Source organism: Scleropages formosus, chromosome 21 (assembly GCF_900964775.1).
Source record: "Scleropages formosus chromosome 21, fSclFor1.1, whole genome shotgun sequence".
NCBI classification, from domain to species: Eukaryota; Metazoa; Chordata; class Actinopteri; order Osteoglossiformes; family Osteoglossidae; genus Scleropages; species Scleropages formosus.
The window spans coordinates 9,666,725-9,944,802 of record NC_041826.1 but is presented as its reverse complement, the minus strand read 5'-3'; the positions used below and the strand labels follow the sequence as shown (position 1 = coordinate 9,944,802).

The 278,078-nt window shown below is 45.5% G+C and overlaps 22 protein-coding genes and 3 non-coding genes across 41 annotated transcripts; 14 read left to right on the top strand and 11 right to left on the bottom strand.

Moving 5' to 3' along the window:
- The first annotated feature begins 11,352 nt into the window (after positions 1-11,352).
- Positions 11,353-17,508, top strand: LOC108920246 (protein RD3-like). The gene is made up of 3 exons (XM_029247468.1): positions 11,353-11,423; positions 16,260-16,555; positions 17,039-17,508. Exons 2-3 carry the CDS (start codon positions 16,260-16,262, stop codon positions 17,394-17,396), a joined length of 654 nt encoding a protein of 217 aa, XP_029103301.1. The 5' UTR covers positions 11,353-11,423; the 3' UTR covers positions 17,397-17,508.
- A 2,184-nt stretch (positions 17,509-19,692) lies between these two features.
- Positions 19,693-24,449, bottom strand: LOC108920265 (syntaxin-5-like). Its single transcript, XM_018728885.2, has 11 exons — positions 24,333-24,449; positions 23,650-23,893; positions 23,429-23,499; positions 22,757-22,812; positions 22,583-22,653; positions 22,299-22,415; positions 22,118-22,174; positions 21,923-22,004; positions 21,623-21,723; positions 21,012-21,133; positions 19,693-20,891 (listed from the first exon to the last, which is right to left on the bottom strand). Exons 2-11 carry the CDS (start codon positions 23,872-23,874, stop codon positions 20,732-20,734), a joined length of 1,062 nt encoding a protein of 353 aa, XP_018584401.1. The 5' UTR covers positions 23,875-23,893; positions 24,333-24,449; the 3' UTR covers positions 19,693-20,731.
- A 7,131-nt stretch (positions 24,450-31,580) lies between these two features.
- ehd1b (EH-domain containing 1b) lies at positions 31,581-48,460 on the bottom strand. The gene is made up of 5 exons (XM_018728864.2): positions 47,751-48,460; positions 42,010-42,107; positions 34,223-34,635; positions 33,745-33,906; positions 31,581-33,496 (listed from the first exon to the last, which is right to left on the bottom strand). Exons 1-5 carry the CDS (start codon positions 48,149-48,151, stop codon positions 32,972-32,974), a joined length of 1,599 nt encoding a protein of 532 aa, XP_018584380.2. The 5' UTR covers positions 48,152-48,460; the 3' UTR covers positions 31,581-32,971.
- A 9,241-nt stretch (positions 48,461-57,701) lies between these two features.
- wdr74 (WD repeat domain 74) lies at positions 57,702-63,225 on the bottom strand. Its single transcript, XM_018728832.2, has 10 exons — positions 63,101-63,225; positions 61,935-62,041; positions 61,490-61,614; positions 61,013-61,076; positions 60,637-60,780; positions 59,881-59,982; positions 59,605-59,761; positions 59,369-59,511; positions 58,929-58,982; positions 57,702-58,575 (listed from the first exon to the last, which is right to left on the bottom strand). Exons 1-10 carry the CDS (start codon positions 63,159-63,161, stop codon positions 58,393-58,395), a joined length of 1,140 nt encoding a protein of 379 aa, XP_018584348.1. The 5' UTR covers positions 63,162-63,225; the 3' UTR covers positions 57,702-58,392.
- A 3,571-nt stretch (positions 63,226-66,796) lies between these two features.
- Positions 66,797-74,889, top strand: cnih2 (cornichon family AMPA receptor auxiliary protein 2). Its single transcript, XM_029247479.1, has 7 exons — positions 66,797-66,894; positions 67,561-68,045; positions 71,484-71,552; positions 72,032-72,079; positions 73,504-73,616; positions 74,155-74,298; positions 74,627-74,889. The coding sequence occupies exons 2-7, from the start codon at positions 67,965-67,967 to the stop codon at positions 74,652-74,654; spliced, it is 483 nt and encodes a 160-aa protein (XP_029103312.1). The 5' UTR covers positions 66,797-66,894; positions 67,561-67,964; the 3' UTR covers positions 74,655-74,889.
- A 9,068-nt stretch (positions 74,890-83,957) lies between these two features.
- Positions 83,958-85,137, top strand: uqcc3 (ubiquinol-cytochrome c reductase complex assembly factor 3). Its single transcript, XM_018728923.1, has 2 exons — positions 83,958-84,169; positions 84,678-85,137. Exons 1-2 carry the CDS (start codon positions 84,053-84,055, stop codon positions 84,807-84,809), a joined length of 249 nt encoding a protein of 82 aa, XP_018584439.1. The 5' UTR covers positions 83,958-84,052; the 3' UTR covers positions 84,810-85,137.
- Positions 85,138-86,238: 1,101 nt separating this feature from the next.
- Positions 86,239-87,430, top strand: LOC114909266 (distal membrane-arm assembly complex protein 1). Its single transcript, XM_029247123.1, has 2 exons — positions 86,239-86,686; positions 87,206-87,430. Exons 1-2 carry the CDS (start codon positions 86,461-86,463, stop codon positions 87,268-87,270), a joined length of 291 nt encoding a protein of 96 aa, XP_029102956.1. The 5' UTR covers positions 86,239-86,460; the 3' UTR covers positions 87,271-87,430.
- A 317-nt stretch (positions 87,431-87,747) lies between these two features.
- Positions 87,748-90,235, bottom strand: faub (FAU ubiquitin like and ribosomal protein S30 fusion b). The gene is made up of 5 exons (XM_018728880.1): positions 90,171-90,235; positions 89,489-89,570; positions 89,053-89,197; positions 88,184-88,239; positions 87,748-88,030 (listed from the first exon to the last, which is right to left on the bottom strand). Exons 2-5 carry the CDS (start codon positions 89,561-89,563, stop codon positions 87,905-87,907), a joined length of 402 nt encoding a protein of 133 aa, XP_018584396.1. The 5' UTR covers positions 89,564-89,570; positions 90,171-90,235; the 3' UTR covers positions 87,748-87,904.
- Positions 90,236-90,325: 90 nt separating this feature from the next.
- Positions 90,326-92,527, top strand: mrpl49 (mitochondrial ribosomal protein L49). The gene is made up of 4 exons (XM_018728909.2): positions 90,326-90,499; positions 91,253-91,406; positions 91,636-91,760; positions 92,101-92,527. The coding sequence occupies exons 1-4, from the start codon at positions 90,389-90,391 to the stop codon at positions 92,245-92,247; spliced, it is 537 nt and encodes a 178-aa protein (XP_018584425.1). The 5' UTR covers positions 90,326-90,388; the 3' UTR covers positions 92,248-92,527.
- A 999-nt stretch (positions 92,528-93,526) lies between these two features.
- Positions 93,527-96,212, top strand: znhit2 (zinc finger, HIT-type containing 2). The gene is made up of 2 exons (XM_018728817.2): positions 93,527-93,615; positions 94,163-96,212. Exon 2 carries the CDS (start codon positions 94,279-94,281, stop codon positions 96,196-96,198), a length of 1,920 nt encoding a protein of 639 aa, XP_018584333.1. The 5' UTR covers positions 93,527-93,615; positions 94,163-94,278; the 3' UTR covers positions 96,199-96,212.
- Positions 96,213-97,068: 856 nt separating this feature from the next.
- On the bottom strand, positions 97,069-101,744 carry tm7sf2 (transmembrane 7 superfamily member 2). The gene is made up of 11 exons (XM_018728818.2): positions 101,668-101,744; positions 101,213-101,302; positions 100,787-100,983; positions 100,329-100,383; positions 99,754-99,948; positions 99,399-99,502; positions 99,178-99,297; positions 98,086-98,254; positions 97,882-97,962; positions 97,430-97,552; positions 97,069-97,240 (listed from the first exon to the last, which is right to left on the bottom strand). Exons 1-11 carry the CDS (start codon positions 101,702-101,704, stop codon positions 97,080-97,082), a joined length of 1,332 nt encoding a protein of 443 aa, XP_018584334.1. The 5' UTR covers positions 101,705-101,744; the 3' UTR covers positions 97,069-97,079.
- Positions 101,745-102,213: 469 nt separating this feature from the next.
- Positions 102,214-108,156, bottom strand: vps51 (VPS51 subunit of GARP complex). Its single transcript, XM_018728840.2, has 11 exons — positions 107,803-108,156; positions 107,033-107,162; positions 106,679-106,825; positions 106,188-106,407; positions 105,051-105,975; positions 104,689-104,904; positions 104,508-104,591; positions 104,037-104,171; positions 103,698-103,819; positions 103,371-103,458; positions 102,214-103,283 (listed from the first exon to the last, which is right to left on the bottom strand). The coding sequence occupies exons 1-11, from the start codon at positions 108,037-108,039 to the stop codon at positions 103,023-103,025; spliced, it is 2,565 nt and encodes an 854-aa protein (XP_018584356.2). The 5' UTR covers positions 108,040-108,156; the 3' UTR covers positions 102,214-103,022.
- A 644-nt stretch (positions 108,157-108,800) lies between these two features.
- Positions 108,801-115,238, bottom strand: frmd8 (FERM domain containing 8). 3 transcript variants are annotated; one of them, XM_018728830.2, is made up of 11 exons: positions 115,075-115,238; positions 114,631-114,742; positions 113,685-113,852; positions 113,355-113,456; positions 113,016-113,074; positions 112,590-112,756; positions 112,098-112,319; positions 111,759-111,882; positions 111,477-111,626; positions 111,216-111,354; positions 108,801-110,731 (listed from the first exon to the last, which is right to left on the bottom strand). In XM_018728830.2, the coding sequence occupies exons 2-11, from the start codon at positions 114,740-114,742 to the stop codon at positions 110,613-110,615; spliced, it is 1,362 nt and encodes a 453-aa protein (XP_018584346.1). In that variant the 5' UTR covers positions 115,075-115,238; the 3' UTR covers positions 108,801-110,612. The 3 variants fall into 3 exon arrangements, with proteins under 3 accessions (XP_018584346.1, XP_018584344.1, XP_018584345.1); XM_018728828.2 differs by having other exon boundaries at positions 108,803-110,731; positions 111,129-111,354; XM_018728829.2 differs by having other exon boundaries at positions 108,804-110,731; positions 111,129-111,354; positions 114,661-114,742.
- Positions 115,239-116,679: 1,441 nt separating this feature from the next.
- On the bottom strand, positions 116,680-133,577 carry LOC108920363 (neutral alpha-glucosidase AB-like). 4 transcript variants are annotated; one of them, XM_018729075.2, is made up of 25 exons: positions 133,527-133,577; positions 130,703-130,804; positions 129,976-130,084; positions 129,035-129,162; positions 128,529-128,708; positions 127,449-127,511; positions 124,607-124,673; positions 124,271-124,334; positions 123,884-123,980; positions 123,467-123,647; positions 123,031-123,166; positions 122,579-122,814; positions 122,271-122,397; positions 122,018-122,097; positions 121,758-121,898; positions 121,405-121,501; positions 121,062-121,163; positions 120,589-120,832; positions 120,219-120,283; positions 119,997-120,073; positions 119,797-119,871; positions 119,467-119,580; positions 119,188-119,300; positions 119,006-119,106; positions 116,680-118,787 (listed from the first exon to the last, which is right to left on the bottom strand). In XM_018729075.2, exons 1-25 carry the CDS (start codon positions 133,544-133,546, stop codon positions 118,675-118,677), a joined length of 2,832 nt encoding a protein of 943 aa, XP_018584591.1. In that variant the 5' UTR covers positions 133,547-133,577; the 3' UTR covers positions 116,680-118,674. The 4 variants fall into 4 exon arrangements, with proteins under 4 accessions (XP_018584591.1, XP_018584592.1, XP_018584593.1 ...); XM_018729076.2 differs by having other exon boundaries at positions 124,607-124,670; XM_018729077.2 differs by lacking the exon at positions 127,449-127,511.
- A 369-nt stretch (positions 133,578-133,946) lies between these two features.
- LOC114909305 (small nucleolar RNA SNORA57) lies at positions 133,947-134,079 on the top strand. The gene has a single exon (XR_003797208.1). It is a non-coding gene; the product is annotated as a small nucleolar RNA SNORA57 (small nucleolar RNA).
- Positions 134,080-136,877: 2,798 nt separating this feature from the next.
- On the bottom strand, positions 136,878-138,250 carry cdkn2aipnl (CDKN2A interacting protein N-terminal like). The gene is made up of 3 exons (XM_018728831.2): positions 138,010-138,250; positions 137,170-137,278; positions 136,878-137,041 (listed from the first exon to the last, which is right to left on the bottom strand). The coding sequence occupies exons 1-3, from the start codon at positions 138,219-138,221 to the stop codon at positions 137,033-137,035; spliced, it is 330 nt and encodes a 109-aa protein (XP_018584347.2). The 5' UTR covers positions 138,222-138,250; the 3' UTR covers positions 136,878-137,032.
- A 5,021-nt stretch (positions 138,251-143,271) lies between these two features.
- Positions 143,272-187,277, top strand: LOC108920310 (E3 ubiquitin-protein ligase Jade-2-like). Of its 7 annotated transcripts, none has more exons than XR_003797194.1 (13): positions 143,272-143,740; positions 151,880-151,943; positions 152,941-153,026; positions 159,782-159,939; positions 165,560-165,720; positions 167,275-167,486; positions 167,604-167,771; positions 168,617-168,733; positions 169,252-169,710; positions 177,598-177,715; positions 179,447-179,575; positions 179,716-180,443; positions 180,538-182,392. XR_003797194.1 is itself a non-coding variant. In XM_018728951.2 (13 exons), exons 2-13 carry the CDS (start codon positions 151,880-151,882, stop codon positions 180,051-180,053), a joined length of 1,845 nt encoding a protein of 614 aa, XP_018584467.2. In that variant the 5' UTR covers positions 143,272-143,740; the 3' UTR covers positions 180,054-182,392. The 7 variants fall into 7 exon arrangements, 6 of the variants coding, with proteins under 6 accessions (XP_018584467.2, XP_029103177.1, XP_029103176.1 ...); XM_018728951.2 differs by having other exon boundaries at positions 179,716-179,850; positions 180,016-182,392; XM_029247344.1 differs by lacking the exons at positions 179,716-180,443; positions 180,538-182,392 and adding an exon at positions 182,397-187,277 and having other exon boundaries at positions 143,272-143,699.
- A 4,653-nt stretch (positions 187,278-191,930) lies between these two features.
- trnal-caa (transfer RNA leucine (anticodon CAA)) lies at positions 191,931-192,041 on the top strand. Its single transcript has 2 exons — positions 191,931-191,968; positions 191,996-192,041. It is a non-coding gene; the product is annotated as a tRNA-Leu (tRNA).
- Positions 192,042-195,745: 3,704 nt separating this feature from the next.
- Positions 195,746-203,321, bottom strand: sar1b (secretion associated, Ras related GTPase 1B). Of its 2 annotated transcripts, none has more exons than XM_018728972.1 (7): positions 203,176-203,321; positions 199,200-199,275; positions 198,510-198,629; positions 197,996-198,061; positions 197,801-197,904; positions 197,285-197,416; positions 195,746-196,413 (listed from the first exon to the last, which is right to left on the bottom strand). In XM_018728972.1, the coding sequence occupies exons 2-7, from the start codon at positions 199,255-199,257 to the stop codon at positions 196,297-196,299; spliced, it is 597 nt and encodes a 198-aa protein (XP_018584488.1). In that variant the 5' UTR covers positions 199,258-199,275; positions 203,176-203,321; the 3' UTR covers positions 195,746-196,296. The 2 variants fall into 2 exon arrangements, with proteins under 2 accessions (XP_018584488.1, XP_018584489.1); XM_018728973.2 differs by lacking the exon at positions 203,176-203,321 and adding an exon at positions 202,785-203,031.
- Positions 203,322-203,779: 458 nt separating this feature from the next.
- sec24a (SEC24 homolog A, COPII coat complex component) lies at positions 203,780-221,441 on the top strand. Of its 2 annotated transcripts, XM_018728970.2 has the most exons (24): positions 203,780-204,132; positions 207,434-207,952; positions 209,680-209,859; positions 210,851-210,952; positions 211,311-211,394; positions 211,487-211,647; positions 211,979-212,160; positions 212,696-212,798; positions 213,014-213,140; positions 213,812-213,921; positions 214,042-214,154; positions 214,524-214,642; positions 215,317-215,372; positions 215,742-215,948; positions 216,678-216,801; positions 216,932-217,090; positions 217,300-217,473; positions 217,617-217,727; positions 217,989-218,164; positions 218,283-218,420; positions 218,526-218,630; positions 218,763-218,855; positions 218,944-219,047; positions 219,275-221,441. In XM_018728970.2, exons 1-24 carry the CDS (start codon positions 204,075-204,077, stop codon positions 219,387-219,389), a joined length of 3,420 nt encoding a protein of 1,139 aa, XP_018584486.1. In that variant the 5' UTR covers positions 203,780-204,074; the 3' UTR covers positions 219,390-221,441. The 2 variants fall into 2 exon arrangements, with proteins under 2 accessions (XP_018584486.1, XP_018584487.1); XM_018728971.2 differs by lacking the exon at positions 210,851-210,952 and having other exon boundaries at positions 203,781-204,132.
- Positions 221,442-222,955: 1,514 nt separating this feature from the next.
- Positions 222,956-235,891, top strand: ddx46 (DEAD (Asp-Glu-Ala-Asp) box polypeptide 46). Its single transcript, XM_018729070.2, has 23 exons — positions 222,956-223,077; positions 224,087-224,275; positions 224,478-224,597; positions 224,778-224,868; positions 225,118-225,286; positions 225,739-225,920; positions 226,066-226,176; positions 226,580-226,745; positions 226,955-227,075; positions 227,553-227,728; positions 227,947-228,068; positions 228,207-228,285; positions 230,237-230,319; positions 230,407-230,571; positions 231,360-231,522; positions 232,700-232,893; positions 233,178-233,315; positions 233,673-233,822; positions 234,073-234,309; positions 234,412-234,630; positions 234,750-234,894; positions 235,016-235,089; positions 235,290-235,891. Exons 1-23 carry the CDS (start codon positions 223,061-223,063, stop codon positions 235,335-235,337), a joined length of 3,159 nt encoding a protein of 1,052 aa, XP_018584586.2. The 5' UTR covers positions 222,956-223,060; the 3' UTR covers positions 235,338-235,891.
- Positions 235,892-237,044: 1,153 nt separating this feature from the next.
- On the top strand, positions 237,045-239,370 carry c21h5orf24 (chromosome 21 C5orf24 homolog). 4 transcript variants are annotated; one of them, XM_029247455.1, is made up of 2 exons: positions 237,045-237,490; positions 238,691-239,370. In XM_029247455.1, the coding sequence occupies exon 2, from the start codon at positions 238,694-238,696 to the stop codon at positions 239,312-239,314; it is 621 nt and encodes a 206-aa protein (XP_029103288.1). In that variant the 5' UTR covers positions 237,045-237,490; positions 238,691-238,693; the 3' UTR covers positions 239,315-239,370. The 4 variants fall into 4 exon arrangements, with proteins under 4 accessions (XP_029103288.1, XP_029103289.1, XP_018584432.2 ...); XM_029247456.1 differs by having other exon boundaries at positions 238,688-239,370; XM_018728916.2 differs by having other exon boundaries at positions 237,045-237,555.
- Positions 239,371-244,914: 5,544 nt separating this feature from the next.
- On the top strand, positions 244,915-247,443 carry txndc15 (thioredoxin domain containing 15). The gene is made up of 5 exons (XM_018728895.2): positions 244,915-245,127; positions 245,660-246,132; positions 246,248-246,411; positions 246,738-246,868; positions 247,074-247,443. The coding sequence occupies exons 1-5, from the start codon at positions 245,022-245,024 to the stop codon at positions 247,268-247,270; spliced, it is 1,071 nt and encodes a 356-aa protein (XP_018584411.2). The 5' UTR covers positions 244,915-245,021; the 3' UTR covers positions 247,271-247,443.
- Positions 247,444-264,887: 17,444 nt separating this feature from the next.
- pitx1 (paired-like homeodomain 1) lies at positions 264,888-277,062 on the bottom strand. The gene is made up of 5 exons (XM_029247403.1): positions 276,854-277,062; positions 275,298-275,353; positions 269,140-269,289; positions 267,711-267,913; positions 264,888-265,915 (listed from the first exon to the last, which is right to left on the bottom strand). Exons 2-5 carry the CDS (start codon positions 275,341-275,343, stop codon positions 265,367-265,369), a joined length of 948 nt encoding a protein of 315 aa, XP_029103236.1. The 5' UTR covers positions 275,344-275,353; positions 276,854-277,062; the 3' UTR covers positions 264,888-265,366.
- On the top strand, positions 273,789-273,903 carry trnal-caa (transfer RNA leucine (anticodon CAA)). The gene is made up of 2 exons: positions 273,789-273,826; positions 273,859-273,903. It is a non-coding gene; the product is annotated as a tRNA-Leu (tRNA).
- Positions 277,063-278,078: the final 1,016 nt, after the last annotated feature.

The following is a 278,078-nucleotide window of genomic DNA, read 5'->3' as shown; positions in this document are numbered from 1 at the left end:
ACACACACACACATTTTCAGAACCGCTTGTCCCATACGGGGTCGCAGGGAACCGGAGCCAACCCGGTAACACAGGGCGTAAGGCCAGAGGGAGAGGGGACATACCCAGGACGGGACGCCAGTCCGTCGCAAGGCACCCCAAGCGGGACTCGAACCCCAGACCCACAGAAGAGCAGGACCTGGTCCAACCCACTGCGCCACCGCGCCTCCTACTTGTTAAACATTGGCTTACAAATTGTTACTTTCTAGAATGTCCAGGAGGGGTAGGCAACCACTGGCCTGTGGACCCCCACAGGTTTTTCCTCCCTCAACCTTCAGTTGGGAGTTTTTGTTCCTTTTCCCAGTGGCCAGAAGGCATACTTACAGCTCTATAATAAGTTCTTCATTATGGTAGCCACTAGTTGACTGTCTTTGTTTGCATCTGTTTTTCTTGCTTTATGCCTGTGTTAAAGCGCTCTGTGTCACTGCGTGAGAAGAACGCGCTATAAAAATAAAATTAAATAAAATAAATAAATATCCACAACATTAAAAATTGAATGTGTTAAAAAACTGAGCTGATTTTGCAGATCTTGGTAAAAAATGTGACACAGAGAAGTTCCACAAAATGCAACAGCAAAATCTTCTGCGAAATATAAGTGGAAATGGGGTTGCGACTCACATTCTGAAACGGGAACAGTGTATCTGTGCCCCGCTCCGGTGGACTCTCAGTGATGGTCTGTACGGCAATAGGTCAGAGCAGAAGGAACCTGAATCTGCAGATACAGCACTTTTGAAAAGAAGGGTACGTGCGGAACACCCTGGACAACACCTGTATGGGACGAGCTGGACCGAAGAGTGAGAGCAAAGCAACGCACAAGTGTCCTACAGCTCTGAGAACTGCTGCAGAAGAGCTGGGAAAACATGGATCCCCTTCAAACCCCTTAATGCCTTATAAAGAAAAAGTAATTTCCAGCATAAGTGTACTCAAACTTTTGACTGGTACCCTATGTATAACTGCAATGTACCCAGTCCTGGGACTCGACCCAATTCAGCCCCAGCAAACAGTGCTGAAGCAGAACACGAAATAGCCCCACGTGCTCTGCACGTCTTTGTGCGAATGACTGCTGGCGTGTGCACATGCGTGTTTGTCGGACCGTCTGTACATGCGATCTGCTGACGGGCGCATGCCTACCTTCCTCCGGACTCCGTGCCGTGTCAGGGCCACGTGCCCCTCCGACCTGCCCAGACGTTGTGCATCCTTCGGGGGGCGGGGAGGTGGGGGTGGATGCGGTTTCGTCTCCCAGGAGTATCTGGTTAAAGGTATTGAATTACCACACATTCCCATAAAGTTTGAATTATAACCCATCACCCTCCTCTCTCTGTCCTTCTCCTCCTGCCTACCTCGGTCTCCCTCCTTACTGTCTCCCTCTCTCTCTCGCTCTCTCTCTTTCTCCTCATTTTCAACCCGGTGAAGCTAACAGTCTGCATGGGTCTATATTGCAGGCCCCTAATTACAGATACATCACCCCCTTCTTTGACGCTCTTAATGCATTCAATTAGTGGACACTCCTCTCCAAAGTGATGTGCAGTGATTACTGTGTAGTATTTAGCTGACACCTTTATTCAAGGTGACTTACAGCATTAGACCCGCTACACTAAACTGCCCACAGTCATTCGCACGATTATACACCAGAAAATGTGACACGCTCGCACACTACGGCCAATCAAAAATGACCAATTCAAAATTCAAATTCGAAATTAGCACGTCTTTGGACTGTGGGGGGGAATGAGAGTCCCCAGAGGAAACCCACGTAAACACAGGGAGAGCGCGCAAAGTACGCACAGAGCAGGCATCAAACCCGCAGCCAGTCTCAGCGTCCAGAAGCCCTCTCCGCCGCACCACCACGCACCCTACTACAGCGTGTGTGCGGTGTGTGTGGGTCTATGGGAGAATGTACGTGTTCGAAAATAACAGGGTATCCCTCGCCTCTCAGAATGCATGAAACCCAACCTTGCATTGAACACGCATCTAGAAGAGAGACACAAACACGGTTACAACAGAAATGTTTGGGTTGTCAGTCTGTCAGCGATAGTGTGTCATCTGATAAGTCATAAATCACAAAAGCAAACAGCTTAATTTAACTTCAGCCGGGCTTAGATATTGACATCAGTAGGAGCCACGTCTAAAACACATAATGTGAATTCGAAAGGTAAGAAATTAAATGGCTGCATTTTCTTACGCAATATCGATATTTCGGTCAAGGGCATAAAAAGGTGTTCTGAAATCTGATCCATCACCGTTTCAGTCACGACCTCACTGAGGCCACCAGCGCTACTTGTAAATAATGAAAAGTATCACAGGGGCAACAGCCTCAACCAGTGAACGTCCTTTCTTAAACCGAGCCAAAAAAAAAAAAAAAAAATCGCTGTACGGAGCGCGTTCCCTACGGGAACGTGTGAACGTGTGATGAGTTTGCGCTCCAAGGATCGGCACGGTGAAAACACGCCGTGAAACGTGCGGTGGAAGAGGCACCGTGTTTATACGCAGGAGAGCCAAAACGGAGAGCTTGTTACGTGTCCGTCACATTTCGCCGGCCACGTAATACAGTGCTAAGCAGGTAACTAAGTGGGTCAAAATCAAAACACTCCCTGCAATGGATGGAACAAAATGTCAGCCAAACTGGCAGAGAAGCATCGGCGTTCCACATTTGTGGACTTCGCAGCAGGGAGGAAGACCGGGGCGTCAGGCCACAACAGGGCGAACGCTCTGCGGACATCGCTCTACACCTTGCGGGTTTGCTAGTTGTGCAAGCTCCCGTTCGGCATGCCTGACGCACCTAAAATTCCCGGCACGCCGCCAGGAAAGAAGGATTACAGCACAACCCTTTAAAGGGCTCTTATAGGCTCTATAGGTATGTTTTCTTACATTTCACTTGTAGAAATCTGAGGCCCTGTTTACATTTTACATTACATTTACATTTAATACATTTATCTATTTAGCAGACGCTTTTCTCCAAAGCGACTTCCAATGAATTCTATGTAGTGTTATGAGCCCACACACCTTATTCCCCAAGGTGTCTTACACTGCTAGATACACTACTTACACTGGGTCACTCATCCATACATCACTGTTCCATCACTACCCTTCCCTTCTATTTCTTTAATTGTCTTTATAATTCAGCATTGTGTATTTCTGTGACCGTGTCATTGAAAAACTTTGTTTCAGTTTATGTTTAATGCTTCCGTAGCCCAAAATTTGTGAAGCTGTTTTAGTATCTTTTCCCAATATGAGCTTTTCTTATCCGACACGGTTTGCAGAGCGCCTTGGATTTTCTCACGTTCATGGCGCGTAACATGAATCTTTCCGAAATAGCCGGACTTCTTACATATCCCTGTTACTTGGTTTTGCCGAAATGCTTTGATGCAGACTTGATTCATCATAGATGAAGCTTGTTCTAATGTATGGTCTCAGTGTTCCAGAGCCTATGCTGAAAGTACAGGGTGTCAGACTGGGTACACCCTGGGTGGAACACCAGTCCATCTGAGGGGCAACTACATACTCACACTCTCACACTAAGGGCAACTTAGAGTCACCAGTTCACCTGAAATATGTCTTTGGAGTGTGGGAGGAAACCAGAGCAATGGAAGGAATCCCACAAAAATGCAGGGAGAACCTGTGAACTCCACCCACAGTGACCAGGATTCAAGCCCACATCGAAACCCACAGCCCAGGCCACCGAGCTGCCCTTAGACTTGCTTTTTAAAAATGTATTTTAAGACCGCTGCAAAATGCACATAAAAGTTACATGTTCCGCAGCTCCATCCTCGCAGCGGTGCTGCAGTTATCCTCATTTGCTTCCTCTTGCTCTCTTTGGCTGGTTTCTCTCTCTCTCTCTCTCTCTCTCCCCCTGCAGTGTCTTTCTGATCCCTTACCCTGAAAAATGTCGCTCCTTCTCAGTATTTTGAAATCATCATCTGCACTTTGAAATGTCTCTTCCATCTTGTCCTGCATCTACATCCCAGCTCCCTTACAGAATCAATGAGCACAACACCAGAGGTGTAAACCAAGCTCTGGTGGAGAGTGTGTATAACACAATTGAGCCTATCAAATTAACAGCTGTTTCACCAAAGGTGGGGGCTGTAATTATTTGACTCCCTGAGAATTAGTCAGATTTACACCTAAATAAAATAGGAGGTGCGGGACTGCCCCCCCCAAGAGGTTATGAACTACTGCACTCATTTACATCGATGCATTCAGCTGATGCTTTTCTCCAAAGTGCTTTACAATGTAAATCTGCTTAGAATGGGTAATTTTCACTGGAGCAATTCAAGGTAAATACCTTGCTCAATCATAAGAGAACGTTTTGCAACTGGGATGCTCGGGCGCGCGGCGCAAGATCGGGCGACGTTTCGCTCCGTTACATGCGGGGTCGCCACGAGTCGTAAAGGACTCGACGGCAAATAACTGACTCACCTTGCTCAAGGGCACTGCAGCTGGAAGCGGGATTCAAACCTGCGACCTCCAACCACTACGCCGCCAGCTGCCCCTACTCACAAGACTGTTGTTTCGCGGAGTGGCCTGCTGAGCTCCCCCCGGATAAAAAGACTTACGGCACAAGGACATCAAATATATTACGCCATTTGAACACGGGGAGAGTCGGGACGCCGTGAGTGAGTCGCGCGTTAAAAGGCCGACCGCGCAATTAGCTGATTGTTCCTCGGTCGCGTTCGGACCGGGCGCTCGGCCACTGGCGGCGCCCGTCCAACGGACTTGCAGGAACTCGCTCGGCGTCACTACCCATCTGTTCGCCGATGCCTCTCGTAGCAACAGCCGCGGCAACAGCAGCAAAACAGCAACAGCGAAGGGCACAGAAACAGCTGCGTTCCACTCGCTTAAAGTGTACCCCGAATTCCTTGTGAACGAGAAGGAGTTAAATCGCAGGAAGAGATGGCGCTGGCAAGTGGAGTGTTCTCCAAAACTGTGCCCGGTTAAGGAAGCGCTCTTGGGGGTCCGGTGGAAGAACAGGGCTCCCGATGCCCCCTGCGCCCCCGTGCCCCTGTGCTCGCTGTCGGCACTCGACTGCTTTGGAAAACACCCGACTGGAGACCCAGGTGCTGGAGGGACTCTGCTCAGTGTGAGAAAACCACATCCAGGGTCCCTCAGAAAGCAAAAGGAGCCACACACACACACTCACACAAACACAATGCGCCGAACATTATTTATTCACTTATCTGAAGCTTTTCTCCAAACCTGCTTTTACACCGATCTACCCGCTTATACATCTGGGAATGAAAATGGGTAAAAACACTGGATAATTTTCACGGTATTCAGGATAGATCCCTTGCTCGAGGGGTGAACAGGGATTTGAAGTTGCACTTCCTGGGAGTTTTGGCTGCAAGGCAATGGCTCTAACCACTACGCCCCCTGCTGGCCTGCGTAAAGGAATCCACCCAGCCTGCACTTTGTCTTCGCACGTCCCTTCAGTGCTGCTCACCCCCTCAGCCGGTCTCAGCGAGGTGTGTAAAACCTCACCCCACGGCATTATTCCCTGCCCTCGGCGTCCCACGTGACGCCTGCTCGCACTGGAGCAGCCTGAGCGTTTCAGATACCGACTCTTCCACGCCAGGCTGCTGGGATTTCGGTCAGTACTCAAGCTTCACTCGTCTCCACCTCCCCGGCAGCCCCCCGCATCCGTCGCACGCGCACACCCTCACGCGCACACCCTCACGCACCGCCGCCGCCAGACAAACTCGTGTGACCCTCGGCTCGCCACCGGCACGATTTGGCGCGAGAGCCCGAACCCGGGGACGAGCGTGCAGCGGATCCGAGCGCTGTGAAACGGGAGTCTCATTACAGAGAGTGTGCGCAGTAAATCAACACCGGCGTCCGCGGCAAACACACCAACAGGTGTGCGCAAGAGTTATAAATACTCCGCAGCGCTTCTCAGCACCGCTCTGTGTAAGAGCAACTTCACACTGACTAACAGAGGAGGGTTAAATATGTGGTAAAATTCATGACGGTATAACAGCGTGCTGAGCTGAAATTAGTTGGGCAGCATGTTGAAATAAAAAGATGCGCTGCGATGAAAACCGACTCGCTGTTCTTCTGCTGCTTTAATAAACTTTATTAGTGGTTGTCATGGTCTTCGGTCTCTTCTAAATGTTTCATTTTCCTTGAAATATTTAATCGTCTGTCTAGTAGTAGCTGGAGTTGAGTAAATTAATGCTGAAGAGCGTGAAAATTATCCAGACATAGGAGTACGCAAAAGGAATCTGGGCATCCAGGCACGAGGCTCACAGCTACATCCTGAGTGCGCGCGCACGCGCACACACACACACAGGGGGACTTGGAAATTTGAGCTGTGACCATCAACCCCAAACCTCTCAGGGTTTTGGCCAGAAGTCCATTTGGAGTGTATGAAACTATCACACAGAGTGTCGGGTTCGAGACTGACAACGCAGAGTATAAGAAACTTGCAGAGACCGTAGTATCATTACACGCAGCTGCGTAACTAAGGCTGCTGGGAAACAGCAGTAATAGCCTATGGAAATAAGTTGCTCATTAATGTCAAACCCTGTACAGCTGCAGTTTGGGGATGTGTCATCAATGCCTGTAAAAACATACAGTACATACGTTTCATTAGATACTATTTAGATATGGGTTCGAATTCAGTTCAGTCTGTGTGGAGTTTGTACCTGCAGGTTTCCTCCATATGCTCTGGTTTCCTCCCACAGTCCAAAGATATGTTCCAGGTGAATTTGACGGCTCTAAATTGCCTGTGCGCCCTGTTTACAGGCTGATACAGAGTGAGTGTGTGTTACGTTATTGGGCTGTGCAAACGAGTGAGCAATATCCAGCTGTGAAGGAGCCCCCCCCCCACTTGCTCTATAACTGTTAATTATTTAACTAATATCTTTGTCCAAGGCAATTTAAATTGTTATCTTTGTACACTAAGCTACTTACAATGATTTATCCGTTTGAACAACCGGGACATTTTTATTGTATCAGCTCAGGATAAAAACCTCGCCTGAAGGTATTAGAGTGGGTTCAGGTGCTTCAGCCTGGATCCCTCTAGCATCGCAAAGTGGTGACCCAAACCGCTGCGCCTCCTGCTGGCCTGCAGTGGAACGAGGACACTGTTCCCCTGAAGGGTATGGCTCCAAGAGGTGGTTCAAATTTCTTCTGGCCACATGCTGACCAAGAGGGGTCCACCCCCCCATCCCCACAGCCCAGCCGGCTGAATCTGCAGCTGTCAAACATGGTTATCACCTGGCTAAAAAGTGACAAGTGTGGCCCCCAGCAGCCCAGATCTCTATCCTTTCAGTCTTCTGCTGTCCCGTAAAGATGTATATTTTTGTTTATGTACACTACGAATGCTGCAGGCTCATTCCTCTCAGATGAAAAAACAGATTAAAAAAGAAACTAAAAAAAACTATGACTTTCTCAAATCATTTACATTACAGAATAATTGCATTTATATTTATTTTTCTTAATTATCTATCACAGCTGTTTCCTGACCATTGTGTCATTTACTATTAACCGCAGCAGTTTATTTTCATTTAAAGTGTATTTAATGGGGGGATGCAGTGAGTTTGCCCAGCATCTGCTCTCCTGTGGGTCTGGGGTTCGATTCCCACTTGGGGTGCCTTGCGATGGACTGGCGTCCCGTCCTGGGTGTGTCCCTTCTGCCTCCAGCCTTGTACCCTGTGCTGCCGGGTTAGGCCCCGGTTTGCCTCGACCCTGCTCGGAACAAGTGGCTTCAGACAGTGTGTGTGTGTTTATTTAATGTTCTTGGCATGAATTATGCAACTACACACACAGCAAGGCTGGAGGAGGAGGGGACACACCCAGGACTCAAGGCACCCCAAGCAGGGCTCGAAACCCACCACCCAGCGGGATCGGACCAAACCCGCTGTGCCACTGTGCCCTTATCAGGTAACTGTTACATTATTAATTATCACGATCATTTTATCGTTGAAATACAACAGAATATTTTGCTTGTTATTATTAAATACTGTTTTACTCTTTATGCACCTGCATACAACCAATAGTAAAAGCATCTAGCTATAGTTTTTTCACTTTTCATACACCTGGGTACATTTTATTGGAGTAATTACGGCAAAGACCTTGACGCAGGCGGGATTCAAACCAACAACCTTTGGAGCTAAAGGCATCAGCCCTATGTGTTATTAGCTGCCCCATTCATTGTTAAAAACTGTTACGCATAGTTTTAAATTTATAAAAATATACTCATTTGCCGAAAAACAAATATATGTCATATGACTGCTGCTTGAAAACAAATTAAAAGCCGTTCCCCCAAGGGTGTAACATGTACAAAACCAACTGAAAAAGAAACTGACCACAGTAGCCCCACTGCTCAAGGCATCCCCAGGGTTTTCCCAGAGTTCTGCTGTACACCTTATCTTCATTCCCGTGGTGTTCCTTACAACACATACACTCCTACTAAAAACTCCCCAAAAGTAAAAAAAAATTAAGAAAAATTCTCATCACAGCACATGACCATGATTTAAATCAAATCACAACATAAAGAGATGAAACTCACAAACAAGAGCTAAACTAATACTAAAAGACTAAATGCACAGAGCACGATAAATACACACCACATGGTCGCCATTTATTATGTGTAAGGGCTACTTAAAAATGAAATAATCGTAACCAATAAATAGGTCATCTTCACCACCAATAAATTATGCACAAGTTATGAAAGAGAACAGTAAAGGAGAATAAATCCTTACTTTTTCACCCAGGGATGAAGCGAAGGTGCGCCGCATATGTGGATCAAGGCCGCGGCTGCTTGGCTCCTCTTTTCATTGCATCCTTTTTAGTGTCTCTGGTGATCGTTTGTTTCCCAACCTGCTAGGAGTGCAAGGTGCGAACTGGAGGTGGGGCGAATGGGACAGCCGCTGTAGACGCGTGGGTTCGGAAACGACGCGGGACTGCGTGGGGACAGGGCTTAACGACAGAGTTCTGCTCCGTGCACCCGCTTCCCGACCGCGACAGAGGAGCGCAGAGCAAAGGATGGTGGGAGAAGTGGGATGGAAGAAGGGCAGGACAGACCAAGAGCGTGCAGGTGGGGGTGCATATTGAAAAGGGATCACGTATAATCCTCGAACGAGAGTGTTTTTCAATTAAAGGCCTTTCTCTGTAAGCCCCCATTTTTATGGCATTTCTGATGATGCACAGACTTTTGGGAGCGCAAATGGACTTAGGGAGTCGACATCAGCATCTCGTGCCGTTAATCAATGCAGTATTGACACCGTAACCAAAAGCACGGAGCTAACAAGGCCTTGAACAATGAAAATGCGTCACGTATGTGTGTAAAGTACCCCGCGTGTCAATTTGACATGAGTACTTGAGCAACTCTTTGGAAATGTATCCTGCACTTATGGGCGGAAGCAGTTTTTCCCGCCAGCTGTGATACATAATGTGATGTAATGGCTAGATTGAGGCGAGTCCTAAAACAAGTTCATATGAATTGGCATGATCAAATAAAGCAAAGTACTGAAATAATAAAGAACAGGTTAACAGAACCCTTGGTTTACCTGCAAAGCACTGGGACACTATTGCAATTCCTGTAGCCAGATTTGGAGCTTGGAAAAACAACATTTTGGGAGCGAGCATTAAATAAACACTGACTTATTAAATAAATACTCGCTCTTTCACTCACTGACACACCGACTACATGTACATTTCTTCATTTAACAGACTCTTCTCTCCAAAGCGACACACATCTCTTAGAAAATACAATGCGTGCACTACCTTAGGACAAAGAGAGACTTAGATGCAGACGCGTGATTCTAAAATTCAGTTAATTTTTTCCACTTTTCACCAAAAGAACCAATGTATATCACCACTCGGTGTATAAAAGTTTATCTGAACAATCACACACACATGCCGCTAAGAGGGTTGCAGCAAACAGGAGCCCAACCCAGCAACACAGGGCACAAGGACACATCCCAGAGGGGATGCCAACCCGCCACCAGGCACCCCAAGCAGGACTCGAACCCCAGACCCACCACAGAGCAGGGCCCAGACAAACTCGCTGCACCACCATATCCCCCTCTCTGAATAACTGACAATTCCTAATTACATTAATTTTTTTTAACATTTACACAATCCTTAACTGTTTGTCTAATTCAGGGTCACAGTGGTCTAGAGTACAAGGCAATTAGATTAGATAGATAGATAGATAGATAGATAGATAGATAGATAGATAGATAGATAGATAGATAGATAGATTAGAAAAACTTTATTAGCTATAAAGGGCACCGATGACCACAGGTGATGCTCCTTAAAGGAGCACAACTGGACAGTCTGTTGCTGAAGGTGCTCTCTTGTTCAAGCAGGGTGGTGTGCTGAGGGTTCAAGTCATTGCCCGTGATGGACTGGAGTTAATTTACAGTCCTTCTCTGTATCGCTTCCTCCAGAGGGTCCAGTCGAGCTCTTGGGACCAAGCCAGCCTCCCTCATTAGATTATTCGGTCTGCTGGCATCACCTGTGGAAATGCTGGATTGTTTTCCACGAAGCTGCCACCACCCCTCCTCCCCGCTCTCTTGTCCAGATGTGTGAGCCCTGCAGCTGTCTCTAACCCAGCGTGGAAAGTACAATAAAAATTTGCCCAAACGCTCCAAAAAATCACAGTCTAGAAATACTAATCACTGATGGAAGCACACACGCCGTCTGAACTGCTTGCTCCAAGCAGCGTTGCAGCAACTCGGAGCCTAACCCAGCATCGCGGGATGTAAGGCTGCGGGGGGAGGGAATGCACCCAGCGGGGAGCGCGAGTCTGCCGCAAGGCACCCGAAGCGGGACTCGAACCCCAGACCCATGGGAGAGCAGGACAAGGTCCGACCCACTGCTCCACCACACCCCCCTTTTGACAGAAACATTCAAGGCAAATCACACACACACACACATTTTCAGAACCGCTTGTCCCATACGGGGTCACGGGGAACCGGAGCCTACCCGGTAACACAGGGCGTAAGGCCGGAGGGGGAGGGGACACACCCAGGACGGGACGCCAGTCCGTCGCAAGGCACCCCAAGCGGGACTCGAACCCCAGACCCATGGGAGAGCAGGACAAGGTCCGACCCACTGCTCCACCACACCCCCCTTTTGACAGAAACATTCAAGGCAAATCATTGATACTCATTAGCAGCAGTTTGGGCTGCAGGCCTTTGAGTCTGAGGGCAGACAGGTGAAAAGCTGCTGTCGGCGGGGGGGGGGGCTGAGAACCTGCTGCATGATTCTGAAACAAGCACAGAGTTTACTTGTGGTTTACCTCTTCTACAGCCATTTCTACCTCCGTCTTCTGGGCAGCCAATAGCAGAAGCTCCCGGAAGGGACCTGGAAATGGAGTGAGGTCCCCCTCCGGGCAAAGTGTAGCGGACGCCAAGACACCTCCAAACGACACTGTCTCTCTGGTAATCAATACACGAGAAACTCTCCCGTTTCACATTAATCTAATCCCACCCTGCTGCAGGAAGCTTTTACAGTTTGTGGGGGGGGGCGTGGGTGGTGGGGGGGCTGGCGGGGATAGAAGTGCGAAAAAGAAGATGGAAGAAGAAAGTTGAGGACCTCTGAGAAATACAAGGGCACACTTAGAAACACAGAGGGAACGGGTTGCAACTGCTGGTTGGAACGCGGTCCAACCGCCGAGAGCAACGTGATTTTACACTGATTTTAGTTCATTTAACTTTGCCCCCCGAGCAACTTACGATGTTAGGACGCCGACCATGACTTGCCCATTCTCATAGCTGAGTAATTTTCGCTGGAGCAATTCAGCATAAGCACCTTACCCAAGGACATTTGAACAGTGGGTGGGATTTGGACCCACGACCTTTGGATCAGTAGGTAGAAGCTCTAACCACTACAGTCCCTGGTAAATAATGACACCGAAAACGTATTGAGACGTGAGGAAAACCTGCAGGCTCTGTGATCCCTCTCAGGTTTGACCGTACACCTCCGCACCTCGTCCGACCTTCCCACGGTGCACTGAGCCATTCCTTTCAACCACCTACGGTCTACTGCACACACAGAGGACTTGTGGTAAAACGTCCAGTTTAACGCAAGATCCATCCATATCGCCGTGCCGTGACTTCAGGGTCTCGCTCACGTCTCCTCAAACTGATGTCGCCCCCTTTTCTTCTTTAAGACGGGACTTTCGTAGCGGCGTCGGAGCTCGTTAGACGTCCATTAGGTTGCTTGGTTTTTCCCAGCGACTCGAACCTTTCACCACACCCTTCCTACCATTTCCAGCTCGGACTCTGATGATGCGAACTACGAGGCTTTCGGCAACCGTCAGCGTCCGTTATTATATCACCTGTAAATGATATGAGACATTATGGCCTCCTGACGTGATATGGAGCGAGCGGAGCAGAGTATCCCAAGAAGACGTGCTCAGGAGTGTTTAGTGTGAGAAGCTGCCAATTGCATTGTCTGCGTGATGATGTGCAGGGATGAGTGCATTACACACTCCGGCACTGGAGGGGGAGCTCAGGAAAGGGGAGATCGCGGAAAGAACAGCGGACGCGGGGAACGGCGATGCAACCGCAAGGATGGGAAACATTTATGCAGAAATAATCTAAAGATGGGGTGTGGTGGTGCAGTGGGTTGGACCACAGTCTTGCTCTCCGGTGGGTCTGGGGTTCGAGTCCCGCTTGGGGTGCCTTGCGATGGACTGGTGTCCTGTCCTTGGTGTGTCCCCTCCCCCTCCGGCCTTATGCCCTGTGTTACTGGGTTGGCTCTGGTTCCCCATGACCCTGTCTGGAACAAGTGGTTCTGAAAATGTGTGCGTGTGTGTGTATTCTAAAGATTTAAGAGGACGGGCTGAGTCCAGCGAGGGGGGCCGACTGGCCGGACGCGCCAAAATTTCACCATCTCTCGAAGATAATTCTGATCGTTCGCCGCCCGCTGGGAATAGTTCGTGACTGAACGAGGCCTGAGCGGAGGGTCGGACCCCTGTGGGAACCTGTGGAGCGGCGATGGAGTCAACATCCTCTGCAGATCAGCTTTGCGTTCCACGTCTCCGTATCTCCATACTCACGGACCGCTGGGGGTAATAGTACTAGCGCCCCCTGTGTTAATGGCCGGAGAACTGATCCTCTGCACCCCCCCAGCACTCAACAAAGTGTAAAAATCAAATTAAACCCCCCGGTATATGTGAACGAGAAAGAAAAAGACAGAGACACACAGGGATGCCGAAACGGGTTTATTTTTTGTAGCGGAAGAGATGCGTTTCGGCTCGATGCCTTCATCGCCGTCCTTTTCGGTCAGCCTACGTGCGCTCGCCCATTTTTGCTCTGCATCCAAAGAAACGGGCCATTTTTTTCCGGTACTACTTAGACTCAAACCGAAGCAGTCCTGGCCTCTCCTTCCAGGCAGTCCAGTCGGTGCGTTCCGTCGTTCTAAATGTTTTTGCGCTGCAGTCAATCTATCGGCTCACAGACTTCTGCTAATTGCATTCTGCGATGCAAATATTTCTCTCCGCTTCAGATTTTTTTGCTTTACTCTGTTTAATAATTCAGTTGTTCCAGGATTTCAGTCATCCTGCCTGGTACGGCCCTGCATCACTTCAACTTTTTCTACCCGATTGTTATGGTTTTTTTAATGGTTACAATCAGTGTTATTATTGCTTAATAATATCTTCTTTAGGTTAACCTTAACTTTACTAGGGTTCAGTGGTTTTATTACAGGTACCTTTTGGATCTGGGTCTATAACACTCAGTGTGCGTGTTGAGTGAACTGACAGTACGTTTACATTTATTTATTTAGCAAACACTTTTCTCCAAAGTAACTTTCAGTGAACTCTATATAGCGCTATCAGTCCACCCACCTTATTCACCATGATGACTTACACTGCTAGATACAGTGCTTACACTGGGTCACTCATCCATACATCAGTGGAACACACACACACACACACACACACACACACACACACACACACACACACACACACACACACACACACACTATGGGGGAACCTAACCAGCATGTCTTTGAACTATGGGAGGAAACCAGAGCACCCAGAGGAAACCCACACAGACACAGGGAGAACATGCAAACTCCACACAGACTGAGTGGGGATCGAACCCACATCCTCTCGCACCACCCAGGCACTGTGAGACAGCAGCACTGCTCACTGTGCCACCATGTAGTCCCCTCTGTACTGTGTGGGCAATTTGGTGTCCTGGACATGTTGCCTTGGTAGCAAATGACAATGATGACAACAGCGATGATGATGATGATCCCTTGCAGTTCGCACCTGGATGGTCATACATTGTTAAGCTCAAAATGAACGATTAGTTGCGTGGAACATGTGTGTTTGTAATGTAAGCGGAGTGTAATCCTGCACACTGTCCTGGCTGAAGTGTGACACTGCTCAGAATGTTCTTACACTCATCCTGTTCGCTCCTCTTGTTCACCCTCCGCTCCCTCACTCTCAGTAAACACTCGCTGGGCAGGAATACAATTTTTTCACTGGGTTTTCTGCAGTGTCTCGTATGAGATGCAAAATGCTGCCTATGCAGTGAACAGTTCAAATGACTAAATCATGTTTGTCATCTCGCCCCCCAGTGGTCAAACTGAAGTGCAGCATAAAGGAGTTGCGCTGTTGCAGCGCCACTATTTCTGAATCATGAAAACCATATGGATAACTAAAGCCAAATGTGTCGCGTCTTTGAATTCAAAGGGAAAATGTACTACCTTTTCACCATCTCTCTGCCTTTATTTTTTAATTTACACACATCTTTTCATCAAGCAAATGCAAGGCCACTGATGGAATTTAACACATAATGACAGTTCAGTATTAAATAATGCACATAACAACAAGAATACTAACAATTAAAAATATTATATTTTGTCATACACCGCAGACAAGTGTGGCACCGTCCTTCAACTTTACCCTGAAGTTTATTTTCATTTCATTGAACATTTCAGTATATTGATTTATATTGATCTGATTGAATCAGTATATTGATTAGATACATACATATATATTTAAAAAAATTATACTTTACAATAAGCATCTCAGATTTTTGTGACAAATAAAAATCATAATTTGAATTCCTCCCACTCGGCCCAAGAGTTGCCTCGTTGTTGCGGAAGTGATTCATCTTTTTATGTAAGTATTACTGAATGGGAAAATTAACGGTACATCTAATCCCATATTATGTAAGCGGTACGGAGCCGTAATCCTGCTGAGTGGCCCAGAACTCTGGCACCCAGATTCCACTTGGGCTTGTAAAGACTGAGGGTGTGGCAGAGAAGCAAAGGTGTGTGTGTGTGTGTGTGTGTGTGTGTGTGTGTGTGTGTGTGTGAGAGAGTGAGAGACTGAAAATATGGAAGCATACGGGTCGTGGTTGTATCACAGTTGAATGTGTGTTTCTGGGGCCTGTTGGTACAGTATATTTTGGTGAAAATGTTCCTGTTTAAATACACACACACACACACACACACACACACACACACACACACAGCTGAAGCGCGTTTGTATTTGTGACTTCTTGGGCCACATTTTGCAGTCAGAGCGTAATGACAGACAAGGGTACGTGATCCTATGTACTACTCCCGAATTGACGATCATTGCACCGAATCCCCCGAAGCAGCGCTGCTAATCGCCTTGTGTGTGAGTGGCAGCTAAGGAAGCTGACCGGCGACGCGGAACGGGCCCGGCGTGCGGCGTGACGGCAGCAAAGTAAACACGTTGAGCTGCCCGTGGTGAGAAAAGTGCTGATGAGGTGCAGGAGGGCCAGCAGGCGACGGTATTAATAAGGGATTACCTCGAGGCAACCCACCGGGTCCCACAGTGCTACCGCATTGCTGCCCATCCAACTGCACGTCGTTCAGCCTCCCACTGCGACGACTCACGTGTTTCCCACCGTCGATGACCGCTGCGTTCTGCGTCCACATCTCCACTCACGTTTGACCCTTTCGCAGCAAACGCCTCTCAGCGCCGTCCAGGTAAGAGCTACGGTCACTGGCCTGGCGTCTCCGCTCTACGGTTCAGCCTCATGGTAGCACACACGTGTGTCTGTCTCTGTCTCATGGGACCGGGTGATGTCACACCTGGGCACCTACCCCCAAAAGGTGTGTGTGTCCAGTGGTCGACCTGTGTGTTGACTGTCATTTTCTCGCCAGGCAGTGTGCGCAGCTCCAAGCAGCAGATGGAATGTTTGTTCTTGTTGTCACCGAACACACACACTCACATAAACTCACGAGCAGACGCTCACCTCCGATCACTCTCTCTCCTTGCCAAGATGTTCCCCTGGTCGGGGGTGTTCTCGGTGGCACCGCAGGTGCCGGGCCAGCGCTCGCCGGAGGAGCTCGTGACGGACACCCTCATGCTGGAGCTGGGGGTCCTGCTCAAGCGGGCCGAGCGGCTGCAGCAGGAGCGGGGGGCCGAAGTGCGCAGACGGCGTTCCAGCGTGGACTACAGCTGGCTGGCCGACCCGCCCCAGCGACCCGCCTACGAGCCGAGCACGGGCGAACTGCTCGAGCTGTGCCACCTCTGCGCCAAGATCCGGCCCCAGCAGTGCGGGCCCGTCATCCTCAGGTGGGCCAGCCGGCACTTCAGGGGTACGGGTAGCGCAGCCGTTAGGGTTGCTGCCTCTACATTCAGGAGTCCCAGGTTCGAATCCCTCCTCTTGCTGTCATAGCCTTGATCAGGATGCTCTAGTGGAACTTTCCTTGCTGTATAACTGGCTGTTAGTATCTTAACATCGCAAGTTGCTTCTGAGAAGTGCATCAGCTGAATAAAAAGGGGTAAATATGTCTGAGTTGGGGAACAAGGTTTGCTTGTGCTTCCTCCTCCATGTGAGCCACACATCCTGCACCACCACTCAGCTGCAGATACACATGTAATTGCAGGGGATCTCAGACAGCGAACTGCAATATGTGCAGGACAACTGGCGCCAGTGGCGTTTGTCAATAAACCCTGGACTGGGGAGAATTAAGGGGAACAGCTGCGTGATGCTTGATGTTTTGCTCATCTCACCTCTCCTCCTCTTCCGCTCTCTCTCGGCCTCCCGTCCTTCAGGCTGCGCAAGCTTGTGGCGGAGTTCGAGCCGGACGCCCACGAGGTTCCCCGGATTTTCCGCTCGGTGTTACTGGACTGCCTGGACGAGGAGGAGGGCCGGGCAGGGGCAGGTCAGAGGGCGCTCAGGACGCATGCCGGCCGCTGGGATAAGCAGCGCAGCAAGAGCCTGTCCTACATCACCTTCCGCTCCCAGTTCCTGGTGAACCCGTTCCGGGGCGGGCGAGGGGGTGAGCTGCCGGAGGAGGGGGCCTGGTCTGGGGACGAGGAAGAGCCGGCACCCACGGGGGTTTCAGCTAGAGCCAGGAGGGTGCACAGCCTGCCGGATATAACCCCCACGGAGGAGCGAGCGCAGAGCTAAAAGCAGGGGACGGGGAAGACGCTAGACCCCAGGAAGCAAGTGGCACAAAGGAAAACAGGATGGGTAAACAGGAAGAAACATCCAAGACAAAAAAACAAAAAAATCACAGCATTTCACTCCTTGTCTCTGTCCAACATGCTATTTGCTGCTCTTTTAGAAAGATTAGTCCAGGATGCAATACATGATCCTGCCATGGAAACAGCACACAGACAGTCAGGACTCGTCACCATGTTTTCAATTCCACGGGATTCTAATAGCCGGTGTAAACAGTCTTGTAAAATACATGCAAAGAGTGAAAATCAATAAAGAGAAACTAAGCTTTGATAATTAATATTCTCTTTGTAATAATTCTGCTTTGATGAGATTCAGGCAACATCACAGTCTCTGTCAGGACTGTACATTGTCTTGCAGGAAATGGACCACGGTGAACTCTTTTCATTCACCTGGACAAGGAAGTGGAACAGTTCCCATGACAACACAGACTCCGGTCATCCCACGCCTTGTCATACCAGTCAAGCGGCTTTGTGCCTGACATCCAGCCACAGGCTGAACTCAGTTCCTTTAACACTGGCATCAGTTGAGTGTCTGCTGGACGGCGACTCTGAGGGGCTCGTGCTGAGTTTAGACTTCATCAGAGAATTCCTTAACTGCAGTTGTCACTTGGTGATTTATTCTTTCAGCTCATGCTTTTCTCTGAAATCTCTTACAGTGGGGTTTTTACACTAGGCAACTTAGCAGAATTTATCCACTTATCCAGCTGGGTAATTTTTACAATATCATTTCAGGGTAAGTATCGAAATCAAGGGTGGGATTTGAAGCTGCAGGGGGCACAGTGGCGCACTGGATTTGATGGGGTCCTGCTCTCTGGTGGGTCTGGGGTTCAAGTCCCGCTTGGGGTGCCTTGTGACGGACTGGTGTCTTGTCTTGGGTGCGTCCCCTCCCCCTCCAGCCTTGCGCTGTGTTGCCGCGACTACACTTGGGACAAGGGGTTTCAGTCAACGTGCGAGACTCAAACCCGCACAGTTGAATTGTAAAGGCTCTAAGTGCTATGGCACCTAGTGGCTGTTTAGCTTCCACACTCTAAATTAGTGAGGGTTTGGTAACAGTCACTTGACCCTGGTGGCAATTTGCAGGAATCAGTTTCAGATCTAAGCATTTTAATTTGGGTCATTTTCAGCCTCCCTTCCGGAAAACATCTGCTCACTGCACAGTAAACATCTGTTTGTGAAACAAGGAAAACGTTACTGTGCAGGACAACAGACAAGTGCTGTAGTCAGCATTCTGCTGGAGATGATCTCTGTGACGCAAAGTGTTTCTGAGTGCGGTTACATAAGAGCGGCTCCGCAGCGCCCGGGAACCCGAGTGCAACAGGAAGCTTACAAAGAGCTACGCGTGTCTAAGAGGCTTTACTCCACTGCGCAGCTTCACAACACGTAATGTGATTCGCTACTTGATACTGATTCCAGTGTCCCCAAGTCTCGAAGTGAGCTTAAAAACCATTGTTTTCAAAACCACAACAGCAGTTTCAATTGGTTTAACTTCACCATTATCAAAAAATACAAACAGGACAGCTGGTAATGTAGTGGTTAGAGTTGCTGCTTTTGGACCCAAAAGTCACAGGTTCAAATCCCACCCTCAGCTGGAGAACCCTCAAGCAAGGTACTTACCTTAATATTGACCTAGTAAAATTACCCAGCAGTATAAATGGGTAAAAAATTGAGAAAAGTGTCAGCTAGATGCAAAAATGGTCATGTATCTCAAGACCCTGCTCAGTTTTCTGTGTCAATGCAGCCCGAGTCCCATTGGATGTGAGACTTAAGTCGCGGAATGCAAATCGTAGCACATTATGAAGTCCACCATTACTAACCACATATCCAGTGCAAGGCCACCATGGTCCAGCACCTATCCAGCAAGTATGGCATGTGAGACAGGGTACATCCTGGACAGATACCAGTCAGTCTCGCTCTCTCACACAGTCTCAATTTTCCCACTATTGAACAAGCATTAGTTTTGAAAGCTTTTAAATTATTCCCATCACCAAAGGTCTGATTTTTTTTTTTTTATAAACAGTTATACTTTTTGCAACGTGAAAAACGTCTTCATAGCAAAACCTGCAGTGTTAGTATTTAACAAGAACTGAAAAGGCCCACAGCAACAAAAGCTGAGTCAGGGAACAAGTGTTGTCTCTTACTTGCAACTACGGACTGCAGCTGTTCAAAGGGGTTGAATTATTGCACAGCAACCAACGGAAGGAACACTGACTGAGGGTGGTCTTGACAATGTCAAACAGCCGTGATTGATCATTGTTGAACAAAGATGTTCTCATTTTTATTATTAATAAAATAAAGTTTCAGAAAGAGAACTAACATAAGCAGCCTTAAAAGCAACAAACTAATTACAGAATGAACTAGAGTGTACAGCTCATCTTCAGCAGAAGACAGAATCATGAGTGAAGAGGGGGACTCTGGCCTTTAAGTGGAATGACAAGGCGATGCTGTGACGCTGCATACACACCAACAGAAACATGGAGTGTGTGCAATATGCCTGTGAGCTTCCTGATGAAACACACAGCTGCATTAGGCCTTGTATAAGGAGACAACTGGATAGTGTCTCTATGAGTGTGCGGGACACTGTGCTTAGCCCTGGCAGCACTTAATTTATTTGACCTCATTCTTCATTAACTAAAAGGTCACGCTCCCAAACACTTGGCTAAAGCCCAGAACCACCACTTCAGTATTGGTCCCGCATGAGTATTCTTTGTCCACATATGAATTAAATGTGGCAAATACCCCTGAATGCTACATTGACCTGCCACCTGTGAGCAGAAAGGGGGATTACTTATATTTGGTGTTACTCAAGGGTTCACAACGGTCATGTCCGGATAAAGGAAACACTGGGTCAGAGCAAACTGCTTGGGTCATAAGGCAATAAATAGTCACTCTGGTCACCAGAACCCCGTCATTGTTACCATGGAGACTTTGCAGAATTACTACACATCAAAGGCAGCCAGTCTCCTCCCACCAGGCCAGCGTGAACACAAAGGTCTTATCTCAGAGGAACAGCAGGGACAGTCTGTGGCATCACCCTGTGTTCAGGGTTATATAAATGGTTCTCTAAAATGTGAAGACGGTGTGTAGATGTCTTCACTTGAGAAGGGAGACTGATGAGGTGGACAGTAGGAGTACAACACAAACGGCAGACATTGTGTGATGTCTTGCCAGTTCAAACCCGTTTCTGACCATCCTAATGTGCCCTTCCCATCCAGTTAAGAACGAGGATCCATGTTCTTTGCTCTGCACCACTCGCTCCTCCCACATCTCCATCCTGTACTTTGCTTAGGCAAAGAAGACAACAAAGACGATGAAGAAGACAATGAGGATGAGAAAGATCTTGATCATGAGCCAGCGGTTTGAGGAGACGGACTGGAAGTACTTGACGATCTCGGTGTGCGCGGCCTCCACGTTAAGCTGCGTGTCTTCCACATTGGCATCAATCCTGAGAGAGCAAAGGATGTGGGTGGCATGAGTAGAGCAGAGAAGAAAAAGAGGCAAGAATGAAAGATTCAGACTCTCCTCAAGCTGGGACACTGCAGCGAGCCTTGATCCCAAAGCCCACCTTTGCACAGTTTCTTCCTGCTCCTTCACCATGTGGGCCAGTTGCTGGAAGATGGATCCAAGCTCCACGATGGTGGACTCGATGTTCTGCATGGTGTCTGCACGGCTCTGGATGTAAGAGTCCTGAAGACATAGATAGAAGCTTAATGTCACATCTGTATTTGATGGGCAGCATAGCAACTAAAGAACTGTGACCTGTAACAGGCTGTAGGTTCAAACCCCCTGAGGGACCGATACTTTTAATATTTCCCTTTAGGGCTCTTCTCTTCAGCGAGTGACTGACAGTGATCGCACTGTAACAGGAGCCTCAGTAATGGTAACAGAATTAAACTCTGGCAAAGTTTTGAGGGCATTATCGATTCAGTTACCTTTGTAGACAGGGCTATCCACTTGTCCTTTGTGTTTTTTTCCCCCCCTCAATAAAAGTTATTAAAAAGCTTTGACACATTTTTTAAAACCCATGCCTTAAGAAACCCTTCATGTATAAATGGGTACAAACAAGTGAGACAGGAACTGTCAGCAGAGGAACATGTTTGGCCAGATAGTATTGGGCTCTTCTGTAGCGCAGTACAAAACGGGTCAGGGGTGGGGGCAGCACAGGGGACCCCTCACCTGTTCGTCGATGAGTTGTAGCTGCTGGCTGGTGCGAGAGTCCATGTCAATGGACACATCAGCAGACCGCCTTGGCTCATCCTGCATCAACAGTGACCCATCTGATGGACAGAGGGATGGTCGAATGTGTGAATAGTATGCAGGGGACAGAAAGAGACATAAAGGACAAAAGGAATAGAAACCAAAAACACAAAGTACTAACTAGATTAATTCATAGCTTTGCCATTAATGTTCATGTCACAGTCCACACAGCTCCTGAAACAAACAATCTTAAATGTGGTGTGTGGGGGGGTCTCTTACTGAGGTTCCCAGCATGCAGGGTTGCCGTGGAAACGGGGGGCTGTGAGAACTGCTCCCTCCTACTTCGTTGCTGCTTGAGGTTCTGCAGGAGTGGCAGGGAAAAGTTTGTCTTGCACACAGGTGACTCCAGAATCCCAGAGTTAGAGTGCATGGGGGGGGGTTCACTGACCACACCGATCTGCCCACAAGTCTTACCTCCGTCCTCACCTCCAGGATCGACTTGAAGTCGTTTGACATCGATGCCAGTTTTGACTTAACAGAAAAAAAAAAAGCTTGTTAAGATGGCCAACCTCTAAATGTGTTATACAATTATTAAGAGACCATATATTCTTTGGCAAATCCCTGGTGTCCCATCCTGAACCTGCAGCCCCCTCACCTGCAGCGAGACAACCACTGTGTTGGAATGCGTCTGAATGTGTCGGCTGCTCTGGGTGCTTCGGGAGCGTACCAGTTCCTGCAGTTGTGCAATCTGCTTGTTCAGGCTGCCAATGTCCTGAAAAGGAGGACGAGCAGAAAGACTCAAGGTTACAGCCATCGGTACACGTGCTTTAATGACAATGGGGATATTAAAACATCAGTGTCATGTTCCTCCTTTCCTGAAACAAACACTTATCGGAGCGTGTGCAGACACAGGCCCACACAAACATGTGGCTGTCTCACCTGCCGAATGATATACGTCAGCTCTTCGATCTCCACCGCCTTGTCATCAAACAGGGACTTTCTCTTGGCAACTGTATATGAAGACATATCTGTCACACTTTCGATGAATTATAACAAAAGCTGACTATATACTTCCGTAAATGCTGTCTTCAGAACCAAAATGAGGAGTCGTACGTATTGTGAGTTTCTCCAGTTTGGCGAAGGTGTTAGTCAGGTCCCTTCCAATTCTCCTACGGAGGATGAACAGATGGAAAAAGGAAGATGGAAAGATAAAAACCATATTAGGTCTAACAGATCACCTGTAAGTAACTAAAATAACAGTACTGTGTTTGTGTCACAAATCATACATTTCTGTTTTTTGTCTTTATTTAGCTAATAATGACTTTGTCCAAGGCAACTTAGAGGAACAGATTATACAAGGCAAAAAATGCCTATTTGTCTCAACTGCAGTTCAGCTGCAAATGTGCTATATTGACAGCACTGCTTAAACATGTATGAAGCCCTTGTGTCCCTTAGTTTTACAACGAAATAGTTAATGAGAAGGAATCCTCATGTGACGTAACAGGTGTGTAATAACCAATTCCATATGTTGCTTTAGAAGAAATCATATGTGTACTAGAAAATTGGAAGTAGTGCAGGTGCAAAAACAAGTCAACCCCAAGTTGCACTGGTTACACCAAGTAGGTAAGTCATTGGTGTAAATCGGTCTTTTGCTCATTTTAGAAGTTTTACATTTTATACAGGAACAATGAGTATCTCTATAAAATTCATATACTTTGAAGCAGCACTGTATGTACAGATTAATATAATGAACATTAAAGCAGATATGGTGCCGAAGGGACATACTTTGCCATGAGAGTGAAGTCACTCCGCTGTCTGATGGCACTAAGAGCTTGTTTATCTCTCTGGAGGCCATTCTGAAAAATGAGACAACAGCTTAAGGAAGTATTTCACTCCCTGTCCAACCAGTCCACAACCATATTCAACATGTGTTTACTCTCTCTCTCTCTCTCTCTCTCTCACACACACACACACACACACACACACACACACACACACAGAATTACCCGTTGGTTCTGCAGAGACTTGCACACGGACAGGAACTCCTGGGTCCGGTCACGACAGGACATACTACTGCTGTCCAAGAGAGGGACCGAGGGGGGCGTGGCCGCGAAAGACGCAGCCCCGACCGATGCGTCCGATTGGTCGCTCAGCAACGCCTGGGTCTGGGAGGGCCCGAAGTACGCCCCCTGCTGGCTGTTTTTAGAACTGTGGCGTCGACGGGCATTCATGGGGACCAGGACACATCACCTGGCACACAGGTTGACACACGTCACTCTCAGCTTCCTCGGACCCGCGTGACAAGACACAGAGTGAAAACAGACTTATCATACATTTGCATTCGGACCACAGTCCCACACTAGGAATTAAATTGGAGTCGAGTCACACACGAGTCGAATTCAGTGCCTCATTTTCTGACTGAGAAGTGCCACTGTGTTTACACACACATTGCTTGCGTCAGTTCGCACACACAACGTGTCTGACTTTACATTCGGCGTTTAAAACCGTCTCAGCCTTGTTGTTCATTTCTCTGCTTCATTTTACCAACCAATAAATGAATAGACTTCAAGACTAATCCTCGACCTTAACGAAACTCTCTCTGTCAAGAAGAAGGAAACGACACTATAGTATAGTAATAAACGGGCCAAACGCAGCAGTTTCTCTGAATTTGTTATAAATAATCACTTACCACTACAACCAAGCCAAAACGGTGTAAAAAGATATTATCTTCTGTACTACTTCTACGTTGTTCAGTCCTGAGCCGAGCTTCTTCATTTCCGGAAACCCGGAAGTACCATCTGTTCGACTCCATCCTTTCCTCCGGTGACCTCCCCGTGCGTAATGTGATTCGCTCAGGCAGCATCAAAAAAAAAAAAAAACAACCGCTGACCTCTCCCATTGGTTAATAGATGTATGACTAGGCACTGATGGCTTCCAATTCGAAACCCGACTGGACAAATTAAATGTCAATCATGTTAAAGCGACTTAATACTCTATTGTCCCATTGGAAGACGGAGACGTCAACTTCAGTGCAACTCGACAACCACGCGTACAAGTTATATAAGAAACTATAACACCGAAGTGTATAAAACTACCATTTTTATTTTGCTCTAGAGGACATTGTTTTTGCAAAATCAGATTTTATTTTTTTGTACTCTATGAAAACTCCAGGTTTGGTTATGACAGCGCGAGGCCAAATTTAGGGCTGAAAGCAGCCTGTTTGCAGATGCTTTCAGTGAAGCCTTCTCCACCCTTACTTACCAGTGCTCCGGATGTCTTTAACAAAGTTGTTAAACTTCAGTTTCTTCAAGCAGTCAGTGTGATATTCCCCAAAGATTACAGACCAGACAACAGCAACCCTAAATTAGTCATGACCTAACATGTCATAGCTGTGGCTAAGGCTTTTCTGTGTGTGTGTGTGTTCAAGTTCAAGTTTATTGTCATAGGTACAAGTACCATGTACAAGTATCATGGAATTTTTCCTGAATACTTCTCCACAGACTATGGACAAAGACAGAGACAATAGAAATACTGCACAAACAAGACAATGACAATGACAGTGAGTAGTGCAACAGCAATAAATAATGGTAACAGTGATGGCAATAATACCAGTTGACAGCCAGAGAACTCAGAACGAGAGAATGAGAATCCTTGAAGTGGCAGTGTAATTTACCAATGTGCTTGAGAGGAGCAGTCCAACTCTAGTTACTAAAGGTGGCACATTGGTTAGTGTTGTAGTAGTGTAGTGTTGTAGTGTTAGTGTTAGTGTTACAGCAGTGGGGTAAAAGCTGTTCCTCTACCTAGCAGTGCGGGTTCGAATAGACCTGAGCTGCTTTGCAGATGGCAGAGGAGAGAAAAGTGCCCATGCGGGGTGACTGATCTTTCATGATTTCGCATCGTCTTCCTATGGCAGCGTGTGGCGTAGGTGTCCTGGGCTGCCGGTAGCTGTGTGCCGATGATTCCGAGCTGTTTTGACCACCCTCTGTAGGGCTTTCTTGTCCTGTATGGAGCAGCTGCCATCCCAGGATGTAATACATCCTGTGAGGACGGACTCCAAGGCACACCTGTAGAAAGTGGTGAGGACTGTAGTGGACATCCTGGCTTTCTTCAGACACCTGAGGAAGTGGAGACATTGATGGGCCTTTTTGATGGTTGATGCTGTGTACTCAGTCCATGTGAGTTTGGCAGTGAGGGTGACCCCAAGGAATTTGAAGCTGTTGACCCTCTCTACAATGCCCCCTCCTATGTAGATGGGTGCCTGAACCGTATCCTGTTTCCTGAAGTCAATCACCAGCTTCTTAGTTTTACTGACATTGAGACATGTTGTCGTCCGGGCACCACTCTCCCAGGAGCCTCACCTCCTCTCTGTAGGCCGTCTCATCGTTGTTGGTGATCAGACCCGCAATGGTGATATCGTCAGCAAACTTTATGATGTTGTTGGAACTGTGACTGGCCACACAGTTATGTGTGAACAAGGAATATAGCACCGGGCTCAGGACGCTTCCCTGTGGAGTGCCAGTGTTGAGGGTCAGTGGGGAGGAGGTATTACTGCCAATCTGCATACGCTGGGGTCTGTTGGTGAGGAAATCCAGGATCCAATTGCACAATGTGGCACTCAGTCCTAGCCCTAGTAGTTTGTGGATCAGCTTGGTTGGGATAACAGTGTTAAATGCTGAACGATAGTCCACAAATAATAGCTTTGCATAGCAGTTTTTATTATCCAGGTGAGACAGAATGGTGTGAAGTGTGTGTAATATTGCATCTTCAGTGGATCTGTTGTGGCGGTAGGCAAACTGCAGTGGGTCCAAAATGTCTGGGATGGTGTTCTTAATATGTCCCAGCACCAGGCTCTCAAAGCATTTAATTACAATGGGGGTCAGTGCCACTGGGTGATAGTCATTAAGGCGGCTCACTTTGTTTTTCTTAGGAAGGGAGATAATGGTGTTTTTGAAACAGGTGAGTACAGTTGAGCTTTTTAAGGAGGTGTTAAATATGTCCGTGAACATAGCAGCCAGTTGTTCGCTGCATGTTTTTAAAACTCGCCCTGAAATTCTGTCCGGACTAGCAGCTTTGTGGATGTTGACACGGCTAAAGGTTTTTCTCACTTGTGCTACAGAGACGGTGAGACTGGCGTTATTATGCAGCGCTGTGGGGAGTGGCCCTGGGGGGTTTTGTTCTCAAACTCGAAGCGGCCATAAAACGCAATCAGTTTGTCAGGGAGAGACGCAGCGGCACCTGTCAATGTCCACATCTGTGGTTTATAATCTGTTAATGGATGGATTCCCTGCCACAGCCTATGTGCATCTTGAGTGCAATTAAACTCTGATTCCACCTTCCCACTGTATTCCCGTTTCACGGTGGTGATGGCTTTGTGAAACTTGTACTTGCTCTTCTTGTATGCGTCCAAGTCTCCGGACTGAAACGCGTAAGTTTGCATGCGGATCTTATTTTGGATTTCGGCAGTTATCCACGGTTTTTGGTTGGGGAATGAGCGGACTGTTTCATGTGGTATGCAGACATTTACACTGTACCCGATGAAGTCTGTGACCGGTGTGGCATACTCGTCCAGATTGGAGGATGAGTTTCTGAACATGTCCCAGTCCACGGAGTCAAAGCAGTCCTGGAGCCTTTCCTCTACTCTGGTGTACAGCGCTGTACAGTTCGCGTCACAGGTTCTTCTCGCTTCAGTTTCTGCTTGTAGACTGGGAGCAGCAGGACCGAAGCGTGATCTGACTGCCCGACGTGTGGACGCAGCAGGGAGTGGTATGCACCTTTGTGTGAAGTGTAGCAGTGGTCGAGGGTGTTTGAGCCTCTGGTGGAGCAGGAGATGTGCTGATGGTACTTTGGGTACACATTCCTGAAGTCGGCTTGGTTAAAGTCTCCAGAGATAATGAACAGTCCATCTGGGTGCTTGTTCTCCTACTTAGTGAGAATGTGGTACAGTTCGTTCAGAGCACTGTGTGCGGTCCCTTGGGGTGGAATGTAAACTGCGGCCATGAGCACAGCCGAGAACTCCCTGGGCAGGTCGCTTGAGAAGCCCTTGGGCTGGACCCCATGGTCCGGTGTGCTTGTGGCGAGTCACATCTCTGTAAAGCAGAAAACACAGCAGTTTCGTAAGTCTCTTCGGAATTTTAGTCGCCCTCTGAGATCGTCCAGTTTGTTGTCCAGAGACTGAACGTTAGACAGGAAAATGCTGGTCATCGGAGGTTGTAGCCCGCAGCATTTCGCTCTCACCTGTACGCCGGCCCCGTTTCTGAGCTTGCGTCTTCTGAGTGGTCCCAGGTGGGTCGCGGTCATGACCCACTCACTACCTTCGCGGTAGAGCGAAGGTAGCGAGTTCAGCTCTCTAACGCTAAGAATTGCATCTAATTGCTCTGTTTCACATATTTGCAGAAGTGTTTGACGGTCATAAGTAATAAGAGAGTAAACTGGCTGGAGGGATAGTGACACAAACAAAATAATATACACTAAACTAACAAGCCTGCAAGGAGAAGCAATCAACACATCGCCTCGTGCCGGCGCCATGTGTGTGCATGTTCTTTTTGCATAGGATACACTGGCATGCCATGAAAGCGAGATAAAACAGAAGTCTGGATTCAGAGCTGTGTGTTGTCTACTAGGATTTAGCTGTAACTCCAGACAGATTATGCTTTTACTACTGCAAGGTGACTTTAACACTGACATTCACCCACTGTCTTAAATATTAAAAAAAAAATGCCTGAACTGATTTTGAGGTTGAAGACATTTACTTTTAAATTCTCACTAAATGAAAATGGATACTTTTCAAATAACATTCAAGAAAAGGAAAAAAAAAAGGCACAAAATTTGGGGGAAAAAGTCTCACATTGGTAGTTAAACAACCTGGTCTATTTACACAAAAACACACATTTTCAGAACCGCTTGTCCCATACGGGGTCGCGGAGACATTTGGAGACAAAATCAAAATATTGTGACAGATGTGAAATATGAAACATTAGCAAATAGTTTTAAAGTAAATTGTACAGGTTCATTTTCAAGTTAAACATACATACTTGTGATTCAGAGAGAGAGTTCTTGCTTATGTTTCTTTCCTCAGTATAAGATAGAAAAAGGGGGGAAAAAAAAAAATACATTAAGTAAAATACCAAACTTGAAAACCAAAAACAAATGCAGCAGGACTCAGCACATATAAGATTTCTCTGCTGCTTTCCTCCCTCTGCAATTGTTTCATTCTTCCTCTTTTTTTCCAGATATTTGCATCTGTTGATCACAAACACAGAACAGAAAATCCATATAGTACAAATGCATTGCATTCACTCAATAAGCATATTTTGTTAACAAAAATGCAAGAATAAAGTCAGTAAAACATATCAATAAGCCAGTAGATATCTTCAATATCTGGTTAAATATTATCCAATCTAAAGTAAGAAAAACTAAAATGCATGGGTACAGATCTGTTTCAGATGTAGCAAAACAACACAGTCAAATATTATGTGAGAACACTTAAGCAAAGTTAAGTGTTTGGCAGTGGTGAAGAAAAGGGAAATGGTCACAAACAAACAATAATAGCCTAAATTATCCTGCCCCCTTGTGGCTAAATTAAATATCAGAAGACTGTCCCCTCTTTAAAAAGAGAACAATATTATTGTTTCCTTGTTTAACAGGTTTATCCAAAGGAACACAGGTATTGAACAGCAGGGTAATTTAACTATCAGTTCAAGGTATGTACCTCGATCAGGGTTCTACAGCTGGAACAGGGAGTGGGAGCTGAACAAGTACCCTTCAGGTTTCAAGTTCATCATGTACTTATACTTACTGCAATGTCACCCTGTGCTGCACTTACAAGTGTTCATTTAATAAAGTCAACTTGTAAAGTGCAGTTACACCAATTACTGTATGAGAACTTAGATTCCCACATTTCGTCATACTCAGAAACACAGCCCCCAGTGTCACTGATGAGAACTAAGCTAACAGAGAAGGGGCCAGTATCATTCCAGAAGTATTTTTCCCTTCAGCAAGGAAACTGAAAATCTACTATCAAGACACCCAAAAGTAAATGAAGTTCACAGAATTTACAATTTTGTTCACCACTGATTGTGTTTGTTTTGGTGTTGAAATAAAAACAAAAAATAAAAAGGAAGTAAAACATACAGGTGATAAAACAAAGGACTGGACTCGGGCACTTTTACCAAATCAGTTTTATGTATCTGTCGTGCAGAGTAGCAAACCAAGAAGAAAAAGGTGCGTTTTGCTCAATTGCTGCAGCATTATCAGTCACCCGGTCCCGGGCCGACCTGTGTGAGAGCTTTTAAAAAATAAAAGTTGTATGAAAACTTATGTTTGCCCACTTCACTGCACTTACCAATATCGTTTCCAGCTCCCGCACGTCCGCTTTATCGAGCAGGATCCTGCAAAAAAAAAAAAACATCAAAATTAAAAATTACACTACTACAAACATATAGCTTGTTAAGGCCCTCTGTACCTGAGAAGGGTGACGAATAAAAGGTAAAACACCGCCAAAACCTTCATCACGACACAATTCTGCTTTACGACAGCGAAACCGATTTACGGCAACATTGAAAGGACCCGCGAAAGACTGGAAGCGGTGACAGCCTACCGGTCGAGGCTCTCGTTTATATTTCGGATGTTGGCCGTTATGGCTTTAGTGACGCTGGTGAGCCTGGCTAGAGATTCACGGAGGATCGCTTCTTCGCTTTCCCCGACCGGAGCTTGCAGTAGGAGTCCCGAGCCCCGCCTGCCAGCCGACCGCCGGTGCAGTGCAGATTCACACCTTCCCTCCATGGTTCATCACTCGGCGAAGCGACGCTGGGCGGGGCCAATGTCCGCGCCTCCAGCGAATCACATGGGAAAACAACTCGCTCATTTACCGACCTATAAGCCCCGCCTCCAACATATGAAGTGGGAGGTGCTCCAACTGTCCCTTAAAGGGCCAGTATCTACGGCTCCGGATCGAGTCGCACGGGGGGGGATACTGTCGTTTCCCAGTAAATGTCTTTTAAACTGTGTAATTAAATACAGCTTTTTGCCCCTCAACTAACAACATTTAAACTGACCAAAACACGTTTCATATAAGGAATCTGTGTGCTAAGAACGACTGCTACAAAACTGAAAATTCAAATTGCCCTTAAGCCTTCTTTGCACCTGACTTAGACTTACTTCTCTCTCTGTTTACATTTATTAATTTAGCCGACGCTTAATTTTTCCCAAGTGAGTTACAGTGTTAAGTTACTTAAAAATATTTACCGTTTTGGACAGCTAGATAATTTTACTGCAACAGTTTTAGGGTGATTACCTTGCTCAAAGGTACAACAGGGTACTACAGCTAGAGGTGAGATTCGAACCTATGACCCTTGCAGCAGCCCTAACCACTACACTACCAGTTGTCCAAAAATTCAGTTTTTCTCTAAATTTCAATTAGGAATTAAAATATCAAAACCAAAGAGTTCGTATTTACATAAATATTTATTCTGAACTCATTTTGATGCATCTGAGAAACTTTTTCATCCAAGAGACTTGGAAGGAAACATTTTATTACCGTTTCTTAGATTAAATGAGCTGCTGTAGTAACATTGCATAGAAGACAAGTCTTGGTAGTGAAATCCAGTAGTTACATTTAGAGGGCTACTTGTACAAAATGAATGCTGTCAAAAAGGCAAAAACCTAACGCACGTATGGAGAGATGGACAGGGAACAAGTTCACAAGTTTCTGTGTCTCTGAAAGCGGTCCTTCACAACGTGTGCACTTACAATGAAACTGCAGAGATACAAGTTTACCTTAGCTAGCAAGCAAAATCCATTGAGCATTCATAGTGCAGTGAATTTTATTTAAAAATACAGACCATAAACAATATACAATATGGACATTATTTATAAAGGGTCACTGTGTGGTTTACACTGAGGCACTTTGCTTAGACAGGCTTGCAGGGTTCATAGGGTTCATAGGTGAAACCCACTGTGGGTTCCATGAAGGGATACAGACACACACTGATGTACAAGAATACCACAAACTGAACACTTTCTGTTTCTTAACCCCCCCCAATAAGTCTCCTTGGCTTCAGTTTAAATAGCACTGAAGACAGGATATTTAGAATGGAATGACCCATTCAGTGACCCAAAGTCAACACTGGAGAGCACAGGAGACTCAAGGAGGCCTGCTTTCAAGTGTAATGCTTAACCAGATGGATCATACAGTAATGCTTCGACACATGCTTCCTTTGTTGAATGATTTGACACCTCTGTTTCACTGAGTCTGTTTCCACATCTCTTATGGCTTTTGATGAGCAGGACATGGACTGATTTGATTCTGCAGCCTCCTTTGAGAAGCAAAAGCGAACATGCGAAAATACCGTAAAGGCACAGAAGAGCCCAGGAGCCCACAATGTCCTGGGATTGAGGACTGCAGCACTGCTCCTGGTAAACAGGGTAATTCTAACCGACCATCAAGCTGCTTTCAGTATCTATCTTCCCCTGTTCCAGACCTTTTATAAATAATACATAAGGCTGTGTAGTATGGCTAATATATAAACAAACATTCATAATTTGCCAGAGAAAAAGCAGTACTTTCCTCCATAAGAAAAAGCTAGTTATTTAAAAAAAAAAAAAAAAAAGTGGTAGGTTCACACTTCTACACATTTTCAACAACCAAATTGCAAAAGTCCCTTTTACTATTCAGTATATATTACTATTATTATTATTATTATTATTATCATCATCATTATACTGTCCCTTCTGAGCATTAGGCCCAAATGTGAGGGTTCTATTACTTTCTGTTTCTCCATAGTCTTTGTGGACTCTTAATGGACTTGTTTTTTTTTTTTTTTTTTTTTTAAAAATGGAGCAGTCTTGGATACTCTATTATTGATCCTTCAGTGATTATCAGTCATCATTAAAGTCGTGAGAAAAACAACCCCAAACAGGGGAACACAATTGAGGCACAGAATGAGGAGCATTGCCCCATCGCATTATGGTCCTTCAGGCTCCAGCTGGACTTATTAACATTAATAGTATTATTATTCAGCCTAACAAAAGGTAATGGAAAAAAGTAAGACCCTATAACAACCTTATGTTCTATACTTAACATATGGCTTCCTCTTTAATTTGCTTTATGGTTCAGCATTAAAATAAGTCACATGGACAAGATGGAGAAACCAAAATCCTGTCCTAAAGTTAAATCAAAGCCCAAAAGGTTCAACTAAATAAAGAATTGTCATATACTAGTATAGGTGATCAAAAATTAATTAAAATTTAAATAGCTTGGTTTTTAAATGGACTATACTTGTAGTATTCACTTATTCTACAGTTCTACCATTGCTAACATGCACCAGCTGTTCACTCCTGCTGGCGCTTGGAAGGGGGTACCAGGTGTCCTGGCAGCTCAGCAGGCAGCTCATGGCCCTCCAGCTTCACTTTGATCAAGTGGTTGGCAAGGGCAAACTCCTCATCATCCAGGAAGCCATCTTTATCCACATCGGCCAGCTTCCAGATCTTTCCCAGCACGGTGTTTGGCAGCTTGGACTTGACCATCTCCTTTTTGGCCATGGCGCCAGACACCTTGCCGTTTACTGGCGATAGAGTGTAGAAGATCTCATCGTACGTCGGCTTGTCACGTGCCACCACCCACTCGAGCTCATCGATACCCTCGCCAGCTCCCTCGCCATAGCCGTGGCCAAAGGGCCCATTGGCTGTGCCATCAAAAGCCCCACCCTGGACCGTCTGGTTGGGCAATGCCGCTTCTTCCTGACGAACCATTGTCATCAGTTTAGCAATATCATTGGCCAGCATGTCCTCCACACCCTCCAACAGCTTGGGCTTCAGAGACTGGAACTTGGTGAAATCCTGGATGAAAAGGATCTCCTGTGGAGGACGAGGGAAGTTAAGAGTGGGACATTAAAATGGGTGTGACTGAGTAGCAGATCATGTGCTTCTGCTGGGTGCTCAGAGGAAAGGGCTATGACAAGCTAATTATTTACTACTGGAATATCAATATTAACATATTGCTTAATATTCTACTGTATACACCAAAGACTTCTTTATATCACTTTTTAGATATTGACAAATGGCTTCTTTCCTGCAATTAATTATTCATGAACTCCACTCCCTACCTGCATCTTTGTGAGCTTTGGGAAGTCCCCAGGTGGTATCTGATGCTCCTTCTCAATCCTCATGTAGATCTCCCCCAGGTTGGAGATGAGCTCCTTCTTCTTGTTTTCCTTCCCAAACAAGGGCATCTCCTTCTTAAGAGTGCTGATGATGTAGGCATGAACCTGGACAAACATCACTTTGCTGAAACACCACTCCTAGGCTTTGTAGGATGGGTTATCTTTCAAATATGTTACTTTAAAAAACACATAAAAAGAAGAAGTAAATTTCACATCTGATCCAAAATGTAAAAACTGCCAAGTAAATATTTTTAAACTATAGCATTAAAGTGCAGAAAACAACATTTTAAAGAAACAAACCAAACTATGTGGTGTTAAAAAGGAGAAGACCTCCATAACTCAGGGGTCTTGACTGAGAGCTATGCAATGCCACCTTCTGGGAAGGTATCTTCATCCCTGCGACCTCCCCCCCCAGGCCCACCTTGGCGAGGCGTGCGCGTTTGATTAGGTCATTGAGCTTTCGCAGGGCGGCATTGCGGGGAAGGCTCTGGATGTCACGGAAGAGATCCTGCTCCTCAGCCTCAAACAGCTTGCGGTTGTCAGGAACCAGCAGCGGTTGGGCCCAGAAGGAGCCGATGTAGACGCGGATGACCTCGGGCGTGTTCACGATCTTGCCCAGTGACCACATGAGGGCACCATACACCCGCATGAGCTGCTGGGTCCCAATCTGGTCGGCCTTGTTCAGCACTACACGCATCTTGTCCTCATGGTTCTTGAGGGCCCGGATCACTTCCGAGAACTCGTCAGAGATGTCCAGCTTGTGGGCGTCGAAGAGCAGGATGATGCGGTCCACGCGTTCGGCGAACCACTCCAACACCGCCGCAAAGTCGTAACCTGGGCGTCACAAGGAAAACCAGGGGGTGAATTTATTAACTTTTCCAGTTGTCAGAAAAGACATCTTTTCGCTGAAAGATGGTGTATATTCCACTAAAATTAATTTGTGTCAGTCATTTCTCAGCTTTTAGGTGCAGCACAAGTATCATGGAGGTAAATATAATATAATCTTGTTTCACCATTGCTCTTGCAGTGTCGCTGTATAAAATGTAATACAAAACCACATTGATAGAAAACGGCCGCTCATCTTGTACTTGGGTGCATAAGTGCTGTAATTTTCCATTAAACATTTCACTGCCAAGTAAGGGGCTTGTTGAACCGAGGCTTCCTATCGCTCTACTGTAGAGCGGTGACATAGGAGTCGGCACAAACACCCTCAAGGAAAGGATGTCACCCGCAAAAAGGACATCTTCCTGTCCAAGGAAGCCCTTGTTTAAATAACCACCCCCTGCCTGTGACAGCGCAGCCAAAATAAGCTGTACCCTATTCTGTAAGTGTATCCATGAGTTACACACTCTGGGTCAGCGAAAGGATACGTCTGTGAAATATGAAGCATGGGGGAAAGAAACTCATAAACTCCTATTGTTGTGATGAAAATGTTGACTTGCAGAGTCAAGTCAAAACTAAACAGTGACCTCTTATTGCCTGGGTCTTGCTAAGCTGCCGGTGAGAGATTTTATATATATATATATATATATATATATATATATATATATATATATATATATATTTTAAACAGTTATCTGCCCACTTTCTATTAGTACTCTTTTATACTTTTCATAGAATGCATTTATTCCAGGGTCATTACAATGGCCTTGTGCTGTTTCCTTTGGGATCAACACAGCATTTATCTGTCTCATCCATCTAAAAATAATTTACGAGTACAGGTAACCTGTGGCACTCTGAAAATAACTGTACTCCCTCACCAAGACCGACAAACATAATACACTCCTGGCAAATGCTTGGGAACAAGGATTTACATTTGTAATTAATTTAAATGTGATCTGAAGCATTTCAAAATAAAGAAACGTCGTCAAAATACACAAACACGCCGTCTGAAACCATTTATCCCGAGTAGGGTTGCGGCGAGCCGCAGCCTAACCCGACAACACAGGGCGCAAGGCTGGAGGGGGAGGTGACGCACCCCGGATGGGACGCCAGTCCATCGCAAGGCACCCCAAGCAGGACTCAAACCCCAGACCTACCAGAGAGCGGGCAGAGGGTGAACCCGCCATGCCACTGCCCCCCCATGTCAAGACATTACTTGCTTATGTAAACAAGAACCAACTGACTTTAATACTTGCCCTGGTTATCATAATTCAAGCTGTCAATACTCTTCTCTTAGCTGAAGTATCTCATAAGGCTCATTACCTGCCATTGTTGAGCCGTTTCCTTAAGTATGATTTGTGAGAACACAGTTTGTAGAGACATTCACAAACACATGGGCGTAATTTGTATTGGGCGTTTCTTTAAAACACTTTTTTTTTTTTAAAAAAAAAAATGCATCAGATAAAGGAAACATGATAATCTAACATTCATGTGGACGCTGGAGCACTGAGAGGAAAATAAAACGATAGGACAGGTTTGTAAAATTCATCCAAACCATAAAAAAGATTTTTTTCTTTTTTTTTTTTTAAAAAAAACTGCCATTCTGTTTTTTTTCCACTGTAATTATAATTGCAAAGTTCCACTGTTAATTTAAAAATAAATCTTGTGGGCTCAAAATTACAGTAAGTGATATACTGAATATTAGGTGTATAAAGTATTTTTTGTATTTCATTTAGGGGCAGTGTTCAGTTATGTCTATCCCCGCTCCATCATGCGATTCAATAAAATTTACAGTATTTATGGTAGGTATAGTATATAGCGTACAGTAATGTTAGAGGTGTCCTTGCAGATTACATCAGGTACGGTGGCAGGCTGCATGCTGGACGCCTCTGAGCCACATCAGAGAGATTGCTTCAGGACGGAGCATCTCTCCTCTGCACCGAGACAAGGGACCCTAACTGGCCCTCAGGTACCGTAACGAGTGCGATAAAAGCCCCGAATTCAGAGCTCAGTCGTCAACATTCAAACCAGGCCGCTTACGGAACCGAGACGTCACCGTGGAAGCAGCGGGAACGTAACCCGGCGCATTGGGGCGACACAGAAGACACGAGGAACTGACCTCGAGAAGGGACCCGTTCAACCGGTAAGGGCGCTGGTTTACAATAAAGGGGCGGGGCACAGGGACAGCGTTGAAGGCCCCCCTCCCCTGATTTTCCACTTGACACACCATCCCCTTCCTTTCCTTCCTCTCAGTGTTTTCCCACCAACATTCCGGGATGCCCACCCTGTTTTTGACGGAATATGTATGTGTGTGCGTGTGTGCGCACCTTTACGCATTCCCCCCCCGTAGGTGAAACTCTGGTTAAGACTGTCAACACATTTTATTTTGCATGCCATTAAAATCCTGAACCTTTATATTAGCTCAATGTAGTTTTAATCGGGATATCGCTGCTCAAAAACTTATCCCCCCCCACGTGTTGGGAGAATACATTCATATTAGTGTAGAATGTACATTATTGTACATAAATTTTGGAGCAATGACCATGAAGTGAACCTTGAACCTAAAGTTTCTACCTTATTGCAAGTGTGAGGGTGAATCTGGAGTTGCTGGGGGGGATGAATAACCTAAAGGATTCAATGTTGGGGGGGGGGGGGGATAGGGTTATATGTACAAATTATAGCAGCTGCGGAAGGAACACGTGGCACACAGCCACAGCCCATACGAGTGATCCTTATAAGGCGACACCAGTTTCCAGGCCTACAGAAATAGATGTGTCCAGTTGTCCGACTCCTCGGATGCTTGGCGTCTCTTCGAATTCTGTCTTATAATGGTGTCGCACTTTTTTTTTTTTTTTTTTTTAAAGGCAGAAGACCATGTGGACACAGGCTGTGTGTGTGTGTAAGGATGTGTCGCTACAGAGGAAAAAATGTGGGCACAATTTCCCCTCGTCTTCTCCAACACCCTCCCCCCCCGGAGCACCGCAGTGGGCAGTGAGAGTCACAGGCGCAAGGAAGTAGGAATGCATAGCCCATGTTCCACGGTACACTGAGGTCACTTTTGGAACGGCTGTTGTTGTAGAAGCAGGAAGTCGGGAAGGCTTTGTGCCAGTGTGTGTGTGTGACCCCTGGATCGTGAACAAAATATCTTAATATCCTAAGAAAGCAAGCTGTGACTACCAGCCCAGTCCAGCAGAAGGTGTGGAAACCCACATCACAGCTCATGGCAGCCAGGACAGAGGTCAAGAGCTATGTTTAAATGTTAGAGAATGTATAAAATTAAAAATTATGCATGCATTCTCTTTCTCACTCGACCGAATCCACAGAACACATTCATTCTAAACCCCTCTAAAATCTGACAGTGGGTCCAGACCACTTCTTTCCGAAGATGACTGGAATTAAGACTCTTTGCTTAGAAGATGTTTGGGGGGGGCATGGTGGTGCAGTAGGCTTGGCCAGGTCCAGCTCTCTGGCAGGTCTGGGGTTCAAGTGCTGCTTGGGGTGCCTTGTGACAGCTCCCAGCAACCCAGGGCGTAAGACTGGAGGGGGAAGGGAAGGGACGCACTCCAGTCTTACGCCCTGGGTTGCTGGGTTGGGCTCTGGCTCACCGTGACCCCCCCTTGAGATAGGCAGCTTCAGCCATTGATTGTGTGTGTAAGATGTTTCAAAGTCAGAGTGTAAGGCCCTCCTGTAGGTAACCTCTCCAAAAAAAAAAAAAAAAAAAAAAAAAAAACAAACACACACACACAGTTCAGCAAGTTCAGTGGGGAACAGCAAGCAGGAGAGCAGTTATAGTGGCGTTCTCATTTATCTGACGCGTCAACAGAAAAGTACAGCGATCTGCTTTTTTATACAGCTGGATAATTTTTACTCTATCAGTTCATAAGTAGCATGAAGGGCATGCAGCAGCTGGGATTCAAAACGTGTGGCCACCAAGTCCAAAGGCAGCAACTCTAACCCCTGCACCACCTGCTGCCCCAGTTAAACTTCTTATCTCCACCTAGGAGAGGCTCTGCTCTCATACATTTGATCATTACTACTGTCGGGCAGGGGGGGAAGAAAAAAAAAAAAAAAAAAAACAGTAAGGTAAATACAGTGATTTTCCCCATTTATTGAACAGGGTAATTTTTACTGTCAGTTTAAAAAAAAAAATTTAAAAAAAAAAAAAAAAAAAGTCAATTCATAGTAAGAATTTTGCTCTGCAGCACAAGCGGCGGTTCGAAACTGGGTCTTCCAAGCCTCATTCAGCAGCTCTAAACGCTGAACGAGCCGTTACATGTCACTTTCCTTAGAATACGCGGTGCATTATAATCACTGCTCGGTCACCCAACACACCGGAGACAGACAAACCTACTGTGTGTATACAGTAAATAGCAGACAGACCCAAGAGATTTGACCTTGAGCGAGTGCCAGAGCAGTGTATTCTCACTGTATTCTAGCAAAACGCTGCATCGGTGGTCTTCCCCTCGGGAATCATAAGACTGTTGGAAATTTTGCCAAGGCTTCATCATCTTAATTATCATCATCATCATCATCATCATCATCATCATTATTTATGAGACATGTACCAAGTACTTCCACAGAGGTGTAACAAGTGACTCGCCTAGATATTAAAACACACAGCGCCACTGCTAGCGGAGCGAATGGTGGTGTCAAACCCGGGGTACTGCTCTTGGAGAAGATCCACAAAAATCACTTTATTACCCATTAATACAGTATTGGCCAAAGGCTCTTAGGACACGGCTTCAACGGCTCAACCAGCTGCGCAAGAGTACGATTCGCCACAAGAGGATTGAAAACACTGTGTTGGACAACTGGAGATGGACTGGTTTGTACAGGCATCTCTCCCACTCTCTTTCTCAGAGAAATGGGGGACCCCGGGCATCCCTCCCCTCCCCCAAGAGTGAATCAGACACCCAGAATCTCCTCTCCCACGGTGCCCTCAGGCCAAATGCAGTAGGACTGCAAATGATCTGGAGACGAGTGACGTGGAGTCAGCAGATACAAGGAGATGATTAACCGTTCGCCACAATTGCTAGCGGTCGTTGGACCGGTTCTCTCCCTCCCCCCGGAAAGCAGCTAGTACACATGACGGTTGATGGGGAATCATGAGGCCGGAGCCCATTGCGTCATCACTAAGAGATACGTGAACCCGTCTCCATCTCACTCGGGCGCCCGGGAACACTGACGCATGCTGACTGTCCAGAGGGGGTGTCCAGCAGGGAGGTGGGCTTCCACAACCTGCCCAAGATGCTGCCGTTTCCCCAAGCAAAGGATTCCTGAGCGTGTGCATGTGCATGTGCATGTGCGTGTTTGACCTGAGAATCTCCAAAGCAAAAGAAAACTGCATCATGGGTCTTGGGCTGGGCAGTGTAACTGAAAAGCTTGATTTTCCCCCGGGTGCAGTCACCTAACATCACACTTACATGTTTACGTTTCAGTATTTAGCTGATGTTTTCCTCCCAGGCAACTTAACATTTACACTAATTTACCCATGTACACAGCTGGGTAATTTTTTTTTTTTTTTTTTTTTAAACTTTGTCAATTCAGGGTAAGTATCCTGATCAAGGGTACTATGCGGATTTAAACTTGGGTCTTTTGGCTGAAGGTGAAAACTTCAACCACTATGCCACCTGCTGGAGAATGGTCTTAAATCCTGGTCCTTAGGCCCACAGGCACTATAGGTATTGGATCCAACCAGGGAGCATGACCAAAAACCGTCATTTAGCCACCGTGAGCCCCGAAGGAGAACCGATCCGTTCAGATGAGGCCCAGGTCCTGCTTGGTAAGAGGAGGTGTGAATACGCTTGGTTCTCTCTGTGTCTATCTGTGTCTGCACATTGGACAGCAGAGCTCCACTAGCTGCTCATCTGTTCCGCTTCCCTTCACCACACACTGCTGAGCTGCCCCTCCTCCAGCCCTCCTCCAGCCCTCCTCCAGCCCTCCTCCAGCCCTCCTCCAGCCCTCCTCCAGCGACAGGGTAAAGGTTGCCTGTGTGCCGTCAGTTTGCCTGTTGAACTCATGAACGTCGCAGGCACACAGCAGCTCCTGTGTCTGACAACTACCATTTTACTATGGTAAACAAGGCAGCGGAGTTCTCCAGGCACAGGCTCTCATTGAGAAACTGAAGCTCCAGTGGAGGAAAACTCTGCAGGCCCAGTTCATTTAAAAACTAGATGAACTGGGCCTGCAGAGTTTTTTGTTGCTTTGGACTGTGGGAGGAAACCAGAGCACCTGAAGGAAACCCACTTTGTGTGGAGTTTACCTGTTCTTCCCATGTCTGGGAGAGTTTCCTCCAGGTGCTCTGGTTTCCTCCCATAGTCCAAAGAAATGTGTTTCAGGTGAACTGTTGACTCTAAATTGCCTTGTGTGTGTGTGTGTGTGTGTGTTTGAGAGAGAGACCAATTTCCTGGCATATAAGTGGTGTCCCATCGTTGTTATCCCTGCCTCATCCCGTAATAGTCAACCCAGTAAGCATAACACTGCACTTTACAAAACAAATTTAAAAGCTTATTAATTTGTCACTTAGGTGATGCTTTCATACAAATTCAAAGGGGTGTATATTTTACTAGAGTAACTCAGTACCCTTTCCCATGGGTGCTACATCACAGCTCCTTTCAGGATTTGCGACCAACAACAATAGTGGGAAATGGGCCTCGAAACAGAAACCTACAGCATACAACTGAAATAAAAAGCAAAATTTACTGAAAACAACAAGAGCTCAATCAGGAAAAACTGCCAAAATGAAATTCTGGTCAATTTTTTTTTTTTCAGGAACCCCCCCAGCAAATCTCACACACACACACACACACACCTAAATATTTAACATCATTGTGGAAACACCTGTACCAATATACACTATTAGATATGAAAATGAATCCCTTAGGCTGGGCTCTTCATATTTCTGTCTCTCACACACACACACACACACACACACACACACACACACACACACACCCCCGAGAGAGAGAGAGAGCGGCTGCCTGTGAGTCAGCTTGAACGTAAACAGGACGGATAAAAATACCGGTGTAAATGTACTGGCATTGCGCCACAGTTTACTGCAGCTCTGCAACTCGGGAAGTGCAGATCTGACATGTGTTGTGGATTCAAACTTAAGAAGAAGAAATTGCATTTAAAGACTGGAATAAAACTGAATTTGATACCTTACACACCCCATACACCCTCAAAGATGGGAATTTGAGCACAGGACGGAAGAGGGATGGAGAGCAGAGAGAAGGCGAGGCAGCAGTTGGGTACATACGAAAGAGGACGTGGGTGGGGCAGAGAGCGAGACGCAGCGTGGGATCGAGACCGAAGAGGGGTACCGACCTCTGCTGATCCTCTGCTTCTCCCCGGACAGGATCCCTGGAGTGTCGATGATGCTGATGCTCTCTAGCACCGGGTTGGGCATCTGGGCACAAACGAACCTGGAGCACATACATCACATCTTTAGGGTACCAGGCGGCACAGCGGTCGGCTCTGCTGCCTTTGGATCTCATGGGTGTAGGTTCAAATCCTATCTTCTGCTGTATTACTCTAAATCAACGTACCTGACCCAGAATTGCTCCCATATAAATTACTTAGTTGTAATGGGTACTCGGGGTGCATCATGGGTAATGGGTCTAAATTGCCAGATTTACAAGTTTCCACAACATGCAGTTCTGCAGTACTCAGCAACCAGACCTGGAGACCCCTGGTTCAGCGCAATTTCAGCTGCCTAACAAATGACCCATCGGTGCACAGTACACCCCGACTCCATTGGAATTAGATGCACAGCTAATGTGATTTGTGTACATGGTAAAAATTGCACACTGTGCTTTAACTGCAGCAAATGTCAGATGAGCCCTCCCGCCAATAAACTTCACACACACACTTTGGGAACATTATTGAAGTTGAGCCCTTTGGATTCTTCAGCTCTTACAGACTAACTTTCTGCCCTCAGTAGGGTTGTGCTCTTAAGGCAGGAATTCCTTCCCTCTGCCCACACCCTGTACTTTGCATTTTTCACGATCAGGCTGGTATTTGTGTGTGTGTGTTGGGGGGGGGGGCACTACTCACTAATACAGGTCCATTATCCATCACTGCTATGTGCTCACCACTTACACTAAAACTTGCACACGGCCGTCATTCAAAAACAGCCCTGACCACCACCCCTCAAAAAAACTCCCTCACCATCCACCGGATCTCTGGACGCGGCGGCAGCCGGCACATGGCAGCTCAGAGACGGCGCTGGGCAACGCTCGCATTCCGAGCTGTCAGACACGGGTACAAAAAGCACGCACCCTACCCAGTGGTATGAGGCAGCTGGGTCTATGGAGGCGAACAAGCATGTTGTACTGGAGTTTCCTTGGTGACGATACACTCTTCCCAGCTAACTGTACTCAACCCACAGTTTTACACTTTAGGCACCCAGACCCTTTGTAAAGTGTACAGTATGGGACAGCAGGTGGCACAATGGTTAGAGCCACCACCTTACACTCCCAGGTTAGAATCCCATCCCCTGCTGTGGTACCTTTGATCAAGATACTTATCCTGAATTTATACATTTCCATTTATTCATTAAGCCAACACTTTTCTCCAAAGTGACTTACAACGTTAAAGTACTCACAATTATTTATCCATTTATACAGCCGAGTAATTGCACTGGAGCAATTCAGGGCAAGTACTTTGTTCAAGGCTACTGCAACTGGAGATGGGATTTGAACCTACGACATTTGAGTGCAAATGCAGCAGGTTTAACCACTGCGCTACCACCCATCTCCTTTCTAGAGTAAAAATTACCCAGCTGTATAAATAGGGAAAAAATCAGTGTACAAAGCTTAACTTTGTTTATTTTTTGCACTATATTGACTTAAACATGAGAGCTGAGCTTCTCCTGGAACAAACCCAGCTCCACTTGAACTGCCCCTCCAACCCCAACAGCACCGATGGAACTAATGAGCGGCCGTGATTTTGGATAGAGACGTTTGACACAATATACCCACAAGAGTCCATAATGGACACACTTTGAAATGTTTACTTTTTTTTTTTTACAGCATCTAGAGCCGCTCGGTTGCCTTACGGTCAGATGGGACGGTGCACCACAAACATCCTAAGCGATGATCCAAGTGCCCTACGGACCGACACACAGCTCTAGATCTGTGTTCCGTGGACGCGCTCAATTAGATGACAGGTCCCCCCCCCCAATTTTACACATAATCAAGTTGGTCAATTTAAACCACAACACGCAAAATGAAGGAAGGAGACCTGAGCCGAAGAACCGTAACGAGGGACCAGAACACCTGTGTTTACGGTACGTGCGTCACGTGTCTCAGACTGACGCTCTGCAGTACAACACCCTGCTCAGCCCTTTGCTCTTTCCATCCAGCTCCCCCCCCCCCCCCCTCCAATTCCAACATTTCTGGAAACTGCTTGCAAAGGCCTTTAACAGCTTACTTTCCACCTGGACACATCATCAGTGACGTTTTGGGTCTTTCAGCGTCACACACCTTCAATACAGGTAACCCAAGCAAGGTTGATGAGACACCCCTGGCGTCCAGGCAGCACCGCCTTGAAGGCACGACTCGCCTCTCCTGATCCACCGCCATCTAGAAACCCTCTCCGCAAACTAATACATAATTAATATAGTCTGTAAAATTGATTGGGGAGGTTTATAACACTGAAGAATGAGCAGAATGAGAATGTCTCAATGAGCTCTCCGAGTTGGTGTTTTGTGGACGTGGCTCCCCCCCCCGTCCCCCACGCAACGCTGTGTATGTTGAGGAAACGGCGATAATCCCCACGAACACAAAAAAACAGGCACAACACTCCACGGAGCGTTTCACAGAAGAGCCGAGTGCATTTTTTTTTTTGCAACTGCAGGGTGTAGCGGGTGAATCGGATTAACAGCACAAATTTCAGGGCATTAAACTTCGCGGTTCTGAGGTTTGAGGGCCGAAATGTGGACCTGTTCTCATGACTGGGACTCGAGGTGAGACACCGCAGGACACGACGCTGCTTCTGCCCAAGAAGCACCGGGGGGGGACAGCGAGCGAAAAACAATGGAAATCTGAGGAATCCGTTAAAGTACTTAAGATGTTTATCAGCACTCAGACATCCTGTCTCGGGAGGGTGTGCGTAAACATGTCAATTTTTGCTCCGCTTCGGTCACAGTCAAAATTAGCGTGAAAACTTGACTGTTCCTGGGCTCAAGTTCACTGTAGCCAATGACCATAATTGGGTGAAAAGTATTGATAGATGGGTGCAGTGGTGCAGTGGGTTGGCCCACAGTCCTGCTCTCCAGTGGGTCTGGGGTTCAAGTCCCACTTGGGGTGCCTTGCGACGGACTGGCGTCCCGGCCTGGGTGTGTCCCCTCCCCCTCCGGCCTTACGCCCTGTGTTGCCGGGTAGGCTCTGGTTCCCCGCGACCCCGTATGGGTCGAGCGGTTCTGAAAATGTGTGTGTATTGATACATAGCAGTACTTTTACTGAGATAAATCAGTATACTTTTCACTAAATGTGAGTTTTTTTTTTTTTTTTTTTTTTTTTAAATGGGGATGAATTAACTCAATCCAACTCAGGTTGTTTTGTGAAAGCTGCGTGGGTCCGCCTGGGTGGTGCGAGAGAATGTGGGTTCGATCCCTGCTCGATCTGGGTGGAGTTTGTATGTTCTCCCTGTGTGGGTTTCCTCTGGGTGCTCTGGTTTCCTCCCACAATCCAAAGACATGCTGTTCAGGGTCCTACATTAGCATGTGAGTGACAGAGAGTGAGTGTTCCACTGATGTATGGATGAGTGACCCAGTGTAAGTAGTGTATCTAGCAGTGTACGTCACCTTGGTGAATAAGGTGTGTGGGCTGATTACACTACATAGAGTTCATTGGAAGTCGCTTTGGAGAAAAGTGTCTGCTAAATAAATAAATGTAATGACATTGTCAGCTACCAGATATGAACCAATCACAAGTGCAGCAGGAACAGCCAGTGGAGGCAGTGATTAGAGCTGCTGTCTTGCATTCAAAGAACCCACTGAGTCCCCACCAAAGTCTGCTAAGTGAATTAATGTAAATGTAAAGAGCTCACACTGTCAAAGGTTCAACAGCAGGACCATTGCTGGTTCCTTAAGTACCATTTTGTTTTACAGGCACAATTTTTAACTTTTATAACCAGTTACTAACCGAACACTGAACTCCACTTACGAAACTACACCCGACAGGGTGGGACACAGGTGACTCTCCAGTGAGCAGAACACAGCGCACTTCACGGTCACCTGCATTTCACACGCAAGTCATTTCCTTCCAGTTTCACCTGAGAGCTGGAATGTCAGTGACAGTTAATAATTGAGCCCAACAAGGGCCGCAGTTCTTCCCCCCCCCCCCCATCCTTCCGCTCGCACCATTCCAACGGTTCCACCCATTTACGCATTACAATATTTCTCATAATTCACTTCAATGCAGGGATGAAGGTGACCAGGTCCGATACCATTTTGGGTTATGGAAACAGGGCTCAAAAACGCACTTTACTCACCTTCATTACCTTCTTCCCGAGCAAAATACGCAGGCCAAATTTACTCCATCCCATAGAAGTAAGGGCACAAGTAGAGAATACGCTTATTGCAGCCGAAAGGATACTGAAGTGTTAATAATTAAACCCTTGCGGGTGGTTTGAGGGCCACGCGGCGGCGTCTCGGACTTTGCATTCCACAACTTGATCATCCAAGCATGTTAAAGTCCCGGGGTTGTAACAATGACTGTGAAGGTTATGAAGGACCTCTCGATTTCTCACCAGAGTGCGAGACTCTCCTTCGGACTGTTGAAATCAGAGCCGAACGCAAGAGAAGTTCACGCTCAATTTTATTATTTACAGCAGATCAAGGAGTAAATTTAAAAAAAAAAAAAAAAAATATCCCAACAGCCTCCACTAGCTCTTTACTGGAACAGCTACAGCTCTCCTATTACAACATCCAGTGTGTAAAAACAGGGTATTTCTCTGCACAGCTGATCAGGACCCAGTCCAGTTTTATTGCTTATCTGTACTGGCGCACACACACTATGGTTATTACAACAACCTGGAAGGCCGATAGCAACGGCCACACCCGCACGCTATCGGACCCACGCAGCTTTCACTTGCCGACCAAGGGTCCCGCAGCTGTGCTGGCGAGTGGGACTCAAACCTGCAACCCTCTGTTCACAAGTGCAGGGGAAAGGGAGGGCTCACAAGCAAAGCAGTAATGGAGAGCAGGAGTCGAACCTGCAACTTTCAAGGTACACCTCCATGTCCTAAACAGATAGGACACATGCATGCGTTATCGAAGAGGGGTAGCACTACTTTACTATGGTAAGGAATGTGTAAACGGTTCTAATGCATTCTTTCACTCAAGTTACCCAATTCTGACAAGTGAAGTAAGGTAAACCATCGTCAGCTCAGCTCACTGTCATGTGGGCACATGCACTAGTGATAACATCTCAAGGACTTCTGGCTTAAAAAGCGCCACACTTCTGTGCATCAAAGTCATCGTGCACTGACTGCTGTTCCCCTCAAGAGTTATTCAATATTATAATTACATTTATTTATTTAGCACATGCTTTTCTCCAAAGCAACTTCCAATGAACTCTATGTAGCGTTATCAGCCCACACACCTTATTCACCGCAGTGACTTACACTGTTAGATACACTACTTGGGTCACCCATCCATACATCAGTGGAACACACACACTGTCTCACACACACTATGGGGGAACCTGAACAGGATGTCTTTGGAGTGTGGGAGGAAACCAGAGCACCCAGAGGAAACCCACACAGACACAGGGAGAACATGCAAACTCCACACAGGCTGAGTGGGGATCGAACCCACATTCTCTCACACCACCCAGGTGTGGAGAGACAGCAGTGCTACTTGGTGCAACACTGTGCCCCCCATAACATCATAATAATAATAATAATAATAATCATCATCACCACTAAGGCAGAGCATCAGGACACTGACTGGTGCACCAGGTGAGATAAACTGCAAGGCAAGGGCAGTGTGATGACTGAATGGGGCGATTGTGAAGGTGAACACGAACACACACACACACACGGGGCAAGCAAGGTCACACCTGTTGAGGAAGGCGTTCCCGAAGGCGTTCAGTTTGCGGAAGGGCTTCTTGGGGTCCACCACCAGCGCGTTCCCGGGCACGAGCCCCTCCTGCTCCCCGTACATCACGGCGATGAAGGAGTCGGTGGTGGGCTCGGGTCCGATCCGCATGCCCGGGAAGTCCTGCTCCATGAGGTGGCGGATGAACGTGGTCTTGCCCGTCGAGTACTGTCCCACGAGCAGCACCATGGGCTTGTTGTCGAAGTCGGCGTCCTCCAGGGCGGGCGAGTGGAACTCGTGGAAGCGGTACGCCTCCTCCAGCGGGTACAGCTTGGAGCGGTAGAGCCGCCGCAGCCCGTCCGACACCGTCTGGAAGAGCTCGGGGTCCTTCTTCCTGCCGTTCCTGGTGGACCAGCTGAACATGATGATGATGGGGTGGTGGTGGTGATGATGCTGATGCTGATGGTGCCGTGAGCCGTACGCGTCGCGTGTCCTCCTCCTGTCCTCTCCTGCCCTGGATGTCCCGCCGGCTCCTGACGATCCGCGATCTTAACGACGGACCCTCACTGCGACTCGCTGTGTGTTGAGAGACTCGCGGCTCCGCGACGGTTCGGTCTCGAACGGATGTGAGACGCAGCGTTTATTTCATATTAAAGTGTCCGCTGGACGCTCATTGGCCGCCCGGCTCCTCGAGCCCCTAGGAGAGCAGAGCGCAAAGAACGGCCCGCTGCCCACGTGCTGCCAACTTTAAACCCCCAGCGGACCCACGCGTGCGGAAGAGCGGCGGGGCGCTGCCTGTCAAAATAAAAGTCTCATTCGGGGGACGAATAGCCGGCGTATAATAATAATGATAACGACAACAACAACAATAATAATAATAAAACATTTTCCTTGGACTTTTGGCCAAAACGATTTACAACGTTATCTTTGTTTCTTTAATTTCGTTTTGAAGATTTACAGAGGATGAAATTAAATATTACCTCATTTCACAAAGCAAAACCCCTAACCACCTAGTGACCTACGCTTCCCATAGATGACTCAAAACAAAGTGATTGAATAAAATAAAAGTGGGAAAAAAACGATAAATAATTATCACTCCAGCACACAGACTCACAGAGCATGGAATGAAATAGAAGTAGATCTGAGATTGCAGCCTGTGGTGGTAGGGTTGTACACCAATGTACTTACGATGGTTTACCCTTTATGCCCCAAGGAGTCTAACATAAAAAGCACAAAGGTTTTCGATTTCGATGTGGTGGAGTGACCTCCCCCTGCCACTCAGAACTGCTGAATCCCCCTCAATACTCAAGAAAGGTCTCAAAACTCACCTTTCAGGCTCACTTATCCTCTGATCTCATAACTGCATGATAAACATGTGTGTGTTTGTCCAACAATTTTTTAATAATTAGTTTAATAATGGAAAAATCCTAAGTATATTGGTTCATACCAAGGTATTTTGACAAATGGACTTTACTGAACAATCACGTGTCTGCATCCAAATTTCTTTTTCACTTGATGTATTTCACTTTGGAGAAAAGCGTCTGCTAAATGAATAAATGTGAATGTAGTGATTGGAAGAGCAATGAAACAGAACAATCTGACACATGTGAGTTGTTGTAAGCGGTGAAAAGTAAAGTAAGGTAAATAGTCTTGCAGGCGTGTACCAGAGTGTCCTGGCCTGCACACTCTGTGTTTGTGTTGGCACTAAATCTGGGAAACCAAAGACCACAAACTTTATGTTTTTGCCACATGATAAATAAACAAAGTAGACCCGTCAAACAAAATGCTGCAATACACAACCCTCCTGACTCATCATGCACAGTTTGGACTTTTTCCCATTAAAAAACTCACATGCACTTTTGACTGTAAACATTTTTTTCCTCTTTATTGATACATTGTATTATAAACAAATTACAAATGACTAGTAATGACTTTGCTTTTTAATGCCAATAATACAAATGGTTAATTTCTGTCACTTCAAATTAGAACTTAAAAGCAAGAAGCTCAAAGTTAGTACTGAAATGCACACAGATGTTTTCCCATAGTAATAAAAACATCACAACAACACAACGCTGGGTGACTAATACAATTTTTTTTTTTTGATGGCGAATCTGTCACACTCAGGCCGGAGTGTCCTACCTCAGTGGCCTCCTGGGGGTCTTAGAGCATCTGCAGGATGGAATATATATAATATAAGTTAAAAATGTAATATTTAAGTCTTTTTGAACTACAGTAAAGTTTAGAGAGTAGTTGATACAATATTTCCCAGTTGAAGTGCCTGTTGAGTTTGGAATATCAGAGCCCAGAATTGTAAGTAGTGTATCTAGCAGTGTAAGTCACCTGGTGAATAAGGTGTGTGGGCTGATAGTAACACTAGATGGAGTTCGTTGGAAGTTGCTTTGGAGAAAACAAACAAACAAACACACTTTTTGAAACTGCTTGTCCCACAGGGAGCCAGAGCCTAACCCTGCAACACAGGACATAAGGCTGGAGGGGGAGGCGACACACTCAGGACAGGATGCCAGTCTGTTGCAAGGCACCCCAAGCGGGATTTGAACCCAAGACCAACCGGAGAGCAGGACCCGGTCAAACCCACTGCACCACCGCGCCCCCCACTTTGGAGAAAAGTGTCTGCTAAATAAATGAATGTAAATGTAAATGTAAAATCCCCCCCTTTGGGCCGGAACATCTGCACCATCTCGTTATGGAGGATTTTGCAAAGGGTAACTGGACACTAATCTTCTCGCTCCGGTGTCACCATTTCTCGGCCAGCAGCTCCCCGATCTCCGCATGAGAACATGCACACACGGCACACGCCAAACCCCCACCAAGAGGGGGCGCTCTTCCCTCAGGCTGATCAAGATTTTTCTATCCACAGTACAGAACTAACAGAATAAGATTTATTACTTGGAATGTATTTCGTTAACTGTTGTTTTTACCCCCACATGAGAAATGCAGGTTGGACTGAGTTGCACCCTTGCCTGTGGATCTTCTCCATGTGCTCTAGTTCTTCTTCTCCCCCCAGGAGCTGCTCTCTCAGAGGAAAAGGAGAAAAATGAGCCCTGGAGGGAGGTTCCAGGAATCAGGAGATGATGTGGTGTTGAGAGAGCAGGCGGCAGACGGGCCCCCGCTGGCTCACAGACAGACCTTGTTTGGCTGTGTGGAGATTCATCCCCCAGGTTCATTGTACACGACCTGTACTTGAAGGTCAGTCTTTCCTTTCACCAGCATAACTTTTTTGCAAAGATCAAGTGTTGCAAAATTCATTTATTGCTGACAGTAAATTCTTGCTGACACTTAGTTCACATTCACAGATACTGTCACATATTACAGACCAAAAATATGCAGAAGTGACCTTGAACACCACACCCATAAGGAGCTCATTCATTTATTAGCATTTTGGACAAATGGTTCAGGTGGCATGGTGGAACAGCGGGTAGTGCTGAGGCCTCACAGATACTGGGCCGTCCGCTTGGGTGTCCGTTCGAATCATGTTATCCCAACGTTTCTGCGGGTTTGGTCATTGTGCTCTGGTTTCCACCCACAGTCCAAAGACGTTTCAGGTGAACCGGTGACTCTAACTTGCCTGTAGTGTGAGTGTGTGTGAGTGAATAAGCGTGTGTGACTGCCCTGCCTCACACCTGTGCATCTGGGATAGGCTCCAGACCACTGGGACCCTGCAGGATGGTTCAAGATGCCCGTCACTGACCACATGCTATATGATGTACAGAGATGGGTGAGAGGTGAAGGAGCACAAGAACTTTACTGAGCGGTGCTAGAGGAACCCGAAGGTGCGACATCCGGTCCACGCGCCTCTCCCGTCCGGTTGAACCCTGACCGTCTGTACGACAGCGAAGCTCTGCTCCGTTCCAGCCGCCGGAGGACAAACAGGACATTGGCCTACAGAACTGACAGGCAGGTCCTCCACATACGCTGGCTGTCAATTCATAGGTCATCGTCCTGCGTCCCACCTGCTTCCCAAGCCTGAACCACGGTATTTTATTCTCTCTCACAAGATTATACACAGCAGACCAAACAAGGCAAAAAGGTCAATTCACACAAAGGAAGGCAACCTTTTTTATACCAGCAGGTGGCGCAGTGGTTAGAGCACCACCTTGCACTATAAGGACCCAGATTTGAATCCGACCTCCTGCTGTGGGGGCTTGAACAACTTACCCTGAACTGACACAGTAATAATTAGCCTGCTGTATAAATGAGCCAATCAGTGTGAATAGCTTACCAACCAAACAATGTCAGCTAAATGAACAAATAATGATGCAAAACATTTCTTTAGGGTTTACAGGATGTGGCCTCTGCACGGAATGACTCTCTTCTGTGACGCACATGTGATGCATCCAAAGTAAATTTTTTTTATCAAAACTAAAATATACAATAATAAATGACACAAAATACATGAAACCCCAGTAAGTTAATAAACCCCACAGGCAGCGCAGTACTTTAAGACAGTGGTGTGCAGTGCGGTGAGGCACAGTAAATGAGCTCTAAATAAGCTCTTTTCATCCTACGGGGATCAATGGGCCGGTCTCTCTGTGCGGAGGATGAAAGGAGGGCCCAGGGGCAGCAGGGGGCGTAGTGGTTAAAGTTGACACTCGAAGAACCCAGGTTGGAATCCCACCTCCTGCTCTAGTACCCTTGATCAAGGCACTTACCCTGCACTGATGAAGTGAAAATTACCCTGAAGTGGGTAAATCACCGTTAAGTCGGTTAACGTACTCCGTGAGCACCGGAGAAAAGCATCAGCTAAACGTGAAAGATATTCACGTAAAATGACGAAAGACAATAATACTGTTACACACACAGAGGGAGAGGCGCGCAGCGCGTTTCCGTGGAAATGAGAGCAGCTGTCGCTGACGAGAGGCGTCTGTCTGCAGGTAACAGCAGCTCCACTGGAACCCTGAGCGCTTCCACATGGAGTTGCTGTTACAGCCAGCAAGCACCAGGGCTCGGCGGGCTCCTCCGCGCACGCACACACGCGCACACACACACACACACGCGCACACACACACACACACACACACGGGCCGGTTCTCTTGTCCGGAAGGTCGATGGGAGCCAGTGACCCCGTGCAGAGTGACGAGAGGGATGGATTGCTCAACCGCGGTGACCTGCAGCACAAGCAGAAAAAAGACACGGGTTAGAGAGAGTGGAGGTGCGCTGTTAGCACACATGAACGCACTACTGATAGCACCTGACTGTGACCCACACTTCCCTCCGCTTTTACAACCTGCCGGAGACACTCCCTTAGCAAGCAAAGAGTGTTGGGAACAGCCGTACGATACCGCGATAAAATGGCTTTTACTGCGGTGTGACCCGAGCAGTTCATAGCAAAATAATAATAATAATACTAATAATAATAATCATAATAATAATGAAAGTGCCACACAGCTTTTGAAGGGTGTCCTCCACAGTGGACTTCTGCGTGTCTTTTCCCGAAGACTGGGCCTCTTCGCGCCTCTCGTTGCATATCGTTTGACTTTGACCGCCCCCGGTCCGGTGTTCGGCTCATTTTAGAAATATGAAACAATAAAGCCATTAAAAAGCTGACTCACGGGAACCTTTATCCCTGCCCTCGTCATCCCCTCTTCCCCCGCACAGTGCAGCAGAAGAAGAGCTGGACTTCCGGCATGTTCCTCGGCTCTCTCACACCCAGAGAGCATTTAATGAGCCTCTGCTGAAACACAAAGAAGCTTTTGCAGTCATGAAAAATAAATGTAATAACACCATTATTGCACAGCACTCAGCGATGCATCGTTCTCTAGCGCATCACTGAGATCTGCGCTGCGCCACATTGCACACTGACAGGAGGCTTTTTCTCACAAACATGTTTATAAACTATATATACTTCCAATATAGAGTATATGTACATTATATACATATATATGTATATGGTGTCAATATTATTTATAAGCCTGTTTACATTTAAAGAGAAACAAGAAAAAGAGCACAATATAAAAGTCAGCCTACTTTTATAATATGAAAGGGCAGCTGGGGCCGTAGTGGTTAGAACTGCTGCCTTTGGACTCAAAGGTTCCTGGTTCAAATCCCAGCTGTAGTACCCCTGAGTAAGGTACTTACCCTCAATTGCTCTAGTAAAATTACCCACCTGTTTAAATGGATAAATAATTACAGATAGAGTAATATTGTGTGTTGCTTTGGAGGAAAGTGTTGGATAAATAATGCAACGAAGTGGGCTTGGCTGGGTCCTGCTCTCTGGAGGGTCTAGGGTTCGAGTCCTGCTTGGGCTGCCTTGTGATGGACTGGCGTCCCATCCTGGGTGTATCCCCTCCCCCTCCAGCCTTGTGCCCTGTGTTCCCGGGTTAGGCTCTGGGACCCCGCTCAGGACAAGCAATTTCAGACTCTGTGTGTGTGTTATTTCAATGCTTTCTCCATATATGCTATATATAGTATTTTCTCTACTGGTGGAGGGAGGTGGTATCACCGGAGTGCCCAGATTATTTTGACCTAAACCCAAACTTATATACTTGAACCTATATAACCTTTACATCTATACCTAAATCTATAACCCTAATATACCCGAATCTATATGCGTAAGCCTGTACGCCTACATCTATATACCTTAACCTGTATGCCTGTAGGCCTCTGCTTACACCTACAAACCCAACATACATAAACCTACATAACTGCATGTACTTTTATTATTTAGCAGATGCTTTTCTCCAAAGCGACTTCCAACGAACTCTGTGGAGTGTGATCGGGCCACACACCTTATTCACCAAAATAACTCAACCTAAATACCTAATATACCTTAACTTGTACACTTAAACCTATACACCTTTAGGCCTGTACCTGGGCCCATGTACCTAAACCTGTATACTTTTAGGTGTACACTTAAAGTTATATAGTACAGCTAACGCTATATACCTTTTTAGGCCTGAGCCTGTGGACGTGGCCCCGGTTAACACGTCGTACGTTAACCACGCGTTCCGTCCAAAGCGATACTGTGAGGACAGATTTGTCCCGTCTGCGTCCGTCCACCTTCAAAGGTTCATCAGTACAGGTGAAACATGAAGGAAACATGAAAGCCTTACAGCGAGCGATGTAAAACGTAGTAAATCGGGGTCAGTACTCACCGGGTAGGGCTGAGCGGTCCGATCCTCGCGCAGGCTCGCGCACGCACGGAGGCCCCCGAAGGAGGCGGCGGACACGGCGCGAGGGCGAGAGGGGACTGGGGTCGCTGGGATCTGCTGGAAAGGAGGGTTTGCAGCTGGAGGGAGCAGGAGGAAGAAAGGAGAGACGCGGAGAAAGTGTGTCCCGCGGAGAGAGAGAGACCTGTTTAAGAGCCTGGAAGCTGGAGGAGCGTTAATCATTACACATGTGGTCAATATTTAACAGGAGGAGCCTTGCCCCTCAGCCCAACATCCTGTGCACACACATTACATGGCGTCCGCAGATACGCTGGACTCTTTCAGACAGTTTGATCAGCAGTCCTACTAATAACGCGACACTGATTTTACCCACAGTTCCAAAGTACCGAAGAGCAGCGCTGACCTCCATGCTTCTCTCTGCTTCTTTTTTGGCCTCTGACAAGATATGCTCCCATCCCTGTAAGACGTGATCCGAGCTCCTACGCGGAGCGCGGCACAGCGGGGAGCTCCTCAACTGTGGGTTCGGACTTGGGTTCGAGCCCCGCGCAATTTGCAGAGAGCTTAAATCTCCTCCTCACGCGTTTCCTTCAGGTGCTCTGGTTTCTGCTCACAAAGATGTGTTGTAGGTGAGCTGCTGACTCTAAATTGCCACCGCGCACGTGTGCGAGGAGGGTGAGCGAATGCGTGCGTGTAATTGCTCCGCGGTGGACTGATCCCATCCAGGGTGGGAGGCTCTGGACCATCACCACCCTCTACTGGAAAGGCAGTTATTGATAAACAAGTGCAGTTATCAGGATTTGCTGAATACAGCTGTGTTCTTCTCAGCCCCTTTCCTGTCACGATCTTTGGTCCACGCGCACATCGGTCACCACACGGGCTGCAGATGGCGCGGTGACTAGGGCACCGAGCTCCAAACCACCGGTTACGTTCCAGTTTAAAGATTCAACTCTGTTACTGTGTAATAACTCAGTTAATCATAGTCGAAACAGAGGGAAGCCGGCGACGTACCTCATGCGTTCGTACCGCAAGGATTGCTGGTTTGAGTCCTCGAAGGAATCTCACTGCCGCAGCCTCGGTTAGTTCTGCGCCCAGAGCTTGGATCGGTGTGGTAAAATACCCAGCTGGGTAAGCGAGTAAAGAAATGGTCTGGATAGAAAAGATACGTGAAAGAGGAAGAGAGAGAAGCTGGAATTTAGCCGCAAACACCGAGCCTCGCGTTTACGTACAGGAGGGAACGTTTTGCATTTCGGTCGGTCTTTGACCTTTAACTGCAGTTCAGCAGCCATCCCCCACCCACCCACCCACCCACCCACTTTATGGCCATTATAAAAAGAGTGTCGGCCATGTTTCTGGAAGCAGGGCCTGACGTGCGCGACGCCGTCCAGAGACTCTGTGCTTCGGTGCGAAATACATTTTGAAAATCGCCAGCAGGCGTGCGGCGCAGGTCCGACGGGGCAGCCCCGGGGCGGGACGATTAACCTCCGTGCCCACATCCCAATACTGCGCTTTGGACTGAGGCCACCACGTAAAGGGGGGACGTGTTCAGGCGAGTCCCACTCAGCGACATGTTCCTGGCCCAAACCTGTACGCAAGAGGTCAGCTCCCTTTATGAAATCTTTTTGAGAGTACTCCAAAACAATGAACAGGAGCAAATTATGAGAAATTGATGTTCTATGAAACGGACTAATCTACCACCAGACCGCATGTGCGTCACTGCCTTATGGGTAATGAGGAAATTCCCCCCTGCAGGCTGCACTCCAACCCCCGAAGAGAGCCTCCGTCACTTGTGCTTCACCCACTTCCCACCTTCCAGTCTGGGTTCATCGCCGTGATCCACTCTGTGTATTTCACTTTTTTATTAATTCTTGGACTTTAGATCCTTTTGGGCCTTATCAATGGTCAACAAAAGGACTGCACTGAACCCCCCCCCCACACACACTTAATTACAGGCACAAGTAATGACATACCTGCGAGGGGAGACTCCCCCCGATCCTTGGAAGGGAGGGAACTGAACTCTGTACAAGGTACAGTAAGACTTTATGGTGGAAAAAATCAACATGGTACAAGGAAATAACAGGGGTATTAAAAACATGGTATTCCGTAAGGCAAAAGCCCAGACGCTAATGGCATCAGACTCTTTGTTTCTTTTAAAGTGGAACATCTATGCTACAGAAAAAGATGCTGTTTCCATATAGTTATTTCTGAGTGTGCAACACACCTCTGGTTTGGTCCCGACGCCCCTCTCAGCCGCCTTCAACGCTTCGAACGCCATCTCACAGCGCCCTCTACAACACACAGCTGACAGCTTCCTCCATGGAGGAACACAAGGTCGCACTCAGCACCCAGCAACCTCCTTGGACACCCCTTCTTCAGCATCAAATTATGAAAAACACTTCATATTTCATTTTTTGCTTGTGAATATGGACAGTATGGCATGATATTGCATATTTACTTATGTTGCCTATAAGACCTTCACTCGTCATACTACTCACAGCCCTAGATCGCCCCCATCTGCAGACAAAATACTTCCTTCTTCAAAGTGGTTCATACATTTTACCGTTGTTTATAACCTGTCCGGCTCCCAAGCTCTACAAGCGTCTCTGCTGTTATCTCGCTGTAGATGGGGATGGCTGCCCTGGGTGTGTCCACCTGCTGAGTCAGGCTGGTGCCCGGGTGGCAAGCAGCGCACCTAGGGGGTGGAACTTCCCCTTCGGATGGAACTTTACAACATCAATAACTCTGCTTTTCCCACTTGCGGAAGTCTGCAGGTTTCACCTGGATTTGCAGGTTGTCTAGATCCCATCTCCCCAATGAATAAAAAAAAAAAAAACTCAGAGGAGCTTAAACTATTTTAAAAATATGATAATTCAAAATGAACTATACATTTTAAGCGCACAGAGAGTATGGAAGTGTCAGGGGTGCCATTTGTTCCACTGCAGTCCACCAGGGGGCACGAGTGAGACATGCAAACGAAATACTGTATCGACAGTGTACATATACTAAGGTCTTACATAAAAAAACAGAAACACATATTTGAACTGTAAAATTTTGCCCACTTATACCACGATGTCATAGGCCCGCCTGTAAAAGGTAAAACACCAGGGCGCCTTCAAGGACTCAAAGCTTCACTGTAACAAACTTGGTTGAACTCTAGCACCACAACCTAATCATGTTCAAGTTCAAGTGATCTGACATCCATGACACCAACAGTTTGCTTTGAAAACACTCCAGAGATGTTCACTTGTTTATTAAATTCAACCAGTCGGGGGAAACCATTTTCTGCAGCTGTGGCATAAATCTGTCCGATGTTCTGCTTCATTCCTGCAGCCAGGTGAGCAGGGACAAACCGGACGGGGCACATGAGGACTGTTACATGTAGGCGCACAGATAACTCATCTGTAAAGCAAACCGTGATGGATGTGAGACACTATTTGTCCCATGGGCTTGCATTCAAGCACCAAGCAGGGTTGAGGTCCCGCCACTCTGCCCCCATCTGTCGAAAGATGCTGTTCTGTCCAGTCTCGCTGTCTTCCGCCATCACTTCTTCACTTTCTTCTTCTTTATGGCCATCTTTTCTGCTCCGTCTCTAAAACCTTCCGTGGCTTTCCTCCTTTGGCTCGCTTTCTCCGTCACCGTTTCCATGGCGTCCCACACCTCATCTTCGCCCCCGTGCTCTTCCTCTTTTACTGCCTCATCTCCCTGGTGCGTGGCAGGACACTCCTGAAGAAGAGAGGATCGAAAACACAGTGAAAGCAAAGTCCAGAGCCATGCCAGGGTCCCGAGTCTCATTCGGGTACTCATTAACTGCGTGTCCGGCAGGGACTGGGACTACTCTCCGCAGCACCCGCCTGCAGAATGCGCACGAAGAGCCACAATAACTGCTCAACTTGGGCAGGAGGGGAAAAGAGCACTGACACCACATACACCTCTATCGCAATGTGATATAACAACAGAGACAAGTGATTCCCCCGAAAGGCACATCCACAGGCTGCCCGGAAAGCAGTTTCCATCTACTTTACTATTTTTGCTTTATGGGTATGAACACAGCTGTTTGCCCCGAACCCCCCTCGCACCTGCGGGTCTTTGCTGGACAGAAGCAAACAATTCAATCGGGACTTCAGATACACCTGAGAGGGACAGATGCAACAATAATTTTAGAAATGTTGTGCAAGAAACGGTTACCTTGACAATACAGGAGCGTCAAAATGTGCCACACCAATAAATCACACTAAACAAATTGAAAATTGATTTTGGTGAGGAAAGTATACACCGATGTTTATAAAAATGAGCTAAGCACACAAATGATGTCATCTAATAATGGTACGGCTGATGTCAGTTTTACTCCAGGATCATTTAGGTTACAAATGTCAGTGTCCCCTATGAGAACCTGCATATTTCACAGCTTCACCGCTGAGCTCAGTGCTGCACCTCTGCTGGAATTCCACTGCACTGCACTAGAGTTTGGTGTGTGTCTCTCTCAGCATGTGTATATATCTGTGTGTGTCAGCCTCACCTTGTGCTGCACAGAGCGGTCTTCCAGACTATGCACCCGCAGGAAGCGGTCCAGGCCGCATGAGGCCACCAGGGGGAGGGAGGGGTGGCACTGCAACTCCCGCACTCCACCAGCCAGCCCTTTCAGGCTGCCGCACACCAGGCCTGCGGGACAAGGGGGCGGGATTTTACTCTCCATGTTACTTCTCAAGTCACATGTGACCACGCCCACAGGCTGAGGACACAGCCGCTACCGACCTTTCCTCAGGTCCAACACGGCCATTTGTCCCTGCGTGTTGCCCACGACGACGCTTACTGGGCTGGCGGGCAGGGAGAGAGCGGTGAGTGGGTACTCCCCAAACTGGGTCTCCAGGACTGGCCGCCTCTGAGGGGTGGCGGGGTCATACACTCGCACCTGGGTCCGAGAAGACAAAGGAAAACATGAAAGATTGTTTACAACACAAAGTACACACAGAGCTGAGGATAACCACCCAGTACACACAATCTCTCAAACTCACACTTATACCTACTGACCTGGTGGTGTCCTGTGCAGGTGACAATCTTATCCGAGTCGGGGACGAACGCCAAGTCTCTCACCCACTCTGGCACACGCAGGTCGAGCCAGTCGTTGCGAACCTGGGCACACAAAGTGGCTGACACACGGCACAACTGACAGGCATAACCAACTGTCCAGTACACACTCTATGGGTAATAACAGCAATAACTGGCCAGCAGGGGGCACAGCAGTCAGAGCCTTTGCCCTTCACTTGAAGGACATGAGCTTGAATCTCATCCCTGCCGCCATACCGTTGAGCAAGGTACTTCCCCTCAAATAATCTAGTAAAAATTGCCCACACTGCAAGTCACTTTGGAGAAAAGTGCCAGATAACTGAATAAACAACAATACAGTTTTTAAATTACCAAAACGTTCATTTAAAAATGGTGTGTATCTGTCCACGTACGGCAAAATTTTTTGTGCCAGTGTATGATGCCGGCAGGGCTTGGCATGTCACATTAAAAACATGGTGCTTATGGCATATCATTTAAATAAAGAGTTGATCTGAAAAATGTTCACAATAATTTGCACCAAAAAAGTTTGTTTTCCAAATATTTCAGGAATATTCTGCTCATGATTCATAGGATAAACTTTGAATCGGTCATTTTGAGCTGAAGGAACTGTTTCTGCACTCTGGCGTCGTCCCAGCAGTCCATGTGCTCCGCTGCTGGTACAGAATACACACAGCGTGACGCCCATCCCCACTGAGAGGCCCACAGCTCGAGCTCTCTCACATTCTTGGCTGTGAAGACGGGGGTGTCAGGTCTCTCTAGGTCCCACACTTTGAGTCCGTTCTCCTTCCCCCCTGTTCCCACGCGGTGGCGCTGTGCTGGATTCTGTCGCATGCGACATACACTCTTCCCCGCGTTGATCTCAACCTGAGCCAAGAGAGTGAGGAGTCACTCCGCAAGTAGTCAATCACAGGCTTAGCATTAACACCGTCACAAAAAAAACAATTAAACAGTTAAACAAGTCCACTGTAATTATTTCATACCTCCTAAGAGCATGATCTTGCCTGCTTTTCCAAAAGGACCACATATGCAATAAGTGTTACCCTGGTGATTTCATGCTGACATCAACACTGTTCATATGAACTGAAAATGCACTTACTGTGTCAGTGCTGCCTTCCTTCCAGACCTTGACCAGCCCAGACTCAACAGAAGTGACCAGTGCACTACAAATAAGGAAGAGGGGGGTCAGGGAATGGATGTGTGTGTGTGTGTGTGTGTGTGTGTGTGTGTGTGAGAGAGAGTGAGAATGATCAACAAATGACAAATGTGTACAATTCAAAAATGTGCTTATCAACAGCCACTAGGTCCAGGGAATTCTGTATTTCTGAATTAGTATTGTTATTTACTAAATTATTTCCGGTCAACCCGACTGTACTCCAAGAAGTGCGGAGACCTTACAATATAAAAATGGAGCAAGTGTTACTAACAGGAACACACTTTAGCACCTGCTATAGGTTTGGCTCCCTTACACCACTACTGTGGGGTCCAGCCCCAGTGCACCGGAGCACGGCTGCGGTCAGTGTCCATCAGTCTGTACCTTCACCAGCAGCTCGTCTCCCAAACCCCATAAACATACCTGTCCACAACAGCGAGTCCGGTGAACTTGCCCTCGTCGATCTGACCGCACAGCCGTGTCTCTGTGAAAACACCCTTCTCTGTGCTGAAGGTCTTCACCTCTCCGTTGGCACAACCCAGCAGCACCTGTGGGAGATGAAGGGCAATAAAAAAATTAAGTGCCGTCAGTACTATGCACGTCACCCTGGCGAAAGAGATAAGCTCATTCTTTAACAGACAAGTCCAGCTATGCTGTTCCAGACATCGCCACCTGCGGCCATTGCTGCCAACAGCCATCGGGGGCTATAACAAGTCCTCACACTGCCAATAACATTTACATTAACCCAACTATCTATTCGGATAACGAAAAGCTTTTGACAAACTCCAAGCAGTTCAGCAAGTCTCCAGAAGACCGTGGGCCACCAACGTGCTGCTGGGAGAAAAATGAGTGTAAACCGGGTGCAAACCTCTGTCTCGTGAACGTCACCCCAGCACAGCACGCACACCTCCTGCTCTCGGCTCAGATGGCTCATTTCGCAGAAGTTGAAGGCCTGTTTTTTGGCCAGGCTGACCCCTGCAGAGGACAAGGGGAGATGGAGATGTACCCAGTGAATGCGGGCTGATCATTTCATTGTAACACAGACCCGATTACCGCCGTTATCACTTCCTTCATCTAACACTCTTCTCCAAAGCAGCTTACAATGTCGGGTTTGCACAGTAAAGTACCTGCAATTATTTCCTCCTCATTACATTTCATTTGCATAATGATGTCATTCCTTCTGCTTCAAGCAGAAACCAATTCTATACAATTAAGAGAGAATCGCGTCCTTGTTACGGAGCAGCTTTTCATCTGGGTAAACTTAGGGGTTTGAATACTTATGCAAGCAGCACATCTCACTTTTTCCATTCTTCAAAGTGTCTGCAAACATATTGTGGCTCTGACAATTTTGTGTTGGACTGTATGAGTGCACAACAAAAATACTGGCTGGGAAATCAACACAGAACATAAGCGTGTGTAATTGTGTGATCCCGGCAGCGCTGAGAACTTTCAAGGGCTTTGAATACTTCGGGAAGGCGCTGTAGATCATCCACGCGTCTTGCGATTTCTGATTCGGCTCAAGCGCTCTCTCACACGACACAGACTAGCAGCGATCTCTAACCACGGCGCCACCTGCTGCTGCATTCTGCAAACATCTGGAACAAACCCACCGTTTACAGCACAGACAGATTCACTGCTGATGTCGAATTTAAAATTATTATACATCATATCAGACGCTCAGCTCATTGTCCCCCAGTGATACTTAAAATATGAAACACTGACAAAGTGCAAAGCTGAAGTTGGAGATTTTTAACCAATTTGGATGTTGGAGGAAGTCTTCCTCGAGAGAAAAACAGCCAGAGACTGAGAACCGCTCTTAAATCAAACATGAAACACAGCCGCAGACACGATAAGGCAACTTAAGTGGTGACTGGGGGGGTAAAGACGTCTGAAACGTCTGACATCATGTGTTCGCATAAGCAGTGCGTCCCTATCCAGACCGATGTGTCCTGACAACACCACGTGTCCACAGAAAAACATTAAAAACTAACTTTTCCTGAGGACAGAACGCTGTTACCCACAGGAACAACTGACCTTTTAAAATCCCCGTTTCCGAACCAACCCATACGCTGCACACGCGACTCTTCTCTGCCATTACAGACAAGTTCAGAAAGAAACTCCACTTCAGCGAAGAAACTGTTCCACCGGAAATAGACCCGGAAAAGCGCTACTATTGTGCTCCTCCGAAATTCCACCGTGGGGGAAACTACGATTTACACATTTAGCATCCGACAGGGCGACCGGAAACCTCTTGTTCCATACGGGGTCGCGGGGAGCCGGAGCCTACCCGGCAACACAGGGCGTAAGGCCGGAGGGGGAGGGGACACACCCAGGACGGGACGCTAGTCCGTCGCAAGGCACCCCAAGCGGGACTCGAACGCCAGACCCACTGGAGAGCAGGACCCGGTCCAACCCACTGCACCACCGCGCAGTGCGAAACAAAGTTTACTAATTAATTACCAGAATACGTTACATCCTTTCTAACGGTATTTTATTATCTTTCTGCATTCTCAGCACACTGTGCAAATATTTTAAAATGACAAAAAAGTACCTAAACTATTGTTGGTATCAAGATATTGTCACATCGTTTCGTGCTATTTGTCATTTTGACTAATTTTAACTCGGATCGTCTGAAGTTTCAGTCCAACTGGGAGAAACTAGTTTTTAACCAGGCAACATTTATTTATTTAAGCTTGACGCGGCTCTTCTACAGCAACCGGTGCTGCGGTGCAGGACTCTGCTGCTTCACTACTACGTCTTCACACTATTTGATATTCATAATGTCAACTCGACTCGTGATGAAGCTCCGCCAAGCTCAACATCTGACTGCTTCACTACTTTGCTTCTTCACTACTTCGTCCAAACCAGGGATTGCCCATGTTGACAACATGTCCCCATACATGTACCTCGGAACTCGAACGAGTTGTTCGAGGAAAAAAAATGTCTCGGAACTCAAACCGACGAACCTTTCTGGCTAAAACCCGTCGGACACGTGACGCCTCTTTTTTTTTTTTTTTTTTTTTTTTTTAACCCGTAACGAAGGGCGCGTATGACGCGTATGACGCGCTAGAGTCAGTCTTGCCTGAAAAGTCGCGGAGTGAACATCTCGCTCAATTCAGTTGTGCTGTGAATTTCCACGTGTTTTTGTGTTTTTTTTATGTCTTATATTAAATAAGCCATTATGGCATGGGTCCTAAGAAGGTTACTAGTGAAAGCAATGAGCCAAAAAGGAAAATAGTGAGAGCCACGATACTATAGGGGTTAAAAGGAAATAATTGAAAAACACGACGATATAGAGGTGTTCGCCTGGTTGATCTGGCTGCACAGCATGCCATGGAATGCCTAAATCTACGATTTGCGCTATACTGAAAAATAAAGAGACCATCAAAGCAGCTGATGTTGCTAAAGGAGTGAAATGTATTACAACGCAAAGACCACAGGCAATCGATAAGGTTGAAAAACTCCTGTTAATTTGGATGAACGAAAAACAAGTTAGCCGCCGGTGATATCAGAGGCAATAATTGTGTTTCATTTTTATTTTATTTCATGTATTTATGGGTTGCACACTTCTCATTTTTGGTTTTAGCATCAGGTATGTATGTATATAGGTTTAAATAGGCAATCAGTCTGGAACGGATTAATCCAATTTACATTATTTCATATGGGAAAAACTGATTCAGAACTCGAACGCCCTTCTGGCTTCGGATGGGGCGAAGAGGGACGCACAGGCTGCAGCAGCGTTCACGAACGTTTATCGGAACACCGGCACACAGGGAAATAATGCTCTCGGTCCGAGACCCCGTCCTTTCCCTCAAAGATCTGCGCCTTAACCATCTATCCCAGTCTGTTCAGCGCCCCCCCCCCCAGCCTTCCTCCCTTTCCCACTGGCAAACACACCCCATTATTCCCCGTAATCCCCCCAGTGCTTTAGCACTTATTTACATTTTCCCGTAATCCGACTATTTACAATAAACACATTTTCCCTTTCAAACATACTATGTGTCTATAGATATGTACAAGAAAAAAAAAATCAACGTAAATGATGTGTAATCAGTGCGGTAACTGACTGCCACTAGGTGGCGCCCGCCGACAGCTCCACTCACGAGCGAAACGCGACCCGGAACGGCGCCTCCCCGGTGCCCGAACGGCTGTGTTTCAATTAATAAAGATTAAAAATGTACATTTATGACATAACTGCTCATCTAAAACAAGAGCAGCTAATCTGATTCAAAATCACTCCATTGTTTCTTTTATGTTTTTTGTTAATCTTATGGAGCTTTGGTTGGGGAGAGAGCTGTGCTATTTGGTATTTCACGATTTAATATGTTTATGGGAGAACAGTGGGAGGGGGGATTAAAGGAACCTGAGATGGATAAGAGAAAAAAAAAGGATGATGGGGCCCCAGGTGGCGTAGTGATTAGAGCTGCTGCCTCACACCCAGAGGAACCGGGTCTAAACCCTTACATTTACATTTATTCATTTAGCAGACGCTTTTCTCCAAAGAGACTTACATCTCATAGAAAATACAATGTGTGCACTATCTTGACCAATGTCACCAATACCTTGATCGAGGTATTTAATCCAAACCGATACAGTAAAAGTTACCCAGCTGTGTGAACAGGTAAATCGCTGTATAAACAGGTAAATCAGTGTAAGTGGCTTTTGAGTAAAACGCGCACTGGGTAAATACAGTAAAGTGTAAATGAAGGAAGGAGACGCAGTGGGAAGGGGTGTAAAGGAGCTGAAGTGAGGCTCAGAGAGATACTGCCTTTAACCCCATCGATGTAAAAACGCACTGTATTATTTCATATTGACATATTAGTGAGACTACAAAAGCTTTTTGAAAACAAAACACTGATGAGATCAGACAGAGGGAAGAACAGGGAGAGAGAAGTCGTTTGGGGAGAAGCTGCGAAGTGCTGCTGTTGGGGGGGGGGGGGTGGAGATCCTTCACTACAGAGGATGTGTGCAGAGTCACAAAAGGGGGAAATAAAGTAAAAACATGTATAGAGAGACACAAATGGGGAGAGACAAAGGAGAACATCCCCTGTGAGTTGAGGGAGTGGGGAACATCAGCGTGGAGCAGAGAGACACAAACGGGGGGAAGAAGAAAAATAGCCAAATCACCGCCACAACACCCCCGCACACGGCACATGGACAGACGAAACAGTTGTCTTCAGCTTGGGTGTGTGAGACAGTGCTGGGGGAACGACGGATAGACGGAGACAAAAAGAGAGACAGAGAGAGATAGGGAGACAGGCCTGGAGGAGGGGAAGGGAGACGGCACGCACGGGGTTTGTAGGTCTGCCTTCTTCGAAATCGCTCCGTTCTTTTTTTAGAGAGAGAGAGAACAGAGGACACCAAGGTGACAGAACACAGAACTAATGAGCAGACTTTCAAAGGAGGTAGGAGTGTGCAATCTGTAGCACGATGATACATTAACAAAACCAGCTCATGGTATATCCTAACAGTTACTGGCTCTTTCACGCTCTTTTATTTGCCACTGATTTCTCTGCTGGTGTTTCCCAGGAAAAGTAGCCGAGGAAAACTGACGGGAGCCGTTGAGAGAGAGCGGGAGGAGGGGGTGGGGGTGGGGGGGGGGGCGTGTGAAAGAGAAGGAAAGAGAAGGAAAGAGAGAGAAGGAGACAGAGAGAGCGAGAGAGAGAGAGAGAGAGAGAGGGTGAGGGTGGGAGAAAGAGAGAGGGTGGGAGAGGGAGACGGGGAGGGAGAGGGACAGAGAGACAGGTTCCTGCGATGGTGTGGCTCCAGGCTGACAGCAATACAAGGAGCTGCTGGGATGGACAGAGCGCTCCGCGTGCAGGACCCAGGTACGTCCACGGCAACACCTGACGCGCCAAACAGCGGGGTGGTCGTCAGCATCATCACCGCCATCATCACCATCATTCTCATCGCTGTCATCTCCTCCTTTTCATCCTCCGCTCAGCGAAGCGCCAACAGTTGTTTGCGAGCAAATTTCTCCGTATGTCACCGTTACGTTCCCATGTTCGCACTCACGTCCACGCGCGCAGGAGAGACGTGCGAACCCCGACGGACGAGTGTCCCCGGCGGCGTGCGTCCGCCCCCCTGCCGTCCCTCACCGTCATCGCTCCTTGTGTGAGCTGTGTCTCAGTAACTGTGACGATTGCCCCCCTTCATCACCCCGGTCCCGTGTCATTGTTCCTATCACACGGCGCTGTCCTCTCATCCTCCGCCGCTCTTTCGCACCTTCGCTGCCCGTCCGCGCTATAATCTGTAAAATCATTATTATAAATTTAAAGATAATTACCTGCCCACCCCCGCTCCCCTAGGGAATCCTGGTGCTCAGGTCATAAAGCTCATGATTTCAGTCTGGAATTACGAAGTGTGTCAAAAATGAATGACGTGCGATACGTTAATAAAAGGTGGTGACAGTATGTTCTCTGGGGCTGGTTGAGCTGTAAAAATATGTGTCATGTTGCCGTTAACCTTCCTTTTTACTCTGATTTTCGAGGCAGAGGGACGACGACAAGGGAGCGAGGAGTGAGGGGGAAACGCTCGGAATACTGAAAAACGGAACCGACGTCCACCCCCGTCCTTATTCCTTGAAGGACAACGCAGCCCAAAGTTAGAGGGGTGGGGACGACGGGAGACGCGCACGTGGGCCAGCGGGGAGCCGAGGACAAGGGGAGGAGGAACGGGCCCGGGGACCGAGACGCCGAGACTGGACCCTGGAGGGGCAACGGCCGTCCTCCATCGCCTCCGTCCGGACCCCTGGACAAGAGAGGGCGGGAGACGGAGAGAGGGCCGAGGAGGAGGGAGGAGGGAGAAGACAGAGAGAGCCTCTAGAGCTGAGGGAAGGGTTCGGGGGTCGCCCCCTCCCTTCTCGACCCCCCGGAGCGCAAGGCTGGCGGGCACGGCGATGGCGTTCACCTTTGCGGCCTTTTGCTACATGCTCACGCTGGTGCTGTGCGCGGCGCTCATCTTCTTTGTCATCTGGCAGGTGAGGGGCGCTGTGCGGATACACAGGTACATGCAGGTACGCAGAGATGCAGGAGAAAACACACACACACACACACACACACACACACTCCTACCTTCATATGGGGCAGCAGGTGGTGTGTTGGTTAGGGCTGCCACTTTGTCTCCAAAGGACCTAGCGTGAATCTCACCTCCTGCTGTAGTTCCCTAGTAGTAGTAGTAGCAATAATAATAATAATAATAATAATAATAATAATATAAAAAGGTTCGACAAACTACTGTCACGTGACCCTTTTTGCACAATCGCGTGGTCACAGATGTGCTCATATCTACATATGTACCAACGGTGGCACATACGCACACACTGGGAAAATGGAAGAAAGTGTGTGTGGTGTTGCTGGGGTTTTACCATGAATTACAGTAAAGGCGTCATGTGGACCCAACTGACCTTAACCGGGTGTGACATTCTAAAGTGGTGGAGTTTTTGTTTCAGTTTATTAGAATTTCTGTCTCGTGTTGCTGTCTCAGAGGGTTGAGCAGGTAACACCGTTGCGCGACACCCCGTGTTTTCTGGATGGGCTCCAACTCGGGCTGGATGGACGTTAGTGATGCTCGCACTCAAAGGTCAAAGGTGGGGGGGGGCTTGGTCTAGTCACACACACCGACGGTCTCACGCAGGCAGGTCTGTATGTTTGGTCGGGACTGGGATCGGGACTGCTGACGTCCACTGTGAGGTGTGGAGCGACTGAGCCGGACAAGGCTCGGAGCAGCAGACGAACAAGCCGGCGGTCGTTACGCACCGCTCACCCGCAGTTACGCGCACATGCCGAGTGGACGCAGATGTTCACTGGGAAACGTGGACAGATTCACACTTTCTCTGCACCCATCTTCAGCTGTTTCTGCGCTTCACAGGAACAGGAACAACATGCTGTGTGTTTCTGTGTGTGTCTCTGTGTGTGTGTGTGTGTGTGCGTGTGTGCGGCTGCATCCTTCTTTATTTGAAGCTCTCTGTGCCCACTGGCAATTGCATCTATGTGAAGAACTAAATGCAGTGTCGTATAGGACATGTCGCAATCTACAGTGTAATCACAGTGTAAGTGCTGTCAATCACAGTGTCAGAGTAATTTCAGATGTGAAAGTGGACCTGTGTTCATAGCGCACGCTGGTATCCGTTTGTACAGTAAACATACATATTAGCAAACTTTAAGACTCCAAGTCTGTGTGGAGTTTGCATGTTCTCCTCGTGTGTGTGTGGGTTTACTCCGTGTGCTCTGGTTTCCTCCCACACTCCAAAGACTTGCTGTTCAGGTTCCCCCATAGTGTGTGTGTGTGACAGAGAGAGTGTGTTCCACTGATGTATGGATGAGTGACCCAGTGTAAGTAGTGTATCTAGCAGTGTAAGTCACCGTGGTGAATAAGGTGTGTGGGCTGATAACGCTACATAGAGTTCATTGGAGGTCGCTTTGGAGAACAGTGTCTTCTAAGCAAATAAACGTAAATGTAAATGTAAGACACTCCAGTGCACTTTAACACACACTAGACGAGATCAGCACACACCGGCGCACAAGAACACACACTAAGACCCATTAGCGCACACTGGCGCTCACTGACACGCGTTGGCAGGAGACGAAAGTGCAGCAGACAGCGTGGGACGCGTAGCGCTGGACACTGGGAGGAGAAGGGGCACGGCTGGACGGCCCTGTGTGCGTGTGTGTGTGTGTGTGTTCGTAACACACTGCGGACGTCGCCGTCCCACCCTGCGGCTTTCAGTACACACACGTGCGAGTGAGTGGAATTTACACAGAGCTCTCTAAGGGCCCCCGGCGTGGCTGTGGAGCACAGCAGAGCCGAGCAGCTCTCTTCTCCAGCACTGATCCCGAAGTGGTGCGAAAGTCGAACAGTGACGACGAGTAATTTTTGCACACCTTAGCTTCCAACACTTCGATTTTTGAAAGTTTTGATCGTATTCGATCAGGTGAGCTTTTGTAACCCAGCGTAGGGCCCCTCATGAGACGAGAACTGACAGCCTTCAGGTGTTCAGCCTTTATCCTTTACTGCTGCACTGCCTACCTGTAATATTTCTATTTACTGTTTTTATTGTCGTGAACCGGTGAGAATGCGGGAACTGCCACCAAACTTTGTCGGTATGCCTCGACACGCTTCCCACACGTAGGAAGTCTCACCTGCCTGTGGAGTAAGAGCTCTCACTGATTCTTACCGCATCCCGCATCACCGCGGGTACCATAGTAACCGACAATCCGGGATGAAAAGCCAAGGAAAAGGCGGAATTTCTGTGATTCACGTTGCGTAACGTGACTTGCACGCGTCGAAATAAATAAAAAGTCACATCTTGTGTCAAATTAGCTGCTGTGAAAAAAGGCGATCGAGTCAGTCGCGATGACGCCGTCGTCAAATGAAGCCCGGAGCTCCGAAACATCGAAAGCTGGACGACTCTCTTATCTCCAACACCTGAGAAATCAAAGCATTTCTCAGATGCCACGACTAAGAATAAGTCAAAGCATCTGTGGGTATCTTGATATTTTTTGAAAAAAGGTAAAACTATATGAAAAGGATATATTTTCACCTGGGACTGTAAAACTTCTCCTGGAAATAATAAAATTGTTTTGATGCTGTTTCCGAGGCTGCATTTCTGCCTCAAATGAGTGTTTTATTAAAGGTTAATATCTATTAGGTAATGGCAGCGCAGACAAGGACAAATAAGTATGAATTAATCATTTTAAATATTTTCTTAAATGGCAGTTAAGAGATATGTCTTGGTCATTAGTTCATTAGGTCATCACTTGAAACGACCAGTTTGAGCGTTTTGTGGGCAGCGGAGCAGACGGCGTGGGTGTGTGTCCACGTTTGTGTGTGTTTCGGAATCAAACTGCGTTATCATGATGTAACTGGATTCCCACCTCCATCCTCCCATCCCCCCTGCGTTACCCTCATCTTTGTAACCCCCATCCAATAAAACCACTAATTTGATTCTGTAGTAACCATGGCACCCAGGTAGATGCTCATTCAGTCACCATGGAAACTGCATCTGTTTACAACATGGGGGAAAAGGGGAATAAAGAGGAGAGGAAGGAAGGTGGATGCAGGGGGACGTGGTGTGGAGGAGGGGTACCCTGACTGTCACCCATCACGGAGAGGGGATCTGGACGACTGTGAGAAAGAGGTGACAGCGTAGAGGGGGGAAAGGAGAGGAATATAGAGGAATATAGAGTTCATTCGCACCTTTGTCACAGTACGTGAAGTAAGCTGAGCCCTGGCTGTTCAAATGTAAGCAATGATTCAAGCGCAGAGTCCTGGGAGAATGTTTGTTCCACATTTTCTGCACGCTGGGCAACGCTCATTCCGTTGATCGGAAGAGGCATTTCTAATAATCAATGCGGTACTGATTCCTAGGAAACACAGATGGAGCTACAGCGCTGCCCTCTTCTCTTCCCTTTCGTAGATCATTGCGTTCGACGAGCTCTGCACCGACTTCAAGAATCCCATAGACCAGAGCAACCCCACCAGAGCGGTAAGCCGCCCCGCCAAGGGGATTGCTGGCAGGCGCCTCTGTGTCAGCGGTGTTCCTCCGACACACACACACACACACACTCGGAAACGCTTTGCAAAGAGGCGGACGCGCACGGATGCGTGCCGAGAAATGTTAGCAGACCAATCCAGAAACGCACATCGAGCGCACGGTAACACGTGCACACGAGCGGGTGCTTTAGTCACAGAGCGGCAGTAGGTGGTGCAGCGGTTAGAGAACCCGAGTTCAAATCCCACTTCCTGCCGTAGAACCCTCAGTCAAGGTACTTACTCTGAATTGATACAGTAAAATTACCCTGCTGTACAAATTGGTAAATTATTGTAAGCAGCCTAGTGTACAAACCTCACATTGTAAGCTGCTTTGGAGAAAAATTATTTACTAATAACAGTAACGAAATATTGGTCGATGGACAATTGAGACAACATATGAAACTATATTTTTCTCCCCTCTCTCTGCTTCAGAGGGAACGGATTCTGAACGTCGAGAGGATTTGTAACTTGCTCCGGAGGGTGAGTGTTCTCCTCGCTCGGCCTTTTTGCAGCACGCACTCGCGGCGTGCGGAAGGAAAGGGGTGCGAATGGCACATGGAGGGGGCGAGACAATGGGAAACTCTTCCACCTGTCAGTGTCGGGACCACGACGGACTGGCTCGGTTACTCTGAGCGACATCGACCGGGACGTTCCTCGACCTTCCTCGACCTTCCACCCGGCGCCGGCGACATCGCACGTGCTTTTGTTTACCGTTCCTTTAACGCAGTAGAAGGTTCCAGATTCCTGTCGTAGTGTTTCCCAGATGCTCTAGACACGTCCAGCTATTTTTCTGGAGCATCACTGGCAGATGATTCCGACCGCTTTGGAATGCATGCGCCGAGGAGTGGAGTGGGGGGGGCTGGCAAAGGCAGAGGGAGACACACGCTGCGCTGAGAGGAAATCGGGTCACGGTGGGGTGGGGGGGGGGGAGGGGAGCAGCGGCAATCGGGGAACCGACAAGAAAGGCAGACGCACATCAAAATATTTTCCGAGCGTGGGCTATTTTGGTTCGCTTCACCCCGGCGTTACAGCTGTGTTTCTGCGTGTGTGCGTCTGTCGCAGGGACAGTGACACCATTCCAGTGTAAACTCTGTCAGTGTCATAGAGTGTATTCGTGCATCTGAGTTTACTTAAGGAAGGTGTGTGTACTGGCGCACCTGCTGCTGCTGCTGCTGCTGCTGCAGTCTCTATGTTATTACTCCCCTTAATTAGTGAACCCTTGACAATTTGGCCACGCTGAGAGTATTTAATATTTTATGATAGTAAATACACAGACACACACACACACACACATCATCTGAAACCGCTTGTCCCATACGGGGTTGCGAGGAGCCAGAGCCTAGTCCCGCTTGGGGTGCCTTGTGATGGACTGGCGTCCCGTCCTGGGTGTGTCCCCTCCCCCTCCAGCCTTACGCCCTGAGTTGCCGGGTTAGGCTCCGGCTCCCCGCGACCCCGTATGGGACAGGCGGTTCGGACAATATTACCAGGTATTTTAAGAGTGATCAGTGTGGGCAGCACTAGGACAGCAGGGCAGGTACAGCGGGTAACGCTGCGGGTTCGAACATAGGATTGAGTCCACCTCAGTCGGTGTGGAGTTTACATATTCTCCCCATGTTTGCACAGCTTTTGGCTGGGTGCTCTGGTTTCCTCCCACACTCCAACAGCATGTGTTTCAGACGGATCGGCGACACTCAGTTTCGCTTTGTGTGCGTGTGCGATGGAGTGGCGTTCCGTCCAGGGAGTACTCTGCCTTGCACCCTGTACTCCCAGGATAGGCTGCGGACCACCGGGACCCTGCACCGGACACGTCTTTAAGGATGACGGGATGGTGAATGGACACCACGTCTTCTTCGGAGAGAACCTCCCATCCCTGTTCATTAACTCGGTGTCTGTACTGCCCCCAGCTGGTGGTGCCGGAGTACTCCATCCACGGGCTTTTCTGCCTGATGTTCATGTGCGCAGGAGAGTGGGTCACCTTGGGCCTCAATATCCCCCTCCTCCTCTACCACCTCTGGAGGTACACAGCCGGACACATCGCGCTGCACCTGTCACCAAGCCTTCAATACGTCTTAACTTTCATAGACAATTTGAGCATCGCTAACCAACGATGCCGAAGGATAATTAAAAAAGAAATTTCTTGACTCTCACATACGTAACGTGCAGCTAAGTGCCGTACAACAGAAGTCTAAATCAGTGCTTAAGCCTAAACATTTCTCTGCATAAATATTTTAAAAAAGATATTAAATTTAAGCCACCGCACCCCCCTAAATTTAAATATAAAAGATAAATATAGAAAGATAAAATGAAAATAAAAATGAATCTATGTATAGGGACGTATATATTTCCCTGAGTACGGGGGTGTAATGACTTGTCAGCTATTGGGAAGCAGGAGGGACCAAAAAATATTAACAATAATATTTGAAGCTTAATTTAGTGGAGCAATTCCTGTGGAGTTATACACTAATAATGGGAAGGGAAACATTAAGCTTGCTCCCTTTTTTCCCATGTTACACATATGCCTGAAAATGAACACCGAGTGCCCCCCCACACCACAGGTATTTCCATCGGCCCGCTGACGGCTCCGAGGTCATGTACGACCCAGTCAGCATCATGAATGCCGACATCCTCAACTACTGCCAAAAAGAGTCCTGGTGTAAACTGGGCTTCTACCTGCTCTCCTTCTTCTATTACCTGTACAGGTGAGCACTCGCCTGGCGCTTCCTAAAACGGTCATTAGTGGAACGAACGGTGGCGGGTGGAGCAGCTTTATTCATATACTTCTTATATCAATACGTATTTTCGATGTACGCCTCCTGCTGTAAAAATGGGTCAATCGCTAAATAATGTCTTGCATGTATGGCAGCTGTTGGATGTTATTTCTCTGTCGATGCTGCTGGAGAGGACTGTTCGGGTGTGATTACACCGTGCCGTTTCCCCACGGACGATGTATAGCAACCGCACACTTTCGGAACACGCATCATTCTTGTTTTTCATTCCCTCTTGTGCCCCCCCCCCCCCCCGTCTCAGTATGGTGTACGCCTTGGTGAGCTTCTAGTGCGAAACCAGATGCCAAGAGGAAACCGGGAGACGGAGAAACGGAGGGAAAGGAGGCAAGAGAAGGCAGTTGCTCTCTCTCCTTCCTCTTTCTCATCCACCCTTCTCACCATCCCAGACTTTCTTTCGCCCCCCCCAATACAGCGGACCGTGGGGGGGTGCGGATGATGCTGCGGGAAAAGAAACAAAGGATGGGACACTGCCAAGCAAGGAAACAAGAGGCACAGAGGTGGGGGGAACAGAGGAAAGAGCGGGGTCACATCCGTAGAGCCCGCCGTGAGGGCGACGACCCCCCCCCCCCGCAGATCAGCAGTCGGACCGAGCTTCATCTCCCATCCACATCTCTCAGCAGCCTTCGAGTCGATTGCGAATGAGAGTAAACCCACACGGTAAAAATGCTGAGAAAAGCCCAGTTTCCCACGCAGGGTTTCCCTCGCAGGACCGCAAACATAATCAACTGCGGTAAGCAGTAGCGATTCAGCCAGAAAGCTCAACCGCCCAGTACTCATTTCCACTGGCTCTTCTCATTTTCCTGACACCACAATCCCAAACAGACATGAATTTTTAAAAAAGTCTGAGCGCAAGAGATGAACCGCATTCGAGTCCCAGACCTTCTCAGCACGAATGTAGGCAACTGAGACCTTAATAAAAGTAAAGCCTTTACACGATTTACCACGTTTCTACGAGAAATATACAAAACGACATCGTCTTTGTTGAATGTAGCAAAAGTACCTGCGGGATCCGGTGACGGGACTGGACAGAGCGAGCGAGCGCTTTCAGCAGCGGCGTGGTTCGAACCCCGACGCCAGCGCCGTGTTTCTGACCTGACGGCGAGGGACCGCATCGCACCCGGTTCATACTCAGAGATCCGGTCCCTGTAGCCCTCCGTTAACCGTCCCTTTGGGGCCTTTGGAGGCGAGACCCATGCGGGACCAGCACGGGGAGGGTCTCCCGTCCCAAAGGGCTTCCCTGTCCAGGACGAAGGGACAGGTACAGCGATTCAACCGTGACACGGCTAGCATTCCACTGTCTTAATGTGCCTCCGGCCGGGGGCTTTTTAGGACCGATGGTCATCGCACGGTCAGCGGAAGGAGGCTGGAAAAAACGTAAAAGGGTGTGAGAAACACACGCAGGTCCCCCGAGGAGAAGGGCGGAGGACCACTGATACCCCTTTTCGGTCCCGTAGGAGTAAAAACGGTGTGAAAATGTATCCAATTAAATCTGCAGTGAGATGCGGTGGAATGGGGGTCCAAGTAGCAGCGTTTGTACCACAACGCACTGTGACTGACACTATGTCTAAGAGACCGTGGTCTCCCTGCCTTGATGCCGGAGCCGTATTTTACAGTAGGTTGTGTCCGCCCCCTTCGAGACCCTGTGGTCAGGGCCACCCCTCATGTTCAGCAAGGTTGGGGATGGGGGGGGGGGGTCGCGGTGGTGATATCGTCCGGTCAAGTCAGCTTCTGAAGTCTTTCGCACCGGAGACCGGGGTGTTCGGGCACCGTCCCGCCGGAGCCGCACGGTGTGTCCCGTGGCAAAGGGTCCTCGAAGGGGGGGGACGCAGGGAGGAAGATGCTGCCAGCGTGAGCAGCGAGGATTTTCAATTTCAATTACTGTTATACTCTATGTGTGTTTACATTACCTTCAGACAACCAATGAACTCACTTATTGGACTTTAGGCAGGTGAATATGCTTTTAGTTCCTGAAATTTCCCGACGTTTAAGTGTCTCGTTCTTCGGTCAAATGCACCGTTTGTATGAGAGCTGTACCCTCAGGCTCCTTACGGCGGGGGACGAGCTGTAAGCCGAGTTCGGGATCCCGAGAAAAAAAAAGGAAACGCAAAACTGATGAGAATAACTGTTTGTTCTGCTGTGTTTTCTACAGACCGAAGAATTTTTTGTGCCAAGAAACTTCTATATTACTGACTTATTATTATTATTATTATTATTATTATTATTATTATTATTATACCAGCAACTCCAGACACAGCATTGAGAAAATATTAAAGGGCAATCCTTACTGCACAAAATGGCAAAATGAAGGAATGTGAACAGATCAAAGGAAACGAGGCTCATTTTGCATTATATCGTTCAATGTTAAAATCCATATTATGAACTCATGTATATTTAAAACGAAGAACTGCACTTTGTATGGATCTTTTATAACTGAGCGATCACTCTGTGTTGCCATAGCCACCATTAGATTGTACTTGAACTTGGACTGTACTGCTTCCTGGTAGAATAACATGCGCACAGAAAGTTATTTATTCAACTTTGTTTAGTCGCTTAGCGGACGCTTTTTTAGAAAGCGACGTTCACGGTTTTACCCTTTTATACAGCTGTATATTTTACTGAAGCAATTCAGGGTCCGTACCTTGCTCAAAGGTACCACAGCGGAGGGCTTTCTTGGGGCTCGAGCCTGCAATCTTTTGGTTGCAGTAGCAGTTCCCTGACCACTGCGCCACCTGCTGTCTGTGCTGTAACACACTGGCGTATTCTAATAAAAGAGCAATGTGACAAACAGACCGCTGTGTGCTTTTCTCAGAACCCTGATCAAGGGCACTACAGCAGGATTGGGGGTTTGAACCTGGCTCCTTTGACTGCAAGGTGATGGCTGTAACTGCTACGCCGCCTGCTGCCCCCACTTCAGATTATTCACCCGAGGAAGGGGAAGCAAAGGTGAGACTGGAAGAGAGAGAAAAAGAGAGAGAGAGAGAGAGAGAGAGAGAGAGAGAGAGAGAGAGAGAGAGAGGAATACCCAGTGTGTCAGTGCGGTGAAGAGGGGGTGGGAGCGGTTAAGGAATTCCTGTTCACACATGACCATTAATTATCTCTGGGTAAAAGGAAGGAAACCCAGCAGGAAACACCGCAACACGCAGGGGCAGAGAAGTGGGAACGAAAACAGATGAATGAAAGGTAGAAAATTGGGGGGTTGGGGGGGGGGGGGTCAGTGACCGGTGGTTGAAAAAGCAAAGGAGGAATCAGTGGGGGTGGGGGTGGGGGGTAAAGAATGCCAAATGGAGACAGAAAGGTACAGACAACCTGACACAGTGTGCTTCACGGGCTCTGTGGTCACCATGGCAACCGAATGGTGTTAGATTCCTTTTGACTCAACCCCCCCCCACCTCTCCCAGTCCTCTGTCCCCTCCCTTCTGTAAAATTCAAAATCAAATTTGGTTCCACAGGAGGCCTGATTTGCTTGGCGGCCTGGTGTGCGTCGTTCCTGCCGAGGCTTTTAAACACGGCGCAGGATGCAAACCGAACAGGGAGAGGTACCTTAGTCGGAAAAAAGCGCAAATGAAAGGAGACCGTCGTCTGCAAAATTAGTGCTGATGTAAAGCACGTGGAGGAGACTCTCCTTATTTGTTTTACATCAGCACTACTTTCGCTGCAAAATAATTTCTCAGTTGTCACAGCTTGACTCACCGCAGCAGCCAGTATTACAGTTTTACTCTGGATTTTCACCCCGATTTCCCCTCGGCTGCTCCTCACTTGCCTGCCTCCTTCCATGTGTACCTTTTGAAGCTGTGAACAGAGAGATGTTGCCATGGAAACTGGTTACAATTGGTAACGTTTCATTTCTGGAGGACACACGCGCAAACAAACAGAAAACACTGAGTTCTTATGGGAATTCTGTTCTCAAACCCATTAGTGACCTTTGCAAATGATGACAAACATAAAAATACAATTAGTGTCTTATAAAATATTCCGTGTACATTGCTCTGAATTATATTAATTATATCAAATTACATGAAACATGTACAAAACACCTAAAATATTCATACTTGAGGTCTGCAATCATGCCCCTAGTTTGATTTGTTCTCATTATTTTTTTAATTTACTGACACTGAAAGGTCCTGCCTGGGAGTTATTTTAAAATATAAAATTAAGCAGTTTCCCAAGACGGTCCAGTACCACCGTTTTAGCCTGCATACATTATGCAAATAGCCGTATATAGAATTTATACATAGTAATTTTAAAAATTATTATTATTATTGTGTAATAATCATTTTTATGTTGTAGTAATAATAATAATAATAATAATAATAATAATAATAATACACACACATTTTCTGACCCGCTCGCCCCATACAGGGTCACAGGGAACCAGAGCCTAACCCGGCAACACAGGGCGTAAGGCCGGAGGGGGAGGGGACACACCCAGGACGGGACACCAGTCTATCGCAAGGCACCCCAAACGGGACTCGAACCCCAGACCCACTGGAGAGCAGGACCCGGTCCAACTCACTGCGCCCCCTATATAATAATAATAATAATAATAATAATAATAATAATAATAATAATAATAAAAATAATAATAATAATAATAAGAAGAAGAACAATATGGGTGTGGTGGCACAGCAGATTTGGGTGGGGCCTGCTGTGTGCCGGGCCTGGGGTTCAAGTCCTGCTTTGGGTGCCTTGCAGTGGACTGGTGTCCCGTCCTGGGTGTGTTCCCCTCCCCCTTCAGCCTTGCGCCCTGTGTTGCCGGGTTAGGCTCCAGTTTACCGTGACCCCACTCCAGATAAGCGATTTCAGCCAGTGTGTGATAATAACAAATACAGCTTAATATTTTGTTTAGATTATGTAGTGAAATTTTATGGACCAGGCAGGAGATCAGGAGGGAAGAGGGTCCCAAACATATGTGTTCCGAGACATTCCCGGAATGTGGAGAGGGATTCAGCAGCTCCGAGATCCGACGGGAGCTCATTCCATCACCCATTTCCCTTATATTTCCCATGTATTCCAGCAAACTCAAAGCTGTTGGCTTTGAAAAGCCAACAAGTGTGTGCAGTCCAAGCGCCACAAAGCCAAGGATGACAGCTCAGCCCACTGCGCCGAAATGATCTATGTCAGTTTGGCAGTTCTGGCTTTTCAGGCCTTCGGCTGCGCAGCGTGTTGCTCCATGAGCTGTGCTCTCTGCCGGAATTCCTCAGCGACAGAACACAGTTGGCAAACCTTCCTTCTCGTGAAAGTCGGGCAGGATATCTTGGCTGGTCAGCCCATGTGGGCCTGGTACGGATGGACCTGGCGCGTGCCACTTGGCGGGTTACAGCAAAGGAAGGCGTGGCACCGCTCGGCCCGGGGGGGCGCTGGGAAAGTGAGCACCTTGGCAGGGCGTGTGTCAGAAGAGCAGGGTCGCCACGTTCCAGACTCCAGGAGCAGCGTGGGGAGGAGGGGGGGAGGTGCAGTGAACAGCCAAGAAATGACGTGAAAAAACTACCCTGGAGCCCTGGAGGAGCTGCGATCCTAATATAGAAGGAAAGATCCCAGAATAGAAAGTCGCACAACAACATTTATTTTAATGGCGCTGAAGATGCTTTTATCAAGCTCCAGTTATGCAGCTTACAGTTTGCCCAGTTGCACAGCTGCCTGTTTTTTTGTGGAAGCAATTCAGGTTAAGTACCCTTCTCAAGGGTCCAGCGGGAAGGCCTCCACAGGCCTGAAGGAGAAGAAATAGCACAGTAGTTGAGGACACTCACTTGTAACCTGATACCTCCCTACAGTCCCGCAAGAACGCTTCGTGCCCCCGTCTCTGGCTGCTTGGCGGTTCCATGCGCAAGAGGTGCAAAATCAAAAGCCTGCAGCTTCTCAGTCTTGACCCCATTGTGGTGGAATGAGCTCCCTGTCTCCCTCAGAACTGCTGAACTCATGCCATTCAGGAAGGGTCTGGAACCCACCTCTTTCATCTCTCCTGATCTCGTGACAGCTCCAGAAATGAGTCCAACACCATCTGTTATGATTGTCTACGTATTTGCTATTTGAATGTCACTTCTATAGGAGCTACTGGATGGATGTGAACCAGCAACATTGTGCTATTAGACAACCTGTGCATCGTCTTGGTCTATTGCTGACGCACTTTTCAAAAATACGTCTAATAAAATGCGGAAATGTTCGTATCTTCGAAAATCCATAACTCTGATATTTGTAAGACGAGGTATCAGTGTATTTGTTAGGTGGCCCCTTAGTACAGGCGTGTGACTTAAGAGGGCCATGGCCAATTGTTTTTGATATTCTTCAAGAAAAACTTTCGACTGAATGCTTTTTCTTTCAACTGCACATTGTTACGGACAATCAAGTTACAGTTGTTTGAAGGTACAAGTTTATTTTTATTTTCTTTATTTCAACCATTATTGCATACGGCAGCTCACTTATATTTGCATTAAATAAGGAACACAGGCATCCATGATGGAGTAAAACGCTGGCAAGATGTTGCAAAGCAAGAAATTTTGATTATTAGTAATACTTTCATCTGTAAAACAGGAAAACGTGCTCAATTCTTCTGAGTCTATGACACTGTTGAAGTACCCAGGTGCGTGTTTTGCTGCTCGGCTGCTGTGATGATTATACATGTAATAAATGCACAAGGAGCCTATATTTGGAAGAGTAATTTCCAGGAGACAGAGAGCTAGTTGAGGAGATAAATTGGGACGATGAATTATACATCACGAAGCCCTACAGGCGTTCTCACCTGAGGTAGGAGAGGAGATGGAGTGGGAGCGCAAGAAGGACAGACCGGAGACAGAGGAGAGGAACGCCGCTCAAGATGATGATGGACGGCAATAAGAGCGCCCCAATCGGAGCAGTGGAGAGGGAAACTGAGAATGAAGATGAGTCAATGAAGGAGACTGCAAAGCATGGTGGTTATGAAGACACACTGGTTACCTGAAGTGTGTCAGCTCAAGTCTCAGGAGGGGCTCCTCTCCTGTTCCACTGGGCCACGTATTTAACCTGAACCGCTCCACTAAAATTGTTGGATGTATAAAGGTGTCAGGTTGATATTTTTTATTTTATTTGGTCCAATAATAGCGGTAATAATAACAATAAAAAGAGGAGAAAAACGCAGGGACCAAGCTGGTCACAATATGGAGTACATTCATTTTTACATTCCTAACAGGGACAACAAGTGAAATTATATCTGATTTATATATGTTAGTATTTATATAAAGATGTATAGATATATTTTATCGTGCCTATTTGACATTGAGAACATTGTTGTGAAGAAATCAGCATTTTAAAACAGCAGTAGAAAAGACACTAGAAGTTATACAAAGGTAGATTAAAGCTATGAATGGGAAAAAGCAATGAAGTATTTCCTAAAATACAGTATATATTGTGTTAAATACTGCAGCCCTTTTCCAACCTTTATTGCTCCAGAGTATACAGTTGTGTGTGTTCAAGATTTAACATTTCATGCATTTCATGTGCATATCAAAGTGCGACACCTGGACCCAAAAGGACGTGTAGCTGTAGGAATCCACAGCGCACACACACACACACACACTACAGTTGCGTGTGAGAAGTGCCGAAGAAAAGCCTGTCTGACACACACTGTAACATGTGTGGATGTAATTACACACACTGATGTGCAGCGCATTTTCAGGAAACTGTGTTGTCATGGCAACGGAGACCGGCATCTGTGTGAATGTTACCGTAGCAATTAGAGGGAGAACAGGGAATGACGGGGGGCTTGTGGGGCGTGGGGGGATGGTGTCATTATTGAGTGAGCTGTTATGAAAGGAATGAGAGGAGAAATGAAACGCAACAAAACAATTTGAGCGTCTGTGTGATCTGTGTTGTCACGGTTACCTCCGTACCAGTCAGTCTCCCATCATTCTCCCTCTGGCAAAAATAATAAATCCGTGGTGACGCTGCTCTTTACCAATGGGCTAGCAGGTTCTGAAGTGGTTAATGATCTGGTCACGGTCCCAGTGCCAGGGGAATCACTGTTGATGTCGTCTCAGGCGAAGCATTTAACCCGAAGCGCCTCATCAAATATCTGGCTGCATAAATAGGAAGAACATGTAAGGAATACAAAATGCATCGGAGAGAAGTGTCTACTGCATGCATTCATGGCGGAATGTGCACAAAAAGCAAAGACAGCGTGTGCGGGACAATGTTCTTTAACTAGAAATGTTTTTTTTTTCTGTTTTATTTGCAGGAGGCTGCGAGAAACCAGTATCGCATGAGAGAGATGGTAAACTCTGCCATGATTACTTGTCGTTTATTTTCTAAGACTTGCTTCCGCAGCTTAGAGAAAGGTTGATGAAAAATTTCTCTCCAATGCCAGAATACCAGGAAACGCAATAATTAATTTGCTGTAGTGTTCCGAATTTAGGTATGAGGCAAGATGGTTAATAGGATCTATACTGAAAATTAGAGGCAGAAAGGCAGTGACTGTAAACAAATGAGTAATTGCTTATTATTACCAGGAAGCCACTGTACTGAACTAAAGACTCAAAAATGGCATGAAAACACACAGTACTGGATTTTGTGCAGGGTGAAATATAAAAAGTTTTCTTTTGATTTGTAGTAATCTTCTTTTATTCTATTGTCTAATAGCAGTGCTATTCAACAGTGGCTGTGTGATCAGTTTTGATTAATCTGATGCGAATTAGAAAACGAGTCTATGGCTTTTCTCATTACGTTACATTTTCATCACTATTACGCTTTTCGGTGAAGCGCCCTACAATTATCTACCCATTTATGCAACCGGTTAATTTTACTGGAGCAATTTCGGGTACATACCTTGCTCAAGGGTACTACAGCTGGAGGTGGGATTTAAACCTACAACCTTTGGGCCTGAAAGCAGCAGCTCAAAGCACTATGCTACCCACTGGGCCCCTTAGTGCTCCGAGCATTAAAATTTCAACCCACATCTGGACTTTTCTACAAATATTCCACCCACACACACACACACACGTGTGTGTGTCACGAGCCCCCTCTCCGCTTGACCCCAGTGCCCTGCCTATCTCTTCTCCTCAACCCTCTGCACTGCAATGAACTGGTATTTATTTCTCCCTGCTACATGTAACACCTCTTTGAGACCCAGTGCGCCGCATATCTGTCTCTTCCTTATTTCCACTCCACTGAGACACACCTGGCTGAGCGAACGCAGCGTTACAGTTAGTCCCGCACAGAAACCAGCGAAACAACTGTGGAGCAGCGCCATCCGGTGGCCGATACTAAATACTACACAACACAACGCCACACATCAACATTTGTTATGTGAGTTACGGGTATTATAAAACACGAGGTTACATAAATGGCAGAAAAAAAATCTTAATAACACGCACGTTTGTAAGAATTAAATGCGACTAACAAGAGTATAAGAATAATAGCATTTACAAAAGAAAACAAAAATGTTTCTAAAGACGGTCTAAAACTGAACTGATTCACAACCGCCGTGAGCTCGCATGAAAAAAGCAATGACAAAACTACAGTTAACAAGTGGAGTCGTTTCAAGAAGGTATCCCAGAATGCACCTGATGCACTTCCTCTTGTATAAGAGTTAAACCGGAAGCCGGAAGCACAAGCGTAATGTGATACGCAAAGGTGTCTCTGTGGGCGGTACCTACGGATGAAGGGCTCCGAGTGTCTCTTTTCCCTCTGAAGCGGAGCTATGAGCGGCATGAGGACCCTCCTGACCTCTGGGGCTGCGGTCGCCATCGTGGGACTCGGGTTCGGCATGTGGTCGGCAATGTCCCCGGGGGATGAGCAGCGCCAGGAGATGCTGAAGGTGCAGGAACGCCGGGGGGGTCTAGACTAGCGATCGATGCAGCTCATGCTTGGTGCTTCGACTCGAGTTCGAGTCCCGCTGAAGTACCCCTTGATCCAGGGTTCTTACCCCAGTGATATAGTCAAAGCACCCTGCTGTGCAAATCACTGTAAGACCTTTTTTTTTCTTTTTTGAATATACAGTTAGGGGGGTGCAGCCGGTTCGAGTCCCACCTACTCAGTAGGCTACTGTAACACCACTACTTATCTGACACTTTTCTCAGGTGACTTACGCTGTTATCTACTTACAGTGAGTTATACAGCTGGGTAGCTTTAGTGGAGCAAAAAGTACTTAGGGGTACTACAACAGCCACTGAGCCAGGAGGTGGGATTTGAACCTGTAACCTCCAAGTCTAGAGGTAGCGGCTCTAACCGGATGCCAGCTGCTAATCGGTGTCAATTAATTTAAGGTGCACATGTTGTTGCATTAGGATTTCACTGGACTCGCTGTCATCCACTGTCTCCAACAGAACCTGCCGGAATCAAACCCCGTGCGCATGGAGGAGACGCGCCAGAGGAATGCGCTTGTGCTCCAGGTCCTGAAGGAAGCAGCAGAGACCAATGACAATGTTGCACGCAGCTTTCCTTCCAAGAGTAAATGAGGAGGGGAAAAAGGTGTTCCTGTAACTTGGATGGCTGAACGGACAGACGCTATAAAGTCGTGAAGTTAAGAAGAGGAGAGTAGAGAGACATCAGAGAGCCATCAGAGAGCTCCATGGATCCAACACACACAGTGACACAGAAAGGCATCCAACACATTCACGTGTAAACAAAATGTGCTGTTAAACTGTGTGTGTGTTTCTCGCTCCAGCACTGTGTGATGTATATATTGTACTCTGTTTACTGTATGAAGTAACTTGTTCAGGAAAACAGCTAAATACACTGGGCTCTAATTATTTTAAATGTGGTGCAGTCAATCAAAAACTTGAATGCTGAGCTTTATTTAGATGAGTATTTTTGATTTTTTTTTTTTCTGTTGGCTATATTACAGACTTCATGCATAAGTCTTTGGGTTTAATTGCATCTTGTCAACTTTTTCTAATTAGTGTTTATTTGTTTAGCAGACACTTATTTTCCAAAGCGACATACAATGATTATTCTTTGCTGACACCTATTACAAGGTTAAGAACAGAACGAGATGGCGCACCTCCATACGTAAAGGCGCTGTGTTGTACGAAGCCAATTAAACAACTTTAGCCATGCAAAAGCGACAGGAACGGAAATGTCGAGGCGCTCGTTCCCAACAAAATGGCATAATCACATATCGGCAGTGTCAGAGAACATTTCATGCGCAAATCGGCCTGATCAGCCATGTGCGCACGCACGCACGCACCCCCTCAGTCTGACCAGATAGTCCAAACAAACAAAACAATTACAAGGTGGCTTACAATACTAGATATGCACACTCCACTTTGAACTGTGGGAGGAAACTGGAGCACCGGCAGGAAACCATGCAAACTCCACAGACTGCGATGGACTCGAACCCACAGCCCAGGAACTGTGAGGCACCAGCGCTACTTGCTGCACAAGTGAAGGAAAATTTTAATTTTCACATACATCCACCGCTTTCCCTTAACCAACAAAGTTGAATCTTTTTCCTTTTTTTCCTCTGGGCAGGTAGCAGTTGTTGGCAATAACAACTTTGTATTTTGTATTGTATTTTCTGTAGGGGGGTGCGGTGGCACAGTGGGTTGGACCGGGTCCTGCTCTCCGGTGGGTCTAGGGTTCGAGTCCCGCTTGGGGTGCCTTGCGACGGACTGGCATCCCGTCCTGGGTGTGTCCCCCTCCGGCCTTACGCCCTGTGTTACCGGGTAGGCTCCGGTTCCCCGCGACCCCGTATGGGACAAGCGGTTCAGAAAATGTGTGTGTGTGTGTGTGTGTGTGTGTGTGTGTGTGTGTGTATTTTCTATGAGATGTACGTCGCTTTGGAAAAAAGCATCCGCTTTGTATTTGTGTCGCACTTCCCCCTCCTGTCCTGCAGGGGGTAGCACTGCGCCCGCGTTTGCAGTGACGCGCCGATTCCTAGAGCGAAGAAGAAGGCGGGACACACTTTGTACGGGGTCTTGAAGGCGCATGGCGCGTTTGGAGTTTACGTCGTTTTGAGGAAACCACAACGCTGGAGTGTCGCGTGATACAGATGCTAAAATAATTTTTAATCGCTGTTATAATGACATATTTGAAGGCATTCGAACGGACTCTACACTAGCTAGGCTCTGAGTCTGAAACGTTCGTAGGAAGATTTGTCCGGCAGCGATGTCCCCGCCGGCTGCGTCCGATTCCGAGCAGTCAGCCGCCGTGGTCGTGCCTGCTGCTCCATCCTCCGCCAGTCGGCCCTTCGGCAGCTGCTGGGGCTGCCGGGTCCTGTCCGGCGGCGGGCTCATCCTCTCGGGCGGGTACGTGTTCCACGCGGCCCGGCGGGTGATGCGCCAGGGCGGCCCGACCTCCATGGGTACGGTGGCCCAGATCGTCTTCGCCGCAGGTGGGTCGGGTCCTGTCCTGTCCTGTCCGATCCATACTACTACTACTTTACTGTATTTTAATGTACGCGGCATTCATAGGTAAGGTAAGAGAACACTTTAGTAGCCAAGTACTTAGTTAATAGCAGTATATATATTGGTCTTTATTAACTTAGCCGGCGCTTTTCTTCAAGTAGCATACAGACACTTTGCCTTTTTGTACAGCTGGGTAATGTCACTGTATCAGGTCAGGGTAAGTACCTTGGTCAAAGGTAGTGCAGCAGGATGTGAGATTCCTTCCAGGGTCCTTCAAGTGCAGGCTGGCAGCTTTCACCATTATGCCATCTGCTGTCCCTTTCAGATAGTTATCACAATATTGATGTGGTAGTCTGAAGAAAATCATTAGTGTACAAATGGTACAGTACTCTACAGGGATGTGTATGATCATATGACTGACTGTAGATGCACCAGAAACTGCTGCACTTCAAGTGTTTTATATCTTCTCATTCAGGAGTTTAAACTCATGACTTTTATCCTTCTAGTTTTGGCTTCCTGGGGGATTGTGCTGATTACTGACCCGGTTGGGAAGTCAAGCAAGAAGACATGAAGAGCTCCAGCTTCAACTTCCAGTCTTCTCACAGTGTCCCTTAACATGTGACCCCTCTTTTTTGGTTCACTTTCAGGGATAAATGCAGGTCTTTCAGTGTCTTGACCTGTAACTTTAACCACATTGTTACACTGCACTAAAATAAATGTGTTCTCTTGATTTTTCTTTGTCCATTCTCTGCTAAAGGACTCAGACAAGATCATACTTCAGATTCATCAGTATTAATACTGAGAACTATTTTACTATGCACCCCCTAGTCTATAAATAGGGTTTCTCACTGACAGCTTTAAAGATATCTTCATGTTCAATTTTATTTTGCAGTAATCCCAAATTGCTTCTTACAAGAAAATGCCCAAATGTATGCAGAGATTTAAGTCTCATTGATTTCAAGTGGCTGACAATTACATTTTCTGACATGTTGAAAAGAATATGGGAAATGCACTATGTTCCCTAAGATTAACTGTCAAAGAACAAACATGCGGAACATGAGAATTTATTTCCTTTCATTGCTGATTTTACTGCATTTTACCACAGCAAATTGCAGTGCGGCATAGGACAGGTCCATCCAGGAAAGGTGTTGTGCACAGCACACAAATGGTACACTGTGGTTTGGAATGGGTTGGGTCAGCTCTGCTTAGGAGTTGGCATTGGGGCCCTTCTTTTTGCCAAAGGTTGGAACCACATTGACAAAGCGACGATTGTACTGTATCCTCCTCTTTGCCCGGCCAGTCTTCTTCTTCTTCTTCTCCTGTTTGTCCACCTGCCAGAGAAAGTGTGTTAAGAACAGGCTCTAAGCTCAGGTTTTTTTTTTTTTTTTTTAAGTCTTGTTGCCACAAGGCCAACGTGAAGGGATGTCATCATATATTGTTACACTGCTTTGACAAGAGGACTCCAGAATTAGAGTGCACCTCACCTTGGGAGTCTGTCCTCTCACTTTCCCAGCTCGGGCCAGAGAGCCGTGTACTTTGCCTGAGAACCAGAAGGAGGAACACTGATGATTGAGCAAAACCAATTTACATTTTACATACAATGTGTGAACATTTTCCAAAAATCCCAGATATAAAATTGACAGAAACTCTGCTCAGACTGCTTATAAACTTAACATCTTCCAAAAAATGGGTAATTTCTCTAACTGGCCTTTGACCCTCAAGCTATACCTCTGCTCACTTCCTTGGTTCTCTCCCCACAGTCCCTTTCAACTCATTACTAATACTAGTGACTGCATGTCATTTTTACAGTATTTCTAAATGTTCTGAGGCAACAGAAACAAGGGAGATGTTGATCAAATCAAAGTGGTATTTGGAATAACTATCAGATTAAAGGCAACATAAAATGCTTTTTACATATATTTACTTTTATACATGAATAAATCCCAAACTTCATGTTGTGTACAATTTTTCAACTCATGTACATTTACACCAATTCGTGTGTGATTTAGCAGATATTTTTCACATAAGTGACATGCATCTCTGGGAACAATAGAAAAAGGGCATTACTTTAGCTTGCCTAACAGCTTCATTTAATCTGTAGTTTTACTGAATGCTTACCGAGTGCTACATTCAGCAATGTTTTTGCACTGTTAGCTGACTAATTCACTGGTCTGCTAATTTCCATGTCAGCTACATTAAATGAGCCCCAATTTATCTGTTGCCCATTTTCATTCATTAAATTTCCAAACTGAATGAAGTCAGCAGATGACAGCTGAGCAAACATCACAGAAAAAATGTGAATCTAATAAACAGGCTGCACTGTCTCACAATAAGTGAGAGGTTGGAAGCTCACCTCCCAGCAGTCGGAGAGCAACATTGAGTGTGCTGAATTCCTCAATGCCAACTTGTCCAATCAGATCCTCATCCTGCAGAGGAGCCCCACCAAGTGAAACCACCTGGTCTTCACGAGACACTCCCTCCAAAGCTTCAATGCAAGCCTTAAAAAAAAAAGAAAAAAAAAAAAAAACAATTTTTTAAAAACATGAAACTATGACTATTCTCACAGCCTAATTATTCCAAACTAGAGGTGCCTTCAAGGAATTTGTCAAAAATATTGTAAATGCCTTCACTGGATATTAAGAATATTCTGGATTTTTACTGAATTTTAAACTTCTCATCATGTATTATGTTTTTACAGGAAGCAGACCTTAACATGATACACACCTTGGTGTGAACAGACTACAAATAAAACATTTCAAATGAATGAAATTGTTGCTTTAAATGGTTACCTTGATGTGGGCAATGGCCTGTTCTCCAGACACCTCAAGGGTGTGCAAGCTCTGAGATTGCACAAACAACTGCATTTTCAACCTAGTAAAAGATGAGTACATCAGCTAAGTGATACAAACAGATAAATTTCAAAATGGTGTTAAATTAGGGACATGAATTGTAGGAAGTAAGGCCCAATAAGGCCTATTTTGCTAAATGATGGAATACCTCTGATCAACATATTTGTATTTCTCATATAAGAATAAAACGGGACAAGTGACTGAAATTAAAATCAGTGACTAGTAATATTATTAAATATAAACACACACACACGGGAACTGATGGAACAACAAATAGTGACGTTGTGATAAAGTCATAAATGACGCGGGAAATATCTACAGCTTGGATAACTTGTTGAAATGCAAACATATATGCAGAAAAGTTCAGTCAAGGGAGTTCCAAACAAGCCTTAAAACCAAGAAAAATGCAAACTATAGTATTGGCGACCGGTGCTAGGCTAGCAGCTACTGCAGCTAGCTACACTTGACTACGGAGCTGAATGTTTTCTATTTTAGAAAAAGTAAAGCGGAATTCTCTAACAAGTTAGCTAGTAAAACTAAACGTGACTATTTCAAGACTGCAACTGATTCTTAAAGGATAATTTTATACATAAAACCGAACCCAACACGTGGCCGAACTCACGTCGCTGCTAGCTGCTGAAGATGGAGAACAGAAAAGGAAGGAAGGAAGGGCCGTCAGCGCATGCGTAAATCGGTGTCACACGACGGAGAAATGGCACGTCATGCGCTTGCGCAAAATAGTGCTGTTGGAGGTAAACGTTGTTGTCTCAATAAAGTTTTATTCAACTCAAAGTACCTTTGACCTTCCTGTCCAGAGTGCTAGGGAAACCGGACAAAAACATGGCGGCACCAGTAGCGAGCCTGACCTCGCGACTCCGTATTCGATTGAAACCCTGTCAAACATGGTTAAAGCTGTTCAAAACTGCACTTCCATCCACGGTCCGGCTCCAGGTAAGTTGCAGCAGCGGGGAAGAGGACAAATTAGGAACGAGTACTACTTACAGTTACACTGGGGGTGATTCACTCATACATACATGATCACTGACACAGTGTGAGTGACTGAACATGTCCTGACTGATGATGTGAGAGGATTTACTTGGGGAAAAAAAAAAAAAGATAAAGTAGGATTCGTTCAGTTTAATTCCATTTTTTAGAGTGCTATTCTCACACAGTGACACGGCAAATTAATTTAAATTAAATAATTGGATTAAGTTTTAAATTTAGTTTGAAACTGCAGATATAGGTCATTTGTCCAAAGATGCTGTTCAGGTCTCCTATAGTGTGTGTGTGTGTGTGTGTGTGTGTGTGTGTGTGTGTGTGTGTGTGTGTGTTTTCCACTGATGTATGGATGAGTGATCCAGTGTAAGTAGTGTATCTAGCAGTGTAAAATCACCTGGCTTGGTGAAAGGTGTGTGGACTGGTAACACTACATAGAGTTAATTGGAAGTTATTTTGGAGAAAAGCATATGCTAAATAAATAAAAATGTAAGAATAACTAATAATTTTTTCAGTTTCAGTAATTAGCTAAGGTAAAGTGCAGCCACCATATATTCACAAGCTCATGCCTAAAAATGACATGTGTTTATTCATTTAACACTTTTCTCTAATTGACTCACGGTGTTACATTTGTACACTGAGCTACTGACAATGATTTACCCATTTATCACACTGCTTAATCTTTACTGTATCCTTTCTGTACACTAGACAACCAGCAGCACTGCGGGGGAACGAAGAAACACTGTTATAGTAGAATCTACGGAGGAATACAAATATGTAGAAAGATTGATCCCACCCACTCAGATTCCCACACCACCTCACCGTGATGGCCCCGCCCCTTCTGGATGGACCCCTCCATCAGGTGAAGCTTGCCCCTAAAGGGACAGTGTGCAACTTTGGCAGTACATTTATCCTTCTGTCATGTAGCATATTCAAATGCTGTGTTTCTCTCTTGTATCTATGATGTTTTTTGACACAGCATGAATTATAGCAACAACATTTAGGAAACCACGTCAGACTGTTTGGTTATAAGTACAGTGCTTTAGCTGCTCACTGCACTCTCCCCCCACCTTTGCCTCTTGCTGTTCTAGCTGTGCCTCCTGCTCTCCCTTACATGATCCGTCGCTCCCGCATGCACAACATTCCTGTCTACACGGACATCACCAACAGCACCCGCAAGACAACACTAGTGCGCAAGATAGAAGGAGACATCTGGGTGGGTTTCTTGATCTCTGTCCCTCCAGCCTTGCTTGCAAAGTTATTCTCTAACAGCTTTACATCAATAGCTGATCAACCTGTGTACTTTTTACAATATAAGACTTTGCCATTTATACTTAAATGTGTATATAAAGTAGGTTATAGGCCAAATTCCCTATAACCATTTATCTTATTTGAAATATCAGCGTGCTCAGGAGGGTTTGGAAGTCTGTTGACCTTGGACTTCCTAGGGGCTCATTTCTTCCTTTATAAGTTCAGTAATAACTGGACTAATTGGGGAATTGACTAGCAGCCTTTTCATTGGCTGTACATTTTACTTTCATGCTTTCATTTGGCAGGCACTGGAGAAGGATGTAAAGGAGTACCTGGAGCAGCTGACAGGCAAAGTCCCTCCCACATCAGTCAATGAGGTTACCAGAAGCATTCGCATCAAAGGCCACTATGATAAAGAGCTGAAAGATTGGCTGTTGAAGAAAGGATTCTGAATGGATGACGTCTGTAAATGCATTCAGTTTCAGACTCTCAGTTGCTCCTCACTTTGTAAAGAAATGTTGTCCCTTCTTACAGCAGTGGGATGTACAGAGACCGGACTTCCAGAGAAAGTAGAGTTCACAGAATTACTGTCACTTGCTGTGAGTCCATTGTCAAAGGGGCAAAATTTCTATAATTGTATGTTGATGTGGACACTCTGCCTTTGTAAATACCATGAGTCCTCTTGCCCTTGTTTGCTGACATGCATCATAATAAAAAGTCTCTTAACCGGTATGTATGGTTTTATAAATGCGAAACTTAATCTCCAAGGGCAATTTAGGTAACAAAGGCAGTACATTTGCAAGAGAAGTCAACCCTGCTCCCCAGGGATGTGTTTTGTGCTGGTTTTTGATTTATCATCTCATATTCCACTGAAACCTTTGTCTAAGGCAACTTGCTCTGCAAAATACGTGATAAGTTGATCCATTAACAGAACAGACCATTGCATCACGCCCACTGGACTGTAGGATGGAACCAGAACACCCAGAGGATACTTGTTCCAGTTCTACACCAATGTGCCATATTTGAACCTGCAGTCATGTCACTGTTACCTTCTGGTAGCATTTAGAATGTTCCCTAAGATGATTAGTAGTGTGATGGTTTGTGCTTTTGCATTTGGACCTAAAAGTCTGAGGTTCAAATCCCACTGTCTCCTTGAGCAAAGTACTTCCTTTAAAATTGCTCCAGTAAAACTACCTACCTCTATAAATGGATAAATAATTATAACTTGCTTTGGAGAAAAGCATCAGCTCAATGAACAAATGTAAATGAGTGAGCTACTCTGTGAGTTGTGCAGAAGATGCATGGCTTCCCCATCCATTAAGCTGCCTGTCATACATGGTACATGCAAGTTGGTGGTTGTAGACAGTGGCTTCTGGTTATTCTGCATGACTTCATGTGACCTGTAGTGTGTTTGGAGGAAAAAAATTATCGAATTATTATTTTGAGTAATAAAGTAGAATTATGCCTGGGGAAAAAAGTCAGCACACATTGTGTTTAAATTCCCTTTTTGTTAATGTATTTGTTAAGGTTTTCACCATTTTAAGAGTAATGGCTGTGGTAACACATGATTTAGACAGACTATACTATTAATCAGTACCAGACCACCCGACTTTTTGTTTACTTTAACTGTATTTCAATTGTTTTAAAATATAAAAAAAAAAATCTTCCTATCGCCAAGGGTTTTTACGACAGTTCATGCACCGACGACCCAATCGCGAGTTTTTACGACAGTTTTACGGCAGTCACTGCGCTTGTGACCGAAATACAGTACAGATTACGTTTAGGGCAGAAACGTTTGCTGGGGTTCCAGCGCTCGTGGTGTAAGTGAAAGTTTGTGTTACTACAGTAATTATTTTATCCTTTCGTGTTTTTAAATAATCTTAGTTCTAAACTAACTTGTTTCAAATCCCGTTCGTTAACCAGGTATTTATTCTTTTTTTCTGTGTTGGTTGATATTTCTCCGGCGACGCGGCTGTGTCACGTGTGTGTGTTATGTTAATTAATACATTTCCAGGTTGTACTGAAGTTATTTGGATACAAAAGTTTCATTTGTGGAATCTGAATTTTGTACTCTTGAGTGCAAGAAACCTCAAAGCACTGTGACTTTCACTTTCTTTTACTGAAATCATCATGTATCTTTACATTACACGCCTGAAGAAACTTGAAAGCCATCATCATCATCATGTCTCCTCTCTTGATAGTTTGTCTGTCTGTGTTTGAAATGAAAGGTCATGTTAGACTCCTGTGGCACATTGAGCAGATACAGTAACTGATGTACTTGAGAAAGGCTCTGCGGTGACTGTGAACTAGCTGCTGAGCAAGACCTGGCCTTCACAGAGCTAATACTGGTCTGGTTCTGGTTTTCAGATTATGTGAGGAACAGCCAATCTTGGAGACGCTTTGGACGACAGTCAACTAGTTTCCCTCTGCCTCACTGCATAAAAACTGACAAGAAGTGCAACGGCAGCTCTGGTCGTCCCGCTATGAATCCTGTGCTGAGGCACAGAATCCCGGCCTGCGTGAGGTCACTGCTGACTGACATCGAGCCGCAAGGAGCACACCAGTGTTGGCGGGACGAGGATGATGAGGCTGAAGCAACTCCTGTGACCAGAGATGGTATTGCAATCCCTGGGAGAGGGACCTCCAAGCCTGGGGAAGTGCTGGCCCCAGCCAGCGAGATACAGGAAGGTGTCAGTGCATGTGGGGGTCCAGGGATGCAGGGTAGAGTGTGTGGACTGTGTTTATCCAAGCCCCAACAGTACACCTGCCCCAGGTGTAACGTGCCCTACTGCAGTCTGGCCTGCTACAGCAGCCCCGCTCATTCGGGTTGCTCTGAGGAGTTCTACAAGGAGTCCGTGTTCCAGGAGTTGAGAAGTATGGCAGCGACGGAAGTGGAAGGGAGGAGGCAGATGCAGGACATCCTGATGAGGCTGAGGGAGAGGGGAGAGAAGGATGAAGAAGGGATGGAGAATATCCTGAGGCAGCTGGAGGAGGAAGGAAATGGTGGAGTAGAACAAAGCCAAGAAGCTCTGGAGCTCCTCTCAAGGCTGGCTGAAATTCAGTCTTCAGGAGTGGAGGACCAAGGGGAGATTGAAGCTGTCTTGGCTAAACTCAAGGAGATTGGGGGAGATGATGTAGGAGACACAGCTGTAGGTACAGATGAGGACAGGGGTGAGGGTGAAGAGGAGGATTTAGCAGAGAGGTTGTCTGGACTGGATCTGGACACCCTCTCAGAGGAACAGCTGTGGGCTCTGTTGCCTAAGCAGGATAAGGAGAAGTTTGAAGCCATGATCAGGGAGGGCGCTATAGCTGGGCTCGTGCCTTTGTGGAGGCCCTGGTGGGAGACACACGATGGGGCGAATTGGGCACGGATAGAGGTTCTAGGAGATGGTCAGGAGGGACAGAGAGAGGAGGTGAGTATGAGTAAGGGTAATTGCACAGTAAGAGAAGGAGAGACTCCCGGAGGACAAGTGCTTCCAAAAAGGAGAAGAAAGGAGAAGACCAGTGGTGGACAGAAGGTAAAACAGGAGGATAAAAATGAGGGTGTGGGGGGATGTTCTCCGCAATCCTTTGCTGACAAGGAGCAAAAGGGGGCAGAGATCAATGTCATGGAGAAGAGCAAAACGGAGGAAGCAGCAGGACATCATGAGAGAACACCTTTATTTAAACAGGGCCATGAGAAGAAATGTAAACCCAAAAAGGAGAATGTGGGTAGAGGACTGGATTCATGGGCTGCTGTGCCTCCTGTGAGCATGAAAATACGTTCTCTCCACTCGCTGTCCCCCAGTGCCTCCCCCTTGGTGCGCTACAGCCTGGTCAACGTGCTCTACGGCTATGCCTTTTCCCTGCGCCTCTTCAACGGCGACCTCTCGGAACCCCACCTGATCCAGGACTTCTGCCAAGTCGCAGTCTCCGTCTCCGAGTCCCTCGGATCCAATCGGGTATTCGGTACCCTCCAGGAGGCTCTCGAGGGAGGTGCTGCAGCTATAATGGCAAGCAGGTGCGGTGGTCAAGGAGACCCTAGGGCTCCAACCTGGACAATGGAAGCTGTAGCCCACATCTTGACAGGGAAGAGCAGGAATGATCAGACTGGGTTTTCCCTGGCCGCACTGTCCCAGCTGCGTGGGGCTCTCAACAAGGCCAGAGGAGACCTGTCCAGGGAAGGCGAAGAGGGACAAACCAGACACAAGTACTTCTTGGCAGCAAAGAAATGTGAGTTTTTGCAGGCTTGGGTCAAAGAGAACAATCTGGAAGTGAGAGCTTTGGCCAGAACAGTGTGGGTGGAGCTTGAGGAGAGAGAGCGGGAGCGAGAGGCTCTGGAGAAGGAGGAGAGAGAGGTGAGGAATAGCCTGCAGAAGTGTGGAGGACTAAGGAAGGGACCGATGGTTGAGGAGATGGATTAAGTGCTGACTGTTATAGTGGTTTGGGTTTCCTGTGTAGTATTTGTAAAACGAATCCACGTTTGCGAAAATTTTGTAAAAACCAGAGGAGCATTTTGCTCAAATGTTTACAGCTGTTTATTTTGTATTGCTCATTCTTTTCACCCAGATTTTACACATAACAAATGTAAATTATTTACATACAAGTAGAACATTAGCAGCATAAAGGTAAACCCGGACATATTTTTTGTATTTATAAAAATAAATATTGGCTCAGAACAAAGATGGGCTGTCTGCTCTTATTTTGGATTTTGACAAAAATCAGTGCATTAAATCTTGTCAAAGTGCTGCCTTCTAGTGTAATGCTTAGAAGGGCCTTTATTTGATTTTTATAAACAATAAATTTCTTACTGTATTCTGTTATGTGTTATGAGGTCAGCAGGTAACAGTGGTTAATATTGTCACCACTGGGTCTGCAGGCTGCGGGTTTGATTCCAACCTACTGCTATAGTACTTCAAGGTCCTTACCTGAATTTGCCCCCCCTAAAAATTACACAGCTGTCTAAAAGGGTAAAAAAAGTAGCTTAACACTCCAAGTTGCTTGAAGAAAAGTGTCTGCTAAATTATTTAATTGATTTTCAGAAAACTTGGAATAATTGTTCCAAACCTTAGTAGGATTTTTAAGTTTTCTTCCCGGTGTGACTGTACTGTTCAACTGATCTTTTGCAGTAGGACACACCCGGTGATAAGTTGTTTTCTGTTGTGCATAAGATCATATCATATTCAGAACTGTTCTCATCCATTTTTTTTGCCGCCATCTTTGTGCATAAACACGCTGCAGGCTGGATCCCAGTCTGGGTGGGAAGTGCCCTGGCCTGTAGTAGTGCTTCCACTCCCAAGTGTGATCAGTACACATAAGGGATGATTCGGTAAGGCACTCTGCGGCAGTACGTGTCCCAAGCCAGGCCGTACTTCGCCCTGCACTGCTGCTCGTCCCGGGCCTCTCGGTGCACCAGCAGCACGGTGAAGTACAGCACGTAGAAATACGGCAGGATGTGCGAAAATCCTGGCGCAGGGAAGCGAGTGGTCAGTAGAACGACTGAAATCTTTTCATAGGAATATCTAACTAAACTTTTTACTGTCATTTAGGCTACGAATTAAACCACTTTATTTCTGCAATGGTGCCATTATTTATTTTGTAATTTTTTTTAAAGGCTGATCTTTCTTAGGATGTGGTTGGTATTCTTTCTCTTACCGCAAGGGAGGGACCATGCTGTGGCCATAATGAGGTCTCCCAGATAGTTTGGGTGACGGACAAACCCCCACCAGCCCGACACCAGGAGGCGCTTCCCAGTGGCCGTGGCGATAGTCTCCAAGGCTGTGAGAGCAGTTAAAGCACATAAAGGAAGCCTCTTCAAATATCAGCCATGACGGCAGCAGATGTCCTAGCGGTTAAGGCGGTTGCCTTGAATTTAACGGACCCAGGTGTGTACCCACCTCCTGCTCAAGTACCCTTGATCATGGTACTTACTCTTGAACTGATAAAGTAAAATTTACCCAGCTGTAAGTTGGTTTATCACTGTAAATAGTTTAGAAACCTAGGTGTTCGTTGCTTTGGAAAAAACACCAGCTAAATTTGTAAAACAGTAATAATGAAAAACACCTAAGGGTAAAAAAAAAAAAAAGACTTGGGAACCAGACACAGACCTGTCACGCTGGAATGGGTGGGGTCCCGTCGGAACTGGTTCTTCTGTGAGTTGGACTGACGGAAGATGTAGTACCCCAGGCCTGTGGAAATAGGGGGAGAAGTTCAACTTCAGCCCATCACTGGATGATGACTTGTGAAACACCTTCGCCAAAGACCTAACAGCAGTTCAAGGAGACTCCCATCCTCCTTGGTGCTCAACCTACTGTTCAGCAGGATTATGGCAGCTGCTCCAATGGTGCTCAGTGGCTGCGGGTGCACCACCAGGAAGTTGGCCTGCAGGCTGTAGGTGAAGGGCACCCAGGCCAGGTCACCGAAGGCCAGCATAAAGCCGAATCCATCGTGCACAATGTCCATTGTGGTCAGAACTGCTTCCTGAAACAGAACAAAAGTAACCAAGTCATTTCAGTGACAACACAGCATTGTGAAAAAGAAGGTGGCACACTGGTTCGAGAACCCAAGTTTGAGTCTGAAATAATACAATAAAAATTACCCAGTTGTTTAAAATGGGTAAATCAATGTAAGTATACCTTGTAAGTTGTCTGGAACAAAGACATCAGTTAAATAATGAATAATAACTGTGGGGGAGCATGTTGGCACAGCGAGTAGCACTGCTGTTTCACAGCGCCTGGGTGGTGCGAGAGGATGTGGGTTTGATCCCAACTCAGCCTGTGTGGAGTTTGCATGTTCTCCTTGTGTCTGCGTGGGTTTCCTCTGGGTGCTCTAGTTTCTTCCCACAGTCCAAAGACATGCTGTTCAGGTTCATCCATAGTGTATGAGTGACAAAGTATGTTCCACTGATGCATGGATGAGTGACCCAGTGTAAGTAGCGTATCTAGCAGTGTAAGTCACCGTGGTAAATAGGGTGTGTGGGCTGATAACACTACATAGAGTTCATTGGAAGTCACTTTGGAGAAACGTGTCTGCTAAATAAATGTAATAATTAGTAACATAAGGTTTCACTGAACACAATATAAGAGGACAGTATATGTCTTTTATGATGTCATTTGCACCAGGCACTGGTTTCAAAACATGAACGCTTAAGAATATGTGACCTCACATTCAGGATTACAGTCCTAACACAAGGACTACAGTCCGGGAAACATGACCTATGATCTATGCGTTTCAAACAAATTATCTCCCAGCATCAGTGAATTCAATGGTCAGTTTTTTGCCAGATACAATATTCAATCACACTTTTTTTTTGCTACAGGTTGTCAAAAAATTATGCAGATGCCCTATGAACTGCCAGCTATCCCACAATACATCACACTCCTGCCTTCTGCCTCTCCTCTCACCTCATTCCACAGGGCATCTGTCACATAAAGCAACTGGAAGCCATTGACCAATAACATGGAGAGGGAGGGAGATCCTCGAAGCTCCACCTCCTTCATTAGCATAGCCAGGTTTATCACGACCTGACAGGAGGAACATTAATTAGATTAATGAATTCATTAAAACCTGTATGACTGACAAGACTCTGGATGGTCACACATTGTTGCACGATAACTAGACTTACCCAGCCAATCAAACCCGGCCGAAGCTCACAGAAGTACTTGAGGTCAAAGCTTCCGATTCGTGGGTTCAGTTCACGACCCATGAAGAAGTCGTAGATGGGGTTTCCTGCGGGGTTCAAAGATGCGGGATGAACTGGTTGGCATTTCTTTCAGACCAAGGAGCGATATACTGTTAATACACAACATATCACATACCGAGACACAATGCTGCCATTACTCAGTGAATACAGAAAAACGTGTACATATTAACATTGTACACCTGGCGTCAGTAATTCCACTGTGTCCTCACCTCATTTTTGTGCGATTTAACAGTGATTTAATCCGGGAAGTCAGTGTTGAGAGTCACCTCCAGTTTACCTGTATTGCCACCCAGGGAAAGGGCATGGCTGGGAGCCCAGAAGGAGCGCAGGTACAGGTATATGGAGAGCAGGAAGGATAGGGCAATGGCACACACTGCTAGGGGCACAAGCAGCTCGAACAGATAGCCCAAAGGCATCCCCAGGCACAGGGACAGCACCAGCAGGACGGCACTGATGCACAGAGCATGGAAACCTGGAGAGGTGAAGACAATGAAGAGGTGACAAGGTACCCCTTAAATGCATTGATATAGGAGGGGGAAAAACTGCTCTTTGACAAATCAATATACAAAATATACACAGGAAACTACTTACAGAAGATAACCAAGTAAAATTTCCAGTTTTTAAAAATCTTTAATGCAGAAAGCATGTCTAAAAATGTTTTTGTTAATGCAGGTTTTTTCCATATTAAATCCAGCAAGAATTCATCACTATTGCAAACATGTCTTTCTTGAATCTAAACATATTTCAAAGCCCAAATGGTTCCATTTATGCCATCATCAAACCAGCCCCTCCCACATCCACCCTGCATTGTTCAACTACCCTCTTTTCCCCAACTCGATCAGCCCTCGCTACCATTGATGGGGTACTTGAGTCTGGACCCATCTCTCAGCATCATTCCTTCAGTCACCTGCAGAGAGAGACACAAAGTTCGCTGTGGACCAGATTTTCATTCATAAGTCCCTGCGTCTGACATTGTAGGAAACTGAGGAAAACTCACTGTGACTGGGATCACTGAAAAAATGTGTTACTGCTGTGAGTCCTGGACTTATAACACTTAATTTCAGTTTTTCTAGAGGGTTCAGCACCAGTTGTAGTAATTCCTCAAGCAAATTTCCGCTTTTCGTGAGCCCTTCTGAAATTTGCCACTTGTCGGTTAAATAATGCATTGATTTACAACAGCTATAACAGACAGCAGCAGCACCAGCACCAGCGTCATTTAACCGACAGACTACCAATCCATATCTTTTACCTACTAACACCATTTTCTGCTTATAATGTGAATCAGCTGTCTGGGCACAGCAGCCCCTCACCTTGCCTACAGGGAGCAGGTAGAGGAAGATCTGGAGCGCCATCCATCCCAGCACCATAGCAATGGCCGCAGGGTCCCGGAGCAGGGCAGCGGGGGGCAGTGGGGGAGGCCACTGGAGCAGGGCGCCCCCCGGGGTGTGGCTGACACACAGCAGGTAAAGAACGATGAGCGGCAGGAAGATGGGGATACAGGTGGCACCTGATGAGACAAAGCGGGGAAAAGGGGTTTTATTCATGAAACACTCAAACTGGCTGCGACTGAAGGGAGGAAATGGACTGAATTATTTTTTGATCCACACCAGCTAAAGAAAGTTTTACACATGCGACACATAAGGGTTACGTATCGTACACAGCACATGTGTACCGGGGCAAATGAATGAGTAACAGATCGGGTTTCATCGCTTTCACACACTGCTTCGCTGGCTCACCCAAAGTCCCTCCAAACTCCCTCTGCACAGGTGGGGACCTGCGCTTATTCGTCTTCATGGCACTTAAGATAAACAGAGGATGGGAGAAAACTGTAGGGGAAGACACGGCAACACGTTCAAAGATCAGTTTGGGTGCAGTGAGAATTCTGTAGCCTCGTCGACCTTCACAAATGCAACAATGACAAATACAGACACAGAATTACTGCAGTGATTTAACCACTGGCCCTCACTGACAGTAGTGAGTAGGCCTATGAATACTACATCATCATGATTAAAATGATTCCACGTGGCTGATACTCTTACTCATCACAATGGATGGTAAAACAGGATCAGTAATGTTGATAGGAGCATAATATCAACCGATGTTTCATTTCGAAATTCGGAAAAAATCACCCCCCGGACCAGTAACGTAGAGGTACCAGCGCTGATTTTTTATGCCTAGCAGCGCGACTCACCTGCTGTGTGACAGAGACGCGGCGTATCGATGCCCATTCACACCTTGCGGCCAACATACAGCCGCCTGCGCGGCACCGCCCCTAAGCCAGCTCATGAAAGGTGAAGGGCCGTTCAGCCAATCAGCGCACAGAACCGCCATGAGAAGACAGTGGGTAGGGGGCGGTGCGACCAACCAGGGATCGGACGTCGAGACGCACCAGCCAATAGCAGCGCAGGACAATACACGTTGATTCAGCGGCGATTGTCAGGTGGTACTTGGCTACATTGACTCGAAATACTGTAGCGCTGCGCCCTTCGCCCGCGCGTTTTAGGTAAATAATTGACAGGGTTTGACATTAGCGATTAAATCCCCCGTCACCGCAGAACTTGAAGTCAAAAACTATTTCTGCACTAAAAAGACACAGAAAAAATGTTTTGCAATCGAATCGAGCATGTCCTTTAATTTTTAATTTTTAAATAGGATAACAAACTTTTAGAACGAATAAGATACACTGACTGATAGGAGGACCTTGTTCTCCACGTTTGCATTTAATACGAGGACCGTGATTGCGCGCGCTCAACCAGACAATTTTATTAATGCTTCCCTCCTAAGAATAACGTTTGAATAAAATTCTGTATATTATTGTCTACACCAATGTGCATTTGAATAGCAAAGTCAAATGACAACAGAAGTGGAAACATCACAGCGGTGGAAACAGCCATGATAAATATGTGGCACTAGATAGGTGTTGTCATGGCACTTTAATAAAAACATTGCTTTATGATAAGAGTATGCTGTGCATTTAAAAAAAAGAGCTTCGTGTGTGACAACATAGCTGGGAATCACATAGGAGGTGCGCTCTGTATTGAAATAACACTCAATGTTCGACAGACATTTTATTTGTTTCATCCTATAGATCCAGTACAACACCGTTACTTCACGATCAAAATTATTATATATTTCAATTGGAGGAAATGTGCAATTAGGAGTGGACTGCGTTCACCGCGTTTCACCTACTGCTGAGACCGCGTCATTCGTGTAGCCTTGGGACGATTTCCAGCAGCCCCGCAGACATTCACATCGCCACGTTGATGGCCTCTTACATTTCGGGAAGTAGCCAACAGTGTATTGCGAACTGTTTGCCCCTTTAAAAAATGTAGTGAAATAACTTCTCTCACTGACCCATGTGGTGTCCTGCCAGTCGTACACTCAAGTATTTCGAATACGGTTTCATGTTTCTGCAGGTAAAAGTGGATTTCCTTTCTCTTCTCCATCCTTCCTAGGGACAGTGAGAAATAAATACATCCTTTTGACCTTTACCCCTTCCCATCTCTAGGCCCCCTCCGCCCGTCCGCCGTCCAAGACCAGTGGCTTCTAGCCCCTCTCGCAGATGACCTCGATGACGCTCTGCTCCATGGGCGCAGGGTCCAGGCAGCGGTGGGCTGCGCTGCCCACAATTTCGTCCAGCAGGAAGTGCACCAGGTTCTCGTCGGACACGAAGCGCCACAGGTACATCTGCAGGTAGTGGCAGTCCACCTGGATCTGCTGGAGGCCGTAGCGGCCGAACGTACGCAGACGCACGCACTCCAGGAAGGTCTTCAGGCTGATCTTTATAATGCCAGTCAGGACCGACACCTACGAAGGAAGCGAAAGGTGAAACAACGGTGCTGATCACAATATAATCGGCAAGACATGAGCGTGTAGGATGATACGTGGACACACCTTGTTGAACTCCACAGGGCTGAAGATGTCGATCCTCTCGGAGAAGAGCTTGTGAATGTTGCTGAGAAGGTTGGTGTCCATGGGGGCGCTGCCGCAGACACACAAACACGGGCTCATGTGAGTAGAAGTGCCCTCATTCGCACACATTTCCCTTTGCTAAGCATGAAACCTACAGGGATCTGATCGGCAAAGACTGGAATTTCTAACTGTGATCCCAAGATTACTAGCTGTTCCGGTATATAATTCGAGGGCACTCACAGCAATAAGTGAAATCCGTTGACAAGTGACTGTCAACGTCCCTCACCGGCTGCTCTACGGCTGCATTACCTGGGCGTGTAGCTGGGGGCGTAGCGGGCCTGCTGCCTGGAGCTGCTGTACACGGAGAAAGTGCGCTTGCTGGAGTCGCTGCTGTGGGCTTTGCGGACCCCCTCCTCGTACAGCAAGCCCACCTGAGGGGTTGGAGGAGAGCGAGTAAAGCGGGCGTAACCAAGAGCTCCGCGACGGAGATAGAAAGTGACGCGTTTTGGACAGCACTCGTAATTAGCACAAGTTGCAAAAGCACAGTTGTTATTTTCATCTGAAGTTGAAGCTGCTGAGGCCCGAGTACAGGGGCACCGTCGTTACTCTGAGAATAAACTACACCGAGGTGCGGTCGGGTGCAGTTACCTGGACGTCGATGGAGGTGGTGTCTTCCACCACTCTCTTCATGACAGCACGTACGTTCCGCGGCTCGATGGTGTTCACCCAGTCCCTCGTCTCGACGCTCTTCCTCAGCATCTGGGAGATGATCAGACCCTGGACCTGGAGAACGCAGGAGCAAAGCTTAAACCCCAGATCCGATCCCCCACCACAACAGGACCGGGTGCTGTGCCCTTTGGAATTAACGAAGCTCCGTTAACCAGTGATCAAGGCACTCGATTTCCTTCAGTAAAACATGCATACAAGACGACAGAACCTGCCAAACAACTGAAATATGAGGGAAAGTTCAGAAGAATCAGCAATAACGGTAATTCTCTTCTCCTTTATGCACTGAGGTTACTTTTTGACCGAACTTCGTACAAATAAAAGCACAAACACTGAGGCAGAGAAGGTTTAGGCACCATAAAGAAAATAGTGGGTGGAGGACCATCGACACACCTTGACATAGTGATTGAGGAGTTTCTGCGCTGCTTCACGGGCCTCCGAACACAGGGCTGTGACTGGAGTAACTGGGACGTGGTGCTGGGGGAGAAGATGTACTTTACATGAGTGCTGTCATGACCTCCTGGACCTTTACAAATCACTGCCATTAGTTGTGCCACCGACCGGGTGAGGGTACCTGAACGAGGAACTGCTCGTCTGTGAGCGTGAGGATGTACGAGATGGTGGAGGTCTCGTAGTCGAGGCAGAGCCGCGATAGGAGCAGCAGGAGGGCAGGCGGTGTGGAGCCGCCCCTGTCGCCAGCGCTCTCGCAGAAGTGCCGCGAGGACTGGCACACGAACTTGATGAAGCTCACGACGAGGCCCTCGCGCACGCCCTGGCTACAGAACTCTCCCTGGGGCGGGAACGAGGGCGGCACAGCGTCAGGACACGCCGAGAGGCGACAGGAGGCGGGGGCGAGCCGCACGGACAGTCCCGTACACACACCCACATCCTCTATGCTGAGAGAGAGAGGAGCGGGGCAGAGAATGAGTCACTCACCTTGAAGTACGGCTTGTTGGAGAAGGTGATGTCCTTGGCTGTGAAGAGGTGCACTGAGGCCAAGACCGACTTGATCTGGTTCAGAATGGACGCCGACAGAGAGGACAGCAGCTCCGGCAGACTCGGCGCGGCGTCCTTCCCTCCAGAGGAGCTCCCCAGGAGAGTCCCGCTAGCCGGGACCGCAGAGCCGCCCACGGAGAGGCGGGGAGCAGCCAAAGCCTGTCTCACATCGGTCAGGCTGTCCAGATAGAAGCTCTGCAGGGCCGAGAGGTACTGCCTGATTCGTTCCCTGGCCGCTTGCACCACGATCTCCGTTCCCTGGCTTGGCACCGCGGAGCCAGGGAGCAGCTTGGAGATGGCCTGGAGCCGTCGGTGGAAGCGGTCCAAAGCCCGAACCAGTAGGGAGTTGTCCCCGACCCCTTTCTCCTCCTGAATTCTACGCTCCACCAGGGAGAAGTACCTTGTGGCCAAGGAGTCGACGAAAGAGTGGAGTTTACCGCTGGCCATCTGGGGAATGTTTTTAGAGGCCAAGTCGCCCTCTTGTGGACGGTTGATGAACAGCTCCTGATAGGAGGCGATGACCAGACACAGGTTGCTGACAAACTCGTTACAGCCTCTGTCAATGAATTCTAAAATGTCCATCCTGGAAGTGGGAGACAGGAAGGGGTTGGTCATCGGGGAGACGGAATCAGCGGGAGAACCGGCGACCGGCGCCGCGGATGGTTTGCCGGACGGATCGAGAAGCGCAGTCGGCCCAGACGCAGGTCCCGCTTCTCGGAGCTCCGCCTCCAGCCCCTGCAGGTCAGCCTCCAGCCGGGACTGCGCGTGGCTCAGAAACTTGTCACAGAGCTCTTCTGCGGGCTCGTCCAGCTGCAGGAGGAGCTCAACACACTCCGACAGGTCCTTGGCGCTTGAACCGCCATCCCTGTAAACCCCACAAACCCAATCACAGCATCTGAGTTCATAGTACAGAATTAGTTAATACTACAACAGAAGTCACGCGCCAAAATATTTTACGTATGCCTTTGGGAGCACTTTACGATATGCTCAAGGCCTCTCGCAGGAAACCCACGTATTTCGAGCTTGTCAACCTTATTCCTCAGAGAACACGCTGCTGATCGACTGCCAGCCTCAGACCTGAACTTTTGGCGCAGCCGTTGGGCCAGCTGCTCCATGATGGCGTGGCAGTCGTCCTGGATGCCACGGAAGGAGGGCATGTGGCTGTACTGCTGCAGGACGGAACGGGCGCGCCTGTGCGAGCTCACGGCCTGCGCATACGCCTGCAGCTCCAGGCACTTGTTGAGGCGCGCCGGGAGCTCGAACAGGAACTGCAGCTTCCGAAGCAGAGTGTGGACCCCTGTTGAGAAGATTACAGTTCTGTCTAAAGCCAAGTGGTTAAGGAATTGGACCCGCACATAATATCCAGGAACCTGGCACTGTGCTCATACGGACTGAATATATGATCACCACATAAAGCACAACATGCGAGTCACCACCACTAATGTCATGCAAACAGACACTGGAACCATACTGGCTCAGGTACTGGATCTGTGATGGAAAAAATGTCCAGCTGAGGACCTTTAACAGGAAGGAGGGCTGAGAGCGGAAGGGCGAGAGTTAAGACGAACCGGACAGCTTGGTGATCTGCGCGTGCTGGTCCTGCAGCGTGCCGCTGATCCGCGCACTGAACTCGGTTATTGCCGCCATGTTGGCAGACAGGCAGTCCATCTCGTCTTCCATCTTTTTGAAATCGTTCTTCATTTTCCTAATTGTGTCTTTGGGACGGGAGCGAGGCACAAAATCACTGACACATCACATCACGAGAGGCTTCCATTCCAGTGCACGCATCACACTGGAGCCATTATGCTGAAAAGGTCCACTTCACGATCGTCATCCCGCCTCCGTCCTGCACCCCAACCCCTTTCTTGTACAATCGAATCTCTAAATCTGTGCTCCTTCCTTGGTTCCTCCCGCCCTCGTACCTGTGGCTGAGATGAACTTGTTGTAGTTCTCGTAGACGAGGGTCTGCATGTCACTGTCCAGGGAGCGGATCTGCTTCACCATGAGGCTCTCCTGGTCCATGAGTTCAGTCAAGGAGCACTCCTTCCTCAGCTGGGAGACAGACCATGAGGGAGAAGAAGGTCAGATCAGTCATCATCAAGCAAGCAGTCATCGCTGTACAGAGGACCAGTGTACATATGGAAAAACGAGCAGATTTTAGGAAACAGCTCATTGATTAATTATGTAACGCCTATATTTAATTAGTATGGACTAAGTGTTTAATTCCCACAGAGCTGAAGAGTCCAGCTCACATTGAGGAAGGGTCTAGAACCCATCTCTTTCAGACCCACTTCTCTCCTGACAGCTCCAGAAATGAGTCCAACACCATCTGCTATTTGAATGTCACTTCTATAGGAGCTACTAGAGGGATGTGAACCAGCAACGTGGTGGTACCAGACAATCAAGGTCCTGTCGGTGTCTAAAGCTCTTTGTCTGCTGTTGACGTGATTTTGTTTACTGGGAGCTGTAAGTCGCTTAGAGAAAAGCACCAGCTAACCGAATCATGTGTAAATGTAAGAGTGATTACACACATTATATAGAAGATCATCATGATCATGCAGTGCTGTTAGGCACTATTATTTCTCGGTTGAGGAAAGAGTTTCAAACAATACGAATCTGATCATTTTATTTATAGCTATGCGTAACGATATTTTAGACTACTTCTCCTGTGCGTGTACTCTCCGGTCTTCACCTTGTTCAGGTAGAGCTCCGGGTCGAAATGCGGCCCGTTGATGTCGCACGGGTCCCGGGACTCGGGCTCCTCCTCCTCCTCCTCCTCCGCCGTCGCCGCCACCGCCGCCACAGCCGCCACCTTCCCCTCGTCGTTGATCCCATAGTACTGCTTGAGCATGCCGTGGACCCTGCGCTTCCGCGCAACCTCGCTCTCCGGCGCCGCGCTGGCAGCAGAAACACTGAGATCCGCGTCCATTCCGGCCCGACTGCCCTAGATCGTCGAGGGCGGGATCGGGATCGGGATCGGGATCGGATCGGGATAGAAACAGAGAAACCTGGCTGCAGCGGGAGACACTTCCCTATCGGCACTGTCGCGAACCCTTCTACAATAAAGTTACATTGAAACCATTACCGTAATGTCTGGAATAAACATGTACCGTGAGAGACAGAAAAAAAAATGCTGTTCGGGCGAGGAAAAGCTTAAAGAGAACAGCGACCAGCCCTGTATTGAACAATAATTACCGTAAGTTTCAGAATAAATCGTCCTTTTACTTTATACGACTAGTCTCTCACGCATGTCGAAGAAAAACAAAAAAGGACGAAAATGGCCTTTTTCCTGAATACACCAGGAAATGTGCTAAAACTACAATCAATTATCAAAACACTTAAAAGCATAATACTGTATGTGGGAGAGATACAGCACTTAGCCTGTTATATTCTTCTCTGCATTATGAGTGGAAATGTTTATTCTTGTATATTAGCGATCAATTACTGGCAATTATATGACATTAGATTCAGGTTCTTCTAAAACAGCACCTTCCTCAGGCCCCTGGTTTTATGTATAAGTGTAAAACAGAAGGAATTAGAAGTATCTGACAAAAATTAAATTAATATTTTCACACAAGCATGGATAACCACTGAAGGAACACACAATTAATTTTCCATGTTTTATTGTAAGTGAATACAACATGAGCATAAATAATATAAAAATCTATTCAACTCAACAGTATGTATTGTTTTGTTAGAAAATTAGTATAAATCAACAGCTTACTGTTTTCACGGTTAATTTTTATAATCCTAGCGGCTGAAGTTTCGTAGTGCATGTTACAATATTAAAACTATGTATACTAGATATAGTAGGTATACACATCCTTCTGAGATTATTATAGGTAGTCGAGCGGTCTGATGATGCACAGGGCTCTCAGTATAACAGGCAACAGTTTTCACTGGAAGAACTGCATCATGGTATCATGTTTCATGTAGAGGATACAGACTCAACAGAGACTGGGCTTGGATTTGACTATAAACCCAGAGCTGCAGAGCACTTACACACATGAAAGGCACTTTTCCTTGATCTTTTTCTAAAAGGATGTAGAACGCCCTCACAGATCAAGACTGTTTCCTCCTGAGACCCAGCAAAAAAGTTCTGCATATATTTCAGGAAACTGCCCAAACAGCAACCCAAAAACATGGTATTATATGAAAGCATGAATGAATGTCCTCCATAAGGTCCTTATGACTCAGCATTGTAGGCTATGCAATTCAAATATGTCTCTGAGTAGACAAAAATGAGGGGCTGGGGGTCAGGAGGTTAGCCATGTCTCTACCACATTTGTGTGTTTATGTGAATCCTGGGAGAAAATACTGACTTATTGCCCTTTGACTTTAACTGTTGTTGTAGAAACAGTAATACATGCGCACATGATTACAACAGTTGAAAAAGGTTACAGCATACAGAAAATTACAAAAGTGCAATTTAGAAAAAAGTTCTCTCATTGTACCTGTGTGGAATAAAATGAAACAGGACCCAGCAATGGAGAACAGATAAAAAGAAGCCTGTGCAACATACAAAAAAGTCTAAGTGGGCTTAGTACAGTCAACTGACCACCTCATGCATAGTGTATGAAGAACAAGTCATTTGGTGTGTGTGTGTCCCCATAATACAGCATAAGTACTACATAACCTCAAACACTCCTGTTCGTACTATTTAGACTGATTTTAGAAGGTTTGTCAACATTATCTTAATCATATCCCCTATACTGGAATACACATAACAGCCACATCTTCTTACAGCAGACTATGGGATTCAGCAAAAACTAAATGCTGCTCAATCCCATCTCTGCCAATATACCAGTATTTTATTAAACACATTTCTGGGCTCTACATGCAAGCTGTAAAAAAACCAATTTTCTAAAAAGTATCCAGCACACTTTACACTGAAATGTAGTTCAGCACATTAAGTGAATAAGTACAGTTTAATAAACAAAGCCTGTTTGTACAAACACAGGAAGCAGGTGCTTCCAGGGAAAACCATTTGCATGGGCAGGTTGTAGCATGTACAGGTCATGATGGAGGAGACAGGAAGAGGCACTGTGCAGCTGGTGCAGTGAGAAAGGTGGCCAAAGACAGCCAGATATCCAAGCACCGCCTTCTTTCATAGGAAATTGCACGACCAGTTTTAATATATAGATTTGGATTGCTTTCAGTTCCCTCTCCTGTGTCTTCATAGTACACTGACCACTGCTCTAGATGACAAGTGTTATATCGTTCAAACATCTACGTCAAGAAGTCAGAAACAATGACCATGCCTCACTCCAGACACTTCATGGAAATAAATTAGGTTTTGAATGCCAATGTAATCTGACTGTATATACAAATTAGCAAATGCATTTGTAGTTTCTCACACCTCTTGGTCCATTACAAAAACATTTATTTTCACTACTACTTCTTTCCCCACTCTCATTTTTGTCTAGATTTCAGTGTACAAATTGCGTTTCATTCGCATTTGGTCTCTGGCCAGTGGGTGGATGGGGGCAGGGTTTCAGAGTCTCACCCTTGCTCCAAACTCTCTGTCACCTGGACAGCAGAGTAAGCAGGAGGAGGAGGTGGTGGCTGGCGGCTGAAGAAGGAAGCGGCTCGTTTTGGCTTCAGGCGTTTGATTTCTTTCCCTGGTGGTGCAGAAAAACAGAAATTTCAGCCAAACAGTGGATCATGAACCCAGGTTTCCACTCTATTGCACACTGTTCTCACATTCATAACTGTATAGATACACTGCAAGTTTAATACTTAACCAGCCCTTGATAAGCAACTACTCTACCTTTCTATTGCTGTTATCCAGTAGCATCTGATTTAGTAGTCAAATATCATCAACATTCGAAAACAGCACTGTTCGCCATTAATTTGAGAAACGGGCACAGGTGCAACGTAGGTTCTCAACATACATTAAACTAACAGGTCCACATTTATTCAGCTGTAAAAATTAAATGTAAATGAAATGTGAGAAACAAATATAAACCCATGTCCTTAATCCCCTAATGCTCCATCCAAGCCCTGGTGCTGTCTCACCATCGTCCACATAACTTATGGTGCTGAGGGAGTGAACCCGGCTGCACACCACACTACTCTGCCTCCGCAGCTTCCCCCGCTGCCCACCCCTCATTCTGCTGGCTGTCCCGGTCAAACCAGCTGGCTGCTGGGATGGGGAGAGCTCTCCATCAGTGCCAGTCGCTGCCGCATCACCCATGGCCCGCAGTTCTACACAGAACTCGATCAAGCCATTCATGAGCTCTGCCTGAAAGATAGGAGGAGGATGGCAGTCTATTAAGGAAGTGACACCTGTCAAGATGCTCTGCAACCTTTGACCTTTTCCATCAAGCCTGGATCAACTTTAAGACCACTCCTCAGCCACATTACCTGTTTGGAGTAAATCTTCAGTAACTTGTTGACAGGGGTGCCAGCCTCCTCTCCATCAAACTCAAGCCACAGAATGTGAGAATCACCTTCCCCTTCTGGGTAGCTGTGGTCCCAGGAGAGTTCACAGTAACGCAAGCCCAGGAGAACATGCTGTAGGTGGTGGGGCACCAGAGGTGTTAAATACAGACAGTATGTGGGTTCGTTTACACATGCACACACACACACACCAGGTCAGTCTTTCAAATCCTGTATTATTCAGACAGGATACCCTACAAGTCTCACCTTCTCTTTAACATCGATGACATATACCCCCTCCAGGCTGATACCCACACTGACAGTCTTGCGTCCCCCTCTCTGAAGGATCCCTTGAGGTGGCTTGTCAATCTCTCCCGAAAAAAAGGCACACCTGCAGGTCAACCACACACTGAAGACATCAATGCCAGTGCTTGTAGCATGTACTAGAAAGACACTCGCAAGGCAGTCTGCACTTCTCACTAAGGAGGCTTCACGGAACCCTTATCTACAATTAATCCAAAACCAAAAAAAATGAGCAATAACTATTGTTCAGTGAAGTCAGCTGATGAATTGATAGGAATGCCAACAAAAAGCTTTTCTCCATACCCATAGTAAGGCAGTGTGTGACAGGTGCTGAGGTACTGGCGCAGGAAGTAAGTGGGGATTGACTGGCTGTTGCTCGTGGCACTCTTGCAAACTGCTTGGTACTCCTCCAATAGGCTCTGCTCCAGCTCAGCCTGGCGCCCCCCTTTGCCCCTCAGGGCTGAGAAAAGGCCCCCTGAACTGCCAATGACATGGCCTGGCAGGAAGGACGACAACTTCTTCTCTCTGGACGGACAGAAAGGGCACATGGGCTCAAAGTTCAGCCACTTTGCGTCAACTCTGAGAAGTGTTTGCAGATTCTATGAAGGTACAAGCAAATTCCACAAAGTCACCAAGGCAAAAAGTCACTGGTAGGTCAAATGGAGCCTACCCCTTTTTGAAAGTGGCAGAAGCAAGGTACCTGAAACATGTGTATGGAAATGATGGATAGACTGACACTGAGGGAAGTGAATGTGTAATTAGGCTGGTGCGAAGGGCAGAGGACACCAGTCTTACCGGATGGCAGACGCTGCTTTATGAATATCTATGCCATGCTCCAGGTCCAAGGCACAGGACAGCGCCCCAAGTCTCAGCCAGTGTTCTGGGTCACAGGGGTACCGGCCCTCTAAAACATTCTCCTTGGCCTCCTCATACAAAAGCCTCAGTACACCTTCATCTTCTATCTATGGTAGAATGTATGTGACAAAGAGAGGCAGGTGAGAGTGTATATAGTGAAGGACTGAATAAAGGCAGAGCACAAGGGGTAGTTATTAGAATACCAAAGAAACAGGAACATGAGTTGGGCAAGGGACTTATTAAAAACCAAAAATTTATGACTCAATAGCAAGCACCTGACATTTCTATATGTTATGACCTATGGTGTAAACCCTCATTTGTAGACTAGGATGAAAGTAAGAACTACACAGCCATATTTAGAGATACCTGCAGCTCTTTGGTTCTGGGAAAGAACACATTCCTTCTGTACTGCAGACATGGCTCATCTGAGAGAGGAGGAGAATGTATGAGAGAGTGGGACAAAAAAAAGGAATGGGCAGAAACTCAAGTAGCATCATCTGTCTCTACAGAACTCAAAATGTACAGAGAACATCTTTCTCCAGAAATGAAACTGAAAAATGGGAAGTGAGACAAGCAAAACACTGTGGAATGCCAAAAAAGAAAAGTTACATACACACAATAGCATCATTTACAAAGGCACCAGAGAGGAAAAAACCACTAAAGTCCTGGAAACTTTTGCACAAGCACAAACACAGAGGAGCATACCCTGTGAGATGTTGTCCTCTGAAGCTTCGGTGAAGCGATACAGCAGATCCTGCCACTGGCGACACAGCTTGTAGGGCTGATGCTTTGGTTTCAGCTGCAGCTCTTCCAGTGCATTGTGGGGGGGGACATGGTTAAGTATGGTATCACAACATGTAACAATCATATACCTACAGGACTATTCAATCCTGGTTCTGTTTCTTCCCCTCTTAAATAAACATACTAGTCATTAGTGAGAGATGTCTCCATTTTTTTCAGAAAAGCCAATCAAAGGCCAGTCACCAATCAACTGTTCTCAGCAGAAACCATAACAGGGTTAAAAACAGTCATTACCAAGCAGTGGCGAGCACAGCCAGAAGGCAAAAGCATCCTGGGCTGAGTCCGGGATGTGGAGGGCCTCGCGGACACTTCGGCCCAACTCCTGCACGGTCATGCAGGCCACTCCCTCCACACATAGGTGCACCGCACTATCCCCCACAAGGTATATCAGCACATCCTGGGCTGCGGCAGAGACAGACACCATGCTACTTTACAAATATTCTGCACGATAAACACATGGTATAACAAACAAAATTACATAACTCTTCCTTAACTGACCACTAATTGAGCATAAAACTTTTTTTTAAAGCTTTTACAATAATAAACACCTTAAACAAGTGTCAGGATGTGGCTTCCTGCCATACTTCACAGCAAGCGATGCACCAGAAAAAGTTTGATATGTCTGTAGAATTTCTAGAAGTTGTCAAAGCCTCACCTCCAAATACATGGTAGTATCCTCTATACATTGCATTGTAGGACATATACTTCGGGACAGACACCTAAACATGCATCTTCTATAGTGGATCAAAATGGCTGGACCTCAGGAGGATATCAGTGTATGGGAAATTTTATAAATTTCTCCTATCATAAAGGGACATTAATTGAACTAGTTGGACGGCAGAGCAGCAGAGCAAATAATGCTGCCACCTCACAGCGCCTGGGCTGTTCCGAGTGTAGGTTCAGAGCCAGCTCAGTCTGTGAGTTTACATCATCTTCCCAGGGCTTCCTCTCCTCCTCCAGGCATTCTGGTTAACTCACGCACTCTAAACACATGTTCAGGTGTGTGGCTATCCTGTGATGGACTGGTGTATTTCCCTGAGCCTATTGTCCAGTGATTGTGGGTTAGGCTCCAGACCACTGTGACCCTTACAGAGTCAAACGGTTACCAAAAAAAGTGACTGAGCAAGTGAACTAAAGTACATTTCTATCCCATACATTCATTGCTTAGTTTATAACCAACCAGGCTCGTGAAATTGGGTGGGGGTCTCACCACGGAGGCCGGAGGAGGACACACTTCCTCGCTGCGAGGGCTCCGACGGCTCCCGGGGGAAGGCACAGTCCCCCGCCTCCATCTAATAGGGAATCACAAGATGTTTGTCAACATAGTGTTTACAAGTTTCGTGTGTATCAGCGAAAGATAACACACAGTACACACAGTAGTTAGCAAGGAGGAAGGAACATTTCTTTCACGCAAACTCTGAAACTGACATTTCGAAATCTTACCCCGAATCCAACGTTCTATCAAATGGACAGCTATTATCGATTATGTTCTAGGTAAAGCAGCGCACTGTGTTACTACAACAACAACAACAACAACGTTATTTCCAGAATACTCTGAGCTCGCTGCCTGACCAGAACATCCTCAAACAATGAGCGAGCTGGATACACGTTAAATAAAATTTACCTGGGTCACTTTAGTAAAACCTCCTCGACCACAAGTTCGACAATTAAACACTAAAACAGCGGCGGCTCATTTAAACAAAACTGCTCAGGAAGGAGGGAGGGAGAATCAGACAAACGGCGCCCACCACAACCCAGAAGTAGCGCTCCTTTGCGTACAATAAGCTACACCCACCGCACCCCGGAAGTAGTTCCACTGCACTTCAACATGAAACGCCGCGTTCTTGCAAACCGGAAGTAGTTGGCTTTGTGTGTTTTTTTCTTTAAATTTCAAAATCCAAACAAACAATCAGCCATACACAATTCTAACAACAATTGAACCTAATATGCTTGCTTGCTTTTTTCTTTTAGGTCAAGGTTTACAACTACTATATTCAATACAAAGTAAACAATTCAGCAGCATGGCTTGCTAAATCATGTCTCTGTTTGAACTTTCTTTACCAAAAATTGGTATTTGTTTCTTAATAGGTTGGATTTGAAACGTATGTTTGGATTTACGAATCCCATGCTGACTGAAGATGATGATCAACTACCATATGGATGAAACGTTCCATGCTGAGCTGGGGATTCAAGATACCTTATAGCAATAATATCATTATTACTTGTTAAACTGGCTTACAATTGTTACTTAATCTAGAATGCCCAGGAGGGGTGGGCAACCACTGGCTCTTGGACCCCCAGAGGTTTTTTTCACCCTCAACTTTCAATTGGGAGTTTTTGTTCTTTTCCTCTGTGGCCAGTGGGCATACTTATTATAGCTTTATAAAAGTACTGGATTATGGTTGTGAGAAGAGCGCTCTATAAAAATGAACTGAATTTAAATGTATGCAGAGGGGGGCGCGGTGGCGCAGTGGGTTGGACCGGGTCCTGCTCTCCAGTGGGTCTGGGGTTCGAGTCCCGCTTGGGGTGCCTTGCGGCGGACTGGCGTCACGTCCCATTCCGGGTGTGTCCTCTCCTCCTCTGGCCTTACGCCCTGTATTGCCGGGTAGGCTCCGCGACCCCATATGGGACAAGCGGTTCAGAAAGTGTGTGTGTAAATGTATGCATAATTTATTTATTCATCAACTAAAGCATGGATAAATACACTATTCACTTCAACTTAATGATATTTTAACTTGTGTCACTGTGTATGTAATGCCACTCAATTAAAATGAGGGCATGTAGGATAATCATCTAATTGTTTATTATATTAAAATTGCATTGGCCTGTTCTGTATTAGCTTTTACCAGTGACTGCAGATACAATCAGTAACTCACCCACCCTCTTTAGCAACCAGTACCAGTTGATGCCAGACATCTACAGTGACCTTGTACGGTTCACAAATATTCATAGAAATGTCTTTGCTATATATGACTTGATATCTCATTGAAAGCCTTTTTAAACAGATATCAAATAATAGGATTGAGGAAGGTCAGAAGGATTGGTTAACATTTCCCACAACCCCCAAGCACATGGCTTATGCACATCCGTACATGAAGTCACACTTAAGTCTACTCATTACTACCATTTAAGTCAGACCATCGTGTTAAACACAAAAAGCACATTTATAATCAAAAGTCACAAGTGTGAAAAGTTTCAATAAACACAAAGCCATTCGTGATAAGGGAATGTATTCATTTTATTTTCACCTTCTTTAGTCTATGCCTTTGTTTTAGGTTAAACATTTTTGGCAAGGGTTTTAATTTAGGAACGTAAATAATATCAGCCAAGTCCCATTCACCAGTCCTCAGGAATCCATTAATTCACTCAAGATAAACACAATACATTCATTTTCTTCCCTCAAGCACAACAAAAATTTAAAGTGAAACCCTTTTTGTACAACTGAAAACACCAATGTTTTTATTCTAGATAACACTGATTTAAAATAACTGCAGAATACCTGTTCCTTCAGGTTTGTCTGTAAAAATGATATCAGACAACTTGAATTGAAAACAAGGCTTAAGAAGGCAGGTTATTCACATTATTAATAAAGCTATGATTACCAGTGTATCTCTGGACATTTTTGAGGTAATCAGAACACAAAGAGCCTTACTCATAATAATTTTGTATTTAAAATAAGTGGACCTGAAACACTACATTAAAGGACACCCAGACCAAGATGTATTTAAGATGGAAGAAAGGGTGAAAATTTTACTTCATATCTGGTTCTAATCTAAACTCCCAGTTGACTCGTAACAGCCCCAATTTTACAGTTTTTTCCAATAATCAGGCTCAGTATTTTTTTTCCATTTTTACAGATACAGGGAAAAGTGCTCATGTCAAGTGATGCACCACTGTACAATACTGAACTTTCAGATTTTAGTATCTGCTGCATGTGATTAAGGTATTAATAAACACTTATTAAAACTGGATTTTTAAGTTGACATTTTTGTTTTAATATGATGAAATCATAAACCCCCCAAAAATTTCAATAGTTCAGAATTAAAACATTATTTTTGGTGAGCAACTTTTATTAATTTTTGGATTGTTTGTGTCCTCCTCAAGTTTGTTATTCATTCACTTTTGAAAAAAATGCAAATTAGAGAAAGAAACAGAAAGTCCGTCATTGTGACTTAATTGTGTAATCCCAGGAACAAACAGAACAAAGTAGAAAAAATTAAAGTACAATTGACAACGGATTTCTGCTAATAAAAATTTTCCACAAATCTCCTGACTATACTCTGCTGCACTGCCACCCATTAATTGCTTTAATTAGTGCACCATTTCTTGCTGTCGTTTCATGCTGTGTCTGTATAGTTGGCTGCCTTGGTTCTGTCCTGAAACCCAGTCTCACAGATTGCACCATCTGTCAGTCAGTCAGTCAGAGTGTGTGTGTGTGTATGTGTGAATGAGAGAGAGAAACAGGACTTCCCAACTCTGGTCCTGATAGCTGTAGGGTTTGCTTATTCTTACTTAACTTTGGGTCTTCATTCAAGAAACTACAGTGCAGACCACATAAAAGTAACTGTGTCAATCACTAATTTATTTAAACTGCAATAGGATCACATCCCCCAAGGCCTCAAACTTAAAGACGGTATTCATTAATGTGTGATACATAACATCTTCCTGATAGTGCTTAATACGTGTTCCGTGATATCGCTCTATATATATATATATATATATGTATATAAAATCAGATGTAGAAACAATATTTAATTTGTGTAAACGAGATTAATGCGTGGTGTTGGGGGTGTCCCATATTAAGAACTGCATGGGATTTGATCTTTCCACTATTTTTGGACATTCACTCTAAACAGTCTTTAAAATGTGGTCTACATTGTCTGCTTCCAGTCACTATGTAATAAGCATTCTGCACTGTATGTAAAATCAGCAACAAGTAAACACTGACTGCAGATTTTCTAAAACCTGCGGGACGGAAATCCTCGAGGGCCTGAGTTTGGGACCCCTGATCTAGCAGTGCTACAGCCAAGTGTAGCCAATCTTTGTCTGTATGAAGTAGTCCAACTGTAGGTCTAGTGTGTATATCACAAAGTGCCAACACTGTTACTTTTTGGGTGTGTGTGTGTGTGTGTGTGTGTGTGTGTGTCTGAAATGCCTGAATGTGTCACACGTAACACGCACATTGACAGCAGTACTGTCTAGTCTGTGTTCATGCTCCTCTGGTTCACCATTGGAACAACAGGGTCCAGTCAGCCCCAGCATTCACGCCTGGCTTATGAACTGTCAACACTGATGTGGCCTCGTCAAAGTCGAACTCCAATGAAGCCACACTGCCACCTAGGGGTGGGAATAATAATGAACGTGGTTAGTAAACCCCACTTAATTTGGCACCAAGATTTTATTAGTACATTAGTTGTTTGATGACACTAAACAAGAACACAATCAGCAGAGGTAAAAGAAAGACCAGAAAAACAGAGACAGAGACAATTTAAGAAGATCTGAATTATGAAACAGAGGAGGAGGATCAGAGGACAATAGCCTGACAGGGGACTGACCTGATGTCTTCAGTGTAACTGAACTTGGCTTGTGAGCCCCCAGGATGAGCACTCTCTCCACCCAGGAAGCCGTGGAGAACTGAGAGTCAGGTGAGATGTTGCTGTGGACAAGACGAAACATGTCAGGTTATCCAACAGAGGGGTCAACTTGAGATGGCAAGCGCAGATGGACAAACGCTAACCTGGAGGAGAGGGTAGAGTCAGCAAAGATGAAGCGTCTATGAACGAATTGCTTTTTCTGCTCATAGTTAAAAGTGTGACCATCATCGATGTAGAGCTCACCCTCAGCTGTACCCTGAAACAGAAATAATGTCATCAGCTCACTACACACTTTTGAGAACATATACATCATAGCCAAATGGTTTTAAAACACTGTGTACTAGATGTTTTGGAGACACCACTTGAACTTGACGACTCCTGGCACTGTCCCTATACCCTACTGTACTATACGAAGGACACACCTGTGGGCTCAAGGCCACATACAGAGTGTATGGGTCCTTCTCCATGCAGGAGGATGACCGTCGAATGCGGTTCTTCCTGGGAATGATGGAGCCTCCTCGCTGGAACACTGGGATCTGGATGGGGGAAGGTGGTTGAGTACAAATGATGAAATTAGAGACTGCTGATCATTTGGTGATGTTTAGGAAATTGAAACTAAATGCTGTAGACCGCTTTGTATTTAAATTATGTATACCTTATGATGAATCTGCTCTTAACCCTTGTTTCTGTATTGCCGCTCTTCCCATTACCTATGCACCCAGATGCATGTAACATTCAAATGAAGAACTCACAGAGCTCATGGTGACTGGGACATACAGATTCTGACCCCCTTCGTGTCTCTGGAATGTGAAAGCGTCATACCAAACCTAGAAAGGGGGGTGGAGGAGTAGAATGGAACTTAATCATAGTGATCATTTAACTTTACAATGGATCAAACAGATGAGAAAAATTGTGAATATAAATAATGATAATAATAAAGTTTTACACTCACCCCTCCAGTCCCAGGCAGGTACACAGTGACTTCTTTAGACCCCTCATCAGTCACGGGATGAACCAGCAGATCCCTCCCTGGCAAGTGGAGACAGAATACACACTATCTGCAATACTGATGCATTAAGTTCAAAATAATGACCAGCCAATGTTATTACACCTTGAACACCTTGCTTTACTTCATCTTACTTGTCTAGCACCCTGGCCTGTTGCTGCAACTCACCCAGCAAGTACTCATCGTCAATGGTAAAGGTGGTGACATCTTCAGGGTACTCCACCCACAGAGGCCTGTAGCAGAGACCAGACTTTCTGGTCAGAGACACACACACACGCACAGCGACTACAGACAGTAAAGCCACACCAAGGGGTGTATACAGAGAAAGAGGACACGGTTTATTGATCTGCATGCAGCACAGTGGATTAGATGTTGTTGGCTCAAGTACCATTTTGGAAAAAGATAGTAAACATGTCAACTCAGTAAAATACACAGTTCTTTCAAAGAAGAAAAAGTGACGAGTTGCAACGTGTAAGATTTTTTTTCAGGTGTTGAAAGATGATCTAGTTAAAACCCTGTTGTGTTCTGTCCCCCTCACCTCATGACAGGCTGTCCAGTGCCATGGGCTTTGTAGAACAGCAGATACCAGTAGGGAAGCAGTGCATAGCGCTGACGCACTGCCTCGCGAATCAGTGCTGTGTTCTCTGGCCCAAACAGCCAGGGCTCGCGCCGTGGGGTGTCCAGGTGTGCATGGGCTCGAAAAAAGGGCTGGTATGCCCCTGTCTGGTACCATCGCACCAGCAGTTCTGAGCTGGGGGACTTGAAAAAACCACCCACATCAGCTGAGATCCACAGAGGAGGGGAAGGATACAAGAGAGGGTGGGGGTAGAGGAAAAGAAGCGGTTAAGAGAGTGAATCAAATCTATACACATTAAGTGACTTTATGCTCCTCTGCAGTTCAGCACAGATTTCCAGTTTCTACATAAGGCTACTCCTGACATAATCTGTCCCCTGACAGTCCTACTGCTGTAGTCTTGATGTGCTGCAAGAACTGAAGCCCCCTTTTCTCACCACCGCAAAAGGAGATGCCAACCAGCCCCAGGCTGAGGCACATAGGGATGGAGATCTTCAGGTGGCTCCACTCAGCAGCATTGTCTCCTGTCCACACAGCACCTGTTCCACAGCACAGGGAGAGAGAGGATGGGATTACCTCAATGACTGCAGAGTGTGAGGTTCTTTGAACACATTGCCACAAATGACAAGAGAGTCAGTGACTCAGCAGGATGTAGGAAAAGCCATTAATTTCAGAAAATGATTTGAGTATTAAAACATCACATTCGGTGGCAAAGAGACTCATGCATTTCTAGACACTGAATTAAGGGTGAAAAGTGATATGTGCAGAGCCAGTGTTTACCATAGCGCTGAGATCCAGCGAAAAAGGCCCTGGCGAGAACAAAGGGTCTCTCCACACCTCCTGAGCGCTGGATCAGGCCGTCCGCTGTTGCCATTTGCTAAGACAGACCGGAAGGAGTTAGCTCAAAAGTGGAGTCATAAAGCAAAGGGAAGGGGTCAGTGAAAAGGGGTGGGCTGAGTTCAAATCAAGTGTCTGGTAAATGAATGAATGTAGATTTTATCACCCTTATGATATATAATCCAATGTCTGTTCCAGCACCACCCCACTCTGGCCCACATGCACATTTCACTCGATTTCATTCTAATGCTTGGATCCAGCCCCAAGGACTTCCTCCTCTGTCCTTCTCTCCTCACCACGTAGAGGCCGTAGAGATTGTGGATGTCCCGGTGCTCCCAGGACCCATGGAGTGCATCCTTGTGCATTGTGACCTCAGGACCATTGAAGACAGAGGGCTCATTCATGTCATTCCATATGTACAGATTTTCCATTGAGCCCTGGAGAGGAGGAATGGGATGTTAAGAGTCAGAAGTGTTAAACTGTCCCAGAAACAAAATATTGATATAGTTCAGCAAGTGTTGGCCATTAGTCTCCTGTTCAGATTATTGGTTCCCACCTCATACTGGTCGTAAGCAAACATGCTGGCCCACCAGCTTCTCATCTCTGGGTTTGTAAAGTCTGGGTAGCCGGAGGTTCCTGAGGGACAGAAACATCAAGGAGAGATGGTTGTATGGGGTCAGACGCTGTCATCTTTAGCTGAAGATGAACTCTGAAAAAAAAACTTTTTACTATATGCGTTGGAGGGATGTCAAATATCACTCTTCACTGTAAACACAAGCATTTCTTTTCTCAGGCTGAACACTACATACCAGGCCAGCACCAGCCTTCATAGTCACCACCATCCTTGTTTTTCACATAGAGGTTTTTGGAGCGAATCTCCTTGTGGACCCTATATCCACTGTCGACTTTAATGTGGGGGTCTACAATAGCCACCATCTGGAGAGGAAGTGAGGTTGAAAGGCAGAGGATATAGAGAAAAGGATGAAAAGGTGGAACAAACTTTGTACAGAAAAGTCAAAAGATATGAAATACAGAGGAACGGGGTATGTGTGAAGAGTGACTTCAGACACTGGAAATGAGTACAGAGATGTAAAGTGGATGTGGTCAGGTGATGCACCTTGCGCCTCTTGTCTACAAGGCCCTGCAGCATTTCTCGGGGCTGGGAGAAGTGGGCTGGATCCCAGGTGAAATAGCGCTTGCCATCAGCGTGCTCAATGTCCAGCCAGATGAAGTCATAAGGGATGTCATGGTCGTCAAAACCTTGGTCCACACTGCGCACATCCTCCTGGTCCTTATAGTTCCAGCGACACTGGTGGTACCCCAGAGCAAAGAGTGGAGGAAAGGACTGGGTGCCTACCAAAGGAGAAAGCAGAACCCATTAAAATGGAACCACACAGAAGTTAGGAGTTAGCACCCCACTGGCCAGAAGTACACAAGCACCGAGTAGTGAGATGATCTGTCTATAGGTTCTCATTAGTGAAGAGCATTAATCCCAGTTACACATTACAGAATGTGCTTCATTACACACTTAACAAGACCATGATAGCAGAGTGTGGTGCTCCTCCTTACCTGTCAGAGAGGCGTACTGCGCAAAAACGTCTGTGGGTTTGGGTCCCAGCATGATGAAGACATCAATGATACCACTCTCTGAAATCCAACGGACGTCTGTCTGTGCCACCTTGCTGGGGGCCTGGACAGAGTCCGTCTGAAAGGAAAGGAAAGGAAAGAGAGGGAATATACTTTAACTGTAGAAGAGGTCCAAAACTTTTTCAGATAAAGATCTGTATAATGTACCTTACCTTGCAATGCCAACAAATTTATGGCAAAAAAACTCCATAAGACTGTGCCCAACAAATTTTCTGCTAGCCAGACACATTAGTCACCTATAATGGCATGCCACACAGCTGGTGTGGGACTAAAGGAGAGAGCGTTACACTTGTGAGGTCAATATCGGGGAGGGTAAATGGCCAGGTCTGTCAACCAAACCTCATATCCTTGAACTCACATTCTCCGCAGCTTTGGAACTGATGTCCACCCATGTCTCGGCCGCATTGAGCCAGAAGATGCCCATGGTCCTCTGGGTGCTGTGTGACAGCAGTACTGGTACGGAGCCGTACAGAGCCATGGGGTTATAGAGTTCATACTGGAACACGTCCAGGTTGTACAGCCTGTACGGGTCGTGCCCACTGTGACAGTAACAACCAACAGTCAGTCCTCCCAACAGGCACATAGGCAACTCAATGAGACAGTCAGACATTAGTAAATTACGTGTATATCACCGCAAACAGTCAATAGTGTATCTGAAAGATTAAAGTCCTGCCAGTCCAAACAGACAAAATAGTTTGAGGATACTGCATACTGGTCCTGAGAATGAGAGTCTTGTCACCGTTGTGGTCAGGTGGTGACAGGACTCCAGACTCACTCTGTGGTTTTGAGTCTGAGGTTCTCTGCGTGTTCTGGAATTCCATATACGTGTTCCACACCAGGCAGAGAAAAATCCATACTGATGGCGGTTGGTCCTAGGACACAGGAGAGGAGGGTTGAAGAAAACTACATTCATTTTGATTCATTCAAAAATAGGACAATTTAGAAAAATGGCACTCAATAATGATGTTTGATGACTAAGTGATGACTGCTGCTAATCCTAATCCTGCTCATCAGAAGCAGAACTAACTCTGCAATGCTCCTACAATATTTTTTGATGATTTTAAAACTGCTCCTAGTGGCCTTTCAACCATCGTTCAGTTCAGCAGAGTTGAAAACAATGTCCCTGTACAACAAGGGAACAAGGGGGTGGGCACAGCCATACCGTTCGGTTTGCTGTCTGTGTGGGACTTGAAGGTCTCTTCCCACATATCAGCCTGGTCCTCTTCCTTATCGCACCATAAACAGGGATAGAGACACACAGAATATGTGAGTTGACCTATTCCACTTAAATCTGTATAATTGTTATTCAAATAAGGTAGGCCCCTGACAGCATTTTCAAAACAAAATAATAAATCACAAACATTATGCAACTGAAGATGCACTGTTAAAACTCTATTCAAAACTCCCATATTATTCTACTATTTCAACACACAAAGAAGTTGCCATGATCCTCCCAGTACGGCAGGTTGTATGTATGCAGAAAAGAGTTAAAACACACCTTTTCATAATTCTGGTCCTCTGCATCCTCTTCAGCTTCTACCTCCTCTGAGTCATTTTCGCTGCTACTATTACACAGAGATGGATAAAGAGAAAAAAATCATAAGTCAAATATTATTCTGGCGAGAGAAGGAAAAAGATCATGAAAGCGGAGGCCTTGGATAAGTGCAGCTTCTCACACACCATCGAGACACATAATTAAGTCACAGGGCCAGCTGGTAGTGTATTGGTTAGAGCTGCTGTCTTTGGATCCTAAAGGTTGCAAGTTTGAGTCTCACCTCCAGCTGTAATACCCTTGAGTAAGGTACTTCCCCTAAATTGCTCCAGTAAAAGTTACCCAGCTATATGAATAGGTAAATAATTGTAAGGAGCTTAACGCTGTAAGTCGCTTTGGAGAAAAGTGTCAGATAAATGTAACTTCCCACTTGGAAGGAAGAAATAAAAGTAACATTTACAGGTAGACAGTCTCTCTGGTGGTGGCGCTGAACAAACTGATGTCTAATCCTTTATTCTTCCAGGTTTATTATACCATAAAGGCCAGGTTTAAAAATAAAAAGAAACAAGCAGCCATATTTCCATAATTTCTGACCCTCTCATTTCTACTCTGGAACTATGTTAAAACTGACATTTTGATTTGGGGCTTTCCAGGCCCTTTATGGTATAATAACCCAAAGTGAAAAAGGAGCGGCATCCACGTGAGGGTGAATTATAAAAACAAGACGATCAAGAGCATGGTTTACCGCAAACATCTCAGATTTGCCATTCCCCAGTAAAAGACGAAAACTTCTGAAGACGAGATTATAATGTTTTAAAATATAAAAGTCCTCACTGCAGAGCAACTAACCTTTTTATTTATGTATTCACAACTTCTCTGAATCTACGGTTTCATCAGATAAACATTTACATATGTTAATACAGCACTTTTTTCAACACTATGGCATTAAAAACTTCCACAAAAATTAATATTACCTATACTTAGCATTAATTACCAGATAAGTGTCCAAAATTATTTTGTAACGTACCAGAAGTGCTTCACATTAGGTAAAACAAAACTAACTAAAGTTTGCAAGCAATCTCTGGTTTCTCTATCGCATAGACTGAAAGTGTGACTATAAACTATTATTTAAAAAAGAACACATACTAAGTTATCCATCGTTCTTATATGTGGGTAAAAGCAAAGACCAATAAACAGGAACACAAAATCATAATCATTGCTATCAGACAATGCTGGCTTTTGTATGCATGTTTACGACGATTAGCAGGATAAGCGTGTTACTACGTATTACTACCCCCAGCTCAGGCTCAGAGGAATCACAGCCCTGAACGTGATGTGAGCAGAAAGCACCATGACACAAGACTCTAAAGGAGCGTTATTTCTACAGAAGCACTTGTTAAGTGGCTAGCAGCAAATGTCCTAGAAAGCAGCATTTGGCAGAGCAGCCAGAGTAGTGTGAGAACCTGGTGGTTGTTTGCATGCAGGTGATGCTTGGCTTTGGAGTGCAGCTCTCTGCCATGGTCTCAACAGGGTATGCATGCTGGGTATCACCAGTACCTTGACCCACAATGGTTTCAAACCCTGGAGAACTCAGCACAGACCCAGGGCTGACATTTTTTAAGTACTTTATTACTAACTGTTGAATTCCCTTTAGTATTATTAAGGCTATGAGTATGGTAAAGATGATCAAATGCTCCTGGACAGGGAAGATGAACTCTGGATCAAGGTGTTCTGACAATTCTAGACACAAAGAATAAAGGCTGGGTTTCACCAAGGTATTTAATACTTTAAATATTTAATAATGAGAGCCATACAGGAGAAGCACTCACACTGCCTTCAATGAAACACCAACTTGATTTTATCTTTAAGTTCACACTATATAAACAGTGCAATGTAGATTGAAGTATAATCATGGTAGAATGCCACCAACAGGGGCATGTCAGCATGTTTTAAAAATCTGTTACAATCATCCTCTAACAATGGCAGGATGTGAATATAGGCGTAAAAACTTCACCAGAATCAACATTACACACACTCATAAAACCAAGATAAATAATATTATAATTGAGTCATTTTAAATGTGTGCATTTTAATGTTGTTTCACGTTAATAAAAAATAAGTCAGTACACACACACACACACACACACACACACACACACACACACAATCTTCTGAATCAGCTTGTCCCAAGTGGGGTCATGGCGAACAGGAGCCTAACCCAGCAACACAGGGTGCAAGGCTGGAGGGGGAGGGGACACACCCAGGATGGGACGCCAGTCTGTCACAAGGCACCCCAAGCGGGACTCGAACCCCAGACCCACCGGAGAGCAGGACCCGGTCAAGCCCGCTGTGCCCCCCTTAATAAGTCAGTTTTTTTTTTTTTTTATTATTATAGCATTGTCTGAGGTTTTCAGAGAAACTAATCCACAAATAAAAGAAGAGACGTCTGTATTATTAAACTTTTACTGATTGTAACTTAGCAGTAAAAGTGACTTTGGATTCATAAACAAATCAAACTACAAAAAGATTTATGGTCCCAGTTGGGCTCATGATGTGAGGAGCCAGTGTACACAGTCACCATGGTTATGAGTGGTAACAATCCAGAGCAACATAAGCAAACTTCCAAAATTATCAACTTTGCACATTTTTTGCAAAATATGCTGACATGATTATACTTCAGAAACAAGAACGTACTGTCTAGGGAAACGGTGTATTCATATTTCCCAGGAAGAGTAAAGAAGCACAATGACCGAGAACCTCTCTTCACATAGGGACAAACACATTGACCATTCCATACAATACAAAAACTTTACACATTAACGTACAACCAAGAACAAGGCGGAATTACCTAGAAAAAATGTTCTTGATAGTATCCCACATGCTACCGACTGTGCTACTTATTTTAGAGAGGCTGAAGGTTGCCAGGAAGGAGAGGAAGTGAGGAAAAAGAGCATAAAAGGGGGAGAGAGACAAAGAACAAATGATGAGTTCTGCTGTCCTTTCACTGGGAAAAGCACTGAGAACTCTGCTTTAGGTTCACGTGTAAATTCAACTGAAATAGGAAAATAGTCAATTAAAAATGTGCTTCAACTGAATTTAATACAACACTTAACTTGACAAACAAGTTATTTAATTCATTAACATTTTTTGTCCTTTGGTCGGTAATAAACCAGTGACATCACATGACCCATACTAATGAGAGCAAGAAAAAGCTCAGTGGACACAGAGACACTGGTGCCCCTCCATGGAAGGATTTTAATTTTGAACTTTCAGTCATTTGTGCCATCTTACAGAACCATAAATTAGATGTTCCCTGATTCCTTCACTTCACTCTGTTAGGTTATTAAAGAAAGCAAAAATGATTGAATGTAAGTCTCCACAAGTGGTCCACAAAACATACGACACTGCATTTGTGGTTTTTGCCCCATTTAACAGAGTTTAACTCACATCCCAACACCTTAAACTGTACCCACCCTCTGAAACCTGTACAAGACAATTTGTATTTGCTTAATTCCTTCCTGCGCTCAAGACTTAACACCATCATGGCCTTAGTTTGCTCCAATCTGGCAGTAAAAATTACAGCATCAAAGTAAAAAATGGGCTGTTGCTGGGAAAGCAGAGTTTCACACCACAAACAGCAGTCATCCAAAAGAGTTAGTTGATAGTCGTAGTAATCTAGAAGCCAAACATCCACACAAGCCCAGAATCATAGGAAACAGAAGGAGCCGACAGGGAAGAAACAACAAAATGTGACCATAAGATCAATGCAGGGAAATATGACTGTGCTGCTCATACCAATCCTGTGCACTTCCTTGCACATATTAGGAAATCTGTCCCCACAAAACAGATGCCATCTTTATAGATCCTCACAGACTTGGCCAGCATGACAGGGCACTACGGCATTCTGTGAGGGTCTGCTGCAACTCACGTGTCCTTGCGTGGGCGCTGGTGCTCGAAGGCCAGCAGACCGCGGGAGTTCACCGAAAGCAGGACATGTGGGCCCTCCACAATGTCCAGGCGAAAGGGCCGGGCGCTGACCACGAGGTGGCGGGCGTCCGCACCCAGGGACAGCACCACACCGCCTTCGTCCTGAGAGACCAATGAGAGGCTGTGGAGGCCAGGAAGGTAATGGGGAGGTTACAACACATGACAAGAGGTCTCTCATGCAACTTGTATCTCTCATGCTCTTTCTCCCCCTAGTGTCAGCATCATTAATTCCCCAAAATACCCTCATCCTTAATACGTTGTGTGTCAGACATGGTATGTGCCAAACGTGCACTTTCATTAGATGAAATCTCACCAGAAGCACTGCCTTACTCTTGAGAAAATTAGCATGCTTGAGTTTTCGGCTCTGTTCCACACAGGCTTCCCTGACAGCAGAGGGGTAATGGACTACTTCCCTTCCACGGAGTCATTCCCAACCAAGACACTCACGGCTCAGTAGGAGGGTCGGCGATGAGAACATCTGGCACTTCGAACCGAGGTCTCAGGGGCTTCAGCTCGTTGATCTTCAGCCGAGTCATGTTTCCCTGTAGCCTGTAGAGCTCCAACAGCAGCCTGACCTGTTGATAAGTACAGTCAATTCTGCTATATCATGACACTTGTGTTCTTACAAAACATCACACTGATAATTCTAGTAGTAAAACTAACGGTAAAATGGGTCAAATGAGGTTGGGGCAGAGCACACACAGCACAATAATCACCTATGAAAAATTTATAGAGCACCAAAAATTAAAAAGAAGACTAAAACTTAGCATAATTTGCTGCAAATAAATGATAAAGTACATGGGAATAATGAAAGAACATGCAGCTTGTCTTTATTCTTTTGTTTCTTTGAAAGTCCTTCATAACAGCCAACATCTGCTCCCGTGTTACGACCTTCCCGTCACAATTTCCACTTTGACCACCCAAGTGCTTTCAAACACTTATGAGTCTGACCATCCATAAACATAACATGTAAGGAATTGTGTCGCTCGAGTTTTAATTTGTGGGATGGTATCATGTCATTCACAAATCGTGCCATAAAAAATTAATTGCATTCCACTGTTAAATGTTCACATGATATGTTCAGGTCACTGAACCCTAGAGGACAGTACAGGTAAAGAATCCCCCCAGTCTGCATTAAGGGAACGGAGCAAACCTGTCAGACTCTGGTAGAACATTTGAGGCGGGTCTGTCTATTTCCTTTACCAGTCCTTTGCACAGCTCAGTCTCTTGACATTTCAGGAGGAACGTTTTAACCGACTCCATCAAGTCAATGACTTATCTATTCAGATCTGCTCAGAATTTGGCTGGAACCAAAGCCTGCAGATAACACAGGCATTCAGGAGTACTCCATAACCACAACTCAATTCTCAGTTTTAGGCCAGTCAAACCTTGTTGTTGTCATTGATGAGCTGCAGGGTCAACCGTGTGTTGCTGAGTTCAAGTGTTTCCAGCAAGGCCCGGTATGGGGAATGGCCTGGGACAACATCCCTCATTCTCCTGTGGACACAACAAGCAAACAAAGTGCTCAGAAGGTCTCACTCCATTTCTCCACATTTTCAGAAAAAAATTTACCCAAGTGTCACATTCTAGAGGATGTACTCAAACACAACAATATCCCTGCTGTGCGCTCACTGCTGCCTACAAGCTGAATTTCAAAGAGAAAAAAGGTTCCTGAAACAGGAGATACCTGGACTCTTTCACTGTGCTCACCTGTTACTCAGGAGCCAACACTTGTAGGCAGAATGCCGGGGTAAATTTAGGTTTACACTTATTCATTTAGCAGACAGTCCAAAGCAATTTACAATTCAGAATAAACAAAATTACAGGCACTAACGCGTTAATGAAAGTACAGAAAAATAAGTCTGATGTCACCATGCTATGTTCACATCCCTCAAGTAGCTGCATGTAGAAGTGACATTCAAATGGCAAATACACAGATAGTCATAGCAGATGGTGCTGGACTCATTTATAGAGGTTTCAGGAGAGAAATTACACTTGGTTTAAAATAAATGAGTCTGAGACTGTTATTCAGTCCTAGGAAGGATTCAGCAGTTCTGAGGATCAGTGGGAGTTTGTTCCACTATTTGCCCATTGCTAAGGGCACCAGTTACTCACTTGCAGAAGCTACTCTGGATACAGGTCTTGAAGTTGCTGCGATCCACTGCCTGGATGCCACTGAGGACCACGGCCAGCCAGACAGCAAGGAGACAGCTCATTCTGGGGGGATTCATACAGATGAGCGAGAGTTCTATAAGAATTCTAATGAAACCCATTTAACCAAAAAAGCAAGCCGTTTCAGTAACATCACTGATCTTGGGAAATTAACAATTTAAGAACATTCTAAATTAACTATTAATCAATGTATTTGTTATTTTCTTTCTCTACTGAGACACAGACCAGGGAATTATTTCTAATGAGGTGCTTTAAAGTGTTTTGAATGGACCTCTGCATCAGAATGTGTGTAAAACTATGTTACATGTAAAACATACTGGAGGTAAAGATCCTAACGCTGCATTTATCCAGTAAGAACTCAGTGTAGTCCAATCAGTCCTGTCTTACTGAAATGTACAGTGATGTACAGAACAAACCTGCTTATTCACAAAGCTACACAGTATACTGTTACTGTAAGCAGATTAGCACTGCTTTTAAAGGACTTGGATGGAAAGAGGTCTGTTCTAAAAGAAGAAGAGTTATCCTGTCCAACAAATCAGCAGGCAGCAAACCAGTTGGAGCTGCAATCTCAGATTGAAAGGGCCCAGGTTCAACTCTCACCTCCTGCTGTAGAACTCCTGAACCAGTTACCCAACCTGAAGCAAATGACAATATACTGAAAACAGTTATTTGATTTATTACTGCTCCTGTAGCTAAGGTCCAGTGTCTCCAGTCTAATTTCCTGAGTCTAATGTCTGTTGCATTTATCTTTATTTATTTATTTTTTACAAACTGAATTGTATATTCTATGTGGCACAGAGATCCAAAGAGAAATGGAATTTTGTTCCCCTTGTTTGCGTAACTCACATACAGGCAGAATGACAACAAAGTTGACTTTGAAGTGATACAGTATATGAACAGGTAAATCACTAGAAGCCACCTTAGAGAAATTTATCAGCTAAATTAAGAAATGTCAATGTTAGCTCAACATTTCACCTGTATTTTCATTATACAAGAATAACGAAATTTAATACAGACAGGCCGGCATGTTCTGATTTAAATCTAGAAGGCAGCCTCTTACAATCCGTTTTTAAAATCAAGTGACCACATGGGAAGTACCTAACCGTTCTCACAATGTAACGTCTGATTTTTACATGTATTAAATTTAGCTGATGCTTTCAAGCGACTTACAATCTCAAACTCTCCTTCAATTATTTATCCAACTGAGTACCTTTACTGGAGAAATTTAGGGTAAGTACCTTGCTCAAGGGTACTACAGCTGGAGGTGGGATTCAAACATTAATTTTACATTTATTCATTTAGCATACGCTTCTCTCCAAAGCGATGTACATCTCATAGAAAATACAATATATGCACTACCTTAGGAGAAAGACAGACATAGTTGCAGATGTGTGATTCTTAAGTACAGTTAGTTTCTTTCTTTCACCATATGTACCAATGTTCATCACACGAGTAGCTCCATAAAACTTTATCAGAATATCAACGATTCCTGATCACCTTCCTAGTAATTTTATTTTGGAGATACATATAAACATTTATGTTACATTACAGGAGTAAAAGTGTAAAGGACTGATCCGGGCATGATCTTAAAGTTATAGCGCGTGAACATTTACACCTTACATGAACTTAAGACATGATGGGCGAAGCGAGTCTGGAAGAGGTGAGTCTTAAGACCCTTTTTAAACGTGGACAAAGATTCAGCAGTTCTGAGTGAGAGAGGGAGGTCATTCCACCACAACGGAGCCAGAAGCGAGAACCTCTGCACTTTATCTTTCGTGCGTGGGAGCACCAAGCGGGCAGATGTGGAAGAGCGTAACACTTTGGTTGGCGTGTAGCGAATGATCAAGCCTTGTAGTCTAGATAGCTGGGAACAATTCTACTGATGCATTTGTAAGCCATAACCAGGGTCTTAAATTTGATCCAGGCAGCTAAAGGAAGCCAGTGCAGAGAAACGAGTAGAGGAGATACATGGGAATGCTTCGGCAAGTCAAACGACTCGAGCAGCAGCATTCTGTATGGGCTGTAGAGGTTTGATGATGGCAGTAGAAGGAAGGCCAGACAGGAGAGAGTTGCAGTACACTACACACACAGGTAGTGTATATATAAAATGCATACAAACATTTACTCATTTAGCTAACTCTTTTCTTCAAAGCAACTTAATCATTAATTAAGTTAATGTTACGCGTAAGCCTTCTCTTAGTGAAAGGAATGGGGTCATAAAACCCCACACTTTGCTTCCAACGTCCTTATTCTTAATCTACAAACGATTTAGTAGCACAGAAACTTAAATGTACAGATTTTTAACGAGCAATTTTAAAAAAAATGCATGAATGATGAAATGAAAAAAAATGGTCAGACTGACTGAGTAAAACACACCAGGCGATGCAAACGTTGTTAGCCAATGAAACACAAAAATAAACATTTTACATTTAAATATAACAAACATTAACATTTAAACCAGATACAAGTACCCGAGTGAGGTGAAGAGAAGATTTACCTGTGTTGTGTAAGGTTCTTATTAATAAGGCACAGGTCAGTGTGTGTGTCCGAGCTGCTGCTGCTGCTGCTGCCTGCTGCTGCTGCTCGCCACCCCCCCGACCTAGGCTAGCTGTTCCCCTTGTGCTAGTTCTCAATAACACCCAGAAATAACACACAGTCGTCACCAGGAAGAACTACTGTCATACCAACCCCGTAATTTGCGCTATAAAACATATTCAAATTCATAATTAAATATTTAGTTTAATCTCATTAGAGAGCTCAACATTACCGTTGAATGAAGGCCGCCATCTTGATCCGGATTTCACCTTTGACCTATTTCACTCCTCCCACTACCTCTCCACAACAGCATTTTCTACTGGGAGAGCATCTAAAACTCAAATCATCCAGTCCGGTCGGTGTCGCTGTACGTACATGAGGTTTTTTTTTTTTGTTTTTTGGCCGCGTTATCATTCTTGATGGTACCCGATGACGACACAGCGCTATAAAATAGATCGAGAAGGGTGGGAGGTCTCTTTGCTGGGTGTGAGCTGTCTGAGTTCGGTGGTGTGCAAGATTTTGTAGGGTGAGTCCCCCCCATATTTTAAAGAAACGTTTCTTTGTTGAAACTAGCGTCATCTTGTTTTCAAGTTTGTAAATGTCTCGTTCGGGAATGTTGTAGTTCTCATGATCTGTACCCGTGGTGCGCCACCCTCCTTTCTTGGCATGCACGCGCTCTCCGTGCACGTGCGTGTATGTATGGAGGGAGAGAAGTGTCCAGTGTAATGTCTTCGGTGCTAGTGTGTTTCCATGACCTAGTTCTATCCTCAAGCACTGGAACACGCACACAATTGAATGTCTAATTTTAATTTGTAGTGTCTCTATAAATTTAAAATGTCGTTTAAATATTTAGCATGACATGTGTATTTCCTTTGCTTTCCGCTTTGTAGACGCCGGATGCAGCTTAAGACTCAAGACAAGTTCAGCCACTAGTCTGAAGGTGAGTTTCGTTTTCTCCCCACGATACTCGTCGGTCTTCAGTAGCGAGAAAAGCCGATCGCCTCCTCATATTGGCACGCGCGCGCTGCCCGTGCTCGCGCGTGTAATCTAGGGAGGCACATCAGCCTCGTCAGCGTGGCGCGAGAGCAGGCGACGTGTAGCGTGCGCCTTGCGGAGACCTCGTCTGACGCATAGCATTACATCACATAGCGTGAAAATGATCCCGGAGAAGCGCTTTGCTCCGGAAATGTTGCTTGAGTGATGTGCTGTGAAATAAGTGTGCTCTCTCCGCAGGTGGGTGTCGACTGTCCGCTTCCCTTGAGATCATGCAGAGGAGTTTTGGCTCTAATTAGTTGATGAAAATGGGATTTGAAAGATAGGATATGTTGTATGGGAATGCCCTCTACTGTAAATGACAAAAAGAGATGTCTCTTCAAACTGAAGGATAAGCACATGGAAGCTTAACAAAAGAGAAAGCATTGAGACTTTTTTCTTCTGCATCACACAGCTGAAATCATATTGGCTAACTGGGATTTGATGCAGGTACCCAGGAAAATACCCACATCAATGAAATTCATTTCATGCTGAAAATGAATATCAGAAGGCTACTATCAAATTTGCTGGACTGCAGTCAGTTTGGCCCACCCTTACATTCCCTTTAATGAAGGGACAAACTTGCAGGAAACTAGGGCAATTTTTAAAAGATCAAATGCAATGAATGACCGATGTACCACAAATTATGTGGCTATCCGTCTCACAAATAGCCAGTGGGGGCGAAAATGCTGAATGAGAGAAACTGCCACTTAAACTATCCATCTGGATTCATGTGCAACAGCATGTAGGTCTGCATTAAAGAAACTAAGTTTATGGCAGCAAATTTACCTGTTAAACAGTATGACAAGGATGGAAAGGGAGAACCCTGTGGTTGACTGCTTTGGAGCAAAAACTCAAGGGGCATTCTACTGTCAGTCAATAGACTTGACATATTTCACGGTCCTGGTGTACCTATTGAACACAGGAATTTTCAGTTCTTGAAAGATGGCACATCCCTAGGTGGCTTGAAGTAGTTGAACTTCAGGTCCTGGGAAGCACTTGACAGGTACATGGATGACTAAATTGTATACTGCAGTGGATTCTGAGGTAAGTCCAGTTGATGCCATCGAACTGGTGAAGCCAGTCATTTGGAGACTGAAGGAGATATTGCAGGACTTGTTTCAAATTCTGTCATCCACAGGGGATTTTCTTGTTCATTGTTGGGCAATACATTAGCAAAGTTGAGGGCTATGCCTTGTCAGTTTGTTCCCATGATGTCATCTTCAGGCAACTAAGGGTGACTCAAAGAACTGATTGGAGTTGATTAGGTGGTAGACAAAGTTGAAAAGCTCCTGGAAGAGCAGGGACTACAAGCACCTAGAAAGGAATAGCCTAACTTAAACAGTTGGATAGGATTTACATGTGTTGGGTTGCAGATATATTGGAAGGGCTGTAGGGAAAGATTTGCCACATGTGGGTCCTGAAATAGTTGTCATACAGTGGCATGGTTAAACTTCACACAAATCCAAAAATCCAACATGGCATATTGTCCTGAAGAGCAGGGACAAGATGACACTACTGACTTCCAAATGTCAATCTATGCACTTGTAGTTGACTTATCCCAAGACCTTCTTTACAGATCAGTGACCTTTTTGTTTTGACTAGTATAAAATGTACTTAAATGGTTTATAGAAAATTGTTTAATGGAATATATTCTTGTGTTAAATTATGAAGGACCTGAACTTTGAAGTTCAAGTGGATTGTACAGACTTGGTGTTTGTAGAACTTGACTTAAATGGCATGTTAACTGTATTAAATTATTGGCTTTGACTAGAATTTCCATTAGTCTACTGTACCTCCAGTTTTCAGTTCTGGAATTTTGCAGAAACAATACAGCTAAACTCATGTTCTGCTACTCATGATTATGACATTCATAAGCACTTATTCATTTTGTATTCAAAATTCATTAAATTATTTTGGTTTAAGGAAGTTATGGTAACTCATTTGTAATCAATTACAACTTTCTGTGCAGAAGCCTCAAAACAAAAGGAACAATGGGGCTCATTCTCCTGAAGCTGCCATTTTATTTCTTAACCAATTAAGACAATCTTTGCCTTTTTTTTTTTTTCTTCAAACCCCATCCATTGAAATAACAATTTACCACTTTAAAGTGGCTGTTTTAGTAAGCATTGGGTGGTTGGGACTTGATAATGCAGCTTAATCAACTGAATAAAGCTGTGACTTGGATGTTTGCTCTATTCTAAACTGTGCAATAAACTTTTGCAGTAAGGTAAGGGGTAAATGCTAACTTAAGCAGTTTATTAAACTACAAACAAATCCCAAACCCTATGCAGACATCACACAAACTGATTTACCTATTTGTGCAAAGTATCACTGGACCAATAAGGAGGACCTTATCTTTATTTAAATACAACAGGTCTGACATCACTTCCTTTGCTGGTTTGAGTTCTGTGATGAACATGTAGTCTCCAGCACATTGTGGTCCTGCTCTAGAAAACACCCTGTTATACAATGTCAAATGTTTTCAAAAAGAATGTTTAAAATTCTGTCAATACACAAAGGTAAAATTCCCTAGCTAATGAGCTGTGGGGGGGGGGGGGGTAGGATCTGAACATGCATATAAAAAAAGTTAGAAACCTACATATAAAATCCTTGGCAAGATCTGACAAGGGGGAAAAAAGATCCGTCCTTGAAATAAGATGGTTGAGGGGCCAGATTCCCCAGGTTGCCCACAACACCCCATGGTCACCGACGCTGTGCAGCACAAGGGAAAAGGGAGGGGGGGGTCAGTAACCTACCACCATTCAACAAGGAAAAAAAGTGCACATTGACAAAAACAGCCATTAAAATTGATACATTTCCCCAACACATGAAAGATTTACCTGCTGCTGCTGCTTCACTATTTCATCTCGTGTTTTGAACACTGGAGCATCTTCTACCACGATCCCCTCGGCCATCTCTTGAACCTTGTCCAGCAGCTCCTGGCTGTACCTGGAAAGCAGGTAAGAGATATGTGGCTTTAGGTTTGTTCTAGAACTTTTAACAAGAATCACATACTCTTCAAAGAGAGGTACATAAAAAACTTAATTACTGCCAAAAGTAACTGCATGAAGCACAAAAACAACACAGGAGCCTTGTATGGATTTTTAGACCACAAAACGTATTACGCCTAGAGATGTGGAACGACTAGGTATTTGAAAGCCCGAAGCCAGCAGGTGGCGTTGTGGTTGAGAACATGGACCTGTAACATATTGGCTGTTGGTTCAAGTCCAACTCCTGGCTGTAGTACCCTTAACCATGGTACTGGACCTGAACGATAGGGTGAAATGACCCTGCTCTGTATGGGAAATCATTGCAACTTTGTAGTTTTAAGAAGATTTTAGGTAACTGTTTGAAGTGTCAGACAAATGAACAATAACAGAGAAGTGAAACATTCTTCTTCCTCCTGTAGTTTGAAGGATTAGAGACTATTATTATTATTTATTATTATGATAACAAATATCCACCCCGGCCGCATGTAAGACAGTACCAATTAATTGGAATAAATGTATTTTTAATGGAATTATTCATGTAAAGGCTGTTCCCGGTCGGTCCAGTGAAAGTACACGGTTGTGTAAAAAGGATACAATGTGTCAATGAATGAGAATTATGATGAGGCACGTAAACTGGAGGAAAACGGTTATAAATAATCATCATGATCACGACATGAATCATGTACACACCGACAGCCGAGGAAGACGTTGTTCGCCCAAACCATGGACAGCGCCAGCAGGTGGTCCAGCTCTGGGTCCTCGTAGTGGCCGATGTTGCGGAAGATGAATTCCCTCCTGGACTTCCAGTGCTTCTCGCTCTCGGACACCGAGCGGAAGGTCTCCACGCGCTCCGCCAGCTGCCGGTTCTGCTCCACAAACTGCGCGACGTCGCCGGCAGCCATTTTCGCAACGAGAGCGCGCGCGCGGACGGGGGGCGGGCCCTACGCCGCTATTTGCATAGGACCGCCCCGCCTCTACAGTGCTAAGACGCATGCGCACATGAGCGTTGACGCGTTCGTGTTTCGAGTTTTCGCTGCGGCGCCGGCCTGCGACGGAATTTTACAGTCGTACGTTTCAAAATGGATAAAACGTCGTTTTTCCGTCCGAAAACCAGAATATCTCATGATCTGGAGAACGTAAATAATCACGAAAATATTACACAAAATTGAAAATTGGACGTAAAAATAAACACGGGTAACAAACGCATCCTATTAATTTCCATTTTTATATGCACAAATATTATTTTTTACACAAATATTGTCAGTTATTGAATGTATCGAGTGAAAATCGAAGCAGACGCACACCAGTGACTCTGAAACACAATGAAGGCTTAAGATAGACAGAAGGAAGGAAAACACGGGGTCCAGCCGTGGAGTGTCGTTCCCCTGGGGAATTACTGGAAAGTGCTTAAGGACCTGATTTGCATTGCTTTACATTTATTGCATAGCACTGCTTCATGTTTATTCCTTCTGTCCAAAGGATTTCAGATCACTTTACAGGAAAATAGGAGAAAAATATTTGATGCAATCTAATTGGAAGGGATCTTTACTTAAATACAGTTACATTAATGACTGTTAAAAAAGCCTTTACTGAAGGGCAGCAGGTGGCGTAGTGATTAAAGCTGCTGCTTTGTACTCAAAGTTCAAAATGTACCTCCTGCTGGAGTACTTTTCATTCAAATTCTTACCCCGAATGGCTCCAGGGCAAATTACATAGCTGTATAAATCACACACACTGGCTAAAACCACTTTGCCCAAGCAGGGTTGCAAGGTGGGAGGAGGAGGGGACACACCCAAGATGAGATGCCAGTCCATCACAAGGCACCCCAAGTGGGACTCGAACCCCAGACCCACCAGAGAGTGGGACCCAGCCAAGCTAGCTCCACCACTGTGACCCAACACTCTGTAAATCACTGTAAATATATTAGTGCACAATTCTCACATTGTGAGCTGCTTTGGAGAAAAGTGTGAGCAAGATGAATTAATAGGTAGTAACAATTAGTTGCGAAAAATATACAGTCATGTATTTAGAAGATGCATGAACTATGTGAGGATACCTGTTCTGCTGTAGGTAGTGAAGAGTCAATCAGGTATAGAAATTCATTCACAGCCTGTCCGTTATACAGTTTGATAGACAATTGATCTCCCTGATATACTGTCAGCCCTCCATGTGTTTGTAACTACTGTCCATATTAGTGTAAGCATTATAGTTCAGATCCTTGGACATACGGGAGCATGGTGGTGCAGCGGGTTTGGTCAGGTCCTGCTCTCTGATGGGTCTGGGGTTTGAGTTTTGCTTCGGGTGCCTTGCGATGGACTGGTGTCCCATCCTGGGTGTGTCCCCTCCCCATCCAGCCTTATGTCCTGTGTTGCCAGGTTAGGCTCTGGCTTCCTGTGACCCTGCTTGGGACAAGCAGCCTCAGACAGTGTGTGTGTACTTGGACATATAGTCAGTATTTTATACTGGATCACTGTTCAGTTCAGCTTCTTCTGGTCTCTTCACTACTGGCTGTCACTCAATCAAATTCCAAAATTCAGTGCAAGAAACAGAGCACAGTGGGGCTGCATCCCTAAGTGCAAGACGTGTCATCCAACCAGCCTGAGCACAACTACAGCTCCAGATCAGTACGTGAAATGAGCTTTGAAACTGTGAAACCAGCAGAGCCCGTGGCACTGCAGGTATCTGGAGCTTAGAGGGAGTGTCAAACCCTCAAAACACCACTTGTGTTAACTGCAGAGCACTCCAGAAAGGCTTATAATACATCAAGGAGTGGGACAGAGAGAGGGAGCAAAAACCAATCTGGGCTTTTTAATTTTCATGTCCGCCCACTGTGGAGGCCTGGAGGGAGTCCAAGGGAGGCAGAGCGATTACTTTGCAGAGCTGTAAGGAGGGGAAGAAGGCATTGCAGTGTAACCCAGTGAATAACTCTGTGATTTTGACCAAGGTGTCTCTCAGGAGGAATTACAACTACCATTGATTTTTTTAGATTTAATATGAGGACTGAAAAATTCAGGGGGGCTGGGGAGAGAACCCAGGTTCTGGGATAAGACAGCTAATCAACAATCTAATTTAATGACCACTGGCAAGTTTACTGGACAACCAGTAATACCCAGGAATTATGGCAAGCAATTCATACATGTGATAAACATGATAGATTATGCCCAATATTCTTTTTGCTGTCTTCAAGTTGTTCTCTCCCGTACGCAATGACAACAGTAACAACACATGTTTGGTGCACAGAGACCTTGTCTGCCAGAGATGTTCCTCACCCCCGTATACAAAGCAGACGGTGTTCCACCGTCCCCAGACCGCTGCCAGAAACAACCGAGGCTCTCTGGTTTCGGCTCACCTTTCATCGGCACATTTTGTACCGGACGTCATGCAGCTTGGCAGACACCGTGTACAAACCTGTCAGAGTCCAGCAGAACGTTCGGCTGGAGAAAAGACAGAGCCCTAGCAAACAGCTCACACACAGAATGAGTTCCTGAATATTTTATATGCATCCCTGAAGTGCGCTCTCAGTGATGCTCAAATGACGTGTGAACTTTCCATTCCAGGTGTATTTTTATTGAAACAGAGTCAGTGGAGTGCCATGTACAACCATTTCATAGTCTTATTCTCCCTGATCTGGAATCTAAAGGTCAACATGTTATACTTGAACTGATTATATTATAGATGAATGTTTACTACAGCTTTTCTGCATAATGTGTTGTATTTTGCCACAGGGCCATGTAAAAGCTCCAGTTAAGAGTATCATCACTGTAAAACAGAAACATAGCAACAAAACAGAGAACATAACAGAAAATGGTGTTTTGAGTAAAAGAAACCATTTTTATCCTTATCATGGAAATAGCACAGTTGATACTATTAATCAATGACAATTAACCACCACTTACCTGAAGCCTTTGTTCAAAACAAGTTATGTGTGCATAATAAGCTACTGAGTAGAATTACCCACTGATACTTTTAGGTAATTCTGATTTTATCAGTTCAGTTAGGGCACTGTGCCTAAGGACACTACAGAAGGAGCAGTGATTTGAATCCATGTCCTTTCACTGCAAGGCAATGGCACTAACTAACACTACATAATGAGAGAGTAGTCAAGATTTTATGTTAAACACAGAAGAGGAATGTCTTTATATTTCTGCTTAATTATTTTGTTTATCCAAAGCAGCTTACAGAACCTGCAATATTGTTCATTTATACAGCTGCATATTTACAGAAACTATTTGGGGTAAGTACCTGCCTCAAGTGCACTACAGCTGGTCCCCTCCTGGGTCTTGAATCAGCAACATTTTGATTAAAAGTCCATATCCGCAGAGTTCTAAGTGCTGCCTTGTGAAAGTGCGATGGATGTTCAGACATTCAGCTCCTAATGACACATACAGACAAACACATTGGGCAGTAGCTACACAATGCACTTTTTTTCAAACATAATGGCAAATGTAAAACTTTCAGACCTAAATATAGTTAATGTATGCATACATTTCTGCAAGTATATTAACATAAATTCTGTAATACAATTTATTTTAAAGACTAAAAGACAGAATCAAATTGAACCCCCCCCCCCCCACACACACACACACACACACACACACACACACACACACACAGACCCATACTAAAGCGCCTGTCAACCACTAGGAGACAGTGTTGCACATATCAAACACTTCTCAGTATGATCAAGGCGTTTCTAGGCCTCTTAATATTCACCTGCACACAGATGGTGGCAATGAACCTTAACATCATTCTCTTTTATTACACACATTTAAAAATTAATCTGCTACACATGTTTAATGCCTTCATTTTTTTTTACATCATTTCTATTACGGTGAATGAAAGTGCAATTGGAATGCAATAGATAGGTATACTGAGGCCTCCCAAGTGTACCGTGTTTTGATGATAACGAAAATAATACAGTCTTTAATTACTAGGGTATGTACCTTTCAGACTGTGAAGAAGCCACTGTCTTAGCAAGAATATTGTGTTTATATCTGCAGGACAGTATATTTACACTTATTCATTTTGCTGAGGCTTTTCTCCAGAGCATCTCACAGTCAGAATTATTTACCTGCTTATACAGCAGGGTAGTTTTACCAGAGCAGTTTAAGGTAAGTACCTTGCTTGCTCAGTGATACTACAGTCAGAGACAGGGATTGAACCAATGACCGTTGGATCTAAAGGCAGCAGCTCTAACTACTATGCTACCAGCTGTCCCTGTGTATGATATTAAGAGTAACTTTATTAAAAGTTCCAAACTACAAGCACAAATCTTAAATTTATCGGCCAGAAAAGCAGCTCATAGGATGACAATACTCGCCACTACACAAAAATAAAAATGCCTTTTTAACTCATCTCAGTGTTACTGGCAGCTGTCACTTTTCTCCGGAAACCCAAGAAGCGGGTAAACGCCGGTGTTAATCCAGTCAGAATTCGGACTCTGAATGTATTTCACACAGTACGTCACTAATGTGAAACATATTTCTGTTAGAAAATACAATATTAGTACATGTATTTGTGCTTTTCCTGTATTTTGGGCTGTGAGGAAGCTGGAGCGGCAGAGGATGGGGATGTTTCAATGGTCGGTGAAGCTCTGCGAAGCTGCTTGCAGAAACACGCTTTCCACAGGATGAACCCGGAGACAAACGTGGGATAAATCCGATTAAGGAGGACAAGTGGGACAAGTGGGACAACTGCGGGAAATATCCGCCCCCCCCCCCCCCGGAGACGCAATCGCTGCAGAAATGTAACAATTTTGTGTAACTATAATGTAACATTATGGATGGCACAACTTTGACGTGACTGTCAAAATGTAACATTTCGAATGTCACAGTTACAATGTAACCATTTCAATGCAGGAGTTACCACGTGACGATTTCGACGTAACCGTTACAATGTGATAATTTCATTTTAAGAGTCAATGTATCTGCGTTAAATGCGCGAGAGAGGAGCGCGTCATGCGGCCATGTGATTCGGGCTCCGTTCGGTCTCGATTCGGGTTTGACTCGGGTTTCGGATGACATCACTTCAAAGCGGTGAAAACAAGCCGCGAGCGCACATGAGACCTGCGTGCGCGTCCGTCGCTATTTCGGTTGCGTAACAACGCGCGGTGGCGTCGCGGGATGGGCGGACGTGGTTAGGACCCGGAGCACTTCGCCTTTCAGCGCGGAACGGGGCATCGAGCGCGTCACTCCGCAGCGGCTCGGACGCGCAGAGCGCTCGTGCTGCACGTAACAGAGCCCGACCCCCCCAGGACAGCCTAGGGATGAGCGCGGCGCGTGTCGGCGGGTACCAGTCCTCCTCTCCTGTCAGATCATCGTCGCCCCCCCCGAGCTGAGGAGCCCGATTCCACCCGACGGCAGCCCGTGCGCGCGACCAAGGTGAACACGACGGCTTCCCGATCCGTCCGTTTTTCCACCAGGTACGAGCTCAGCTGGGAGGTGCACCTGGGCAACGCATGTAGGTCACACCGCGTGTGCTCGTGCTCGAGGAAGACTGGAAACCCCCCCCCCCTTCCCACCTCGCTGTAACTTTTTTAAAAACACATATAATATCGACGCGTGTTGTAAAGATGACGAGGTGAGTGAGATAGACGATCGGCGGCTCGCAGGGGAGACGATACGCAGATGGACGTTTCTGGAGCTCATGTGGAGCACCTCTGCGTGATCTCATAGTCTCGTGGTGCTTCAAGTTCTCCAGAAGCGGAGTCCGAAGGCGGCCGCGAGGCGCAGGGTCAGGGAGGCTGTGCGGGACCTCCAACTTTACTGGTGTGTTACACCGCTTGGGCTCCTCGAGCAGCGCCGATCTGAGCGCTCAAATGTGCGCGGAACTAATGTGTGCGATTCGCTGCCCTCCTTGCGGTGGCACGGGGGTGGCACGCGGTGGCTGCCGGGGAGGGGGGGGCGGTACGCTGCTATAGGAATGTCTTCATTTCCCTAAGTGTGTCGGAACACAGAAAACTGTGCGGGGGCCTGCGCACCATTAAGAAAATAGACCCCCCCCCCCTCTTCCCGTGAGGATCCTGGCGATCGAGGACCTGGGGGAGCACTTTCAGGGGTCTGTGTCGCCTTCGATGTGTGTCTCTGTGTTTTGTGCGGGACCACCGGTAGGGGGCGTGGCTGTTGTTTACCTCTGGAAAGCGGTGCTGGCGGCGCAGGGGGTGGGACCCGGCTTGCTCGTCACTGTCCGCCGTGAGAAGCCCCACTCCGGTGTCCCACGTTTGACTGCAAGACAAACCGAAGAGAATGAAAATGGCAAAATATAGATAATATATAAGTCATCAGCTCAGTTTTGATATGGATCTAAAATTCTTACAGGTATAGTAAAAATGATGAAATGATCAAATTACCAAACTGATTTAAATAGATTTAAAAAAAAATAATGTGTGTCGACTATAAAGTAATCCAGAGGGAATAAAAAATAAATAATAAAAATAAAAGCAAGGTGAAACCAAAAACAAACTTAGTTTAGAAAGCTGTTTTGACTATATAAGCTAATCTACAAGGGAAAAATAGAAAAAAAAGAATAAATAATAAAGACAAAAATAAAATGAAACCCAAAACATACTTATTCATCTTGTCAAATTGCTTTAAAAAAAAAAAAAAAAAAAAAAGTATGTATATTCATAATTGAAACCAGCAGTCAGTCTGCGTGGTCTTGCCCATCTTATGAAAGCAGCCACGGGTTTATGGCACTTTTAAATCCAGACCCCCAGTTGATTTATTTGATGCAAGGTTCACTGTACAGGGCCGTTCTTTATGGAGAATAGATATAATTGAGCAGCCTTTGCCTTGAATCAATTAATATAAGGTCTGAATCATCGCGGGACTCGTTACATGTTCCCAGCGGTGACAACCCGTCCGGGTCTCCCTCCAGGCGTGGGCCTGAGAATGAGTCACAATGTGGGGCGTGGAGCCCCCCCCCCCCCGCTGGTGGCTCCCTCATCCTCGCTCTCCAGAGGATAACGGTTCTCACCATAATTGAGGGTTGATGGCGTGCAGTAGGAGCAGGAGCCGAGCAGCTGGACTCGGGAGTGTTTACATCTTGTGTCTGTGTGCGTGCGTGCGTGCGTGCGTGCGTGCGTGAGAGAGAGAGAGGGAGAGAGAGAGAGAGAGAGAGCAGTGTTCAGTGACCTGTCAGTGATTTGTAACTTGAAATCTCATAAGCACTGATGTCTGCTCTTGTGTGTGTGTGTGTGTGTGTGTGTGTGTGTGTGTGTGTGTGTGTTATGCTACTTCACCTCTGGCTTTGTAAGGCCTCTACCTGAGCAGTTAAGCATTTGATTAAACAAATGATTTCCATAATTTAAAAAATCAGCAATCTTTCTCGGGGGTGGGGGCGCTGTGGCGCGGTGGGTTTGGTCGGGGCTCTGTGGTGGCTCTGGGGTTTGAGTCCTGCTTGGGGTGCCTTGCGGCAGACTGGTGTCCCGTCCGGAGTGTGTTCTTGCGCCCTGTATTGCCAGGTTAGGCTCCGGCTTGCTGCCACCCTGCTCGAGACAAGCGGTTGTAGATTGTGTGTGTGCAATCTCTTTCAGCACCTGCCATGAGCTCTATTTTATATGTCTTTTGCCCCACCCTCTGGCTCTCTGGTTGACCTGATTGGTTTAATGCCAGCTCTGGGGGTGGAGTCAGTGATGTTGGGAGCCTTGGAGTCACACTGAAAACAATGCACCCCTGGCAGGCCATCCCTGCACACAACTTCACATTCTTGAGTGAATTGAGTGAATATGCACCATTTATATTTATATATATATATATGGACAAGGCTTGGCAGAGTCCAAGACCCACACTGAACGGGCTTGAATTAATGCAGAGTATGTGGACACAGCTCTCGCTCCGTGCGTAAAGAGACCGAATGGCTTGCAGTAGCGGCTCTGGCACCCCCTTACTCCCGATGCACCTCCCACAGAATTTCTCTGGGAACACGGTCGTCGGCCTTTTCCAAGTCCACAGAACACATGTAGACTGGATTAGTGAAATCCCATGCCCCCTCAATTACCTGTGGGAGGGTGAAAATCTGGTCCGCTGTTCCACGGCCAGGACGGAATCCGCATTGTTCCTCTTCAATTTGAGGTTCAACTATCGGCCGGAGCCTCCAACACCCTGGCATAGACTTTCCCAGGGAGGCTGAGAAGTGTGATACCCCGATAGTTGGCACACACTTTCTGGTCCACTTTCTTAAAGATAAGGACTACACCCCAGTTTGCCAATCCAAAGGCACTCTGCCTGCAGTCCATGCACTGCAGAGGCATGTCAGCCATGACAGCCCTACAACATCCAGAACCTTAAGCATTTCCGGGCGAATCTCATCCACCCCCGATACTTTGCCATAGTGGAGCTTTCCAACTACTTCAGTGACTTCCACCAGGGAAATGGACTCTGATACCCCGGAATCCTCTGGCTCTGACTCCTGTAAGTGAGGCGTATCTCTCGGGTTTAGGAGTTCCTCAAAGCGCTCCTTCTGCTTCCCAACAATGTCCTCATTTGAGGTCAGAGTTTCTCCACCTTTGCTGAGCACAACTTGAGCAAAGCTCCTCCAACCCCTTCTGAGCCGGCAGATGGTTTTTCAGAACCTCTTTGAGGCCAACTGAAAGTCATGTCAGTGTCGCTGCAAACTCCTGCCATCCTCCCGATTTTGCTTCTGCAACCGCAGCCGCTGTCACCGTTTTTTGCCTGCTGATACCTCTCTGCTGAGTCAGGAGTCCCCAGACCCAACCAGGCCCTAAAGGCCTCCTTTTTCAGCTTGACGGCTTCCCTCACTGCCGGTGTCCACCACTGGGTTCTTGGGTTGCTGCCTCACTGTCCATCAGTTTTCCCTGCTATCTGATCCAGCTCGCCACCAGATGGTGATCGGTTGACAGCTCAGCAGCTGTTTTTACCCGAGTGTTCAGAACATGTGCCCTCAAGTCAAATGAAATGACAATATAGTCAATCGTTGAACTTTGGCCCAAGGAGCTCTAGTACCAAGTACACCTATGACCATCCTTGTGTTCGCTTGTCCCATGCGGGGTCGCGGGAAGCCAGAGCCTATGTATATATGTGGTAGTACAACAGGCTTGGCCGGGTCCTGCTGTCTTGCGGGTCTGGGGTTTGAGTCCTGCTTGGGGTGTCTTGTGATGGACTGGCATCCCATCCTGGGTGTGTCCCCTCCCCCTCCAGCCTTATGCCCTGTGTTGCTGGGTTAGGCTTCAGCTCGCCGTGACCCTGCTGGGGACAAGTGGCTTCGGCCAGTCTGTGTATGTGTATATATTATATATAGTGTTCTGTCCATCCATCATCAATAGCATCCAGTCATGGTGGGTCACTATGGTTGGAGCCTATCCTGGAAGCTTAGGGAGTGAAATGATTAAACACACACTCATTTATTCAGTGTTTATGTACATGTAATAAAACATTGAATGAATACGGGCTTGTGCTTCAGCCAATCAGGTTGACTCCTCAGGTTCCCAGCCCCCCCCCCCACCTTGCCCAGCAGCATTCACGGAGAGGTACCCATTAGGTCTCCTTGTGCTTGTGGGATAAGAGATGAGATGATCACAGAGATGAGTGCACAACTGTGCAGGGCAACAGTGAAACAGAGTCCCACTCCAACTGTGTCACGCTGCTTCGAGAGCTGCTGGGTCTTGGGTTCCTTGGCACCTCATTTCTCTCCCACGGGTCACATTTGCTCACAGGGATGCTGCTCGCTGGCAGGAATTCAGCTTCAGCATCTGAGGGGTCCCTTGCCTGTGTAGATTGTGGGTGTTTACTCCCAGTGAAGGTAATTCCGCAGCGATAACAAGACATAGTGAAAATATCGTTCTGTGTTTACGGTCCCTCTTTTGTTCAAGTGAAATATTGACTTTGCTTTATTTGATTGCAGTGCCAATAGGTGTGCTGTGTCTCGTCACATTTTTGTATTAATTTTTGCCTGGAAGTCAACGGAGAGGACATGGGTTGACTCATTTCCTCTCATGATGTCCCTTCCTTGCTGATGGCAAATATTTCCTCAAAGACTTGAAAAATTAATTTCCCCACATACAGTGTTAGGTTTGTACAGTAAGTACTTACCTTGATTTACCCATTTATAAACCTGAGTAACCTTTACTGTATCCATCCGGGCTAAGTACCTTGATCAAGGGGACTCCTGCAGGAGGTAGGATTTACACCTGGGTCTTTCAGTTAGAAAGTGACTGCTCTAACCGCTACGCCACCTGCTGGCCCCGAGGATTCCCTCGCTCTGCCTCTCCACTCTGGGGTGTGTTTCTTGTGGTGTTCTGGAAACAGTGTCCCACCCCTGCCAGCCTCCTTGCAATGTCGCCGTGAACGGAAGATGCTCTGCTCCCTAGTCCATCGATAGTCTAATGAACTCCTGATGGCGGCGAGGTGATGTTGGCACTTTAATCCCCAGCAGCCTCTCCGTCTGCCTTCCCACTCAGCGCCTTGGCAGCCCGTCAGGCCGCCCGGATGCTTCCTGGCCGTGTTCGTCAGCACTTTACCGATAAGGCTTGAAAGGCATTTCAACTTTTTTTTTTGCCTTTCTATTTTTTTGCAGCCATATTGCTTGGGAGAGAAAATTATAATGTAGCATCGGTAAATAACAGAAGTGTGTCTGTTTCTAGGTCCTGCGATTAATGAGGAAATTGTTTTCTTTTTTTTTTGTTCGGCTGTTCTGGTTATTGCTCCGCAGGGAGCCGTGGTCGACAGTGAGGTCATCCGCTGAGACGATAACCTCCCGCCAGTGCCGGAGCGAACAGCCTTCCACAGGCCCACTTCCTGAATGGCCACGAAATTAAAATCGCAGGTGCGGAACCGTGTTAATTGGGCCGTTAACCCTTTTTTGCAGCCTGGGGGAAAAGATGCGTCGTGTGGGGCGGAGGGAGATTGGAACGCGTTCTCTCCGCCGGCTTTGACAGGGATGTCGTTCTGCTCGTTCGGTGTTTTACCAGTGCCCCCCCACCGAAGCCTATCTATTCCGGGAGTTTCCGTGGAGCGCGTCGAGCGTGGATGGCTGCCGATGATATGGTTCAGAAGACGGAGCCCGCTGTGGAAATCACGCACTCGTGTGCGTCACCGTGTGAACGCCGAGCGCTTTTCATGTTTCATCTTCCTCCTTCCTGAAAAAGGAAGAAATGGTGATTGACATATCTGTGTGAGTGAAACGACAGTGAGAGCCAGTGATTTGCTTAATGGATATTTTCCTCCCGAAAGCGACTTTTGTTGTTTACAACTACAGATGGATGCCTTGTTGTTCTTTTTTTTTTTTGATTTTTTTGTTTATGTTGTAATTTTTGAGGATACCCAACGGTGTCCTTCATCAGTATTTAACCCCTCAATCTGTAGTTCAAGGGTCTTGCTCTCTTCACGACTGCACCCCCTGTCTCCTGGTTACACGGTAGTGGTGTTTGTTGCTCTTTTCACAACCGTCCTGTTTTGTATGAAAACTGCCGGTTTCGTTCTCTTTCTTCCCTCCTTTTCCTTCCTGCAGAGGGAGGGACAACCCAGACCCGATAAAATTATACATAGTGAAGGAGGCTTAGTTTTTAGCCACATCTGCCCTCTATGAGGTTCTCTGATCTTCCTGTCCCAAAAATCGACGCCAGAATATACAGTGCTGGTGAAAAGCGTTAGTCCACCTGAACAGCCTGGACAACACCTGTGTGGGACAAACTGGACTGGAGAGTGAGAGCAAAGCAATGCACAGGTGTCCTACAGCTCTAGGAACTGCTGTGGGGAACATTTCCTCATCACAGAAGCACTAGTCTTCAACGAGTGTGCTCAAACTTTTGACTGGTACTCCGTGTTCTAAAAATGACAACGGGAAGTTGATTTTGTTGAACGAAAATGCAGACGTGCCGTATTTCGTTTCAGGCTAACGCTCAAGTAATGAACCCACAGAAATGTCCAACTTGTTCTCCGAATGCCTTGTGGGAAAAACAAACAGACAATTTCCAGGAAGTGCGCGGGATCTCCTCGCTGGTGCCGCATTAGCGTCTGTTCCTCGCAAAGGTCACGTGTCCTGTGTGCTTTCTCTCTACGTGCGTTTGTCCGTTTCCCGGAGGACTCCGTGTGTCCTGCTGCGTTAGTCTCGCCGGTTCTGGAGTCTCCGGACGTGTCGTTGGTGTCGTTCTCGTTGCAGGCTGATGGGTGCTTGGATAGCGGATGGATGGTGGGTTTAGTCACCTGGTGGAGGGCAGTCAGGTTTGTGCCCCTTGACTCTCCGGGGTTTATCGTCTGTGCAAGAGCACACAGCCTGGTCGCGATGCCCATCGGGTCCGGAGCAGGTTGTGCTTCAGGTAGTTTCCGTGTTCATAATAGTGCTGCTCTCAAGGAGTCACAGTGAACACGCTGTTCCTGCTCCGGGGTTCGATCCTGGAGCCGGACTTCAATCGCTGCGGTGATGATGTCATCTCGTGTGTTCAGCTTGTGCTGTGCGGTGTAACCAGAGTGGAAGGAACCAGAGCTCCAAGTGGAGCGCTGGAGAAGGTGTCGGGGCTCCCGGGGAGAAGGCCTAGGATGCAGCTGTTGTTCGGACCGCAGAAAGGGGTCAGTTTGCCAAGCTGTGAACCCCGAGCGCCGAATGTAGCGGGACTCCTCTTTATTGATGCGGTTTTCAACCCTCAGGCCCCCAGCGGGGACTGCCGTTGCGATCTGTCTCCGAGGAGATCTGGTCACTAAAAGGAAGCCAGCGGTGGGTGGACAAGACGTGATGGTCCATCCGTGTTTCAGCGCCTGGCGAAGGCTCCTGTCAGCGGTAATTTTAATAAACATGAGCTGCGCGGCGGTCAGAAGGTCTCCAGACATGAGCCTGGGGGGAAAACCTGCTTTTACACTCTCGTAAATCCGCATGGTGAGATGCAAACCCATGGCCCCCCCCCATTTGCGTTTCTTTTCCTTCCAGATGTAGGTCTCACTTAGTGACCTAACAGAACAACATAATTTATGTAAAGAAACAAAAAAAAAAAACACACTGACCCTTCCAAACTGCTGAAGTTATTAATATTTTCTTGCTTAGCCAGGGCTTTTATCCTCAACGACTTGCAGCTTTACTGGCGTTTGTGCAACAGCTGGATGCTATAGTGGAACATCTGAGGATCTTTCTCAAGGGTACTATATCAGGACCCCTCCTGGGATTTGATCAAACAGCCTTCAGCTTTTTATTGTACTGTTTAAATTTATTTATTTAGCTGACGCTTTCCTCCAAAGCATCTCACATCGTGAGGGTTATTTACTATTCCACTTGCAAAGATTTATCCCATTTATACAGGAGGGTAAATGTTACGGGAGCAAGGGTGCGTACCTTTCCGAAGGGTACTACTGCGGGAGGTGGGATTCAAACCTGGGTCCTCCAAGCGGAAGGTGGCCGCTTTAACCACCGCGCCACCTGCTGGCACAGGTTATCAGCCCATGCCATTCTTGTATTTTTTTAATGTCTGCTGGTGTCACTGACTGAGTTCAGCGTGAATCGCACGGAGGCAGACGTGGGAGATTTGTGGGGGTGGGGGGTGCGCAGCAGGAGATGCAGGCGGAGGCGCCCCAGACCCCCTTTGCGCGTCTCACTTGTTTACTTTCTCTCCTGACAGATGGAGAGTGAGCGGAAGAGGCGGAAATACTCCTCCAGCAGCAACGATTCTGACACCACCGACAGTAAGTACCCACTGCGGCCACACGGGGCGGAGCTTGTGAGCCCGATGTGGGTCACCGGGGGGGAGGGGGGGGTGTCATTGAGACCACAGTGAGCAGAGTTATTTGTTTTGACATTTATGTCGAAAGCAACACACAATATTTTACCGGTTATTATTAATAAATCACTTGACTGATACATTTATATCGCTGGGCCGTTTTTACTGTATCATTGGAGGGTAAGTACCATGATTGAGGAACTGCAGCTGGAGTATGTTCAGATGTGGGTCCTTTGAATGCAAGGAGAAAATGCTAACCACTGTGCCACCTGCTGCTCCCAGATGTAGTTTTTCTTTTTTACCAGGGTAACTTGGGTTAAGTGGCTCACCCAAGGCCACTACTGCAAGACCCATTCTGAGACTTGTTCCACTGACCTCCAGAGTATAAGTGTGCAGCCCCATCCTTTCCCAGCTGTCAGGGCAGACACGCATCCCATGTGCCCCGCACGGTGGAGGGCAGGCTTGACTGAAGTCGCTCGCGCCCCGCGTGTCGGAAGTGGTTCTCACACTCGCTCTGTTTATATCGCCGAGGGAGTTGGCAGCTGACAGGCGCATTGATTGCCCCGCTGGTGTGCAGCGTATGAAACGTGGGAGTGACGAGCGTGGGGTGGTGGGGATGGAAAAAAAGGCAGAAGTCAAACAGAAATGTCCCCCATTTGCATCATTCATGTAACTGACGTCTTCCTCAAAATGAGCATGCGGTTATTTCTTCGTTTATATAGCCGGGTTCTTTTTAAGCGGCACAGTTCTGAGCAAGTTCCTTGGCCAAGGATACCGTGCCAGGAAGTGGGATTTGAACCCTAACCCTTGGATTCGAATGTGCCGTCTCTGTCCGCTACACCACCTGCTGCCTTACCGTCACTAGGCCCACAGTCAAATAGCATTCTGCGTCATGAACGTGGTGATGTCTTCGCTGTGCTATGTGTTTTGATCGAAGCTCTGTGTTGACCGGCTCCTCGCAGGTCATGTGACCTCCTGGTCGCGGTCGTCCAAGAGCATGGGGACCAATAACACGTGGGCGCGTCAGGGGCAGAAGAAACCGTCAGAGGTGAGTATTCTTTTGCATGGCTGGTTGAACCTCTTGGAGCAGAGCACCTGGGCATCACAGAAGTAGAAGTTCTTCTACACTGTAGCTGTAGTGGGGGTGCGGTGGCGCAGTGGGTTGGACCTGGTCCTGCTGTCCGGTGGGTCTGGGGTTCGAGTCCCGCTCGGGGTGCCTTGCGACGGACTGGCGTCCCGTCCCGGGTGTGTCCCCTCCCCCTCCGCCCTTACGCCCTGTGTTACCGGGTTGGCTCCGGTTCCCCGCGACCCCGTATGGGACAAGCGGTTCTGAAAATGTGTGTGTGTATAGCTGTAGTTTGAAATAAGACTTTGAGTCCGAGCCGTGTCATTCGAGTCCTGTCTCCGAGGAGCTGAGGAGCCTCTCGCTGCTCGATTAACAGGGATTCTTCTGCACGCAGCAAATCGCAGCATTTAAGCTGCAGGTCAGTGGAACCCCTGGCACAGTGTTTGTTTTAACACATTCTACTCATAACCTGCTTCTCCGCTGATCTGTGCTCTCTGCTGAAATTCTCGTCGGGATGCAAAACGAGCATTTTTTTAAAAATATCGCCTATATAGGAGCTGCGAGTCGGGGGACTTGCAAGTTGGGCGATGTTTGTTTGCGTGTGTGGAGGAAGTGGCAGATCCTTCGCCGTTGCCCCCCCAGGGGGGCTCCGCAGCGGATGTGAATGCGCGGCCGTCACCGGGAAGGTGCACAGGCGTCATCGCGGGGCGCTTGTTATTGAAATGTATTCAAGGATCTTGTTTGATTTCTTCCGTTTCGTCAAAACGTGCTGCACGTTTCGACTTTCACGACCAAAAAGAAAATGACATTCATGGAAAATATTCAACTAACACGATGTGCCTATTTGTACTGGAAAGTCACCCAAGGGTAGTGCTGTAGCGATGTGGGCTTTTTGGCTGTTTGGGAAACGTTTGGGAAATTGACATTGAGCTTCATTGTTGCAAAAGAGGGAGAGTTATAATATGTTATTTACATATTATTTCTAATTACATTGCGTTATTTACTCATGTGGTGGATTCTTCTATCCAAAGTCAGTTCTATCCAAGTAAAATTAAACAGTGTTCATCATTTATGCAGGTGGATATTGAACTTGGCCCACTTTCGTATTTATTTGGTATACTTTGTATGTATTAAAGCAGTTTCGTGTCAGTACTGTGCTTTATTCAGTAGGTATCTGAGTGAAACAAACACCTACAGAACCGGATGTACCCCGACATACCGGCAAGAGCACTGTGCTGCTTCACCTCTGACCCCTCGGTGACACGCATGACTGGTTTAAAACTGAAAGCCCGTCTGTTCTCCCCGTGTCCCTCGGAGCTGCTGAACCCGTTTCGGCATTCAGAATGCATCTCAAACCCATCTCTTTCCGAACCACTTCTCCCCAGATCTCCTGACGCGGAGTACAAAGTAGATGACTCGTAAGACACCATTCCAAGAAGGACTGAAGCTTGTTCTGAAGGCAAAGGGAAGCCCTATTCCTTATTAGGTCCTTGATATTACTATATTGTTGAGTGTTTCTCTTGTTTTATTCTTATTGTTATCTTTAACCACCACTTGGAGGAGATTCTCACTCTGCAGGGTTTGTACCGAAACATACCTGTGAAACTATTCATTTTACTTATGAAGGTTTTCTCAGCGTATCCCTTGATGGTAGAAAAGCTGAATTCACTGACTGCGGAAAACTGCTGCCGTTTGCCAAAGGCACGATCGGTATATTTCACGTATCTCCAACTGTAATTTAGGACTTTCTTGGTACATTGAGTTTAACCTGCAAGTTTTTCGGTTAGGAGCCAAATTCTCGGAGCGCATTGGAACTTCGTGGATCCCGGTGGGAAATGAAGACACGTGTCCCACGAAAAGGGCCGGTCGCACCGTGTGAACTGTGACAGATTGGGCAGCCAGAGCAGACGCCGGTCACTGTGCACCCAAGGGGCAGAATCCTGCAAGATTAAAAATAAGTCAAGAGGAACAGAAGCTACCATCTGCCCGGTGCTGGAGCTGCTCGGGCTGGGCGTGGAAGAGCCGCAGGGGTCCGTGGCGACCAGATGCAGGCAACCTGCTTCAGTTCTTCACAGGTGCCGCACAGGGTCCCAAGGTGTTGGGAGGGGAGAACTCCTGCTGCGGCCTTTACCGGTCAGGAGAAACGAGGGCATCATCGTGCAGAACAAGCGCTGGAAGGGCAGAAGGTCCTTCAGTAATTAAGAACTTGAGTTGTGCCTTCACATCCCACAAAGTGCGCTGCTGTTGTACTTTCTGTGGAGGTGCTTTGATATGAGCTCTTTTAGTAACGATGGCCAGCTACATAAAAAAATGATCTTAGTCAGAACTTGGTCGCAAATATTACCATTGTATACAAGATGCAATAAAGATCATGTTTTCTATCAAAAGATTTATTTTTATATCATTATTTGTGCTCAGGGATATGAATGACACTGATGAAACAACAAGACAGATTGAAATCTGCCATGCTGATGATGACAGCTGTTAAAGAGAAGATTGTGAAATGTGTCAAACGTATGTTCTGCAGATATTACTGCTGTTTATGCGCCAGGGTTAACTTGTGTCCGCACGTGTTGGACACTGAGTCAGCAGTTGGAGAGTTTTTCCTTTGGGCTCCCTGTAGCTTGTGATAATGACACTTACTGCGACGGCGAAGATCGGATTTGTAAGATAACCTCTCGTCCGTCTTTCTGTTTCCGTTTATCTTCTGGAAGGCCCCGCAGAAGCGTTCTGATCTTTGCTTTGCATCTCCTTCGTTATCTCATTATACGTGCATTTTCTTGAGTGCATTTCAAACGTCTCGAGTGGGTTCTGTTCACTTGAGCTTGCAGCATCCGTTTGAGCTGATGTCATTAAAGGTGTCGCCGGATAAATGCAGCGCATCTGAACCAGATGACCTTTGAAATATATCTCCGTCTGAAGTCACGGTTTCTTCACGGTTTCTTTTCATTGAGCCTGGAGACAGTTGTGTGTTTTACAGGAAAACTGAAGGCTAATTGGCCTCCAGGACTGTCTGCTGAAAGCCATTCTGTGGTCCCGCTCGGTTTCGTACTGAAGTGCAAAAGCAGTTTTAAAATGGGGGTGGAAACTAAGATCGGCATGGGAGGAAAAACAAAAAGTTGCTCTTGTTAAGCAAGTACTCTGTGTGTGAGGAGCAGTTGAGCTCTCTGACTCATCCAGACAATGGGAATCCTCTCTGCAGTCTGGTATGGGTGGTTGGAGACTGTTGGCAACCTCATCACTGAAAAAGATCAGTTCCAACAGGACTGAGCTGCATGTGTGGCTCTTGTGCTGCTGATGACAGGGAAGTCCACCCTGCCTGGTCGGATGACCCAGCAGTCAACCTGTTTCAGTGATTTGGGTCCTGTCTGTCTGGCCCGACTTGGGCCTTGGTTCCAAAACTCCAACTCCTTAAAGACCCCAGACTGAGTATCTTGGCAGCCTTTTTGGTGAAACCCAATCCTGGTGGAAAGGGAGAGTAGGTGCTTACTTTTTTTAGTGAATTCAGAGTGCTTAAGAAATGGTATTTGGATAATAGATGCATAATGGTTGAGGAACTAAGACCTAAGCCCACCTTCAAATCTCAAGTGGGAACTGCTGAACTTCAGAAATCGCTCCCTAAAAAACCTCCAGCAGAAACAATCAGTGAGAGCTGCTGTTCATCGATCGTAGTGCTTTGGGTTGTTCCAATGCTTATTTATCAGTGAAAGTTTTCTCGGCTGTGTGTGAACCTTTGTATGCAAACTTCTGTGTGCAAATGCTAAGCAGGTCAGAGTAATTCTGTCTACAGGAATCACTGACCGCAGGACAGAAGTGACAGTATAGAGAAGATCCTAGTGAGATCAGGTTCTCTGAAGTACTGTCCTTAGCATGTTGTCCCTACCCAATACATATATTTGTCTGGTGATGACCTCATGGGTGCCCCCGCCTTATGGCAGCAAACTTGAGAAATTTGTGATGCAAGATATTCTAATGTGAGACATGAATGTGGAGATCCATGGAGGGTTTAGGAGTTGAGTGGCAGCCCTGGTGTGTGTTGGGATGATGATGATCATGATGATGATGAGGATGATAATGTGAACGGTGGCTGTGGCTTTAAGGTGATCTCAGTTGGATCGTTACAGCTATAGCACCTGCTGTCAAGCTCAATGTATGTTTTAAGAGACTTCCAGAACATATCGGTTCAGTCTGCTGCAGTTTTTTCTCATCATTTCTATATTTTTTTTTAAACACTGGTAGAATCTGTTACCTGGTTTATATTAAGGTTTTCAGGAAACAGGAAATATTTTTCTTTCCCACATCTACACTAACAGTACACTACCTGGAATTGCCTCCATATGTGGGAACTGTAGGATGTAGTGGGGAAAGAGCACTTTCAACAATAGGCCTTTTACCTATTGCTATGTAGGCCTCTACATGATTGCCAGAGCTGCAGGGTAGAATGTGATTTTTTGCTTTCAGTAAAGAGTCAAAGACTTAAACAGAAACGTGAATTCCGTTTGGTTAGCATCGTGCCCCTAACCACATGCGAAATGCTTCTCCTTGCAGTCTTGACGATGTTGCTGTTGGATGGTTGCCATCAGTACCGATGTCTGCAACACCGGTATTACAAATTTGCCCTGTGCAAATTTTTTAAACCCAATTTCCTGTTTGGAGAACTAAGTTTATGGAGAACTGGCACTTTTCCTAATGTAGGTTCTCGACTTGGTAGCAGACTGATCTGTCCTTAGCATCACACTTACCCAACGGCAGGTGGAGTAGCTATTTTGGTATGAAACCAGGGACCTTGTTGCCACTCCCACACCGCCGAGCCAACGCGGAACACCTGGGGCGCGGCACAGACTGATGCATAAAAGGCAGCGTCAGACCAGGAGCTGACGCGGAACCTTTTTCAGCCTTGTAGCTTGCGACCTCCTTACCGATGCTCTACTCCTCCCTGATCCCTGATCCCTGAGTCCTTTCCGTGTCCCGTAACCCTAGTCCTTAGTCCTCCTACCTCCTTATGATCATCGACCTCTTCCCTGTGTACCGACCTTGCCTCTTGGATTGTCCCTGTTACGTTGTTCGTGCCTCGAAGACCTCTTGCCTGTCCCGTGACCAAGTCCCTCGAATTTCCCTGAATAAAGTACGAATTCCACTCCGCACTTGGGTCCGCCACTTCCTTCCGGACCCAGCCATGACACTTGTGATCAGTTTTTCTCAAAAATGATTTAGCTGTGGTTGGGCAGTATAATGAATCTGGTTTACTATGGGTTGGTACAGGCGGTGAATTTACCTTTGTTGTTCTGGACTAGAGACTTGACCCCCAGCTCAAACTCAATCCACATGCAAATGCTGTCCTTTGTGCCCTCACACTCTTCAGCTGTTGCTTGGAATCCTTGAGCTGGGTTGTTTATTCACTTTTTCCAATTCCTCTTGTTTTGCCTTTGCAAACATAAGCAGTCCACCCCGTGAGAAGAAACCCGCCCCTCCTTTAATAAAAACATGAGATTATGCGAGATGAGGTGGTCATGGGAAGCCGTGCACAGAGAAAGCCACAATTAATCGAACTGCAGTAAGTGGGTTTGTGGAGAGATGATAAAGTTTATAATGAAGACTGCGTTTTCCAGGCTCATTCTCTCATAGGGACAGGTGTTGCATGCTTGACTTTGAATGATGTGGGTTTGGAAGCCTTTTTATTACATGGCCCGATAATATCAGTACTCAAGACTCTAACATGGTGGGGAACTGCTGGCAGAGCAGTTGACTGACTGACTGGATTAACTGACTGAATGACTGACTGGTCTAAAATAGATTGACTGAATACCTGATGGGGGTGCAGTGGCGCAGCAGATTTGGCCTCTGCCTGCTCTCTGGTGGGTCTGAGGTTTGAGTCCTGCTCGGGGTGCCTTGCGACGAGCTGGCGTCCCGTCCTGGGTGTGTCCCCTCCCCCTCCAGCCTTGAACCCTTTGTTGCTGGGTTAGGCTCGTGCGTGTGTGTGCGTGTGTGTGCATGTGTGTGTGCCTGACTGAGGAGCTGGGCTAAAACGGACTGCCTGAGTGACTGACTGGATTAAACTGGACAAACTGACTGGACTAAAATGAACTGATTGAGTGACTGACTGGAGTAAATTGAACTGACTGAATGACTGAACTGCTTTACTGGACCGACTGGATTCATTGGACTAAAATTGATTGACCAACTGACTACCTTCTTCTTAGAATGATCTTACTATGATTAAGTCAATATTATAAGCGTTTGAAGGAATTCGTTTTTTTCCGAGGGGGGAGATGAAACCAGTACAGACGGGATGATGAAATTAGTAGTGGGCTGGTGAAAACAATTAGTCTCAATGTTTTATTTCTCATAATCTGATTACAGTAGATAGGGGGTGCGGTGGCGCAGTGGGTTGGACCACAGTCCTGCTCTCCAGTAGGTCTGGGGTTCGAGTCCCGCTTGGGGTGCCTTGCGACGGACTGGCGTCCCGTCCTGGGTGTGTCCCCTCCCCCTCTGGCCTTACGCCCTGAGTTGCCGGGTTAGGCTCCGGTTCCCCGTGACCCCGTATGGGACAAGCGGTTCTGAAAATGTGTGTGTGTGTGTGTGTGTGATTACAGTAATATTCCCGCCCAAAGTGTTACACACGACTGTTTTCTTGCAGCTTGAGAACCTTGTTTTTTCAGCATGGCATCTGTCACGTTAACCCTTGTGGGCCTGGACAACAGAGTGATACCAGCTCCTGCCTGCGTCTCCCTTCGCAGGTGTTCCGGACCGACTTCATCACAGCCATGAAGCTGCCCGACTCGGCCCAGCTGAGTCCCGAGGAGTTCTACGTGCTGTCGGACGCCTGGCGGCAGGAGTGGGAAAAGGGAGTGCAGGTGCCGGCGAACGTGGAGGCCATCCCCGAACCCGTGGTCAGGTACCATACTGGGAGAAAGAATAAACTGTGATTGGTCTGCATTTCTAGCCCCAGGGACTCGGGAATGAAACATTTAGTCTGATCTTAAGGTTCAATAGAACCTGCATGGCTTTGAAGGAGAGACCAGCAGAAACCTTTCATCCCAGAAAACATCTCCTCCTTCCCCAGCGGGTTATTAATGTCTTTTTTATTTCATTTGGTGCCTCTGTGACGCACAATTGTGGGCAGCTATAAGACGTCAGCCCTGCAGCAATGAGACAGCGCCAGGCTGGTCTCACAGCGCCCCCCCCCCCCCCCCCCCCCACATGAGATAACCGCATGGCGCACCACAGAAGACGACAGGCAGGCCTTCTCCTGGGCCAAGTGGAAGCAATTAACGATTACATAACAGAGAAAGAGGAGCTGGCGAGGCCTCCTTCTCGGACGTCTCGCTTGAAGTCTCATGGAAGAAGGAATAATTACATGTCCGAAGCGATTTAAAAACGTGAAAAAGGGGCGGGAGATGAGAAGATCTTGATGTTGCTTTGTTTTTGTACAGCTGTGAACCGGAAACGCATCATGTGGAAGCTCATTGTGACCCAGGACTTGGGTCAGTCATGGACCCAACTTCAGCAGCTTGCTGACTGTATGTGTGTGTGTGTGTGTGTGTGTGTGTGTGTGTGTGTGTGGGGGGGTGACTGAGAGGCTCACACACTGTGCAGGAGACATGGAGAACAAGGTTACGAAGCATGGCAGAAATTCGCTGCTGGTCCCCTAGACAGAAGTAGGGTTAGATGTTCTGTGGTCTGTCCATCCATCAGGTCCGTCCTTACGAGCTTGTGAAGGAGATGTTTTTGTGCAGGTGTGAAGATGTGGTCTGGTGTTATTGGTGTTTCACGTGTCCCGAATCGTCTTCCAGGTGTCTGTGGAATCGGACACTGTCGTCGGCACAGTCATCGACGCTGACACGCATGTGTTTTACCAAAGCGTCGTTTGCATGCGTCACCATCCCCCAGGGCAACAGCAGTGTGTGTTTGCTGGTCCTCTGGGAGCATGCCACTGGACTGTCATTTCTGACTGTCCCCCATCGTGCCCTATCCAGGACCTGATGTGGCATTCCAGAACAGCTGGCAAACAGCCGGACGCTCTGACCGCAACCGTCTGGCTGTTTCTTTGGTCCGGGAACCACAGCCTCGAGCACGGTGTGTGTTACGGCCACGTAGTTCCAGAGTGCTGCGGAGGTGGATCCCTCGAACCCAGCGCTATTCCTGTGGTCTCGGGTTTGCATGCGGACACGCTTGGTTCTCATCTCCGGCCCCTGATCAATATGGCGAACGCGCTGTTCTTCATTCTTCCTCGCAACACACGTTCGCCTTTGTTGTGATTTATTTGCGTCGTTTCTGCTTTGTTTTGTTTTTGTTGTGTTTTTTTTTTTTTTTTTTTTTTGGCTGATGTTTTGAAGGAGCGGCAGAGTGAGTCAGCCGCATCCCGCTTACTCACAGCAACACCTCCCGCCCGTCTCCAGTCTGTTTCAGCTCGCACCTCCCCCACCGGGGTAGCAGCGTGCGTGCGTTTGTGCGCGCGTGCATGTGTATCCACATGCGTGCGTGTGCGTCAGCGGGCCGGGGGTGCACGGTTCAGCCACGCACACAGGCGTCCTTCGGCCCACCCGCCGCCGAACCGTTGACCTCTCTTCCCGGTGTCACGGCAACAAGAGCTCTCGTTGGACCGGTGCTATTTCCGTGCGTTTGGCAGGTCGGAAGGTGCATCAGCTGGGCTGCTGCCCTGCAGCGGACACCTACTTATCGCTCATCTCTGCGCCGTAGGCCACCGTGCCCCTCTGCTCCTTCCCATAATGCAATGGGGCTTCTCATTTCTTCTGAGATTGCGGCATTGACTGCTGCTTTTTGTTTTGAGTGACCTTGTCCACTCATGCACTCATTCACCAGGGCATGTGTTCAGAAGCTCTTATCCAAACAATGGTTTATAGCTGCTCGGCTCTGGCTGCTTGTACCGGCGTCTCAGGTTCTCCAAGGAACTGAAGTACGAAGCTTTAGCGCCCCAGGTGTATTTTTGTCTCGCAGGAACCGGTCATCTTCCTGCTCGCACCGTCCAGCCCTTGCGATGAAGATGTGGTGTGAAGGAGGAGGAGGAGTGTGCAAGAGCCTCTTGCTGCAAGGGGGCAAGAGACAGTCACTCAGGTGGCGGGAGTGCGGAAGAGGGTAGGGCCCGGCCTGGGACTTCCGCTCCGGACGGGCCAGGTGTCACGCCCGCACAGCTGCACCGGACGACCCCCACAAGACACAAGTGCGACTCGCACCCGGGCGGCGCTCGCTCGCACCGGAAGCGCGCGGCTGTTTCGTTGGACCGCCTCGCTCTGTAGGCTTTGTTGACCTTTTGGTCGCAACACAATGGATCGTGATAAAGAAAACCAAACACGCGCAGCTTCTCGAAAACGTCACTCTTCCAAAAATAAACAGAAGTGGGAAAACAGTCTGTGCGCAAATAATAAACCGCCTGCAGGAGACAAGGCTGAGCTGGAGGTCCTTGGCCTGTGACCTTTCGCCCTAAATGATGGCCGGCTCAGGCAGAGGCTGCTGGGAGAATCCTGGCGAAACTGGACTTGGCGGTGTAGCTGAGCAGCAAGCGAGTGTGTTTGGGTCCCTTCAGCAGTTCTCACACACACACACACACACACACACACGCACACACACACGTGCACGCTCTTCCAGTTCGCTGGGCTAGCCCCCTGGTCCACTGACAACGACCACATCCACTCGACGTCACTATGGACCCAAGGGGCTGCAGGGCGTCTCCGTTGCTCTCTTGTCCTTTCCTTAATGGCTTTGCTTTCTTCTAATTGCACCTCCATTATACTTCTCTCATCCCGTGTTGCCAGGAAATGATTCATACGTAGCTGCCGGTCAGTCGATATCTACGGTGACATCAAAGGGGAGTTTTCCTGCACCGCAACAATGCGTGAGGTTCGGAGGTAAATCAAGCGGGAGGAATGAATGGTTGGCAGCGAGAGGACTTTAAATCGACAGCGCGCCGGTCCCTCTTGACGTCTTCCTGGAAATGAGCAACGGCACCATGGCGAGGGTCACGGTGTTGGTGACTGGAAGGCACACGCAGGACCGGATGCTTGATGACGTGTTTTCGGCCAGCGCGGTCGCCAGGGCAGCAGGTGGCATTCCGGTTAAAGCCTTGTCATCGAGGGATCTGGGTTTGAACCCCAGTCCTCTTTCCAAAGCACTTATTGATACAGCAAAAGTGACTCAGCTGTATAAACGGGTAAATCGTTGCGAGTCGCTTCGAGTGCAAAGACTGTAGAAGCTGCTTTGTAAAAGTGTAAAAATGATTAAATAATTAATATTGAAGAATGGACCCAACCCTCCTCTGTTCCTCCCTCGCCTTGCCTTGAAAACCACGCGTCAGGTTTGACTCAGCACCTTGCACGCGTGCAATAGCGGGCCCCGATGTACAGTAGGTCAGAGGCCCGAAACGCTCAAAGACCGCTCATATCATTCGTGTGAAGAACTCCGGTGAATGTTGGTGCGAGCCTGTGTTGTGAGGCTCTCGTGTATTTAAACGCTTTACTTTTCCGGGGAATTTAGTTGTGCTTCTTCGCGCAGGCGCTGAAATGACAGCAAATCGAGTGTGTCGTGCTCTCCATGTATTTGTGGAAATGTTGTCCTACCCTGACGTCCTTCATCGGAGCTCCTTCAGCAGCTCCCACACACACAAGCTGGGACCTCAGCAAGCGCACGCACACACACACACACACACACACACACACAGTGAGACAGTCATGGGTTCCCAGGAGCCACACCCTGACCGTCAATCCCTGACAGGAGATACAGGAGTTGCAGATGTTTCCCTTCCACTTACCTGTGTTTCCCTTTCTCTGAGTTTTATGTGTGACACAGTGGGGGGTCTGTGTTGTGCAAGGGAAGAGGGGCAGCCTAGAAGACCCCCCATGTGGGATGCCTCTTTCCTTCCACTGTGCAGTCCTCCTTAGAGAACGTGGGAAACCCTGAACAATGAGAGGGACACTGTGTGTGTGTGTGTGTGTGTGTGTGTGTGTGTGTGTGTGTGTGTGTGTGTGAGAGCTGCTGATCTTTCTAAGTCCATTGTCATTCATCCCCTTGAGACTCTCTGTGTGTTCTCATTGCTCTGCGGAGGGTCAGGGTAGAGGATCGCTGCCTGAGCAGGTAGAGAGTACCTGTATGTACACACAGGTGTGTGTATGAATCGTTGAGTTTAATTTTTTTTTGTCTTTATGACCAATGCCTTCTCCACGCTCTGAAATGCTAGACGTACTGGACTGATTGGAGTGCAACCCGTGATTCAGTTCACTAGCCTGAGTTTGAGAGAGCCGTCCCTCCTTGGGTCACCTTAGCCGCATTTCATCCGGCGGAGTCAAACCCGTCGACTCCGTGTTCGTTGCCGGAGTCCCCGAGAGTCCTGTCCAAACGATGGTGCACACCACACGGCTTCACGTTCTCACTGCCACGTTCTCTTCCGCAGCTGCTGATAATCATTGCCATGCGTAAAAATATGTTTTATTTTAGTATTTGAAACCTGTTGTGTGAGGGTTGTATATTGATGTTATATGTCATATGTGCGTGTGTGTGTGTGTGTGTGTGTGTGTGTGTGTTCAGCAGTACAAAAGCCTGGCGTTGGGTTCGATTTTGATCTGAACAGTGCAGTATTGGAACAGTAACACATACTGAAATCAGGTGCATTTTTGGCCGGTAAGAATAGGAGTTATGGCAGAAACCCTGTGTTAAAGGGCATCAGGTGAGAACGCAGCTGGTGCCGTCGGACCCGTCCCTTCCATTTTCCTTTTCTGGTGGCTCACGTGCAGAAGCTGCCGTGCAGTTTTTCGAACCGCAGCTTCGCTCATCTTTGCATCAGTCACTTGTGGTCCAGATGGGGGAGTGCGGGAATTCAAAGCGGGCAGAAAAACAGAGCGTCTGCGCGGGGACAGCTCGGGGGCGCCCCCCCGGCCTCGGTGGGGTGGCCATCGGAGCTCCAGCTCGGTCCCGGACATGCCGGTCCGGGTGGAGGTGTGCAGCAGCGCGGACCCTGATCGGAAAGCGCTCGACGATGTGGCACGTCTGCCCCTCGGTTTCGTCTCTCCCCCCCTTGTTAAGAGCGTGGCGAGGCGCTCGGGTGCCTCGGGGAGGTTCACGTGGGGGTCACGGCTGTCCTGTTGCGCGAGCTCTGGATGGATCCGTTCCCTGACCTGGAAACCCAGATCTGCTCTACTGGAAGCAAATTAAACTTTTACATGAATCCAGCGAGTGCAGCTGCTGCCCCGCTGTGGGTCTGCAGGAAGTGTATCACCTTGTTATGAAACTGTGTGTCTCATGCCAGGTTAAAGTGTTTTTACACTGATTTACCCATTTACACAGCTGGGTCATTTTTACCATGTCGATTTAGGCGAAGTATCTTCATTGAAGATGATACAGCTTAGCTGAGATTTGGAACCTGGGTCCTTTCAAGTCACAGGTTTAATGGGCCTTCTAACCACTACGCCACCTACTGGCCTGGTGACTCCACTGGAGGTGCCCATGTGGTTCACTGTGCTTTTGTATCCCTGTGTGTGTGTGTGTCTGCGTGTGTACAAATGCAGGGTGGTGCCAGAGGTGATCCACACCCCACCCCAAGGCCAGGGAGCCACCGAGAGGAGGCAGGGTGATGCGAGGACCCCCTTGGAGCCGCCGTGTCGTTACGACCTGGACGACCTGGACGTGTACTGGCTGGAGCTCGTCAATGCCGAGTTCAGGGACATGGGTAAGGCGCTGCGTGTCACACGTGATCCGCACGTGACTCGGAGGAGCCTCAGTCTGTTGGCTTACATGACCCGCCTGTAGAAGAGTAGCTTCGCCCTTCAGTGTGAGATGAACCAAACAGGTGCTTCGCAAAGAACTGTAGCTTTTACATTTGAACGTTGTGGTTGGGCGCCATGGTGGCACATTGGGTAGTGGTGGTGCCTCATAGCTGTTCTGTGGGTTTAGACATGGGTTCAAGTCCAGCTCGGTCTGCGTGGAGTTTTTATGTTCTTCCTGTGTTCACACGGGTGTCTTCCAGCTACTCGGGTTTCTTCCCTGGAGAAACGTGTCAGCTAAATGAATAAACGTAATGTCACGATCTATGCTTCCAGCGTAGGCGCTGGACCACTGGGATCCTGCACTGCTTTCTAATAATGGATTATTGGTAACTCCAAATTGGTTATTGATAATGTATAAGTTAATTATCTGTTCTTGGAGCAGGACTTTCCCACGGCCACCACACGCCTTCAGGCACCTTCCCTTTGGACAAATATACAGTTGGGCTCCCTCCTAAGCCCGTATTGGTGTCCACTGACTTGTACCATTGAGGAAGCTTCCGTCCGTCCCCCCGGTGTGTGTTTAGCAGCGTGTCTCGTCGCAGCACGCTATTCCCAGGCGGACCCTTCCTTGGACCTGTGATCGGATGCTGGCTCCGTCGGTTCCGAAACTGACCACATCTGCAGTTTGACCCTCTGTGGACAGATTGGAATAACTGGACATTTGTGTCCCCCGAGAGCTGCTTACTGAGCCAAAGTGTCTGCTCCTACATGGGAAAAATGAGCACGTTGCCGTTGTTCCTCATCAGCTCACGTGATGCTGTGCAAATAGTAACGCGACCGCAGGCGAGGCACGTCTGCGTCCAGCCGTCGCCCTTGCCACGGCCTCACGCACTCACACATTTGAGCAAACACGAATCTGCTGTCTGCTCTTGGTCTGAATGGAGGTTTATCTCAGAGTCGCTAATAATAAATCTACGGTTAACCAACATCCAACCGGGTTTCCAGGACCAACAACAACTGTGTTATCGACTCCGTTTCCCAGCATCTGCTGGAAACGTGTCTGTTGCTCTCCAGAGCAGGGTGTGGACTGAGACGGGGCATGTCACTCTGCCCATGTGAACGATGAGCCATCATCACAGGACCAACCGCGCAGTGACTGCATGACGAGATGTGTGAAACACACTCACAGGGCGGTATGAGAGCGAATAGACACCTGCTTCTGGGAGGACCATGTTGACTTTTCACTTTGAACGCATTTCCTGTTTGTTTATTACTTTCACTCTAAGATGTTTTTGCGTAAGGAACAGCTTAAATTTGTGATGACGCAAAACTGTATGTCTTTGGACTGTGGGAGGAAACCAGAGCACCTGCAGAAACCCACATAAACGTAGGAAGAACACAAAGAAGACCCTCTCTCGGCTGATGTAGTCTGTAGTGTCGGGGAGGTTGGCTGGGGATTGTGGGCGGAGCCAGTGCCATGGGAAATCAGTGACTCATACCCGCTCCAACCCCAACAGGGATGGCAGCGCTGGACGAACTGACTATGGAGCGGGTGATGGCTGAGCTGGAGAGGAAGTGTGAGGAGAACACGCGCCTGGCCATCGAGGCGGAGGAGGGCCTGGGTATCGAGTATGACGAGGACGTGGTGTGCGATGTGTGCCGCTCACCAGAGGGGGAGGACGGCAACGAGATGGTCTTCTGCGACAAGTGCAATGTTTGCGTGCACCAGGTGTGTGGGGATAGGGGTGGGCATGAGCCCTCCTTTCCACAGCGCTTTCGACCACATTTGTCTCGGACCGGAGTGGGATAAACTTTCGTGCCCCTTCTCTCTGTCTCCCTCCTGCAGGCATGCTACGGGATCCTGAAAGTCCCGCGGGGCAGCTGGCTGTGCCGCACCTGTGCGCTGGGGGTCCAGCCCAAATGCCTGCTATGCCCCAAAAGGGGCGGGGCCCTGAAGCCCACCCGCAGCGGAACCAAGTGGGTCCACGTCAGCTGTGCCTTATGGATCCCAGAGGTAAGGAGGATGTGGCAACATGAACCGGTCAAGCTGGCTCATCGAGTGCGTGTGGATTCCATGCGAACCCCCAATCGTGGGAGGTGCTTATAATATCCATCCATTTGCACGTTGGATGTTCAGTGCAGGGTCATCCAGACCTTATCCTGAAAGCACGGTCTGAGGCAGGGTACTTCCTCGGCAGGACACTGGTCCATCAGAGGACGTCTCTTTCTCTCACACACACACACACACACACACACACACAATGGGCAATTTAGCCCACCTGAAACAGATGTCTTTGAGCTGTGGGAGGAAACAGAGCGCTTGGAGTAAACCCACACAAACTCCACACACACTGAGCTCATTTCGAAGCCACATCCAAACCCACGGCCCAGGACCTGTGAGGCACCGGTGTCACCCACTGCACCACCATGCTGCCAACCGTTATTTGACACGATGATCTGATTTAGTCGCCCTATCTGCATTCCTGAGTAAAACGGAGAATCGATGATCTGAAGCTCGTTGACTACGAGTGGAAGAATTGACTCGTTGTCCTTGGTTTGAAAGCTGCCGTACTGGTCAGCCTGAGCAGCGACAGCATCCGACACTTTATGGGCCTCTTTTTAAGAACGGCCTAAGTGTTTAACTCATGCGCTAACATTTTTATCTGGAACCCATAAACGGGGGGGGTATAAGTTATGCTAAAAATACATTGTGTTCTCCTCCATCCTCTGTGAATCACTCAGAACTGAGGAGCGGTGGAAAAGGAGTTGGGTTGGCTGCACGGGGGGGAAGAAAGGTATCTGTTGCTGTTTTTATGTGATCCTCCCACCCACCTGCCTGGTGTGACTTGTTTGGAACAGGTGAGCATCGGCTGTCCGGAGAAGATGGAGCCCATCACAAAGTGGTCCCACATCCCCCCCAGCCGCTGGGCGCTGTCCTGTAGTCTCTGCCAGGAGCTCACGGGCACCTGCATACAGGTGGGCCACACCCACACCCACCCACTCCCTCCTCAGCTTCGGCTCCAAAATCACAAACCCCGGAGGGATCGCTGCATTGTCTGTGTGTGTGTGTGTGTGTGTATACATGGTACTTACCCCAAATCTGTCCTGTAAGGCCTACCCAGCTGTATGAGTGTGTACACCACTGCAAGTCACTCTGGAGAAATGCATCGGGTAGATGTAGTATTTGCAATCTATTTGATGTGTAGTTACTGCTACGGTGTTCCATGGCAAAAGCGGTGGTGTCGGACAAAACAACCGGGCTTCGACGATCCTGTTTTTGTATCTGTAACTGTTAATCTGCTGTGAAATCCAATTTAGTTGACTCCGAGTTGAATGTCGTTTTGGAGGAAACTGTCTGCTGAATGGATGCTAAATGTAGACCGAAAATGTAAATCGCCGCAAGTCGTTTAAAATGGTAAGTTACCTTAGAGAAAAATGTCCGTAAAAGGAACGCGTGTAAATTCCCCGCTTTCTGTGCCCTGACCCGACCCCAGTGCTCCATGCCCTCCTGCATCGTGGCCTTCCACGTGACCTGCGCCTTCGACCACGGCCTGGAGATGCGCACCCTGCTGGCCGAGAACGACGAGGTGCGCTTCAAGTCGTACTGCGCCGAGCACAGCGCCGTGCGGGGCGGCCGACCGGAGCAGGCCGGCGCCGATCGGCCGAACTCCACCGAGCTGGAGAAGGCAGGCCAGCGCAAGCGGAAGCTGCAGGAACTGGAGGATGGGTTCTACCTCATGGTGGAGCCCAGGGATGTGTCACACGCCCTGCGCCTGCCCGAGGCCCACGTGGACTTTGTCTACCAGTTCTGGAAGCTCCGGCGGAAGGCCAACTTCAACCGCCCGCTGCTGCCCCTCAAGCAAGACGAGGTGGACAATCTGGCTCAGCAGGAGCAGGACGTCCTGTACCGACGCCTGAAGCTCTTCACCCACCTGCGACAGGACCTGGAGAGGGTGAGCCGCCGCATTTGATCTCGCTGTAGGAAACCGTTCTTGCTACGTGGACACGGCCGCGCTTCAAAAAAATACCGAACGCGGCTGTCCTCCGGAGTGCTTCATTTCGCGGTTAAGCAATTTTGCACAAATGCGACGACTCGTTCGACTCCAAATGAGCCATTGATCGCAGCGATGGGGCTGCGGTCCAGGCCAGGGTCCTCAGCCGCTCGTTCGCTCAGATGTGCTGCGTTGGTGCCGCTGCTTTTGAAATTCACCGAGGACGTGGCATTCTTCCAAGGGCAAATAATGTATATTTTTATTTTTGCTTTCTGAACTTCACGCTGTAAAACTTCAATTTATTGTGGCCAGAGGTGCAGTAATGTGTTTTCTGGTCGCAGCGGCTGAACACCCCCATGCTCACATGCCCTTTAGCAGAAAAAAAAACCTTTCATTTAGGATTTGATTGAATTGCTTCCCAATTAAAATTACACTCGGAAGCCTGACACAGGAGGAATTTCCCCTGGCGGGGTGAGCCGGCTCTTTGAAATTAATTTCAATCCTCTTAACCCCGATCGATAGGCAGAAAATTGCGGGTATTTTGTGTGCGGATGCATTTTGCCCCTCCCCCACCCCCGCATCGCAGAATGCTGCATTTGCATTTCTCTCTGTGGATAAACATGGCCAGGATCAGGCTAATCCTCGCTGCGAGGTGAGCGGGTCGCGCTCCGTCCTCTGTTGTTCGGCACATGCGAGCGCCGGTCGGGATCCCCGGTCTGCAGGGGTCGACCGGGCCGTTAGAGGAGGGCCTCCAGCCCTCAGATAGCACCGGTGGGAGCTGTGGTGGGCTGTCGGTGGGGAGGAAATTGGTTTATTGCTCCTCGTGTATCGCCGGCCAGGGGCTCCCACTTAATTTGATGCGTTTGGTCCAGTGAGCCGAGGGAGGTGTGGAGACAGAGAAAGGAGCCAGGGAGGCCGGAATTGTCTCGTGCCGCTTTTGAGCTCCCGAAGCGCGTCTGTGAGCTCGGGAGAAACTGCTGCTGACCTCCGGAGTCACGTTCTGTCTCGCTTTCTTTTAATCTCGCGTCACAGACAAAATGGCAAACGAACCCAACAGCGGATGCTTCGCGCTGCTCTGATGCGAACTGGCAGGGCTGTCTGTGCCCAGGAGCCGCTCTAGCCGGATGTGTACGAGCGCGTTCCATCACAGCGCCCTTTCATGGTGCAAACTGGCCGCGGCTCACACGCACCTCCTGCCTGGAGAAAAGGAGTTTCCGAACTTGACCGCAAGCCCGCGCTGCTCCGACTGCCTTCCCAGGAAGCCGGTGGAACTCGAGCCGGATCCGCGTCAGCGTCGGCCTTGACCTGCGGCCAGAACATTTAATGTGCCGTCGAGCTTTGGGCAGGATGTTTAGCCTGTAATTACCCCAGATCCCCTCATCCCAGAGGTGGCTAATGATGCCCTGGAGAGAGGAGCACCTGGGAAACCATGCTTTGGGTTACAGAAAAGGAGTCTCTCCCCACATCTGTGTTTGTGTCATATTCTGAGTGTGGGACAGAGCGTATGATCATACGTTTGCACGCTGCCCTCGCTCGCCGCGCCCGATCTCGCTACCCAGAGCCCGTACCCCTGGCGCTCTAGCTTTAGCCTGTGGGTACAGTAAAGGGCAGGATTGAGGGGGGGCATAAGATGTGATGAAACAGCATTTCATATTGTTTCTCCCTTGTCTGTGGCAGCCCTCCCCCCCTCCCCCCGCCTCCACTGCTTTCTTTATTCTTTGTCATTGCCTTCTCTGGTGTTATGCAATGGGAAGAGATCACGGAAAGGACAGAACTGCAGAGAAACCTCTTTATTTCTCTGCCCCAAACACCAGGGTATTCAGTTTGATCTGACTCATCATCCACAAACAACAGACTCTAAAACGGGCGCTCAGACAGGTGGATGATTTGGAAGGTGAAATTCTGGTTAAGTGCCATACTACAGCAGGGCCCCTATTGGAGTGTGAGTTGGTGGCCCTCTCAGTGCACAGAAGACTTGCTCTGAAAAAACCAACTCAACCTGGCAGCTTCTTAAACAGAACAGCTTCACAAGACCCTGCAATGTCTGCTTGGGTTATGAACAAAACATGAGTTAGAGTATAAATATTTATGGCAGCACTGTCATAGCCCGGGTACGGTGTAGACTTTCGGCCTCGGCATGCGGCTCGGCCGTTGTGCCTGGATACTTCTCGGTCGGATGAATAATTGAAGCGGGCAACCTTGAGTTCCTAACAACCTTGGCAGGTAAGAGAGCGGGAGACGATTAACCCGGTTGCACGGTATAAACCGAAGGGCAGCGCAACGAAATTGCTGGGTCTCCCAGACCAGCGGTGGACGGCTGTAAGGCTCTCAAGAGCGCAGGAGTCGGCCCTTCATTTTGGGTTGGACATTTGACATTTGGTGTCAGACTGCAGGCAGCAGCGAAGACACTGGCGCCACCAACCCTTCTGACCCAGTTACGTGGGGGGTGGCGGTGGGGACAAGACTAGCTGCCCTGAAACTGACCTACCTGGGTTCTTAATATTTTATAGCAGTGAAAACTTAAGCTAAGCTCTCTGCTGTTTTCATTTGCTAGCAGCAATTTGATTTGTCTTGATTTAAAATTACAAATATATTGACATTATTATGTATTCATAATATTAATATATTCATTAATATTCCTGTGTTAATGTATATATTTAAATATTTTCAATTATATGTAACCTTGGGCAACATAGCATAGCACCGGTGCGTGACAGCTCCTAGCTGTGGGTTCAGATACAGGCTTAATCCCTCTCAGCCTATGTGGAATGCGTGTTCTCTCCGTGTTCGTGTGGGTTTCCTCCAGATGCTCCCGTTTCCTCCCATCATCCAACGTTGCGTTTCGGGTGAACTGTTGACTCTAGATTGCACTTAGTGTGGGCATCCCCTCGAGGGTGTACCCTGCTTCCCCCTCTGTGTTTCCAGGATAAACTCTGCACCACTGCGACCCTGCACTGGACAAGCGGTTACAGATAATTGATAGATGCACCAATAGATGTATGTATAGCTGTTCATACACCGTATGTAGCCTTAGTTGCACTAAGGGTTTATATATGGCAGAGGGAATCTACCCTTTTGAAGTCCTTTAACACTGCTTTTTGCTCCAGGTTGGTTTGTCTTGTTGCCTACAGCTCCTTCCAGACCACGTCAGTGACAGTGAATCCAGCCAAGGAGACCCACGCATGCGTCACTGTGCTATGAAATGTAGCTACCGAATGCTTTTGGCGCTACGTGCGCACTGATACCATACATCGCCATCTCCCAGTCAGTCTTCTGTTATTACTCATTCTTTTAGCTGATGCTTCTCTCCGAAGAGACTTGCAACAATCTGTCCATTTATACTGCGGGGTCGTTTAAACTTGAGCAAATCAGGGTAAGTCCAAGATTGTGCGTCTAACCGCTGTGCCACCTGCTGCCGGGAAATGGATTGGGATTTGTTACCCGTGGACTCACGCATGCAGCCCTGACCCTGAGAACTGACAGCTGTGTTTCGGATAGTCTTGGAGGGCAAAACTGGCACCGTAGAGAGCGGAGCATTTATCAAAGGGGCTCTTTATCTTGTACAGTCAACATTAACTTTGTCTGGCCCTGCAGATTATAGGGGTATAATAAACGGAGGGATTGCCTGGCTGGCACTGTGAATTTGGAGTGCCGGGAGAGCGATGGGGGTGGGGTGAGGGTGGGGCTGCCGTGTAACTGCTTCTCCATGGACTCGGACCAGATGCGCGTTAGATTCCACGGATCTAAAGCGCCTGCCAACTTGGAGTTTTACCAGAGCTGCAGTGGACATGAGAGGACTCTGCGCCATACCGTCCCATCATGCTCTTCTTTCTCTTCTACTGCTGGGTCACTGAATTGGTTTGTCGTATTGCAGGTATAGGAAGGATTTATTTGTCACAAACTCACACTTTTTTTGTTTAGAATAAATAAAATAATACATAATAAATAAGTAATAAAGAATAAAAAGTCGTACCATATGAAGTGGCACTTCTGCACATCTCTCTAGCTGTCACAATGTACAGAAAATGTAAGTAATTTGTAATTATAAGACTCAAAATATCTGTGCTTAGGTATTAACTTTGCTTTTGCAGCAACATTTCAGAATCCTGTGTTTGCCAATCCACCCCCCCCCCCCCCCCCCCCCCGGCAACTGCAGCTGTTTTTGCTGAGGTTTGATGTTATTGTCATGATTCATCAAGATATAATTGGGTTTTGATTATGATACGAAACTCACATAATTTGAAAGGATGATCCTGCACCGGTGATGCAGTCTGTTTGGCTCAGAACAAAGGATTTGATTGTCTTTCTGGTTTTGCATTTGTAGGCTTTGGGTGAATTCTGTTTCTCCTGAAAGATATACAAACAAAAAAAAAAAAACTTGCATGAGCCAATAGGCCCGACTAATAAGTGCAGTTACAGTATGTACATGTCCTGCATTTTTAGGAGTGCAGTTGGTTTCCCTAGAACAACATGGGTCTGAATAGCAGTCTGACGTTATAACAATAACTCTTTTGTGTGGACCGCAGTGCTTTGCTTCTCGTAGGAGTCATCAGTTTGCTCTTCTTGACTGTAACATGAATTCAGTCTGTGAGCCCATATTTCCTGTGCTCTAATGGTTCAAAGACGCAAGAAAGGACACCTAGTAAAGGTGCGGAGCAAATATGGGGAATTAAGGATGACGGATGCTTTTCTAGCCATAGTACACACACACACACACATTTTCAGAACCGCTTGTCCCTCACGGGGTCACGGGGAACCGGAGCCTACCCGGCAACACAGGGCATAAGGCCGGAAGGGGAGGGGACACACCCAGGACGGGACGCCAGTCCATCGCAAGGCACCCCAAGCGGGACTTGAACCCCAGACCCACCGGAGAGCAGGACTGCGGTCCAACCCACTGTGCCACTGCACCCCTCCTAGCCATAGTAATTTCATTTAAATTTAGTGCATGGCAGGTCTGAGTGGACAAAACCATTCAGAACACCTGTGGGAGGTAAACATGAGGTAAACGCATGACTGCAGGGTGCCAGGAGGTCCAGGGAAGGTCTACAGTTGGGTACTTGATGCATGTCTCAAGGAGGACAGATGAGACCCAAGTGCAGTGGGGTTTAATTAAGGACTTTACCACTGAAGCCAACCTGTGCATGCTTGGTGTATCGGCCACACTTGGCAGCAGGTGGTGCAGTAGTTAAGGAACTTGGGAGCAGAAGATGAGACCAGCAATGGGGAATGTTACTTTGGACTGAAGTGTCTGGATCTTGCTAGGTGGGAGGATTACTGCCCCTTCAGGCTAACTTTCACAGGGGCTGACTCGAGACGGTGACGTCCTTGGCGGTGGCTGAGAGGTCACCGATGTCATACAGTCCATGAGGCATCTGCTGTCCTCAGGCAGTAATGAGATCAACATGCGCCCTGGCGGAGGATGAAAGGGAAGGCTAATCGGAGCCATAACGCCGTAGGGCAGCTCTGTGTGCACCACCAACCATGGGGTTAGTGGCTCTGCCCGGGACCTAATGGGCACCAGGTGGCACAGCAGTTAAGTCACTTCATTTGTGACCAGAAGGTTTCTAATTCTGCTCTCAGGGGGGTCCTGCTGTTGTACCCTTGGGTAGCCCACTAATACGTTAGATTGATTTTATATGACACTTTTCTCCAAAATGGCATAAAACGTTATATTGATTCACTGAAGAACTTGCACTTAATTTACCCAGTTACACAGCTGGGTAATTTATACTGTATCAGTTTACACTAAGTACACAGCTCAAGGGAACCACAGCAGGGGAATGGGATTCAAACCCAGGACTTTCAATTGCAAGGCGATGGATTGAACCACTATGTCACCTGCTGCCTGGGCTCATGTCTTGGAAAATGTGGTATACATTAGTTTGTGTTTTCAGTCTTCTTCAAAGAGCACCACACCCTGCTTTCTCATTATTATTTATCGCCATTTATTCGGGTCAGTTGACGAAACCAGGTACTGTGTGTACTTCCTACTTCCTGTCACATTGAGGGTCTTAACCAATCACAACCCTCGATTTGGTCCATGTAATTCACAGTTAAAATAGCAGGTTCGGTACTTTCGTTATTGTAATACTGCACCCAGGAGCTTAGTTACGGGGTCCAAGTCTACAGTGATGAGTTTAATTGTTTTAAATGGAACATGTTTTGATACACAGATTTTGTGAACACGGCGGGCCTCTGCAGTGCAGGATGTAATGAGAGGAGGAGGAGTGGGTTTGTCCCTGACATTGTGGTCCCCTGGGCATCCTGCACGTGGTACCAGGCTTGGAACAGGCGGAATGGCAGCCTCGCAGCGCCAGGGTGCTGGGAAACAAAGGCACTTTGTCTAATCGCCCCTGAGCTCTCTCTCTCCCTCTCTCTCTCTTCTTCCATCTGTCGCCATAAGAAATACTCATGTACAGATTTGTGCTGAGAAAAATGACTGCGTACATAGAGTGGAAGCACACCCGCTCACACGCACACCCACTCACAAACCCCCACCCACCTAAACATACAAACAAACACATATTTCTCTGTTATTGTGACCACATCATTGATTCTTGTGCTACAGTCAGGAAATTCTCCCCAGTGAAGCCCAACAAAACTGAGAAACAGATAAAATTGATCTCAGAAACAAAAAAAGCTGTGGAAGTTTAATTTAAAAAAAAAATAAATAAATAAATAAACAGGTGAACCCCAAAAAAAGTGTCCTCAAAAGCACTTCGTGCACACATGCACACTTGTACGAGTGATCCGACAGCTCAGAGACGAACGTGTGTTCAGTGGAGGCGAATAGTGACATCATCAAGTTGAATCTCGGGCCGCTGTTCTCCAATAATCATATTTTTATGAATGAGTATGAATCACATGATGTGTGCCAGAAGGTTCTAGCAGCATTTGTTTGCCACTGAGGCTCATGGGAAGAGTTCCTGTGTCACTTCTGAGCTGGAGTTTGGATGCTGGTGTCTAAGAGGGACCGACCACATGGTGCTCCTGGGTGTCTCAGGCTGTCTCTGTTGTTAACAGATCCAATGTGCTTCCAAGATTTTCCAAGAAGGCAGCGGTATACACACACACACACACGTGCACACGCGTATCACCTTGATTCAACTCACGTTCACAGCGTTAATGGCTCATCTCTGACACATGTTCCTCTGTGATGGTGGTCAATATCAAGACAAATGTTGCACATGGTTATGGGATGAATCCGTCAACAATCGGCATTAAATTGGAGGTTGTGAGCACAACATTTTTATTTTTACTCATGCTAAATGACATTTAATGTTAATGTGTATGTGTGTGTTTTGCTCTTTCTCTATGACCTCGTGGATTTTCACACACACTAGTGCTGTTGTAGTGCGAAGTTGTTAAAAATTTTAAAAAGCATTAGAGTTTTTTTTTATTTACCATACTTAGGCCCACGGTGTTTGGGCTTTATATTTGACAGCAGGAGACATCGTGGTTAGAGGTGCTACCTTGCACTCTTAGGACCCAGGTTCGAATCCCACTTTCTGCTATAGTACCCTTGGTTGAGGTACTTACCCTGAATTAATACAATAGAAATTACCCAGCTCTACAAATGCATGCAATGTAATATAATGTCATGTTATTGTATGTAGCTTAGTGTACAAACCTCATTCTGTAAGTCAATCTGATGGTATCAAGTAAAGAAATAAATAACAATAACAACGGGAACACACACTGAAGTGAAGAGGAGCGGTTCTCCTTTCTTGAGAACTTCACTTTCTCCCGAAGATTCTTGATCACTGCATCCCTTGGCCTCGCCATTGTCACCGCATCCGCGGACCCCCCCACCCCCCAGGTGTAAACGGGTATCTCCCCCCGCAGGTGCGGAACCTGTGCTACATGGTGACGCGGAGGGAGAAGCTGAAGCACTCGCTGTGTGACCTGCAGGAGAACATCCTCCACCTGCAGGTGCGGATCCTCGAGGACGACTCGGCGCAAGGTGAGGCTGCGTCGCGTCGCATCGCGCTTGTTGTGACGTTGCGGTGGCCGTTGTACACATCGCTGCATTGTGCAGAGGCAGTATGTACAGCAGATGATTGGACTTCTAACAAAATATTGCTGGTTTAAAGTCATGGGTGGGTCCAGATGTTTTACCCTGTTCAGCGCCTCTTAACCCGAATGCTTGGATTGTCGGTCAGTGTCAGTGAGTATAATGGTGAAGTGAGCCACCCTGCGTAGATCCCCAAAGCAGGGAGAGAGCCATAATGCACCAGCGTGGGGCCCCCAGGGCAAGGAGGGAGCTATGAAGCATGTTGTGTGTTCAGGCTCCATTGACCCCCTACCCACCTCCTTTCCCATGGACGCCCCCACAGCGTAACAGGCCATGACCCTTTTATTTATGAGGCTTCGGCTGGAGCGAAAAGTGCTGAAAACGGCAGTGGAGATTTACAGAGCAGCGCACGGGGCAGCTGGGCTCCTGGAGCTGGGTTTGATTACGGTGTTCATCACCAGCCTTCCTTGCTCTCCTCGGTGTCAGTCGAACGGGCTGAGTTGGCATTTTCCTTTGAGATCCAGGGCTTTGGGGGCGGCCGAGTGCTGCCACCCAAAAAGGATGACACGCCCCTCTGAAGGGCCCTGCGCTGACCTCCTGTTTTACTCATACCGCACACAAATAAAGGGGTCTGTCATAGGGTTGTGTGTGTGTGGTCGCTCCCAAGACCCACTTGCACCTCGCTAATGAGCGCGGGCGATGAGCGGGACGTGACCGCCGCTCTATCGCCGCAACCACCGTGCCCAGAGAGCGGGGAGATTAATCACACACCTCGCAGACGGCTCCCGGGGAGCAAGTTCGATTCCAGGGAAGGGAGGAAAATTTTTTAAATGAGCAAAAGTCAAAGAAAAAAGTGAGAGCGAGAAGCGAAAAATGGCACTGCTTTCTTAATGTCTCCTGCATCCGCGAGCGGAGTCAGTGTATAGCGGGACTTTTCCGTAATTGCCCCCGCCAGCGTGACAGATCTGCTGAGGTGTGTAACTCCACACACTCCTGGAGAGGCACGTTCTCACCCTTGTTCCACTCAATCAACTGGGCTCAGTCCTTCATCCCCAAACCCCCCAGCATGGAGCAGGACCTGCCACGCATTTGTCGACACCCTAAGGGCGCTTGTGTCGAGTGGGGTCACTGTGGGGGGTGGGGCTTCGCAACGGGGAACAGTCTGTAAGTGGGGCTTGATAACAGAGAAGTAACTGTGGGTAGAGCTTCTCCCCAAAGAGCCGCCAATGGGCAAAACTTCACACCCGAGATCCCTGATGGGGCTTTACCGCAGAGAGCTGGCAACTTTGTGTTTGCGTCGTTTCCTCGTCCTCTCTCTGCCCCGTATCCATGCGCCTGCTGGCTGTGTTAAGACGTGCTGGTCCACTTGGTCTTGTCTCTGAGGCTTGTCAGATGTCACGTTTACCATCCCACAGTCCCGTGTGCCACACTTTGCTGCATTCTGGAGTGACAAGTCTGTGGGTGCCTTAATCGCAGTGACAGTCGGGTAGCTCAAAATGATGAACACCTAGAGTGGGGACTTAATTAAAAGTGAGGCATAAAATCGGGACCTTGAGGCTGTTAGTCACGTGTCCTTTTGATGTGCGCGACAGCGCGTTGGGTGAGGACGGAGGGACCGGATGACTGACATCTTGCTGATCTGCTGTTCGCCACGATGTTGCCGTCTGTCTCCCTGTGCAGAGGGAGGGCCCAAGGGCGAGAAGAAGAGGCAGAGCAGTGGGAAGGACACGGCCAAGGAGCGACGCAAAGGGAGTCCCGAGAAGAAGACAAGCTGGAAATTGGAGAACGTCTCCTTACTCAAGCAGCTGGGTAAGTTCTCACGCGGCCTCCGGTCCGGCTCCCCCGCATCCGAAAAGAGAACTCTTCCGCCAGCGTCTCCCAGAGCGCCCTGTAGTCGTACCACGGTTTCTGGTTCCGTAACGAGATGAAACATCGGTTTATTTCCACAGATCTGTACCCCTCACGCCCCCCTCCGCTGGCCCTCGGTCGGGCCGAGCGCTATTTATCTCGGACGAGATCGATACACCACGTCAGCTCTCCGTGTTCCAACACTGGCAGTGCTCTGCTCAGCTTTGACAGAGGCTGTAAGTGGATAATGATAATCTCATCAACGGACCAGCGCCAGAATGCGTGTGCTGTGAGCGGCTCACGCCGCGGGTCAATACTGATAGGCATTAAGCGGTCATTTTACCATGCAAAATCTTACAATCTCTCGTATACACTGAGCAAAAGAACATTTTTTATTGCAGATTTAGTACCAGCGACAAAACGCAGCCTCTCAATCTGACTGGCGCAGGCTGGCGCTATGGGCTGAAAACACAACCTCTCCATTTGATAAGCAAAGACCAGTCGCGAATTGAAAACGCAACCTCCCCATTCGTTTTGCGAAACCTGGTCGTGATCACGGTAAGGCAGAGTTGGATGCAGAGCAACACCCACATGACCGCAAGGTGAGTCAAGGCTCATGTCCTGTGTGCGTGCTCTCTTGGCACCACGTCTACTCCAAACAGTGGTGTGAGCAGGTGTATCAGTGTGAAATTGCTTTTTGATTACACGCACTCGCTGCTGTCTCTTCCGTTGAGACTCCCTGTGTGCGCTACTCGGAGGGAACGCTATTCCGCACACCGCAAGGCGTGGACCTGGGCTGTCCAGAGGGATGCAAAAGCAGTAGTTTCAGGTGAATTTGTAACATGCGACATGATCAAGAAAGCCCAGTTTCGTTGCGTGTGGAAATACTGTAGAGGCAATATGTTCCTTTCTACCTGTTTCAGACCGCGGGTGGAACCGTGTTCCCTCAGCCGTAGCGACTCCCCCCCGGGGGGCGGCTCTGTGTCTCCCTGACGTCACGACATCCCTCCGGGGGGACCGTGGATGACTAGGCTTCAATGTGGGTTTACTGCTGTTGTCAAGGTGATGCCCAATCCCTGAGAGCCACCAATGCCGCTACCCACCTGCAGCCACAGAGCGACCCACGCCCCTCCCCCACCCCACGTCACCATGCCCCGCAGTCTCGCCGTGCGTCACGGAAAGAGGGGAGGATGCTCCATGTGGCACAAAGGGCGATGATCTCACGTACATCCGCAGCACAGCGTCTCGATTCCGAGAAATCGCAGTTTCCCAAAAACTTTGAGCTGGCCCCATGGACTCGTTCTCTCCCTCCAGCTCTGTTTCAGCTAGACTGGAACAGACACTGATATTTGCATTCTTTCTTAATTACTATGATTAAAATACATCATTCTAAATAGCTCCTTAATCTCATTACAGTCCCCATGCTGGGGGGGGGCAGAATCACGTGGTGAGTCTGTCTTCTCATTCCTTAAGTGCAGCGTTTACACTTAATATTATAATTGCAGCTTATTCAGACCTGAATTGACTCAAAAAATCATACTGCTAGGAAAACTGTAACCTGTAGTATTTTATGGTTCTGCCTTTCAGAAGAGACACTATGTGTATGTGCGTGTATAAGTTTTCAGCATGGTGTATGTGTGTGTGTGTGTGTGTGTGTGTGTGTGAGTGAGTAGCTGAAGATGGTACCATAGCGGTCAAAGATGCCGATTTCCCTCCAAACTGCTGCCTTTTAAAGTGCCTGCTCTTGTACCCTTGAGAAAGGTACTTGACCTGATGGCCCAGTAAAAATGGTCCAGTGAGTGTAAACTGTAAGATGTGTTGGATAAAGCCCTAGAGTAATAGCAGTGTGGACAGCTGTGTATTTTGCCCCGCCGCTGCTGCGGACAGGAGCATCAGCTACATGAACAGAAGATGAACGTTGCGCTCCCTCCTCGGATGCCGACAGCAGCGTTTCGCACTCCATTGTCGCTCGCCGTAGCCGGTTTCGACGGACCGAAGGGAGACGGGAGCGAGCGGCGTCGCTCATACGGATATCTGTTCCGATAGCGTAGCTGTCTGCAGCGGCCGGGACGCGTCACCAGGAGGAGGAGGAAGGACGCCGAGCCAGTTTGCGTCCTTGTGCGTCGAGGCCCGAAGCGCATCTGTTTTGTCCGCGCTGGAACGTGCGCAAAACAAAAGATTTATACTAAGAGGGACGCATGGACTTAGCGCTAATTCGCGGTGTGGAATTCGCTTTATCCATGTGGGTAGGGAAGCGTATTATTAAAATTCCAAGTTGTCTACAAACACCGTTGCGTCTTCCTGGGGAAAAAACTTCTTGGCATGATTTAATAGTGTAAATAACATTTTTGTCTGTGTCAGTGCTACGGTGACTCAGTTTCTGGTGAAAAGTTTGGTTGAATACAGTGGTTTGAGTTGCTGCCTCTGCACTTTGAATTCCACCTCCTGCCCATTCAGCAAAGTCCTTACCTGGAATTGATGCAGTAAAACATATTACTCAGTGGTACAAATGGGTATCAGTCGGTAGCTTGTAAGTAGCTTGTAATGTTATTGCGAGTCGCTGTAGAGAAAGGTGTCGGTTAAATGAACGAACGTACAGGCGTGATTCCACATCAGGTTGCGTTCGTCTGCTGGCCGCTGCAGTCTCTCTGCCCGTTCACATTCCAAACAAAGGGGTGTTTTGTGGGCTTTTCCTTTTGATTCGTTTTTTTTTTCCCGCTCCCTCCCACTGCCACTTTGCTGCTACAGACCGCTAACCTCTGTGACCCCTCTGACACCGCAGGCCTTTCCAAGAGCTTCCCCTTGGACGGGGCGCTGATCGACGGCTGGTTGGCGCAGTCGGTGCAGATCGCGGCGGAAGACGCGCCGGGCCAGTGGTCGCTGGGGAGCGAGCCTCACGACAAGGCAGCCGGCCTGCTGTCGGACCAATTCCTACAGGGGGAAGAGAACCTGCTGAAGCTCATGATGGACCCCTCCGTCAGTGCCGCCTGGAAGACCCCTCAGCTGGGCAGGAGGGCCCGGGGAAAGGCTCGAGGCCGGGCTCGGGAGCCCCAGGGTCCCCCCGCTGCGGCGGACAGCCGAAGCGATGGGGTCCCGCTTGAATGGAAGGGTCCGAATTCTGGATGGTCCCGGTCGTCTAAAGCCTCCCACCGGCACCGTCACCGCCGGCGCCACCGCCACCCCCACCCCCAGCAACGAACAAGGAGCGGCCGGCCCAGGCGCACGGCCCCGCAGCCCCCCATCTCCAAAATGAGCTCCTGCCACATTTCTGAGGAGCGTGGTCCCAAAGGAGGTCAGGCAACTGCTCTCTCGGCGCCCTGCGGCCCCGTCCCGGCGCCTGTGGAGGGGTGTCCCCCAGCCGAGGAGGGGCAGGACGGGCCCGGGTCCGAGCGTGAGCCCGCCGGGAGCCACAGCTCGGCCTTTCGCCCCGGTCCCGACGGAACGCGGAGCGACTCTGACGTGCGGGCCGGCGGTCGCAGGCTCCGCCTTGCCCAGTTGCATGCTGGGAATGAGGAAGTGCTCAGGAGAAGCATTCTGGCGTCCTAAACAGTGGAATTACTGATTGAAGAACAATCCTTTAAAGCCGTCGTGGCTGTTCTGCATCATTTTATACTTTTCAGCTGACAGTTAATTACAGCAGATTTTACTTCTTTAACCACATTTGTGTATTTGCAAGTTAAATGGACCCTTTCGGTAGGTTTTGGAGCCCACAGCAATGCTTCTTAGAACCTCACAGGTCGTGGTCACGGCCCTTGTGGATGTTCTCGCTCCAGTTTTAATCTGGAGTTTTATGTTTTTTGAAAACGGTGATTTTCTTTTCGTGTCGTCAGCAAGACCACAGGAACTGACGCTTCGGAGAACCGCGTGCCGATTCGGGATGCGTTTTGTTTCCTGCCTGTACCTAAGCTTGTCCAGTGGAAGTTTCACCTCTAAGTAGGGTTAATGGTGCAGGAAGTAATCAGACTGAAATAACTGCGTATAATTTATGCGCTTGGGGAAAAGCACAACTGGCAAGCAGCAACACAAACACACACACACACACACACACACACACACACACATACATCGTTATAATCTTTTAAAGTCTTCGTACTGACTTGGCTTGGTCTCCTTTGGTTCCTTCGGAGTCGTTCAAGAGACGTTGAGGATGTTTTTAACGCAATGTGCCTTCTGTCATTCTAGCTAAAAATGATACGAATCAGATATTTAACGGTTGCCCCCCCCCATGAGGCTGGTGAGAGGAAGTGAAGAATGGCTGACACAAAGGAGGATTTTCAGTTATCCTGCTGCAGTGCCTCACTTGTACACAACCGTTGTTTTTGCGGTATATTCGCATTTCGCACTCACACCAGAGTCCAGTCACACAACGCTGCACTTGCAGATGCAGAACCCAACAAGAAGTATGACCGCAAACGTGTGGACGCGAGAGACCTTGTGCCTGAAAACGGGTTTCTGACAGTCCACGATAATATCTCAGGGTCTAAGAATAAAACGGTTTGAAACGCAGTAAAAGAAAACCTTGTATATTAATGCATCTCCATATGTAAAGAGAGCTGGGGCTGCACACTGGCATACATATGTATATAAACACAGAGTGTGCGATATATGTACATGGATGTAGATGATTTATGTGTGTATATATATATGTGTATATATACACACACATGCATATGTGCTTATATTTATTCTACAGCTTTTTGGCGAGCTCTATTTCTTCTGACTACTGCTACTGAGTGGTTTTGTGTTGGTGATCAAAGAGGCTATTTTATGTCACGGGCTGTTTGGTTTGACGATGCCAAAGAACATTATAAACACTCAGCACTGCGTTGTTGCCGGTGTTAATTTTGCAAGTGATCCGTGATGGGATGGGAAAAGTGCGTCATGCTTGCATCACGCTGATGGGCACGGTGACGCCGTTGGCACAAGGGTTGGGGATAAGGGGTGGAGGCGGAGGTGACCTTAACTGGGAACCTGGGCAGTAACTGTAACTCTTCCAGGAAAGTCTGGCTCGTGGGCGTCATGTTCCAGGCAGGAGCTCCGTTTAGTCCGAATCACTGTTTCGTTGTGCTGCCGAGACAGTGGTGTGCGCACGCGTGATCCGAGGAGCAGGAAACACAGCCTCACGGGACGTGTCACTGATGCAAATCCTGATAAAGAGAATGGCAGGAGATTGGATGGAAAAGAGGTGAAGAAGAGCAAGGTCTTCGGACATAACGATGCCGGTCTTTGTGAACTTGTCGATGGCATCGTGTTTAGAGAATGTGTGTGTGTTCCTGTGGTTTGAAAGTGTGCCGCGGTGCAAATACAAAGCTCTTATTTCACAGTTGCTCGTGTGGCAGTCTGAAGGTGGAGGTGAAAACCCCAATCTTCCTCTGCTGTGAATGGTAGCACGTCTGGCAGGTTCACGCCACTGAGGTCAGAGCCAACTGTAGCTGCTGACGGGCATTTCTAATTGCACCGGGAGATGTAAGAGGCAACGGCACAGACCGTGGTATTGTCTAAAAGGAAATGTTCCTTCAACCAAGGATCTTTTCTTCTCTGTTCATTGCTTTCTTTTCCCAGGAGACTTTCGCTGAAAGCTGCAGTTGGCTCTCAGCACTTGGTTTTGTTTGCACCAACAACAATGCACAATACAATACTTGTACGCATTTTTCCACCTGCTGTGCGCCAGGCTTTGGGAAATGCTTTGTACGCTTTAGCTTGCGGACACATGACACTGTCCTGTCATCCATTCTGCTTGTGTTAGTTTTCTCTGTTTTCATATGGACCAAAAAATAAATAAAAATACTTAGCACACAGCATCCAGCTTCTCTTGCTCCACATTCCAAGCACCTCAAGCCTCTGTGCTACCTGATAATCAAAAAATGATTGTGACAGATGACGGCATGAGTGTGTTCTGCAACAAAGTGTAAATCTGACCCGTCCCGACGGGCTGGGATCCTCTCCTCACCTGTCAGCAGCACATGGCTGCACAAAGCCTTGGATGCACCTATGAGTTTCTGGTTGCAATGGCACTGATCATGCCTAAACAATGGCAGGTGATTTGCTGGGTCAGAAGAGGGCAGAGTTATGAATGGTAAGGGGCATGATTCAGTTAGAGTGTCTTGCACAAATAAAAATAACTCTTGACCAGTTCTCTTGTGTTGCTCCATCACAAACGGTACACTGAAATTTTGTTCACTGCAATATCTTATTTCAAAACATGACAACTCAGAATTAATTATTTTAAGGTGAGATTGTGTTACAAAATATTTTTTTACGATAGATAAACTGAAATATACCGTTTGCATAAACATTCAGCTTTGCTTTGGTCACTTTTCAGAAGTGATTTTGGCTCATTCTTCTTGGTAGATTTGCTCCAAGTTGTTCAAATTCGTTGAGAGACACTTGTGTAGCATAATGTTTAAACTGTACCACAGATTCTCAGTGGAATTTGGATACATTTTTTTGACTGGACCACCCCAGGACATTTTTCACCTTTTTTCTTCAGTTATTCTAATGTTGCTCTGACCCTGTGCTTGACGTCATTGTCCTCAAGATGAAATTCCTCTCTGGCTTTTTAGCAGAGTGTAGCAGATTTTCTTGCAGTCTTTTCTTGCTCTATCCATTCTTCCTTCTATTTTTTCAAAATGCCCAGTCCCTGCTGATAAAAAGCATCCCCACAGCATGATGCTGCCACCACCATACTTCACTGGAGGAATGGTAATTCTTAAAACATGGGCACATCATCTTTGCACCACACATAGCCCTTTGAATTTTTCCTAAAAAGCTCTGACTTTGTGTCATCTGATCACAAAATCTTAACCCACATCACAGCTGGTCACTCTTGTGCTTTCTGGGTAAATCCTGGCATCCATTATGACAGTTCGTTTTGAATAATGGCTTGTTTTTTGCCACCTTTCCATATAAAACTAGTCACATTTTCTTGCATAAAAACAATGTCACCTTAAAATAAGTAATTATGCATTTCAGTGTTATGAAATGAAGGTATCACACAGAATGGAATTTCAGTAACATTACAGGATTGGTGAGAAGTCTCAGTACTTTTGCAAGGCACTATATGTGCATATACTCTAAAGAGGATAGTTAAAATTGGAGGGAAAAATGCCCCAATTAAAAGGGAAGTGAATAACTGAGTGGAAGGAAGTCATTACCTACAACTGTCTGTCAAATGTGTGTTTTGTTATCTTGTAAGGGTCGAAGTGATCTGTTGAAAATTTGTTTTGGTCTTCTGGAATACAGTATGTATGCAGTGAAAGTGTGATTACTACAGAAAGTGTTGTAAAAAAACAGTATTTGTTGGTGGGGAAAAATCTTGAGATGACACAACTGCTGAAATGGAAAGAAAATGATGTGCTTTAAAGTATTCCATTTTCCTGAACAACTTGTGTGGAGCGACACTTAGAGAAGACCTCAGCTTCAAATTACTTCCCAACTATGAACTGTTTTTCTCCTCTTTAACTTTGATAAGTCATAATATTGTTCCCCACCCCCTCTTCCAAGAGAATATCCTCAGTGCTCAGATAGAATACCTGCCAAGAGTAACATGCAGAGTAAAAGCTGAGTAGCCCATAGTCATCTTCTGAAGATTTTCATTGTAACGAGTCTTTCAGCATTTCCTCCCTCTATTTCTAATTTAGCTACCTGCATTTGCATGCAGTAATGAATCCACTTCAAGGCTTTGCCTAGTATGGCTCCTCAAAGGATTTCGCCAATTATTTGTATTTTCTCCCTCCCGAAGAAGATATTTGAAATGACGTCTAAATTCTTGGGGATGTTTAGTCTATGGTTGTTTCCGTGCCCCCTCAACTGTATTGCTCACAGGATAAATCCCACTAGGAGAGCCAGTCTTCCCAGCTGATGATTGAATGACCATATCTGTGGAACCAAAATTACATGCTGTTGGAGATCACAGCTGTTGTCGCCCTTGTCCTGTGAAAGCGTCAACATTACTGTGGACCTGTATATTTCCTGAAACATTTCTGCTTTATATCAGTTCTTGATACTATAATATGAATGTTGCAGGAGCTTTTTCTTCTTTGTTTCAAAGAATGTTGTGCCATTTGTTAATAGCAAAGACAAATATTAAAAATATATTAAATTGAGAGCTATTTTAACTTATTTTTGGCTTTTTCCAGTATTTATTTTCTTGTATTAGAATCTTTGTAGGGGAAAAAGAAAGATGTATTTTTCATTAGTGCAAAAACCTATTTTTTCCTTTTTTGTACATTTTCCATGTGAAGCTAGTTTTACAGCAATATGATGTTTTATGTGACTGTATCTGCATGCTGTTTGTCTTGCCTTAATAATGGCTGCCTCCACTGTCGTGACCCCCCTCCCTCTTTGCCTGTGCGTGTTCCCACGTGATCTCTCACCTGTCCCAGTCCCCAGGAAACACGTCCTCCCTGCAGTCTCTGGTGTGGTTGACCAGTGCAGTCAATAAAGCAGTGCTTTCTGCATATCCTTGGCTCTCTATTCTTTCTGTCCAACCATCCCTTTCCCATAGCACCCCTGATACGGTGTGGGATTTGCTTCCAACACATCTCCACCCATCTTACTGGGTTCCTCCTCTTCAGGTTCATTCCCATCTTTCTGCACATCTGCCAGGTGTGCACAACCAACCGGTCTGCCATGGATAGCTTTAATTACATTGTCAATTGTTACCTTTTATTTAAAAAAGGAATTATCATAATGCATACTTACTGTGTGTTGGTGTGGGAAATGACTGACATCTCAGTAAAGCCCCATTATGTTTGCCTTCATAACCCACAGCATGAGGTATGTAATGCGTTGTGTGTTGGTTAATTACAGTGTCCCCGGCAGGAATAGCTGCATGATCGGTGTTTCATGGTCAATTTGAGATTGCCTTATTATCTTTGCTGAATATTGCAGAGAGAGTTGCAGTGGTCCCACTGACTCAGCAGGTGATGCAGGTGGATTGTTCCGTATGGTAGGAATCAAAGGCCTTCAGCTCCTTGGACCTTCTGCGTTATTGTCTGTTCTGGACCTGCTTCTGGTCCGGCTCACTCACAGAAGTGCTACCTTTCCTTCGCCTGCATGGCTGGAGTCCAGTGTTTGCCCCCCCCCCCCAATTTCTTTGTGTGTGCAGATACAAAGACTCATTACTGATGTTAACTGACTTCACCTACTCCTCCCATAGGTTTCACTGGCCCTTTTCTTCTCATCTTACCTTGACTGCCTGACCAAACTGAGCCATCAGATGTTAGTGTCACAAATCACATATGAGGTCACACAGAGGTCACACAGGCGCATGTGCTCCTTCCATTATTTAAGCCGACTTGCCATTTTAAGAGGTATTTATGCGATCGGACACTTGTCCCTCTGGTGCAGTTGGGTCCTCCCACCTCATGGGGCACAGTGGTGCCCTGTGTTTTTGGAAAGCTGCAGTAAAAGTACCAAGAGGAGTTCCTTCCTGGGGAATTCGGAGGGGCACGTCTGCACAAACAGGAAGTGCGCATGAGATTTGTCACAATGGGTGTGTTCTGATGGAACGGCAGTCGCTGTTCACGGCTAAAACAGGTGCCGGGGGGGTCAACAGGGCCTGTCGTCATGGTAACGCATCTGCGTTGATAGGCCTGGACTCCTTTTGGACTTTCATCTGAAAAATTTCTGGGAAAGTGGGTGATTCCGGTTGGAAGTGTGCAGCGGAGGAAGAAGGAACGCGTGCTGGCATGTTACCCTTTTCACCACCAGCTCGGTACTGCCACCTCCTGGGTAGCACACCTCTGAGGATGATTCAATTTAATAGTGTGGCTCACAGTTTAACTATTCCTAATCAGTTTCATACTAAATATTCATTAAAGTTGAAACTCAGACCTCTCTGGCGTGATCTGTGTTACCAACTCATATCAAACTGTTAGCTGCATTCCGGAAGCTGGATGGTTAATTTACTTGCTTGGAAAATTATTAAATTGACATTTAGCTGATCACGAACTTTCGATTTAGGTCCCATTAAAAAAATTGATGCAATTTTATTTGCTGGATACAGGTGGGCGTGTAGGGTTAGGTATGATGATTTGTAATGCAGGAGCTTTGTTGGTTTGAACCATAATGGTACAGCAGGCAACGTCATTGTCAAAAGCGTTGCCTTGCAGTCCAAGGACCCAGGTTCAAATCCCTGATCCCTTTGTAGTACTCTTGAACAAGGTGCTTATACTGAATGACTTCAGTAAAAATACTCAACTGTTCAAATGGGCAAATAATTGTAAGTAACTAGTAAGCTACTTTGAAGTGGAAGTGTCAGATAAAAGACTAACTGTAGTGTATTAGTTAGGGACCTCTACCCGATGATCACGATTTTGCCAATTCAAGTCCCAACAGAACCCTACCATTGTTCCTTTGAGAGGAATACTTTGTAAAAAATCCACCTTTAATGTGAACTTGTTAGTAGTGTGGGTTGCTTTCTATTAAAAGAATTAACGACAATCATGGCGTGGAAGACCCGATCTGCCTTTTAGTAACATCGGTGGCGGACATTGCATGGTAAATCAACGTGTGCACAGATGCTGTGTGAGACAGCAGTCACCCTGAAAAAATAAATAGTTAATAGGAATTATTGTGTTGTTACATCTTTGACAGCGTGAAGGTTTTTTCTTCAATCTCTTCTTTAAGATTTCGATTCTGATACTTGCCGCCTGGTGTTCCTGGAAGTGGCAGATTGCGTTCACAGAACGGTGACGATTAGAATATCTGCTGACTTCCAGCGCTGCTGTGCAGAGAACATCATTCAGGGCCTTGAGGCTTTGTTGCTGCATTCTTCCTGTTACTGAAAACAGAGACCTTTCTGTTTTATTTCTTTCTTTTTACCACACTCCTCCAGGATGTTTACTGATGTCAGACTGATGGATACCTATTGTTTTTGGAGGATCACTGCTTCGTCTGCGAGGAGATTTTTGGGGCACCCTTGGTTGCGTGATGATTCTCACTAGACATGGTGATGGCCATGAAGGAATTCTCCCGACCAACTGAAATTAATCTCAGAAAAGCTAATAAACTGAGAACGGTTGAATTCCTGTGGTCAGACGCTGGAGATATGTATAGATGTTTTTTGTTAACAGGGTAAATCCATTGCCAGGGAACTGTATGTATAAAGAAGGGTGGACTTGGCACCGGCTGGAAGTTTCCAACCAGCCACAACATTCAGCACATTCCGTTTGTAGAAGGTGTTCAGAGCTGCTAATCCCAGGAGAAGGTGGGATTCCAGCTAAAGTGCACATAATGTCGTCCTTACATGTAGACTGTATAATTAATATGGCTTTTTTGATGTGCCAAGACTGTGAAAGTATTTTTAATTTGCAGTGGTGTCGTATTAAGGAAAAGTCCTAGATATGAATGAACTGTTCAGAATGTGGGATAAATAATTGGTCCAGATGTTCACGAGGTGACTGTGGTATGTAAACACTCCTGTTCTTACTTGAACATAGACACAGTCTTTGACAGGTCCCTTAGGCAAGGGCAGCATGTGGCCTAGTGGTTAGTGCTTGTACAGTGCAGGTTCAAATCCCCCATCATATTTCTGATCAAGGTACTTACCTTAAATTCATACAGTAAAAATTACCCAGCTGTATAAATGGTAAATAATTGTGGGTAGTTTAACAGGAAAGTTTGGTTTCTGACATCATGGTAGGGATGAAAGGAAAGCATTTTAAAAGAATGTGACTTTCTTTTATATTTGCCCACATTATGTAACTCTGTCTGGCTTTTCAGAGAGTGAAGCTTTTGTGCAGGAACTGCTGGTCTTACTTTCTGTGAAACAACCTGAATAGGACCTTTCACCTCATTAGGGTTAGGAATAGGGTCTGGTATTAGGGCAAGGCTAGGGTTAGTGTTTGGGGTAGGACTGGTTGCTGGTGTTAGAGTTAGTGTTTGGGTTAGTAATTGGAATAGGATTGGGTGTTAGTGTTTAGGATAGAACTGGGTGTTCAGGTTAGTGTTTGGGATAGGATGGGGTGTTAGGGTTAGTGTTTAGCACAAGTACAGGTGAGAAGGATGGCAGGATGAATGGAAACTGGCCAAGCCTCAGCCCTGTTGACAAAGAAAATAGCCGGTGCTTCCATGTGGACATTTACTCACCGAAGGGGGTCAGTAGTCAAGTGGTGAGAACATGGTAAGTCCCGGCACAGACCTTGTCACTGTAGAGGTTAGGGAAAGGTTAAAGACACTGACTAAATTAACTCTAAATTAACTATCTAGGAGCAGCAGGTAGCGTCATGACTACAGCTGCTGCCTTTGCAAGTTTGAATCTTGCCTACTGCTGCGCCATATAGTACCCTTGTGTAAGGTACTTACCTCAAGTGTCAGGATGGCCGAGTGGTCTAAGGCGCCAGACTCAAGGTTAGTAACCTTCCCCTGTTGTGAGTGTTCTGGTCTCCAAATGGAGGCGTGGGTTTGAATCCCACTTCTGACATGTCACATTTTTCCTCTCTTTCCCAGCTTGGGATCAAAGGTGCAGCACTAAGATGGTTTGAGTCTTACCTCTCTGACAGATCCTATCAAGTGCTCTGGCGGAGCTCTCATTCTTCTCCTCTGCCTCTCTCAACTGGTGTTCTGCAAGGCTCGGTATTGGGTCCTCTTCTTTTCTCCATCTACACTTCCTCCCTCGGTCCGGTCATAGCCTCCCATGCATTCAAATACCACTGCTATGCTGATGATACCCAGCTCTTCCTCTCCTTTCCACCTGGAGCATTAGACATTTCCGCATACGTTGCTGCCTGCCTGTCAGACGTCTCTTCATGGATGTATGATCACCACCTCCAATTCAACCTCTCCAAAACAGAGATTCTTTACCTCCCAGCTGGTCTGTCCTCCTGTCACAACCTGTCGATCAAACTGGACAACTCACTCATTTCACCTAGCTCCTTCGCTAAGAGTCTGGAAGTAACGATTGATGCGAGTCTGTTATTCTCTCAACATATTGAAGCCACAACCCGGTCCTGCAGATACATCCTGCATGATATCCGTAGGATCCGTCCCTACCTCACAACTGACTCCGCCCAACTACTTGTCCAGGCCATGGTGACATCCCATCTAGACTACTGAAACTTTCTCTTGTCTGGCCTTCCTGCTACTGCCATAAAACCTCTGCAGCTTCTACAAAATGCTGCTGCATGAGTTGTGTTTGATTTGCCAAAGCGCTCCCATGTATCTCCTCTACTCCTTTCTCTGCACTGGCTTCCTATAGCTGCCCAGATCAAATTAAAGGCCCTGGTTATAGCCTACAAATGCATCAATAGAACTGCTCCCAGCTATATACAGGACTTGATCAACTGGTAAACCCCAGCCAGGCCCCTTCGCTCATGTACTTCTGCTCGCTTGGTGGTCCTGCGCACAAAAGGCAAAGCTTGAAGGTTCTCGGTTCTGGGTCCGTTGTGGTGGAATGACCTTCCCCTGTCACTCAGAACTGCGGAAACTGTCTGTTTTTAAGAAGGGTCTGAAAACTCAACTTTTCCAAATCCACTTCTCCCAAGATCTCTTCAGATCATCTATGGTGTAACTGTTCACGCATCGTAACTCCAGAAGCATCCCCAGATACAACCTTTATTCAGCCACTACTCTAGCATTGTACTTGCTCATTTGTGTATCTTATAATATTTAAAAAAAAATGGTGGGAGGGTATCGGAATTTGTCTTTCCTGTGTCTTATGCACCTACTCGAACGATGAGCCTCGGTGCAGCAAGCGGTAGGCAACAAACTAGGTTTGCTTGAGACTTTCATGTCTGCAGCTATGTCTCCTTCTCAATGTAATGCATAAATTGTACTTTTGCTGAGATGTACGTCACTTTGGACAAAAGCGTCTGCTAAATGAATAAATGTAAATGTAAATGTAAATCGCTCCAGTAAAAATTCTCCAGTTGTATAAATGGGTAAATAGTTGTATTTACCTTAGTGTTATATGTCACTTTGGAGAAAAGTGTCAGTTTAAGCAATAAATCTATTTGTATATCTAAAGAAGAGACTTAGTTATGTCAAACACCTCTTTATCTGCATTTTAAGATATTCCAAACATTGGTTGTTTTTCCCTTTGCTCCAAACCCTGCATTTGAGCCATTGGAGCAGTTCAAGCATGGAGAAGAACCGACCTGCAGCGCCCCCGAGAGGTCAGCAGTGGGATCGATGTACAGGTGCCGCTCCCGACCCTGCTGTGTTTATTCATAGATTTACATTTATTTTACTGACACTTTTCTCAGAAGCTACTCACAATTATTTACTTGTTTATACAGCTGGGTAATTTTAGTAAAGGAATTTAAGGTAAGTACCTTGCTCAAGGGTACTGCAGCTGGAGGTGGGATTCAAACCTGTGACCTTTGGGACCAAAGGCAGCTGCTCTAACTACTACAGGCTAAAGAGGTGGTGTAATTTATAGTACTTTTCTTACAATTTTTGTTTATGATCATAAATGAGTAAAATTATATGAGGAAACTACTTGCTACAAATTTAGAGAATTCCTTAAACAAGGGAGCCAATATAATAAAAGCAAAAGCAAGAAGTCCTAAAAATACACAGCACTGTTTCCAAAACATGGAGTAGCTTGGTGAAAGGTTAAAGGGCCATATCTCTTACAGTACAGTCCTGTTTGTGTTTTCCGTACCACCGAGAAGTCATATTTGTCTTCTCTTGCTGCTACTGTGGTTCAATCACTGGGCCACCATGATGTGCGCATAGCATCCTAAAAAAATTGTACTGAAATACAGCAACCTGTTTATGAAACTGGCGACATAACTAAAAATAAGGATGAAAAATTACCGGACAAATGAATAGATAACGGGGTAAAATACAATGGCATTTCACCCCACGTTGTGTGTCCGTGGGACATCAGTTTGCCAAAGCGTCCTGCTTTGTGTGTTATGAATTGTGTGGAGTTGAGTTTGACCCCAACTTTTATATGAATTTATTCTCAGTACCTTTAGAGGGTGGTCAAATGTAACCTGGCTCAAGTAAAACTGTAAAGTGAAACAGGTCTGCTTGCTTTTGTCACGTTTCCGTTGGTATTTATGGGAAAACTAGTCTCTCTGTATATCGTTTTGCTACTGGTGCATGGCCACTATGCTGTTTGCATTAAAAAAAGTTAGTGTTTCCCTGAAGGAACATAACTTTGGGATATATATATTCTACAGTTGTGCAAAATACCTCCCATGGCTTTTCTTAATACTGGTAACATCTAAATTTGTACCATATTTGTCAGGTATTCAGTATGCCTTTGGCAGTATAAACGTTTGACCATCTGGAAGACATAAGGTACTAATTAAAATCAAGCCTAACAATCCATTCCTTTTCTTTAGCTACAAAAGTTCACCACAGTTCAATATGTTGTTCTTCTCAAACATTTATTACAGTTTATGCTGCAAAACAATATTAGTATGTCAGGGACAGCTCATGAAGAATGAGAAAAAATGATAAACAATCAGAAAACATAATAGGTGCCATTCAATTATCTTTCCAGACAGATTTAAGATTTCTTGTATCTTTTAAAACGGTATTATTCTATGGTACCATACTGCTTATTTTGGGTGTGAAGAGGCAACGCACCATTATGATCGTAATGCATAGCTATTGTAGTGGGTGCAAACCTCCAAATCATTTTAAAGTTATAAATGATGCCCATGTACTTTCACTCCTGATTTCAACTACTATAAAACCCACCTGATCTCATATTTTAGCTCCAAATGTATGTCCACCTGCTGCTGACAAAATCTTTATGATATTTAAGAGATGAGGTGTAAGAGCTTTGCCAGGTAAAACATGACATGCTGCAAGTTATAATCTACACATCATTTTCCATTCACAGCTCACTTCTCGATCTTACCATAGAAATTTCAGCCAGTCAAGTCCAAACCCATTACACATGAGTTAATATGATTGCCTTTTCTCAATTACATCACTGTGGCTCTGCTAATTCAGTTTGGTAAAATCACCAACTCATAATGCACTGCTTTAACCGAAATGGAAAATGTCTATGTCTTTCTTCACCAAGAGTTTTAGTGGTATCCATCACACTGTTTTACTTTAAAGACACAGCAGTTAGCAAACTAAAAGAGAAATAAGCAGTTCAAACTTGCTGCATTGTTTGCAAAGAAGGGGGAAATAAGGTCTTGTGTAAGGCACCATGCAGTCAAATAAAAAAAGACATACATTTCAAAGTAACAGAGGTATACATGGCCACAATTTTCTAAGTTTATTGAAACAAAGTTTTTTTTTTTTTTTTTTTAAAAAAAAAGATGAAATACCAGTCACATGTTTGCAAATCTTCCTGTTAAAAAAGTGCATTGACATACATACAGCTGTCTTTTTTTTCTTGCAGTTCAAAATCTGTTGGGGATGAGATGCCACGACTAAAAATCATTGCTGGGGAGCAACAGCTATGTTGCAATCGTCTCCCCACATCAATAAGACTCAGTGGGGAGAAAAAATGCCAGGGGAATGGAAGATATCAACTGCTTAGTCTACACCTTTCTGCAGGGTGGATGCCAATGCCATCTTATTTCCTCTCAAAAGTCATTTAACCAAGAGTTCAATCAATAAAAAGTCCTTTGGGTTTAAGTTATAATGTTCTGGTAGCAGAGGCAGACAGTCTAACCAAACATGAGACTGAGTATGGTGGCAACTGGGGGGGCTAGTCGATGTACTGGGACAGCCACTGAGCGTGGGGACGACCAGGGGAGGGGCTAGTCGATGTACTGAGAGAGCCAGCGGAATCCCTCGCCGTAGCCCTGCCTCTTCAGCACGCTGCACATGAACACTTCCAGTGGCCTCGTGTTCAGCTCCTTCAGCGGCACGTTGCCCTGGGAACCATGATCAACAGCGTTAAAGACCGGGGAGGTGGATGGCAAGTACACCAAAGAAAGAACTGAAGTGAAAGCTGTTACACGTGAGGCCCCTGAATACACCGGTTCCTCGTGTTACAAATGTTCGAGGTTTAAATTTTTCAGAAATACAAACATTTTCTGATTTATTATTTAAACTTAAAGCACTGTTCCATTCTCTAACTTTGTTCTCCTGCACAGCAGAAGCAAAAAGCTTTTGAAAGTATTTTCAGGGATACTATAAATTAACAGAAGGGCATGTGTACTGTGTAGCTTTTCTGATGGTGATTTAGCAGAAAAATTGACTTTGCAGTTATGAACGAATCAAGCTATGAACATACTTCTGGCTCCAATTGTGTTTATAAGTTGAGGAGCCAGTGTATGAAGGCAGAGCAGCCCTGCACTGTTCCATCTGTTTCCCTCTACAACCCTGTAATGGTTAAAAAAAGATGTAATCCTTCAAGCTTCCAACTGCAGAGTACATTTAAACCATTTATTTACACAGTGATAATGTTGTGTTAATGAGTTTGAAAGAAACAGTCACTCAAGGCTTATCTAAACTGTCTAAAAATGATTGTTGAATATAATTCAGTTTAAAAAAAAAAAAAAATGTATCTAGGTAGTTACATTACTCATCTATGATAAACCAGTTAGAACAAGTGAGTCTTTTACGACAGTCACATGGTGAGAATAGATGGAGAATGACAAGGACGTTTATTTTATTTGATAGAAACTACAACAATGTAGTCACACTGTATTTCAAATGACTGTGCAGGTAATGAACCCACTAACACATCAACTGTCAAAAGAGAAGCTAAGATAGGAAACAGAAACCATCTGCAGTTTTTACCTTGCCTGTAGTCTGACCATACAGCCCAAAAAGTTCACGCAGCTTCTCCTCACTGATGGCCTCTGGTCTGTCAATCTTATTTCCCAAGATCAAAATGGGCACATTGGCGATAGTTTCATCTGTCATTAGTGCCTGCAAATGACATCAGAATGTCACATTTCCACCAGCTGTGGAGACTGTTAATGAGGCCAGGGGCAAACTGACAGTTCTTTTGGCTGGAAACTCCCTTAAATGGGGAGAAGCTAAGGAGAGCCTGCCACAGCCAGGATATTTGGCCTAAAGATAGATCAGCTGATGGAGCGGAGACTCAAAAGAAAATGCAGCAAGAGGTTCCCGGAATGGCCAAACAAACGTGTGCTGTAGTAGCAATGTGAGAGGCCAAACAAACATGTTAATCACCGCACTACTCTTAAAAAAAGGGCCTGGCTCTTGTAAGACAAAAAGAACAGTGAAACAGAGCAAAATCTGTGCCTGTATGCTTGGTTTTACCAGGGGTTCACGCTTGGACAAACTTACATCAAGTTCTGTTTTGGACTCCGCCAATCTCGGGTAGTCTGCACAATCCACGAGGAAGACGATGCCGTTGATGGCGGGGAGGTAGTTTTTCCAGACTCTTCGAGCTGGAGGTGGAGACAGAGACATGAGAACAGTGAGGTGAATCCCAGGAAGAGGAGGAGCCAAGCTTCCTGCCTGAGTCAAGAGGTCACCTACCTTGTGCGTGGCCACCAAGGTCAAAGGTGGTGAAAGTCATGCCAGCAATCGTCAGCTCTTCGGAGGCTAGAGGGAGAGAACGCAGGTGTGTCATTGGTTTGCAGTGTTCCTCACTGCTGCACTATAGCACTGATGGTGAGGAAAACTGAACAGGAAAATAAAACAATATTCTTAATGCTTTAAAATTACTTTGATTATGCTGAACAGTCACTGTCAAAGCAAGAGTTCTGTAAGCAATTCTGCTCTAGTTGGGGGGGCCTCATACTAGCACCAAAATGTCCTCTTACCATCACGTTGGTCCCAGTGGGAACAATACAATGCCAAAAAAAAATCTACTATGAACTCTCCAAGTGAACATGAAAGGAACGATGCTCTTTTAAACTGTTAAGGCCATGATGCCAAATTTAAGATTAATCACTGCTTTATAGCTGCCTGTGATCCCCACCCCATTGTCTGACACCATCCAGTGACATATTTCCAGCTCTATAACTGACTGATGGAAAGGGCGACTCACTTGGATGCAAAGTGGGCACGTGCTGTCCCAGTCTGTCATCTTTGAGCATGTGCAGTAGTGTTGTTTTGCCTGCATTGTCCAGTCCAAGAAACACCAGCTTGCCAGATTTCTTGTACAGTCCTTCAACGGAGCAGAAAACAGTTTACACTTATTCCATTGACTCAACTGAAGGGAGGGCAAAATAAGTCACTATTTAGATTTACATATATTCATTTAGCAGGTACCTTTCTTTGAAAGAACATCAGAGTAAATAAAAGGGGGGGATGAAGGGCTGAGAAAGAATTAAACAATTATAAATACTTTCTGTGGGTCATAATCAGCCTACCATAGCTTTGCACACCAATATTAACAATACGAAATAAGCCACATAAAAATATGGAGTAAGAAAACTTGTCTGAGAACTTACATCTGATACTCTGGTTTACTCTACAGACAAGGATTTTTCCACAATGCACACTGCTTCAAGAATGCATAAAACACTGCAATAGGCTACTATAGGAAAGTAAAGAAAAAAAGACTCAATAACCCCTGTAAAATAAAGTGTAAATACTAATCTGGCTGAAGTAAGAAGCACTGACAGAAACACACTAGCTGGTGTCGTAAGAGCACATCCCGAAAAACAAAGACGGCCAAGAGCAGAATGTGTGAAGCCTTAGAGTATAAACTATGAAACTCCGTATTGGTGCTTACCTAGAAACTGCAATACACTACTGAAACCACTGTAAATCCAATCAAATATGAAGGACATATCCGGATATTGTGAATCCTGAAAGAAAGTAAAAGAAGATGAGTTACACCAGCATTTCCTTGAGCAGAACCTGCACTGCTCTTCAGCTGAAATAAACATTCCCAAAAGTTCTGTGTTATGACAGATCAGAAGATTTTGTCAGTAACAAGTATTAACATTAGTTAGCTTTCAGTACAATATTTACACCCAAGCGGCGCCCCAGGTGAATCACAGCCCCTGGGCTATGCGACTGGCAATATGCATAAATCCAACTCCGTTTTGAATGCTCACCCTGTGTTTCCATGAATTTCCCCCCAGAGTCCAAAAACATGTGTTTCACATGAATTGTGACTAAATTATCTCTAGTGTGTCTATATGGGAGTGAATGAGTGACTGTGTCTACCCTGTTACGTATTAAGACCCTGCCTCACATACTATACTTAGGTACAGGCTCCGGATGACCATGACCCTGTACTAGACAAGAGATTACTGACAAAGGATATAGCACAGTAAACTTAAGATGAATCAATATTTTCAGTGGTGAAAGCACTGGGCCTGTAACTCTGTGATGACTTAGTTATCATGCAGACAGAGATGAAGCGTGACACAGAAAGCAAAACAAAAAGGAAATCTACACCAGAAAAAAAGAAAACACCTCTGTTTGGTGAGAAGCAGGAAATTTATACAGAACAAGAAAACTGATGCAGAACACAAAATTAAAAACTGACAGAGTTGTACGTCCACTGATCACTCTCTGTTACAGAGGGGCAACACGGTCACAAACACCCTGGCTTGGGCTGACAAAAACCAATCACTTTCTCTGGAAAATGACAGTAAAATATCAGATATAATCTTAAGGATAATTTTCTTGCCATCAGGAAGGTTTGGCTGTTGTTAAGACAACATTGATTGTAGTTAAGAAAAGTGACCTTGCACTCTGAACTAAAGACAGTTCACACAGTTCAGCCCAATGCTCAGTTACTAAGGGTGAATTCCTTACTTTCTTCAAAAGTTTTTCAGAAAAACTGGTAAGCTCTCTGCACCTCTACAAAACATTTATCCAGTTTCCTTCGGTTTAATATGTCAGTATTGGTTGTCAAATTTATTTTCCTGGTGCTTTAAGCTGTTTAGGAGTTTGATGAGGTTGAATTTTTCAGCCCCTAAGCATAATCCCAAAGTTTCATATTGCATAAGGACCATTCTAATACAATCCTCCCACTACAGAAATACGAAATCTGCATTTTTGTCCAAAAACATTCCTGATTGACACAGTAATGCTCGGTTGGGTGTTGTTGGTGGCAAAATTAAGTTTTGCTCCACAGAAACCGGATATTTAACAATACAGCTGGAAAGTATTAGCAAGTGTTATTCTAGTCCCGGTCCATCCTTCCCCACACCCTGATTAAAGTGGTTATGGAACGTACCGGTCTGACCTGTGACTCGAGTTGCACAACGTGCGCGCACACGCTGGATGAGGTATACAGGGGCCAGAGGTCAAGAACACGCAAACAGAGAACATACACGTCAGCAGATTTTCCCTCTCGCTATGTCATAAGGCCTGGCCAGGCTGAGACGGGGAGATCCTTGCGTGACGTTTCTTTGTGTGTCAAGTTTCACGGGCTTAAAATATGCCGAGATGATTCACTGTCAGCCCCAGCATGAACGGATGGGTTTTATGCAGTTAAACTGAATTTTTAAAGCCCAAACACTTAAAGACTTGAGGCTGTATTGGATCCGGAGGAACTGCCTTAACGCTTTGAAAAATCATCACACCACAATGCTGTACTTTGCCCCATTCTCCCTCCCCATATTCACTTTCATGAATATCACCATTAAGTGAGGAGAGCACAACAAAGGCCTGCTGTACAGTAAATGTCAGCTGCTGAACACACATCAGAGAAGAAAAAAGGGCAGTAAATGAGAGCATATACCGCTACTAAAGCACACAATCTTTGCTCGCGTTTTTCTCTACAAACAAAACCTTCTGCACAAACATGTATTCAAACAGCGCTAGAGATAAGCTCCATGGAGAAGACCTGGAGCTCAGCACTTCCACCCCAGTGGACTCAGTCCACACGGGATGTTAATGTCACACCAGACACTCACCGATTCCACGTACATTTTAATTTAGCTAATACTTTTCTCCAATGCAATTTACAACGTTAGGTTTGCACACTAACCAATTAATGATTTACCCATTTGTATAGTTGGGTAGTTTTTACTGTATCAGTTCAGGGTAAATACCTTAGTTGAAGGTATTACAGCAGGAGGTGGGATTCAAACCTGGGTCCTTCCAGTGCAAGGTGTCAGCTCCAACCATCATGCCACCTACTGCCTCTTTTCTCGCTTCTCCACCCCCTGCTGTGACCCCGCTGCCAAGTCATCAGGCAGTTTCTAAGTCTACGAGATAAGGCGATGCACTGGATTCATTCACCGAACACGTAAAACCCCTTCAGGTGGCAACTGGAATTGGTGTAAAGTTCAGAATCACCGTCAGTTTAACAGAACATAATCACACTGAGAAGAAGCGAACAATTTGAGGAAGGGCTAAAACCCAACCCTGCATGCGAGTCCAATGCTTGGGATGCGTACCTTGCGGTTTGCTCCCAGATGAGCAAAACCCTGACAGTATTCAATAATCTACAGTTTAAAAAAAAAAAATCCAACATCATTGCCTGTGTGTGGAGCTGCAATTTCGAGATAACCACAAAACAAAAACGGACACGCTCTCTCTAAAAAGAGAATTACAACAACAACAAAAAAACTGACGAAGCAAAAACGAGAACATCGCAAGTGTTTGCGAGCAATCAGAAGATTCACAATTTCTGCGCAATAGTACCGAAAACTGGGGAAGCAGGCGGCACAGCAGTCAGGCCTGTCACGTTGATCCGAACGCCCCAGGTTTAAATTCGCTTCCTGCTGTCGGACCACCAATCAAGGTAGGAACTCCTGATACAGTAGAAATCACCAACATGTATAAATGGACAAATGATTAGAAAATTTATCTACAGGGCAAGTTCAAATGAACAAATGTGTCAGATAAATAAAGGTTAACAAATGAAGATCTGAAGAATACCCTTAGATGAACAAGTAGATTTGAACCAAAAAAAAAAGAGAGTAATACCCAGGTGGTTCAGGCAGAGTTGGTTCAATGTCTTCAAGACTCTGTTAGTGCTGTGAGGACCAAGAGCCCCTTTTTAGCAACAGCTCATTCAATGTGGACTAGCAAACTGAAGGTTGCTGGTTCAAAACCCACACCAAGAGGTATTTCTGTCAGACCCGTGAACCTGCTGCATTTCCTCTTCTCAATACACCGACAAAAGCCAAATGGACAAAATTTGATTCATCTAAACAAATAATAATAATAGGGTAAACTGCAGATAGGTACTACTAGAAGAAGGCACTACTTTTTTGTGTAATGTCCCGACTAATTATTCCCACAAATTACCTACTTAACCGCGATTAATTAATTTAATATAATAGTGTCCCAATTGAATTGTAAGATTTGGACAACCAGCCAAAAACACATTCAAAACCATACGGCATACCTGATACCATCATTTACCCGGCGCAGAGACACAGACACTTGTTGACTTATTTAGCCATGACGTTAAGCGATTACTTCGTCGTCTAAGACATTCAGTAACTACCCGGTGCCCTACGACTAGACACAAGACACTCAGAAACGTGTCCCTCCCTGTCACAACCCCACGCTAGCTCAGAACAGAAGCATTATTCACCCCCATCTTCGCGCCCTGGTAATCTTATTCTCGAACACGGATTTTCTACGTGTTAAAAGGCGCTATTACGCAAGAGGAGCCAGTTTTTGTCGGAGCTTCCTGCCTCCGCTGCCCCGCCGGCTCGCCGAGTGAGTCTGAAACACTGAAAAAACGGCAAACTCCACACAAAATTGAAATTAAACGCCACACACATACGCACCTATTTTCGCTGTGCCGAACGAATAAATACCGCTGCTCTTAAAATTTGCTGCAGTCGTTTCGATTTCTGCGGTGAGCGTGTACTTCACCTCTCCCTTTCTATCTTCGTGTTTTGTTTCAAAGCCACGACACACAGCAATGGCCGACGAAGCCCTTCCGGTGTGTGCTTCACAGTAACCCTTCCGATAAGGAAAATTCTTTTCCTAATTTACTTAAAATAACTAAACATTACACGCAAAGTACAGGAATTATATTTAAAAATATTCAAAAATCTGTACTACCGTTACTATAGTATTTTGGTGAAGTTGTGAAAAGTATATTATAGATATTCTGAGTAACAATTATAAAACAAAAATTGTCCCATTATTAAACAACTAATAACATTTCGTCTCACAGATTTACATTTAATGCAAATATTTGCAAGAATAACAAACGAGAAAATGATTCTTATGAATGAACCAGACCATCTAAGTTTTCATTGAGATTTGGGTGGACTCCACAAAATTCCGGGCCTAAAAGTGTGTAACCACCTATCACAAGTTTCTACTCTAACCAAACACGCCGCTACACAGGAAGTGCCACGTGTACCAACTGCGCATGCCCGAGGAGGATCCTTCGCCGAGGAACGGAATCTCGACTTCCGGTGTAGGAGTCGAGGAGGATTACACGATTACTTTCGGTGAGGCCTGTACACCCAGAGCGCCTGGGAACGGGCCCTGGGTCATGGTTCTCTGTTAACCAACTGCCAATTCTGAGTCTTCGCACAGCCCGCGGGCTCGTCGGTCGCCTTAATCGACTCCTTTATCGTCTCCGAGGAGCGTCGTTCGTCACCCGGGCCGGACGCCCCTACCTGGCTGCGTGACCGTGCGTGTACTCGCCCCACTCAGCCTCCGTTCCAAGATGTCAACGGCCGGGTTCAACTCTCAGAACGGGGCGGGAGGACAGCCCTTCGCCAACGGTAACTGAGCACTTTGTCCCGTTTTACTCGCGGCCCTCTTTCGCTTTTATATTTTGTTATCTTCCGCTTGAGTTGTACACTTGGATCCTCAACTGGAACTGGAAACGGGGCCACGCGCTCACCTCACTACACTAGCATAGCCGGCTGCTGAAGTGTGAAAACCCTCGAATTACTAACTCTTTCCTCGTCATACTTTAGCGACATGTATCCTCGTGTTACGCGCACTCCCGAGGCTCTTCGCGGTTGACTCTCTCTCTGCACATGACCGGACGGCCGCGCGGTTCGGCTTCTTTTGAAAGTTTGACGCGTTTCAGACAGCGAACGGGGGACTCGTTCGTTCCCGCGGTTACCTCTCCGCTGGAATTGGGATCGCGACATGTTCTGCTGCAGCAGTGCTCTCTCTGTCTCTCTCCGTCTCCCTCTCTCCACTCGGACTCCAGTCAGTCAGTGGCAGCGCTGAGCGGGAGAGGCCATGGCATGGGCGCTGTACAGTACTGCTGGTGACCGCACGAGACGAGTTTACTCACTCACTGTGCTGCAAGTTTAGTTGTCTTAACTGCACTAGACTAGTAGTTAAGACCATGTGCTTACGTACAACTACAAGTGCTGTATTTCTTCATACACGGTCACTGCGTCTTAAGAGGAGGGTTATATCATCATGTTAACATGAATCATGGAGTGTGGGCTGCGACCCTCTGCTCTGCCAGTCGCTCGGCATGATCTCCCCTTTTCCTCCAGCTCTCACCCTAATTTTCTCCTCATAATTTATTGTTTACTGAGTTATCTAACTAAGTACCTATGTTAGTAACATCTTTTCTTGGGTTGGACTGATAACCTGATTTGCTGTAGCAAGAACACCATGAATGATCCCGCACGAAGGGCAAGTCCCGTTCCTTTGGGCCGGGAGCGTGTCCGATGTGGCAGGTCCCTGGCGGGCGCCCAGCCCGAGGGCCCCGGTGTACATGTGGCACCTGCGAGACTCCCAGCTCTAGGACTGTACCCCGCAGCCGTTGATGGCCGGGTGGTTTGCTAATTGCTGTCGACAGTTCCTCCAGCAGGTTTACCGTCCCGTTGTGGAATTGCTGCGGAGAAATTCCATTTCATTTCTATCGCTCTCCTGCCACGTTGACGCACCTCGTTCAGGCACACGAGTGCGATGTTGGGTCGTGTGCCAAAATTTGTACCGAGCCTTAGAGAAAAATAAATACGAAATAGAAAAAATATAATAGATAATTATGTGGTTTGTCTACCGGCACATCTGGTACTGTAGTCGTAGGGACTGCTGCCTTGCGGTCTGAAGTCCTTGATTTGAATCCAGCTCTTATTGCAGTGAGTGAGAATCCCCTGCTGCATATGGGTAAATCACTGCAAGGTTATCTAATGTGGTCAGGTGACTTGGGCAAAGACAGCAGTTTAATGAAGGATGTAATAGTAACTATAATAATAAAAACTCAAAACATGGTGACATAACTAATGAATGTGATTATTAAGTGACTTGGTTTTTGGTCTGCAGTGTCTATGAAACTATAGTTGTGTCCCCAAATGCAGAGGCATTGTGAATATTAATGCTGCAGTGTGTCACACGCTACAGGTGTGCTTTTATTAAGTTCCTGCTGTCGCTGGAATTGTGCTCTGATAAACTCCTACCTGTAGATGTTCCTTTGACTGTCGAGCTGCTGTAACCTTTGCTCTCTGGTTGATCTCTGGACTTGGTTATTTGGACTGTGGTTTGACAGTCAGGCGATATCACAACTTGTTCCAGTGTTGCCAAAATGGTCAGGCTTAGGATATTTTAGAACGTTTTTCTTTACTGAAATGCGTTTAAATGGGATCTTATCCTCGCTCACAGTGAAATCAACCGGAAAAACAAATTTCAAATTTTGTTAGTGGTTTGACTTTATATATTAGTAATAATATATTAATATTTTCAAGTTTGATCATTAAGTGACATTGTAGTTACAACAGCCCCTTTCTTCTAGATGGACCTGGGTTTCATTCCCTGATCCTGCTGTAATATCCTTTATCAAGGTTCTTGCCTTGAACTGATGCAGTCAAAATACCCATCTGTATGAATGGGCCAATAATTGTGAGTAGGATATTATACTAACCTAGTGTCATAAGTCCCCTTGGAGAAAGGTATCTGTCGAATGAATAAATATTTCACTTTAGTTTCAAGAAGAAATTCAGAATTGAAATGGAACTTCTGCCTCTGTTGTCAGTTTCCTGTGTGAGTGATTAAGGAGACTTAGGCTAGTTCTAATTGGATAGTTTCGTTTTGAATGGAAGCTCACTTTGGCTGTGGTGGGCAGCGTTCAGGAGGTTAATTCATGTAGCTTGGCAGTACACAGGGATTACGTTCATCTTGACCCTAGTCAGTAGTCTTCATTTTTCCCTTGGCCTTTCACCAGTTCAGCATCTGCAGTCCAGCTGAGGGGAAAACCAGGGTATGCTAGGGTATAGTTTTCAATTCCCTGTGCAATCATACATCAAGTTGAACAGCTTCTGGTACCACAGTGCCAGAAGATCACACATCTCAACTTCTAGCCAAAACGTTGGTGGTTCAGATCCATTGATCGAAGGAGCCCAGCTGTTGTATACTCTAACAAGGTACCCAACCTTAGTATCATTCCGTTTATGTGTATTATTTTTACTATTATTGATTGTCTGATGACTTTACCCAAAGTGACTACCACATACTCAGCAGAGTATTCTTACTGTATCAATCCAGGGTAAGTACTTTGATCAAAACTGCATAGCAGGAGTGGGATTTGAACCAGAAGCCTTTAGATTACAAGGCATTATCTCTAACCACTGTGTTAATGCTCCAAACCTGAAAGTAATGAGGTAGATGGATGTGGACACCACCATCTTGTGTTTTTTCCCCTCTAGTAAATCCCAAAGTGGCCTCAGTCTCCTTTTCTGAGGGGGACAAATCCCTTACTTTTCCTGTGTCTATTTGTTCCCATGTTCTGTCTCCTGTGTGGGTGAGTGCGGGCTCATGCTTCAAATCTGGGTAAAGCGATTATACGTGTCTAATCTGATTGCTGTGTAAGTTCTTGGGGTAATTTGTCCAGTAGCCTCCCCTCCTGTGTTTATATCCATCCTAATGTATTACTTCGGAAACTCTGGCAGAATGAATCCACCCCACAGCCCTTGTGTTATGCATGGAGAAAACTAACCAAAGATGTGGTTCTGCAGCATTTTAGATCGATGCCTGTTTAGTTATGATCAGTCAGTATCTCCAAATACATGTTATTGTGTTCATTGTTTTCTGATTTTCTGTTTTTATTTCCACCCAAAGGTCCCTCACAGAATGCTGCAATGATGTACCCTCCAGGCCCCAGCCACAGCATGATGGCCCAACCTCCCTATTCAAACCCTATGCCTGGCAAGCCCCCACTCCCAGCTGGGCCTGGGTTGTACAATCCTGGCTCTTATCAGATGGCCCCTCCAATCAGCTCATACCAAGGTCCTGGACACACAGTGTTGACTAGGCCACCGATGGGACCCCCACAACTCGCTTCTTCTGGCCCTCCATCACAGAACTCCACCCCTCCACCGATGTCCACAGGTAGCTTTCACACAGGGGCACAGCACCCTATGCAGCCAGCTTGGCTGTGCAACGCACCTCCCGCTGTGAGCACCCCGCCAGGGTCTGCTCCGCTGGGAAACCATGTGGCCCCACCTCCCAGCTCTGTACCAAACCAGCACCCTGTGCCGGGATATCCCGTCAGGCCACCTCCAGTTCTCCATAGTGCCTCTACACAGCCGCCTGGACCTCTAGTGCCCCCTGTATCTAGCAGTAGCTATAGCTCCTCAGGTAAGTCCCTTTCTCCTTTGCAGCTACAGAAGCCTTTGGGATAAGGCTTCTATACACTGGCTCTTCATGTTGTACAAATTCTCGGTGATACAATAAACTGGAAATGTTGGTGTTTTCCTGTCTGTTTTCAAAAGTTTGTTGTGGAGCAAATGTGACCTGTGTTTCTGCATCCAGTCATTAGTTGGCAGTGAAACACACCATAATGGAGGAGGACCTTGGGACCACCTTAATTTAGCTCACTTCCAAAGTGTTTATAGCTTTTGACTGGTGTTCCTGACTCTCTGTGATAAATAACAAAATGAATGTTGGGCATGTTTATACGATGAATCGGTCAACAATCAGAGCTCAATAGAAGGATGTGGAGATGATTTTTCTTTTATTTTTAGCAATTTGAAATTTTAATTTTTATGTACTCTGTGTGAAGTCTTGGAATCTGTTTTATTTTTTCTAACCATCTGAGGTCTGTACAGAACCATAACCTTTGAATATATCAAAGGATGTGTGTATTATGTTGGGGTTATGCAACTCATTGATTGTGACTTAGTGGTAACGCTAACTTTGGATTTAAGAACAAATTGAGTTACGAAGAGTCTTCTGGACGTTATTGTGTTTGTGAAATGAGAAGGCTGCATATCCTTAGACACACAACAATCGGCTTGTTGATTTTCATGCCTGGGTCCTCATGCTGTGCTTGGACTGTGAAACAGTGATAAGGAAGCAGATGATTTTGAACAAGGAATTTGCTAGTGGCTTCGAAGGTCTGCTTCACACCAGGGAGTAAACCTTTTTCTTTTCTCACACAGCACAGAGCTGGTTTGACAGCATTTGTTACTCTGGCAGGCAGGGATTCATGAAAAGGAAGATTATGAGGAATGGAAGCAGCAGGATGGCTGATCCGTTTGTTTCAGATCTTATGAATGACAGTCTGTCTTAGCTGTGCAGGAATCTTCAAGGCCTTGAGTGACTGAACCTTTTTTTGTGCGTGTGATAAAGAATGACTAATTGCCACTCCACGTGTTCCTATACGTTGTCCTATCCCCCGGTGTTCTGACCTCATTTTGTCTACTCCTGAAGTTTGATTCCCCGTGACACACAATCGTCAGTATGTTGGTGTGAAGTTCCTCTTTCGTTTTCTGGAGGATTTTTATCCTTGAGAAATGTTGTTTCGTAATTAAGGTGGTGCATTACCAGTGCAACGAAACAGAGGAAATAGAAGGCAAAGAACAATGTTGAAGTCACACTAGTATAAAATATTAAATCTTTCTGTGGTTTTCTGTTGCCAGTAAACAACTGAATGATTTTGTTCATAGGTTTGTGTGTGAGATACAAATTACAGGACAAACTTTGGTATTCAGAGGAGTCCATTTGAAAAGCATGTACATAGCAAATGATGCGCTAATATGTTCACTGCACTGGCCTTCATCATACTGTGACATGACAGTAGTTCATATGGCCACCGAATACAACCTTCAGCATGAACTCTAGAGCAGATTTTGCTCAGTTTGTCTGCAGTTTGTCTCTTCTCCTTCTATGTGGGTTTCCTGTAGCTTCTCCAGTTTCCTCCCACAGTCCAAATGTTTGTGTTTCAGGTGAATTAACATGTGTTCAGCTCAGTGTGTTTTTATCTGTGTCACTAACCTTGGACCAGAAAATTTCAAAAACTGAGGGATGAGAGTTGATCTTATGTTGGAATGACTTATTGCTGTTTATGTCATGTGACCCAATAGGCTCTGCCCCTCTGCCTATGAACCCGGTATCGTCTCATCACTACCCCCCTGGGAGATCAGGTTACAATCCCGCGCCTCCAGTGGCAGCTGGACCACTGACAAGCATGAGGCCCACACCACCCCCCACGGGTCCTGGGGGAGACGCCCCCCCTCTTGTTGCCCCTATGCACCAGCAGGAAGGTAAGGGCTTGCCTTTTGTTAGCTCTGTGTCAGTGGCTGCTCCAACGTATGGTTTGTTACAGTCTCCTTTGACTTTGAATTCAGCCGCTGTTGATAATTTATGATCAGTGAAGAAAGTAAAGACTTCCACATTTGCTTACTATGATACACATTTCCATTATTTATTTTACATTTGCTTTTCACCAAAGCATCTTGCAGCTTAGAGTAAACAAAACTTACACAACCAAGAGACAAAGAACTTTAGACACAGGATTGTGAAAATACGGCTTGTTTGTCTGAATTCGCCATCTTGCTGGTTCACATCCTCCCAGCAACAGCCTATAGAAGTGAAGTTCAAACAGCAAATACACGGGTAATTTTTGTAGATTGTGTTGGATTTATTTAGCTTTCAGGAGGTCAGAAGAGCAGTGGCTCTGAAAGAGATGGATTTGAGACTCTTCTTCAGTGTTGACAGGGATTCAGTAGCTCTGAGGGGATCGAACAACAATAATAGAGACAGTAATCAGGGACAGCTTGTAGTGCAATGGCTAGAACAGATGCCTTTAGACCCAAAGGTTGCAGATTTGACTCTCACCTCCAGCTGTAGTACCCTTGAGCAAGGTGCGTACCTTAAATTGCTCCAGTAAAGTTACCCAGCTCTATAAATTGGTAAATAATTGCAGGTAGATTAACATTTTAAGTCGCTTTGGGGAAAAAAACGTCAACTAAATGAATTAATGTAGTAATAATCTAACAATAGTAGCGCTGCGTAATTATGCGTTTTTACTTTAATTTCACAGGAAATTTCCCACATGTCCCGGTTTTTACTCTGCTTGAGGAAAGAATGCATCACAAGCATTTTTTATTAGAGAATGTATTCTGATAATTGACTGTTATAGCTGAGCTCACCATGAATATTTTCAGCAATCGTTGGGTACATTTTTGGTTATTATAAAAGTTTTATATTCCCAGTGAGAATTATTATTTTTTTCCCTCACTTTTTTCATACCAGCCTCTCAGTTTGGAAAAATTGTTAATAACACTGCTCCTGGTGATTACCCCTTGCCATCCCACTCTGATGACAAGGGCAAGGAGTTTGAGACTGAGCACCCAGGTGTGACATTCTTGTTCTGTGACGTGGCATCTGTCTAGTGCTGTGCCTGTGTTCGTGCTAAATATTTAATGACTTCCCATATATCCTTTTCGCTGCCTCTCATCCGGCTGAACAGTGTACATTTGCTGAAAATGAAATAAGTCCCATAAACGTTGCAGCTGGGTGATGGAATTTCCTAAATTGTTCATATGTATTTTGTGTTATGTTTTTATTTTACGTTTTCTTCCTTTCACCATCATGCATGTCTTTTTGTGATTGGAATGTAAATGCTGTGATGTGTTGAAGGATTTTTTAAAAAAAAAAAATAAAGTATGTGTGTTTAGCTAAAATCAATTAAATCTTTTCCTGTAACTAAAAGGAACAGGACACGGTCCTTCGGCTGGTGATGGCCCGCATGTCTCAAACAGCTTTGATCACTTGGAGGCAGGTGCTAAGACTGCAGGTAAAGACCATGGATGCTACATTTGTTGCATACCGAATGAGCCGGAGATCTGTTTGATCCTTCCACTTTTCTTGTGTCATCCTTTATTCTAGCCGGTCCCACCCCTCCTCAGCCTGGGATGATTGGCAGGCCGATGGGGCATTCGTATCCGTCGCTTCCGCCCGGCTACCAGAAAATGGGGATTCCCCCCAGTGCATCCCCTCTACAGTCCCCCAAACCACCTTACAATGCAGCCCATCAACCGTACCAGCAGGTGCGATATCTTCCTCTCAGCAGTTGCCACAGCTTTACAGGTCTTTTCAGGCCAGGAACAGAGTGCTTCTTACCTGTTCACATCATGTTTTGATTTAGAGGCCTGCCAGGCTTGTTGAACGCAGCGTGATACCCCCGTCTTTCCTTTGTCTTGGTGGCAGCCATATGGTGTCCCACTTTGGTGTGGTAATCTTTTAATGGCTCCTACCGATGCTGCAGGTCAGAGAGTGTGAGAAGCGGAACAGCTCTTGGTCTAACACGTTTTGCAGTGGACTGCAGGCGGTGAGCTGCCCTGATTGACTGCATTCTGCTATTCTGCACTGTGTTCTCAGCCCTTGGCTGGCCCTGTTCAGCTGACGCCCTCTATGGCTGGATTGAGCCTGCAGTCCCAAACTCCCGAGGCCCTAAGGGTTGTGAACCTCCTGCAGGAACGGAACATCCTCCCCCATGGTGCTGTGCCCCCCCCAACGCCCTGCCTTCCCCAGGACTTGCAGAAGTTCAACTGCAGTCCAGAGTGAGTCCAGTCACAACTCAGCAGCCCTCTATCTGTGGCTCATCGGCTGCTTTTTTTCATACCACTCTAAACTGCCCCTGTTCATTTTTATGCATTCATATCATATATGTTCACAGCAGTTCAGACTTTACTGCCTGAACAACAGACTGAACAGTGTCCATCATAACACTGTCCATGTATATGGCTCACCCTCAGAGTTGTGGATCTTTCATGAAGATTGCATCGAAGATCAAAATTGATAGCCCAGAACAGTCTTAATGTTCTTCCTGGTAGTTTTGCCTTCTGAAATCTTGTACTGTTTAATGACCCAAATGCCAAGGACAACATGAAGAATGAGTCCCCACTTAGCTACTGTTACTCTTGTGCTCCTCTGAGTGAGTGGAGTCGTTTTGTTTTCATTCACGCAAATGCTCCTGCGTTTCACTGTGCACTCAGCTTTGATGTGGTTCAGGTGCAAAAAGCTACCTAGCAGATGTCAAAACAGCACACTTGGATGGCTTAGATGGTTTCTGATCCTTTCCCTTTTTCCTTGCAGGGTTTTCCGCTGCACGCTGACCAGCATCCCACAGACACAGTCCCTGCTGAACAAAGCAAAACTGCCTCTGGGGTTGCTTCTGCACCCTTTCAAAGACCTCTCAGTAAGACATGCCACCTGTGTTGTCACCGGATCAGAGTTGATTTGTACACAAATCTTACGTGGCATTGGAGTTGTTAATTTGGAAAATGACTGCTGCCTGAGAGCCAGATGCTTTTTGCTGGTTTTTCCACTGAGTGTCAGAAGGCCTCATTGATCATTGCACATGTGTGTATGTATGTGTGTGGTAACCATGCTGTATGCTTTGGGTGCCCGCAGCAACTACCAGTGGTCACCTCCAGCACTATCGTCAGGTGTCGCACTTGCCGGACCTACATCAACCCCTTTGTCACTTTCCTGGACCAGAAGCGCTGGAAGTGCAATCTGTGCTACAGGGTCAATGATGGTGAGTGAAGGCACCTCTTCCTTGACTGGTTTACAAGTCGCTCTTTACTCTTTCTAACACTGCAGTTGTTGGACAAGCAGATGCGCACACATAATGCGTGGGCCCAATAATTTTGTTGGTGAGATTTGAAAGTAATAAAATTCCAAGCAGTGTTACCAACCACAATTTCAAGAGCAAAAAGTTGGAGCCTCCCCAGGGACACTTTGGCATGTTGTCAAGTTGAAACCGTATTAAATTAGCAGCGAGGGCCTGGGAATACCCGTGCTCCTGTGGTTGTTTCATTGTGTCTCTTACAAAAATACTTGTTCCTGGTGAAGCCTGTAGAATGATAGGAAACAGGCGACTCAGTGTGTACATCAGAACTGCGTACCTCGGCTTGACGTTCCTGAAGGGAAGTTTGAAGAAGGTTTCACAATCCAATTGAGAGGCAACAATTGACTAAACTGGTGATAATGAAATTGGAAGGATTAAAATGTAAAAAACTGGTTATTCTTACGTTATACGTAAAAGAATAGTTTAGGAAATATAATGTTGCTTGGAACGTATTAAAATTTAGCTTTAGTAATCTCACTATAAATGTTAAGTACCTTTGACTGTTAGACCTTCACCTCTCTCCCACTGGTAATTGTTCCAGGTCTTTAACCTGTTACATCTGCTGTCTTTCTGCTCAGTTCCTGAGGAGTTCATGTACAACCCAGTGACCAGGTCCTACGGAGAGCCACATAAAAGACCTGAGGTTCAAAGCCCTACCATCGAGTTCATCGCACCATCTGAATATATGGTAACCTGTCTTGTGGTATCATTGGTTATTATTCCAGTAATTGGTCAGGATAACGTTCACTTTTTTTTTATTTTGGTCCGTCTTATAGCGAAACAATTTATAAATTTGTTTGCTCCCCAGCTGAGGCCCCCGCAGCCTGCGGTATACCTCTTTGTGCTCGACGTATCCCACAATGCAGTGGAAACGGGATACTTGGATGTTGTCTGCCAGTCTCTGCTGGACAATCTCAATTCGTACGTACACCACATAAACTAATACAGTAACTGCAGTCCATTAAAAACAGGCTTGATCAGGATTGGAGAAATCAGCAGCAGATGAAAACCTCAATCTCCAGCATTGTCTCCCCATGAATCTGTGCCCCACTCCCTTTTGATATTAAATTCTTGCTGTTATAGTTCAAGGACACACAGGCAAGGTTGGTTAGTGGCTTGGAAATGCCACAGCGATTGCACCTGGTTGCGTTAGTGTTTCCTACCCTAAAGTGGTCCGCTGTCAAGAGTTGGGCTTCAACAGATGGAGTCCCCTTGATGATGCAGATGCAAGATATGAAAGATAGTGAACAGAGGATAATATTTACTCTAATGAACACATCTGTATCACAGGCTTCCTGGAGATGCCAGAACGAAGATTGGCTTCATCACTTTTGACAGCACAATCCACTTCTATAACCTCCAAGAAGGGCTGTCCCAGCCACAGATGCTTGTTGTTTCTGACATTGAAGGTGAGAAACTTGCTGAGGTTAGCATTTCCCTTCAGTAAATCCTCCACAGCCTTGTTCAGCACAGAGCGCATGTGTGTTGATAATTTGTGTTTAGCTGTTGCCTGTGTCCAAGGCTTCATATAATGCTGGGTACAGTACACTAAGGGACTTACAAGAATGTCTGCACAACAGAGCAATATATAGCACATGCTAAAGGTAATATAGTCGCCAACACACTTGAAACACATGTCTTTGGGTTGTGGGAGGAAACCAGAGAGCCTAGAGGAAACCAGTGTAAACAGTGGGGGACCATGAAAACGTCACCCAGACAAAGATGGATTGGACCTCACAGTTGTGAGAAACCAGTGGTACCTGCTGTGTCACTGTGCTCTTGTTTGTAGCATAACTCCTTATATGGTATAAGCAGGTTTAAACAATTAACATGCTATTGTTTCAGTGCTTTTCCTTCTTTGCGAAGAATGCGTTATCATGGATGTTCAAAGTGTTTTAAAGCCTTCTGTATTCACGGTAGATTTAGTATTGCAGTTATTGTTGTAGTAATGAAATGATCACTCTTAATTTCCCCAGCAGATTAAGTAGAGGCAGTGGCGTTTATGAATGTGTTAATTTAAATGTTAAAAGGCTCCTGTTAGTAAATCATTTTCAAACTGTTTTTTTTTTTTTTGACTATGCAGATATTTTTATACCGACACCAGACAGCCTTTTAGTGAACCTCAGTGAGTGCAAGGAGGTAAGGACAAGCCATTTCAGCAAATCCCCCAATATGTAATAACATTATATATGTGTTTTTAAATTCATCACCAGTTTAAAACCTGCTTTATAGTGTGCTTTTCTGCAGAAAATCAGTCTTGTAGAGTCTCTTTTGAGATACATCTCTTAAAGATCTGTGAAATTACAGATTTGTTTATTGTTAACTCAATTTACACATTTGTTCACCTGCAATCTGGCCAGCATTGACTGTTTTGGGATCATTATTTTTAGCTTGTGTTTTCTGCATGATTGAACTGAACAGCAAATGGTATTCTGACTGATTTGCATGTTGATACTGAGGTGTGCGATCAGATTGTAGCTTCAATGGCAACTTATTTTTGTTGGCCAGCTTGTTCAGGATCTGCTGAAGGCCTTGCCCCAGATGTTCAACAAAACCATGGAGACACATTCTGCACTGGGCCCTGCCCTGCAGGCTGCCTACAAGCTGCTCTCCCCCACTGGTGGCCGGGCATCAGTCTTCCAGACTCAGCTGCCCACGCTTGGTGCTGGAGCGCTCAAGTCCAGGGAAGATCCCAATCAGCGAGCATCAGCCAAGGTCAGTAGTGTGCTTCTGTAAGGCAGGAATTATCCCAGTGATTTTCAAAAAAGGTAGTGCTGGTGCCTCAGTTCCTGGGCTGCGGGCTTAGATGTGGGGTTCACCCCTGCTCAGTCTCTGTGCTGTTTGTTTGTTCTCCGTATGTTTTCATGAGTTTTCTCAGGGTGCTCCGGTTTTCTGTCACAGTTCGTACATGTTTGGTGGCATTCGGGAGTCTAAATTACCCTTGATGTGTATGTGTGACTGAGCTGTAATGGGTTGGTCTGGATCTGTCCATTTACCTTGCCCCACTTAGTATGCTTCCAGGATAAGCTTTGGACTACTACAACCCTCCGTTGATATGTGGTTACTGATTATTGACAAGAGTTTTTGTGTAATGTAGCTTACCATGTTGTAGCATTTTCCTTGAAGTGTGTACATGGGTAGCAAAATACAATCGAATTCAGTTTGTTTTTAATAGAGTTCTCTCGCTGTGACACAAAATGCTGAACAAAGGATTCAGAGATGACAAATAAATAGTTGACTATCAGTATTGAAGTTAGAAAATGAATTGGTATAATTTTCATGTGAATGTTGAACAAAAATCATTTAGCCAACACTCAGGGAGATGGCTTAAATAAACTGGTTAAGCGCCTTAGTCACGAGCCCATATATAATTGTGTAATCAGAGAAGAGAATGAAGGCCACTGCTGCTGTTGACTCTTCCCTCTTAATGCTTTTAACCTCCAGGACATTCAACATCTGACTCCTGCCACTGATTTCTACAAGAAACTTGCACTCGACTGTTCAGGGCAGCAGGTGGCCGTGGACCTTTTCCTGCTCAGCGGGCAGTACTGTGACCTTGCCTCCCTCGGTAAGCATCATCTGCTTAGGATACCTCTCTCTCCCTGGTGCAGTCTCGGAGTACAGTGTTTCGTCACAGCTGTCCTCATGCTGAGGTAACAGAAATGACGGCCTCCATCTTTGGGTTGATTTTGTTGCAGGGTGCATATCCAGGTTCTCCGCTGGCAGCGTTTACTACTACCCCTCGTACCATCACCAGCACAATCCCAGCCAGGTGGAGCGCTTCCAGAAGGACCTGAAGCGATACCTCACCCGCAAGATTGGCTTTGAAGCCGTCATGAGGATACGCTGCACCAAAGGTTCATTTTAGGGTGTCGGCTAGCTCGTTTCAGCAGTGTTATGTGGAGATTCTGTTAAGGGAATATATCACAGTATTAAAAGGTCCAAAAACCTCTGGAAGGAACCAAAATGTAAAGTGGCATAAGTGTTAGATTAAGTCCATGGGAGCTTGTGGAGAACAGTTAACAGAACATTCTAACCCCAGAACCCATCCACATTCTCCACCCAGGTCTGTCCATACACACGTTCCATGGAAACTTCTTTGTGCGCTCCACGGACCTGCTGTCCCTGCCCAATGTGAACCCAGATGCTGGCTTTGCTGTGCAGATGTCCATCGAGGAGAACCTGTTGGACATGCAGATGGTCTCCTTCCAGGCGGCCCTGCTCTACACATCCAGCAAAGGTATGAGCTGCTAAGAGGACTGCTAATGAGTGGCTCCTTGGAGCAATGTGCATACTTGACGAAGTCGGGAAGTAGTTTGACAGTTAGTTAACCGAATGTCAGATGTGCAGCCTTCAACAGCAGTGCTCTGTGTGTGTTTGCAGGAGAGAGGCGGATTCGAGTACACACAATGTGTCTACCCGTTGTCAACTCTCTATCCGACATCTTTGCCGGAGCCGACGTCCAGGCCATCACAGGACTGCTGGCTAGCATGGGTATGAGCTCGTTCCTGATAGCCATTGTGGTAAAATCATGATCAGAAAAAATGAAAATAACTCTCGCAATAAAGCATGGCGCCTCCATTATGGACCTAGTCCAGGTAGCAAGGTGTATAGATATAGATCTGGTAACATTCTTCCCATGGGATGTTCTCAGGTTGTACTAAGGATGTGTTTTCACTGTCACAGTTGAGCTAATGGTTGCTGGAGACTTTAGACAGAACTTGCATGTGCGAATCCCTGTTGCGCTTCCTACAGCTGTAGACCGCTCGGTGACAGCCAGCCTGTGCGACGCCAGGGACGCCCTAACCAATGCTGTCATCGACTCGCTGGCCACTTACCGCTCATCTGTGCTCACCATCCAGCAGGCTGGGCTCCTGGCCCCCAGCTGCCTTCGCCTCTTCCCCCTCTACATCCTGGCCCTTCTTAAACAGGTGCTCACTCTCCTATCCCACTCTATGTCCCTGTTGGATCCAACACCAGTCCCTGCAGTGAGCAGCTTGTTTTCTCTGAATGTCAACGAGCTGCTGATGTGTGATATCTCTGTCACAGAAAGCCTTCAGGACGGGCACCAGCACACGCCTGGACGACCGCGTGTTTGCCATGTACCAGCTCAAGTACCAGCCGTTGTCCTACCTCATGCCCATGATTCACCCTGTGCTGTACAGGGTTGATGACCTGACCGATGAGGTAAGCGTGAGGGGATTGGATAAGCAAGAGAAGTGTCACACCCTGATCCCACTGTTACTAACATAGCCCCCAACCCCTCCTTTTGTTTGATTTGCCTCTCTGTAGGGAGCCTTGAACATTAATGATCGCACCATCCCACAGCCTAGAGTGCTGCAGCTATCGGTGGAGAAGCTGAGCCGTGAGGGAGCCTTCCTCATGGATGCTGGCCTGGTCTGTGCCTACATGTAGCACTATCTGGGCGTCATTAAACATGTCTTGCCTGAACTTCGTTCAAGAGACTGGCACACTAAACTGAAGCTCACATTTGGGGTTTTTTTTTTTTTTTTTTTTTTTAAACTGCAGGTGATTTTCCTCTGGATTGGGAGGAACTGCAGTTCCAGCTTTCTCTCCCAGGTCTTGGGAGTCCCAAACTATAGTGCTGTACCTCAGAACATGGTAAGACAAAGACCACGGCATTGTCCTCTATCCTGCTTTGCTTGTCTTGGTGTTGATGAACACTGTTTGTTTACCTCCTTAAAAACAGACCCGGCTTCCTGAATTGGACACTGCCGAGTCTGTGCGATTCAGGGCCTTTATCGGCTGGCTCAGGGAGCAGCGGCCCTTTTACCCTGTCCTACATGTTATCAGGTAGGCTCTAGCAAGGAGCGAACCAACTATGAATAGCAGCAGCTGCAATACAAGCAGTGTGTTTACTTCCACACAAGGATATTCGATCAACTGCAGTCCAATTCAGTTAATACAAATGCAGGAAAGGTTTAAAAATTTAGTGTGCTAATATTCCAGTACAATGGGCACAAGGTTACTGGGTTAAAGGAGCACCAGTTGATGGACTTTTCTTGACTTTTCCTTTCCAGGGAGGAAAGCCAGCTGAAACCCAGCTTTATGCAAAACATGATCGAGGACCGCACGGAGTCAGCGCTGTCTTACTATGAGTTCCTACTCCACCTGCAGCAGCAGATCAGCAAGTAGGCCTGGCAGAGGATGCGCAGGAGAGGAATCAGTGTTGATGGAAGACAGAGACTATGGTGATAGTATCTCTAGGAGATGTGCTTCAGAGCACCATCAGTAAGCAGCTCGCCCTGCAAGTACCTCTCACTTTTCCTGAAGCGCAGCCCATTCTGTGGACTTCATTTAATCCAAATTCAGCTTTTCCCTCCTCTTCCTTAAAAACTGAGCAGAGGTGAACGGGGACAGTATGTAAGGTCTCTTGGAAAAAATGGCAAAAAATAGTGATTAGGATCTTAGAACTTAAGAGTGAAAAAGTTGACTGTTCCTCTGCTGCAAAATACAGCTGATTAACACGCCTGCAAAAGAGATGGAAATTCATTTTGTTAAAAAAAGCACATTTATGTTTGATAATAAAGTAATATATGTATAATTTATCCTTTCTGAGGTAATGTCTGTATGGATTATTGGACAGTCTCATTGCAAATAGAAGCAAAGTGAGACTTCTAGAAGTTACTTGGTCCTTGGTAACAATGGAAAAAGGCTCAGCATTACTTCTTAATTCTAGATTATGGAGTACAGCCTCATTTTTAAGTCACATCGAACAAATATATTTAGGCTTGTTTCAGTAAAGGCAGACAAGAATTCAAAAGTAATTTTACTTCTTTGCTGCCTTTGCTGCATAAACTAGCATATTTTATCATTTCAAAGTTTTGTGCTGTTTGAATTGCATATTCCTCTGCATTTGGGAATTTAGAGCATCTCTGAAGACGTCTGATTTTGTTTACTTTTAATTTATGCGCGTCCCTGTTTTGGATTTAGTTATATAATGACCATTTACAGAAACTTTGTTTTTACAATAAATCTTTCTGTTTAAATAGACACTATATATGAAATATTTTAATAGGATATGGGTAAATTCTTTAACACTCAATTAAGCCATTGTGATCTTATTCCTGCTTTTCTGGAAATTGTATATTGGAAAAATCTATATTATAACAGATTTGATTGTAAGTGCAACTGTATTGCTGTGACATGATGCTGAAATGGAACTGGGCGGGGCTTCTCCAAACTTTGTTTTGCATTATGTGTGAGAATTTTCAAAGGATTCAACTTTAACAATTGTTAGCAGAGGTATAATGTCTCATGGACAACATGTCTGCTTGTCTTTCACGGTCCATTTAGAGGGAGAAAAATTAAAACAGCTGTAACAGTTTCTGTGGCCACATTTTAAAATGTTGCCTTTGAACCCAACAAAGTTTCTCTGTGTTTTTAGAAGGGGAAAAGTCAGTTTGGGTTGACTACTTACAGATTGCTGTCAATTGAGTGCACTGCCTTTCTCCAAATCAGCATTTGAAGGAGTGAACGATAAATGTACCAATGTTTGGGGCAAAGAAAATATTTGGAGATCCCCTTTTGAGTCAGAGGACAAGTTTTTTTAAAGAATTTGTTAAACTGTAGTGGTTTTAATGGAAATAACCGAAAATAAACAATTTAGTCTTATTCTGGATTCCATCTGAGTAATCCCATCGTTATTAAAATGCGCAGGTAACAACCGGGACCATTGTGTCACATTTAACGTATGGCATCTTTGGAAAACTTACGGTGATTCTGTGCTCATCAATGCCTTGATTCAATCTTTTGCAGTAACCACTTAATTCATCTGTATGTAACAATTGTATAAATCTTGTACAGTTGTACAATTGTACAGTTGTATAATTGTTACTTAATTGTTTTATCCTTGTCAGCATTGAGACCTCAGACCTCACTGCTGTTTGAATCAAGGTTAGACATCAGTGAAGATTTATATTGACTTTACGTTGTTACCATGGTTTACCCAGATTCTCACACGAAGAACAAGTTATAAGATATTAAGCTTTGGACTTCAGTTATGATTTGTACATTGTAAACAAGACAAAAATCATTTTGTAAAGTAGTGTATAGTATAAAAATTAAATACTAGCTCTCCATAAAATGAACTGTGTGTTTGTACCAAACTGATTGTACAGTGAACTGTCTGGAGGTTATAACTGATGGAAATAGAAAAGAAAGTAACACAATTAAATTCTATTTCACAGAAAGCTGCCTGTCTCTTCTTTCTCCTTTTAAAAAAAAAAAAAAAAAAAAAAAAGACCTGCTAATGTTCATTGTTATTTTGGAGTTACTTAGTTATACATTTACCTGACAGCTTTTATTGACAGCAGCTTAATGATTTACCCATGTATTACCGCATGGTAATTAGTCTTGTGCCAAGTCGGGGTAAGTTGGTACTACAGCAGGGGATGGGATTTGAATTGGGATCCTTTGAGTGCATAGCAGTTGCTCTAACCACTAGACCACCTGCTGGCTTTGCAGTCTGTACTTGAGATGCATCGTGAGAGAAAATTGGATGTTTACCAGTGAGGTCCTAGGAAAACTGGTGGTGCCATTTCTCATTCTGTACCACAGCCCAGTGGTACATGTGATCAAGCTGAGTTTTACCCTCACTCTCAGTAAAATAAAGATCTGACGGTGACAGCAGTGAGCTCTCTCTCTCAGGGCGTAACATAAATGTATGTAGTGTGTGCCACAGAACCTGTTAGACTGGACCACTAATGTGGGGATTCAGCTGGCCTGGAGCACAAAGAGGCGGATACCAGCAATGTTCCAGCGACGCTCATTGTCAGGATTCCCTTCGTCTGGTTATGGCAGCTGGGCAGGTAGTTTCTTGTCAATGTTACAAAGATGTTACAAACAAAAACAATTTCTGCATGAAGTCTGGATTCCACTTGGATGGGCGCATTTGAACATGTTATTACGCTGGCCTTTAATAGAGCAAACTGCACTGTTACGGCACTATTCAGGCAGATTGGTTACTCTGAAGTGTGTGCGTGTGTGTGTGTGTGTGCGCGCGTGTGTGCGCGCTTGCTTGCTTGCTTGCCCTGTGATGGACTGGTGTCCCATTCAGGGTGTACCGTGCCTCACACCCCATGCTTCCAGAATCTGCTCTGGACTACCGCGACCCAGAACTGGACAAGCAGTTGTTGATAATGGAATGGAAATGTATTAAAATGGGTTCACTGATTCATTTTTATAATTTTCACCTTAAAAAAAAAAAAAACCCTACTGTGATAAGTTACATCACCACACTTATCTTTCACTGAAGATTTGGTAATCTTACTTTCTAACCCCTTTATCAATGTAACTGTCAAATGGGGGGAATAAAGAGGCTTTTAGTAAATAAACTGGAATATAATATAGCACAAATGTATTGATATTTAATACAGTACACATTATAATGCAAAAGGTGTCAACACATCCCTTCAATAGCAGTAAAAGTGGATCCCGGTATTAAAGCCAGGACTTAGCTGCACAATTAAAATACAGTATCGAACTGTTCCAAGCTAAATTTTGAAATATGAGCGTGATTTCGTGAAGCCGTTACTACAACGAATAATTAAACATGCCACACTGACATCGATACTGTCCGCCACGGCCACTAGTCGGCGATATTACCTCCCACCACTAGAGGCGCTGTGAGGACGATTGAAAACGCAGACAGTTTTATGACCTTCCACCACCAGAGGCGCTGTCTGGAATAATGAACAACTACCGGAAGTCGCTCTTTGATTGCGTAGCGCAGGCTGCCAGCACGGTCTTCCAGAGAGCTACAATAAATACTTCGCAATATTAGCAGACACGCTTTGAGGACAGAAATGGGACGGGAGTCGAGGTGAGACTGATAGAGTTTGATGTTAAATGGAAAAATGTTAGTCGAACTTTTTGACAGCCTCTCTCTGGTTGTTATAAAAATTATTTAGGACTAGTAGGCCGCAGAGGGAAACGTCCCGCCTGCCGACCTCCGCACACCGTGTCGTCTCGTAGGAGCTCTTAATGAGTTGACAAACAAAGTAGTGGGTGTAGCTGCAGAAATAACACTCACTTGGGACAGCAGGTATTAAGACACGAACGGTTCGGCGTAGGGACTGTGTAGACTACAGTTACAGACACTGGACTAGTAGTACTACTAGTAGTAGTTCGTCTACTAGACGAACACAAGAGTCCACCCACCTACTCGCTGCAGTGTCTACACGCGACTGGGCTGGTCAAGAAAATGATTACTGCTGGGTTTCACAAGACTCTTTCTATAAAAGTTAACATTCGAACTGTCTCATCTTAAAATTTTGGAAGATTTGCTTACCTAGAACTTTTTAGTGCTTAAAAAATATTGTTGTAATCTTCTCGATGCTGTGTTTTTCTTTTTATTATTCCATGATGTATGCAGCATATGTCAGTCATGTGTGTTTGTGTTTGTTTGGTATATTTATTCTGTTTTTGTTTTCTGACCCAGCTTTGTTCTGTTAAAAATTCCCCAGTTGTGTAAATGGGTATATTGTTATGAAGTTCATTAACATTATAAGTAGTCTTGTCTAATATCAGTGAAACAGTTTAGTAATACTGAAAATAATAATCATAAATGAGAGTAGTCCAAATGGTCCAAGTCAAACAACTGAAGATATTTAACTGACTTTAACTTGGAAGTTGTGAACGGAGTTGTATTGATGTTCTTAAGTGTTGCGTATTGTTCATGAAGTACCATGGTTTGTGCAAAGTTGTTGTGATAAATGGACACATGTCCACAGCACTTTCTCTTATTGTCATGTATTAGTCTCTTTGTCTGTCACGTGTTACTGTATCAGCTGGGAGGGAAGAAAATGTGTAAGAAAGTCTCTGTTTGTCAGGCATTACCGCAAGCGATCATCCTCGAGGGGCCGGTCTGGAAGTCGCTCTAAAAGCCGCTCTCCAGACAAGCGCTCCAAGCGTGATGACCGTGGAGGATCTCGCAACCGGGACAGAGACCGTGGCCGCAGGGAGAGGTCCCGCAGCCGGGAACGCAGACGTTCACGGTCTCGAGACAGGAAACGCCCCAGGTGAGTATATTTATAATAAAGAGAAAAGCGTCAGCTAAATGAATAAATGTAAACGTGAATAAATGTATTGGCTCAGTTAATGTGGATAGTGCAGAGAGATATGCTGTCTGCAAGGTGTAGAGAGTCCAGGAACTTGATTGCATGTGGTTGGTCCCGAGTGCCATAAGTGTCCTTACTGACAAGATGATTGCACGCGCTTCAGGCGCTCTCGGAGCCGGGAGAGGCGGCGGTCTCGCAGTCGTGAGCGTAGAAGATCTCGAAGCCGGAGTAGGAGAAGATCACGGTCTACGACCCCCAGCAAGAGCAAGAAAAGTGACATCAGGTGAAGTGTGAATGCTGGAACTCCTGGAATTATTAAAGCTGTTTTACATAACAATGACTTCTTATTTGGAAGTAATTATTTCTTCTTACTGTCTTACAGTATGCATGTACATGAATGTACTTTATGAAGCTCATGTTTGTATTTATACACTTCTATAATTCTTCTTTATGTTTTAAATAGATCAAAGAGTAAAGAAAAGTCTGATAACCCAGAGCCATCTTCAGAGAAGAAAAAAATAAAAGAAGAAAAAGAGGAGGAAAAAGTTGAGGATGTAAGTGAATCACAGAAGGATGTCTTCTGGGGGGGAAAAAAAAAACGGCATAAATACCTGCAAACAGCTTGGCGTGTAGATGTTAGAGCGGCTGCCTTTGGACCCAAAAGGTTGCAGGTTCAAATCCCCCTTCTAGCGACACTGCATTCATGTAATTGTAATAAATGGCTTATTCTGGCGCAGAACTAGGGGACAAATATCTGGATGGTAAATAGCTCATATTAACAATATGATGTACTCTCTCTGTAGCAAGACTTTGATCAGAACAAGCTGGAGGAAGAGATGAGGAAGAGGAAGGAGCGTGTGGAGAAGTGGAGGGAGGAGCAGCGGAAAAAGGCTATGGAGAACATAGGGGAGCTGAAGAAAGAGCTTGAGGAGATGAAGCAGGGCAAGAAGTGGAGTCTGGAGGATGATGATGGTGAGAGCTCAAGATGATGATGATGCAGGAGGGATGGAGCTTTTTGCTTATTATAGTGAAAAACATTGAGAACATAACTGAACTCTACATGGATGGCACAGTGGCACAGCAAGTAGTACTGCTGTCTCCCAGCGTCTGGGTGGTGCAAGAGGACGCGAGTTTGATACCCACTCAGTCTGTGTGGAGTTGGCATGTTCTCCGTGTCTGCGTCGGTTTCATGCAGGTGCTCTGGCTTCCTCCCACAGTCCAAAGACATGCTGTTCAGGTTCACCCATATTGTGTGAGTGATAGTTTTCCACTAATATATGGATAAGTGACCCATTGTAAGTCACCTTGGTGAATAAGGTATGGACTGATAACACTGCATAGCATTCATTGGAAGTGAGAAAAGCGTCTGCTAAATGAATAAATGTAAATAGTGATGTGATCCTTGAAACATTTCCTACATGTAGATGATGATGAGGAAGGCCCAGCTGCCCCAGAGCCTGAAGAGGAACAGGAGCCAGCTGTAGAACCTGTACCTGTGAAGGAGGAGGCTGGTGAAGAGCTGGACCCTCTGGATGCCTACATGGAGGAGGTGAAGGAGGAGGTGAAGAAGTTCAACATGGGAACTATGAAAGGCGGGAATGACAAGGTGACTGAGTTTTACCCATTTGTTTCCTACAATACTGTCCATTTTGAATGCTTAATTTGCAGCAGTGTTAAGATGACTGCGGTAAAGGCTGCTAACACTGAGGTGTGTGGTTTTTTTTTTTCTTTTTTTTTTTTTTTGTAAACAGAAGGGAGGCATGACTGTGACCAAAGTGATGACTGTGGTCACCACCAAAAAGACGCCAAGCACCACTAAGAAGAAGGGCGAGTTGATGGAGAATGATCAGGATGCCATGGAGGTACAGTATCCCTGCATGGGCCAGATGGTATTCTACTAGATATTGTATTAGGTGTCTCTGGTGGTCCTACTCCCAAGTGGTCGGATGTTTTGGAATGAACACCCTGGTGAATCCCTTCTCCACATAGTCTCTCTCATCGTTCATGAAGGGTCTCAAACACGTCTTTAAGTCTCTGCTGACAGGCTCATGAACTTGCATCACACCATCTACAATGATAGTTTGTGTTTTTTAGTTGACTCTTTCCTCTAGACTGCTGTGATGCATGCTGATGGGTGGGTGTCTGCAAAACATCATTTATCAGACAAATTGGTTTGATAATTGTGTGTCTCACAGTGTCAGCTCCCCTGAAGTTTTTTTTTTTTTTTTTTTTTTTTTTTTTTTTTTTCCCCCCCCTCTCTCGTAGTATTCCTCAGAGGAAGAGGAGGTGGACCTGCAGACTGCACTCACAGGCTATCAAACCAAGCAAAGGAAGGTTCTTGAGCCCGTGGACCATCAGAAGATTGAGTATGAACCCTTCCGCAAGAATTTCTATGTTGAGGTGCCCGAGCTGGCCAAGATGACACAGGAAGGTATGTTGATGTGAACCCAGCGCTTAAATACTTCATGGAATTAAAGCACAAAATACTTCGCTCAAAGATTAAAATGCAGAATATTGAAATGGGGAAACCTTTCGTTAGAAGTTCGTGTCCAGTCATCATTCTGCACCATAGCCTTAGTACATATTGTGTTAATTTTTTCCATATGTTCTTAACCCTTCTTTGCATTCTTTGTGTTGCAGAGGTGGATGTGTACCGGTTGGAGCTGGAGGGAATCACTGTGAAGGGGAAAGGCTGCCCAAAACCCATCAAAACTTGGGTGCAGTGTGGTATCTCCATGAAGATCTTAAATGCGCTTAAAAAGTTAGTATTATGACCATTCAGTAATATTTGGACTAGTTGCAATTCCTTAGTTATAAAATCTTATAGGTTATGGGTACTTTTTTCATTTGTATGAATTCAAGCTGATTAGGTAAAATGTGCGGGTGGCTGCTGGTGGTATGGTTGGAGCAGCTGCCTTTGGGCCCCAAAGGTTGCCGGTTCAATCCCCGCCTCCGGCTGTAGTGCTCTTGAGCAAGGTGCTCGCCCTGCAATTGCTCTGGTACCTTTGCCCGGCTGTGTGCCTGGGTAACTAGTTGTGGCCCTGCTGTGGACTGGCGTCCTGTCCAGGGTGTGTCCCTGCCCCGTCAGCCTTGGGCCCAGTGTCTCCAGGATAGGCTCTGGCTCGCTGCAACCCTGCTTGGAACAAGCGGTTACTGAAATTGGTTGGTTGGTAAAATGTGCTAATATAACTTGGCTCAAAACATTTACCCAGACTGTTCCTTGCTTTTCATTGAAAAGGCACAACTACGAGAAGCCTACCCCCATCCAGGCTCAGGCCATTCCTGCAATCATGTCTGGGCGGGATCTGATCGGTATCGCCAAAACTGGCAGTGGGAAGACCATTGCTTTCCTCCTGCCTATGTTCCGTCACATCTTGGACCAGAGGCCCTTGGAGGAGTCTGAAGGCCCCATAGGTGGGGGACCGATGTTCATGTGTACTTCTGTACTCCTGGGGCACACTGCAGTCCCTCTTACCTTTGTCTTTGGCTAAACAAAGAAACAAGACTGTTATGGGCTTTGGTGTTGAGTGAAAATTTTCTTTTTATATTTGCTGGCTTTTGCAATCTGTCCTTAATGAATATGCCTGGGGTTTAATGAAGGAAAAAAACTCTTGTTTAATGTTCTTCTACAGCTGTGATCATGACCCCCACCAGAGAGCTGGCTCTGCAAATCACCAAAGAGTGCAAGAAGTTCTCTAAACCCCTGGGGCTGAGGGTCGTCTGTGTGTATGGAGGCACTGGAATTAGTGAACAGGTACCTTAAGATGTCACACACACATAGACATAACACTGGAGCATAGCAGTTGAGCTCTTAGTCACTGGTGAACAAAAGGTTGCTGGTACATGTCCAGAACTTTACCTTTTGTGTTTGTGTTCATCATGTTTGGTGCAGATTGCTGAGCTGAAGAGAGGGGCAGAGATCATCGTCTGCACACCTGGGCGAATGATCGACATGTTGGGTGCTAACAGTGGTATGTGCCACACATCTGTGTTTGACCTTCAGTGTTTTATTATTATGATTTATGGAAAGGTTGTTGGTTGTTAAAGCTGCACTATCTATTTACACAAAAATGGTTTGATTGGTCAGTCTGTTTCTGTTTCTGGTCACACAATAACCCGCTGGGCTGCTGCATCTTAAGTCTTGCAACATATGTGTGGAAGACATCACACTTCATCAAACATGACGGCGTGGGAAAACCCACGGTGTTCCAGCGGCAACAAGCACAATGTTTTGGCTGTAAATCCATTCCCCACCTGTCACCACTGGTGATCTTAATTTACTGGGACAGTCCAAAAACAGTCTGTTGTTGCAATTGTGCCACAATGACTTCAACCAAAGGCAGAAAAAAAAAAAAAACAGGAAAACAAAATACTAAATTAATGCAAAAAAAGACTTGAGACTTCCCTCAGTTTATTTACCGCTTAGATTCTCCTGTTTGAGTTTTACTATCATGTAAGGGCTGCCTGTAGTAAACAAGTGTTCAGACCACAGTAAACAAATTTCACAAGAATTTCTGATTGCTGAAGAAATACAGTAAAAATACTGGAAAATGTTCATGCCTTCAGAAAAATCATAAATGTCCATAACATAATGAGCAAGTGTAGTTCAGTTAGTTCTTGAAACATGCTTACTCAGTTCTGTATGTAGAAAGAAGGGTTTTTATTTTATTTTAAATTAGCTAATAGCATAATGGTCACAGGCACAGAGAGGTTGTAGGTTTGACTCTCTCTCACCTCCAGCCATAGTACCCTTGAGCAGGGTAGTTACTTTAAATTGCTCCATTAAAATTACCCAGCTGTAGAAATGCATGAACAGTTGTAAGCAGCTCAACACTGTAAGTTGCTTTGGAGAAAAGCGTCAGCTAAATGAATAAATGTAAGCCATGCTATGCATTCATACATCAAATTTGTTGAAGACTTAAAAGAACTGGAGACAGCCTGTGAAAAAACAGCACATTTTGGGTTATTTTTATACGACCGAACTTGGCATTTCTTCCAGTTATTTGTTCTGGGGCATTGTCAAATGGATACTGCAGCTTCAAAAGAATGGACTTGACCTATGGTGCATTGCATGAAACATTGGTGTGTGTGTGTGTGTGTGTGTGTGTGTGTGTGTGTGTGTGTGTGTGTGTGTGTGTGTGTGTGTGTGTGTGTGTGTGTGAGTTGAGCCAGTACCACTTACTAAACTGTTGACATTATCTGACCACTTTGTTGGAACACGTCCTCAAGACAATTGAAGTGTTCCTGGTGATTAAGTCGACCGAAGGTAGGTGGAGAGACCATACTGCCGCAGCAAGTGCTCTTGCTTAGGTGTAAGTCATTTTTAACTTCTGTTTGCCTTGCCTTCGTAATCCAACAGTCTTGTATGTATCGCTATTCATTTAAACAGACTAGAAGTTTTAACACAACATATTCAAGGCGTGTATATTTGGTGTAATATTTTAAACACTGATCAGATTACTTAGGCTGGTTTTAAGCAGTATGTTTTCCTTTAAGCCCTAGCAGCTGATGACTACCTTTATTTAAGACCAGTGGCCAGATGTTGTATTAAGCTCTTGGTTACTTTTGTACCACACATGCGCGGTAATCTCTTGTCTTTTTCATAGGTGAAAAGGCGCTCAGATAATGCTTGATGTGGCCCCTTCTGCCGCTTTGTTTTTAGTGTGATGTGGCTGTTTTCTGACTTTTACAGGTTCTCCGTGCCTCTGAGATGGTACGCAAGGCAAGGAGGGGACAAATAAGGCCGTTATAAATGGCTGTTGAAGGACATTTAGAAGATTGTCTCTTAAATAATGTGATTTGCAATAGAGAAAAGCCAAGTGAAAATATGTATCAAGTATTGGCTGTGTCAAAGCTGATGTGGTCTTCTCAAGCTCTTTCATTGCTGGTTAACAGCAGTCTGTTCTCTACCTTTGTGTCTAGGTCGAGTAACCAACCTCCGGAGAGTCACATATGTGGTTCTAGACGAAGCAGACCGGATGTTTGACATGGGGTTTGAGCCACAGGTGTGTATTGTCGTCAAGATGCAGGTGGGTTGAAATATAGAGTGTTAAAGCAGTATGCTGAGTCTATGTTGAACTGCTTTGTTCCAGGTCATGCGGATTGTGGACAACATCCGGCCGGACCGGCAGACGGTTATGTTTTCTGCCACATTCCCACGAGCCATGGAGGCACTGGCCAGAAGGATCCTGTCCAAGCCCATCGAGGTGCAAGTGGGAGGCCGGAGTGTAGTATGCTCTGATGTGGAGCAGCATGTGGTAAGTTTCATTTTCAGCACGATGTCCATATCTCCCATATCTATAGGGAACCCATGTTCAGAACTGTGAGACCAATGTATCAAAAAAATTCTTAGCTGATATATAATCACACAACTCAGTTACTAGGAGAAACCAGATACCTCCAGCTCAGAGGAACACTGGTGAACTATTGCTCCTTCAACTAATAAGTGTAATTGTCATTTGCCACCCTACAAGTTACACTGCAAATAATAAATTAATCAAGGCATTAAGGACCCGTAACAAAAAAACGCATGCTTAATTAAAACTGTAATCTCATTAAGTGTACTCACTTTGGGTCATGAGTGTAATTCTCCTGAGAATAGCTTGTAAATGTAAGGGTCAGAAATTGAGGCGTAAATAATTTAGATTAGTAAAATTATAATATAGCCCTGTGTCCATAAAATCACAATCTGTTATCCTATGGTGGTGATCTCATTACGTAAATAAATGTGGAAACACTGCTGTCACAGAGCCTGAGCTGTTTGGGTATAGGTTTGAATCTGGCTCTGTGTGGAGTTAACATGTTTTATCAGTGTTCACACGGATTTCTTCCCACAGTCAAAGGCAGCAGTTTCAGGTAAACTGGTGACTAAGATTTTTCCTTTCATTTACTTATATTCATTTAGCAGATTCCTTTCTCCAAAGAGATGTATATCTCGGGGAAAAGGGCAGTTTTTCTATTTCTCCCTGAGATGTACATGAAGGTCTTATTGTCCGGTGGTTCTCTAATGAGCACATTAAGAATGGTGCCTTATCCTTTCTCCCAGATTGTGATTGACGAAGACAGCAAGTTCCTCAAACTGCTTGAGATCCTGGGTCACTACCAGGAGAAGGGCTCCGTCATCATCTTCGTGGACAAGCAGGAACATGCAGATGCACTGCTGAAGGACCTAATGAAGGCCTCCTACCCCTGCATGTCCCTTCACGGAGGTAACAACTCACCAGTGCCTCCACTTGCACATTACTATATGAAGCTGGTCCCTGACTAATGAACTTTTGAGTTAATGAATTTTTCACCAGTATGACCTTTTTGATAAGTATTTAATATTGCGCAGACAGCTGATGATTGTGGATATTAAGTGCTACCTTAAGTGTGGAAGAGGTGGAAAAGAAACTGAAGGTGAACAAGCTGTAGATCCTTTTCATTCTCAACTTCTATGTAATACTTTTGACTTGATAGAGTTGTTTGTGCTTCAAGGTAATTTTTTTTTTTTTTTTTATGCTTTTATTGGGTATTGGTCAATCTTGTGTGGGGGGGGGGATTGTGAAGCTACAGCACCAACGCCCTGGTCTGTCTCTGACCAGGGTTCTTTATTGGGCTCTTTACAATGTGTCGTAAAAAAACCCCTGGCGGGGACTCAGAGGGTTCAGGCATGTACAGGATGCATCTTGGCTCAGAGGGGTTGTTTGCCATGTGCTAAATGGGGAAGAGAGAGAGAGATATGAGACAGCCTGGCGCTCTGTTCCCATTTGAAATACCTCACTGTTGCTTCCCTCCCCTCTGTCTAGGTTGTTGACATCTGCATTTATTAAGCTGATACTTTTCTCCAAAGGGACATTCACCTCAGTAAACAAAAGTGCATGTTACAGATACACATTTGCAATTCTCAGTTTATCCAGTACCACCGTTTTTGCCAGTATACATTACATGAGTAGCTAAATGTGAAATTGATGAGGAGGCCCTGGCCTGTTCTGTGTTACAATTCACTTATGAACAATTCTAAGTAATGAACAAACTCTTGGGCCCAGTTAAGTTGGTCACGTACATTATCTGGAATTTTTTTATAAGGTGTTGAAATTTCTTTTTGTTCCATAACAACTACTTTACCCACTTATATAATGTAAGTATATAAGTGGGTAAAGTAGTTGTTATGGAAGAAAAATATATGTTTACTTTTGCTGAGATGTATGTCGCTTTGGACAAAAGCGTCTGCTAAATGAATAAATCTAAATGATGATTTTTTCACTCGGGTTCAACTCCTACCTGCTGTGCTACATATTAGGGCACATGATAATTGTTTTTAGGAAGCTTCTCTATTACTGTATAGTATTTAGGAGAATGTTTGGAAAAGGCTGACAGTGGTTAACAGGGTCTCCCGCCCCCCAGGAATCGACCAATATGACCGAGACAGCATCATCAATGACTTTAAGAATGGTGCTTGCCGACTGATGGTAGCCACATCAGTGGCTGCCCGCGGACTGGACGTCAAGCAGCTCATCCTGGTGGTCAACTACAGTTGCCCAAACCACTACGAGGATTACGTTCACAGAGCTGGACGCACCGGCAGAGCTGGGAACAAAGTGAGCCGTTAGGATGGGCAGTACCGCTACTGGGGTGGGGATGTGGACTGTGTTCATTTTCTCGGCTGCTAATTAAAACAGAGATGTGCAGGGTTGTGGTTCTTGCAAACCGGATCTGCACGTCACTGCTCCAAGTTAAAATCTCTGCCTCTGACTTGATGTGTCACACACCAGAAACTGAGCCAGAATTATTAAATTTGGCTTTTTCATCTAAAAAATTCACAGTAATAGTTGTTTCCTTAAGTATATGACTTTTAAATTGCTTTGCTTTTCCTCGGTTCCAGGGCTATGCATATACGTTCATCACAGAGGAGCAGGCCCGCTACGCTGGAGACATCATCAAAGCCCTGGAACTCTCTGGGTCCCAAGTGCCCTCGGAGCTGGAGCAGTTGTGGTTGAACTTTAAGGATCAGCAGAAAGCTGTGAGTGGATATTTTTATTCAAAACGACAAACAGAACTGACAAAACCATCACCTTAGAATATTATCTTTTAACTGTACTTGGCACAGGTTATAACTTATAAATAGTACAGTATCTTTACCTAAATAAGCTATTGTGTTTCCTGGCTATATTGTCAATTATACAAAATATTTTGTTGTATTAAATTGACACCATAGTAATTTTCTGTTTGTAGTTTTAAAGTAGCTTAGTTATGTCAGTCCAATTTTTAAGATTTAATGATACTGAGACCAAGGAACATCAGTTTTCTTGGTTCATTAACATCCAGTTTTGTCTTTGATAAAATAAGGAACTCTGACACTATTCCTGATCTGTAACAGGAGGGCAAGACCATCAAAAGCAGCAGCGGCTTCTCTGGGAAGGGTTTCAAGTTTGATGAGACAGAGCACGCCTTGGCCAACGAGAGGAAGAAGCTGCAGAAAGCAGCTCTCGGCCTGCAGGATTCAGATGATGAGGACACAGCCCTGGACGTGAGTCTTTGCCACAAAAGCCTCGTGACCACCTGGTCCTTAAAAAGGAATTGGGACAATCTGTTTTATTGACATTGGTTTGTCAGTGTATTGGTCAAATGGTATTCTACAAAGACTTTAGCACAAAGCTCTATGTAGGGTGAATTTCTGTCTGAACTGTGAAACCCCACCATGCCACTGTGGAAGCAACATTTGTAGATCTTTGCCCAGCTTTGACCTGTTCTCTCTATGTTCCTTGCTCTTCTCACAGATCGATGAGCAGATTGAGAGCATGTTCAATTCCAAGAAGCGAGTGAAAGACCTGTCTGCTCCGGGTGGTGGCGGTGCTGGTGGAGGGTCAGCAGCAGTGGCTGCAACTACGGCGGCAGCTGCTGCCGGGCTGACGGGCATTGCCATGCCATCTGCCGGCAATATTCAGAAGCTAGAGCTTGCCAAGAAGCTGGCCATCAAAATCAACGCTCAGAAGAACCTGGGGGCAGAGGCTCAGGTAGCCGGTGCTGCAGAGTGTGTCCGTACAGTGTGACAATGATGGTATGGAAAAGACCCATATGGCTGCATAGATTTTATAGTCTTGTAATGTTCCCTACAGGACGTGATGCAACAAGCTACTAATGCCATTCTGAGAGGCGGAACTATCATGGCCCCATCCGTATCCGCCAAGACTATTGCGGAGCAGCTGGCGGAGAAGATCAATGCCAAGCTCAACTACATCCCGCTGGAGAAAATGGAGGAGGAGAGGCAGAATGCAGACCAGACTGAAACCATAAAGCGATACGAAGAGGAGCTGGAGATCAACGACTTCCCACAGGTCAGTCAGCTTTCAGCAACTAAGTATTCAGGCTGCTTAACATCATGAGTCTCAAAGGATTCTTGTTTTCAGTGGCCATGTCCTACTTGGTGAAAGGTTTGATTTGGTTGTTCTTCCAGACGGCCAGGTGGAAAGTCACATCGAAGGAGGCGCTCCAGAGGATTGGGGAGTACTCGGAGGCAGCCATCACCATCAGAGGGACATATTTCCCTCCTGGAAAGGAACCCAAGGAGGGAGAGCGCAAGATCTACTTAGCTATTGAGAGTGAGTCACCTGACCACTGCTCATTTTTGTTTGCTTCATGTGATGAAACAAAGCATCAAACATTGGCTGTTTTGTAGGGTTTTTTTTGGGGGGGGGTCTTAATTTTTTTACTTATTTTTAGGTGCCAATGAGCTGGCTGTACAGAAAGCCAAAGCAGAGATCACCAGACTCATCAAAGAGGAGCTCATCCGCTTGGTAGGTGTCATCTACCATCTTGATCTGAACTCCTTAAGATATTATAACCTCACTGCAGCACTTAATAATTTTGTGTGCATTTATGATTTCTATTTGTCTTTGCCAGATAAAATCTCGCATGTACACACAGTATACATACTTATGTACCAGAGTGCTGAACTTTTTCTTTCTTTTTTTTTTTTTTTTCTGTTTAATTTTAGCAAAACTCCTACCAGCCAGCCATGAAAGGAAGATACAAAGTCTTGTAGGACCCTGGGTATCTGAAGATATGGCAATTGAGGGAAGTTTTTGTCTTGTCACCTGGCTGAATTCACAGCATCTTTTAGTAATGTTTTTTTTTTTTTATTATGTAAGACAGTTCTTTACAGTTCAATAGAGTTTCCTATATTTACATTTTCACCAGTTTGTATAAGAGAATGCCCCCTTCACCAGATTTTCTCCTGCCTTAGTTAAAGCACTGAATCAGAAGTGTTTTTTAAACTAAGATGATGTTGCTGTGTACAATGTATTAATAATCAGGTCACAATTGACCATCACCAACCAAATGTCTGTAGACATTCTTTTTACATTATTTTCAGTTTGTAACAAGGGTGTTATCAGGTTTTTTCTTTCAGAAATACCATTTGCATAATTTGTAGCAGTGACTGTACAATTTCTGTTCAGAATTGCCTTGATTTCTAGAGAACCATGTCTGAAAAGATAGTTTACCTAATTTAACAGAACATTATAAAGCTGTTCAAAGCTTACCACGTGATGTCAACAGCTCCATCAGTGATGTTTTATTGTTGTTTTTGAGTAATAAAATGTCCAGTTACCTTGTAAAAAATTTTCTTGTTGGTATACATTCACAGAATATGAACTTTGTGTATAATTTTTACTAACTGAAATTAATGTTTCTAACCTTGTCTTCTATCCATGACTGTATGATGAACATAAACATCATAGAAGAAAAAAACAAATGGGTGGCACGGTGGTTCAGCGGGTAGCTATTTTTACAGTGCCTGAGCTGTTCAGGTACAAGTTCAAATCCAGCTCAGTCCGTGTGGAGTTTTGCATATTCTCCCCAGGGTCTGTTTGGGTTTCCTTCCGCAGTCCGAAGGCCCTGTTTCATGTGAATGGGTGACTAAATTATGTTTGTCTGTGGCTCCCATGCAATGGACTGATATCCCATTCAAGATGTACCCTGAATAGCCTTGTGTTCTGTGCTCCAGGATAGGCCCCAGTCCACAATGACCCTGACTTGCATAAGTGGTTAGTGATAGTGGGCAGGGAAAAAAAATCTAATGGAATTTCTAAATGTGGACTCTGCAAGCAGAGAGCAATACTACACCTCACAAAATTTAATAATTTCATTTCCCAAAATAGTTAAATCTTTGTCAGTTAGTGCCTCTGAACAAAACACTGTCCGCTTCGTAGCGCCATTTGTTGGTAGAATTTAGTTTTGTTGTGTATTTAATGTCAGACTCAAAATCTACACAAAAACCATGAATCAACACAGGTAATATTGTTTTACATTTGTTACAATACAAAAAATGTGAAGGTGGGTTTTTCTTGCTTTTCTAGGTATGTATAATACATAAACACATTTATCTGATGCTTTTCCTCCAACGCAACTTAGAATATTAGTCTACCTACAGCTATTTACCCAGCTGTACGAATGGGTAATGTTACTGGAGCACTTTGAGGGTAAGTATCTTGCTCGGGGATTCTACAGCCAGATGGGGGGATTAAACCCGCAGTCTTCGGGTCCAAATGCAGTCGCTCTAACCGCTACGCTAGCGGCTACACACCGATAATACACACACAGTTGTGTGAGTTGTAAAAATAATGGCTGTGACGTCATTCTCATACAGGAGTAGGACAAAAATGGGGACTTACTCTTTTGGTATCTTGGCTACTTAAAAAAAAAAAAAAAAAAAAATTATGTTGATTCAAATGATTGAGTGAGTGCTGAGATGAAATGCTATTTTTATACTCTTGCGCCGGCATTGCAGCAGTTCGCAGCTGGACGAACGCACATGCGCAGTGATGGTAGCGGTTGTAAATTTTAATGTGGATAGGGGTGGTTGAGCACACATGCGCAGTGGCTCCCCTGATTTTTTTTTTTAATTCATTTTTAATGGAGACCGCTGTTGCACCACGCATGCGCATTGGCGCCGCCTGGTTTTATTAATTTTTAATAGAGATGGCTGCCTTTCCCATGTAACAAACTAACGGTAACGGTTATTGAAAAACACAACAGAGAGGTCGAAAATAAGCAGCATAAGGCTCGTCCCCTGTCCGGCTCGTCCAGAGCGGTCGATGCCGTTAGACGCGAACGCGCTTTACTAGCTCCGGAGGATGGAAGACGAGTCGGCGGTGTGTTTAACCCTTTGCGCGCCGTGATCCGCAGACGAACGAGGTACCGTCGTTTTCCCGTCCTTTGACGTGGGGCGCATCCGCGGGACTTGACCGATCCAAAAGCGGGTACGAACGCGGCACGCGCGCACTCCTCCTGCATGCGAATTTGTTCATGTTTACACGGCTGCGCGGCCGGTTCCGTTCTGTACGCTGTCCCGAAAACAAAGAGCCCTTTTGTTCGCTCGCGCTCGGTCGTCTGGGCTCATCCCTTTGCAGGGGGGGAAAAAAAAAGCAGTTATTCTGCACACATTTCTCTCGGGTAGACATGATGATGTGGACGATATAAGCGACGTTTAAACGCAAAACAAGCGGGCTGCTGTGCGCTGCGCGTGCATTTTTTATTCGTAACGTGTGTGTTTTGGCGGTCGGCGGGTTGCTAGTCGCCGGCTAGCTGCGGCCACTCCTCCAACAAAGCTCATGTGCGTGAAATAAATGAGCTTTTTAAACACATTCATATGCGAAATATGGAGGTGTAGCCTTTTTCTCGCTCATTAAACTTTCATTGTGATGCCAAAAGTTGCTAATTACCTGAGACTCAGACTGACTGACGTGAGGGATCGATCCCCGGAGACTCATTTGGGTTGACTGTACGATCGATTTCTTCTTCTGACTGAACATAGAAGATGCAAAAAAAGTTAAAAAAAAACACACACGGAACTCCCTCATCAGGAGAACACTAGTCTAAAGGGTTTTAAAAACCTTAATTTTAATAAGTGAGAAGATGCCATATTAATAGAGTGAGAGGGTAATTAGTTAACATTCTAATGAGGAAGAATATTTCAATAATACTGTAAATAATATCTGCATATGGCTGTATATCACACACCGATGGTGATGTGCCGCATTTATCATGTCATCTTAATAAAAAAAACATGTCTTGATGTGCACTTCCATACACTCATCTGTTCCCTGCAGCCATCAGTGCATAAATTTTTAATTTACATACAATACATTTACATTAATTAGCATATGTTTAGGAAGTTGTTGCTCTGATTTCCAGGGAGGTCAGGTGTGTTTGTTGAAAAACGCAGTCTGGCTGCGTTGCCGTCGCGTCCCGGACGCAGGCTTGTTCATTCCCCAGTAGTTACTGGGGAGAGCAGTAATAGTAAATGTTGACCGTAGGGCTGAATGCGAGTGTGGCTCGTTGACCACGTTCACTGAGCGGTGTGCCATTTCCTGTGCGCGTCTTGTCGTCCAGCAGAAGATGATGCGTCAAGTTGCCACCAGTAACAGCGACTACTGCATGAGCGGAAGACCCTCGTGTCTGGCTGAAGATGGCCGGCACCCGGCGAGCCACTTCGACCTGTGCAGCTCGCAGTCGGGCAAGTTCTACCCCCCTCCTCCGCAGCCCCCGTTGCAAATGCCCCTGCCTCCTCTGCCTCCGCCGCCGCAGAACCCCCTCAAGTCCATGCCGTGCCAAAGGCCCGACGTCCGGAACGACCCTCATCCGCAGCAAGCCGCCGGGGTCAAGAATGGCGAGAAGCCCGAGGACTCCAAGAAGAAGAAAGGCACGGGGAGGTCCGGGAGGCGGGGCAGGCCGGCCGGGACCACAAAGTCCGCAGGCTACAGGACCAGCACCGGGCGACCGCTGGGCACCACCAAGGCGGCGGGATTTAAAACGAGCCCCGGCAGGCCCCTGGGCACGACCAAGGCGGCGGGGTACAAGGTGAGCCCTGGACGGCCTCCGGGCAGCATCAAAAACCTATCCCGCCTAAACAAACTGGGCTACGGGGGTGCGTGCAGCAGCGTGGCCTTCCCGTACAACACCGTGCACAAGCGTGGCCTGTGCGAACCCTCCGGCAAGGAGAAAGAGACCACCGAGTGAAGACGTCTGTGACCCTTGCGTCCCTCGGCCACGCCCACAAGGAGCTGCCCGCTGGGCGCGGGTTCGAACTCACTGCTGAACAGCAAGCAGCTCGAGACTTTTCCAGACTCTGAAGAGGAGGTACATATGTCGGTGGGGGGGGGTTGGGGTTGGCTGAGGATGGATGAGGGTTGGGAAAAACTTTTGATTGGCATGTACATCAATTGTGTGTCTGCCTCAATGAAATTTGTTTTCATATGAATATGTACAAATACGTATAAATATCTGCAAAATATATATTGTGTGTAAAACAAAGCAATCCTATGGTTACTATTCCGTGCTGGAAATTTAGTTTTCTTCAAGACATCCTGTATAAATAATATTCTTGCCAGAAAAAAAAAGAATTATAAGAACACCAGCTTTCATTATTTGCTGTATCTTTTTTTGAATTAACTGTCAACTGCATGCTGACTAAAAAGGACAAAAAACCATTTTAAAGAACTATATATTTTACTGAATTTGTTGACACAGGAAAAAAAAGTAACTCTCTTATGTCCAGAAAAAAATACTAACCACTGAATACCATGGATGGTGGATTCTCTGCTACTGGGAAGTGTTTAAAGAAAATCACAATTTTTCAGACATGCTTTATTTCCATCTGCCAGTGGTTTAAAGGTCGCGGATGTGTTTTACATGTTGCCGCTGTGCTTAACTGAAAACGTGGTTCAACCATGCAGATTTCATTCAGCTGCCAGGGCTCACGTGCGGAGCCCTTTACAGGAGTGATCTCAGAATGTTCCAGAACATCATGTGTCTGCTGGTTTTCACTGTAAGCCACTGCTCTGATTAATAATAAATCCTGGTGAGCAGTTGGTCTTTGTGGAAATAACAGAACTGCAAAACCATAGTGGTGTTCAGATGTGCGTTATTTAAAAAGCTGAAAAGGAAGGGAATAAAAGTGATTTAGTCGCTTAGAGCAACAACCTTAACGCACAGAAGTGGTCGACACTCGTGGGTTAGCCTGTTTTGGGAAGAAACGTGTACGTGGTGTGAACCGGTTGTGATTTTCCAGATAAGCAGAAGGCCGTGATGCTCGCTGCACTAATAATGGGACGGCTCTCAAGGGTAGATATTTCATTCTGTTTAAAAAAATGATCTCCTGTAGTTCATGGCCATCGAAATACATTCTTATTAAAATCCCAATGAAGATGTAAAGATCGTCATTTGTGAGATCCTGAAAAGATGTTGTCTTGTCGCTGTGTTTATGGATATGATATGCATTAATGAACAGTGAAGGAATGTTAGTAGTTTCATACTGTGAAAAGGCCGTGTACAGATCTAAAAGGTGCTACAAATTTCTGTTTATTTACGTGGGTTTGTTATCGAGGCCAGAAAGATGTATGGAAGCAGTTATTTCGATATTCACGTAAATCTTTATATTTGAATATGGACCAAACCCCAGCCCTGTAACATGTATAAAGAATATGGGTTATTTAAGTTGTTTTTCAGTGTTTAATTATTGCTGCGTATTCGTCGTTCGCCCGCGCCTTGTGTTTCATATACCAAATACAACTTGTTCCCTGTCATTTTCTTTTTCTGTACACAATCTTTTGATGTTTTTACCAATCAGCATTATGAAGTATGTTTTAACTGTATTTGAGTGACAGACAATCAGCCAGTTGTACAGTTCTGTAAACGGCATATAACCCTGCAGTCAGATCATGGATGTTTTTAGCTTTTTTGAGGAACACAAATGTTAACCTATATTAAATGCATTTCCAGTTTCCAATAACTTGATGGTGATCCAGTTTAAATGTGTTTCATGTGTTCTGCAGTGCCAGTCCCTCATACAAATATGTGATTTGGAATGATTTTAATTATGCATAAGAGGATTTAAATATAGTTTGCAGTTGGACTGTACCTGTTGGTGTGGATGAAAATTTGTCCTTTTTGATAATTTTGTAGTTTACTATCCATCTGTGTTCTGTGAAACAAACGTACTGCGTTGCTGTCTATATAATCACTTTAGTTGTGTTTATGAATGTATAGTTGCAAAGGTACCATGTATCTGTAAACCATTAAAGGTAAAAATCAGTTACATAGATCAGGATTACAGTTGTTGTCAGTAGTATGGATAACAGACACCATGTGACAGTTCTATGGCATATTTTAAGTGCAATACTGTGTCCAAGTTTACTGTGTTTTCTTTATTTTGCATCCAGTTTTTTGCATTAAAATAATTAACTGCTATTAAACATACGTCATAACTTTGTAGGGTAGTCGGATCACTCTTCACAGTAAACTGATTTTATTATTTTTTTTTAATTTATTTACTTGACTCAGATTGCTTGTTCTGGTGATTTTAAGAGTCTTTTTTGTTAAAGTGCATACCTAAACTAATCTCTGTGAGTTTCACATTTGTTCACCCAAGCATTCTGTGTATATTTCTCCTTAACCAAAGAACTTGATGTAATCTGCCTCTTTTACAAATGTGCGGTCCTGCACATAGTTTTGTGCATGGTCAATTAATACGTAGAGCTGAGTAAAAATGGGCCAAGGCAGCGCAACTGGTGATGTAGGGATTAAATACTTGGACTTGAGGCCAAAAGGCTGTCAGTTGGAGGCCCAGGAGGGGCCTGCTGTTGTACCTTTGAAAAAGGAAGTTGACCTGAATCACAGAAGCAGAACACCCAAATGTGTAATAGATTTAATATAACTAATGTGTTTGTCATATTAAAGGAAACCACACAATCATCTGCTTAGGTACTGTAATGCAGGAGTTCTTTTATATACACAATGGATTTTTCTGTGAAGTCACAGAAAAAAGTTCTTTGTTTTCCTGTAAATTGTGTAGTATTGTACATAGCACATTGTCCGGTAATCTTAAACTAACCCAAAAAACAAAGTCTGAAAATAAGTGAACGCCCGAGAAAAGACAGGTGACATATGTGATTGAGTTATTAATTCACATTCTCTACTTTTTCATCGTACATTGTAGTGCTGTTCTAAATGCCTTTCGTAGTGCCTACATGGAGCCATGATTCTGATTTAATCTACTGCTTATGACACATATGCCCACACTGTAATACATGTTACCACCTACTTTTATATTAATTCAGAGTTTTTTTTTTCCCCATTTTCTTAACATTGTGAATGCAATGTTGAGTTGATGTGGTTCACCTGAGTATTCCTTGAAACAACGCTGGAATACGTTCCTGTTTTATTTTGGGTATTTTGTGAGTATGGACTTGCTGGCCCATGTTGATTTTTGTCACAAAATGGTCTATTTATCTAATGTGTGCTGGTATATTGCTTGTAGAATTCTCTTTGTTAGGAAATATGTATGTGAGCCTAAGGTTTTTATCTTAGTATGTAAGAATATTTGTGGAGTGTTTTATATGCAGTGACAAAGATCCTTGGATGGGATAATTTAACAGGTGGTGAAAAAAATGGACATTTCTTCCTGATTTCAGTTTTGTATGAAACATGGAGAGCTGACAGGTGTTTTCCAGGATAAAGTGCAAGAAGGCTGAGCTGAAGCTAACAGTCTGTCAGCAATGGACAGATTCCAGTGCGCATAAAACTCCTCTAACGGCAAAAAAGTAAAAAGAGAAGGAAAATGTATGTAATTGTCAAAGGAATGCTTAAGATGCATAAGTGTATTTTGCTCATAAACCTATTGAAGTTGTATTGTTCCTGTTTGTCAGAAACATACCATGATCAACTTTGTCTTTTCACGATTCCACAGCTCTACTAACACAGAAACCTTGTTTTAAGTTTAACCTTTTCCCAGTAAATGACACTGGTTTTCTCCACAGACATCAGTTTTTCATCACATCAGCTGATTGATCTCTCTGTTGTTAGAAGTTAAGCCCAGTAATCCTATTGTAATCAGTATATCTCTAAAATAGACAATGTATTTTTTCCAGTTTTCTTTTTGTGCATGACTGTTGAGCGTGGAGGGAATTTGTGTAATAAATCATCATAAAAGAATGTTTATTTGTATTTATTTATGTCTTAGCCATTTTGCAGATGCTTTTCTCCAAAGCAGTGTACAGCTCAAAAGTAAACAAAACTGTCAACATGTCAACAAAAAATGAAGGGATTAGAAACAAGCACAGCTTGTTCATTCAATACCTCCATTTTCCCAGCACATATTCAAGTAGCAGCTACAGAAGTTAAACACAAACTGAAAAACAAGCAGGTAGAAATAATGGACGAGCTTGGATAAGAAATGAGTATTGCCGTCAAGTGTTGCCATGAAATGAGGTTATGATGTCATAGTGATGACATCACAAAGCATCATTGTTTGCATCCAGTGTTTGATGTTGCAGTGTCAGTGATCCAAGGTTTCCCAGTACAACAATCAAATCCACATTGGACTGCTATTGGGGGCATCACTCACCGGCGTGTGAGGGATGCAAGGCACTTACGAAGAAGTGCTGGAGGTCCTGGGTCCGAGCCTCAGTGTTAATACACCCTGTGTATTGCAGACAACCCAGTGATGAACCCAAAGGTACATTACTGTTGTTTACACATAATTTACACAAATACAGTAGTGTTATTAACCAAATCAGTGAGTTCATACATCATTTCCAGCTTGATGGATCTGTATCCTTACCCTACCCGACTCCTTTGCTTATTCTTAAGAGGTCCCGGATAGGTCCCTCTTTCAATTTACACAGAGAACGAAATAATGTTACAGGTGGGTCGAGTGATTAAAATGTGGCAATTTCCCACCTAATGAGCACTTACAGAAGTTCGCTCTACATGGCAGCAGACAGGCAAACAAGATGCAGTTTTCAGTGGATCCACAAATGAGGGCGATAAGGAAGAATGAATGGCACAGATTCAGTCTGAGTGCAGTAAGATGAGGGAAATCTAAGCAATCAGAAGGACCTCATGGAGAACAGGAGGTCCTCCACTTATTACTTAATGACACCTTCGTCATTAGTTGAAAATCCTTATGTATTATATAAACCATTAGGCTATATAAACAATCCACATGTTTCAATGATAAATTCTTTAACAGGACTTGCATTGTTTATATTGCAATACTAATATAGAATACAGTATGGAACAATGAATTATAATGAATACACCTTTCTGCGAGTAATTTTTTTTTTTTTTTAAAAAGTAACGTGAAGGGAATTATCACAGATCAGATGAAAAGTTATTTTGTGAAGCCAAGGAAGGGACTGAACATTTAATTATTATGCACCAGACATCATTACTACATGGTTTTATACATTCTGTAGAACTACATTTTCCGATTTACTTTTTGTCGATTAGATGAAACGGTGAATTTAGTCCTTCTTTAACGTCACCAAGGTTAACCGAAGACTAAACGAGCTAAGAACAGCACATCTTAGCGGAACCGGAACCGCCGATACAGCTTTACGCCAGTTCAGCGATTGACCCGGAAATCAGATTGCACATAACTGTTCAGTTGAGGTTTTGTCAGTTTTATTTTAATTAAAAACATTGAGAATTTATCGATTATTGTTTCCACCACAATATTTCTACTCAATTTTGCATAGAAAAGAAATTCACAAATTGTATGTAGACTAGCAGACCGGGAAAGAGGCGAGGCAAAAGTCCTCCGACCCGGAAATATTTGTTTTCCATTCAGCTCCTCCGTGTGTAACTGGTCTGTGTAAAAACAACAACAAACATGAATTCTTAGTATCTTACCGAAGGAAGCCGAATATATTTATTCTCTGTGGTTATGGGGTGTCAGAGGGGTCTAACAGACGTTTTGTGTTTTATATTCTTAACTATGTCTGCAATTAAAGTGGGACCCGTTTGGACAGCACAAGGAGGACAAGAAGAAGGTAATACGACGTAGTGTCATTGCACTGAGTGACGAGTTCTCCTCCGTCATTCTCAAGTTTACAGTAGAAGTCCTAAACTCTTCGTTTTGTTTATGACAGGACTTTTCTTCTGAAATCACAAGCTGCGGGATACGACACGTCTAACAATGAAATATTTTATATACATGATATGTGTGTGTATATATATACATAAATTTCTTAGGAGGCCCCCAGGTCCCTATACTGCTGGTATCTAAGGGTGTGCTTTTTGCTTTAATTTATTGTATGTGCGTGGAAATAAACTAGCTGTATAATCTTCACACGGTTAGTTTAAATTTCGTTTTCTGTCAGAGATGAGTTTGATTTATGCCAAAGTATAAGCCGGCAAAATAAAACTTCCAACCAAATTATGGAGAAAAAAGTTAACACCTCAGGTTGTTTTGTGCCCCTGTCTCCATTTAGGCTGTTTAACCTGTGAAAGGGGTTAATCTATGGGGGAGCACTTAGTGCGATGCTTGTGTAACTTGCTGTGTAAATGATTTGCTCATTACAGAGATCGGTGAGCCGCCTGAACTCCTCCTCTCAAGGGGTTCCTACAGCAATAACGACGTGGAAGACAGCCCCAAATTCGTGGAAGAAGACGATCTCGATTTACTGCCAAAGATACAGTACAAGACGGCAGAAATCGCAGATGCGGTGATGGGGACGGAGATTCCCGTCAGTCCAGCTGGGATGGAGTCCCTGATTCCCAGAAATGCAAAAGAAATTCCATCAGACTTCGCCACAGCCTGTGACAGCAAAGTGACATGTGGAGAGCATCTCGCCCACGCTGACAGTGGGGAGTCCGCAGTCGCAAAGGACACTGAAGTCATGGAACCGGTTACCCTGGGAATGGTCCACGTGGATGCTATGTTAGCTGAGGAACAGAACTCCACTGAAGCTCCAAAACAGCACAAAGTTAGCTGTGATGCCAGAAATGCCACGGGGGCTGATGACCTAAGAGTGCAGATCTTAAATGCGTCACAGGTGATTTTTTTTGTTGTTGTTATTGTTTTCGTTATTGTTAGCACTTTCTATATAGAGAAATAGTAATCAATTATCACTTTATTTTGTACTGTATACTCTGTTTCTTTCCTTATAGGACTTGATGGAGCTCTTGAATGCCAACAGCTCGGAGTGCTCCCTGGTCTTATTCTACACCACCTGGTGTCAGTTTTCTGCTAATCTCGCTCCCCATTTCAACGCCCTGCCTCGAGTGTTTCCAGGAATACGATTTCTCGCTTTGGATGCCTCGCAACACAGCAGGTAGTGTATCTTTGGGGGTGAGCCAGGTTGACAAATGTCTGAATGGCAGCAGGCAGCTTAGCATTGAAGGACACATGCTTATAGCATAATGGTTTCCATTTCAAGTGCCAGGAGGAGCCCCTGCTGTAGTACCTTTAAGCAAAGACTCATCCTGAATTCCTCCAACTTTCTACTCACATTCTACTGTAGTTTCCATTGCATAAATTTAAGTAACCAACAAAATAATGACAACGGTGTCAAACAGGGAGCCAGTTTGTAACATTTGCATTTTGTTCTCAGATGAGCACACTGAAGTAATCACCTGCAATACACTTTTTCTTTTAAAGTCTGTCCACTCGGTTTGGAACTGTGGCTGTTCCAAACATACTGCTTTTCCAAGGGGTGAAACCAATGGCCCGGTTCAACCAGTCAGAGCGCACTTTGGAGACTTTAACATCGTTCATCACGAATCAGACCGGTATGTATCAGCCTTTGCCACTGTAACAACTGGTAGCGCAGTGTCCAGCTGATATTTAATTAGTTATAGTTCACATGTTATTTCTGGTCCATTTGGGGTCTCGTGTGTATTAAAATATTGATATTTATTTAAAAACTCTGTCTAACCCTACTTTTTTGCCTCACCATCCTATTAAACTGTCACGTGTCTTTCATGATTGCTGCAGGCCTGGAGGTCATCCCAGGACAGAGTGTAACGGAGGAGGACTACCTAGGCCCCCTTCCTAGTGTTCCTGTGAAGAGTATTGACTGGCTCCTTGTATTTTCCGTGTTGTTCATATCTGGGTTCACCATCTATGCAGTCTTACGGACAGACAGCATCCGGTGGTTAATCCCAGGGCAGGAGCATGAGCACCAGGACTGAAGAGACTGATTGTGCTCATTGCAAAAGTGCCAGAAGATTTTTGCCCCTTATTTAAAGACTTATCGCTTCCTACAAGACTTGTTGGAGGTTTTGTTGTGTCTCATTACTTTATTGATTACTGACTGCTGACTGGGACAAAAGATTCTGCTGTCAGTAAATGAGTCACATCTGTATTTGCAGGACTTCAGTGTTGTTTCCTGTCCAAACAATGACAGCAGTTAGTCAGTAGAGGGCTGGGAACCAATGAAAACAGATGCTGTGGCCCATACCTGTGTTTGAGGCTAAACAGACGTGGCAAATTAAATCAGAACAAACACATATGTTCTATGTTAAGACAATACAGTGTAAGTGTAGGCATTGCTACAAAACTGTTTTGAACTTGTTTCTGTGGACTGTTAAAGTGACCACCAATAAATGTAACACTTGTCAGTTTGCTAAGAAAATAATATGGACATACATTTCTAAGGCATAGTTGGGATTTCATGTTATAGGTGAGTGTCTTTCCAGTAACAAAAATACAATACAGTCCACTGAAGATGCAGTGCTTCAATAAGGACAGAAAAATTGTGAATCAAAACCCCAGGACAGGTAGTAAACCTAGTAACCTTTTAAATAGGGAAGGTAGTGTGTTTGTATAATTTACATACAACTTCCATTTCCTGAAAAATAGGTACATATATTGGGATCTGCAGAATGGTGATGGAAATGAAAGGCTTTTGACACATGCATTTATTTGTAGCTTATGGAGATTAAACTTGGTAATTTTCGTGGTGCTCTGAGGAAACCCGTGGATAAGGGCTCTGTAGGAAACTGCACTGGACTGAAGGACACTGGGTGTTGTAGGTGGATTCAGCTGGACATCAAGACAATGGCTCAATTGTCAGGGTGTACAGATGTAGGGACAGGTGTACGGAAGCTCTCCTTGTATTTCGTAGGGGACAGAGGTACAGCTGCTGCCTTTCACTCACCAGGTTGTGGGTTCAGATCCCACCTACTGCTACAGTGCCCTTGATGAAGATACTTCAAATGCTCCAGTAAAAATGACCCAGCTGTATAAATGTGTCATTCGTTATAAGTTGCTATTATTAACACTCAGGTTTTTATTTGAAAAAGTTACAGGCAGCACATTTTCTTTCATCTTAATTTTTAATTAAGGCAAATGTCTGGATTAGACTAAGAATGTTCTTCTATATATCTTTAAAAATGGCAATTTCTGTCTTTCACAGCAGAAGGACCTGCACTGATAAAATGGCGAGGAGGGGGCCACGAAACTGCATCCAATAGGGGGCGCTATTGTACAGAAAGTGTCTGCAAATATGTTGGTTCTTGGCCTTGATTGTTTTCGATGAGCAGGAGTCCTCAGTGTTCCCTGACTCAGCAAATGCCTCCAGATCAATAAACATCACAGTTACTGTATACAGATATTTACATGTCTAACGGCATATATCTGTTTAGCAGTTTTTTTTCCTGACGTTAGTAACACTTTTGTTACCAACACTTGTTAAATATCAACCTCTGCTTTGAATTACGGAATCTTTTCGTTTCATGAGCCGGTGGATTAGTTACTAATATAACTCATCAAGTGGGATCTGCAGTGTGACCCAGTGTGAGTTCACGCAACATGGGCCATTTCGAACCCTTCATTTACTAAAGCAGGGGTGTCCAGACTGCAGCTGCCATGTCACATAACGCGGACCACAAAAATATGTAAAATTACACATATATACTATATCTACCATAAATCCTGCAAATTCTATTGAATCACATGAGTTCAATTACAGTGTTGCACACACCCAAACACACATCACACCAAAATATAATACAATGAAATAAATATTAATTTTTCAGTTGAGACATTTAAAATTCAGTCACCGTGATTTTTACACATGGGACCCCTGGACCACTCACGCAATGTAGGGTCGTGGTGACCCACAGTCTATGCTGGAAGCATAGGGTAGGAGGTAGGGCACACCCTAAATGAGATGCCATCATAACGCAATCTTTCACTCTCTCTCTCACACATGCACACACACGCACACAAAAGCACAATCTGAGTCACCAATAGGAAGAAGTACAGGTAACTACAATTCTTCCAGAACATTCATCACTAAGTAGTGGCTCTGTTGTCAGGACCATGTAGAGCCAGGTTATTAATTCTGAAAAGTTCAGTCTAGTCCATGTCCAGCTTCACCCCGTTTGCACCATAAAATGGACTGAAATTCTATTCCACCCGACACCGTTTACACACTGATACACTTCTGATTCAAAGGCCTCAAGAGTTTCCCTGCAGTAGGCACCTGCACATAGCTCATCGGCGGTGCGGCCGCAGAGTTCACAGGTCCTCATAGCTCATCACAGCGCTCCCCTCTGTCTGCAGTAGGTGCTGCCGTCACACCCCTCTAAGTGTCCCACAATTGCGTTTTGTCAAACTCCTCCGAGGGCCTTGTGATTTACCCCGCTTCTCAGGGAGAGCGTTTACACCCGATGCACCGCACATAATGGGCTCGCTGCAGGGGCTGCGGGGGACTGGCTCAGCCGAGGTGAGACGACACACATGAGGCTGAAGAAACGTCCATGGAAACACCTTCCTGATACCTGACTGCGGGTGCAGGTGGGCACTTTGTTTCCGGTGCTCTGCTCCTTGTTTATGGTCCACTTAAAGTCCAACTAAAAACACAAATGATGAGAATAAAGGATTTTTCAACAGTTTTGCCATTTAAAAACTGAAAGTCACAAAATGTAAGCAGAATAAATTAGTTCAGAGGATAAGTTAATTTTCAAGTCATCCCTCAATCTCCGTTTGTGCGGCTGCCTGGAACAAACAAAGAGAATGATGCTGCAAATGTATCTATCAGTATATCTGATCATACACATAAGTACACATAGCTACATGCATACTAGTTATATATGTACATATTTACATTTATTCATTTAGCAGACGCTTTTCTGCAAAGCGACGTACATCTCCTAGAAAATACAATTTTAATTTTATTAAGAAAATTAATTTTTTAAATATACTGTACATATAATAAAAGATTATGCATAAATGCATAATTATGCATATATATATATATATATATATATATATATATATATACATGCATGCATCATGCATTCTGTATTCACCCTTTGACAGCAGGAATTATAAATCTGTAAGTTTATTTATTCCTGTTATGATGTTATTTGAAGTGCAATTCTGAAAACTGTGTAACAAACACACTTGCGACTTGCATAGAGAAACGACAATTACGTACGAATGACACGCTGGGTCACCAAGGGATTCGGCGTTACTAACCCTAACCGAGCACGCCACAGTGCACGCGCACACTCCCATGTAGCACCTATCGATTCGTGGGGTTCGTCAATGCGACGCGTGATCGACGCTCATTTGCGCGGGATGCTGATGATCCTGAAATGTGACCCCCCCCGGCCCTGGGATCGCACCTGGGTGGGAAGCGGAATAATAAACAGGACTGGAGGTGAGAACGGCTCTGCTAACTTATAGTATAACGAGACCATCATGTATAATTACCGTGGTGTAATAATGTATTTCTCGTTCAGATTTCCCACATGCAAAGAGCAGGGTCTCACGGCCACTTAGAGGAGACCCGTTAATCCGGCGCTCGGTTCACGATAAAGCGCTCGTGTTTTTTTTTTTTTTTTTTTTTTTCCCCTGTCCCGCGCGCACGCGCGCTCAAGCTCCGCTCGTACCCCGTCCCTGTCAGAGCGCATTAGACTGAGCGAGAGCAGAGGCCGCTGGGGCGGCCGCCGGGCTCTCGATCAGAATGATTTCTTTCACAAACAATCACGGTCGCTAAATCGTTTCATGTGCGCCGCAGACCACTGCGAGTCTCGTCCTCGTGCGTCTGACCCCCCCCCCGCCGTCTCGCCCCGCCCCTCCCACCGACCGGCCGCCCGCCCGCCTCGCAATTGGCTGCCTGTCTCGCGGTGATGGGGGACGAGCTCACGCGCTTCCAATTTGACATGTTGCCGCGCGTTTTCGGCCCCGCCGCCGCGGCTCTTCGTGAGGCTCCTCAGGAGGCCAATGCAGACGAAGGATGACAGGCTGGATGATGATGATTTCCATTCGCTACTTATCTCCAAAGTGACGGACTTGGGGAAACTGGATCCACCCCTGTGTGTAATGAGGCTCAACCCACTTTTTACCACACTCTTCGTAACCAAGAAGGGGTAAAAACCCAAAATTAACAATGTACATCTATCTATCTATCTATCTATCTATCTATCCTCACTCCACTCTTAGCAAAGATCACCAGCAAAAGTTTGTATGGGAAGTGCTGAATATGTCCTAATTTTACACGGCCTTTGAAGTAAATTTAAAGAATTTTCCTCCTCCAGAACAGAGATTCCTAATCAGTGCTGAGCACTCAAATCCTTTGCTTGGAATACTTTGCCGATTCACATCCAGATGTTCTTCTGAGCAAAAATTGACAAAATATGAGTTATGTATGTTTTTTTTTTCTAAATCACCCAAATTTATGCTTCTTTTTTCCATTACTTATTTCACAGCGAATATGGAAATGTCAGCCTACATACTGCACATCTGTAAAACTGGAAATCACATAAATTATTATCATAACTCTGGAACCCGCACCTCTCCACTGCTCCTTCAGAGCTGCATGACTTATGAAGGACACCAGGAATTGTTTCATGCACCAACAGAGAAGACATCATGTCTGTAACTTGACTGCTACTTTCAAAATTCAGATTCGTACACATTTACATCCCTCTTAATGTGTTTTTTTAAGTTTTTGCTCCACTGTATTTTGAGCATAAGACTCCAAAGAAACCGCAAGGTGATGCGTTGAGATGCTGCCAGTTCTCAAATACAACTTCAGATTTCAGTGTCACCTCACCGAGGGCTGAGCTGCTGGTCGACAAACTGCGTCTTCACTGGACGCGTCCTGGGTGTGTTTGTGTCCAGGAGATGTCCAAGGTTCACGCGGCACCTTGTCAACATGGACAGGGTTAAATAAACTATCTCCATCTGGGGTGGCTGATCCCTTCCTATGAGGGTCTCCAGGTGTCTGCGGCGTTGCTGTCGTAGAGCTAAACTGGCAGGTTAAACCCATCGTTCGGACAGGAAATGACATCACCTGCATTTCCAGGGGTGACTTAATTACTAATTTGCGCAGCTTCCAGTCAAAAATAATTTTTTTGTTGAAAAAACCAGGCGATAATTTCTATTCAAGCCACGACTTTATTAAATTTTTTGAAACAAAGAGAAGCTGAAGGCCCTTGTAGGGTATGAGCTCTCAGCCCTTGTCTGGACGCACAGGTGACAGTCTGGTCTGGACACTTTTCTCTCCTCTGCGGTGGTACGACTAACCACTCATTTTATCCTCATGCTTTTTTTTTTTTTGCATCTTCTTTTCTTCATGCTGAACTCCGACGTTAAGTAATTGCCGTACAACCGTGTCGGCTGAACCTGCGGAGAAAGTGAAACCCTCATGGGAGCTTCTCACAAGGCCCAGCGCTTCCATCCTCAGAACGGTACTTCGTACTACCGACGTACTTTTCTGATCTCTTGTCAAACAGCTGGAGGGAGTCTGCAGAAGTGCAGTCAAGATATAGGTGGGAAAGCTCCACTCGAGTGGGAAGGCTCTCCTCGGGATGGCGGCGTGGTTGTCTGCTCAAGATCTCATGGGTATTTTTTCCAGTTACACTCCAGTGCACATAAACAAAATGTGATACGGACTTATTTTTCTACCATTTCTTTCCACATTTATCTATCATAAAACCGGACTTCGTGTCCAGGCTGTCTGAGGAGCAGAAGCAACCGCACGTTGTCTGCCGACCGACTTAATGATGGCTGATCACCAGGAGGTGGAGACAGCAGGGAATGGGTCTGTGGGCACTTAGCGCTGTCAAGGCGTCCCTCCGTCTCGGAGCTCCGCGGAAAACCGATCTGTAAATAACAGGCACATGTGTGCGAGGCAACGGCGGCCCGTCTCATTGAGCTCTCCACGACCATCATGTGGTAACCACCCTGAATCTCCTCGCCCATCAGGTGTTCCTGATTACTCCACACGCGCGCCTGTGTAACGTTTCGGGGGAACGCTGGGCTCTGACAGGATGCCGTTCTACACTGGCCCGATCCACACTGCGGAGTGTAAAGAAAACGACACAAAAGGCAACGTAAATGACAGCAAGAGGAAAAAGAAAATACGTAAAGGCACAGAAGGACAAACTCTGACCTTTGAGGGCTTTGGTTGAAGATACCAGGCTGGTCAGGTTTTCACATCATCCCTCAGCTTCTGTGAGCAGTTACTGTGAAGAACCTCACTAAGTTCTATTGCAAATATATCTGTTTATACATGTTCAAATACATATCCATAGATTGAAATATAGCTATGCATCTTGAAACTGTTTATTTTTTTAAAAAAAGCAATGTCATTCTAATTATCATCATGTCTGAAGTGCAGCTCTGAAGGAAATTTGTGCAAGTGTAACATAAACGTGTTTACACAGGAGTATGGTAGAATTACACATTTGCCTCATGGATTTAGTGTGTCTCCCTGCCGTTACGCTAGATTCCCCCCTTTTCTAGTCTCATTGAATGGAAAGCATTCAATTTTCTTGCTCTTTAATAATTGCTATTATTTTAATGAGAGCTGAGAAAAAGCAGACTCCTCGCTTAAATTGGTGGCAAGGTCAAGTTGCAGGAATATGGCAATTACTTAAATTGATCACAAGATGGTTTCCTTGATATCCAATTAGATTGAGTCGCCGATCCTGTTACATCATGGGGGGGAGAAGGACTATAAATTGGTTACAACATAGTGAGGGACTAAACATAATTTCCTCTCCATGCAATTTTGCTTGATAATGACGGATGCTTGAAGGAGCAACAGATACGTCCAAAAAGAGGCCTGTAAACAATGGGGGTTCAGTTGATTTAATTAACCGAGGAAGTATTTAGGGGCTTAATTGAGATTGGGAGGTGGGGGGGGGAAATTGCTCTGGAATGACGGCTTGGATTTTTCGCAGCGGGTGTGATGCGTGAGGGATTTCGCTCTTCGGACATGATCAGAATGTCCAGAATCACCCCCTGGATGCTCTCCGGTCCCATTAGGAGAAAAGAGCAGAAAGAAACGTGATAAAATGCTCTTCACGCTGCAGATGTTCAAATTTTTTTTAAAACGAAATTTTCTATTATTTACAACTGTTTTTGCTTTTAGCCTCGCAGGCCCTTGCGCACTTTTTTTCAGAGCGTTCATAATTTTTTATAACGTAGACGCGTGAATGGCGCACGTGGGTTGGGACCCCACAATAGTTTCTACTCAAGTGTGCAAACATTTCTGTTGACTGTGGACAGATCTTCCCATCCTGGGTGGCTTTACCTGCAAAACAAGGTAAAACACACATAGAGCGGGTACTTTTAAGGTTGCGTGCGATTAATTTTTTTTTTGTTTTACTTTATTTTACATTAGCACAAAATGGAGTGATAAAATGTTTTTGGAATAGTTAACTTGTAACAGGAGCAGTGATTTCAATAGCGCACACCTTTCGGTTATACTGCGTGTCTGTACTCCAGCACCCAAATGGTCCTGATGGGGATGAACACACTGCAGTCTGGACCTCAGCACTTCTTCCCTGTGAAAAAACACCTCTTTGTGCTCCAGAACCCAGCAGGGATGGATTTGCCAAAAGAGGGCCTGCATGCGAGAATATAAAAGTGCCAGCAGTTGTGGTTGAGCCACTGACATGGTGTGTGTTGGAGCAATTCACACATTAATCCACTCTTTATTACAGCCGCGGCTAGGGCGCTCGCGCTCGCGCGCGCGCACACACACACACACACACTGCACGGTACCGTGCTTTAAAAATAATTTAATTTTCTATCCTCTTAAAATTAATGCTCACAAGGAAATATGCCATAAAACATATTTTCAGTCCATTCTCATCATGTGTTTTTTTTTGTGTTTCTGATATGAGGCGCAGCTGCGTTTCCAAGCGCTGGTGCCGTAGCCGCAAGTTCGATGGACACGGGTTCGAGTCCCTCCTCGATGGAGGTATTTACCCAGGAGTGGTGCCGTTACTTAAAGTTTACCCTGCTGCGTAAATGTGTAAACCAGCGTACGTCGCTTGGAGAGAAACGTCCGCTGAATGAATTGAAGCCGGTGAAGAAAAAGCGGATTTTCCAGCAACGGAACCGTCGTTTCGAAGACGAAACCCGAGTTTTTTTTCTCCTCCTGCTTCTAAAATGCGAGCAAAGATAAAAACTGATTTCATCATGTGTCACATCCAAAAAAATAAATAGTGAAAATTGTTACACTGTAACCTTCTACGGCAGCGTAAATTATTTTACTGCCATTTATTTTGTCTGCTTTTTTAGCCTCCTTTATAAATACATTTTGACCATTTCATTTTAAAGCTTAAAAAAGTCCATCCATTATCAGTCAGCGCTCGTGCTTAAAATAACCGTGAATAAAAGAGGTAAATACTGTAAACCCTCTGTGCTCTAAAGTCCAATGACTGCAACGAGTCCAACTTAAGCGAATTGAGTTCGTTTATTTAACCTTTTGTTTTATGTTGTAACGTGAATAAAATTTAAAAAGTAGAAAAAAGTAAAAAAAAAAAAAAAAAAAAGTCGATGTCTGAATTTGCGCTTAATTTGTACTTGTAAATCTGTACCTTTTTTTTACCTGGTTTTGCTAATTAATTTAATACGTGCCATTCATATCCTATCAGGGTTTAATAATGGTTTTCCGCCTTTAGGGTGAAATAATGTCGCACTTTCCTGTAGGGCTTCTTGGAGGAACTATTGAATCTACTAGAGATGTTTTAAGGTTCGCCAAAATAACAGAACACTATAAACACGTGTAAAATGCTCCATGGCTATTAATTGTGGTGACACTATTCTGCAATCATGCTGCCTGCATGTACTCTTTCACAGTGTAAATTCATTTTTGAATGCAGTAAAGCACTGCAGTTCACTTCCAGCACTGAGTCTACATGACAAGGACACTTAGACTCAACCAGAAGCTTTGCTTTCCTAATGTCGATGAATTCATCTTGAGTTCTGTGTTAGGAGGCACTTTAATCATCCATTTAAAAGTGCAAAAGTGACTTACTGTCTTTGAGGTCTGGAGATGGAGGAGAAAAAGGAGAAAACTGACTTGATTTGTTGTTCAACAGGGAGAAATGTCACTCTTCTTTGTTTTGCACAGTTATTATGCATTTCAGTTTTGGAATCTTGTAAGAAATGATTTCATGCCAAATACTGTCACTATGATGTTTTTTCTTATCATACAGCAACATTACTATTTATAGACCACTTTCCTTGTAGCAAAAGATATTTCTAAAATCTGTTTTTTAATTCTCATAAAATCTAGAAATAAATGTGTTACTTTAATATGCGTAGCATAAACTTTTAAAAAACAAGTTTAGAATTTTCACCATCTTAGCTTTTTTGTTTAAGGCCTCCTTATACCCGTGACCTCAGAGCAGAAATGGTGCTTTTTTTCCCAATTTTTTGGGAATCCATGTAAAATAATAGTAACACTGTAACACTGGATGAGAAAGGAGCTCTAGTTTTAATATTACAGTGCCTGCATTTCAGAAAAGGAGCTCTTTGAAGGCATCATCCTGCTCAGCATCGCAATGAACACTGTTCACGGCCCCACAGACAGGCTACACCCCGAACACACACACACACACACACACGCCGACAAAATTCCCGCTCTGTGCCCTGATTGCGGCTTGCAGCGTCATGAAATGTGCGGTGCGCAGCATTAAGGCAAATTGTTCAGGTATGAAATCATACGCTAACCTTCTGTAATCATCATGCTATTACGGGGGTTATTTTGAGGCCTTAGTTACACAGCTTACAATTACCTGCAGAGCTGATTCTAGCTGTTGGAGTTAATTGCATTTTCCAGTGTGCAGTGTCATTTCTGGGAGCTGAACCTGCAAACTCTTGTTTTTAGGCTGTATTTCTGCCCTTGTCCAGAAGCAGTTCTGCACTCGTTAGTCCTGTGCTTCTGCAACCCTAACCCCCGGTTCTTTATGACCATGTGTGTCACGGATCCGCCAATGAAGGTGCCTGCTGAACTGTGGAAGATCAGATAGGCCCTGTTTTAACATAGTTTTGTACACGTTTCAGATCCTCCATTGGTAATTCATTATGTTGGAAATATTTGCATATTTTGTTATCTTTTTGGGAGCTAGTGACGTGCTTTCAAACATTATTTTGACCAGTGCGTACGTTTGAGGTTTTCGGACAATGATAATCCATTCTTTTTTTATAGCTTCACGTAGACTCCTCAACAACAAATCAAACCTTTGTGTCTTGTAGCTTTTTTAGCATTATGCCATATGTGCTGTATGTCCTTGGCTTGGTGTTTCTGCTCTTCATTTTTGTTGTTCTTGGACACTATTAATCTGGTGACCTCAACACTTGAGACATATTGACTGTCTTCACGCTCAGTGAACTTGGCGACACTAAGTGCAACTTTTTTCTAATCTAATGTCTTTAAGTGAGTTGTCAGCACAAACTCACCTGGACATGAAGTGTTTCCATGGTAACACTGCCATGCTTACAATTCCTTTTTGGTGTAAATTGCCAGATAGATGTAGCAAATCCCCAATCAGCGGAAATGCAGATTAATGTTCTCAAAGTGGCAATCCCATGTGTTTTAGTCTAAAAGGAGTTTTAGCAGCCATATAAACTTTTGCTGGATTTTCTCAGAGGTTCAGATAATATTTAAAAATAGAGAGAGGCATGCTAGAAGTCGCATTAGCAACAGCAATAATAAGTCTGAAAAAATGAGAAGGTAAATGCAAAGACCAAACAAAAAACCCTAACACCTACAGGAGTCCAAGGCCAACTGGCTGCCCATCCCTCTTGGTCATGTTAAGATCAACACAATTAAGGAAGAGTGTTGTGTAAGCAGTGTGTCAAGTGGTCAGGAGGTCATCTGCCCCCTTCCCCACCGCCTCCTCTGGTCTGCAGGTGATCTTCAGCAGGTTAATCAGAACTAGCTGGTCTCGACATCGCAGAGTTCACCCCAGTGCGCCGGCTGGGAGGGACAAGGGTGCCAACAGATGGAGTTGTACCAGGAAATGGCACAGGCTGCCAGAATGTCAGCAGCATGGAGAGTGGCACCAGCAGCCTTAGTACTGGTATGACTGAGAAAAATAGGGCCTTTATATTTGCATCTGAACCCATTAATTAAATGAGTTCAGATGCAAATATAAAGGCCCTCTAACATTCCCTGGTAGACTGACTCGACTGACTCAACCCAAGGCTTTTTCCAAGAGCCGATTTATTTATTTATCGTACCAACTGCAAGAAAGTCTGCGTCGTGCAATAAAAGTAGGCATTCTGCTTCGTGCATGATAATGAGTCATGATAAATGGGTAGGGACTTAAAGCTGTAAGCTTTTAATTCCGTAATAAAATTTACTGGGAGCTGGGACAGCATTCAGCACATGTGGTCATGATGAAATTTGCGTAATTTTTAAAATTCATATTCAATGTTTCTGATAAAAAACTTCTTAAAATACACCAGCACGGAACGCGAGGCTCGTGTGCATTAACCGACACATCGCGGTTGAGCCCAAGTGCAGCCAGGGATCCATCATTCCTTCCCTGGCCTTTGATGTCTAATGGGAAAAATGGTCTTTCTCTGCAACATCAACAGCTCTATTGCCTGAAACACACATAACAGGAGGCGAATGGGCGAGAAGGTGGAGGAGAGGTCAGCCCGAGTTCCTGTTAGTGACCTTCGGCTGAAGCATTATTACTCAAGGTGGCGTTTCCCACTTCGGCGTGGTTGGGGTGCTGGGCCGGTGGGTTGGAGGGGGTATTTCAGTCTAGGTGAATGAGGGCAGCTGTGTTTCAGACACCAAAGGTGTGTGTAAGTTTTCTACATCCATCAGGAAAGCAAAATAGCCACCTCAGAATAAATAGCCCACATGTAAACATTTTATCTAAATATTTTTTCATCTATGGTGTGAAGAAAAATGATGCAGAGCAGCTAAGTGATAGTTTGTTGTTTACTGGCATTTTTATTGTGTGCATTTTGTGAGATTTAGTGAGTTTCGGTGGAAATTCAATAATGTGTGAAGTGTTACTGAGCAAAGTTATTGGTGAACGGTGAGCCCCAGCTGGTGGATCACTGCTCCAGGGCTTTGTTTTATTCCTGTTTCTAAATTCCACTGCTGACTCCCAACCGCTGGGCATCAGCACCCGGTTCTCTCTTCAGAGCAGGAAATGTACGCATAAGCTATAGTTAAAAGTAAAATTCTAAATGCGAGCGCATTGAGTGCACCCTGTCTGACAGCTCATGATTCCGCGATAGGCTCTGGACCACTGCGACCCCAAATCGCACTGCCTCTACATTTACATTTACATTTATTCATTTAACAGACACTTTCCTCCAAAGCGACGTAAATGTCAGAGAACAATACAAGAAGTTCTTTACATCAGGAGAAGGAGAGATCTGGATGCAGGAACGTGATTTTTGAGTACAGTCAATTTGTCACATACCGTGGTATAAACCGAAACACATTACACAAGTAGCTGCATATGGAGTGTTTCTGAATTGTTATACGGATTAAATAGTACATGTTCACCGAACACTGGAGGTCAAGTGGTTACTGATGTGGTTACTAGTGGTTACTGTTAATGGATGGATGGTTGGACACATGTATTTATTAAATCTGATGGACACTTGATGTTGAAAAGCGCTTCAGTGAACATGTTGATCATATATCATGCATATTTATGAAATTATTAAATGCTACAATGTTTGAATTAGTGGTACATACAACAGAGTCACAGAAATGTCTGGAAGCTGGTGGTAAAGTCTGAGCTCTGTGGTGCCGGAGAGTCTGTTCACCTGTATGGTTCACATGCACACCTTCATAGATGTCAGCTTCAGCTGGACAATGCTGGAGCTCCAGAACTGCACTGTGCACATGTAGGTGCATTTGGAGTTTGGAATCATTAGGGCACATGCCACTGACACACTCATATAAAGGGTTAATCATTCTCCCCGCCGACAGACCAGGGGTGGTGGAGGCCGCGGTAATGAGCGGGGGCAGGGCAGAAGGGGGCCAGTTGTTAGTCTTCGACCCCTTTACACCGTTTATTGAGAGATTTGCCTTGGGTTAAACACACAATAGCTTAATTTTTAAACAAATCAGGGTATTTTACGCAGATATCATGAGTAAAGAGTCATTTCGTGCGATTCATCGTTTTAGTGCCGTCAGGTGGCTATATGGCTGAGTTCTGAAATACTCCAGTATGACTGATGCTTTGGCCTCTAAAACAGGTTTTTCTGCTGGGTTTATAGCCATAGACGAGAAGCCCTGCTTTGGTGTGTAGCAGCAATCCTCCCCTCCTGGGTTCACACTCAAGTGTCATTTACATTTATATTTATTCCTTTACCTAATGCTTCTCTCCAGGGCGACCGACAGCGTTGAGCCTGTACAGACAGTGTTTTACCCATTTATACAGCTCAGTCATTCTTATTGTATTGCTTTAGGATATTTAGCTCAATTTAGCTCCTGCTCAGCTCTCACCGCTATACAAGTTACCTGTTGACCCAGGTACCCCAGCACGCAGTGCCATCAGCCTCTCGACTGCTTTAGCAAAGTCATGGAAACATTCGATGACTTTAAGTGCAAAGAGGAATTTGCACATTTTGTAATGTTTTCATATTGTTGCCTTTGCACTTCTGGATTGAGAAGCAGATTTAACTGTCATTTTACATTTACATTCGCATTTGTTCTTTTAACAGTCACTTTTCTCTGCTTCACAGCTCATGATTCCAGGATAGGCTCTGGACCATCGTGACCCTGAATTGCACTACATTTACATTTATTCATTTAGCAGACGCTTTTTGCCAAAGTGACTTACATTTCTGAGAGCGACACAGAAACTGCATCACATCAACAGGAGGATGGATGTGGATGCAGACACGTGATTCTTGAGTGCACTCAATTTGCCACATTCCACCATGTGAGCAGGTATACATTACACGAGCAGCTGCATATAGGGTTATTTGTTTTTCGGTTATTTGACAGGTAACAGAGCATATGTTTATTGAGCAATTAGGAGATGAGGGGAGAAGTGAGTCTGAAAGAGGTGAGTTTTGAGACCTCGAAGAAACAGCGTCAAGGAAGAATGTCGACATCTGACAACTAAAAAGTGGTGCTCTCAGTAAAATAAAAGACAAACTGAGGAACACGGGGATGGTACGGCATGGTAAACCCCCAATTGTTCACTCGACCCTGGGTCCAGATGTATGATCTGGCATTGCCGCACGCAGGCTCTTGCCATGTACACACTGCCTCAGATATTTATGTGTTTGACAGTCGCTCTTTCCAGCCGCAGGTTTGTTAAGGATTCTGTTTGGCCTGTTGCTTGTTACGTGTTTGCCTGTTTGTTTCATGCATTTGAAAGGTGAGACATTCACGCCTCTGTTTCAAGTGTGTCACATGTGTCGGATCCCGTCATCCATCTGTTTAGTACACATGGTTATGAGCCACTGCCACTGGCAAAAGATGCTGTGTAGGCAGCACACCAAAAGTAACACACTCTTGTGTTTGTACTATTACAGGTGTTTTGTTCAACGAATGTAGTCCTAGTTCAGTTAGATGCTTCCTAAGTCTTGACATATTTTGCTGAATTTCTTCTAGCGACTCATTTAATTTTCAATATATTTTTTGTATCTTTTTTCTGCCACGTTAGCACATTTTTTTGATGATGAAATACTAGGAGGAGCAATGTCTGTATGTATGTGTCTGTGTTTATGTTCATCATTTTTTTGTTGCCGCAATAAACTTTTATGTGTTCCATAATAATTTCAGAGTTTATATAGCATGGAGAAAAATGCTATCACCTGATAGCAGTGATTATATTGGCCTCAAGTCTGTTACTGTTTGTCTAGTTTATGCCTTATACTCTACATATTATACCAAATATTAAGCTTTTATCTGAGCCTGTATTTTATGTGAACTCATTACAACAATCACAGTGGTTCTTATATGGTCATTGCAGTCGTGGAATATATCAATGTTTGCCCAGTTTAGTCATGCCTGTTGTTGCTGGACTGCACATTTTGCGCTGTGTTCTTACCTTGTGCTGATAGATCCTTTGCATTAGCTCCATAACAGTCTGTGTAATGAATGAACGAAAAAGGGAAAAATAACAGAGCGCTCTGTTCACATGACACAGCCTGTGGAGACCTGCTAGTGCATTATCAGCCTGAGAAGGTCATAAAACGGATATGGGAGGCCTGGGCTGCGCCACATAAGCACATTAATAATGCTCTAATGGGTAGATGACCCAGATATGTGAATGTATGTTTGGCATATGACCTTAAATAAAGATACTGCATTAATAGCACTATGTCTGGTGTCTGAGTGGAGTAAAAGCATTACATGCTGAACGTAGCTGGTGCACCAAGCAACTTTAAGATGCCATAATTTAGGTGTGAACGGATTCCCTCAGGTGAAGCCCTTGAAACCCTTGAGATGTGAATAAACCAATAGGAAAACTTTTTGTGCAAATATTTTGCTGCACATCGATTTAAACAGATCATTTTATGACGATCAGTTCAGTAGGAAACCTGATGCATGTTATGATAACATGAAGGTATGGAGCGATGTGTACAGTACTTAGGGGCGACTGAAAAGATTACTACCGTGGAAAAGGAAGCAGTGCAAGAGATGCATTTTGGTGCGAAAACATCCATATCCTCTTAAGGGAAGCCTCCACAGCTGTGATTTATTGAATTTGCTTTGTAGTCATCAAGTGGCCTGTGGAAAACATGTAATTTCAATGTGTCATTGACAGTTATCGCGGGGGAAAAACTCTGCAGCCAGTGTGCAATAAACCACAGAGCCCAGAGAAATGAATGTGAAATGTAAAAATTCCAGCCAACACGAAATTGTGATGAGCTGTTTATAAGTGAGAATGTGTAACTTCTTTCAGCTGCTCAAAGTGAAGGGACTTAAAAACCTGTCGCTGCAAGTGAAGCTGGATGTCAGCCTAAAACACACAAAACGCCCAGTCCTGAAAACTTCAGAACTAACAGAAAAACCTATGAAACCTTTGGCATGTTTAGATGTGCGTTATTAACTATGACTTTTGTTATTATGATTTATCAGAAAGCGTTTCTATTGAACAGAGCTGAATTGAGTGGAAGTGATCCGAATTTAATTTTGCCATAAAATTGTATTGTTTTTTTTTTTTATTTATAGCATGTATAAATAAAACTTAGTGAATATTTCACGTTTTCGGACCGAATGCGGGATCCAGTTTAAAACAGAAAATGAAATTCTGGAGGGAAGCAAGACGTTCGCAACCCTGGCTGCGGCTCCGCAAATTTACCTGCAACAATGTTACCTGCAGGAACGTCCCACACAAAATTGCGCAAATAACTGCAATGCTTTTAACAAGAGGGACGTTTGAGACGAAGCGTATTTGAGTAAACAAACTGTTTACGAAGGTGATTGATAGATCCAGCACCTGAAAGGCATAAAACATTTTTAGAAGTCCTGAAACAACGAAGAAACGAGCCCTCCTTTAATCATTAATATGTCACTAACGACCGACTTCACTGTCACCCGCTTTAAAATGACTCGTTTACTTTTATTTTGAGGCCGATGTCTCGGATATATATAAATCACATATTCCATAAAAATAAATTCAATTGAATTGTATTTAACTGAATTATAGAGTGAGATCTTCAGTTGTTCCCATGTCCAAGTTACAATAATAAGGTTACAATGTCTATATTTGGCCATTTTTGTCCTTTTGCTCATTGTTTAGTTAATAATTACTTCAACAAGTTTTACGAGGTGTCGATGGGGTCTATTCTCTTCATCGGAGTCATCATTCAAGAATAACAGATTAAAAAAAGAAGGCTACAGATCGGACAAACTGAGTTGGTGATAATTCAGGGAGTCGAAACATTCTTGCCGAAAATTCTTAGAATTTACCGGAAATATTGCTGATGAACATCTTAAAATTACGAGCGCAAAAAGAACAAACATTCGCAAAAACTGCGAAAAGTAAATATTAACCAAATACGTTTTCGACGAATATAGTTATAATATGGAGCTGGGCTCTGTTTTCAAAGAGCATCATCATCCCCCTAAAAATCATAAAAATTAAGTAACAAATAAAATGAGGAAATTAATTTAAAAGTGTCACTATGGATTGGGAATCGGACCACTGCCCGGCAATAATGAAATACTAAGAATCATATTAAAATTTGGGTAAGAAATATTTCAAATATGAATGTGTAATTTATAATAATAATAATAATAATAATAATAATAATAATTCCAAACATCTGTGAAAGTGTAAAGACTAAGGTGCAGACTCGACATCATGACGTCATGCTACCTTTAAAAATAAATATCTTAAAAATAAATATCATCATCTGCTATAGTTTATTAAAACATATTACCATAAACACAGAGAATTTTCATTCACCGTTTGTATACAGAATAACCGACTTGCTCGGTTCGGATCTTACAATAATAATATTAATACCAGTTTGTACAAAACACGAGTTAAACATGCGTTTTTCGTCTGTACTTAAAACAAGCAAACAAAAATAAGGAAACCGGGCGTCCAAGTTGTTCCACTGACATAATGCTGGATGGTTTTTGTAAAACGACAGTGTGTTTCCTGCACTTCGTTAAAAAAGAACAGTTACACACAGAAGGCCGGTATAAAAATGCACATATAACTATTTAACTTCTTTTACCGTATTAAATCCTCGCAAGTTTTTTTTTTTTTTTAATTATTTTCATCATCATTTTTTTCCCCATCCAACAAGAAAAGCAAGTTTCAGATAGTTTAAAGTCTTCAAAGCAAGCTAAAGATGGACAATGGATCCTTTGTTCCGTATATACAGTGTGGCTATGTAACAAATGTCTTCATCACTATGAAATCCAAAGTCATGGATGGTTTTGTTGTGCAAGTTTATAAGTCATCATATAAAACCCGCATAATCCATTTTTAAGCGACTGCAGCCAATCCAGTTAAGTTTTGGTTGTAGGTCTGTGTGAAGGTCCATTGACTTGATGGTTAATCTGGACTAAAAGGTCAACTGTTGTACTGACAGGCATTCAGGCTCGAGCCTGGACTCTGCAGCCCACTATATCCAAATGTGGGGTGCTGCTTGGACTTCAGTCTCAGGGTGGCCAGGCTGGAGTTACACGTGTCCCTGTACACGCTGTACGACGAGGCCGGGGGTCCATAGGGGCAGGTGGAGGAGGACATCGCCGAGTTGATGGTCGAGCTCCCAATACCATTAAGGTTACTGATGTTGTTCAAGCCGGAGGTGGGCATCCCAGGCACGGCCGAGTGGCCCATGCCGGAGGCCATGCTCATGGAGGAGATGGAGTTGGGGGCTGAGAACATGGACTGGGACGTGAGGGGACTCATGGAGTTGAAGAAGGGAAAGTTCTTGGTGGACAAGGGTGCAGGGGCCAGAGCTTTGTTGGTCCAGTTGTTGTAGGTGTAGGCTGGGTACATTTCATCGTAGGGCTGCATGAGGCCACTGAACTGCGGAAGATAGGTGTTCTTACACAGGTCCATCTGTTGGTTCCGCTCCCGCTTCCTCCACTTGGCCCTGCGATTTTTAAACCACACCTGCAAAGACAGCAATCAAACAAAAAAAATTACAGGCCCCTTAGTAATTTGTTAAATTACACAAATAAAAGATAATACAATTTTAATTAGTAATTCAATAAAAATTAATACATGGTACCTCAGGAGACGATATTAAACCATTTTATAGGACTAATATTTTCTCAAAAAAAAATATAGGCAAATTATAAAAATAGATGTTAATACAATCAATATTATTTTGTGGTAATTTCACAAGTATTACTACATTTTGCTTGAAAGCATTTATGTAAATAGAAATGAACAAGCACATCCTTTTTTTCTTGCCGAAAAAATAAAATATATCATGGAAAAATGAAAGAAAATGTACATAAATCGGTTTTGGCCTTCGAAAGCGCACTTTCTGAGACATAAATGTAATAAATGAAATAAACATATATATTTCTGGTGCACGTTCTGCCAGAAACGTGTTAAAGAATGTAAGCTGTATGTAAAAGCGTCGCATTAATATTATCTAGAATGTGGGTCTGTGTTGTTTAAGAGTTAAAGTCAGTCCTCTTCTCTTTCGCACAAACATTCCTTGTGCAATTTCTGTTTGTGAAACTTGGGATTATCATTAAAAATGTCTGCACTAATCCTCTGTCAAATAGAAAGCATTGTGATAAAACGCAGATATATCGCAATAGACGCGCTGTGTAAAAAGTGCCTCCGAAATAATACATTAAGCAACGCGTTTTAAAAGGTGACTTGCAACTAAACCGAAATCACAGCGCAGTTGAAGAAATAATTACACGCAGCAAAAACAGCGCAAAAACATTTTAAACGGAAAAGTAAAATATTTTACCCATTACGAAACATGAATCATAGGTATGCAAGTAATAATTCGCTCTTTATCCTGAACGCAGATTTAGGAATCATTAACAGTGAGAAGTAACAAACCGTATAATAAAAGTGAAATATACACAGTGAAAGCGTTTTTCAAATAAATACTGTAGCTGCTACAAGTCATCTTAAACGATCTCCATCATTCAAACCCATAGTTTTGAATCGATTATTTCACACTATGGATGGAGCGCAGGCTATTTCATTTTGAAGTGAGCTCTTAAAATCTTAGAAAAATAATTATAAAGGCACGAAAACAACGATATTTCTCACACACACGTACTTTTCGCCGTGTTAGCAAATTGTCTTTAAAATAATTGTCTTTACCATTTTACACTGAAGTGAAACGACGCGCTTCTCGACGCACAAATGAACGCGTTAAAACATCTGTTTCCTTTCTTTTCCTTCTCGTTCCCGGTCACGTCGGAAAACTGAGGACTGTTCTCGCATTCGGGCATCTAAAGGCTGCTGGAGTGGTTTTACGGTTTATTTTTGCTGCTGCCGATGATAATGATGATGATGACGGTGATGGACATTTATTTAACGCAACCGAACTGTTTAGCTGATGTGCAAAAAGGCAGCGACCAACTGTCTTCCGTCTCCTAAAAAGTGACAGAAATTTTTCGTACATTTTTTTTTTCTCTCAGACATGAATGTGAACGCTAGCCAACATATATATTAAAGTCTGAGAAAAAAATATTAATATAAAAAAAAAAGAATATTACATGAATGCGCTCGCCCACACACACACACACACGCATAACACACACACCTGAGCTGAGTGTGTGTTTATATAATATTCTGCTACAAAAATGATCACACCGATCCACTTCTCTCTGGTGCAAACATGATGATGAAAGCTTGAGAAATAATAATAATAATTCTGTTTCCGCGGGTTAAGTGTTCGCTCTGCTTCCGGGCTGTCGGAGCCACGCACCCGAACCCGGGCCTCCGTGAGGTTCGTCCACACGGCGATCTCCTCGCGCGTGCTCATGTCCGGGTAGCGGTTCCTCTGGAACGTGGCCTCGAGCTCCTGCAGCTGCTGGCTCGTGAAGTGCGTCCGCTGCCGCCGCTGCTTCTTCTTCTTGGGGTCCTCGGAGTGTCCGTCCTCGGGCCTCTGCTCCGCGTTCCGCTCCTTATCTGAGCAAACAATGTTTGTGCGCGCGTGTACATATATATTATATAAGTATACACGAGTATTTCACTATTTGCGCAACACTCCCAATATGCGCTCAAATACTGATACATTGTTACATTATTACAACAATAACAGTAACACTAATAACAGTAACACTTTCTTAAATATCTGCGCGACGAGTTTCCCGCTACATTCTGTGGAGATGAGAAAACCTACGAATAAAATGTAACATGCATTTATTAAATAAATCGTTGTATACGGGTATGGTACTGTGTATATGACATGCAATAAAACTCGTACAGAACTCGTTCAGAGGTTAATCGCAACACCAAAGCCCAAGGTGCACTCTTTCAAATAAAATTTTCACCACATGGCCTTAAGGAAATGTGGGACTTAGAGGATGACAAAAAAAAAGTTTTTGCAAAACGCTTTCTGCCAGTGCCGAGTGGCACCATGCGCACGAGCCCGACCTTTCGATGTCATATACAAGGCCCCAGGTTTATCTGCAGGTTTTCCGATCGAAAGCAGTTCCATCTGATTTTATTTTAACCATAAAATATATCCCGCTGCACAATATATCGCAGCGAACACCGTTTTACGTCGAATATTTAAAGTGTGCCGTGTGTTTATGACTAAACGTCCGGAACGAGTTGTTTGCAATGCAACAGAAAGTGACCCGAAAACCGTACATAATTTTGGCCATCAGAATAAAAGCTCAGAGAGTAAAACTCTCCAGTACCTGAATTTTCTTAATTTTATTTTAGTTCATTTTTTTACACACCGATAACCACGTTTTGTACAGTTTTAAGAATCGTTTCCAACAACAATATATGCCACTGTGTGATCAGAGCGCTCCGTGCGCACCGCTGACTGAGCAGCAGCGCTCTCCACTACGCTACGGCTCAGCCCGCGCACAGCGCCCGGCTGAACACAAGCGGCGCCAAGCGCACTTTCCGCTCTTTTCGCTCTTTTTCCTGCTTTTGAAATACTTCGCAGATATTTATTTGTTTCTCGTTAGAGCCGTTGCTGCGGGAAATGTGCATTACGAAGGTGCCCATGTTGTACCCTGCAGTTCCACCCTCCATCCACTTCACGTTCACAGTCAGCTCAGATCAGCCCAGGTACTTTTACTGTCACTTTGTACACTTTAGAGAGACGACCGGCAGCACTGAGTGACCCCCGAGTGACCAGAGGGCACCACGGGCGCTCGCGGCCCCTGCGCTCCTACCTGCCGTCTCGGGGTCCGACGAGTCGCTGCTCGAGTGCTCCAGGGGGTCCCTCTTGCTGCTCGAGCTCCTGGGCACGTGGAAGGTGGAGGCCATGTCGCGCGCCGCCTGTGGTCTCACTGCCTCGGAAATCCTTTCCAGATTCATCCCACCTTGAAAAGATGGTGCTTTTATTTATTTAAAATGTATATATGCATGCATAGACAGTCAGCGGGAGCGCGCCTCCGAGATCCGACAGCTTCGTTGTTCAAAAACCCCCTTCAGAATGAAAGAGCCATTCTGATAAAACCGTTCTCAGGAATATTGGGGTATAAACACGGGTGTTTTTTTTTTTTTTTTGTCCCAGTCCCCTCGCGACTTCCCCCCTCGAGAGCACTGCCGCTCTCTCTCTCTCGCGCAGTGGTGACAGCGCGCGCGCGCTTTCGGTTTCCTGCCGGAGGGGAGTGCGCGCGCTCATCCACGGACTCTCGCGCAGGAATCACGAGCAGATCTACCCATCCCCTTTGTATTAAAGCTGCCGTCCGTCCGCGAGGGAGTCCCACCCACTGAGCGCGAGCAGCCGAGTCCTTCTGCAGGGCAGCGGCGCCTTTCTTTGGATTTCTCTCGCGGGAGCGCGGGGGGCGGGGGTGCAGCTTTGTGAAACTTTTTTTTCCGTAGAAAATCGTGTCTTTTTATTCAAGCGCGTTTGAAAAGGCGAGAGATGAACGCCAAAGGGCAGCTGGGCGCGCGCCTGCAGACTCACTCACGCACGCACGCACGCACGCACGCACGCGATGCACACGTCGGGTGCGCGCCGGGCTCGCTGAACACTTGCCCCGACGTGTCCTGCAACGTCTCAGTGTTAAAATATTAATGGAAAAACGCAGCAATTTACCCCTGCCTGTAGATTCGAGGGAAAACACGGGTGTTACAGTTCTGTATCCATTTATTAAGTTTTAATAAATCACTGAGTGTCACGATGAAACTGTGGCCCAGTAAAACGCGTCTTTTTAAATCAGTCACCCGTCTCTTACTCGACGACTACTGCTCTCTCTTTCTCTCTCTCTCTCTCTGTCTCTCTGTCACACACAGACACACACACCCACCCCCTGGCCTGTGTATCTCTGTGTATCTGTGTTAGATCACACGGTAGATTCCATTGTTTCCAGCCCCGAAGAGAAAAGGGCAGTAAAAAGTGACCTGTCCATCACGTCCTGCGAATGTCCAAGGAAGGACGCATTTCAGGGGCCTTTCGGTCTGAAGGGTGTTTTGGCTCAGAAAACCTCGCGAAACATTATGTTTCTGCCGAAGTCTTACAGGCCTGTGTGTTAAAATAAAATTACTGAAGGAACGGTCCGCGAATACCTTGCTTACTTGTCAATTTCATATTCCAGACACGCCCGTTTTAAACAGTATACCAACGTTTTAAATGCATGCCAAAAATTTAAATTTCAATGTTTAGTTTTGCGGTAAATATATTATGTGTATTTGCTTTTAATCTCCGCTCGTTCATTCAGAATCATCCCTGTCTCTCACTCTCTGTTTACACACCCTGGGCCAGGCGGTGTTTGCCGTTCGGCAGCAGCCTGTGTGAATTCCCAGGCGCAATTTAATTTATTTACATGGTCAACCCATCGAGTTTCAGAATTTAATCCAACGGTAATTGATTGGATTAAATACGATCTGCACACGAGTGAAAGTATTCTTCTTCATATTCACCCACATCACCAAATGAAGCTGTGTGCAAAGCAGGCAATTAAGAAACTTAACCTGCTGTTTTTCCGGGCAAATTAATTAAATGCTTGAGACAGCAGCAGGTAGAATCCTTACAGAAGAAGTTTTCCTCAAAAGTTATCGATAATATACAGTAACAGCATGTAATGTCTGTACAGTACTTACATTTGCGAAAAAAGAACCTGCATGGAACTTTAACAGTATTGAGGCGTTACTATGAAATCCATTAAACAGTAAGGGAAATGCAGACTTCATCTATGTATTATTTCATCTTTGTATTAGTTTTTTCTCATAGCTGTTATTGGAAGATCAACTCTCTTTCCTCATCCCTTTTGTCTGAATGGTGGAGCGCGCGTTTGTCGGTAGCAGCGCCACCTTCTGGTCATCATTGGAACGAAACGAGTCTGCGCTGCGACACGAATCACCGACACATTTACCGGAGTCACACGTGCAGTGTCCCAATGAGCCTAATGTACCCCCCCATCATTTGTGTGCTACTCCTCACTAAGTCACTAAGGAGTGTACAGCTAAATCAAACGTCAAGAAATGTCGAACGCCAAACCTCTTTGTGCTTTTATTAAAGCACACTTATTTTAAATCTTCAATTTCATTTTCGAAAAAAAAAAACAAGTTTAATTTTTGAAAAAAAAATAGTGGAAATGAGGAGCAAGCTTTTTAAGACGACGTATCAGTATGTGACAGAACTCATGTCGGGTTACGATCCAATTTGCCCGGTTTACAGAAATGTGCCACATTGATTGGTTATGTTGCACTGGTTCCGTTCCAATCACTGAAAGTAATGAGAAAAAGGACCGCGAAAACACTGCAGTGATTTGTGTAATATCCAGCTGTGAATAGTTCTGTAAAACAGTCAAGGGAAATTGCTGAGCGAATAGTGACAAATCTCATCACGACAGTGAGTTGAAAGGAGCCAGTACCGAACCATTTGGCGCAGCATTGTGAATAAACATAAAATCAATATGTAAAGTAACAGTACAATGCGTCACATCCGACACTTGAAGTTCGGAACGATGTATTTATTATATTGATATTTTAAACAATAATGAATTATTTATTTATTACTTTTTAACAAGTTTTTTTTTATTAAAACCATTCTATTTTATTACATATTTCTATTATTTTTAACGGCATTTTGTAATTTTTACTGATTGAATTTAGCACATTCGAGATAATTTTCCACTTTTGTCTAGGGTAAGTATTTATTGCGCACTTCAAGACCCGTTAGACTACAAAACAGCAATAATAACTCGCAGGAAAGTAGGGTCATTACGCAGCACAATCTCCAGAGTATCAGAAAAATACCACCGTAATAATAATTACATAGTCCATGTGAAAACTCAGTTATCGTGTATTCAAGAGTAATGTAGATAGTTTAAGAATAACCGAGCGAAAATTACATGTTCTTAATACTTGAGGACATTTTTCTTATTTACATTCTCTTTTTCACCGGTACTGTGCAGTACTGAAATAATAATAGCTGAAGCCTGTTACATTTTTCTCTGCTTAATGGTGCTCAGTTGTAACCTGAAGGTTGCCGGTTTGAGTCCCAGGAGCCAAAATTGCTCCTGTAAAGCGCAGTGTTACTGAGCAGATTCGCTTTGGGTAAAATGTGAACCGATTTGCACAATAAGTACAAAATAGCTCTCGTGGGGTCTCGTGCGGCGGTGTGGCCACGCGGGAAGGTTGCGCTTAGTTTGCTAAAACTCCCTTACTAATATTCGTCTTTATTATTTATCCTTCTCATATGCAGTAACTGGATGATTTCCGAATTTCTTTTTTCATACGTTTTTTTAAATACATGTATTATACATTTTATATGTTCATACCTGAAATGCCCAATAATTTCAACGACTGCATAACTGACTGTTATTATTTTCATTACAACCGGAGAATGCCAGAAAAAATGTGAAAGCGGCGCGATTTATTGTTTCATATCATATTAATAATTAACAACAACGTTCAAAAAAACCTTTGCTGTAAGAAAGAAATAGTAACATTTTTTAAAATGCTTCATTTTGCTGCCTGCGCAACGTTATTCCTCCTTTTCTAGATCGTTCGCACCGAGCCCATGTGTTTTTGTGCAATATTTTGCAAATTGCTTGATTCACAAGCGCCAGTTAGAGAGCAGATGTGCAGCAGAAGATCTCAGTGTGGCTGAAGGTGCGAATCGTGGCGCGGAGGTGCTGCGCAGATTCGCACGAGGTACTGAGAACTGCTGCGAAACCAATCAATATTCAAATTCGGCGGCACGTGCACACATAGGTCCAGAAGTGTTCTATAATCAAAGGCTTTATGCTTTTGTATGACACAGAGATGATGTAGCTGTAAACAGGAGGCCTTGCGATGTTAAGAAGATAAGAGAGAAACGGCGCCCTTTTGTCGTGCGGAGAGATTATTATTATTATTATTATTATTATTATTATTATTATTATTGCTTTTTAGGAGGCCTGTCTCTGCGTTCCTCCTTCCAGATGCTTCTGCTGATGAACTCTGGTCATGAGCAGGTCGGACAGCCTCAGCCCAGCTACTGCAGGAGCAGGACCCTGCCAGGTGGTCTCAGCCCCACAGATGCCTCTACCTCCTCCCCCTCCAGGGGAAAAAAAAACATCGAACAGCGCTGGAATAACCGTTCTGCATTCGGCTACCTCATGCATATACATTAATTTGCCTACATGCACGTGTTCATGTGAGACTTACATCAATTAACGCTAGTTATTAACTTCTGTTTAACTGACTCCTCTCCTGGCCACTTTATAACGATTACAAGCTTTACAGTGATTTACCCGTTTATACAGCAGGGTACTCTTATTTGAGCAGTTCAAGGGAACAACCTCTATCAAACATATTACAGTTCGGGTAGGGAGTCGAACCCCTGACCTTCAGATTACAAGGTGACAGAGGTGGGTAGGACGCAAGTGTCAGGATGGCCGAGCGGTCTAAGGCGCCAGACTCAAGGTTAATAACCTTCCCCCATAATGTCGCGAGTGTTCTGGTCTCGAATGGAGGCGTGGGTTCGAATCCCACTTCTGACACGTCACACTTTATTTCATTTTAATACACGACAAAAAAAGGACACATTGAAAGCGCAGAAGGCAGCATATAGTGTGTCCAGAATTGTTATGTTATCTAGCAGTCCCTTGTCTGACCGATGTTCAAACCCCACATCCAGCTCTCTTGATCAAAGCCTACCTATTCCGAATTACTACAGTAAGGAGAGCCTGCTGTATAAACAGGTAAATCGCTGTAAAGTCATTTTTTTTCAACACTGTAAATGGTCTCTTGGACAGAAGCATAAACAAAATAAAGGGTAATAAAACACCTGAACTTCATTTAAAGCCTTTCTGTGGAAATCAGTACATTGTATTTAACACAAATCTCGGTTTGTTAAACGTACAAATTCCTCGAACAATACGTACTCTGTTAAACCTTTGATTATTACTGGAGCTCTCTTTTTTAGGCATAGAGCACATGGCCTGGAAGGGCAGATGGTCGGTAACCGGAGCAGGTTAATTCCTTGAGGGCAGCAGCTCCCAGGGAGAGGGACTCGACCCGGGCTTTGAACCCACCACCTCTCCTCGTTCAACCCCAAGACCAGGGATGCAAGTCGAGCACAAAAGAAGAAGGACGCAGTTCGACCTCTTAGTGTAAGAGCACCGTCTCGAAAGAGATTTACAGAAGAGACATGTTCATCTTAGACATGGACAAAACAAGAAAATAAACAAACCTCTAGACACAAATATAACTAATATAAATATAATGCGATAATACTGTTTTTGAAGACGTGGCGCCTTTATATCACTTTAATTGTACAAAAAAATCCCTGTGAAACAGCAAACAGCACAGTTTCAAGCAAACGCTACACCTACACTGCACTTATATACTGCGCTTATATATCATGCACTTATATACCAATACGTACATTACACTCACGGAAGAAGGTAACAGTTTCACGTGATGAAACGAATGATGTTTTTTTGGGTCGTTTTAAAAATAACTTTTCCTTTCGTTTAGTTACGAAAAAGCTCAGAACTACTAATAACTTAAAATGCAAAAAAATTACTCAAAGTGATCAAATTTCGTTTAGAAACGTGAATTTTGACAATTTTATTGTCCAACTGTTTGACTAATTTAAGCCTATTTATGTACGTTTAGTCCTCTGCCTGCACAGAACACAATTCCACCTTTTACCGACGGCGTTAAACAATTTTAAAAATGACTAAAATGTCTTAATACTTGTACCAGTTTCAGACAATAGCAACACCTTTAGTGCTTTTATAATAATAATAATAATAATAATAATAATAATAATAATAAGCGTAGAACATTCGGCACAAAGTACAGCTATATAAACTGCCACAATTTACAAATATAAAACGTGTACGTTTCGCAGATAGCAGTGAGAATAAGAGCAAAATATGGGGAATACCTGGATCTCCACAAGAGATGACATTCTTAGACAAATTAAGTTCCATCCCAGAATGCCTGCAAGACAGAAAGACATTAATCAAAATTAGTCCTCCCAGATGACACCTTTTACACCCTTTTACCATCACTCCCCACCCCCAGCCCTCATTCTGAATCACAAAGACAACAGTGAGCTTTAGAAAAACACAGCAGCAAGATTCCCATTAAGACATGTCTACTTATCACTCACACACACACACACACACACACACACTTCATTACCATCACTGGGAAATGTTTTTGTTTTTTTTTTTTTTCTTTCTCTGTATAAAAGCGAACTGCAGCTTTTCGGCGCTGAACTGAAAAGAAAAACGTATTACTCACTTTGTCGACCCCCCCACTCCCACTCCCACTCCCACCCCCACCCTACCCGCACTCCACCCCCACTCCACCCCCAGGAGTGTGAGCTGCGTTCGGATGGAGTTTCTTTACTTTCAGCGCAGACAATATGAGTCTCTGCTGTTTACCTTTGCTGTAACATCTTCACCCCCCCAGGTCTCCTATCTCTGCAGGAAACCCTCCGCTTGTTTTATGTCCACAATAAATCGTGAGCAGCAGGGTCCCTGTTACACACACTCACACGCACGCACACGCACGCACGCACACACACACAGGACCCACACACCCACACACAAACACACTTGACTTTTGACATCAAATATGGTTCAGATGGCCTTCGCTTCGTGCGTCTTCTGCTCCCTCCCGCTCGTTTCCCTTTCGGAGGCCCTCGCATGATTTCACATATAACTGATGATACATAGAGCTTCATTCATTCCACTTCTCAGACCCTTCCAAAATATTTCGTTTTTTACATTCATTTCAGACTCCTGAGTGCTGCAATAAAGGTGTCCTTGCGACATTTCCGTCATTGATCCCTTCGTTGTTCATAAAGGACGTAAGTGAAAATTCAATCATAGCGAACAGTGACCGACGCGCGCGCTCTCACGTTTCAACGAACACTGATTCATTGATGGTTTTTTCTTGAGAATGAGACACACTGAACATTATAAAACATGAAGATCGGCGCCACCGCGGTTGTTACAACGAAAATACTCCCCCTGTTAGAGCTATATGACACCGCACGTACTGTACGCACGTGGAAATGTGAACAAAGTGCGCGCGCTGGCACTGTCACTCTGGAAAGTCACAAAAATGTACTACTGCTGAGTCACACACACAGTGAAGATGTGGGGGGGGGGGGGGGGGGTGCTGTGCGCGAGCCCGTCGAGACGATGGCTCGAGACTCAGATGCGCATCAGTCAAAATGAACTTTATTCAGCACATGATTTGCTGTATAATATTTATTTCCGACCAAGCAGGACTGCGGTTAAAATGCCGCTGATGGGGTGCAGACACAGAACCCTCATTGATCCTGACCTGTGTGTATCGATCCTTATTGTCTGGTGTTCCGAGAAATACGCATCAAAGTCAAACTAGGTAGACAAGATGCAGCTAAAATCATTGCAGACAGAATCCGGGGTGAAAAGGAGGTAAAATGCGGGTAACAGTGACACTCACCAGCCAGTTCCACGCGCAGACAGAAGGGCGGTAAAAGCTCCGATTCCCCCATACAGGTGTCACATAGATCCACAGGGACGCGCAGGTATTCGCGCGCGCGGCCGGACGGACGGCTCTTTTGGTGGCGCGTCTGCTGTAGGTTCGGCGTTTTCAGCTCGAGTTTCCTCTCGCGCCCCGGTGACGTCACCAGGCGCGGTTCTCCGCTGAGTCTCGGGCGCCGGGTAAGAACTTGCTATTAATCTTCTTCAGTGCAAAAGAGATCCATTTAAACATGATTTTTATACTGGAAGTAAAACAGAGGTGTGTGTGTGTGTGTGTGTGTGTGGGTGCGTGTGTTTTGTGTGCGTATGCGCGCGTGGGTGTGTGTGTGTGTGTGTGTGTGTGTGTGTGCGCGCGCGCGTGTGTTTGTGTGTATGCGCACTTCAACTGGTAACAAAACAACCAAGAAACGCTAAACAATTTCAATATTTAGGCTCAGCTGTCATCCTTCGTCACACATTCTTAATTATTCAGTATTCCTACTTATTATGGACAGAAATACCCAACATAGCAACTCTGTAATTTAATTTTTCAAATAAACCACCATAGAAGGACAGGGTTATTGCGGACTGTAGCTAGATATGTACACATAACATTTTAACATAAAGTTATGTGTGCAACTGGCTTTTGAAATTAAGTTTCTCTTACAGCTGTGCTTAACTATACTCACAATTAAAATTAATCAATAACGAGCTAAAAATGTGAACTTTTTTTCCTGTGCGAGTCTGGCGGTTTGTCAAAATAAACCTAATTATTGTGCCCAGGGCAATAAAACAAAGCCAATGTAACTCAGTATGACAATTGTGTAGTAGAGGTTTTAGTTAATTTCCTAACAAAATTCAGCTGTATTGCCCAGATAAGTTGTTATCAGTTTAGATTTTCCTCTGTATATTGTACATTTTATTACTATTTTACAGTGAATTCCGAATTGTAGAAGTGGTGTAATTTTGAACATTTTTATAAATGAAGTACGAATTTGGAATCGAAGAAATGCATTTATGAACTTTGAATAAACATATTTTTCTCACCATGTGCGGATGAAGAAGATAGGACAAAAAAAAAAATAATAATAATAAAGAAAGACACAAAGAAGCGCAAACTAATGTATAAAAACCAAATAAGAGTTAATTCCCACTGAGCCCGAGGTTCGTTAGTTCTCCAGTGCTGGACAATTGGCTTTTTTAAA

Excerpts from the sequence above, each read along its gene's own strand:
- LOC108920246 (XM_029247468.1), top strand. The coding sequence starts at position 16,260 with ATGTTCCCCTGGTCGGGGGTGTTCTCGGTGGCACCGCAGGTGCCGGGC. Across the intron at positions 16,556-17,038 it reads TGCGGGCCCGTCATCCTCAG|GCTGCGCAAGCTTGTGGCGG; the intron begins GTGGGCCAGCCG and ends CCCGTCCTTCAG.
- LOC108920363 (XM_018729075.2), bottom strand. The coding sequence starts at position 133,546 with ATGGCGGCCTTCATTCAACG. Across the intron at positions 121,164-121,404 it reads CGCTGGATCTCAGCGCTATG|GTGCTGTGTGGACAGGAGAC; the intron begins GTAAACACTGGC and ends GCTGTGGAACAG. Across the intron at positions 119,872-119,996 it reads ACCTGCCTGGGACTGGAGGG|GTTTGGTATGACGCTTTCAC; the intron begins GTGAGTGTAAAA and ends CCCCCTTTCTAG.
- mrpl49 (XM_018728909.2), top strand. The coding sequence starts at position 90,389 with ATGGCGGCACCAGTAGCGAGCCTGACCTCGCGACTCCGTATTCGATTG. Across the intron at positions 90,500-91,252 it reads CATCCACGGTCCGGCTCCAG|ACAACCAGCAGCACTGCGGG; the intron begins GTAAGTTGCAGC and ends TCTGTACACTAG. Across the intron at positions 91,761-92,100 it reads AGATAGAAGGAGACATCTGG|GCACTGGAGAAGGATGTAAA; the intron begins GTGGGTTTCTTG and ends TTCATTTGGCAG.
- LOC114909266 (XM_029247123.1), top strand. The coding sequence starts at position 86,461 with ATGTCCCCGCCGGCTGCGTCCGATTCCGAGCAGTCAGCCGCCGTGGTC. Across the intron at positions 86,687-87,205 it reads CCAGATCGTCTTCGCCGCAG|TTTTGGCTTCCTGGGGGATT; the intron begins GTGGGTCGGGTC and ends TTATCCTTCTAG.
- LOC108920265 (XM_018728885.2), bottom strand. The coding sequence starts at position 23,874 with ATGAATGCCCGTCGACGCCACAGTTCTAAAAACAGCCAGCAGGGGGCG. Across the intron at positions 22,175-22,298 it reads CAGTGGTTGTCTCGCTGCAG|TCAAAACTGGCATCGATGTC; the intron begins GTGAGGGGGCTG and ends TTTTCTGTTAAG. Across the intron at positions 22,005-22,117 it reads TCCTGGAGGTGAGGACGGAG|AACCTCAAGCAGCAACGAAG; the intron begins GTAAGACTTGTG and ends CCACTCCTGCAG.
- frmd8 (XM_018728828.2), bottom strand. The coding sequence starts at position 114,742 with ATGGAGGCGGGGGACTGTGCCTTCCCCCGGGAGCCGTCGGAGCCCTCG. Across the intron at positions 113,075-113,354 it reads AGAGGACAACATCTCACAGG|ATGAGCCATGTCTGCAGTAC; the intron begins GTATGCTCCTCT and ends CTCCTCTCTCAG. Across the intron at positions 111,883-112,097 it reads CACACACTGCCTTACTATGG|GTGTGCCTTTTTTTCGGGAG; the intron begins GTATGGAGAAAA and ends GTTGACCTGCAG.
- cnih2 (XM_029247479.1), top strand. The coding sequence starts at position 67,965 with ATGGCGTTCACCTTTGCGGCCTTTTGCTACATGCTCACGCTGGTGCTG. Across the intron at positions 68,046-71,483 it reads TCTTCTTTGTCATCTGGCAG|ATCATTGCGTTCGACGAGCT; the intron begins GTGAGGGGCGCT and ends TCCCTTTCGTAG. Across the intron at positions 72,080-73,503 it reads TTTGTAACTTGCTCCGGAGG|CTGGTGGTGCCGGAGTACTC; the intron begins GTGAGTGTTCTC and ends TACTGCCCCCAG.
- faub (XM_018728880.1), bottom strand. The coding sequence starts at position 89,563 with ATGCAGTTGTTTGTGCAATCTCAGAGCTTGCACACCCTTGAGGTGTCT. Across the intron at positions 89,198-89,488 it reads AGGCCATTGCCCACATCAAG|GCTTGCATTGAAGCTTTGGA; the intron begins GTAACCATTTAA and ends TTTTTTTTTAAG. Across the intron at positions 88,240-89,052 it reads TGCTCTCCGACTGCTGGGAG|GCAAAGTACACGGCTCTCTG; the intron begins GTGAGCTTCCAA and ends TCTGGTTCTCAG.
- uqcc3 (XM_018728923.1), top strand. The coding sequence starts at position 84,053 with ATGAGCGGCATGAGGACCCTCCTGACCTCTGGGGCTGCGGTCGCCATC. Across the intron at positions 84,170-84,677 it reads AGCGCCAGGAGATGCTGAAG|AACCTGCCGGAATCAAACCC; the intron begins GTGCAGGAACGC and ends TGTCTCCAACAG.
- LOC108920310 (XM_029247344.1), top strand. The coding sequence starts at position 151,880 with ATGGAGAGTGAGCGGAAGAGGCGGAAATACTCCTCCAGCAGCAACGAT. Across the intron at positions 153,027-159,781 it reads GGCAGAAGAAACCGTCAGAG|GTGTTCCGGACCGACTTCAT; the intron begins GTGAGTATTCTT and ends CTCCCTTCGCAG. Across the intron at positions 167,772-168,616 it reads GTGCCTTATGGATCCCAGAG|GTGAGCATCGGCTGTCCGGA; the intron begins GTAAGGAGGATG and ends TGTTTGGAACAG.
- ehd1b (XM_018728864.2), bottom strand. The coding sequence starts at position 48,151 with ATGTTCAGCTGGTCCACCAGGAACGGCAGGAAGAAGGACCCCGAGCTC. Across the intron at positions 34,636-42,009 it reads GAAGCAGAGGATCAGCAGAG|GTTACGACTTTGCGGCGGTG; the intron begins GTCGGTACCCCT and ends TGTGACGCCCAG. Across the intron at positions 33,497-33,744 it reads CAAAGCTCACAAAGATGCAG|GAGATCCTTTTCATCCAGGA; the intron begins GTAGGGAGTGGA and ends CGTCCTCCACAG.
- sec24a (XM_018728970.2), top strand. The coding sequence starts at position 204,075 with ATGTCAACGGCCGGGTTCAACTCTCAGAACGGGGCGGGAGGACAGCCC. Across the intron at positions 207,953-209,679 it reads CAGTAGCTATAGCTCCTCAG|GCTCTGCCCCTCTGCCTATG; the intron begins GTAAGTCCCTTT and ends GTGACCCAATAG. Across the intron at positions 219,048-219,274 it reads CCTGTCCTACATGTTATCAG|GGAGGAAAGCCAGCTGAAAC; the intron begins GTAGGCTCTAGC and ends TTTCCTTTCCAG.
- znhit2 (XM_018728817.2), top strand. The coding sequence starts at position 94,279 with ATGAATCCTGTGCTGAGGCACAGAATCCCGGCCTGCGTGAGGTCACTG.
- cdkn2aipnl (XM_018728831.2), bottom strand. The coding sequence starts at position 138,221 with ATGGCTGCCGGCGACGTCGCGCAGTTTGTGGAGCAGAACCGGCAGCTG. Across the intron at positions 137,279-138,009 it reads AACGTCTTCCTCGGCTGTCG|GTACAGCCAGGAGCTGCTGG; the intron begins GTGTGTACATGA and ends CCTGCTTTCCAG.
- ddx46 (XM_018729070.2), top strand. Across the intron at positions 224,598-224,777 it reads AGCAAGAAAAGTGACATCAG|ATCAAAGAGTAAAGAAAAGT; the intron begins GTGAAGTGTGAA and ends TGTTTTAAATAG. Across the intron at positions 227,729-227,946 it reads GGAGTCTGAAGGCCCCATAG|CTGTGATCATGACCCCCACC; the intron begins GTGGGGGACCGA and ends GTTCTTCTACAG.
- txndc15 (XM_018728895.2), top strand. The coding sequence starts at position 245,022 with ATGGGGTGTCAGAGGGGTCTAACAGACGTTTTGTGTTTTATATTCTTA. Across the intron at positions 246,133-246,247 it reads AGATCTTAAATGCGTCACAG|GACTTGATGGAGCTCTTGAA; the intron begins GTGATTTTTTTT and ends CTTTCCTTATAG. Across the intron at positions 246,869-247,073 it reads GTTCATCACGAATCAGACCG|GCCTGGAGGTCATCCCAGGA; the intron begins GTATGTATCAGC and ends TGATTGCTGCAG.
- wdr74 (XM_018728832.2), bottom strand. The coding sequence starts at position 63,161 with ATGGCAGAGAAGAGTCGCGTGTGCAGCGTATGGGTTGGTTCGGAAACG. Across the intron at positions 61,077-61,489 it reads GGACTCGCTGTTGTGGACAG|TGCACTGGTCACTTCTGTTG; the intron begins GTATGTTTATGG and ends CCTTATTTGTAG. Across the intron at positions 60,781-61,012 it reads AGGAAGGCAGCACTGACACA|GTTGAGATCAACGCGGGGAA; the intron begins GTAAGTGCATTT and ends CTCTTGGCTCAG.
- tm7sf2 (XM_018728818.2), bottom strand. The coding sequence starts at position 101,704 with ATGGGCATCGATACGCCGCGTCTCTGTCACACAGCAG. Across the intron at positions 99,298-99,398 it reads GGCCGGGTTTGATTGGCTGG|GTCGTGATAAACCTGGCTAT; the intron begins GTAAGTCTAGTT and ends TCCTCCTGTCAG. Across the intron at positions 98,255-99,177 it reads CAGATGCCCTGTGGAATGAG|GAAGCAGTTCTGACCACAAT; the intron begins GTGAGAGGAGAG and ends GTTCTGTTTCAG.
- vps51 (XM_018728840.2), bottom strand. The coding sequence starts at position 108,039 with ATGGACGCGGATCTCAGTGTTTCTGCTGCCAGCGCGGCGCCGGAGAGC. Across the intron at positions 105,976-106,187 it reads CGGCTGCGCCAAAAGTTCAG|GGATGGCGGTTCAAGCGCCA; the intron begins GTCTGAGGCTGG and ends TGGGGTTTACAG. Across the intron at positions 103,284-103,370 it reads GCCCTGTGGAGTTCAACAAG|GTGTCGGTCCTGACTGGCAT; the intron begins GTGTGTCCACGT and ends CTTCCTTCGTAG.
- c21h5orf24 (XM_029247455.1), top strand. The coding sequence starts at position 238,694 with ATGATGCGTCAAGTTGCCACCAGTAACAGCGACTACTGCATGAGCGGA.
- pitx1 (XM_029247403.1), bottom strand. The coding sequence starts at position 275,343 with ATGGAACTTAATTTGTCTAAGAATGTCATCTCTTGTGGAGATCCAG. Across the intron at positions 269,290-275,297 it reads CATCTCTTGTGGAGATCCAG|GTGGGATGAATCTGGAAAGG; the intron begins GTATTCCCCATA and ends CATCTTTTCAAG. Across the intron at positions 267,914-269,139 it reads GTCGGACCCCGAGACGGCAG|ATAAGGAGCGGAACGCGGAG; the intron begins GTAGGAGCGCAG and ends TTGTTTGCTCAG.
- sar1b (XM_018728972.1), bottom strand. The coding sequence starts at position 199,257 with ATGTCCTTCATATTTGATTGGATTTACAGTGGTTTCAGTAGTGTATTG. Across the intron at positions 198,630-199,199 it reads TAGTGTATTGCAGTTTCTAG|GACTGTACAAGAAATCTGGC; the intron begins GTAAGCACCAAT and ends GCTCCGTTGAAG. Across the intron at positions 197,905-197,995 it reads CCTTGGTGGCCACGCACAAG|CTCGAAGAGTCTGGAAAAAC; the intron begins GTAGGTGACCTC and ends CTCCACCTCCAG.